Here is a 240,604-nt window from a genome sequence, read left to right as displayed (position 1 = left end):
CCAAAATAGACACCCACCTTGGACGGTCAACTCAAGCTTTTTTGATGCATGTGGTTTCAAATCAGGGTGCACGCAACGTGTTCCAGCTATCATTCCTTTGAATTTTCATGGTAACTTCATTGCAGCGTTAATGTAAGCCTACTTGTGACTAATAAATAAACTTTAACTTTTCACATATCCATCAGCTTCCCCATCACAGGATCATTTCTGGTATGTGTCTGAACTTGAGAAGCTGTCATAAGCAAATGATCTACTAGTGAAAAATAAAGAATATTAGCAAAACTAAAAGTAAAGTTTATTTATTAGTGTCACAAGTAGGATTACATTAACACTGCAATGAAGTTACTGTGAAAATCCCCTAGTCGCCACACTCTGGCGCCTGTTCGGGTACACTGAGGGAGAATTTAGCATGGCCAATGCATCTAACCAGCACGTCTTTTGGACTGTGGGAGGAAACCGGAGCACTCGGAGGAGTCCCACGCAGACACGGGGAGAACGTGCAGACTCCACACAGAAATTGACCCAAGCTGGGAATCGAATCCAGGTCCCTGTGCTGTGAGGCAGCGGTGCTAACCACTGTGCCAGTGTGCTAGTTGCTGGCATTTGCTGAATGGGTAAAGAAAGAAGTCTCACAGCACCAGGTTAATGTCCAACTGGTTTATTTGGTATCACAAGCTTTCGGAGCACTACTCCTTTATCAGGTGAGTCCGCTCTGTAGATTGTGATACCAAATAAACCTGTTGGACTATAACCTAGTGTTGTGAGACTTCTTACTGTGTTTACCCCAGTCCAACGCCGGCATCTCCACATCGTGAATAGGTAAAGGTAAGAGTGATAATACATCAACATTAGCCTCGCATTCTGATGATACTTTATATCGTAAGAGTGTGCAGATAAGATCAGTGACCATCTTGCAATCAGCTAGCAGCTAACGATGGCATGCCTTTATATGGCCCAAAAGTAGTGGTTAAGGGTCGATGATTAGTCAATAATGTGAAATGACGACCATATAAATAATGATGAAACTTTTGTACACCAAAGGTTATACTCAATGCTCCTTTTTCTAGTGAGCATAGTTAGATTCAGAACAGAGTACGCAAAGCAAAAGCTATTGCTCATTTTCTCCCAAAGGCATAATATGTGAAACAACTGCCCCTACTCCATAAGGTGAAACATCACAAGCAAGCAGTAATGTTAGCTTCAGATTAAAATGAACTAATACTTCAGACCTCTGCAGAGCATCTTTGACATCCTTGTATGCTTTCTCACATTCTGTTGACCAGCCCAATGAATGTTTCACACATTATAAATGATGCAATGGCTTCAATAAGAACATAAGAAATAGGAGCAGGAGTAGGCCATCTAGCCCCTCGAGCCTGCCCCGCCATTCAATAAGATCATGGCTGATCTGACGTGGATCAGTACCACTTACCCGCCTGATCCCCATAACCCTTAATTCCCTTACCGATCAGGAATCCATCCATCCGCGCTTTAAACATATTCAGCGAGGTCGCCTCCACCACCTCAGTGGGCAGAGAATTCCAGAGATTCACCACCCTCTGAGAGAAGAAGTTCCTCCTCAACTCTGTCTTAAACCGAATAATGTAGCTAAATTAGGAACAATGTTGTCACAGTTTACTAATCTGAGAAGGGGCCTCAATGTGTCACATACATCGGACGTGGTGTTTCTAAAATAGCGCTCATCTATTTAGGTGCTGTGTGTAGGACTTTATTATTAATAATGTGATCCAAATACTAGACTGAGGTCTGGAAAAAAGTCACACCTTGCTTTCTTGATACATAGACCATGTACTTGAAGATGTTCCAAAGTTAATTCCAAATTATCCAAGTGCTCTTGCTCACTGGACCTTGTATCACTGTATACGAGAGAGACCACTTAAAATCTGATTCATCGATCTTTGCAATGGGGCTGGTAAGGAAATCTTTTATAATGAAAAAGACATTAATGAGTAATAATGGTAAGCAATAGTTGTGTCTCAGTGGCTACAGTCGTCTGTAAATATTCTTGTTGAATTTCTGCCCTCTTGATATTCGAGCAAACAAATCTTCGGTTAAAGGAAGTGGATATTGAGAAGCTCACAACACCATATTTACAGTTGTTTTAAAATCACCACAAATACAAACCAAACCACTCAGCTTTATGACAGATACAATGGGAGTAGTCCAGTCACTCACTGTAACTGTTTCTAACACACCAGTGTTACCAGCTCATACTAATTCTTTTTCAAGCTTGGGACAGAATACACATGGCACAGTTCCTGCTTTGAGACTTTTGGATTGACTATTAGGCGTTATCTTCAGTTTCATTTCAACTCCTTCCATGGAGCTAAGTGTCTCTTTGAATCCACTCTTGTATTTATCCAGAAAGTGCTGTAGGTCTGTTTTTGGCGTCAACCAGTCTGTTGACAGCACTCCAGTTAAACTTTATCTTCTCCAACCACAATCTCCCAAGTAGAGCTGGAAAATTACCACAGACCACATGGAGAGGAAACTCTGCTTTTTGTCCACACAATTCTACATTGACCATTATTTAACCTTTTAACAGCACAATCTCTTCCATGTATGTCCTTAAAATCACATCGAATGGTTGTAATGGAAGATGCTTCAGCTTTTGTTGATAATAGTCTCAGGATTTAAAGATACAGCATCACCAGTATCAACCTCCTTCCTAATAGAATGCCTACTTAACTTCAGAAACACCCAGAATCGGTGTGATTCACCCTGTAAGGTTAGGACATTCAGTTGGAACTCTTCATCATATTTTTGGACATTTTCTGCTTCACAATCGTCATCCTTTTCTTCAAGTTGTAAATTCATTTTTATGAATGCAACTTGTTCTTCTTGAAGGTACCCAGATTCTTCTTCTGAATATTCTTCTCAGGGGGAGCTGGTCTAACCCAACAAGCTTTTGCAATGTGACCCATTTTGCCACAATTCCTGCATTGACTATCCTTGCTCCAGCAATCACTCACTGAATGGCCCATTTTGGCACATCTGTGACATGCTTGTTGTTGTTTTGATTTATGGGCAGTTCCCAACTTGTGAATCTTCGTTCCAGCACAAAATGGTCAAGCCTCTTTAACAGCCACTTTGATCGATGCAGTGATTTCTAATGCTGTCTTTAAAGTCAAAGCATGTTCAGCAAGCAATCTTCTTTGGATAGCCTCATTTTGAAGCCCACAAACTAGACGAACTTGAATAGTATCTTCTAATGACTCACCAAACTCACAAGGTTGTACCAGCTTTTTTAAGGTTGCTACACACTGAGCAATGCTTTTGCCTTCCACTTGATTCCTTCGGTAGAACCTGAACCGTCCTGCGATGGTCAGTGGCTTTGGAGATTAATGCACTTCAAGGATCTTTGTCAAGTCAGCGTCTGTTTTGGTTCCTGGCTTTGCTGGATGAACCAAGTTCTGGAAGCAATCTGTAGTATTTACTTCCTATTGTACTGAGAAAAGCTGGTAGGAGAAATTTGTTTCCAACTTTATTTGCTTGTACTAAGCATTGAAAATGCTCTACTATGAACTTCATGATTCATTTTCTTCATTGAAAAGCCCCATGGATCCTAACTGACTTGTAATTTCTCTTGCAAGCACTTGTGTCTCAAGACTGCTTGGTATATATTTTTGTTACCATCTTTCCAGTACACCCTTTTTTTACCCTGGAGACTGTTGACTTCATGTTTTTTTTTAACGACCCAGCTGTACAGCAAATCGTACCTGTTTTCAAATATGCCACATACTGCCCGGAATCTCACCCTTCTCTGATCAGAAAAAAAATCTTCCTTTAAAATCACACAGAGCTTTTTTCTTGCTTGTCTTCCTGCGCTGGTGCTTCGATTTTCAATCCTGTTGCTGCTTCTCCCCAGCTTTCTAATATTTGAAGTATGAGAACCCATTATCTTTTCTCAATGTTCTTGTTAAACAAAATCCCGACTCGTCGCCAATTTTCTTTCCGTGATGCCCCGACTGTGCAGAAGGTTGTGGGATTTATGTAAAAAGGCTGTGGCTTGCACACGAAGATTCAAGCTAACAACAGCAAGGTTTGTTGAAAGAGATGCTCTCTGATCCTCTTCGAGATTGTCCAGATTGCGGTCTCCAAAATGAGGCTATCCAAAGAAGATTTTTTATTGAAGATGCTTTGACTTTAAAGACAGCAGTAAAAATCATAGTGGAACTGGCTGCTAAGGAGGCTTCACTATTTTTCTTCGGAAGTGAAGCTTCACGAGTTGGGAACTGCCCGAAAGAAGTCAAAACAGCAACAAACATGTCACCGATGTGCCAAAATGGGCCATTCAGTGAGTGAATGCTGAGGCAAGGATAGTCAATGCAGGAATTGTGGCAAAATGGGTCACATTGCAAAAGCTTGTTGGGTTGGACCAGCTTCTCCTGAGGGGAATATTCTTAAGAATCTGGGTACCTTCAAGAAGAAGAATAAATTGCATTCTACGAAATGAATTTACAACTTGGAAGAAAAGAATGATAACTCTGAAGAAGAGAATGTCCAGAGAAGTGGATGGCACAGTGGCACAGTGGTTAGCACAGCTGCCTCACAGCACAAGGGATCAGGTTCAATTCCAGCCTTGATGATTGTCTGTGTGGTGTTTTCACGTTCGCCCTGTGCCTGTGTGAGTTTCCTCCGGGTGCTCCGGTTTCCTCCCACAGTCCAAAGATATGCAGGTTTGGTTGATTAGTTACGCTAAATTGCTCAAGATGTGCAGGTTAGGGAGATTAGCAGAGTAAATACGTGGAGTTACAGCAATAGCACCTGGGCAAGATGCTCTGTCGGAGTCAAACAGTGCAAAAAAGGCCATTTGGCCCAGCTAGTCTGCACCGACAATAGTACTGAAGACATGTGCTCCAGAACTCTCTGCTGGTTGGACTCATACCCGGCACAAAGACAGTTGCGATTGTTGCAGGTCAATCAGCTCAGTTCCAGGACATCACTGCAGGAGCTCCTCAGGGGAGTGTCCTCGGCCCAACCATCTTCAGCTGCTTCATCAATGACCTTCCCTCCGTCATAAATCAGAAGTGGGGATGTTCGCACAATGTTCAGCACCATCCGCAGATACTCAGCTACTGAATCAGTCCATGTTCAAATGCAGCAAGGTCTGGACAATATCCAGGCAAGTGCCAGGCTATAAGCAGCTTCAACAACAGAATCTAACTACCAGCCTTTGACATTCCAAGGCATTGCCATCACTTAACCCCAAGCCTTCAACATCTGGGTTACCATTGATTAAAAGCTGAACTGGACTAGCCGTATAAATACAGTGGCTACAAGAGCAAGTCAGAGGCTCGGAATTCTGTGACAAGTAACTCACCTCCCAACTCCCCAAAGCCTGATTACGATCTACAAGGCACAAGTCAAGAGTGTGCTGGAATACTTTCCTGGATGAATGCAGCTCCACCCACACTCAAGAAGCTAGACACCATCCAGGACAAAGCAGCCCACATGATTAATTGTGTATGGGGTACCATTCACTCCCTCTCCATCAATACCACCAATGGCAGCAGTGTGTACCATCTACAAGATGCACTGCAGCAACTCACTAAGGTTCCTTAGGCAGCACCTTCCAAATCTACAACCTGGAAGGACAATGTAGACATTATCTTGCAATTGTATGTGTCTATATATGCCGTGTTCGTGAAACCTACCTCTCCACTCACCTGATGAAGGAGCAGCGCTCCGAAAGCTCGTGATTCCAAATAAACCTGTTGGACTTTAACCTGGTGTTGTGAGACTTCTTACTGTGCCCACCCCAGTCCAACACCGGCATCTCCACATCATGGAAGGACAATGGTAGCAGATACATGGGAACACCACCATCTACAAGTTCCCTTCCAAACCACACACTCTCCTGACTTGAATATATGTTCGATATTGTTGAACGCAATATTATATTGAGACCAGAGAATTGTAGATTCAGAAGAGGAGGTGCTGCTCCTCGAGTTTGCACTGGAATAAGGTTAGCTATACTTCTTCGCACCCCCGCTTTCTGTAAGGACTCCATACCATTCTTCCAGTTTCTTGGTCTGTCACATCTATAATGCTTCTGATAGGTCTTCCTTTCCCCTGAACCGAGAATCCCCCCCTCGGTTGATAGGGTTCTCCACTGTGTCCGATCTATTTGACGCACTGCTACTCTCGCCCCTTCCCCTTGTCCCCACTTTCCACCCCACCAGCCTCTGTGTTTCTCAGATCATTCTCCACCTTTTCCAGCAGCTCCAGGGCCACATTTTCCTCTGCCCTCCACCCCCCTTTCAACATTCCAATGGACACTCTGGTCCACTCCTTAGTCACCCTCTCCTTTCCTACAGCACCTAGCCAACACCTTCCCTTTTAGATCCTTCATTCTTACCATCCAGAGCCCCTGACGCTCCTTTCAAATGAAACAGTTTATATATATTTCTGTCAGTTTTGTATACTGCATTCATAACTCCCAAACACTGACTTGGTGATTGCTAGACGGAACACCTCCGTTCGGTCTGCGAGCATGTCCCTGAGCTTCCTGTTGCTTGTTATTTTAATTCACTACCTTGCTCCCATTCTGACCTCTCTGCCCAGGATCTGCTAGAGTGTTCCAGGGAAGCTCAACGCAAGTTCGAGGAACAGTACCTCACCTTTCAACTTTGGACTTTACAGCCTTCTGGATTCCATGCCTCTGCCTCCCTTTTATTCATAAATTATCACAGGATCCCGACAGTGCAGGAGGCTGCCATTCAGCCCATTGAGTTTGCACCAACTTTCCGACAGAGCATCTTATCCAGGACAACCCCTTTGCCCTATCCCACTAACCCCCGCAATCCCTCTAATCGACACAACTTGGGACACTAAGGAATGATTTTGCATGACTAATCCGACGAACTTGCACATCTTTGGACTGTGGGAGGAAACCAGAGCACCCGGAGGAAACCCACGCAGACACGGAGAGAATGTGCAGACACCTGAAGCTGGAATTGAACCCGAGTCTCTTGTGCTGTGAGGCAGCAGTGCTAACCACTGTGCTGCTTATGTTTGTTTTTGCTTTTTGGCCTTCTTGTTTCTTTAATCTTTTATGTTGCATTGAGATGGATTCTATGTAGTACTTCATATCTCAACTGGACAAATGTTTCATTTCTTTACTATATTCACTACTGTCCTCGGATTTGATTTGATTTGTCACGTGTACTAGCGTAGTGAAAAGTTTTTTTTTTGTGCACTATACAAAGCATACCGTACATAGAGTGCGCAGAGTGTAGTGTTACAGTCATAGATAGCTAGGATGTAGAGAAAGATCAACTTAGCGCGAGGTAGGTCTTTTCAAGTCTGACAGCAGCAGGGAAGAAGCTGTTCTTGAGTCGGTTGGTACGTGACCTCAGACTTTTGTATCTTTTTCCCCGACACAAGGTGGTGGAAGAGAGAATGTCCAGGTGCGTGGGGTCCTTAATTATGCTGGCTGCTTTGCCGAGGCAGCAGGAAGTGTAGACAGAGTCAATGGACGGGAGACTGGTTTGGGTGATGGACTGAGCTTCGTTTACGGCCCTTTAGTTCCTTGCGATCTTGGGCAGAGCAGGAGCCAAACCAAGCTGTGATACAACCAGAAAGAATGCTTTCTATGGTGCATCTGTTACCTGTGCATTTTGCACCATGAAATCTGCCATAATTTAATCTATCCGGCCTATCACGGCTTTGTTTTTATTGTTCCCTCCTCTCCCTTTCACTGGCTCAAAGCCTATTCACACTTTTATCTTCACTCCTGTCTTTCTCTCCACAGATGCTGCCTGACCGGATCAGTGTTCCCAGCATTTTGGTTATGTCAGGTTTCCAGTCTGCACAATATTTTGTCGTTCAATGTTTCAGGTAATTGCCTTTCTTGTGCATATTTCTTTGCTTCGAGGGCTCTCTCCATTATGCAATGGTGCTGATAGAATTCCTGCACTATTACATGTGGTAGCGAATAGTTTGAATTTGTAGGATTGTTTTAGAAATCTATAGTTAGGGATGTGGGACATATTGCAATAAATTACATGAATGTCTCCACTTGATACATGCAGTGAGATTTAATCCTCTGTGTCATAGGTTTTCATTCAAAGATCCTGGGGGCTATTAAAGAACTTGCATTAACGGGTGCTCACAGACTCACCAGGAACACAAAGGGTGCTTATTAATAAGGAAAGACTATACAAAGGCCAGCAGTCCCCTGGCTCCCAGTCATAGAATCACAAAGTGTAGAAGGAGTCCCCTTGGCCCATTATGTTCTTACCAAGTCTGCACCAACACCCTGCATGTCTTCTGCCCCCTGGGGTAATTACCCACTCTCAGTCCCAGTTGGTCCCCCAAACCAAGTGACCCTCTTCTGCTGTGTTGCCCTTAAAGGGACAATCGGAACAGAACGGAATAGTGGTAAATTGCCAGTACTGGTTACCATGTTAGATGAGATCTGTAGCCAGCTGGTGTGGGACTGTGCTGCTAATAAACAGAGTGAGAGAGAGACCAAGAAAGAAGGAAAGGCAGTGAGCAGGGAGACAAGTTTAGAGAGAGAGATGTGGTGAGAAGGCGAAAGATGGAGAGGATGAGACACACAAAGAGAGAGAAACAGGGACAGGGGGCCCGATTTTTCCATTTTGATTCTAAGTGCTGAATCTGGGAGTGTTCCAGATCCGACTTTTAGACCCGTTCCCCAGCGTCCCCATACGCACTCTGCCTGAAAAAAAGTCAGCGATTTCGAATCGCACTGCCGGGGCTTAACTTGCCCAAAATCCTGCAGCTCCGATTGGCGCCTCCAACTGCGCATGCACAGGAAAAAAAAGATAGAATGCCGCTCCCCTGCCACATTGCTGCTGGGCCGGATACTGCCTCCCCCTGGCCCCCACAGACATTGTCCCACCCCCACAACATAACTGTCCCCCTTATCCCCCCATTCCCCCTCCGCTACCCAGACCTATCGCAGCCCCCTGCCCCCCTACCGATCGCACGCAGAGTGGCAGCTGCCCCCCCCCCCCCCCCCAACCAGAGAGCCATCTGACCCACCTCCCCCTCCCCCCCCCGATCAAGGTGCTGCCGGAAGCTCTGAACTCCAGCTCAGAAGCTGGAGCGCCCGAATCAGGCCATTGCAGACCATGTCTGTTTTGTGCTGAATCTGGACAGGCGAATGCGGTGGTAAAGGGGGGAGTGCCGGTAAGTTTGGGCGAACAGCCCATTAAGTCAATTTAAATGCATGCAGGAAGCCATTTTTGGTGGTTGGTAAAGGGAGAATGGACACGGAAGCGGGCAGGGACCGCGCTACTCACCTCACACCCGACTTCACCAAGTTTTCGTGCCCGAAAATGGGCACAGCTTGATGGTAAAATCAGGCCCAGAGTGTGACATAAAGGCAGAGGGAGAGACAGGCAGACAGAGAGAAGAGATGGGAGAACATTCAATGCATTATAAATGGTAGATTATATTCTGAACAGTTCAATGCTGGTGCTGCAAGAAATCTACCTTCAGGTTGCAGTTCTGAAGCAGGTAGTTCTTTAATATGTTTATTATGAATACACTGCATAACAAATTCTACCAATTAAAATCAGTGAATACAAATTTTTGCAGGACAGTAAAATTTATGTACAAAGTATGAATAACATTACAAAGGGTGGATCTCATTTCAGACACCTGACAGCTTGTTTCATTTGTGAAGTGTGCGCTGGAAATGAAACGTGACCATTTTACATTCCCACGCGTGTCAATATCTCCCAGGTCTGATATTTTTGTGGGTTAGATGCAGAGTAAATCTCACTCTATTTTGCTCCAAGATGTCTGACTCTAACCTCAGAGCAGCTGCTTCCACTGCATAAGAACATAAGAAATAGGAGCAGGAGTAGGCCATCTAGCCCCTCGAGCCTGCCCCGCCATTCAATAAGATCATGGCTGATCTGACGTGGATCAGTACCACTTACCCGCCTGATCCCCGTAACCCTTAATTCCCTTACCGATCAGGAATCCATCCATCCGCGCTTTAAACATATTCAGCGAGGTAGCCTCCACCACCTTTCACCATGGGTGAAATTTCACCATGGGTGAAATTTGCCACATTCTGACTGAGTTGGTGCCAGTTGGGGTACCAAACGTGGGCAATCGCGTGGGATCTGCAATCGAACAAAGATCTTTTACATCAGACCCCCTGCATTTAGAAGGCAAAACTGTATTTGGATTCTATCTGTCTGGGCTGGATTTGAACATGGATTGAGGGAGTGAAAGGCCTATCATTCAACGTGTGAGTTCGGAGTCAGACAGAACTGTTTTCAGGCTGGGACTAGTGCCTGTAGGAGAGTATGGAAGAAAATTGGCGAGAATGCAAAGGGAGAATTCTGCGCATTAGTGACATTTTTTGTACACTGTAGATGACACAGGGCGGTGATTTGTACACCAGCCCGACTTCAATCAGAAGTTACTTTAAGGAACCAGTGTATACATAATGCAACTGATAGTTTGGATTTTATGGTATTTTGTACAAAAGACAGATAGTTTCCTTTTTATCCCGGTTCGAAATGTCACGAGAACACAGAATGAGCTCCACATTATGAAGCTCAAAGTCACGTCAATTTACTCATTTTATTTTAATTACCATTCTGCAAACTTCAAGTGTGCCAGGCTTGCTTGAAGTTTCACAATCAGTTTTGTGCGAAAATGTCGGCAGTCTCAAATTTTGTTGAATATATTTTGTTTGAATGCTCCCGATTTACAGCAGTTCCATGTCCAGAGTGACTTTGCACTCCAGTGGTGACCTAGGCGACTTTTTCTGCCATTTCAGTGTGTAACAAAGATGATAAAAGCGACACATGACCGTGTAACTAAGCCGGAACACAATCAAATGAAATGGAAGGTACTTGGGTGCTATTTCTTTAGTGCTGTGCTGAGAGCTCCTTTCAACCCACGTTCCGTACTGGTGTTAGGTTGGGATAGAAGCATTCCTGATGGGAAAAACACACACACAGTATTGATACTTTAGGCTGGTTATAACAATCATTGCTTAAAGTTACAGTGTCACAGGCAGCTTCCTCTATAGCTGAGACACACTGAGCAAGTTCTGCCGATTTCAGCTAGTTCTAGTATTGTGAACATGGTGGAATGTTATCAAATAAAACTTTACACCAAATCACACAAGATGATACAAGGACAGTTGATCCAAAGCCAGTCAGAGGTAATCTTTAAAGAGCACCTTAAAGGAGGACAGACAGACATAGGGCCCAGGTAGCTGGAGGCACAGACACCGATGGTGGAGTGATTAAAATCGGGGATGCTATAAAAAGGAGTGAGTGCCCCGATATCTCGGAGGGTTGAGAGGCTGGAGACGACAGAGAGAGGGAGGCACGAGTATGGAGGGATTTGAAAACAAGGAGGGGAGTTTTAAAATGGTGTTGCTGGGCTGGGAGTTAGTGCAGGTCAGTGAGCGCAGGGGCGATGACAGGGATAAGAAACTCTAGCTGTGAGAGGTGTGTTATTGGGGCCAATGCCACTTTGGTTGGCAGAAATTAAAGAGAGTTTAATAGACTGTATAAATATCTGAACAAAGAACAGATTGAGAGAGTAGAGAATAACAGATGGATATTTCCTGCTTATGCAATGTTATTTTTCTGAGTACAGTAACAGCCTGTAGATAGATCCTGACCAATACAGGTAACTGTCTTAGCTAATTGCTAACCTAGACTGGGACCCAGGTTCGATTTCTCGCTTGGGTCACTGTCTATGCAGAGTCTGCACGTTCTCCCCGTGTCTGCGTGGGTTTCCTCCGGGTGCTCCGGTTTCCTCCCACAGTCTGAAAGACATGCTGGTTAGGGTGCATTGGTCTCCCTAAATGCTCCCTCAGTGTACCCAAACAGGCGCTGGAGTGTGGCGACTAGGGGATTTTCACAGTAACTTCATTGCAGTGTTAATGTAAGACTTACTTGTGACACTAATAAATAAACTTTACGTTTTAATGACTCGGAGGTTTTAAACTCGTGCACTCACTGTGACTCAGTGGAATCCAGCCAGTGGTAAGTGGAAATCCTGCAGTCTGAAATGATTTCATCCAATAGCCCTGTGTTGGAGCTGGAGGTGAATGGTTCATCAGGGCAAGACTGGACATCTGAAATAGAGAGGAGATGGTGATTGCCCAAACTCACTGACTCAGAGGCAATTGCAGTGGGAAAGATGCGCCCTCTAGAAGATTCAGTCGGTAACTGCAGCGAGAATTCCAGCCCAGCACATATCATCAGGCTGAAGAATAAAAACAGAAGATGCTGGAGTACTCAGCAGGTCTGGCAGCACCTTTAGAGAGAGAGAGTTAATGCTTCGAGTCAAATATGACTCAAAGTCAAGTTGTACTCGTTAACTATGTTTCTCTCCACAGATCCGATGTGTATGTGTTTTTATTTTAGTTACGCAGTATTTTGCTTTAACTGAAGCATTGCCAGTGTCGGGTTGATCTGACCTCCACCAGGTGGCAATAGGGACATTATAATTGGTCACAGCATCCTGAACAAGACAGAGCAAAAACAACTGCTCATCAATACCGATTCCCATCACCCAACCAACCCTCGGATCCAGAAAATTGCTGGAAAATCTCAGCAGGTCTGACAGCATCTGCGGAGAGAGAACAGAACCAATGTTTCGAGCTCTGACGAAGGGTCACCGAGACTCGAAACGTCGGCTCTACTCTCTCTCCACAGATGCTGTCAGACCTGCTGAGATATTCCAGCATTTTGGCGGCATGGTGGCTAGCACTGCTGCCTCACAGCGCCAGGGACCTGGGTTCGATTCCTGGCTTAGGTCACTCTGTGTTGGAGTTTGCACATTCGCCCCGTGCCTGTGTGGGATTCCTCCGGGTGCTCCGGTTTCCTCCCACAGTCCGAAAGACGTGCTGGTTAGGGTGCATTGGCCATGCTAAATTCTCCCTCAGTGTACCCGAACAGGCGCCAGAGTGTGGCGACTAGGGGATGCTCACAGTAACTTCATTGCAGTGTTAGTTTAAGCCTACTTGTGACACTAATAAATAAACTTTGAAACTTTTCTGTTTTTGTTTCAGATTCCAGCATCCGCAGTATTTTGCGTTCAACTTCGTATCCATGCTGCTATTCCCCTTTTAGTCCCTGGGCTTCAGCTTTGCTGGGAATTTTGTGGCACTTTAGCACCTGCACCTGTACCCCAAACCCTGAGCCTGAAGGGGGAGAGGGGACAGTCTCCTCTTGGAACACCACAGATCCAGTAACTGGATTGCTGGTGGCAGCAGAGAGCGATGTGTTAATTCTGAATTTATCGCTCCCTTCCACCAACACAGCCGAGATAAAGAATTGAACAGTCAGATATTGAACGTGTTTTGCTCTAGAATGCAGTTCATCCATTTTACACACTCAGTACAGCTCTGCAGAGCACTAACGGTGGAGTAGATCAATGTCAAAGCCCCAGTGATATCCTGGTGAATTTCTGCTGCAACCTCCCCATGGCCAATAAAGCATTCTGGGGGTGAGGTAAGCAAAACTGGCACAGTAGTTACTCCAGATGAGGTTCGACCAACTGAAGCAATATTTCCACATCGTCTCCTCCATTTTGCAATCCGGCCCTTTTGAGATAAAGGCCAACATTTCATTAGTTGGGAGAACCATGCCAGATCTGCGGTGCCAGACCCATCATGGCAGGTGACTAGGATGGTCTTGATGAAAGGGGAGGTGACGGCCTCGTGGCATTATCGCTCGACTATTAATCCAGAAACTCAGCTAATGTTCTGGGGACCCGGGTTCGAATCCCGCCAGGGCAGGTGGTGGAATTTGAATTCAAGAAAAAAAAAATCTGAATTAAGAATCTACTGGTGACCATGAAACCATTGTCGATTGTTGGAAAAACCCATCTGGTTCACTCATGTCCTTTAGGGAAGGAAATCTGCCATCCTTACCTGGTCTGGCCTACATGTGACTCCAGAGCCACAGCAATTTGGTTGACTCTCGACTGCCCTCGGACAACTAGGGATGGGCAATAAATGCTGGCCCAGCCGGCGACACCCATGTCCCACGAATGAATTTTAAAAATGTAGCAGTCCAGGAGGCCAATGTAAAACAAGCGTTCACGGATGGGATCTGTCTCAGCTCTGATGCCTTCCATGTTGGAATAGCTTACTCACACTCACTGCCAAAGTTCACAGACAAAGAATATGCGGAGTGCGCTTGTGAGACTGTAGCTAAAAGGAGGAATCACAACCTTTAGGAAATGAATAAGGAGGTGGAAAAGAAACAATTACTTACTAGAATCGATCTTTAACTTCTCAACGGATTTAGGAATATCATAGGCCCCACTCTGACAGTTTACTAGCAAAAAAAAAAACCAAAATCATCAATGTACATTCGGGACTGAAAACCTTAACTGCAGATCCCCCATCCTTTCTCTCTTGCTCCTCTTCTCCCCATCAAGCTTGTCCCTGCCACACTATTCCCTGTCAAAGGGATTGGGAGGCACTTTACCCTGAAGTCTTTAGCAATATCACTTTGCAAAGATCTGCTCAGGAAGGCATTTGAGTATCCAATGGCTATCAGAATGTTCTTTCTCTCTCTCACTCCGACACAGCAATGTTTACTGCTCAAACATGAATTATCTTTTATTTTATTAGTGTCACAAGTAGGCTTACATTAACACTTCAATGAAGTTACTATGAAAATCCCCTAGTCGCCACACTCCGGCGCCTGTTCGGTTACACTGAGGGAGAATTTAGCACGGCCAATGCACCCTAACCAGCACGTCTTTCGGACTGTGGGAGGAAAGCAGAGACTGGCATTGCAATGGAAACCCAATTCTTTCATTGTCCATTCTGCTAAGTTGCTGATATCAACGATACAGCTGTGGGAAAGACATGGAGGCCAACACTCGCTGCTGATGAGCAAGAGATGGTGAACAGCTGTGACGGGCTGATTTTGTACCAGTCTCTCGATAGCTGGGACTAAATAGCAATGTTAGAGATTTGGCAATCTCTCAGAGCTTGATGAACATAACTCTGTATCCGAATTTAAACACAACACACAGATTCGTGTGCACATTTAGATGAAATATACACAGACCTTCGATTCTGGAGATTCTTGATTGAGAAGAGAGCCAAAGGATATGGGTGATAGACAGGAAATGGAGTTGAGGCCACAATCATGTCAGCAATGAGTTTATCAAATGGCAGTGCAGGTTCAAGGGGCCAAATGGCCTAATCCTGCTCCTATGTTTGTAAGACCCACATGTGTATTTAGATGAGTTTCAGAGAGACCTTTGCATATATTTAGAATAGATATACAGAGATCGGAGTGTACACTTGGATAAGATATTCGAGACCCCCATGTATATTTAAGCAAGATGCACAGAAATCCACATGCATATTTACAAAGACCTGTACTGTGTTTAATTATGATACACAGGACCATAATTAAATAGACTGAGACTTTTTTCCCTGGCGGGTAGGAAACTTGGGGGTGATCTTATAGAGGTCTATAAAATAATGAGGGACATTCATCAGCTAGATAGTCAATATCTTTTCCCAAAGGTAGGGGAGTCTAAACCTAGAGGGCATAAGTTGAAGGTGAGAGGGGAGAGATACAAAAGTGTCCAGAGGAGCAATTTTTTCCACACAGAGGGTGGTGAGTGTCTGGAACAAGCTGCCAGAGGTAGTAGTAGAGGCGGGTACAATTTTGTCTTTTAAAAAGCATTTAGACAGTTACATGGGTAAGATGGGCATAGAGGGATATGGGCCAAATGCAGGCAATTGGGACTAGCTTAGTGGTTAAAGAGAAGGCAGCGTGGACAAGTTGGGCTGAAGGGCCTGTTTCCGTGCTGTAAACCTCTATGACTCTGACTTCTGAATGTTTAGTACAATGCACTGAACTATGATCCTTCTGATTTGCGATTGATGCAGGCTATTTGTTGGTGTGTGGCCTACTCCAATCGCTGGAACATTACTAGGTTCAATCCTACGCCTGTAGTAAAGCTGCAACAACATTTTAATTCACTGTAGAGAATATTGATTAGATATGTACCTCTGTCAGCAACTTCAGGCCATGGACTCAGAGCGACACCTGCCTTTGTCTCCTGTTTATTTGGGGGTTGGTTACATGGAATATCTGGAAGTGAGAAAGATCAAGACAAACAAGCATTAAATAAAGTAACAATGCAGTGGGGTAACCACGAGCCTTTCCTCGCTGCCACCTGGGGTTCTATCCCGTCAGCTCGATTGGAGAAAAGTTGTCATCGGTTGGGTTTAAGGTGTAAGGTTTCTAAGACACAGAGTTTGTGGCATCCTGGGCTAATATTTATTTCTCAATTAACATCACTAAAATTATTTGCTTTTTCATTATTCATTCGTGGGACATGGGCATCACTGGCTGGCCAGCATTTACTGCCCATCCCTAGTCGCCCTCAGAGGGCATTTGAGAGTCAACCACATTGCTGTGGCTCTGTAGTCACATGTAGGCCAGACCAGGTAAGGACGGCAGATTTCCTTCCCTAAAGGACATTAGCGAACCAGATGGGTTTTTCCAACAATGGCTTCATGGTCAGCAGTAGATTCTTAATTCCATATTTTTTTTATTGAATTCGAACTTCACCACCCGCCATGGTGGGATTCGAACCCGGGTCCCTAGAACACTAGCCGAGTTTCTGGATTAATGGTCAAGTGATAATACCACAGGAGCTTGCTACGTGTAAATTGGCTGCCGTGTTTTCTACATTTCAACAGGGACTACATTTCAGAAATACGTCATTGCTTGTAAAGGTCTTTGGAAAGTTCTGAGGTCACGAACAATGCTAGAAAAATGGAAGTGTTGTTTTCTTTCTTTATTTCTGTTAGAATAGACTCAGATTCCTGGCTGATATTCAGGGCGAGTTTGCATGTGAATCGCATCAGATGGCAGCTTTGAACAGCTGTCTGGATTTGGGAAGAATGCCTTCACAGTGTGAAACAGTCCATTGTGAATGTTATTTTTGGAGAACCTTACTCTGTAATGCATCGATAATTCATTTTTCTTTGACAGAACTACTTTGCCCACATTGGTTTGAGATATACGGAAGAGTTTTCTACTTCTGGAATTAATTAAACTCAGACCTCAAAATCTGGGTCACAAGAAAAATCCTATGATGCAAATAAAATTAAATTTCATTAACAAGATTATTAGGGGATGGTGCATTTCACTAATATGAACAAAAGTACTTGTTCCAAATGTTTTCTCACTGTTTGCTCCTCTCTGTCCAGTTTACTGTGTCCTTTCTCTACCCACTACCTGCTGCTTCTCATTGGTCTCCCTTCATCCTTGCCTCACTCAGCACCCCCTCGAGATCATTTCGTATTTTACACAAAGAATTCTAATCTCATATCCCAAGCAAATAATCTTATCCTGATGGGTCTGAGCACGTGGCAGCAAACTGCAAATTAATCCACACAAATATTGCAATCCGAAGCTAAAAGTAATGTTTATTTATTAGTGTCACAAGTAAGGCTTACATTAACACTACAATGAAGTGACTGTGAAATTCCCCTAGTCGCCACACTCCGGCACCTGTTCGGGTCAATGCACTAACCAGCACGTCTTTCAGACTGTGGGAGGAAACCCACGCAGACATTGGGAGAACATGCAAACTCCACACAGAGAGTCACCCAAGGCCGGAATCGAACCTGGCGCTGTGAGGCAGCAGTGCTAACCACTATGCCACCGTGCCGCTGATGTGACTGGTGAAGCAGATACTCATGATCCCAGGTTTGGTGATCAGATAGCTTCCACAGTGTAAGGAATGCCCTGCTCAGCTGACTGGGCCATACCTGAACCAGTGACGGGCCTGGGTCAACACTGGGCTTCCTCAGGGCAGTGAGGTCCCTCGTCATGATGAGTACAAGCTTTATTGCTAAATCAGCATATTACAGCATAGAAGGAAGCCATGTGTGTTAGGCAGAGGAAACCAAGGCAGATAGATGGAGTTAAGATGCAGAGCAACCATAATCCAACTGAAAGGCACTGCAGGCTATTTGGGTTATTCCAGCTCCTGCATTCCATTCGGTCCATCGTGCCTGTGCTGGCTCTTTGAAAGAGTTAGCATGCTAGTACTTTCTCTTGCCCATAACCTTGTAAAATTCTCCCCTTTGAGAAATAATCCAAGTCACCTTCTGTGCGATATTCAATCTGCTTCCGCCACCCTTTCCAGGGTGCATTCCAGATTGTAATTATTCAGTGTGTTAAAATATTCTGATCTCACCTTTAATGCTTTGTAAGCAATGAATGTTAACCTTAAAGCAAGTGTTTAGATGGATTTCACTCAGTCTATTGGAGAGAGAACTGCGTTAACTTAACACTGTCTGGTCAGTTGCATTAACGATTACCTTAATAACAGATATAAAGTGACCAATCCACAGTGGAAATGTCCTAATAATATTGGTCCTGGCAATGAAATCGAGGGAAGGAACAGGCAGGGTCCCAGAGGAGGTGTTGGCAGTAAAACGCTGACTGTTGGGCGGTGGGGTATTGGTGGTCAATTCAAGGTGTGGCCTTCATAACAGCTCCATAAGACCGCACTTGAGAGTCGCATACACATAGGCATCTTACAACAGGAGGACCCCATTCAGTCCCATGAGTTTGCTCAGCCATACATTTAGATCACAGCTAATCTGTGTCTTAACTCCATTCACCCACAGTGATACTGTAACCCTATATTCCCTCAGGCACTTGCAAAGGGCAAGTCAAATAGTATGTCAGCAAGCGTTGCATCAACAATGGCTGCTTATTGGAGAGCGTTGCAATGCACCAATGTGCTAATGATGTCATTTATATAGAACCATTGAAAAGAACATGCCAGACCTTACAAGCCACAGAGTTCCCCTTCATTTTGGTGAACCTTATGCTCCAATAGACAGAATTGTGACTCAGTCAGTCCTGATTCCTTTAACTTAGCAAAACAAAAACACATTGATCAATCTGCATTTAAAACTCATCAGTGAGGTCAGTGCAGGAGGCACTCCAGAATGGAGCGCGGGGAATGACTGTCACACCAGGTTCATCACTCCTCCCAGGGTTCATTGGTCACCAGACCCCACACCCCCTCTCTGCCATCCTCCACTACCCTGGTGGCTCATAGTTCCAAAGAACAAAGAACAACAAAGAAAATTACTGCACAGGAACAGGCCCTTCGGCCCTCCAAGCCTGCACCGACCATGCTGCCCAATTGAACTAAAATGCCCTACCCTTCCAGGGACAATATCCCTCCATTACCATCCTGTTCATGTATTTGTCCAGACGCCCCTTAAAAGTCACTATCGTATCTGCTTCCACTACCTCCCCTGGCGATGAGTTCCAAGCACCCACCATCCTGTAAAAAAAAACTTGCCTCATACATCTCCTTTAAACCTTGCCCCTTAAACCTATGCCCCCTAGTAATTGACTCTTCCACCCTGGGAAAAAGCTTCTGACTATCCACTCTGTCCATGCCTCTCATAATCTTATAGACTTCTATCAGGTTGCCCCTCAACCTCTGTCGTTCCAGTGAGAACAAACCAAGTTTCTCCAACCTCTCCTCATAGCTAATGCCCTCCATGCCAGGCAACATCCTGGCAAATCTTTTCTGTCCCCTCTCCAAAGCCTTCACATCCTTCTGGTAGTGTGGCGACCGGTAGAGGCGGCTGAGCAACTTCACTGGTGCATTCTGGGAGAAGTTGGCCCAGCAACATCTATTAAGAAGTGGGAAGCAGAAGATCTGGTGTCAAGGAGCGGTCACAGCCAAGGTGCAGGCAGATAGATGGGTGACCGCGAGAAGGAGCAGGCAGTCAGTGCAGGAATCTCCTGTGGTCATCCCCCTCTCTAACAAGTATACCGTTTTGGATACTGTTGGGGAGGATGGGCTATCAGGGGATAACAACAATAGCAGCCAGAGCAGTGGCACCGCAGCTGGCTCTGTTGTTAAGCAGGGAGGGACAAAGAGCACTACAGCAATAGTCATAGGGGACTCTAATAGTTAGGGGTGCAGATAGGCACTTCTGTGGGTGCAAAAGAGACTCCAGGATGGTATGTTGCCTCCCTGGTGCCAAGGTCCAGGATGTCTCTGAACGGGCAGAAAGCATTCTGAAGGGAGAGGGTGAAAAGCCAGAGGTCGTGGTACATACTGGTACTAACGACATAGACAGGAAGGGTGATGAGGTCCTGCAGCAGCAGTTGAGAGAGTTAGGTAGAAAGTTAAAAAGCAGGACCTCTAGGATTGTTATCTCATGATTACTCCCTGTGCCACGTGCCAGTGAGACTCGAAATAGAAAGATAGTACAGCTCAACATGTGCTAAACAGCTGGTGTAGGAGGGAGGGTTTCAGATATCTAGACCATTGGGATCTCTTCCGGGGCAGATGGGACCTGTACAAGGAGGAAGGGTTGCATATAAATATTCTGGCCGGGAGGTTTGCTAGTGTCACACGGGAGGATTTAAACTAGTTTGGCAGGGGGGTGGGAACCAAAGCAAAGGTGAATTAGCTAAAGGGGAACCAGAGAGTAGGACCAGTAAGACTCAGAGGAAGAGCAGGCAGGGTGGCGTTGCTAATCAAAGAGGATCTGGTGGACTGAAGTGTATTTGTTTCAATGCGGGAAGTGTAATTAGTACTTGGAACAATGATGTTGTTGTTACTACAGAGAAGGGAAGGACAGGATTGGCAGCTTAACGTTCCAAGATACAGATGTTTCAGGCAGGTTGGGGGTGGGGGGGGGGGATGTAAAATGGGTGGAGGAATTGCACTACTTGCTAAGGAGAATATCACAGCTGTACTCCGGGAGGACACGTCGGGTGGCTCATACAGCGAGGCAATATGGGTAGAGCTCAGGAATAGGAAAGGTGTAGTCATGATGTTGGAGGTTTACTATAGGCCACCCAACTGCCAGCGGGAGATTGAGGAACAGATGTGTAGGCAGATTTTGGCAAGGTGTAAAAATAACAGGGTTGTTGTGGTGGGAGATTTTAACTTCCCCTATATTGACTGGGACTCACTTAGTGCTAGGGGCGTGGATGGGGCAGAGTTTGTAAGGAGCATCCAGGAGGGCTTCCTGAAACAGGATGTAGATGATCCAACTAGGGGAGGGGCCGTAGTGGACCTGGTATTGGGGAATGAGTCCGGCCAGGTGGTCGATGTTTCAGTTGGGGAGCAGTTCGGGAACAGTGACCACAATTCAGTAAGCTTTAAGGTACTGATGGATAAAGATAAGTGTTGTCCTCAAGTTAAGGTGCTAAATTGGGAAGGCTAATTACAACAATATTAGGCAGGAACTGAAGAATGCAGATTGCGGGCAGATGTTTTAGGGCATGTGGGAGGCTTTCAAGTGCAAGTTGATCGGGATTCATAGAACATAGAACATAGAACATTACAGCGCAGAACAGGCCCTTCGGCCCACGATGTTGCACCGACCAGTTAAAAAAAAAAACTGTGACCCTCCAACCTAAACCAATTTCTTTTCATCCATGAACCTATCTACGGATCTCTTAAACGCCCCCAAACTAGGCGCATTTACTACTGATGCTGGCAGGGCATTCCAATCCCTCACCACCCTCTGGGTAAAGAACCTACCCCTGACATCGGTTCTATAACTACCCCCCCTCAATTTAAAGCCATGCCCCCTCGTGCTGGATTTCTCCATCAGAGGAAAAAGGCTATCACTATCCACCCTATCTAAACCTCTAATCATCTTATATGTTTCAATAAGATCCCCTCTTAGCCGCCGCCTTTCCAGCGAAAACAATCCCAAATCCCTCAGCCTCTCCTCATAGGATCTCCCCTCCATACCAGGCAACATCCTGGTAAACCTCCTCTGCACCCTCTCCAAAGCCTCCACATCCTTCCTGTAATGTGGGGACCAGAACTGCACACAGTACTCCAAGTGCGGCCGCACCAGAGTTGTGTACAGTTGCAACATAACGCTACGACTCCTAAATTCAATCCCCCTACCAATAAACGCCAAGACACCATATGCCTTCTTAACAACCTTATCTACTTGATTCCCAACTTTCAGGGATCTATGCACACATACACCTAGATCCCTCTGCTCCTCCACACTATTCAAAGTCCTCCCGTTAGCCCTATACTCAACACATCTGTTATTCCTACCAAAGTGAATTACCTCACACTTCTCCGCATTAAACTCCATCCGCCACCTCTCGGCCCAACTTTGCAACCTGTCTAAGTCTTCCTGCAAACTACGACACCCTTCCTCACTGTCTACCACACCACCGACTTTGGTGTCATCAGCAAATTTGCTAATCCACCCAACTATACCCTCATCCAGATCATTAATAAATATTACAAACAGCAGTGGCCCCAAAACAGATCCCTGAGGTACACCACTTGTAACCGCACTCCATGATGAATATTTACTATCAACCACCACCCTCTGTTTCCTATCCGCTAGCCAATTCCTGATCCAATTTCCTAGATCACCCCCAATCCCATACATCTGCATTTTCTGCAGAAGCCTACCATGGTGAACCTTATCAAACGCCTTACTAAAATCCATATATACCACGTCCACTGCCTTGCCCCCATCCACCTCCTTGGTCACTTTCTCAAAAAACTCAATAAGGTTAGTAAGGCACGACCTACCTGCCACAAAACCATGCTGACTATCACCTATCAATTCATTACTCTCCAAATAACTATAAATCCTATCCCTTATAATTTTTTCCAACATCTTGCCGACAACAGAAGTGAGACTCACCGGTCTATAATTCCCGGGGAAGTCTCTGTTCCCCTTCTTAAACAATGGGACAACATTCGCTAACCTCCAATCTTCTGGTACTATACCAGAGGCCAACGACGACCTGAAGATCAGAGCCAGAGGCTCTGCAATCACTTCTCTTGCCTCCCAGAGAATCCTTGGATAAATCCCATCCGGACCAGGGGATTTATCTATTTTCAGACCCTCCAGAATATCCTGCACATCCTCCTTATCAACTGTAATACTGTCTATTCTACTCCCTTGCAACCCAGTGTCCTCCTCAGCTATATTCATGTCCCCTTGCGTGAACACCGAAGAGAAATATTGGTTCAATGCTTCACCAATCTCCTCCGGTTCCACACATAACTTCCCTCTGCCATCTATAACTGGCCCTAAACTTGCCCTAACCAACCTTCTGTTCTTGACATACCTATAGAACGCCTTAGGATTCTCTTTAACCCTATCCGCCAAAGTCTTCTCATGTCCCCTTTTAGCCCTTCTAAGCTCGCTCTTCAACTCCCTCTTAGCCAATCTAAAGCTTTCTAGTGCACTACCCGAGTGCTCACGTCTCATCCGAACATAAGCCTCCTTTTTCTTTTTAACCAACAAAGAAACTTTTTTGGTGCACCACGGTTCCCTAGCCCTACCAATTCCTCCTTGCCTGACAGGGACATACCTATCACAGACTCGCAGTAGCTGCTCCTTGAAAAAACTCCACATGTCGGACGTTCCCAGTCCCTGTAATCTCCTAGTCCAACCTATGTTTCCTAATTCTCTCCTAATAACCTCATAATTACCCTTCCCCCAGCTAAAACCACTGGCCCGAGGTTCATGCCTATCCCTTTCCATCACTAAGGTGAACGTAACCGAATTGTGGTCACTATCACCAAAATGCACACCAACTCCCAAGTCTAGCACCTGGTCTGGCTCATTTCCCAGCACCAGATCCAATATAGCCTCACCTCTAGTTGGCCTGTCTACATACTGAGTCAAAAAACCTTCCTGCACGCTTTGAACAAAAACTGACCCCTCTAACAAGCTAGAGCTATAACAATTCCAGTCAATATTAGTCAAGTTAAAATCCCCCATAACAATTGCCCTATTACTTTCACTCCTAAGCAGGATTGACTCCGCAATCCTTTCCTCAACCTCTCTAGAACTTTTAGGAGGTCTATAAAAGACTCCCAACAGGGTGACCTCTCCTCTCCTATTTCTAATCTCCGCCCATACTACCTCAACAGATAAGTCCTCATCAAACCTCCTCTCTGACACTGTGATACAATCTCTGACCAATAATGCTACCCCTCCCCCTCTTCTACCTCCTTCCCTACTTCGACAAAAACATTTGAACCCCGGGACCTGCAGCATCCATTCCTGCCCTTGCTCTATCCATGTCTCTGAAATAGCCACAACATCGAAGTCCCAGGTACTGATCCACGCTGCAAGTTCACCCACTTTATTGCGAATACTCCTGGCATTGAAGTATACACATTTCAAACCCTGCTCCACCCCACCTCTGCAATGCCGTGCATTGCAGTCCCCATCCATGCATCCCTCACTTTCAGCCCCACTACTCAGGATCCCTCCCCCCCCCCGAATCAGTTTAAACCTCCCTGCATGGCCTTAGCAAATTTACCCCCCAGGATATTGGTCCCCTTCTGATTAAGGTGTAGACCATCCTTCTCATAGAGGTCACACCTTCCCCAGTACGAGCCCCAATTGCTTAAGTACCTGAACCCCTCCCTCCTGCACCATCCCCTCAGCCATGAATTCAAACCTTCCCTCTCCCTATTCCTCTCTAAACTATCCCGTGGTACAGGCAAGAGTCCAGAGATAACCACTCTGTCAGTCTTGGCCTTTAGTTTCCACCCCAACTCCATAAATCCCTGCCTAATATCCCCTTCCCCTATCCTCCCTATGTCGTGTGTCCCCACATGTACAATAACTTGTGGTTTATCTCCCTCCCCCCTAAGAGTCCTGAATACCCTGTCAGACACATCCCGGACCCCAGCCCCTGGTAGGCAACACACCAACCCTGAGTCCCTACCTTTAGTTCCGACCCTCCTATCTGTCCCCTTAATTGTGGAGTCCCCAATCACAAGGCCCAGTCTTTTACAGCCCCTAACCACCTGAGCTTTCTCACTCGGCTCACCCCCAGAGATCTGCTCTCTATGCTCAGTTGATTCCTCCTCAACTGTAGCCTCCAGCACCGAAAACCTATTATGGAGGGGAACCGCCCCAGGGGATTGTCTTCCCGATTGCTTCAGGACCAGTACATTCCTGTAAGGATGAAGGATAAGTATGGCAAGTTTCAGGAACCTTGGATAACGAGAGATATTGTGAGCCCAGTCAAAGAGAAAAAGGAAGCATCGTGTGTTCCCAGCCAGGAGGCTGGGAACACACGAAGCAAGTGTGGAATAGTAGAAAGAAACTTAAGCAAGGAGTAAGGAGGGCTAAGGTGTCATGATTAAGGGACTAAGGACAATCCCAAGGCTTTTTATACATTTATAAAGAGCAAGAGGCTAGCCAGGTAAAAGGTTGGCCCACTCAAGGACAGGGGAGGGAATCTATGTGTGGAGCCAGAGGAAATGGGCGAGGTATTAAATGAGTACTTTGCGTCAGTATTCACCAAAGAGAAGGACTTTGTGGATGATGAGTCTGGGAAAGGGTGCGTAGATAGTTTGAGTTATGTTGAGATCAAAAAGGAGCAGGTATTGGGGTTCTTGAGAAACATTAAGGTAGACAAGTCCCCAGAACTGATGGGATATACCCCAGAATACTGAGAGAGGCAAGGGAGGAAATTGCTGGGGCCTTGAGAGAAATCCTTGTATCCTCACTGGCTACAGGAGAGGTCCCAGAGGATTGGAGAATAGCCAATGTTGTTCAAGAATAATCTAGGTAATTATAGGCCACTGAGCCTTAGATCAGTGGTAGGGAAATTATTGGAGAGGATTCTTTGAGACAGGATTTACTCCCACTTGGAAATAAGTGGACGCATTAGCGAAAGGCAACATGGTTTTGTGAAAGGGAGGTCATGCGTCACTAACTTGATTGGGTTTTTCGAGGAAGTGACAAAGATGATTGATGAGGGTAGAGCTGTGGATGTTGTCTACATGGACTTCAGTAAGTCCTTTGACAAGGTCCCTCATGACAGACTGGTGCAGAAGGTGAAGCTGCATGGGATCAGAGGTGAGCTGGCAAGGTGGATACAAAACTGGCTCGGTCATAGAAGATAGAGGGTAGCAGCGGAAGGGTGCGTTTCTGAATGGAGGGCTGTGACAAGTGGCGTTTTTCAGGGGTCAGTGTTGGGACCTTTGCCGTTTGTAATATATAAATGATTTGGAGGAAAATGTAACTGGTTTGATTAGTAAGCTTGTAGATGACACAAAGGTTGATGGATTTGCGGATAGCGATGAGGACCATCAGAGGATACAGCAGGATATAGATCGGTTGGAGACTTGGGCAGAGAGATGGCAGATGGAGCTTAATCCGGACAAATGTGAGATAATGCATTTTGGAAGGTCTAATACAGATAGAAAATATACAGTAAATGGCAGAACTCTTAAGAGTATTGATAGGCAGAGGGATCCGGGTGTACAGGTACACAGGTCACAAAGTGGCAACACAGGTGGAGAAGATAGAGAAGGTATAAGGCATGCTTGTCTTCATTGGCCGGGGCATTGTGTTTAAAAATTGGCAAGTCATGTTGCAGCTTTATAGAACCTTAGTTAGGCCGCACTTGGAATATCCCTTCACATTTATTGCACTCTTTGGATGCCCACATGAGCAGAGTGAAAAATGGCCATATTCCCGAGGGGAAAGAGTGACTGAGGGATTTAAAGCATCATGTATCGAACTGTTGCAACCTGTGGTAAAAGACAAAAGGTAGTTTTTGCAAGCAGGCTTGTGGATGTGGAGCTGGTTCAAGCTGCAGCCTAGAGAACAATGGAGAGGTACTTACTGAGAGATTGCTGAAGTTGCAAAACCTGTTCAGCAACAGAGAGAGTATAAAAGGAGGGACACAAGGAAACCTTCTTTGTTACGGCTGTATGGCTGGACTGAACATCACATGCCTTTGAAATAAAAGTTCATAACCAAAAGCTTGTGCCTCATCACTGACTCTCCAAAGAACCAGGATTTGATGCTAGATCTAACAGTTTGAAGCCAGAATCCAACAGAATGGGGAGGAGGAAGTGGGAGAGGACATCGCTGTCTTATTGATGCTCTAGAACTGGTTCAAAGAATTGGTCGATGTCTGGATTACCTTTCTCAAAGCCCAATGGGACCAGGCAAAATAAATAAAATTAAACAAGTTTATACTCGAGAAATAGCAATACATTGATTTAATTAAATAAACACACACTGTATAGACGATATTCCAGAAATTCACATTATTACCTTTAAATAGGGTTTCATTATCCACATCCTCTTCTCCTGTGCTGGATGATGTTACACTACTGGAGCTCACATAATAAGGTTCAACTGCAATTAGACATCAGAACATAGTTAATGCAGCACTGAGCAAATCAGCCCCACCGATAAAAATACCCCACCAGTAAAATTCTGTTACTGACCTGAAACGTTTAAATACTTAAACGAAGCCTCGCGAGATGCAACAGAAGATTTGGGGAGACGTGCAGTGTCTGAGGTGAAGTCCTGGCCCTCTGTATCCGAGGATCTGAACAACCTTGAGGAATTTTCCCGCTTGGTCGTGTCCTGGCAAAGCGATGCTGCTCTTTCAATCAGACAGGGAATGTCGTGCCTGGGAAAGGAATTCTGAATTACAAAACGAAGGCATTTTCAGAGGTGATTGATTCACCAGGAAATCTTCCCACTAGAGGGAAAATGTCGGACAACCCAACTCTGCGCAACTCGCACTGAGCGCCTCACTGCTCACGCCCACACAGCCTGTCTCATTCACTCCGACAATCATTTGACGGCACACAGACACTCACATACAGGTTCTTTGAAATACACATTCTTATACTCCAACTCTTTCTAGAATTCTCTTGCTCTCAAACATAACCTGTGTGGTTTTATAACATACAAGTTCCTTTCCATTACTGTTGCACTTTCATACAAACACCCTATCAAACATAAGTTTCTTTCACACTCTACAAACTCTCTGCACCAATCTCTAAGACTCTCAAACATTTCCTGATCCACTGAGGATAAATGGATGAAGAAAAGTGCAGACTGAGAGAGTTACATGTAAGCTGGCTCCCATACCTTCCCTTTTGCAAACACTTTATTCCTGCTCCGTAAATTCTGATGTCATTGGACTTTCAATCTGGGATATCAAGATATAAATAATAGAATGTGCAGTGTTCCTACTCTCATGTGCTTCGGATGGGAACATTTCCAATTCAAACAAATGATTTTCAATCACAGAAACCCTACAGTGCAGAAGGAGGCCATTCGGCCCATCGAGTCTGCACCGACCACAATCCCACCCAGGCCCTACCCCCACATATTTACCCGCTAATCTACGCATCTCAGGACTCTAAGGGGCAATTTTTTTTTTAACCTGGCCAATCAACCTAACCCGCACATCTTTGGACTGTGGGAGGAAACCGGAGCACTCGGAGGAAACCCACGCAGACACGAGGAGAATGTGCAAACTCCACACAGACAGTGACCCGAGCTGGGAATCGAACCCGGGACCCTGGAGCTGTGAAGCAGCAGTGCTAACCACTGTGCTACCGTGTCTTACCGTATCTTAGATGTATTTTGTCAACGTTCCAGTTCCTTATGCTAGTTATCCTTTAGGAACTATCAGTGGTTCCTCTGGTTCCAGCACAGCTTGCAACTCTTATTTTAAACTTCCCCCAAATGGTTGTGTCGCGATCTGGAGGATTATTCCAAGAATTCAACATTCAAATTAATTTTGAATTCACTCTGACTCAGTGAGCAGGGATTATTTCCTCCGCCAGTGCATCGGTAAGCCGAGCTCACCGATTTAAAACAATCAGCAAAAGAACTAGAGGAGGAATGAAGAAACATTTCTCTGAATTGAGGTAATTGGTAAAAGAAACAGAGGAGAGTGGAGGAAAATAAATGTTTTACACAGCTAGTTGTAATGATCCGGAACACGCTATCTGAAAGTGTGATGGCAATCGGACATGTACTTGAAGGCGGCTGATCTTCAGGATTGCAGGGAAAAAGATACATTCTGGAGCTAAATTGGACAGATCTTTTAAAGATCAGCACAGGCAATGATATGGCTTCATTCTGTGGGCGGCGCGTGTGGCACAGTGGTTAGCACTGCTGCCTCACAGCGCCAGGGACCCGGGTTCGATTCCTGACTTGGGTCACTGTCTGTGTGGAGTTTGCGCATTCTCCCCGTGTCTGCGTGGGTTTCCTCCAGGAGCTCCGGTTTCCTCCCACATTCTGAAAGACGTGCTGGTTAGGTGCATTGACCCGAACAGGCGCCGGAGTGTGGCAACTAGGGGAATTTCACAGTAACTTCATTGCAGTGTTAATGTAAGCCTTACTTGTGACTAATAAATAAACTTGTTGTAAGAGTCTATGATTCTATAACTCACGAAAGTCTTACTTATTCTGAAGTCATGTTCTGGACAGCAGGAGAACTGTGCCTGCTACTGGCAAGGCTCACCATGTACAGGAGGAGTTCTTCTTCCCAGGTCCTGGAAGCTGCATGGCTTTCCACAGAAACTCCATCCACACGGTGCGCAGGTCCGAACTTTCTGCAGCCTGATACACAAAACAAGGAGACTGACGTGAACAAGATGCAGAAGAAATGTTCCCAATCCATGAAATGAAGCAGAGGAATTGAGAGTGGGGATTGAGCAGTGAAAATCTGGAATACGTCTGTATTTACAGCATAGAAACAGTCCATTTGGCTGAATAGGTCGATGCCAGTGTTTATGCTCCACTCGAGCCTCCTCCCACCTGTGAAGAAAATATTATTTTAATATTTTGGGGGTCTGTGTTGTTCTATGAAGCCGGCTTATGCGGGCTGTGTACATGTACGTGCGTGCACGTGAGAGAATAATTTAATTAAACTGAAGGCAGTTGGGCTGCAAGGTTTAGAACGTCAAAGGGTCTGGCTGTGAAAGGCAGGCATTTGAAGTGAATAGGGCCAAGTTGGATGATTCATAGGTAAATATGACGCGGGTAGAAATTTGCATTAGGAGATAAAGCAGATTTTGCATTCAGTTGTTAAATTTCAAAGGGAAGTAAATAACTGGGATAAGACAAATTTATTAAATTTTAGAAATCTAAAGTCAAAAGTGGTGGCCAGAAGAACATGAAAGATAAAAGGTAAATTTCAAAGAAGGATAAAGACAAGGATAGGAAGGATAAACGCCAAACTCCAAAGATGTGCGGGTTAGGTGGATTGGACTGGACATGCTACATTGACCATTCGTGTCAGGGGAATTAGCAGGGTAAATACATGGGGTCATGGGGCTAGGGCCTGGATGGGATTGTTGTTGGTGCAGGCTTGATGGGCTGAATGGCCTCCTTCTGCGCTGTAGGGATTCTATGACAATGGAAAAAGATGAGAGAGAGAAAACATATTTAAAACGAGGTTGGGAGCTGTGGCCACGTAAGACCTCCTGAAGTCGGCTGTGTGCTGGGAGAGAGCTGAGAGAAGAAACAAGGTGAAGCAGAATTCAGACAACCCAGAAAAGTGTCTATGTGTTTTTTTCTCCAGAGAACAGAGTTTTGTTTAAAATCTGGAATTTCCACAGCTGAGTGGGAGAGAATGAGAGAAGTCCTGTGGCATCTTGACCCTACAGCAGTGGTGAAATGTGCATTGTGATAATAATCCTGGAATTTTTATAAATTGAATTGATTCAAAAGGACTGTTGCCTAAATAGGTATTTATTTGTGAACATAACCAATGTTATGATCCAACCCAGGTGAGGTTCCCCAAACTTGTTGATCCAGGTGAGACCCCTCAATTTGTCAGCGTCTTTCTGGGATACCCTCAAACTAATATCATGCGCGTGAGTGTGCGCGAGTGTTCAACATGGACCTTAACAACATCTTACTTAAAGTTTAATATTCCCGGATGTAATTTAGTGTTTTCTCCATTATTATGAGATCAAGTAGGAATGTTCTGTAAGACTAATTTTAACCGTGTAAATGTAATCTTGTGTTTTTTAAGTTTTCTTTTCTTTTGTTAATAAATGTTTTAATTTGATATTTAAAATCTCCAGAAGTGTTACTGGAACTTGTAGCACCTGACATCAGTAGATGTATCTTCTTGTTGTAAAATACAAATAGAAAATAGTTGTGATAACTTGCCAAGTTGCCCTTTGGGATTTGGTTTGCATGGCACTTACCACCTGCCCGAACATAATACCACCCGTCAGTATTTCCACATCAACATATGCTTCTTTTCCTTTCTCCTTCATGTGCTTATCTAGCCTCCTTTAAATCTACCTGTTCACCTCACATACTCCCTGTGGTAGTGACTTCCACATTCTCATCACGCTCTGGCTCAAGTTTCTCCTGAATTCCCTCTTGGATTTTTTAATAATCACCTGATATTCATGACCTCTAATTGTGATCTCTCCACAAGTGAAAGCTATTCACTATATCCAATCTATCAGATTCATTCAGAATCGTAAAGATCTCCACCATGTCACCCTCAGTTACCACTTTCATGGAAAGAGCCCCAGTATGTTAAACATTTCCTGATAGTTATAATCAGTTAGAGTCATAGAGGTTTACAGCATGGAAACAGGCCCTTCGGCCCAACTTGTCCATGCCACCCTTTTTTTTTTTAAGAACCCCTAAGCTAATCCCAATTGCCTGCATTTGGCCCATATCCCTCTATACCCATCGTACCCACGTAACTATCTAAATGTTTTTGAAAAGATAAAATTGTACCTGCCTCTACTACTACCTCTGGCAGCTTGTTCCACACACTCACCACCCTCTGTGAAAAAATTGCCCCTCTGGACGCTTTTGTATCTCTCCCACCTCACCTTAAACCTATGCCCTCTAGTTTTAGACACCCCTACCTTTGGGAAAAGATATTGACTATCTACTTGGTCTATGCCCCTCATTATTTTATAGACCTCTATAAGATCACCCCTCAGCCTCCTACGCTCCAGAGAGAAAAGTCCCAGTCTATCCAGCCTCTCCTTAAAACTCAATCCATCAAGTCCCGGTAGCATCCTAGTAAATCTTTTCTGCACTCTTTCTAGTTTAATAATATCCTTTCTATAATAGGATGACCAGAATTGCGCACAGTATTCCAAGTGTGGCCTCACCAATGTCTTGTACAACTTCAACAAGACGTCCCAACTCCTGTATTCAATGTTCTGACCGATGAAACCAAGCGTGCCGAATGCCTTCTTCACCACTCTGCCCACCTGTGACTCCACTTTCAAGGAGCTATGAACATGTACCCCTAGATCTCTTTGTTCTGTAACTCTCCCCAACGCCCTACCATTAACTGAGTAAGTCCTGCCCTGGTTCAATCTACCAAAACGCATCACCTCGCATTTGTCTAAATTAAACTCCATCTGCCATTCGTCAGTCCACTGGCCCAGTTGATCAAGATTAGTATGCTGTCCCCTCATTTTAAACTGTTTAAAATGCAAACAGTCAAATTTAGCTAATCTACTAAGTGGCGACTAGAGCCTGAGCCTCGTGGCAAAATCCATCAGTTCCACTAAAGCCATATGGCCAGAAAGTACCATCTTGGATGCCTGGCCTGTACAATGTCTGGGGTATACGAGTACAATTGGCCTCGACACCTCGGAGGAATGAATGGATAAAATCATTTCAATGCTTTGAAAGCTTACAACTAAAGTGTAATTGCAACGTGTGAGGAGCAGAGCTCTTGCATTGACTGGAACAAAGATTATTTGGGATTTCTTTGGCAAATTTAACATCGTTCAGTCTGAGTTACAAGCGAAAATTGTGCAAGCCACATCGTGAAACAGAAAGACAGATGACCACAAAATTCCTCAACTGATTGCATTAATATCCAATTAAACAGGAGAAACAGCCATATATTTTACATTTTAGTTTAATAAAATAAAGGCCACTGAGGCAGTGGGAACCTGTAAACCTTTGTTTAAGCCATTGGCTGTGAAATGTAATCAGAGAGCAGTGCAGTAGATGTATCGCCTTATCCAATCTCCACAAGCATTGCCTGAACATGCGGTCTTACTTACCAGCAATTTCCTTTTCCCACTTTTCATGACTATTTCAAATGGATACTCGCGGTTTGTGGCTTTGATTTCTCTCACTGACTGAACCTGTCATTGGATAAGTTCTGTGATTAGTACGATGGATTAGTACGTAATTATATTTACTTGCAGTTTTTCCCTCCTCCTTCCGAAGGCCTAATTCTTGCTGCAACACAAGCCCATGAGAACTGGCCACCACTTTATGTACAGAGTCCAGCCAATGTGTTTATGCAGCTAGCGTGCATTTGAATACAAACCAATCTCAGATGATCAGAAACAGATGAATTTCATTCCAATTTCCAACTCACTCTCAAGTATCTACTATTCTTTATCGAGGCCATGAGAATGCACTCTCTCCTCGGAGTGCCATTCCAGAGAGTTGAGCACATTACCCATGTTGACACGTGATTACTGAGAGAGCATTGCACTATCTTTCTGAAGTGATATTACACTGGGGCACCAGCTCCTCACTCTGATGGACCTAAAAGATACGATGAATTTTGCAGAGGAGTTGGCGAGATTTCCTAGGTGTCCTGGCCAAGATTTACCGCTCAACCATGAATCATTAGAACAGACGATCCCGTCATTTATTCCATTTGTGGAACCTTTTGCAAAAAATTGGCTGCCGTGTACCTACATTATATAAGTGACTACAATTTTAAAAAAAAGTCATTGCCTAAGAAAGACTCCGGGGTCATGAAAGACACTTCAGAAATGTTAAATTCTTCCTTGTATCTTACCATTTTCTGATTCCAGCTTATATTTTAATTTTAGGAATCTACCACTCTATATATTAACCTTTTGAATCCTTCAATTAGATTTTAGTTTGTAGCTTACTTCCAGGTATCCAGTGTTAATGCAAACTATCCAAACTCCAAATAGATTACAGTCTGTAAATCTCTGTACTATTATACACATACATTTTCTACACATAGGCGATCTGAACTCTTTATAGATTGCAGTTAGTAGTTCAGCCCCAGGTACCTGTTATTCTCTATTTAGACCACCCAAATCTCCAGATTAGATTGTAGCCGAGAACTCACTGCTGTTATTCAATATTTTCAATAAAAATCTCTGAACCCTTAGTTAGATTCCAGCTACTAACTCACTCCAGGGTATGTTAGCTATGAGCCATCTAATGCTCTCAAATAGATTCCAGCCTGCAACTCACTCCTGTACTACATATCACATACAGCACAGAAGGACCCCTTCCAGTCCTTTGTGTCGCTGCTTGAAAGAGTTCAATTCGCCCCCTGTTCATTCTCCATAGCCCTAAAAATATTTTATTTTCAAACAATGAAAGTAATTATTGAATATCGTGATGCTTAAAAGGTGTACCTTTAAGAAGCGTTTTTTCTTTAATCATGATCTCTGCAGTTCTCTGTGTGTCTCATGCTCACAGCCTTAGGTGATGTCATTGTTGGGAGAAACAAAACTGGGCAGATCAGGTGACAAGGATTGTTTTCAGTTTCTGTTCTGAGCTGCAGTTGAGTTTTAGAAGGGACAGCCAGCTAAAAAGAAATGTTTTCCCTCTCTCCTTGCTGTTTTGAAAATTCTGTTGTTTTCCTGAAGGGTGAAATCTGCTGCTCTTGGGGGCTGGACCAGAGTCTCTCTTTTGGGAAGCTATCTCGTTTTCAAAGTGTTCTGAGTCTCAAGAGCATTTGACTGCAGAATTCAACTAACGGCTTCAATCCCACTATCACGTGAGCAGTAGAATCTGCCCTATTGACCCTGTTTAAAGGGTTGTTTATGGAGGTTGGGTTTGATTAGGACAGCTGAAATGTATTCATTAAGGGTTCTACATTGTATTGGTTGTTTTGTTTCTTGTTTGCAATTGATAAAAGTTCTTGCTAATTTTTTTTACTATACATGTTAACTATATTCTTAAATAAACTTTGTTTGATTAAAGCTCCCTAGTGGGTCACTTGAATCATACCTGAAGTGAAACACCTTATCTTCTTCTAGCCAAATTCCAAATGCAAAACTTATGATTCAGATGGGCTCCATTAAACACTTTGGAGTTTCTAACCTGAACCATAACAATATGTTTCCACCACACCTATAGACATTTCATTCCCAATCATCATAACTTGCTGAGTAAACTAAATTCTCATCTTCTCCTTTGCTTTTTTCTCCAAACTGTGTCCTCTGGTTACTGGCGAGCAGTTTCTCTCTATTTATTCTATCAAAGCTCCTCACAATTTTGGACACTTCTATTAGATCTCTGGTTAACTTTCTTGGTTTCAAGGAGAACAATTTCAGCTTCTCCAGTCTCCACCTAACCGAATACCTTATTCCTGATAACATTCTGCTATATCTCTCCTACATTCTCACAAATATCTTGACAACTTTCCTAAAGTGTGGTGCCCAGAATTGGACACAATAGCTGAACTCTAACTGGTGATATATAAAGGGTCAGCATTACTTCTTTGCTTTTGTATTCCATGCCTCTCCTTATAAAGCTTGTATGCATTTTTAAACAGGTTTATCAGCTTGTCCTGCCAACTTCAAGGATGTGTGTATGTTAACCGCCAGATCTCTCTGATCCTACACACCCTTTAAACTGTTACTGCCTCTCATTTTTCCTTCCCATTCAAACCCTTTGAATCCCCTGATTAGATTCCAGATTGTAGCCACTGTAATCTAATAACAATCTCTATAATCTACAATCCTTCTCCCTGCGAAAGGAATAAGACTGCTTAGTGACTCATCGACTAAAATATTCACAGTTCAATTGATCCTAGCAGGGATTTATTTACATTACTGCCAGGTGATTCTTGTATAAATTTTCTTAAGAAATTACCCAGTGGCTTCTATATTTTGCACCATGTGTTGAGTTTAGTTTATTCTGCCTCTGATACAGGTAACAATCTGTTCAAAGATTAGATTTCAAAAGTGCCACAAACAGGGCATTGACAAAACGGAAGAGAAATAGTCACATGGCTGTGTTACTTTAAAAAAAAAACTGATAACGGATCGGATAGAAAGTTCTTCTGCTGGTGTGGCAGTCTAGGACAAGGGGGTCATAATTTTCAAACCAGAATCTGGCCATTCAGGAAAGATTTTAGGAAACACTTATACAAGTGTGGAAATTCACTCCCACAAAAAAGAACAGTAGATGCTGGCTTGATCAATAATTCTAGGTCTAAAATCAATGCGAGAAACAGTGTTAATGTTTTGAGCATGTACGACTCTTCAAGAGGAGTCATACATGCTGCCAGATCTGCCGAGTTTTTCCAGCATTCCCTGCTCTTATATTTCAGATGTTCAGCATCTGCAGCATTTTGGTTTTATACAAGACTATTAAAGGATTTGGAACCAAGCATACAGATTAGTCATAATCTTGTTGAACTGCAGTAGAGGTCCAAGAGGCCAGGTGACCCATGTTCCCAACTATTACAGAACATGTAGTTTGAAGAATGAGAGCAACACAAAGAGCAAAGGAAAATGATACTTCAGTATTTTCTTTTGTCCTTTTCCCATACATTGCTGACCTATTTAGATTGTACCTGTGCTATGAGTCATTCAGTGACTGGCAGATGAGCTGGAGACCGGTTCTTTGGGTATCAGAGTTTCTGCTTGAATCACATGTGAAATTGCCTCAGGGTAGTTTACTCTCCAAATTTCCCACACTTAGTGCCAGTGATAAATCTCTTTTCTAAAGTACTTTCTCACAATGATTGCGCTACTAAAAGCGGCTCCTCCCATTCTCTCCACAAAGCATTTTGCATTTCTTTAACTCCTTTCATGACCTCAGAATGTCCCAAAACACTTCACGGCCAATGAGGTATTTTTGAAGGGCAGTCAATGATGTAAATGTAAGAAATGCAGCAGTTAATTTGTGCAATGTAATGACTTACAAGGAGCTGATGGGCAGCAGAGTGTCTTAGGAAATGTAGATCTACAAACAGATTGTTGGCAACTTCTAGACATCCTGTTACAACAAAGTGGGATGCTTCACTTAACCCATTCAGCTTTGTGATGTTTAAATAACTCCACATGGGTAAACTAATTCTATGGTCTAGAAAAGAGAGGAGGACCTTCTCAGCTCTAGTGCACTCTGCAATGCAGAAGCGCAAAGAATTCTGGATTGAAGATTTCCCCTCACAAGAACAATCCTGGCATGTTGAAGTTAAATGGAAGGCTGGTCTCCAAGTAGCCCTGACGGTGCTCATTATTCTGACTGTTTTATTTAAAAAGCCAAAGGGATGCAGCTCTCCTAAGGCAGAGGAACAAAAAGGTTCTTCTGACAATGGTTGAAATTGGGAAGAGTGCACAGGGAACTTCAAGACCAAGCACTTCCTACCATTCTGTGACAGAGTATGTTGAGGCACCAGTTAGGGCAGCACAGTGGCACAGTGGTTAGCACTGCTGCCTCACAGTGCCAGGGACCCGCGTTCGATTCCCGGCTTGGGTCGCTGTCTGTGTGGAGTCTGCACGTTCTGCCAGTGTCTGCGTGGGTTTCCTCCGGGTGCTCCGGTTTCCTCCCACAGTCCAAAGACGTGCTGGTTAGATGGATTGGCCATGCTAAATTCTCCCTCAGTGTACCCAAACAGGTAGAGGAGTGTGATGACTAGGGGATTTTCACAGTAACTTCATTGCAGTGTTAATCTAAGTCTACTTGTGACACTAATAAATGAACTTTAAAACTTGATCATGACACAGCAGCACCAAGACACTTTGGGTGTAGAAATTTATCTTGCATGGTTACATAAAGCATGTGATTTTGGATTGCTGCCCGTTGTACGCAGTGCATGATATTCGGTTCCTATGCACTTAATGCTGCCTATGAAGGGTGCCAATCTAACATTACCCGTATTGCATCGCCTCACAAGACTAATTTCTACTCCTTATTGTCATAATACACTCCTTATTTTCATTAGAGACATTCTAAACATGACTCACCGTGTAAATGTAGTATTGACCCCGGAGGTGACACTGTAAAGAAATAAAATGGTCGTTTTATTTGGGACATACAGTGAGCTAAGAAATTATAGTAAGAAGTTTAACAACACCAGGTTAAAGTCCAACAGGTTTATTTGGTAGCAAAAGCCACACAAGCTTTCCCAGCTGCAAGCCCCTTCTTCAGGTGAGTCTCACCTGAAGAAGGGGCTTGCAGCTCCGAAAGCTTGTGTGGCTTTTGCTACCAAATAAACCTGTTGGACTTTAACCTGGTGTTGTTAAACTTCTTACTGTGTTTACCCCAGTCCAACGCCGGCATCGCCACATCATGACTAAGAAATTATGCCAGAGCACTAAAGGAGATGGACATTTTTAAAAAGCAATACTTACTGCCTCACAATCCTTTTCAGTGTAGAAAAATAAAGTGGTATTTTGGAGCCTAAACCAGTATTTTGACCAAGCAAACTTCTGCAAAGGGAAAGAAAGATAAATTATAGTCCCTACTCTATAGAACGCTGGATTCGTCCAGTTCCCTTCCATCCTGTTTATATAAACAGACTTCCAAAAAATTAAAACAGCTTACCATTTTATCTTTTCGCTTTTTCAAATATCCTTCAAAAACCAGGTCTTTGACATTTTCATCAGAATCCATCGTAACCAGTGTTTAGAGTTTACGGTTGACTCGGTGACTAACAAACATTTATCTGCGGGTGAGATTGTGATCTGGAGTTGCAGTTCCCCACGACACTTCTGCTTTTTTCTCACAAAGAATCAGCGTTTTGTGACCTAGTACAGGTGTATGGTGCGATAGCACCACCCCCAATGTAACTAGACAATCAAGGTTAGCTTGCCGAAACACTTCCTTGTATTTTGCTACAGGCATAATCTCAAGAATCGTTTAACCCTTTGTGTGTAAAATACTACAGCAGCACACTATCCAAAATATAAAATTCTGTCCCATTACCTTTGAGGATTTTGGATCAGCTGCAATATTGCACTACGAGTCTCTGGCATAATTCACCTTGGATAAAATATTGCAGTAAGTTCGACTGCATTACGAGCTACAGAATAACATTTTGACTAGATTAATGCTTACCCCCCACCCCACCAAATAAACATGCTCGACAAGACCTCTTGAGTATTTTGGGTGAAAAATCATATTGGTCAATCCACAGGGATAATAACAACTAAAGTTAAGGTCAAAGCCATAAACACTGGTATATAATACAGTGAATAAAGTTTGGAGCTACGAGAAATGTACTGGGAGGGTTAAGCAGGAAGACAAAATGCTGAATGAAACTGGAAATATTCCAGGACTGTTTTAAGTTCCATAGGTCACACAATGAAGCTGGCTCATGTTCTGATACTTTAGAAATAGTCAGATTATCAATACTCAACCTTCGCTACGCTGCTGTGGAGAGAAACAGCCTAGAGCTCAGATCTTACTCACACGTGGAGGTCCCCTGCCTATCCTCTTAGCCAGGGAAAGATGGGGAGAAGTGACTTAACAATAAATAGAAAAAGATTGCGTTAAGGGTGTGCAAAGGAATTATACCTCCACGAGAAAAGGGAACATAATCACAGCGACGGATTACAGAAGTTAAAATAATTTTGAAATTTAGGAACTATTTTAAAAGCCAACATGCATCAAAAGGTATCGAGGTCCAATAGTCAATAAATGGAAAGAGGACAACCAGAATGAGCATTAGATGAGACAAGCAAAAAATAGAAAGCTAAATATCTCAAAGCAACACAAATGTTTTTCTTTTACAAAGCTACATACAGAATAGGCAGCGCACTAAAACAACACACACTCAGACATGACACAAAGTATTACACAAGGACTAAGGAAACAGCAACAGAAATTCTGCACACTGAAGAAAGTGGTTGAATTTCTAGTTAAATTGCTCTGGTGTCTATGGAATAAGGTAAGAAGTCTCACAACACCAGGTTAAAGTCCAACAGGTTTATTTGGTAGCAAAAGCCACTAGCTTTCGGAACAGGCTGTTCCTTCGTCAGGTGGGTGGGAGTTCTGATCACAAACAGGGCACAAAGACACAAACTCAATTTACATGAATAATGATTGGAATGTGAGTCTTTACAGCTAATTAAGCCTTAAAGGCACAGATAATGTGAGTGGAGGGAGCATTAAGCACAGGTTAAAGAGACGTGTATTGTCTCCAGACAGGACAGCTAGTAAGACTTTGCACATCCAGGCAAGTTGTGGGGGTTACAGATAGTGTGACATGAACCCAATATCCCGGTTGAGGCTGTCCTCACGTGTGCGAACCTATCAGTTTCTGCTCAGCGACAGAGAGATCCGCAGTGCATCCGAAGAGGAGAGAGTCGAATTGGACTCCTCTGGAAGGCCGCTGCCCTCGACTTGACATGTATGCCCAAACCATCAGGAGGTGCGGCAACACGAAATTCATCAGCCGCACTCACAAGACAGCCCCGATCATCACCCAAGCACAACGCAACGCCATCCACACTCTCAAGACCAACCGCAACATTGTCATCAAACAAGGAGGGGCCATCGTCATACTGAACAGAACAGATTACTGCAAAGAAGTGTACCGACAACTAAACAACAAGGAACATGACAGACAGTTACCCGCAGATCCGACCAACGAACACACCTGTCAACTCGAAACTCTGATCAAGACTTTTGATCCGGACCTTAAGAACACCCTCCGTGCTCTCATTCCATGTATTCCCAGTGTTGGAGATCTCTACTGCCTCCCGAAGACACACAAGGCAAACACACCCGGCCATCCCATCGTATCGGGCAATGGGACCCTGTGCGAGAACCTCCCCGGCTATGTCGAGGGCATCCTGAAACCCATTGTACAAAGAACCCCCAGCTTTTGTTGCGATACTACAGACTTCCTACAGAAACTCAGCACGCATGGAGCATAGAACCATAGAAAATTACAGCTCAGAGACAGGCCTTTTGGCCCTTCTAGTCTGTGCCGAACCATTTTTTGCCTCGTCCCACTGACCTGCACTTGGACCATATCCCTCCACACCCCTCTCATCCATGAACACGTCCAAGTTTTTCTTAAATGTTACCACTTTACCACTTTATCCGGCAGCTCATTCCACACTCCCACCACACTCTGCGTGAAGAAGCCCCCCCTAATATTCCCTTTAAACTTTTCTCCTTTCACCCTTAATCCATGCCGTCTGGGTTTTTTCTCCCCTAGCCTCAGTGGAAAAAACAGTTGAACCAGGAGCACTCCTCGTCACAATGGATGTCTCGGCACTCTACACCAGCATCCCCCACGATGATGGGATTGCTGCAACTGCCTCAGTGCTCAACGCCGACAACTGCCAGTTTCCAGATGCAATTTTACAATTCATCCGCTTCATCCTGGACCACAATGTCTTCACCTTCAACGACAAGTTCTTCATCCAGACACATGGAACAGCCATGGGGACCAAATTCGCACCTCAATATGCCAACATCTTCATGCACAGGTTGGAACAAGACTTCTTCACCGCACAGGACCTTCAACCGATGCTATACACTAGATACATTGATGACATTTTCTTCCTTTGGACTCATGGTGAACAATCACTGAAACAACTATATGATGACATCAACAAGTTCCATCCCACCATCAGACTCACCATGGACTACTCTCCGGAATCGGTTGCATTCTTGGACACACGCATCTCCATTAAGGACGGTCACCTCAGCACCTCACTGTACCGCAAGCCCACGGATAACCTCATGATGCTCCACTTCTCCAGCTTCCACCCTAAACGCGTTAAAGAAGCCATCCCCTATGGACAAGTCCTCCGTATACACAGGATCTGCTCGGATGAGGAGGATCGCAACAGACACCTCCAGACGCTGAAAGATGCCCTCATAAGAACAGGATATGGTGCTCGACTCATCGATCGACAGTTCCGACGCGCCACAGCGAAAAACCGCACCGACCTCCTCAGAAGGCAAACACGGGACACGGTGGACAGAGTACCCTTCGTCGTCCAGTACTTCCCCGGAGCGGAGAAGCTACGACCTCTCCTCCGGAACCTTCAACATGTCATTGATGAAGACGAACATCTCGCCAAGGCCACCCCCACACCCCCACTTCTTGTCTTCAAACAACCGCACAACCTCAAACAGACCATCGTCCGCAGCAAACTACCCAGTCTTCAGGAGAACAGTGACCACGACACCACACAACCCTGCCACAGCAACCTCTGCAAGACGTGCCGGATCATCGACACGGATGCCATCATCTCACGCGAGCACACCATCAACCAGGTACACGGTACATACTCTTGCAACTCGGCCAACGTTGTCTACCTGTTACGCTGCAGGAAAGGATGTCCCGAGGCATGGTACATTGGGGAGACCATGCAGACGCTACGACAACGGATGAAGGAACACCGCTCGACAATCACCAGGCAAGACAGTTCTCTTCCTGTTGGGGAGCACTTCAGGTCACGGGCATTCAGCCTCTGATCTTCGGGTAAGCGTTCTCCAAGGCGGTCTTCACGACACACGACAGCGCAGAGTCGCTGAGCAGAGACTGATAGCCAAGTTCCGCACATGAGGACGGCCTCAACCGGGATATTGGGTTCATGTCACACTATCAGTAACCCCCACAACTTGCCTGGATGTGCAAAATCTCACTAACTGTCCTGTCTGGAGACAATACACATTTCTTTAACCTGTGCTTAATGCTCCCTCCACTCACATTGTCTGTACCTTTAAGACTTGGTTAGCTGTAAAGGCTCACATTCCAATCATTATTCATGTAAATTGAGTTTGTGTCTTTGTGCCCTGTTTGTGATCAGAACTCCCACCCACCTGACGAAGGAACAGCCTGTTCCGAAAGCTAGTGGCTTTTGCTACCAAATAAACCTGTTGGACTTTAACCTGGTGTTGTTAGACTTCTTACTGTGTTTACTCCAGTCCAACGCCGGCATCTCCACATCATGTCTATAGAATAAGTCAGGGGACAATGGGTTTTAAGGAAGTTGAATCAATAAATATTTAAAGGGTGATAGATGTTTAGATCCCAAGAAACAGGGCAGTTGCAATATTTTCAAATCTCCGAATGTACAAAATAGATACACATACAGGGAGGAAGATCTAGATACTGAAGGCTGGGGAGTTTCATAGCCAAATTCTCAAGGAAAGAAAATGAGCATGATTAAGATCAGTATTACAGGCCACTTAGTTTAACATCTACAGTGGTTTGTCTGATTGAGGGCATTTTATAACATGGGAATTGTTCATTTATTAACGTGAAACAAGTGACACTTTTAGTGCTCAACTCTTAGTGGAATTATCTATAAAAGGAGAATTAAAGGATTAATATAAAAGCAAAATACTGCGGAAGCTGGAATCGGAAACAAAAACAGAAAATGTTGGAAAATGGAGAAAGAAATGAGCCAACATTAAGTCAGGATAACCCTTCGTCAGAGCTGAAGGCTGGGCAGTCGAAACGTTAACTCTACTCTCTCTCTCCAGGGATGCTATCAGACCTGCTGAGATTTTCCAGCATTTTCCTCTTTTTGAAAGGATTAATAGCCAGTGAATAAAGCATTTATGCCAATTAGATTGAATATTGCCCAGCAATAGAAAGCTGAGAGGGTTGATAAATAGACACTGTTTTACCTGGGGAGCAGTTAATGTTGAAGATTACATCAATCGCTTGGTGTTCAGATATGACATTTAAAAAGAGTTTGCATGAAATGCTTTTGAAAGGAATTTCACGGTTGTTTGAGAAAGAATACTAAAGAGTAAGGACACCAACAGGAGCGTGTGTTTAGGTTCGGCAGTTCATGTGGAGAAAGAAATTAGTAGATATTTGACTGGAGAAATGGTCTGTCAGCACTAACATTCTACAAAACCAAACTAGTAGCCAGACGGTGGAAAACAATTACATATCATTCAATAGACAGATTGGAATGGCATGAGACTAGAACACACAGACATGCAAATATCCGTTATATAAATGAAAAGGATTGCTTGCTATATACAATTATCACTTGATCCAACAAGTTGCCTTCACCACACAGCTTTGTCATTTAAGTCTAACCTGTTGACTGGGAGATGTTAAATGTTCCTGCTCAGCAGACACAACCTTGTCCCACATAGGTGCAAGTCAATACAGGCCCATAAAGTAGCGTCATCAACTACCAGAAAGAAATGATTCTAATGAGTAGATGTAATGTGTGGCAGTGATTTCAGTTAAAAAGATAATTACCCACGTATCAAGTTCTCACTCAAGGGTGTAGTTACTCTCAATTCTGTCTGTATGCCTAATCTAAACCCGCAGAAAGGTCTAACTTTCAGCATTTGTTGGCAATAAAACCTGGTATAGTTGGAAGGTATAGGGAAACTGGCACCTGCCCAGGGAGTAATAGTTACTTTTCCACCCCTTATTTATTCCTTTATTTTTTTAGCATGGATCAGCAGCAACTAGCATTTATCTAAGACCTTCAACATAGTAAAATGTCCCTAGATGCTTCATTGGAACATCAAACAAAATTCAATAGAGAGATATATAAGAAAAGATTAGGACAGATGATCAAAGAGGCAGATTTTAAGGAGTGTCTTGAAGGATGAGGGGGGTTTTGGGGGAGGCAGAGGAATTCCATAACTTAGGATCCAGGAAACTGAAGGCACCAATGCTGGAACAGCGAAAATCCCATTCTCCAATTAAATCCTTCAAATGCAAACAGCCTAGGGGTGGCACAGTGGTTAGCAGTGCTGCCTCACAGCGCCAGGGACCCGGTTTCGATTCCTGGCTCGGGTCACTGCCTGTGTGGAATTTGCACGCTCTCCCCGTGTCTGCGCGAGTTTCCTCCGGGTGTTCCAGTTTCCTCCCACAGTCTGAAAGACGTGCTGCTTAGGTGCATTGGCCCGAACCAGGCACTGGAGTGTGGTGACTAGGGGAATTTCACAGTAACTTCATTGCAGTGTTAATATAAACCTTACTTGTGACTAATAAATAAACTTTAGTGCTGTTATTTCACATGTGAAGATAAGGGAAACAGCAAAGGGAGAAGTCAGTTGTACAGGAATCTCACTCTCAACATGGGTAAAACCCTATTGGGAGAAGCTACTTCCTGTAATTGGCAATTCAGTTTCAATAGGGAAGTCTATAGAATAAAAATAGCTTCTTCCATATAGAATTTAAAAGCTAAAATAATTAAGGCAGAATTAATTCCAATGTACTGGCAAAAGGGACTTTTCAATTTAACTTGTTAGGTGCTAGTCATCCTAAGAACAAACATTTAAAGAGATAACTACAGGTAAATACTATCATTGACAATTCTTATGAAATGAATTCCCTGTCACTTTTATTTTAAAGATACTCCTTTACAGAGTTGTCAGAGTTCAGTAAACGGTGGTTTAGCATAGAGACAAATTTGCTGCTGTGGCATCAAACTTGGAAATCCCTTTCCGTGTACAGCATATGAATTAACTACATTAGTTACCTGCTGCGTGCCTAGCTCAGAGTGGGGTTACAGATTCTTTGATACTTCTGGGATTGAAAAGTAACAGGAGTGGAGGCCATTGGCTTTCATTCCCAATCTAAAAGTACTATTTTGAGAGCATGTATTAGTTTATGTGAATATTGGCAGCGAATACCTGATCTGCATTTTGACCATCTCGTAGGGAAAAGCTGGGCAGGGTGCTTGGGAGAGGGATGCTCTGGTCCTTCTCAGAAGGCTCTAGCATGCTAAAAAGACATCAGATGCGTCCCTATATCGGAGCTACCAGCAATGCCTTAAGTAGGCTCCTCGATGGTGGGAGTAGTTTGTTCAATTCTGGGTACAGATGAGGAAAGATGTCAAGGCCTAGAGAAGGTGCAGAGGGGAGGCAATGGCGTAATGGTATTGTTACTGGACCTGTAGTCCAGAGGGCTAGAGTAAGGGGCGGCACAGTAGCACAGTGGTTAGCACTGCTGCTTCACAGCTCTAGGGACCTGGGTTCGATTCCCGGCTTGGGTCACTGTCTGTGTGGAGTTTGCACATTCTCCTCGTGACTGCGTGGGTTTCCTCCGGGTGCTCCGGTTTCCTCCCACAGTCCAAAGATGTGCGGGTTAGGTTGATTGGCCATGCTAAAATTGCCCCTTAGTGTCCTGGGATGCGTAGGTTAGAGGGATTAGCGGGTAAAATATGTAGGGATATGGGGGTAGGGCCTGGGTGGGATTGTGTGCAGACTCGATGGGCGAATGGCCTCTTTCTGTACTGTAGGGTTTCTATGATTCTATGAAATATGATCACCTGGTTATTAAAGAATCAACTCCCTTAGGTTTTAGATGTTTCTCCTGCCATCAAGGGAATATAACTGTCTAAAGCCTACGGCTGTATTAACTAATGTATTCGGCACTTCATGTGTGTCAGAGCTTGCACAAACTTTTTTTATGGATAATCCACTTGTACTGAACTTGATATAGAGTTACAATCATTTGCAAGGAAGTTTGGGAAAACAATACCTTGATCCTGTTATTCTTTTCTCTTTCTGGAAGATTTTCTACACTTTATCCATGAAAAGTCATTGAAAAGCCTCCTACCGTCTCTAAACAAATCATCTTTTGTGTTTGGCTCATTTAGAACTCAAGGTTCTCAGAAATTAATTCGCTATTGCATCATCTGAGAGGAGAAAGCGGAAACTGCTAAGCAGGGAATAACCAAGTTGGATCTAAAATGGAAGTAAAATACAACAGGTGCAGGAAACCTGAAATAAAAACAAAAAATACTGAAAATACTCAAATTCTGGCAGCATGTGTGGAGACAGAAAGCAAGTCATGTTTCAAGTCAAAATGGCAAAAGGTTTTCAAACTGAAATGCCAACAATTTCTCTCTTCACAGATGCCTCCTGACCTGCTTAATGCGGTAATTCCCGCATTTTCTATTTTTAGGTGTAGTTAAAGTTTTAAAGTTTATTTATCATTCACAAGTAAGGCTTACATTAACACTGCAATGAAGTTACTGTGAAATTCCCCTAGTCGCCACAGTCCAGCACCTGTTTGGGTCAATGCACCTAACCAGCACGTCTTTCAGACTGTGGGAGGAAACCGGAGCACCCGGAGGAAACCCACACAGACACGGGGAGAACGTGCAAACTCCACACAGTGACCCAAGCCGGGAATCAAACCCTGGCACCTTGAAGCAGCTGTGCCACGTGCCACCCCTTAGTTAGGACCAGTGAGTTTGTCCTGGTAATCAGAATCTATCAAGTACCAGTTGGGAGTCATGACAATGGCAAATTAACTAAATTGATGTGATAAGAGACTCCCCAAAGAAAAGTAAGAATTTACATTTATATAGCACCTTTCACAATGCCAGGACATCGCAAAGTGCTTCAAAGCCAATGAAGTGCTTTTGAAGTGTTGTCACTATTATAATGTAAAGAATGTGGCAGTCAATTTGCAAATGAGGTCCCAAACAGCAATGTAATGATGACCAGATTATCTGTTAATAGTGAGGTTAGTTGAGAAATAAATAGTTACCAGAACATTAGGGAGAAGTCCCCCATTCTTCTTAGAATAATGATGCGGAGATGCCAGCATCGGACTGGGGTGGGCACAGTAAGAAGTTTCACAACACCAGGTTAAAGTCCAACAGGTTTATTTGGAATCACGAGCTTTCAGAGCACTGCTCCTTCCTCAGGTGAGTAACTGTGCCAGCTTTGAATTAATACTTACCTGATGAAGGAGCAGCGCTCTGAAAGCTCGTGATTCCAAATAAACCTGTTGAATTTTAACCTGGTGTTGTGAGACTTCTTTCTTTGAATGACATGGAATTTTTAGACCTGCCTGAGAGGGCAGATTGGTCTTGGTTTGAAAGAGTTGACACACCAAGTAGAAATGTTAGGCAAGTTAGTCAAGTACTACAACAGGGGCAGCAATACCTATATTTTAGGATGTGGAGTTGCCAGCGTTGGACTGGGGTAGGGACAGTAAGAAGTCTCACAACACCAGGTTAAAGTCCAACAGGTTTAAGCTTGTGCTACCAAATAAGCCTGTTGGACTTTAACCTGGTGTTGTGAGACTTCTCACTATATTTTGGGATTCCATACTGAGACTGCTAGTGTAGCCAGTTTGAATTTTACATTTTACACACTAGCTTTATTACAACATTTGAAAATTTAATTCTAGGTTGCAGGAATTTGTACTGAAAAATCACAACCTTCAAAAACTGTGACTATCTGAATCTATTCTATAAAGGATTTTACAGTCTGCAAGAATACTCCTTAATTCCATTCTTGGTTGAAGAAGCAAACGCATCATATTCCAATTCACTGCATCAACCAGTCCCCAAATCTTGAACTGTACAAACAAGCACAAGATAATTGATTAAAAAATCCTAAATTCTTAAAAAAAAATTTTGGACACAAAGAAATTAACTACAAGGACGTACGATACAGCACGTAGATATTTATTGAAATTGTTTGAAAAAGTCAAGGATGAAAATCAATGTGACGCAACAGTTATTGGTTCAATATACAGGAAGAATGCAAATTCATTGTAACAGAAAATTGCAAGGATGCTCAATATGGTATTTCAGAGCTAACTGTAGGAGATACTGTGAACCATGCAATTACTACACTCTAACAAAGCGATAACTGTACTGTCTTTGCATTGCAACACAGTACAGGTTATAGGAGCAAGAAGTCTCTTACGCTTTTTACTTGTGAGTGTTAAGATCATGGGAACCTGGAAGATTTGTATCCTTTCAAAGACTGTAAAACAACCTTTGTCTTCTTGCCTGGTTTGAAAAAAAGAGAAATAATAAACTAGGGCTGGGAGAGGGGGAAGGAGGAGACAAGTAATGTCCATTTCCTCTGATACATGACTAATTTACTGGGTACATAAGGAAATTTTATGGTGTGAGATAAAAAATGATTGCTATTCTGTGTACACTGATACCCTGAGAAATAAATCTCTTGATGACCCCACTTTGTGCAGACGCGCTTCCTTGAAATTAAAATATTACCTAAACAATAAATAAAACACCCTCAAATGTTTTAAATACCAGGCAAGTCTGACTGGAGGATAAAGTTCTAAATATCCACATGAAACAATCACTCCGACATGTAACTTGCTGCACATAAACGGAGAGCAGACTTCATAACTGTACCAGGCATCCCGGGGCAATAATGCCATTCGGCTGATTGTGCAGATATATACATTATTTACAAAATTATGTCCCTTTTGGGCCTCTGATGTTGGCAGCTTTGAATTATTCTTGCTTTACAGGGCACCTAAAGATAACAACACTACTGGTACCCATGGCAAAACAGAAACAGGTTCTGAAATTGCAATAGAGTTGTAACAGATCTGTATCGTCCTTTCAAATGACTCGGGAGCTGTTAGTCAGCTTGACCCTTAGATATTTTTGTTCTCTGCACCGCTATCCGTTGAAGAAATATGTTTGCATATTAAAATAAAAACACTCAATATTCATTGCAGCTTCTTGAAATTGTATATAAAACTCAAATTGTGTGAGCGAATGGTTCACTCCCGTTCTGATCACCGTTGTTTCAGTAATGCTTTGTACACAGCAAATCCTAGGACAGCAAACACCGTGGCCCCAAGACTTGCTCGAAGCCAGAAGGTTGAGGTCTTCAGGTCTGCCTGTGCTGTGTGTCTAAAAGGAAGAAATGTTTATTGTAAGGGATTTGAAATATTATAGCGACACAGTCCGACATCAAAGTAAAGGGTCAGTACATTTTTTGAACACGTGCACAAGTTCAATCACCAAGCTGTATTTAAAAAAAGACATATTATGACATTTTGGTGGATATGATTGATTTAGAATACACAACGACAAATCAGGATAAAATGAAGCAGTGATATGATAAGTATGGCAAACATGCTCTTTGCACTTGAGGCCATATAGTGCACTTGTAAAGACATAGGGTGTGGACTACAATAAAGCCAAATGTGTCCACAGTGTAATATGAGACAATAGGTGGTTACTGAGCATGCTCAATTAAGCACTGAGCCAGACTCCTCACAGTACGACAGCTTAGCACATTAGTTAAAGCAGCAGTATTACTAATCTGGCTTAATATCCCATGTTAGTTGCTTGTAAAATTTATAGCAGTTGCTTTTCAATAAACCTGCTGTAAAAATGATCTACTAAAATAAATTTTAAAATCTTTAAATACCAGTTTATAAAAACTTTATCTTGTCTGTTCCATAGGATGCAAGTCAGTAATAGGGTTAAACACAGAATAAGTTAGTGAAACAATTATTACATTAAAGACTAAATTAAAACAGTCAGAACCAAGCAATATTTATGCAGTATAGTCATAAAATACTGCGGATATACTGAATAAATATTTATGCAGAGAAAGGACAGGTTAGTACTTAGAGTACAGACTGAAACACAACATGCTTTTACATGTGCTGAGAGTGCTGCTTGTATCCAGTATTTCTTTTTCATCATTTTCAGTTTCTCTCCATTAATTATCTAATTCTAAGTTAGCCACACAGGAACACACTATCTTGATGCAGTATTAACCTCAGCAATCCAAGTGCATCTGTTCCATTCATCAAGCATTATGACAGCTTTTAAGTAGTTAAAAATCTGACACTAAATCCTATATTTGGTTCCTTTCTCCTTTTGCTTCCACCTTTCTATCCTCTTTGGTTGAATGAGATTTTCACTTTATGGATAACATCTGCCTACATTACAGCTATTCTTTTCATTAAAACAACTGGGGTGACACAGTGGTTAGCACTGCTGCCTCACTGCGCCAGGGACCCGGTATCAACTCCAGCCCTGGGTGACTGGAGTTTGCATGTTCTTCTCATGTCTGGGTGGATTTCCTCCATAGTCATGATGTGGAGATGCCGGCGTTGGACTGGGGTGAACACAGTAAGAAGTCTCACAACTTTAACCTGGTGTTGTGAGACTTCTTACTGGATTTCCTCCCACAGTCCAAAGATGTGCAGGTTAGGTGGATTGGCCATGCTAAATTGTCCCTTAGTGTCCCAAAATGTGTAAATTAAGGGGATTAGCAGGGTAAATATGTGGGGATAGGGCCTGGGTAAGATGCTGTAGGTGAGTTGCTGCAGACTCAATGGGCCGAATTTAGGGATTCTATGAAAATTTAGCAAATTGAAAACTTTAAAAAAGTCTCCCTACTCAATTTTGCAGAGAAGGCATTTGAGTGATACTCAGCTACATTTGGTCAAAATATGCTGCCTTATTCCCATCCACCTTCTTACTCTATAATTAAGGCAATTTCAGTTGCAAGAGGATCAGGTCCAATTTAAGTTCTCACTGTCCATGAAGGTGCTTGAAATTTGCTCAAAAAACCTCCAGGCTTAATTCAGATCAAGTACAGTTGCTGTTTTAATTTGCAGACAATACCCTTAGTGGAGGACAAGATGATTGAATTACTGTAATAACCCAAAAAAATTCAAACATCACACTAACAGCTAAAAACTATTGTTGGATTTTCAAAAGGTCAATTAAGGTTTTCTTTAATTTAATTAAAATCAAATTATATGAAATATGCATCATACCTAATTTAAAGATAACCGGAACCATGCATTGTCTCAAAACAAAAGGGGTCACAATACACCTTTAACACAAAGCTTCCAGACTACACTTCTTGCTGCTTTGAACACTAATTATTCTTACTGACACAAACATCCAAATGTATTTTTAATACACAATACATGCTGTAGTTTGATGCAAAAATCAAAAAGAGATAGTATTTCTATTAAAATGTATTTACCAAGTTGGTATTGCTACAGAGATTGTGGGTTTGATAGTGCATGAGTACTCAAAATCAGTCAACTCTTGGCTGGCACAGGGTGGTTGCCTATTTCACATAATCCAAGGTATTGAGATTTTGCCATTTATTCAATAGACAGGCTCTCCCCAACACTTAGACACAGAGGAAGCACACCTTACATCCTTAAACACCACTAGCTTATAATAGATGTACAAATTCTATGGAATATATATATGTTGCTCTCAATGCAATATAGTCACAAATCTCTGACATTACATTAAATATAATAGTATTCTTACAAAGCCCAGCTTTCCACTTGGAGAGATTGAACAGTTTAGGCCTATACTCTCTGGAATTTAGAAGACTGAGGGAAGATCAAATTGAGGCATACAAGATGATAAAAGGTAAAGTTAAAGTTTATTTATTAGTCACAGGTAAGGCTTAATTAACACTGCAATGAAGTTACTGCGAAATTCCCCTAGTCGCCACATTCCGGCACCTGCTTGGGTCAATGCACCTAACCAGCATGTCTTTCAGACTGTGGGAGGTGTGGATAAAGTAGACATGGAGCGAATGCTTCCTCTTGTGGGGCATTTTAGGACAAGAGGTCATAGTCTTAGGATAAGGGGGAGCAAATGTAAAACAGAGTTGAGGAGAAACCACTTCTCCCAAAGGGTTGTGAATCTGTGGAATTCGCTACCCCAAAGTGCGGTGGATTCTGGGACAGTGAGTAAATTTGAGGAGTTAGACAAATTTTTAATTGGTAATGGGTTGAAGGGTTACGGGGAGAAGGCAGGAAAATGGGAATGAGGAGCATATCAGCCATGATCGAATGGCGGAGTGGACTTGATGGGCCAAATGGCCTACCTCTGCACCTATATCGTACGAACTTATGAATATTAAATAAAAATTCAATCCTTTTAGTCTCAATTTATGTTCTACAGACATTAAAAGACTAAGATTTACATGTCTCCTCTCCATTGCATGTCTTTAACAGGACATTTGCAGCTGCCATATTCTGGACATATGCGTGGAGACAATATTGAAAAGTATATTGTGATAAACATGATATAGTCAGAAGATCAAGGCAGCCAATTCAAATGAAGTCACTGGAATGTGGAAAAATGTTCACCAATATTATCACTCCCATTTTTTCAAATGACAGCCAGAGTCTGGATGAGGAGAATTTACTATGTGCACAGTTACCTGTCTTCATGATGTAAACTGCGAGCACCAGAAGACTCCATGAAGATAGAATCTTCAACAAAGCTCACGGCGTGTACTTGATGAACGAGACTGCCTTCATCATTCGCCAACAGCAAAGCACCCACCTCGTCTACTCGGTCTTTTAACCTTATATATACACACATGCATACAAGTATGCAGTTCATAATATAGCACAGAATAGAGCGCATGTCAACCTAACAGTATATTTTTTAAAATTGCAATTTGATTGGTTAATGCTTTGACTCAAGGAGCAGTCCTGTATAAAAATCAGGCTTAAGTGTATATGAATCCTTAATCTCAATGTATAAATCTTTGTCATCAAGACATCTTAATTTCAAATAGAATTTTTGGGAAGTCGGGATGTGGAGGATCCAGACAGCATACAGCACAAAATCACTCAGAATAAAGAAATCATATTTACAAAGAGACTTTACTTCCTCCGCTGCAGGCAAGGATATGAGGTGATTGAGGTTTTTGAGACTTGGAAAAAAAGAATGATAGCATGGGCAGCAAAAAACACAATTCCTCTGGTTGCAGTGTCTGTATTGTCTTCTGTTCTTGGGTAGCTCTGAATATTCATCACAATTAAAAGGTAAACTCTTGATTGTTGCAACAGAGCAATGAGTTGAAAAACAGCAAATAGTTGAAGGGGAATAAGCAAAAGGGACCTCAGGGATGGTTAGGACTAGTAAAAGTATGAAAGTTGGCAATCTATAGGAGCGTTCAAAAAGACCCAGAAATAAGTGAAATTGCTGTTGTAGGAAAAGAGAAGCCAGCAGCACGTTAGGTAGGATCCGGGGGATCGTAGGGACTAAGCCATCACTAGAGTATGCTGGGAAGGTCATGCAAGATCATAAAAGGCAGAACTAATAAACTAAGAATCTTATTAAAATCCATAAATACTAATTCGTTTTACTCTGGAGTCAAATAAAAAAGATCCAATTAATGTTGCAGCTAACTCTGTGCAATTGGGTGGAAAATAATATGCAGCACCACAGAGCAGCTTAGCAGCAACTGGACAGCCCCAGCTTACCAGTTTGGGTAAATATTTGATATTAAAAATACACCAAGGTTAATTTGATGAAGATACTTTAAATAGAAAATGGAGTAACTATCCTTTTCTTTTAAAGAAACTCGGAGACTTTTCTCCACTTTAAAGTTAGGGCATAAACATGATTCGTATTACTAAATTTATATGGATTTCTGTTTGACAGGACTGCCCCTTTATCAGGATGGTCACAATTATTTATACAGTAGTTCAACACCAAATTTTTCAGTCACCTGCTACAAGTAATATTTTCTCTGCATCAAATGACCAATGAATACAATGGCCTGTTAGTGACTAAGTGGCTGCAGTCACTTGCTAACTGAGCATGCTCATGCCTAGTTAATTCACGTTAGGAAATATCAGTACAAATGAGGGATATTGTCTTGAGTTAACAAGTATCCCGGTTACGGCTCGGAGGTTATTGGTGCAGTGGGCCTCAAACAGCAGCAGACAAAGACGTGAATAGCAGCAACAAAGACATTCGGGGAAAAACCGGCCACCTGAGGGCAGAGCAGCAAGAATAAGAAAATGCAAATGTGAATGCAGAGGCTCAAAGTCTATCCAGTAAACCACATCAGTGAATAATTTACTCACAATAAGCAACAGCTCCGAATTAAGACTCAACAGCCATGTATTTAAGGTAGTTACACCAATATTTCACTTTGAGGGCAGTTACATTGAACATGGACAATAGATGACTAACAGGTTGGCGGTCTCAACCAGGGCACAGGCCCGAATACCAGTCTCAGCAGCAATTTATATTCAGCGTTTTACTCTAGACAACAGCTGCAATACTCCTGGCAGTAGTCAAAGGGGGGAGGGAGGTGAGGGTGTAGGAAGTGAAATAGAAAGAGCAGAAATCCCTTTATACACCTCTTTGCCAGGTTTTCTATTGTGTTAATAATGTTGATGGGAATGACTGTAAAACATGAAGGATTAGTCACAAAAATATTTGTATGAGAAAATTATATATTGCAGCATTTGTTTTCAATAAGTACAAGCAAGAATTGAATGGCTGTCATTAGCAATTAAACAACTAATCCTTTCAATAATGGATCTTGATACCATTAGATCAAATTTAGTTAAGACATATTTAGAATTAAAATGTCATGAGATCTGTTGCACGAATAAGCTGCAAGTCATCAATATTGTTCAAATACCAGCAAAGTGAAATCCTGCTAAAGAGACCCAAGAAAAATTAAACCAGAAGCCATTAGATGGACATAAAACACACAACATCCAAAGTAGGTGAACTATTGTTTTCCATCTCCAAGAATAAAGTCAAATCTTTCTAAAGTAACACTGGAGTTGGGGAGGGAAGGAAGGATAGGTAAACAGACAAGATGCAATATAGTTCATAAAAGTGATACGATGCAAGAGTAGACATAGTGCCTACAGGCAAACACAAAATGAAAATGGACACCTAAAAGACAGAAAATTAGAAAAGAAAAAGTACATGTTATGATGCACTAAATTATCCACAGTTTGTCTCCACTCCAGCATGCAATAATGGGAAGTGTAATAACAGTAGTTCAAACCATCAAGCTTTGTGATTTAAAAATTGAAATGGGATGTTGGGTTGGGAATGTCTGTAACGTTTTGACATTATGAAGATAGAACACTGGAAGTACAGGATAAGGCAAGATATTCACATTCACCTGAAAATCTAAAATTACAATTAAAATTCAGATAATAGAATTAGAAAAAGTTTTAAATCTAAATTATAAACTTGTACCTGTGCTAACAGCCAATTCAAATAATAGGAGTTAAGACCATTTGGTTTTTTTTGCAGTAGCTGGCCATTCTATTATATTATCCAGTCAGCATTTTTATGGAATAACAGATGTTAACAACACCAGCAATCATCAGCAAAGAAAAAAGACTGAGCATTCTGAATTCTTAATTTTAGTTTTAATAAGGAATTCAAACTGGCAATTTGAAAAACTGGAAAGATTCATCACTTCAAAATCTCAGGAGTTAGTAATTAATTTGACGTTCCATTTGAGCAGTTGTTTATTCCAAAGAGCAGGAGTTATTGAATAAAAAGCCAAGCAAAAATGTTTAGTACTTTATAAATACTGGCCTTTCCATCCAGATAGTATCAAAATAATTTACAATAGTGCAATTCATGATATCCACAAACAGGGACTTCCAGCACTTAGTGATCAGGAGTGCGAGCTCTGGCTGATTTTTCTTTCTTTACTCTGTAGACACTTAGGACAATTGTAGTGGCTCTGCATTACTCTGGCTGAATTCAGTTAATTCATCACAGGCCAGGAACTGCACCCAGCATCTGCAAGGATGAGTTAATTACACACACACTTTGTCAAGTGAGTCAGTGCATGAGCTATTTTCTCCAGTTTAATGTATTTTGTGTAAATTTAAGATTTGCTTAACATGGTACACATCAACAGATATTACATGCTGACTTTACAATTCTAGAAAACAGTTTTAAATGAAAACACTATGCTCCACCATTACCAAGTCTTTATATTGGACAGACTTGAGGTGGAGGAGAATAGAAGAGATTAGAGGAAAGCAGGATGCCAAATTTCAAAGTGGAGACTCAATTTGAATGCTAGCTCCAAATTAAAACAGATATTTGACCCGTAAACTTGTATACCTATGACAGGAAGGATTTCTTTTATGATTGTTAGCATGAAGGTTTGAACTCCCAAAACAGATCCAGAAAAGCTTACTACCCCTAGCTGTTAATAAATGGCAGAAGGCATTGCAGACAGAAATCAAACAATACAACCAACTGAACCAGAGACAGCAATTTTCAGATAAACCAAGGACACTTTCCATTGGACTAATGTAAATTGACAGTTAACAAAACATTACGTTTTTCTACTTGCAATATAATCAGTACTACTTTTTCCTTATACAGAAAATTGATTGGTATGAATTTAATTTATTTTTTAACAATATGTAGTATTCCAATGCACTTTGGTAAGGTTAGCCAACTGAAGAGTAACTGCACTTGCTGAACTACAGTATTTTCATAACAATCCCTTTCTCTCTCTCTCTTTCCCCCCCCTCTCCCCCCAAGTGCTCCCAAAGAGTCTGCGTCTAAATTTTTAAACATGTAAATGTACTTTAAGATGCAAGATGTTGATAAACTGAATACCTTCAAGATGCATAATCTTTGTGATGGGAGACTATAGATTAAAATTTCAGCATTCTTGAACAAGTTGGTTGTACCTTGGAGTCCTGTATTTGTTTAAAAATTCTTCAATAGCAGCCTTATTCCCGGCATATCCACTGTTTTTTCTGGCTCCAATTTATAATTTGCACACTTACCTGAAGGAAGGACAAGTTGCTCCTTTTTTAAAAAAAAATGTATATATGGAACCAATTAGCCTGCAAGCCCAGGTCTTTGCACATGATCTCTTAACTAGTTTAGGGAGCTACATACCGGGTACTGCATTTAACTCCAAAATACAAACATTTTTCATGGGCTGATATCCTGATTTCAGTTACATCATTTTGAAGAAAGTTGTGGGCTAAATGAGGCACTTCTCTCATTTTTCCCCGAGCAGGAGCCAGCTCTTCAGTGGAGCAACAGTGTAATCATTGGTCCAGTGGGCAAAGGTTGGTGTGAAAAGTATCATGAATTGACGAGAAATATCTACAGGGCATCTCAGTATCAAAAGGTAAACGCCCATGACATTGCAACATGCCAAAGCTGCGAGTCAGCTTTTCAAGCCAGGTCATAAGTGAATTGTATCTTATACCCCATCGATTAACTCGTATGCTTGTTTTCCTTTGAAGAAAAGAATGGAGTTGATCGCTTCATTATTTAAGGCTAGATCTCTCTTGCACAGAATGGCAAAGTGGAATGAAATTGAGAGGGAATGTGAACCAGAGTCTGGGACCAATGGTGAAAATCTGCAATGCATTCAGACTTATAAAGCAGCAAGAAATTAGAAGTTGCTGCTGTTATTTCAAGTGAGTATAAAATGAAGCAGAAAGGCTCTTGTGAGAAGCTAGGACTTTTAACAGAAAATAGTTGGCATGATTCTAACCTTTAAATAAAGCTAGAAACATTATCCTAGAAATTATATGGATATTCATTTCATCTTTACAGTGCAAGTATTGAAGCACATCTACTGGCTGCAAGGATCTTATGGCAGTAAACTCAATTAGTAAAAGCACTCAAATCTTTTAATATTGAGGATTTATAAATAAGGTTGACATCTCAACTTTCTAAAAATGTCCAACAAATCCATCCCATGTCCTCTTCTTCCTCCTTGCATCCTTCTCCCTATATTGATGCTGAGACTCATTGTAGTATGTTTAATTCCTGGCCTTAGGTCTCGAGAAACTCTTTAGTTTCTGCCCTCACTCCCAAGATTAAGGTTTTAAGTGAAAGCTCACGGAATCCAGAGTACCGCAAACGGGATCACAAATTTGCTACAGAACAAGAAACAAAATTCAAATCAGCAGACATAGTCAGATTGGTCTCAGCTGATCACAGATTTGCAAAGATTTGATCGAACAACCCCAATGGCCACAATAATTAGTTTCAGCATTGGTAGTATTCTCATTAGAGTCAAAATGTAATATTCAAGTTCCAGTCTAGGATTTAAGCCAAGCTTGACTTGAGACTTCAGTGCAGTATTAAGAAAGAACTAGCAGAAGTGTTAAGCATTTTATACTAGCTGGAGCTCAACTATATCTCAGGGGGACCAATATCCTGGCGGGAAGGTTGGCTAAGGCTACTGGTGAGACTTTAAACTAGAAAGGTTGGGGGGAGGGAATCGAAATGAGGGGACTGAGAGCGAGGAGGTTAGCTCGCAAATAGATAAGGAATGTAGACAGGGTAAGAGGGAGGTTAGACGAGTGAGGGAGAAGGGAAGTGCTCAGGCTGAAGGTCTGAGATGTGTCTATTTTAATGCCAGGAGTGTAGTGAATAAAGTGGATGAGCTTGGAGCGTGGATTGCTGCTTCGAATTGTGATGTGGTGGCCATTACGGAGACTTGGATGTCTCAGGGACAGGACTGGGTGCTTCAGGTGCCGGGTTTTAGATGTTTCAGGAAGGACAGGGAGGGAGGCAAGAGAGGGGGGGGAGTGGCACTGTTGATCAGGGATAGTGTCACGGCTGTAGAGAAGGTGGACGCCGTGGAGGGACTGACTACGGAATCTCTGTGGGTGGAGGTTAGGAATAGGAAGGGGTCGGTAACTTTGCTGGGTGTTTTCTATAGGCCGCCCAATAGTAACAGAGATGTTGAGGAGCAGATGGGGAAACAGATCCTGGAGAGATGTAGGAATAACAGAGTTGTCGTGATGGGAGATTTTAATTTCCCAAACATAGATTGGAATATCCCTAGGGCTAGGGGTTTGGATGGAGAGGAGTTTGTTAGGTGTGTCCAGGAGAGTTTCCTGACACAGTATGTGGATAAGCCTACTAGAGGAGAGGCTGTTCTTGATCTGGTGCTGGCTAATGAACCTGGACAGGTGGAGGATCTCTCGGTGGGTGAACATCTTGGGGATAGCGATCATAATTCTATCTCCTTCACGATAGCATTGGAAAGAGATAGGGTCAGGCAGGCTAGGAAAGTGTTTCTCTGGAGTAAAGGGAAATACAGTGTCATCAGGGAGGAAATTAGACGGGTAAATTGGAAGGAGGCATTCTTGGGGAAAAGTACCGAAGGAAAGTGGAGGATTTTCAAGGAATGTTTGTCTGGAGCTCTGCATGACAACGTTCCGATGAGACAGGGGGGTGTTGGTAGGGTACGGGAACCGTGGTGCACGAAGGTTGTGATGAACCTGGTAAATAAGAAAAGAGAGGCGTACAGAAGGTTCAGAGAGCTAGGAGGTGTTAAGGATTTAGAGGAGTATACGCGATGTAGGAAGGAGCTTAAGAAGGAAATTAGGAGAGCGAGAAGGGGTCATGAGAAGACCTTGGCGGGTAAGATTAAGGAGAATCCCAAGGCTTTCTACAAATATGTCAAGAGTAAAAGGATGAGATGTGAAGGCATAGGACCCTTAAAAGGTGAAGGGGGAAAAGTTTGTGCGGAACCGTTAGAAATGGCGGAGGTGCTTAATGAATACTTTACCTCGGTATTCACGGTGGAAAGGGATCTGGGTGGTTGTACTGCTGGATTGCGGAGGACAGAAAGGATCGAGCATGTGGACATAAAGAAAGAGGATGTGTTGGAACTATTGAATGGCATCAAGGTTGGTAAGTCGCCGGGACCGGATGGGATGTACCCCAGGTTACTGTGGGAGGTGAGGGAGGAGATTGCGGAGCCTTTGGCGATGATCTTTGCATCGTCGATGGAGACGGGAGAGGTTCCGGAGGATTGGAGGATTGCGGATGTGGTCCCTATATTCAAGAAAGGGAACAGGGACAGCCCGGGAAATTACCGACCGGTGAGTCTAACCTCAGTGGTTGGTAAGTTGATGGAGAGGATCCTGAGAGACAGGATTTATGATCATCTAGAGAAGTTTAGTATGATCAAAAGTAGTCAGCACGGCTTTGTCAGGGGCAGGTCGTGCCTTACGAGCCTGGTTGAGTTCTTTGAAAATGTGACCAAGCACATTGACGAAGGAAGAGCGGTGGATGTGGTCTATATGGACTTCAGCAAAGCGTTCGATAAGGTCCCCCATGCAAGACTTCTTGAGAAAGTGAGAGGGCATGGGATCCAAGGGGCTGTTGCCTTGTGGATCCAGAACTGGCTTGCCTGCAGAAGGCAGAGAGTGGCTGTGGAGGGGTCTTTCTCTGCATGGAGGTCAGTGACCAGTGGAGTGCCCCAGGGATCTGTTCTGGGACCCTTGCTGTTTGTCATTTTCATAAATGACCTGGATGAGGAAGTGGAGGGATGGGTTGGTAAGTTTGCTGACGACACCAAGGTAGGTGGTGTTGTGGATAGTTTGGAGGGATGTCAGAAGTTGCAGCGAGACATAGATAGAATGCAAGACTGGGCGGAGAAGTGGCAGATGGACTTCAACCCAGATAAGTGTGTAGTGATCCATTTTGGCAGATCCAATGGGATGGAGCAGCAGTATAAAATGAAGGGTACCATTCTTAGCAGTGTAGAGGATCAGAAGGACCTTGGGGTCCGGGTCCATAGGACTCTTAAATCGGCCTCGCAGGTGGAGGATGCGGTCAAGAAGGCGTATGGCGTACTGGCCTTCATTAATCGAGGGATTGAGTTTAGGAGTCGGGAGATAATGCTGCAGCTTTATAGGACCCTGGTTAGACCCCACTTGGAGTACTGCGCGCAGTTCTGGTCACCTCATTACAGGAAAGATGTTGAAGCCATTGAAAGGGTGCAGAGGAGATTTACAAGGATGTTGCCTGGATTGGGGGGCATGCCTTATGAGGATAGGTTGAGGGAGATTGGTCTCTTCTCCCTGGAGAGACGAAGGATGAGAGGTGACCTGATAGAGGTTTACAAGATGTTGAGGGGTCTGGATAGGGTGGACTCTCAGAGGCTATTTCCAAGGGCTGAAATGGTTGCTACGAGAGGACACAGGTTTAAGGTGCTGGGGGGTAGGTACAGGGGGGATGTCAGGGGTAAGTTTTTCACTCAGAGGGTGGTGGGTGAGTGGAATCGGCTGACGTCGGTGGTGGTGGAGGCAAACTCGTTGGGGTCTTTTAAGAGACTTCTGGATGAGTACATGGGATTTAATGGGATTGAGGGCTATAGATAGGCCTAGAGGTGGGGATGTGATCGGCGCAACTTGTGGGCCGAAGGGCCTGTTTGTGCTGTGACTTTCTATGTTCTATGTTCTATTTCATCGGAGCATTACTGAAAGAAATGTGACACAAAGTCATTTAAGGACTGTCATAAAGGTTTTTGGGGGGGGGGGGGGGGGGGAGGAGGTTTGGTAGAGCGCGAATTCCAGAGTTTAGGGCCCAAGTAGCTGAAAACATGACCAATAATGGAGCGATTAAAATCGGGAATGTTCAAGGCGCCTGAATTAGGTGCATATATCACAGAGGGTGGTGGAGCCAGGAGAGATTACAGAGATAGGAATGGTGAAGCCATGTAAAGATGTGAAAACCAGGATTAATTTAAAATCAAGGCAATGCCAGACATGGGAGGCAACATTGGACAGCGAGTAGTATTTGGCATGTCAGCTACGACTCTCACCAACCTTTACAGATGCACCACAGAAAGCATTCTTTCTGGTTGTATCACAGCTTGGTATGGCTCCTGCTCTGCCCAAGACCGCAAGAAACTACAAAAGGTCGTGAATGTAGCCCAATCCATCACACAAACCAGCCTCCCATCCATTGACTCTGTCTACATTTCCTGCTGCCTCGGCAAAGCAGCCAGCATAATTAAGGACCCCACACACCCGGACATTCTCTTTTCCACCTTCTTCCATTGGGAAAAAGATACAAAAAGTCTAAGGGCACATACCAACCGACTCAAGAACAGCTTCTTCCCAGCTGCTGTCAGATTTTAGAATGGACCTACCTTGCATTAAGTTGATCTTTCTCTACACCATAGCTATAACTGTAACACTACATTCTGCATTCTCTCCTTTCCTTCTCTATGAATGGTATGCTTTGTCTGTAGAGCGCGCAAGAAACAATACTTTTCATTGTATGCTAATACATGTGACAATAATAAAAATCAAAGAGGTAACTGTGTGGGAGTGGTAAGAAAAGCCATTGCTGATGATTCTCTGGCTATGATTAGGCAGATAGGATTGGAACCAGGTGAGTGCAGTCCAACTCAGCTAAAAAGCAGGAGAAAGTTTTGGAACAGCTGGTGTTGTTGCTGGTATCGTCAAACGGTACAGACAGGTGGAGAAGGGATTGGCAGAGGCTGCTGATTGGATGGTCTCAAACTTAGCGAAAATAAAACCCATGAGCTGGTAGGATTTATTGGAGGCGAGAGTGGAGGAGTCAGGGAGAGGTGTTTAAGAAGATACAAGTCAAGCACTCTGTAAATCTGAAATCTGAACACATCCAAAAACCGCACTCTCTTTGAACCTCATTGGCCTCGAGTGTAGGAAGTCTAGCTGTTTGTCTCCACTGGTAACTTTGTGATTTTTGTGGTGAACATATCAAAAAGAAATTATACACACCCTGTATTTATTATGCAATGATACTTTTACTTTTCTGGCCATTTTATTTACTTTAGACTACAGCTGGCCTAGGGTTAGGCTATTGTAATACAAGTTTCATAGAAACCCTACAGTGCAGAAGGAGGCCATTTGGCCCATCAAGTCTGCACCGACCACAATCCTACCCAGACCCTATCCCCATAACCCTATACATTTACCCTAGCTAGTCCCCCTGACACTAAGGGGCAATTTAGCATGGCCAATCCACCTAACCTGCACATCTTTGGACTGTGGGAGGAAACCGGAGCATCTGGAGGAAACCCATGCAGACATGGGGAGATGTGCAAACTCCACACAGACAGTGACCCAAGGCCGGAATCGAACTGGGGTCCCTGGCACTGAGGCCGCAGTGCTAACCACTGCTAACCCTTATATCCGTTATCCGAAAACCAAAATGATCTGAAATCCGAAATGCAATTAACCCTGAGGGTTTCAGATAAAGGATACTCAAACTGTAATAAAAACAAAATACTCAGCAGATCAGGCAGGACCTGTGGAAAGAAACAGAGTTAATGTTTCACGTCTGCGATCCTTCCTCAGTTCTGAGGCAAGGTCCAGAGCTGAAACATTAACTCTGTTTTCCCTTCTCAGATGCTATCTAACCTCAGCATTTCCATATTTTCAGTTTTTATAAGAACATAAGAAATAGGAGCAGGAGTAGGCCATCTAGCCCCTCGAGCCTGCCCCGCCATTCAACAAGATCATGACTGATCAGAAGCGAATCAGTTCCACTTACCCGCCTGCTCCCCATATCCCTTAGCGATCAGAAATCTATCTACCCGTGATTTAAACATATTCAACGAGGTAGCCTCCACCACTTCAATGGGCAGAGAATTCCAGAGATTCACTACCCTCTGAGAGAAGTAGTTCCCCCTCAACTCTGTTCTGAACTGGTCCCCACTTATTTTGAGGCTGTGCCCTCTAGTTCTGGTTTCCCTTCTAAGTGGAAAGAATCTCTCTACCTCTACCCTATCCAGCCCCTTCATTATCTTATATGTCTCTATAAGATCACCCCTCAGCCTTCTAAACTCCAACGAGTACAGACCCAATCTGTTCAATCTCTCCTCATAAGCTACACCCCTCATCTCCGATATCAACCTGGTGAACCTTCTCTGCACTCCCTCCAAGGCCAACATATCCTTTCGCAAATAAGGGGACCAAAACTGAACACAGAACTCCAGTTGCGGCCTCACCAGTGCCTTGTACAGTTGCAGCAAGACCTCCTTGCTTTTATATTCTATCCCCCTCGCGATAAAGGCCAACATTCCATTCGCCTTCTTGATCACCTGCTGATCTCTTTATTTCAGATTTCCAACATTCACAGTATTTTGTTTTTGTTGTATATTTAAGACGGGTTACTGAGTACATCCTTGGAATAGTGTATACCTGACAAGGCCATAATTTACTGTTCATCTCTAATTGCCATCGAGAAGGTGGTAGATAACTACCTTCGAGAACCACTGCACTCCACGTTGCGGAGGTACACCCACAGTGCTGTTAGGAAGTTCCAGAATTTTGACCCAGTGACAATGAATTAACAGTGATATAGATGAGACTTGGAGAACTTGCATGTGATGGTGTTCCCATGCACCTGCTGCTCTTGTTCTTATTGGTATTGGAAGTGCAGCTTGTAGGTACCGCTGTTTGTCGACGGTGGAGGGAGTGAATGTTTAAGGTATAAGGATGGGATGCTGATCAAGGGAGCGGCTTTGTCCTGTATAGTGTCAAGCCTCTTGAATGTTGCTCGAACTGCACTTTTCCAGACAAGTGGAGAGTTTTTCACAAGACTTTTAACTGGAGACAGGCGGTGAGTTACTCGCCACAGAATTCCAGCTTCTGAGCTGTTTTAGTAGTCACAGTATTTATGTGGCTGGCCCAGATGAGTTTCTGGTCAATAGTAACCCCCCAGGATGTTGATAATGAGAGTGTTAGCAATGATAATGCCATTGAATGTCAAGGGAAGATGATTAGATTCTTTAGTGATGGAGATGGCCATTACTTGGCACTAGTGTGGCACAAATGCTATTTGCTGCTAATCAGCTCAAGTCTCAATGCCGTCCAGGTCTTGCTGCATGCAAGCACAGACTACAGCAGTGTCTGCAAAAGGTAATGAACATTGCAATCAGCAGGGAACATGTTCACTTCTGACCTTATATTGGAGGGAAGGTCACTGACGGAGCAACTGGACATGGCTGGGTCTAGGACACTATAGATCTGGCTAAACCCAGTTGTCTGCCATATCCATTCCAAGTCTGCAACACTTGGATATAAGGAATCAGAACCAAGGGGGAACACCAGGGAAGAGCAATGGTTTTAATGGGGACCAGGGCATTGAAGATGGGGATGAAGCTTTGGTTGAACAGATCAGTAGCTGCATATATTACACAGAACTTTGTTAGATATAGTATTGCAAACGATGTTGGGTGTGATAGCTAATGTAAGTACCTCAAACATTATCACTCAAGATGTTATTTTAAAAAGGGATTTTTTATTCTTTATTCATCAGATGCGGCCTTTGCTGGATAGGCCAGCATTTATTGCCCGTCCCTAATTTTCCCTGAGAAGCTATTGGTGAGCTGCTTTTTTGAACCACGGCAGTACATCTGGTATAGATACACCATCAGTGCTGATAGGGAGAGAGTTCCAGGATTTTAACTCAGTGACAGTGAAGGAAGACTGATATTTCTAAGTCAGGAAGGCATGTGTCTTGGAAGGAAACCTGTAGGTAGTGGTGTTCCCATGTATCTGTCACCCTTGTTCTTCTATGAGGTACAGATCACGCATCAAAAGATGTTATTGAAGGAGCCTTGGTGGGGTTGTTGCACTATATTTTGTACAAGGTAAGATGTATCATTACAAAACAATCAAAACCATAGAGATAAGCACGTAAATAAAATTGATTCCAACTTCACCGATCAACAATTAAGGCAGGCTAATATTTTCTTTCTGAAAAAAATCACAAAAAGTATTTCTTGAAATAGGGACAAAAAAAGCCGAACCATGAAAAAAAAAGTCACACTTTAGTAATTTATGGTATTAACTGCAACGTGTGATACTGACTTAAGTAAAACATTAAAATGAAAATGGATCGGCTTTTGATTAAATTGAGCGCTAGTGAAATGAAGAGAGCAAACGCTCCAAATCAGATTTCAAGCTCAAAGAGTGTTGAAGCTCTTGTATGTTTCTACTTAAAAACTTGTCAGATTGTCACCACTCGCAGGTAAGCTGACATCCATCCAATGGCAATGTTATGGTAGCTCAGTTCTTGGCAGATAAATCCCAATGTTCCAACTAACTTTAGTATTCTTCAAAATTTTCCAAAGCTTTGCTAGTTAAATAAAAATAATATAAAATCAAAGTACTATATAAAAATGTAGGACCTGAACAGAAGAACTAAACTATATCTGTTCACCTGGTCCAATGATTTCCCCGAGTTAGAATCCCAATTCACTTGGAGATCATCCTTAGTTCCTGTAATACCACAGGAGATTAACTGGCACTCATTAAATTCACACAGACAACTTTGGAATAATTTTATCCACTGTCCACCCACCCATCCCCACCTGCATGATTCTGCATAATGAGTAAAGGCGGCTATAATTAAGTGGCATAGTTGGGGTACTTTCATGAGAACATAAGAAATAGGAGTAGGCCATCTAGCCCCTCAAGCCTGCTCCGCCATTCAATAAGATCATGGCTGATCTGATAGTGGGTTCAGTTCCACTTACCCGCCCGCTCCCCATAACCCTTAATGGTTAAAAATCGATCTATCTGTGACTTAAACACATTTAACGAGGTAGCCTCTACTGCTTCATTGGACGGAGAATTCCAAAGATTCACTACCCTCTGGGAGAAGAAGTTCCTCCTCAACTCTGTTCTAAATTGACTCCCCCGTATTTTGAGGTTATGCTCCCAGTTCTTGTTTCCATTGTAAGTGGAAATAACCTCGCTGCTTCTACCCTGTCTAGCCCCTTCATTATCTTATATGTCTCTATGAGATCTCCCCTCCTTCTAAACTCCAATGAGTACAGGCCCAGTCTACTCAATCTTTCCCCATAAGCTAACCCCCTCATCTCCGGAATCAACCTGGTGAACCTTCCCTGTACCCCCTCCAAAGCTAATATATCCTTTCTTAAATAAGGGGACCAAAATTGTACACAGTACTCTAGGTGCGGCCTCACCAGTACCCTGTACAGTTGCAGCATGACCTCCCTGCTTTTATACTCCATCCCTCTCGCGATAAAGGCCAACATTCCATTCGCCTTCCTGACTACCTGCTGCACCTGCAAACTGAGTTTTTGTGATTCATGCACAAGGACCCCCAGGTCCCTCTGCACAGTAGCATGTTGTAATTTTTCACCGTCTAAATAATAGTCCATTTTACTATTATTCCTTCCAAAGTGGATAACCTCACACTTACCAATGTTATACTCCATCTGCCAGATCCTTGCCCACTCACTTAGCCTATCCAAATCTCTCTGCAGACTCTGAGTCCTCCACGCAATTTGCTTTTCCACTCATCTTTGTGTCATCCGCAAACTTTGTTACCCTACACTCGGTCCCCTCCTCCAGATCGTCTATGTATATGGTAAATAGTTGAGGCCCCAGCACCGATCCCTGCGGCACACCACTAGTCACTGATTGCCAACCGGAAAAGCACCCATTTATTCCGACTCTCTGCTTTCTGTCAGACAGCCAATCCTCAATCCACGCTAACACTTTACCCCCAACTCTGTGTACCTTTATCTTATGCAGCAACCTTTTGTGAGGCACCTTATCGAATGCCTTCTGGAAATCTAAATACACCACATCCACCGGTTCCCCTCTGTCAACCGCACTCATTATATCCTCAAAGAATTCCAGTAAATTAGTCAAACATGGCTTTCCCTTCATGAATCCATGCCGCGTCTGCTTGATTGAACCATTCTTTTCCAGGTGTCCTGCTATTTCTTCCTTATTGATGGATTCCAGCATTTTCCCAACTACGGATGTTAAGCTAACCGGCCTGTAGTTACCTGCCTTTTGTCTACCTCCTTTTTTAAACAGTTTTTAAAAACTTTTAAAAACTTTTTCTATCAGACGATTAGTATTTGGGATGGGAACAGGGGCTGATGCTGATTTAATGGGCAGAATTGTTAAACAGTTCTGGTGAGTTTATGACACAAAAACACAATAGAAATATACATACAAAAAAACTGATGAACGTACATGCACCATACCAGCACATATTTTCCATTGTACATATTTTGTATATTGAAAATATGCCTTTTATATGGTCCCATACCCAAGTGAAATGCTGGACAAGTAAACACCAGCTTCTTCATCACTAGTACATGTCACCTTCTGTTTCAGTGGACCATCACTTTATCTAAATTACAATTACGTATAAGACCTATATGATACCAAATAAAAGTTGTGTCAATTTAAATTGTGTATTCAGCATTTGGTAATATAAAGGATGATATTTGATCAGCCTCAATATATACAGCGGTCACTGCAAAGCTGTACCTACAGAATCAGAATCATTACAGCACAGGAGGTCATTCGGCCCAACCTGTTTGCAACGGTTCTCCAAACGAGCATGACGACTAGTACATTACTGGAGGCAAATAATATTAAAAACACCAAATTTAATGCTGATCTGATGTAACAAATAATCCAAAGAGATACAAAAGACGAAAAATGCACCGGATAGGTTGTTTTAAGCTATAAAACTAGTGATTAAACAGAACAAAGGAGGAATTTTACTCAAAGTCTGTTCACCCTCTACTGCAGTTTGTGCGCTCTGTTGGGAAGTATGGAGTCAGAAGGCTTGGGTCCAAATCCCACTCCAGTACTTCAGCACATGCTATAGGCTCATACTTAAGTCTAGAACTTCAGAAGGATTCAAGGCTAAGGGCCTGCCTCTTACTGTGGTTTTGGAAGACATTAACATTCTCACAGCAATATTCTTAAGAGCAAAATTGGCCAATCGTTCATCCTCAAGCAACATCACCAAATTGATCAATGAGTTATTTATCTTATCAGGTCTTGCAAAATTGCTAGTAAGTTTGTCATGCAGCAATTAATGCATTTCAAAGTAATTTACTGTTTATGAAGCACTTTGAAATAATGAAATGTGTTAGACACATCACCAATACTTAAGTTACAAACATTTTCACCTACAGAGTTCCCTATGGATCAAAAGCTTGGAGATTTAAAAATGCCTGATAAGGGGATACCATGGATACATCACCTCGGAATTCTTGAGGTGCAATCCAGAAAAAGGATTAGAAAATTTCCTTTAAATTGAAAGCTAGCACCTCAGATTTTGGAATAACACTCTGCCCCAAGTGGAATCGCAAGGTAACAAGTTTTGACCAAGATAATGATATAGATTCATCATTTACAACCTTTTAAATGATAACTGCGGATTATATTGACAACTCACAGCACTCCTGAATTGAGGGAAACAATGCGCTACACAAACTTAAGCAACGCCTATATGTGGCACTTGGATCATTAGAGACATGAAGGCCAACAATGGAGCAGAGTTGTTTTTAATCTTTAAAAAACTTAACTGTGCATCCATTTTGGTCAATATACAGTATCAGAGAAAGAGCATCTCACGGTTGTCTACTATCAACTTATGACAAAGGAATAACATTAATTTGCCCACATAATGAGGTATGAAATATCTTATTGCATTGATGCCTATTGTGTAGTGACAGAATCCATTTAATTAGCTTCCTACTAACATGGCGGTTACTCAATATATCTAATATCCTTCCTTCAACCAATATTCTTTTCAGACTTGCCAGCCAATTATTGGTAAAATAATCAGATAATGACTGGAGTACACTTTGTCAAGTTAAAAGAACACCATTCAGTAATCTTGTTGAAATATATCATTTCAGTGGCCACCATTATTATTGCATGTGAAGTCAAGGGCTTCAAAGGTTTTTTTTTCCCCACAATAAAGATTTTTTTTTATAAATCCCACAAAATTAAAACCGTGAAAATTTAAAAAATTCAGTGGATATGCGGAGTGAAGCTGGCTTTTGAAGATTACTCTCCACCCACCCACCCTTGAAAAACAATTAAAAAAACCTTCTGAAACCCAATAAATAAAATGAAGAACCTGTTAAGTACTGCAGTGAAGAATTTGGTCTTTACAGATTGCAGCAAGTCTGAGTTGAGGAAGTTCTGACAGATGCAAAATGTACACCTGTTGCAGGTGCATAAACAGCGTAACCGGGCATGGCTGCGAAAACACACAGAAGTAAGGCAGTTGAGTCTCTGCTTACAAAATAAAAAAAAAATGCAGATTCACACCATTCTCGTAAATCAATTGCAAAGGTACCAAAAGTCCAATGTCACTTCTGAACACATTTCAGCAACTCCCCACAGGAAGAACACACAACATGCGACAATCCTACATGAACGGAGGAAGTAAATCTTACAAGTAAGAACGGATACAATGATGACAACACAAAAAAAATTAAAAGGACTTGCTCGTACAACATTGTTTTTTTGTTGCGTTTAAAATATGATGTGCAACTGCAGCAGTTCCAGCTATCCTGGATATGAAAGAAAATAATACCAAACCTTTGTAATAATCTACTGCATTACTGGCTGCCATTCCTCAGCTGAAGTCAAGGGTTATTTTACAAAGTTTTGCCTAGTTTAAGAAATGAAAACTTTGCATCATGGATGGATCCAAGTAATTCAATTTGAATCGAAACTGGATGCCAGCTGTCATACTGTCAACAGCCTGTAGTTATTACACATTTCGAAAGTCATGTAGCATGCACTTAATTCCGTCACATCCTAAAAGGAAGTAATGTTTTAGATTATCCTTATAATACAGGCATTCTGCAAATATACTGGATTGTGTGATTATAAAATAGAAATATTCCAGAACTATGGAATGTCTATGACAGCAGACTCTGCTTCATATCATTAAGATTCATGTATTTTGTTTATATATAATGCAGTGCATAGTCCATTACATTGGCCTGTGGTTTGATACAGACCTGCACCTCAGACTCATTTACAGCTCCAACCTATTATCCTTGGTGCAACAATAATGGGTCTAAAATTTCCCTTTGAGTAAATACCCAGAGCAAGGACAGCATCAGAAACATTTCAGCTCAGACAGATTTCAGGCAGCACCTGCAGTGAACAGATGAATTGCTCTTTCCATATACCAGGCTTAAGAGAGCCTCATGGCTGAAACATATTCTTTGCGTGGTGTAGATCAGAATAATTTTGCAGCCACTATTCTAGTTATCTAAAAATTGGAAGTTTAGTGCATATCCCCTTGAACTGTGGAATGCAGGAGCATCAAGGGCCAATTCTCCTCCACGAAAAATATCATAACCCGATTAGTTTTCCACCATTCAATTCAAACCGCCAGAAATAATAATTAAATTTTCAAGAAACATAAGGCAGCTTCTCTTAATTCTAGGACCTTGCACTTTTAAAGCAAAGCATGAAGAGAAGAATGCTGAACTGAGCTATGGAGATAGAATTTAAGAGACTTCAAAAGACATTCTATTTGATTTCCGCTGCAAGTGTGTAAGCATGGGAAGGGGTTTGAGCCTGACATTGCGATGAGTTGAATAGCCTGGCTGAAAGAACAATATTCCACACCAACAATCACTCCGCCTTTAAAACAATCACTGCATCTGGGAGATGTAAAATTAATTGCATTCCTTTGGCCATGTGCTAATGCCTTTCCATTCCGATTTCCCTGCTGGTGCCCCATCACTGTTTGCATTGAAAATAAGACACAAAAAGTTGGTACTCACTGAAATTTCACCTCCAAAAAGTGACACAAATCAACACAAAAGGTGACATGAGGAAAAACATTTTTACACACAGCATGTTCGAGATCTGAAATGCTCCAATTGATTAAATCGAGGCCGTCAAAAGAGAATTATCTGAAACAAAAGAATTTACAGGGCTTTGGGAAAAAAGCCGTGGGTTGACTAAGTGAGTGCTCTTCCAGAGAGCCGTCACAGACATGTCAGGCCAAATGACCGCCTTCTAAACTGTAACAGTTTGACGATTCCATATCTGTATTTTATCTTCATATTTCTTCCAGATTTGCAGAATATCGCCCTGTTATTATTTCAGATCAACTTCTAAAACACTGCTTCAATCTGTAGCTAACGATGGTGATCCATGCAGATTATGACTCGTGCAGGATTGTGGCGACTTGATGTCCTATACTTACGGGTACATGGCTATAGTAGTCACTTTGACAAAGAAATCTTTGCTTGGTGTGCCAATACTGTTGCAGGTATAACTTTGAGGTGGTGGCATTTTGTGTTTATTGCAGAACTCAGCAGGAGAAATGCTGTGGTCTTGTTTAGCTTCGTGCAGGTCAGACTTTGCAGCTACGATAATACACGGTGTTTTGCCATCAATGAAGTGTTGCTATAATCATGAAAAAAAAAACCCTCATTAATTGCAGTGTCAGTTATAATGACAGGAATTAATTAATATTTGTTTTATGCTCAGTTTAGAATTAACTGGATTAAAGTTTCAAAAATGGTTTTAAAGTGATAACTTTTTTCCTTTCTGCTTCTCTTGACACATGCTGGGATATGATTCTATGGAGCCTTGCCAAGTACAGGAGTCAATACTTCGGAGGAACCTAGACAGCAAGTCTGAGGTTTTTGATTGTGGTCACAGCTGAGCCCAATTTCTCCTCATCTGATGACCACATATGTCCATTTTTCAGTGAGGGTCACTGAATAGTGATCAGGAATCCTTGCCACATTTCCCTGCTGTGCCCAGGATACTGAGATCACTTTTGCTTCCCAGCTAACCTACCACAGATGTGGAATTCAATATTGCACCTTCTTGATCTGTGTGGCACAATCACTTGTTACTATTACCATCCAAATCATAAAGAAACAGATACTTGGTTGGCTTTTTTGGTTATTTTCTGTCTTCCCCATCTTATCATGCATGATCCCTGTGAGCTGCTTTTAGCCAATGCCATATCACTCAAGTAGCACTGTAAGTGACATGTCCGTGCATAGTATACCTCTATTTTCTCCCCATGGGGAAGTGCTCAATTCCACTTGGTGCTTTCCAACAGCACAGTGGAAATCCAGATACTGAAATAAGTTACAGGTACAAAATATGCCCTATGATTGCACACTGAACTATAACCCCATTGTATAACACTTCCTCAACGCTGTTCAAATGCACAAAGGTAGTCATATTTTCCACAATACGTTAGCTACAGGTGTAAAATTTTATTCCCTCTCCCCAACCCGTGTGTAACAGCTATTTGTCTTGGTTGCATTAATTAAGACATTTCAAGAAATAAAGTCTTGCAAACAATTGGCTAACAACTATATAAAAGCTGGTATGCCCTTTTCCTTTGCCTTGCAACCTCTAGGACAGGACTTATAGGTTACAATGCTCTAAATGTGGCTGTTCCCCCACCTCAGAATTAAGCCTAGCATATTAAGAATACACTCCTTGCTATACATAACCTAATCAACAATTTATCCTCGTGTAGCAGTTTTACCATAGAAAAATATCCCAGTGCTACACAACTGAACATCAGATCATAGCATGCGAGAAATTAGTGGCTCAAAAGGTGGTTTTATAGATGCTTACGATTGGGGAGAAACATGGACGGATTTAGGGAGAAGGCTCCAGAACTCAAACACTAGTGACTGGAGGTTCTGCATCCAATAATGAATGGGGATGCTCTGCAGGCCAAGACTAAAGAACTAAGAGAGGATTGGAGGAGGTTAGAGAAGTACAGTAAGGCAACCCAACCCATGGCAGGGCTGGAAATGAAGATTTTGAAGTCAAGGTGCAAGTTGCCAAAGACTCTATTTGTGGTTGAGCTCTGGATGAGCTGAGGAGGGAGAATCTGGAGGTGATGAAGGTATGAATGAGTGTTTCAGCATCAATGGGGGTCCTGTAAACAACCAAACCATTGAGGTGAAAATAGGCTGTTTCGATGATGGATATGATGAGAGGTTTGAGGCCAAGCTCAGTGAAATGCAGGACTCTCGAGTTTAGGTGCAGTTTGGCTGATCAGGAAGCTGAGAAAGGGATGGAACCAGTAGATAAGGTATGGGGTTTCTGACCAAGCAGGATGCTTTACCAAGGTTGAGTTGCAAAAAATCCTGGCACACCTCATCGGGCAGCTGGATAGCAAAGCAACAGGTACAAAATCAAAGATAAAAGAGAGGCAAAGCGGTGTATCGTCAGTGTATGAAAGCAAACCTGATGGTTAAAATAACCCCACTGAGGGGCAACACACAGATTAGGAATAGAATGAAGCTTCAGACAGCGGTGACTGTGTAGGCAGCGGAGTTGTGCTAACTGTGGCTAGAACAAAACCACATAATAGGAGTGGCACAGAGGTGGACCACAGAGTTAGCAAAGCAGGTTAAATGATCAACTCTAGCCAAGAGGGAAAGATGATGCACCATGGTTCCTGTCACAATTTCATTAAGTGACTGACTAGTTTGCGTTGTGAGCTGGACTAACAGATTTTGAACAGGGAGTGGAGGACAGATTTGGGTGGTGACATGTTCTGGAACTTTGGAGATAGCGTGCTAGTTAGAGAGGACAAATGCATGTAGGTCTTTTTCACTTTTAAGAGCAGGGTATCCACTTCCTTGATTAAACGAGAGTTGCATAAAGCAGCAACTTACTGAACAGACCAATACTTCACAAAGTTTCTTAGATAATCATTAAACTTCACAACCATCTTCCTCGATTAAAAACCAACATACTGATATCATGCAGATAAAGAAAATAAATTGAGCAAAAGAAAACATTGCATAAATTCTTATACTAAAGGTCACAAATACCTTGAAGATCCTTGTACAATAATCAAATGATTTGGGATTGCTGACATCATATACCAAGCAAACAACATCACAAGTGGTATCGGAGGCAGTAATAAATTCAGATTCAGACAAAACTTCATGTAGCTTGAAAGAAAAAAAATACAAATTTAGAGTTGCTCTTCATATTTAAATATTTGTTAAAACAGAATACAAGTTTAAGTCCCAAACTGGAAAACTGAAAAGTTGTTTTTAAAAAAATAATTACTAGAATTCCAGGGCATCTGTCAAATAAAAGATTAACAATCGAGTGTTTGTGCACTCTTACTGATAGGCAAGTTTGATGCCATTTATTGGTAAATCTGGTCCAACGACAGTTAAAATATTGAGATCTTTATTACACAACACCAAGGTTTAACATTTGTGAGTGCAAGAAATACTTTTCAGGCATGACGTTAGTGAACATGTAATATTTTAATGCGTAAACATCAAGGCATCTCTCATTTACTGTACTCCTTAGCCTGACCAAAGTTAGCTATCACACTTCAAATGGATTTATGTACATTGATGATAACTAAATGACCCAAAGTACAAGAGAAGTCCACTCTAAGGTTAAAATAGTTTAAAGTCTTCAAAGGCCTCCATGGTAAATTAAATCAGAATATTTCAAGGTAACAAAAACAGAAAATGCTGGAAAATCTCAGCAGGTCTGGCAGCAGCGGCTCTGACGAAGGGTCATCCAGACTCGAAACATTGGCTCTATTCTCTCTCCACAGACGCTGTCAGACTTGCTGAATTTTCCAGCATTGTGTGTTTTTGTTTCAGATTCCAGCATCCGCAGTATTTTCCTTTTATATTTCAAGGTAAATTAGGTTCATAGGGCCATAAGACATGAGCTTAAATTAATTAAAAGTCAAGATAAATGCAAACTAAAAATATAACTTCACAAAAGTATTTGTAATAATCCACCACGTATAAAATTACTCAGTATTTACAAGCACTTGAATCATTTGACCTAACGGGGTCCACACCAATGTTTATGCTCCATGCAAGTCTCCTCCCACCCTTCTTCAACTAACCCTATAAATATACACTGCTATTCCTTTTTTTGATCAGGCTTATCTAACTTTCCCTTAAATGCTGGTAAGGTTAATAGAGTCAAAGGGACATCAGAAATGCAGTTAAATGCTGAAATAGGAGAACTATATATCTTCCTGTACTCTAATTTCTAGTTACAAACAGCACTGCCTCCAAATGGTATTGAACCCAAAGATTTAATTTGGAACAGTAAAAACTAACAATGGCTTACTTACTTATTCAGACAGCAAACAGAGGTCTTTAGGCGAGTCTCTTTTACTCAAAGTTTTTTTTACACTAACAAATAGGAGTCAGGCTAGGAGTTTTGAACAAAACTGTTTCAAGGATGTTTTCCTGTATGTGTGGGGGAGGTGACAGAAGAGAAGAATAGAATGCAAGGTACATTGGCTCCTGGCACTGTCGCATTAGAAATCAGAAATTCATGATGGTAAGCAATTGTTGTTCACAAATTTGCAACGATGGAAGTGCATGTGTGTTGCGTCAACAAGGTGAGACAGAAACGTAATGGGTTCAGTGGTATACAGAATAAATGCATGTCTCAACCACATTCCAGAAGTATTAAAGCGCAGCAATGTCCTGTTTAGTTGTGAAACAAAATTTTAAAAGTTTAAAGTTTACTTATTCGTCACAAGTAAGGCTTACATTAGCACTGCAATGAAGTTACTGTGAAATTCCCCTTAAAATAGGTTTAATGGAAAATTCCTACACCTCTTGCATAATACCATTACATCATGACCATTTTGACATAAATGTCCTGGTTAACTTCCAACCGGGGAATGTACCTTACTTGTAGCAAACAATTACAACATTAAAAAGAGAAATGCCATTTGAGTTCGAGGTTGGCACGGTTTTAAAATGTAAAATATACCCTTTGCTGAACTGGCATCCTAACAAAGAAAGCAGAATTTTCCTTCTGCAAACAATTACTTATCTTAATGCAACATCACAAACACTTTTCAGTACAACAGGTAGCTTGAACAAGGTTATCTGTAACTGTAACACGTTCAAATACAAGTACCTTACAGTAAATGTTAGTGTGTACCTCCTAACAAGATTGAAATACCTCTCACTCCTCCCAGCCGCTTTCCCCAACCTCACGTCTTCCTCTGCTGTATCATGCTGAGTTTCACTGTCACCTGCTACCTTCTGGTAGATTACCTGATGACCATTCTTGTGAGATAACTTAATAGTGAATATCAGTGGCCTATTTGGTCATGGGGAGGAACCATTCAACACAACCATACCGTTAGCAGATTCCTAACAAAAACAGCAGGACACCCTCTTCTGAGGAGGAGGACTCTTGTGCACTAATCCAACTCCTGAACAAGACGACAGCTGGCTTTGCACTCAAGGAAATGATGAACAATATTTAAACTGGTTGACATGCACATGCGTAAGTACTTCTACAACCAAATGCAACTCAATATCCTTGTTTAAACTAGACCTGCAAGAGTACAGATTTGAAATTTTGAACAAGGCTATCTGTAAAAGTAAACAGAAAAACAGACTTGCATTCAAATAGGCGTTCACTTAACATCCTGTGATGTCCCAAAGGACTTCAAAAACAATGACCAGAATTCTCCAATGCCCTAGGCCCCGCTACCACTGCCAGCAAGAATGAGAATTTGGCGCTCAGCTAAATCTCCATTCACAGCAGTGGGATCAGAGAATCTCAGCCATGGATGGAGTTTGGGAGAATCCCGGCCAATATTTGTGACGCGTAATTACTATGCTTTTTAAAATTCTTTCTTGGGATACTGGTCAGGCTAGTTTTGTCTGTCTCTAATTGCCCTTGATCAGGCATGGTGAGCCTTCTTGAAAAACAGCAGTCCACATGGTACTCCCACAATGAGGGAGTTCCAGGATTTTACCCCAGTGACAATGAAGCAATAGCAGAAATATATATATTTCAAAGTCAGAATAGTGCGCAAATTGGAGATGATGTGCCAATGAACATGCGCGCTGTAAAATCCACTGTAAAATCTAGGTGCTCTTTCCCACCGCCCTCCAGCCTGTTTGCAACATTTAATGAAGGTGAGAACTTGCTTCTCCAGCTTGTGCTGGGCTTCACAGGAGCATGGCAGCCGGCTCAAAGTGTCAACTTTGCTTCCTCGCCTTCAAGATGCAGCTTGACCTGAGTTTTCCCGGCATCTTCTGTTCTTGTTTCAGATTCCAGCATCTGCAGTTTTTTTTTTCTTATTTCAGTTCGTGAGATATGGTTTTCCAAACAGAGCCTATATGGTGCAATGCAAACTATCCTCAAATACATAAACCCAAAAGCAGATGAGATTCTCATCTTAGATATAATCTGGTCAGAAAGTAAGTACTTCTGTACTGAATTAACCTGACAATATTAGCGATTGGTCACAAACATGAAGACGGAAGTTACTTGGCAAGGTCAAACTTGTTCTAAACAATGGCAGCTTAATTACAATCTACTCCATTTACAGGAACATTCATTCAAAAGGTAGGGGCCCAGGTTCAATTCCAGCTTTAGGTGACTGTTTGTGTGGTTAGAACGCTCTCCCCGTGTCTGCGTGGGTTTCCTCCCACAGTCCAAAGATATGTAGGTTAGGTGGATTGGCCATGCTAAATTGTCCCTTAATGTCCCAAGATGTGTAGGTTAAAAGGATTAATGGGGTAAATATGTGGGGTACGGGACTTAAGGCCTGGGTGAGATGCTGTTTTGGAGGGCCGGTGTGGACTCGTTGGGCCAAATGGCCCCTCGCTACACTGTGGGGATGATTGGAACTATGATATCGTTCTCCCTTTTGAAAGCTTATTTTTAAGGGCATTGTATAAATCAAGTGTGACAAACAGCATTACAATGCTACACCAAAAAAAAAATCATTTGGAAATAGAGGAAAATTCATAATCTAATAGATTTAATATCCTTGTCCCAAAATGTTTCCTGTCAAAAACGAGGGTGGGGCTGAAGAAAGAGGCTAAGATTGATAATTTTGGACATGGAGATCGATCAAACAGGTCAAATATGGACCACAGACCGGCGCATTTCTGAGATATTCACATAGATACGTACCAGTAAATATTTTTCTTGCCCATACACATAGGTTGTGTTTATGGCATAAAGTGATTTGTGTTCCTCTTTTATTTGTCTTTGTTTCTGTGGGATGGGAAACAGAACAGTGACTCACACAGCATGTCACTACATTGACAACTTCTTAAAAAAGAACACAAAACTAGTAACGAAACACGCCAATTAAAAACTAGTTAAATCCAACACTGTCAGAAAAAGATCCAATTCATATGAAAAGTGTCGAGAATTCTACACTAAATTGTTCGCAGGCCAAGTGACTGATGTGGGAAGTATAACTGTCACACTGATTGTGCTTTGCTGAAGATTAGATTGGGGCAGGGTACAAGAAACTTGCATCATGTCTGGCTTCATAAGGAAAAAAATCTCCTTCACCATTCCTCCCACAATCTGACAGTGGTTTACACCTTAGACTTTGCAGATTGCACAGATTCCGGTTAAAAATATCGAGGATGGAGGGGCAAGAAAGTAGAGAGGAGATTAAGTTTCCATTTAACATTTGACCAGGAGTTGCAAGAGCAGAGGTCATGTGAAGAAAAGAAAACAAACGTGGATCTAATAGGTAGAAAACCTATAATTAAAACTGCCACATTCAGACTCGAGGCATTTATAGCTGTCTTTTCAATATCCCAACATGTCAAACAGTTAATTCCTTTCTCAATATAGAAAGGTACAAATATCTTCACACTTTTACAAAATCTACACTATTTGTACATCACTAAATTGACTGGTAAAATGACCCAGGGGGCATGTACAGAAGTGGGAGTAATTTTACATGAACATTTAATTCCCACTGAATATTTTAAGTGTTCTCTGCAACAACCAATAGAACACAAAACTTTATTCCAATTTGTTATGACACAGTAAACAATTGTTCAATAAACGAGAGTTTTAGGCCCCGTGTGCATTAAAACACGAACAGTTAGGGCAATGCAACATTTTTTAAAATTGGAGGTACTCACCATTAAGTTTCGGCCCAGGAAGCCTTGCAGAATTCCAGTCTTGCCACAATTTTTCATGCCAATAATATTGCACTGAAAAACATTTCTTTGCGTTTGCTTTTTCTGCAGATCTAGTTTTTTATCTCTTGTTACTGAAGGAGCATAAAGCATGGTTTATGAATCATTTATCAGATGCTCAAAGTAAAAGCAATTCCAGTTTCTTTTGCATTGAAAATACACGCTCTGCTAATGTTGCATTATATTTTCAATTGAAGAATAGGGTGGCCACATGCGCCTTGGGAAGCAAGTGTCTAAATGGTGTAGAGAAGCAGAATATCTAGGCTACACATCACCAATAATAGTTATGCATGGTAGTAAGAGAAAAAAATGTAAACCAAGAACTGAGTTAGTTTCTAAATACAGCATAAAAGCAGAGAACTTATGTTAAACATGTATAGACTTGGAATGGTTTGGTCTCCATATCATGCAAATTACATTATCATAGCGCTCCAAAAGCTAGTGGCTTTTGCTACCAAATAAACCTGTTGGACTTTAACCTGGTGTTGAGACTTCTTACTGTGTTTACCCCAGTCCAATGCCGGCATCTCCACATCCTGATGAAGTCCATCAGGACCCAGGCACTTTTCAGCACGTGACTGTAACAATTTACTCAGTCCCACTTCTCCGGTATTAGAAATTTTTCTGAGTTCTGCCTCCCTTCCACTTCCTGATTTACAGCAGCTTCTGGGATATTACTTTGCATCCTCTATAGTTAAGAGTGATGCAAAATACCTGTTCAATTCATCTGCCATTTCCTTGTTTTCCATTCTCCAGATTCATTTCTGCAGGACAACCATTTTGTTAACTTGTTTCTTAAGTATTTATGGAAACTCTTACTATTTGATTTTATGTTTCTCGTACTCTAATTTTTTTTCTCTTTTGCGTGGACAGATGCAGGATGTACACAAGAGCTATGCTCCATAATTTTAAGTCACTTGTGAATCCAATAGGGAATTTGGCAGAAGCCTACTTTACCCAGAGAGTGGAGTGAATGTGTAACTCTCTACCACAAGGAGCAGTTGAAAAATGATCACAATGGCATTTAAGGAGATGCTACATAAACATGAAGGAGAAAAGAATGGAAGAATATGGTGATAGGGTCAGATGGAGATGGGTGCACAGAGCCTTATGCGGAGTATAACACTGGCACTATTGGGCCAATGGCCTGTTTCTGCACTGAAATATAATGTAACGCTCCTTGATATATTTCTAATGGCACCTTCTTTTACAAAAAACCTTTCCCCTACACCAATCTCCTACTGTCCAACCTAAAGGCACTGAAACCAACTGAAGAATCCTGCCACCCAGCACAGATCAGCTAACTCAGAGACTGAAGACTGAAAGTTGTAGATTCTTGGTTTGTATGGCACGCTTAATAATTTGATAAACTCAGTGTGGAGCAAAGCGATTTAAACTGGTCTTCTAAGCCTGTTTGAAGTATTCAAATACAAAGTGGAAGTAGTAAACAGCTTTACAATTGTTTCCTGATGTGCAATATGACATATAGTGAGTTTTGGATCTCAGCTAAATTCTTGGGATATTCACCCACGAGTGGGATAGGTTTGTTGTTATTATTACCCATCATTGCGGTCTGCTCTACTAATGTTGGGACTTAGCTAAAAAGAGCAAACTGGAATTTCAGATCAAAGTCTCCCCATAAAAGATCAATAAAAGTCCACAGCTTACCAGTGACAGCAGCTGCCTGAGACTCCTGTTCCCTTAGAATGGAGTAGCCAAGGTAACCTAAATATTCTAAACACCGCTGAACATCAAGGTATGTGGTCAGCCTGATTTAAAACACAAATATTCAACTGTTCAAAAAGCTTTAAGACTTTAAAGAGAAAGCAGATAAATAGAAAACATTGTTTGAAAATCACAAAGGAAAATTACTTACGTCCATTGACAAATGTAACCCTGATAAGTGACCCATCCCTTGTCATTGGTACAAACAGTATTATTGACATCTGGACCCCAAGGCAAGTAAGGAAACACTTTAAATAGGTCTTTTAGTTCATCAGGTGACAATGCACAATCCCGGTCCTGAAAAACAACCCAGGAGAATCAAGTTAAACAACTATTTGTCATTGATATGGTACCTTCAGCAGAGTATTTCTTCCCAAGGTGTAAAATCAAACAAAATGCACACTGGACCAAAGGTGAAACCGGAAGAGATAATTAAAAGCTGGGTTTGAAGTAGATTTTAAAATGGGTTTTAACAAAGATGGAGTTTTAAGAGAAATCAAGGAAGGAAATTAAAGAACTTTGGGGCCTAGACAGCTAAATTCATCACTGTCACTGGAGGGGAAAAGAGAATGTAGAAAGGGAACAGGGACAGCCCGGGAAATTACCGACCGGTGAGTCTAACCTCAGTGGTTGGTAAGTTGATGGAGAGGATCCTGAGAGACAGGATTTATGATCATCTAGAGAAGTTTAGTATGATCAAAAGTAGTCAGCACGGCTTTGTCAAGGGCAGGTCGTGCCTTACGAGCCTGGTTGAGTTCTTTGAAAATGTGACCAAACACATTGACGAAGGAAGAGCGGTGGATGTGGTCTATATGGACTTCAGCAAGGCGTTCGATAAGGTCCCCCATGCAAGACTTCTTGAGAAAGTGAGAGGGCATGGGATCCAAGGGGCTGTTGCCTTGTGGATCCAGAACTGGCTTGCCTGCAGAAGGCAGAGAGTGGCTGTGGAGGGGTCTTTCTCTGCATGGAGGTCAGTGACCAGTGGAGTGCCCCAGGGATCTGTTCTGGGACCCTTGCTGTTTGTCATTTTCATAAATGACCTGGATGAGGAAGTGGAGGGATGGGTTGGTAAGTTTGCTGACGACACCAAGGTAGGTGATGTTGTGGATAGTTTGGAGGGATGTCAGAAGTTGCAGCGAGACATAGATAGAATGCAAGACTGGGCGGAGAAGTGGCAGATGGACTTCAACCCGGATAAGTGTGTGGTGATCCATTTTGGCAGATCCAATGGGATGAAGCAGCAGTATAATATGAAGGGTACCATTCTTAGCAGTGTAGAGGATCAGAAGGACCTTGGGGTCCGGGTCCATAGGACTCTTAAATCGGCCTCGCAGGTGGAGGATGCGGTCAAGAAGGCGTACGGCGTACTGGCCTTCATTAATCGAGGGATTGAGTTTAGGAGTCGGGAGATAATGCTGCAGCTTTATAGGACCCTGGTTAGACCCCACTTGGAGTACTGCGCGCAGTTCTGGTCACCTCATTACAGGAAAGATGTTGAAGCCATTGAAAGGGTGCAGAGGAGATTTACAAGGATGTTGCCTGGATTGGGGGGCATGCCTTATGAGGATAGGTTGAGGGAGCTTGGTCTCTTCTCCCTGGAGAGACGAAGGATGAGAGGTGACCTGATAGAGGTTTACAAGATGTTGAGAGGTCTGGATAGGGTAGACTCTCAGAGGCTATTTCCAAGGGCTGAAATGGTTGCTACGAGAGGACACAGGTTTAAAGGTGCTGGGGGGTAGGTACAGAGGAGATGTCAGGGGTAAGTTTTTCATTCAGAGGGTGGTGGGTGAGTGGAATCGGCTGACGTCGGTGGTGGTGGAGGCAAACTCGTTGGGGTCTTTTAAGAGACTTCTGGATGAGTACATGGGATTTAATGGGATTGAGGGCTATAGATAGGCCTAGAGGTGGGGATGTGATCGGCGCAACTTGTGGGCCGAAGGGCCTGTTTGTGCTGTGGCTTTCTATGTTCTATATGTAATAGACTAGAGTTAAAAATTAGAGATTTCTTGGAGATTTGTAGGGCTGGAGGCAATTGGGAGGGGTGGGGCCAAAAAGGAACTTGAACATAGAATGATGAAAAACCTGCAGAGGAGGGTTTGAGAAATTAATGGGCTGAGGCAGGGATGTGGATAAACATTGTTGTGGAAGCAGACGCAGGTGCTCTTTAGAGGTGTTGCGGAGCGAGAAGTTGAGTTTGAAGTTATTGGCATGCCGAGGCACATGCAGCCAACTTCAGCCTAAGACAGTGGCCAAGGAGGGGGGTTAAATTAATGGCAAGGGAATAGATTTTGTAATGGGGATAATGTCAATGGCTTCGATGCTCCCAATGAAGACAACAGTGAGCCATCCAAGATTAGAGGTTAGTAGACAAGCAGACTGGCAACAGTGGGGATGGAAAGAATCAACATAAGTGACAGGATGTATGTGCATTTAGAACGGAACAATCTCATTAGTGACAGACAGCATGGTTTTGTAAGAGGGAGGTCGTGCCTTACATATTTGGTGGAGTTTTTTGAGGAAGTGACAAAAACGGTTGATGAAGGAAGGGCCGTGGATGTCGTCTATATGGATTTCAGTAAGGCATTTGACAAAGTCCCACATGGCAGGTTGGTTAAGAAGGTTAAGGCTCATGGGATACAAGGAGAAGTGGCTCGATGGGTGGAGAACTGACTTGGCCATAGGAGACAGAGGGTAGTGGTCGAAGGGTCTTTTTCCGGCTGGAGGTCTGTGACCAGTGGTGTTCCGCAGGGCTCTGTACTGGGACCTCTGCTATTTGTGATATATATAAATGATTTGGAAGAAGGTGTAACTGGTGTAATCAGCAAGTTTGCGGATGACACAAAGATGGCTGGAATTGCGGATAGCGAAGAGCATTGTCGGGCAATACAGCAGGATATAGATAGGCTGGAAAATTGGGCGGAGAGGTGGCAGATGGAATTTAATCCAATCATAGAAACCCTACAGTGCAGAAGGAGGCCACTCGGCCCATCGAGTCTGCACCGACCACAATCCCACCCAGGCCCCACCCCCACATATTTACCCGCTAATCCCTCTAACCTATGCATCTCAAGACTCTAAGGGGCAATTTTTAACCTGGCCAATCAACCTAACCCGCACATCTTTGGACTGTGGGAGGAAACCGGAGCACCCGGAGGAAACCCACGCAGACACGAGGAGAATGTGCAAACTCCACACAGACAGTGACCCGAGCCGGGAATCGAACCCGGGACCCTGGAGCTGTGAAGCAGCAATGCTAACCACTGTGCTACCGTGCCGCCCTGATAATCCGGATAAATGCGAAGTGAATTTTGGAAGAAATAATGTAGGGAGGAGTTATACAATAAATGGCAGAGTCATCAGGAGTATAGAAACACAGAGGGACCTAGGTGTGCAAGTCCACAAATCCTTGAAGGTGGCAACACAGGTGGAGAAGGTGGTGAAGAAGGCATATGGTATGCTTGCCTTTATAGGACGGGGTATAGAGTATAAAAGCTGGAGTCTGATGATGCAGCTTTATAGAACGCTGGTTAGGCCGCATTTGGAGTACTGCGTCCAGTTCTGGTCGCCGCACTACCAGAAGGACGTGGAGGCGTTGGAGAGAGTGCAGAGAAGGTTTACCAGGATGTTGCCTGGTATGGAGGGTCTTAGCTATGAGGAGAGATTGGGTAGACTGGGGTTGTTCTCCTTGGAAAGACGGAGAATGAGGGGAGATCTAATAGAGGTATACAAGATTATGAAGGGTATAGATAGGGTGAACAGTGGGAAGCTTTTTCTCAGGTCGGAGGTGACGATCACGAGGGGTCACGGGCTCAAGCTGAGAGGGGCGAAGTATAACTCAGACATCAGAGGGACGTTTTTTACACAGAGGGTGGTGGGGGCCTGGAATGCGCTGCCAAGTAGGGTGGTGGAGGCAGGCACGCTGACATCGTTTAAGACTTACCTGGATAGTCACATGAGCAGCCTGGGAATGGAGGGATACAAACGATTGGTCTAGTTGGACCAAGGAGCGGCACAGGCTTGGAGGGCCGAAGGGCCTGTTTCCTGTGCTGTACTGTTCTTTGTTCTTTGTTTGATGGTGTGTGGGGAAACTGCTAGCACATTCTTTTTGATGGTCACCAAGGAGCAGCAGGTGAACGAAAATGTCCATGCTCAAATAGACAGGTGAGAACAACGATGAGGAAGTAAAAAGTAAGGGTTTTTCTGGGGACAGTGGCGTGGCTGAGTACATCAAAAGTTGTAGAAGCAGAGTAAAACCAAAATCAGCAAAACACCATCAATTATCAACTGTCTGCAGAAGCAGCTCACCAAGTCATGTTTGTCAAAGATACTTTGTAGGAATAGGTACGCATGATGATTCAATTCAGTTGTGCAGTCCGGAGGAATTTTTAAACTGTGAATAGGAGAGGAAAAAAAATCTGTCTTTTGATCACAATGAAGTCATACAATGTAACAGGCTAATTACCTTATAATGTTCCTTCAGAACTGCAAAGCAAATCCAATATTCAATTACAGTCAATCATGTGACATTGAACACTGGTTAAATATCCTCAATTTTCATCATAATTTTTAAACATTGAGCCGAGAGAGTAGCAAGATCGTGCTGAAAGGATCAAATATACCCATAAATCAATCCGGCTGCTGTTCTTTCTTTGCTCTCTCAGGGGAGTGAGCAATAAAGAATTTATTTCATCAATTACTATTCTTTCCCAGCATCTGATTTTTACTGGCCCTTGCTTTCCATTCCAGGCATTTCCGTGATGACGTTTGCTTCATCTGACTGTCTCCCCCAACCATCAGTTTGAAAAGCAATGGCAGGAACCCTACATATTTCCATGCTTTAGCACCTTGTAACAATGCACAATCTGCTTCCAAAAGTTACAAAAATAACTCCCCATTTTCCCCTCCCAACTAAATAAAAAATGGTTCTGGCTGAAACCAGCATACGGTCACCCACAATTTCAAGTATCGTATTTCAATGCACCTAGCTGAAATTGAATGGCATCCACCGACTAATTTTAGCTTCAATGGTGTAAGGGGGGCATTGAACATTGGGGAACACAGGCACACTGAATAAGAAAAGGACCATAGCTAACCTGGTTTCCCTCAGTTGCAGCCCACTGTATTCCTGTGCACCCAGTACTGCCATCAGATTACATACTCTGAATGTTAACCAAAACTATTTTTTTGGATAGCCGATATTTTGGTTATCTACAGAAATAAATTATACCATTAAATGTACAGGGGTCAAAATCAAACAATATGGCACAACTTCTATTTCAGATTATAAATTTGAAAAAGAACTGCAATCAAATGTCTGAGATTATATTTTTTAAAATAGACCTCTATACTTGAAACAAAATGTTTCAATAGCAGAACTGGCTATAAGGAATTAGCTCTGTCACACTCGCAACAATTTGCAGCCAATGGATCTTCAGAGCCTGGAGTTCAAGTTATCATTTCTTTATGCATAAACAAAATTGGAAGTTTAAAGAAGTACAAGAAAGTTACATGGCTGCAGGGGTAGGCAGGAGGGTTGAAGTGTTTAGTCACGGCTGTTCAGCCATCATGGTGCATGGGGTCAGCTGGTCTTTTCCTATCCAATTTTATAAATTCCTACACCACGTACATTTTAAAAGAACAAGAAAGCCAATGATGTTGGATTCACTTGGAGAAACTAGTTAATTAACTGTTGGAACTGCCGCTATGTAAATTCTGCATTGTTGGAACAACTTAAAGTTATAAAACAATCTTAAATACCCAAGGGAACAAATTTCACACAAGATCTAGGTTTTGACTATCTGATCTATTAGGGTTCATGAACAGTTTTTTGTGAGGGCTTAGTGCAAGGGATACTTTTCATTGAAGACTGAACAACTTGAGAGGTTACTATATAGTTTTAAGAAAAACATTTTACTCTGCACAAAATAACCGCAGTCACTACAAATCAAAGTAATTCAATGTAGATGAAATGCTTTGCAATCTTTGAAAAATAAAAAGGCAAGATGATATTTCAAAATGAGGTTTAAAAATTAACGTGACAAATACATATATTTATTCTTCAGCATCAAACTTATTTTCAGATAAACTTTTTTTATTTTAACTTTGGATTCAGTAATTGCTTTTTTTTCCTGTACCTACAGCATAAACCCGTAGACCCAGAAACTGAAGGCAAGAGGGATGGTTCACCCAAGAATGATTTTAGAATATCTCCCTTGCTGTTTGGTATATGAAGAACAAAGTTAACTATTGTTGTTCACTTCTCAGTCCCGTGTTACAGTCCTGGCTCGCTGGCATAGTGGGTTAATACTGCTGCCTCACAACGCCAGGGACCTGGATTCGATTCCCGGCTTGGGTCACTGTCTGTGTGGAATGTGCGCGTTCTTCCCTTGTCTGCGTGGCTTTCCTCTGAGTGCTCTGGTTTCCTCCCTCAGTCCAAAAGGCACGCTGGTTAGGTGCTTTGGCCGTGCTAAATTCTCCCTCAGTGTTACCCGAACAGGCGCCGGAGGGTGATTTTCTCACTAACTTCATTGGGGTGTTGTCAGCCTACTTGTGACACGAATAATAAAAAATGAACTTAGCACTAGATTTATCTTTTACTTTGCAGCACTCTGCTCTCCCCAGGCCTCACATAAATATGCAACATTTAAAAATCACTATTCTGAAGTGCCATAGAGGAACACTCATGTCCAATACCTACATCGGGAAAAGATATTCATGCGTCAGCTCCAGGTCATCATCATATCCAAACCGACGCAAAACTGTCCACGTCGTTTCATGTCGCCCTCTTTGAATAAATAAGGTATGCAAAAATAAAAAACCTGCAACAGAGCAGAACAATCAACATCTGAGAAATCACCCCATTCTCAAGAACCTAAAATCATCTATTTACAGCAAATGGATCTGGAAATGGAAACTTCCATCAATTCACCTCCAAGAGCAAACCAATCTTATCTGGTAAGTGAGGAGAATGAGTTTTAGTGACACCACTGATCTTGTGTATTATCTCCGCTGATATGTCAGTGCAGTACTGACACCGAGTGCTGCACTGTTGAAGGTGTCAATCTTTGGAAGAGACTTTAAGCTGACTCTGATTACTCTATAGTCCATGGCACTATTTGAAGCATAGGATTCTCCCGGTGCCTTGGCCAATATTCGGCTCTTCAGCAACATCACCACCAACAGATTAACTCTGTCTCATTGAATACAACGACGGAATAGAAACAGTAAAGTGGTCACCATATTTGCCTTCATAAGTCACTGCACTTCACACCAATTCATTCTAATTTGAGGCATAAATGTTTATAAGCTTTGGCTTTAGTCCTTGGGTCAAGGAGAGAAAAAAAAGATCTCAGTTTTCACTGCTAACCATAGGCCTTTGACGAACCTAATGAGAATTATCTTTGTAGGTTAGTGATACCCTCCCATCACTGAACAGCATATCCACATAGTATCTGGACTCATAAATGAAGAATGGCTATTGTGTCAAGAGTACAAAGGAACAGTTACCCATCGAGGAATCAGGAGTAGGGGAGAGCAGAAAATGGTAAAATACGAAGCATAATGTTTCTATCTATATATATATATATATGTAAAGTTAAAAGAATCATAAACAGGTTATAATTAACAATCATTTGATTGTTGTCTCAACTTGTGGTCCCAGCCTTGGATGTAACAGCTCAAGTTATGACACACGCCACAGCCACATTTTCCTTATTGCTCAGTTCATTGGAGAACACGATTTTAAAATGAATTGCTCCTGAATACGTGATTCAGCCTGGCCACTTTGTTCCAATACTACTGAGTTGAGGTACTGATATGTATTTTTTTGGGTGGTACATTCCTACGCAAACATTCAAAGCAAAGATTACATTCAATCGCTGCATTCGGAGTTCAATAATTCAAGTAATTTTGTTCTTGTCAACTAATAATAATCAAAGAAGAAGAGATCTCCAGTTAATCAGGAATTGAGCACCATGGAAGATGCAAAGGATCCGCTCAATCTCGGGAGTCTTCCTGTGGAATGCTTATTATTAATGCCATATCGTGCTTATTTTACACATTTTCTCGTATGAAACTGGACCACAAAAGGGAGTTAGCAGAAAACTTAGCAAGGACCGCTCAATTGGCAATTGTGAACTCAATCTTCAGCCACAAGATGCCCTTTGTTCTTTCCCGAAGTCTGTTAGAAATGCAACAAACCACAGATGGGAACCCCAACCTGGACACAGTAACAACATCTAAAACAGACGTGTACAATATAAACTACATGAGTTGCTGCTGTAAACAAGGCACCAAATACAGAGGGAGATAGAAAACATTACAAGAGTACAAGAACAAGGATATTACGTTGAACTTGTACAAGGCACTAGCTTGGCCTTAGCTGCCATATTATATCCTGTTCTTGGCATAGGAAAAATGCAAAGGCATCGTAAAGAGAGTCAGAATAAAAATCACGAGAGTAGATCCAAGGATGAGTAACTTCAATTATGAAGATAGATTAGAGAGGTAGGACTGATTTCCTCGGAGAAAAGGTGGCCGAGCAGAGATGTGATAAAGGTGTCCAGAATCATGGGGGGCCTAGACAGGGCAGCTAGAAAGAAACTGTTCCCACTCATGAAAGCATCAAGAATGTGGGGGTTTGATTTAAACTAACTGGCAAAAGCAGCAAGGGTGACACGGGGAAAACCTTTTCATTCAGATAGTGGCAAAAGTCGGGAAGGCGCGCCAGGGTGTGCGGTGGAGGCCGGTTCAATCAAGACATTCAAAAGGAAATTAGACTGTTACCTAGAAAAGATGAATGTGCAGGGCTACAGGGAGGGGGTGGGGGAATAGCACCAGGGGAGGCTGAGTGGTATTATCACTAGACTATTTATCCAGAAACTCAGCTAATGTTCTGGGGACACAGGTTCGAATCCCACCACGGCAGATGGTGGAATTTGAATTCAATAATATCTGGAATTAAGAATCTACTGATGACCATGAACCATTGCCGATGGCTGGAAAAACCCATCTGGTTCATTAATGTCCTTTAGGGAAGGAAATCTGCCGTCCTTACCCGTCTGGCCTGTATATGACTCCACAGCCACAGCAATGTGGTTGACTTTCAACTGCCCTCCAAGGGCAAGTAGCGATGGGCAATAATTGCTGGCCAGCCAGCGACGCCCATGTCCCACGAATGAATTTTAAAAAAAACTACACATTTGGAGAGCCAGTGCTGGTGTGATGGGCTGAATGGCGTCCTTTGTGCTGTAACAATTCTGGTGATCACATACACTGAAGCCTGGGAGCAGGTTAGTCTGTTGCCCCAGCAGTTGCAGGTAGTGTCAACTGAGGAAGAACAGGAGAAAGGAAAAGAGAGTAGAGGGTCTTATATTGAGTACAGTTTAAAACTGAAATAAACAAAATGCTGTCAGTCAAACGTGAATTCTAATATCAAGTTAGTACATGCATTTACTGGAGATAATTTGCGAATACATACACGTGAACACACTCCCCTCTTGTGGCAAGTTGAGACAAAAGTCTCCACATTGAAGCACTCCCTCTTGTGGCTCTGCCAGTAAAAGTCCATGCTGACAGGCAATTTACCCATAGCTTTGGAAGAGATGGTTGTGATTATTTATGATGTGGAGATGCCGGCGTTGGACTGGGGTAAACACAGTAAGGAGTCTAACAACACCAGGTTAAAGTCCAACACTCTTTAATCCATGATTTATGAGGAGTTAGCCACTTGGCCAACCTGGGATTGTCAATTTTCTGCCCACTTGACCAGTCCATTGAATCTTCCTGCAGTCTACAATTTTCTTCCTCACCATCAACCATACAACCAATTTACATACCATTTTAACATACCCCCTACATGCAAATGTAAATAATTCTTATTTCCACAATGCTCCCTCCACTCACATTGTCTGTACCTTTAAGACTTGATTAGCTGTAAAGACTCGCATTCCAATCATTATTCATTATTCTGTAAATTGAGTTTGTGTCTTTATATGCCCTGTTTGCTGTTTATGAGCAGATCTCCCACTCACCTGACGAAGGAGCAGCGCTCCGAAAGCTAGTGGCGCTTGCTACCAAATAAACCTGTTGGACTTTAACCTGGTGTTGTTAGACTCCTTACTGTGATTATTTAGCCGGAGAGAAAATGTTGGAGTGAAAGTCAAGTGGCCAGTCATCCAAATCCCAAAGGGTTGCAGCCTCAAACATAATTACAGCCTTTTTCACATTTCCCTGCTTGGTAAAGTGCAGAGTTTTACCTTCCATAAGTAAAACATTCTGGTGTCCCAGTTTTGACACAGAGCTATATCTGCCACAGGATTAGATGACACACTGTTGTAATGGCAATATTAGACTTGGGCAAACCCATTAGCCTTATACTTGAGTTGGGGAGGGGGGAGGGGGGCGGGGGGGTTGCGGGGGGAACAATAACTTTCCAAGAACCACTGAACATTTTACAAATATAAAAGTTCACCTTTCAACGTCAGCCCGTTATCAGCGACACCATCACTCATATTCTTTCGTACTACATTCTTCACATCTTCCAGAGCTTGAGGTGCCAATGGGGTGTTAAAACAGGTTCTCTATATGAAATAAAAGGTCACAAAGTTTACACACTGGAACGAGTCACTAACTAGGACAGTTGGGTCATGATTAGCAGCAGGGAGTTGGAAGGACAAATTCACAATGCCCAACATATTACCATTCAAATGGCGACCCATGACCTCCATCTACTATTCTGTTATCTTCCTTCTGACTTACTTTTTCTTCAATTAAGGCCAGCCCCAATGACAAGAAAACAGCAACTTCCAAGTGAACATTGCAAGGGAAGAGCTAATGCATCATGTGGTTTACTAGGTCAGGATTCTGGATTTTGGGCCCTCTAATATGTTGAAAGAATGATGGCAGGATGACTCATTGTGTGACTGACAGCACACCAACACAAACAGCTTTCAATATATGCATATACAGTCTCAAACTGAAAACACTGAGGTGTATAAAATAAAAATTCAAGGGCTTCTAACAGTTCAGAGCCACATGCAGTCTTCCTATTACACTCTTTAACCCATGAATTGTGATGAGTTAGCCACTTGGCCAACCTGGGATTGTCAATTTTCTGCCCACTTGACCAGTCCATTGAATCTTCCTGCAGTCTACAATTTTCTTCCTCACCATCAACCATACAACCAATTTACACACCATTTTAACATACCCCCAACATGCAAGTGTAAATAATTCTTATTTCCACAATGACGTTACTTGATATGTGTGATATTAATCTTTAACTTCATCAACTGATCAAACAAACTGCTTTTTAAAAAGCAAGCAGCTAAAGATGGCTGCCACATGTCACCTGGTATTAAAAGTTGACCAGCTTCTGGAAGGTTCCAATAAAGACACAATAAGAATTTCAATACCGCTGAGGACAAGAACCACTTCAAAAGATTCACTGACACTGTACTAGACCCCAGAATTTTCATCTCTATAAAGCTACTTCTCAAGCGGAGACAGAAAATCTACAAGGATATAGAAGGTGGCGTCAAGATGGAAGACAGATCACTCAGGAATTAATGGCTGAGGCTTAAAAACTCTGAGTACTTAGGCCATAAACAATAGCCATGGTCTGTCCGGATGTGAGCTAATTAACTGCTATTGAAATCACGATGGAGGGGACATTTGACTAGAATGACCATTTCTGAATGTGTTTTGTTACAAAATGCCAGCTGCTAAGCAGGAATCTGGGAGAAAACCGCCAGTGCAGCAGTAACAATCTTTCTCCCAAGTTCAAGAATCTACCTCCATTATCTCTATTGGAAATCCAGAACAGTGATAGAGAATGTTCAAACAAAAGGACCAGGAGCAAAAATCATTAGCTTTTGAAAAAGACTGATTATGTTTTAAAAAGGAGACTCATCCCCAGAAACTAGTTTATGTTGCCTTCAACTAAACTGAATTTTTAAAACCACAGTGGAAAAATTCTGTTTTCCACAGATACCAGTGAAGAATAGTGAACTCTCTCTGTTTAGAATCATAGAAACCCTACAGTGCAGAAAGAGGCCATTTGGCCCATCGAGTCTGCATCGACCACAATCCCACCCAGGCCCTACCCCCATATCCCTCTAACCTACGCATCTCAGGACACTAAGGGGCAATTTTAGCATGGCCAATCAACCTAGCCCGCACATCTTTGGACTATGGGAGGAAACCGGAGCACCCAGAGGAAACCCACGCAGACATGAGGAGAATGTGCAAACTCCACACAGACAGTGACCCAAGCTGGGAATCGAACCCAGGTCCCTGGAGCTGTGAAGCAGCAGTGCTTTTACCTTGCAGCACTGAGCTTTAATTTGGCCAGAAAGTGACTTCCTACCGGGCAACTTGTAATTGTGTATGTCTGTGTGCATGTGTTGCAAAGGTCAGGATGTAGATTGACCTTTAAATATTATGTCTTTATCTGGATGGGTTTTAACGCAATAAAAAAAACCCTTTGTTTTAAACTCAAGGTCGTCTGACGTCCAGCTTTGACAAAGGGTCATCTGGATTTGAAACGTCAGCTCCTTTCTTTCCTTACGGATGCTGTCAGACCTGCTGAGATTTTCCAGCATTTTCTCTTTTGGTCTCTCTTTGGGTTGAGGACGTCTGCCAGACTGCTTTCTTTGAAATCAGCATGTAAATGGTTTAGCACAGACAATACCTTCATCCTTTTAAGTTCACGAAAAAAATGTTAGGGTCAGACCTGAAATGGTAGAACAGGGAGTCATTTCACTTCTCCTCGCTTAGTGATAATATATACCATGTGCGGAAAGGGACCCAGCCCTGAGGAACCCCACAAGAAACAGCCTTTCAGTCACAAAAATACCTGCTGACCACAGCTCTTCGCTTCCTGCCACTGAGCCAATTTTGGATCCAGGTTTCCACTTTCTCTTGAATCCCTTGAGCTTTTAACTTCCTGACCAATTTAAACATGGGTCCTCATCAAAACCCTTGCTAGAATCCATGTAGACTATATCAAATGTGCTACCCACCCCTTCTTAATTCCTCAAAAAATTAAACCCAGTTAGTCAGCCAAGACCTTCCTTTAATTAATTTATATTTTTGGCCATTCTAACTAGATATATTTTTCAAATAGAAAGCATGGTTACTTTGAGCTATGTGCACAGACTATGTTTCTACCTGGAAAAAGTTGAGTTCTGCATCGTTGAGAATCCCATCATTATCCTGGTCTGATATCTTAAAAATGCGAGTTAGGGCTTTGACACAGGCAGGTTTCATCTGTAAGTATACAAACAAGGAAGTTAGGTCCTACAGGTTGCAGCCTTTTCTACTTAACCTCTCAAATTAAAAAGGAAAACAAAAATGTACAAACAGCCATGACAAAATTACTCAAGATTTAGGCTATTTCTGGAAGTAGACTGAGTAGCACAATGTCAGGGCTCTAGCAACACTTGCCAGAGTGCCAGGCTCCAAATTTATTCCCCGAGTCTTTTTTCACAACTCCTCAATCTCTACCAGGCCAGAAAGTGCAAGTTAAGATCAGGTCAAAAAAGACCAGGAAAGCTTAAAGAAAAACACACATTTATACAGCAACTGAACACATTGGGGGAAAAGTGTTTTTGACAATCAATGAAATCCTTTTAAAAGATAGTCACCATTATACTTTAGCTGCTTTTGTGCACCCATTAAACAGATGACTCAAGAGTGGCCTTAACAGACTCCAGAGAACAAATGACCATCACAAAGTTGTTCAGGTAATTATGTATGCTCAAGACAATGCAAACAGAGACAGTGTGTGTGTGGAAGGGTTAAGATAGTAGCACACAGACATTCTTTCACTCAGGGCCTTTACCTCTTTCTCTTCTGGGCAGTACAGCGGACCTGTTGGGTGCAGAACAGCTTTCTGTGCATAGTAAAATAGCTCTGAGATATTCTTCAAGTTTTTTGCTGAACACTAGAAAAATAAACACTAATATTCATATTTTGAACAGTTTAAAAATAATCAAATAGCTACAGTAGAATGCTTGGCTCAACTATTAGGACATCTTTACAAATAATTCTTAACGAGGCTGACAAAAAAGTCATGATTGTTGCCCAAAATATATTTAAAGCTTATATAAAGTTAAAATAACAATTTAAACAAGCTGGACAAGGGTAAACTGAGTATGAGACATGAATGATCAGTTATTTTTAATTGTTAGGATTTCTGGATGTTGCTGACAAGATGTGGAGATGCCGGCGTTGGACTGGGGTAAACACAGTAAGAAGTTTAACAACACCAGGTTAAAGTCCAACAGGTTTATTTGGTAGCAAAAGCCACACAAGCTTTCGGAGCTGCAAGCCCCTTCTTCAGGTGAGTGGGAATTCTGTTCACAAATCACTTCAGCGGTCACGGGCATTCGGCCTCTGATATTCGGGTAAGCGTTCTCCAAGGCGGCCTTCGCGACACACGACGGCGCAGAGTCGCTGGCGTTTATTGGTAGGGGGATTGAATTTAGGAGTCGTAGCGTTATGTTGCAACTGTACACAACTCTGGTGCGGCCGCACTTGGAGTACTGTGTGCAGTTCTGGTCCCCACATTACAGGAAGGATGTGGAGGCTTTGGAGAGGGTGCAGAGGAGGTTTACCAGGATGTTGCCTGGTATGGAGGGGAGATCCTATGAGGAGAGGCTGAGGGATTTGGGATTGTTTTCGCTGGAAAGGCGGCGGCTAAGAGGGGATCTTATTGAAACATATAAGATGATTAGAGGTTTAGATAGGGTGGATAGTGATAGCCTTTTTCCTCTGATGGAGAAATCCAGCACGAGGGGGCATGGCTTTAAATTGAGGGGGGGTAGTTATAGAACCGATGTCAGGGGTAGGTTCTTTACCCAGAGGGTGGTGAGGGATTGGAATGCCCTGCCAGCATCAGTAGTAAATGCGCCTAGTTTGGGGGCGTTTAAGAGATCCGTAGATAGGTTCATGGACGAAAAGAAATTGGTTTAGGTTGGAGGGTCACAGTTTTTTTTTAACTGGTCGGTGCAACATCGTGGGCCGAAGGGCCTGTTCTGCGCTGTAATGTTCTATGTTCTATGTTCTATGAAACTGATAGCCAAGTTCCGCACACACGAGGACGGCCTCAACCGGGATATTGGGTTCATGTCCCATTATTTGTAACCCCCACAGAGTTTCACTGGCTGTCTTGTCTGGAGACAATATACATCTTTTTAGCCTGTCTTGATGCTCTCTCCACTCATGCTGTTTTGTTTCTTAAAGACTTGATTAGTTGTAAGTATTCGCATTCCAACCATTATTCATGTAAATTGAGTTTGTGTCTTTATATGCTCTGTTTGTGAACAGAATTCCCACTCACCTGAAGAAGGGGCTTGCAGCTCCGAAAGCTTGTGTGGCTTTTGCTACCAAATAAACCTGTTGGACTTTAACCTGGTGTTGTTAAACTTCTTACTGTTGCTGACAAGGCAGACATTTACTGAACATCTTTAATGGCCTTTGAGAACATGGTGGTAGGCCACCTTCTTGACCACTGCAGTCTACGTGGTGAAGAATGACTATAAGGGCGGCACGGTAGCACAGTGGTTAGCACTGCTGCTTCACAGCTCCAGGGACCTGGGTTCGATTCCCGGCTTGGGTCACTGTCTGTGTGGAGTTTGTACATTCTCCTCGTGTCTGCGTGGGTTTCCTCCGGATGCTCCGGTTTCCTCCCACAGTCCAAAGATGTGCGGGTTAGGTTGATTGGCCATGCTAAAATTGCCCCTTAGTGTCCTGAGATGCGTAGGTTAGAGGGATTAGTGGGTGAATATGCAGGGATATGGGGGTAGGGTCTGGGTGGGATTGTGGTCGGTGCAGACTCGATGGGCCGAATGGCCTCTTTCTGTGCTGTAGGATTTCTAAGATTCTTATTGTAAGACACTACTTTCAGTAAGGCCTCATACTAACAAGTCACATGGTCAAAAGCACCTTATATCAAGAACCATCTAAGTGGATAAATACGAGGATTAAAAACTTCCATCTTTTGCACAGCACAGTCTGGAGCTGAGATTTTCCATAACTCCAGTGATACAAGCTAAAGAGCAAGACGACACTTTCTGTCTCAAGTATTGCCCTCAGCTTTCACCAACGCAAACAGATATGAACAACTCACTCCAAAATACACAAGTGAATCAAATATTTAAATTCTGAGTTCAAACTTGATTTAAAAACACATTCAATGCAGCTGTTGAAATTTAGTTTAAAAAGGAATGAAACCGGACAGAACACATGGCATCAACCTTAGTACTGGAAATGACAATGGCAACCGTTGATAGAGCAAAGTCCTCCTTCCTAACATCTGGGGGCTTGTGCCAAAATGGGGAGAGCTGTCTCACAGACGATTCAAGCAGCAGCCTGACATAGCCATACTCACGGAACCATACCGTACAGATAATGTTCCAGACACCACCATCACCAATCCTGGTTAGGTCCTTTCCAACGGAAGGACAGACCCAGCAAAAACTGCGACAGAGTGGTATATACAGTTGTGAGGGAGTTGCCCTGGGAACCCTCAATATTGACTCTAGACCCCGTGAGGTTTCATGACATCGGGTCAAACACAGGCAAGGAAGCCTTCTGTTAATTACCAAGTGCCACACCCCCTTGCTGATGAATCAGCGCTCCATGTTGAACCCACTTGGAGGAAGCACCGAAGGATGCAGACTGTACTCTGGGTATGGGACTTCAATATGCATCACCAAGAGTGGCTTGGTAGCACCAGTACAAATTCAATTGGTTCAGTCTTAAAGGACATATCTGCTAAACTGGATCTGGGGCAGGTGACGAGAGAAACGAGAGTGTAAACATACTTGATCTCATCTTCACCAACCCGCCTGTCGCAAATTCATCTATCCATGACAGTTTTGGTAGGAGTGACCACTGCCCAGCTCATCTGTGCAAAAGATAAGGCTGAATCATTCACAATCTTCACCTAGAAATGCCGAGTGGATGATCTATCTTGGCCTCCTCTGGGGGTCCACATCACACTATCACAGATACTAGTCTTTAGCCAATTTGATTCACTCTACAGGATTGTTGAACTATTATGGAAGATTTGTTTCAAATTTGGCAACCATTTTAAAACCATTGCAATTAATCAATTGCCACAACACAAAGTGGAAGTGGTCGGATCAACGCAATAATGCTTTTGTGTAAGCCAAAGAGGCGTTGCCCAAATCTGAAGTTTTATGCATTTTGATCCTACCCTACCCCTAGAGTTAGTGTGTGGGGCATTCCTTTATGGTGCTGGAGGGGTGGTAGCCCACATCATACCGTCAGGTAAAGAAAGACCCATTGCTTTTGCATCTTGATCACTGGAAGTAACTACGCAAAAAAGGGAAAACATACGAGATTACCTTTGGAGTAAAGAAATTCCATCAATTCCTGTTTGGAAGAAAGTTCACACAGTTGATGAACCATCATCCATTAACTAACATTTTTGGATCACACGGGAATTTCGTCACTGGCAGCAAGAAGAATGCAGAGATGGGCATTGCTATTGTCTACACATACTCATACCATCAAGCATCAACAATCAAGTCTACATTGTAATGTGGATGGATTGCCAACATTACCACTACCAGGTAGTTTGTCAAACTACACAAGTGAAAACATCTTCTACTTTGAAAGTTAGGCAGTATACCAGTCACTTCTGGACAAGTGAGGAAGTACACTTTGAACGATCCAATATTCTCATAAATGACAGGCGTGGTATTATGAGGGAAGGCCTCAGAACTAATACCTCACTTGAAACCTTACTCTTCTAGAAGATTGGGGCTGTCAGTACAGTCAAGATGTCTTCTTTGGGAGTTCAGGGTGATCATTCTGCCACCACCGAGAAGATGAGTGTTAGGTAAGTTATACGAGGGCTATTGTGGAATTGCACGCATGAAGGAAATAGTCAGGAATTATTTTGGGTGGGCAGAATTGGATGCAGAAATTGAAGAGAAAGCTGGAACGTGTTCTTCATCTGTGAAGGTAAGAAACTTGCCATCTTTAGTATTACTGCATTCCTGGAAATGGCCAGTAGAGGCTTTGAAACTAGTGCATGTAGATGTTGCAGGACGTTTAGAAGGACATATGTTCTTAGTAATGGTCGACGTTCATTCAGAAGTGGCCAGAAATTGCTATAGTGAAATCTATTTCATCAGAAAAGACTATCTAGAGGCTGGAAGTCTTTGGTATGTTTGGATTCTCTGAACAATTGGTAAGCGAAAACGAAGGTCATTTTGTCTCCCAAGAATTCGGATGTTTCTTGAAAGAGAATGGTATTCAACATATTAAGTCTGCACCGCACCATCCTGCAATGAATGGACTATTAGGGGCGGCACGGTAGCACAGTGGTTAGCACTGCTGCTTCACAGCTCCAGGGACCTGGGTTCGATTCCCGGCTTGGGTCACTGTCTGTGTGGAGTTTGCACATTCTCCTCGTGTCTGCGTGGGTTTCCTCCGGGTGCTCCGGTTTCCTCCCACAGTCCAAAGATGTGCGGGTTAGGTTGATTGGCCATACTAAAATTGCCCCTTAGTGTCCTGAGATGTGTAGGTTAGAGGGATTAGCGGGTGGATGTGTAGGGATGTGGGGATAGGGCCTGGGTGGGATTGTGGTCGGTGCAGACTTGATGGGCCGAATGGCCTGTTTCTGCACTGTAGGGTTTATATGATTTATATGACTAGCAGAACGTGTTGTCCAAACCATGAAATATACATTGAAAGCAACCAGGGAACAAAGTTCGCTGATCAAATGTCTTAGCCAATTCCTACTATGTATAGGAATACCACTCATTCTACGACCAAAATCCTTCTGTGTTACGAATGAAGAGACAACTACTTTCGTCATTCGACATGCTGAAACCTCCAAAATGAAATAAATTGTACAACAACAACAACAACAACAAGTGCTGATGGAACAGCAGGAAAGCAAAGCAAAACATTATGTCTTCCACTAAGGACAAGGGATTTTGGCTAAGAATTACTCCACAGGAGAGAGATGGGTTCCTGCCATGATCCTTGCACAGACTGCACCTGTCTCCTACACCATTCAAACCAGTGATGTTGACATCAGGAGAAAGCATGCGGGCAGACCTTGGTGGGAACCAGAACCTGCCGGAAATGGAACCTGCTGAAAATTCGGGTTCAACTGTACAAAGCCGTGACCTGAACCTTCCTGACACCAATAAATACTGCTGAGGAAATCAACACCTCACCTATAGACCAAACACAGTCAACCTCTAGTTTTAACTTCGACACTCATCAAACCAACCACTGATGTCATTCGTGCAAAGACGAAAACGCCAGAGGTTACAACCAATACAAAGGAGATCACGCCAGAGATTCGCCGTCAACCATTCTGAGAGCGATGACCACCAGACCATCGAACTTATTGATGATTGTTCATGTTGCTCTTGTTTGAATTTGTTGGGGATGTTCCATTTAAAGGAGAGGAAATGTTAAGTATTAATATTGATTTTTGGTAATTGCACTAAGCACTATGTATTAATATATTCATGTATTCACTGTAAGTGACATCATAAGTCGTTAGCACAGAGTGAAGCAGCAGCCATGTAGTGAAGACCACTTTGTAAATAGAGCTGCATTATTTTTAACCCTCCATGCTTCCTAGCATCAATTCTCTAATATACAACAGTACCCACTTGCAGTGACAATTAGAAACATTGTCAGTCAAGGGAGGGAAGGGCAGGGGATAAGAAAGAGAGACTTGCATAGTAATTGAGTTGAACAGAGTTTTGGTTAGCAGCTCAACCTGATATATCAAAACAATTTAAATGCCTCTCTAAGTACATTGCAAATCAATCAAGTGCGCTTCTGAAGGCATGACCTACCTCAACACAGGTCTCTATCTCAGTGTACTGGTTCATAATGGGAAGAATAGCTTCCATGCTACTATGTTCTACAAGATCAGATTTGTTTCCGACGAGTATGAGCGGCATTCTGGAATAAAGGATATATTTACAGGAATTAATTGCTAATTAATTTTGAACCACACATTTAATTAACAGCTGATAAAAACAAACTCATTTTCTAAAGTAATTCTACTTTGGTTTAAATAAATGGAAGACAGACAGCAAGATAATTGTTGCCAGCAAGCTGCATAGAAGTTAGATAGCAATAACCATCTTTAATCATTCTACTTTTCAGCCTTGCAAAACAAATTGCTGTACTTAACTTCACAGTACCTGCTATCCTTATCAGTTCTGTCATTTATTAGTGGAATCCATCGACTTGTTACCTGCAATAGGAAAATATTTGATTTTGTTGCAACTCATGTACAAATTTGACGAGTAAGCAAACAAATCCAACAGACTGGTTCTCTATGAAATTCATGGACTAAAGTACTTTTTCCAATCTGATATTTGAGATTTATTTATCATTTGAAATACACCCACCTTCTCAATGGAATTTCTGCTGTTGACTGCATAGACTATACAGATTACATTAGCCTGCAAGAGAAAGCATAAAACAAATCAGGTAGGCTTAAATTAGTTTACATTAAAAAAAAGTATGGATCAGCCTGTTTTAAGATATAAAGCGCGATCATGATATTGAAGGATACAGCAACACAGTTTACTGATGCATCTCAAAGAGTAAACAGAGTCTGGATTGTTAAGGTAATTGACATACTTCCCTCGCTAACAGCTGTTATGATTTTGAGGGAGACCATTAACAATTTTTTAAAAATTTGAACTTCCATTTATTAGCTGTAAGAGTTAGGCCACAAAGTTTTACATTTTAAACAAAACATTTACTGCACAAATGCACAACTTAGCACTGTATTTCATAAATACTTATTCCTTCACTCAAAAATCTCAATGGGCCACTCCCATTTTATTTCCACCCAGGGGTTCTCCTCTATGTTACAGGATCTTGAGGGTTCCATCACTTCTCTTGGGGCTAAACCAAGGTGTGCCACACAGCTTCCAGGGATTCATTTTGATTTTCCTCAGTGTTCCTGCAATTCTCCAAGAAATAAGATATTTAGGCTTCTTCCACCAATATGCAATCAAGTCGCTTGAGCACCTCACGTTTATGGACTGAAGTACAGACCTCTGTCTTCTAGCTTGTGACTCCAAAATCAGAAAAAGAACCCATCATTTCTAGTAGCCATTCTGCCTTTAGTTTTAGCTGCTGGTAGCTCCTCTAGCTATTGCCAAGTGTTCAATGTCCAGACATAAGCTGCCTCGTCTGTGAAAAACCATACAGATAACCCCCAAAACAAAGGCTTCTTCAACCTATTCCCGCAGAACAAAGCACATCTGGGATCTCTCAGAAAGATATTGCAACTAATTAACTACAATTCCCAACATTGTCCTTCGAACTGAAAAGTAAATGGATACTCAAGATCTTCCCTTGTTTACCTGCTGCTTTCAAATCTCTCTTTGATTTGGGACCCACATGAATAATTTAAACCCCTTATGGAAACAATTGTGGACATCTAGTCTTGGTCAAGGAACTCTGAAAGATAGCCCCCTGTTGAGAGTTTTCATACATCCAACTCGTTCTTCATTAAGCATAGGCCAGCCTTTGAATTGCAGTTGCTCTAGCTCTGTTTAGCAAACTCTCACATTTGGTGCGTCCATTACCTCACATTTAAAATTTCAATTCCCAACCAAGAAGTTTCATTCCTAAAACATATGAATCATGAAATTAGATATTTTCGCAACACAGCTGCGAACACTTCCTTCTGCTAACCACAATGATGAACACTTGCTTAAGAGCTCATTACATTGGCCAAACATAGAAACTAGAAGCAGGATTAGGCCATTCAGCCCTTCGAGCCTTTCATCTTGATCATGGCTGATCATCAAATTCAATACCCTGACCCCAACCTTCCACCCATATCCCTTGATCCCTTTAGCCCCAAGAGCTATATCTAATTTCTTCTCGAAGTCAGGAAACGTTTTGGCCTCAACTACTTTCCATGGTAGTGCATTCCGCACATTCACCACCCTCTGGGTGAAGAAATTTCTCCTCACCTCAGTCCTAAAAGGTTTACTCCTTATCCTCAAACTATGACCCCTAGTTCTGGACTCCCCCCACCATCCAGAACATTCTTCCTGAATCTACCCTGTCTAACCCTGTTAGAATTTCATAATTTCTATGAGATCCCCTCTCACTCTTCTAAACTCCAGTGCATATAATCCTAACCAATTTAGTCTCTCCTCATATGACAGACTTGCCATCCCAGAAATCAACCTGGCAAACCTTTGCTGTACCCCCTCTATAGCAAGGGCATCCTTCCTCAGATAAGGACACCAAAACTGCACACAATATTCCGGATATGGCCTCACCAATGCCCTATACAATTGCAGCAAAGCATGGCAAAAAAAAAGTGAATTCCAGAGCTGAAGTGAGTGTGATTGCCCTTGACATTAAGCCAGCACTTAATGAAGTGAGGTACCAAGAAGATCTCATTAAAATTAAAATCAACGGGGACCGGAGGGAAAATTCTCCACTGGTTAGAGATATGCTGAGCAGAAAGGAAGATGGCTGCTGTGGTTATTGGGGGGCCAATCACCTCAGCCTTAAGACATCACCAAATTAGTCCCTCGGTGCAATGCTCTTATGCCTAAACGTCTTCAGCTGCTCTATCTGTAACCCTCCGTCAATCATTAGGTTAAGTGTGGAGATGTGGATGATTGCAGTGTTCAGTTCCATTTGTAAATGCACAGATAGCAGTCTGTGCCTAAATGCAGTCAAATCTGCATCCAAGCTTGGGCTGAAGTGGCAAGCAACATAAAAGACAGCGCAATAACTACCACCAACAAGCAAGAATATAACCATCTGTCCTTGACATTCAATGGCATTATATCATCAAATTCCCCACATTAACATCCTGGGGGTCACCATCAAAGGCTTAGCTGGACCAGTCAGATAATATTGTGGCTAAAGGGGCAGGTCAGAAACTCTGTTGTAAGTGACTTCCTGACTGCCCTAAAGCCTTTTCAGCATTTGCAAGACACAGTGAGGAGTATGATTCAATAATCTCTACTTGTCTGGATGAGTGCAGCTCTAATAAAACTAGAGAACCTCAACAGCATCCTAAACAAACCAATTCACTTGATCAGCATCTTAGCTGCCACCTTAAACATTCATTCTCTCCATTACTGGCACAACATGGTTATAAGATGCACTGCAGCAGCACATACTAAACAACTTTACGTCACCTAGAAGAACAAGGCACATGAGAACACCACCTGCAAGTTCCCTTCCAAGTTGCACACCTGATTTGGAAATATACCACTGTTCCTTCATCATTGCTTTGTCAAAATCCTGGAACTTTCTTCCCATCAACAATGTGGGAGGACCTTCCAAAGATTGCAGCAGTTTTAGGTGACTGCTCACTACCACCAGGGGCAATTAGGCATGGGTAAATGCCCACATCCCATGAATTAATATGAAAAAAATGATACTCAGACAGAGGGCAAACTTGAAAACTTCAAAGTTTGTGTACATTTGTTTTTTAAACTAGACAATATTAATTTTATCGGTTGCTTCACATTATGAGTTGGCACATTGATGTATTTGCTCCTAAACTTTAATTATTTAACATTTTTTACCTGCATAATAATGCATTAAAAATTGAGATATCGCCTGAAATAAGGTGAAACTGTAACAAATCTCTTCCTCTGCTACATGTGTTTGTTTAGAAAAAACAAACAAGAAATCTCAAGAATGAGGGTTTTTCAAACCTCACCAAAAAGTGCAACAATCACTGGATTTTAAGAGAGATCTTTTGCATGAAGTACATCAGTTTCAAGCCCACCTTGGAAATTTCATTGTGAAGTTGCTCCTCTGTCTGTTCTGCTTCTGTTGGTAAGAAAAGACTGTTAGACTAAAGACTGTGAAATTTCCACTAGTGTATGAAAGGCATTTATCTAAAGATTATTTCAAATAATTTTTCTCAGCGCATGGAAATGTTCACGTTGTAAAAATGGGAAGAAACCACACAAAAGGAGATATTTTACATGATCGTATCCTGGGGACAAAAGCCCAGAAAATCTGAACAAATTCTCCAAAATAATTTTTTTAAGTAGTTAGTTTAATGAGGTTAAAGTTATGATTAGGTTTACTTATAGCAGGCATTCCCAATGCAATAGATCCACCTTCAGGTAGGTGTCATAAGCATAATGTAGTATACCCATGTTAACCTTCTCTATACATTTTTTTAAAAATTCATGAGATATGGGTGCCACTGACAAGGCCAGCATTCATCGCCCATCCCTAATTGCCCCTGGAACTGTGTGGCTCGCTAGGCCATTTTCAGAGAGCAGTTAAAAGTCAACCACATTGCTCTGGGTCTGGAGTCACATGAAGGCCAGGCCAGGTAAGGATAGTTGATTTCCTTCCCTAAAGGACATTAGGGACAAGATGGTTTTTTTACGACAATTGCTGATATTTTCATGGGCACCATTACTGAGGCTGGTTTTCAATTCCAGAGTTAATTTAAATTCCACCTGCTGTTGTGGCCGAATCACCAGAGTGACTCCAGGTCTCTGATTCACTGGTCCATTGATATTATCACTATGCCACAGTCTTCTGAGACTGAAAAACAAACCGTGCAACAAATTTGTACGCTCATTATCACTGCCGAGTTGTAGAATTCTAATGCATTTGAAACATTTTGGGAAAACTGATAATCTACATTCCGATATAAATATGTGCGCGCGCACGGTCATGTAATACTGTTAGAGTTGCAATAACAGGTCTCTAGTCCGAGACCATTTTACCCCAACCTCCACCCAAAATAGATATAATATGCTAAACCAACCAGTTTGAGAAGACATCCAACCTACCTCAGACAAGTAACTAAACTGTCCAAATGTAATCAGTGAAACATAAGGTAATCACTCACTAAACACACCACATTGTAAAAGGGCCAGAGAGGAGATACGTGAAACTATTTACTAGAAAGTTTGTAAATACATCTGGGTGACATCCATTTCACAGTCAGACCTGGTTGGTTGATTTGCATTGGAAATATACCATTGTGTTAAATTAAAAACCAATGTACCAAATGGAATAAAATTAAAATATTTTAAAACACTGTGGCAGAAGGAATTAGAGGTGTTCATATTATGAAGAGACGGCAGTATACAGGAGTATAAAAACTTAAAAGTGTGAATTTAAAAGATCTGGGATTATATTACCAGAAATGCAGCAACTACCAGCATACCACAGCAGCAATCCTCAGTGGATCCCAGTGTTTCCATAACACTCAATAACATAAATACATTCAATGAATTTTAGCCAACATTCTTGTGTTGTAATGAAATTATCAATTGCAGTTACTCCAATTATTACAAGCAAGGCTAACAGATGAGTAATGTCTGGCGTTATAGCAACAACAACTTGTATTTATATAGCTCCATAACATAATGAAATGTCCTGAGTCCTTCATAGGTGCATTATAAAACAAAACACGACAAAAGGAGATATTAGGTCGGATTGCCAAAACCTTAGAAATAATTTTAAGAGTGCCTCAAAGGTGGAGAGGATGGAGAAGTATAGGGAGAAAATTCCAAACCCAAGGTATCTGAAAGCACAGCCAACAATGATGGAGAAATTAAAGTTAGGGATACTCAAAAGGCCAGAATTAGATGACTGCAAATATCTTATGTGGCTGAAGATGGTTTCAGAGATATGGGAGGGCAGAGTGAGGCCATAAAGGGATGTGAAGGCAAGGATGAGAATTTTAAAAATCAAGGTATTGCTTGACAGGGAGCCAATATAGATCAGTAAGCACAGGGGTAATTGGGGAACAGAACTTCTGAGAGTTAAAACACGGGCAGAGTTTTGGATGAGCTGAAATGAGGGTAGAATAGGAGAGACCAGCCAAGAGTGTGATGGAATAGTCAAGTCCAGAGATAACAAAAGTAGGGATGAGAGTGGCTAAAGTTAAAAAGTCTGAAAATTAGGGCCCGAGGCCAAAAAATGTCTGAAAGTTTGCTGTGACCGAGAATCATGTAATTATAGCACTTTTTATGATTGGTAGTGAAATGCATTAGGTCACTTCAAATGGGTGGAATTATTAGACTTCAAATGGGTAGAAACATTTGTTTTTCGTTTACCTTCTATTACCGTCAAGAATGCGTCAAATGCATTGGTATAAAATTGCCAAAGTGACCTCAACATTTCAGCACTTAAAGCTGTTAGGGCACGTGATAGGGGATGAAGTCCATACTAACAGAATGTAACCGTGCTGGATTATGTACATAGGAATTGAAACAAAATACTTTGGTACTGATTTGCAAACTATTTTCCAATGTGTGACTGAATTTTAAATGACCATTGCCTTCTTGAGGACAATTAGGGGTAGATATGCCCACATCCCATAAATATATATTTAAAAAGTTCTTGAAAATTAACATGACCTTAATACCAGCAAAAACAAAGCAGCATAGTAACATTTGGTGTGCATTATTAAAGTTTATGTATCACAAATCAACATATACCCTGCAAAGCTATGAATGAGGTTTTCAGCAGCAGATGAGCTGAGGCAGGAATAACGAAATAAAATATTATACGGATGAAAATAAGTGATCTTTGTGATAGGTGTGAATGTGCGATCAGAAGCTTATTGCAGGTCAATATAACATCAAAGCTGTTAACAGCTTTATAATATTCAGATAACATCAGGCTCTACCTTGCTATCGCCACTCATGACCCGTCCACTATTGCTAAATTCAGACTACTTAATTGACACCTGAAATGGATGAGAAAAGAATTCTCCTAATTAAATATTAGGAAGACTGAAGTCATTGTTTTGGTGCCCGCTCTAAACTCTATTCCCCAGCCCACAGTTTCATCCCTGTCCCTGACAACTGTAGTAAGAAGTTTAACAACACCAGGTTAAAGTCCAACAGGTTTATTTGGTAGCAAAGGCCACACAAGCTTTCGGAGCTCCAAGCCCCTTCTTCAGGTGAACTAGCCCAGGTACTCACCTGAAGAAGGGGCTTGGAGCTCCGAAAGCTATTTGGTAGCAAAGGCCACACAAGCTTTCGGAGCTCCAAGCCCCTTCTTCAGGTGAGTACCTGGGCTAGTTCACCTGAAGAAGGGGCTTGGAGCTCCGAAAGCTTGTGTGGCCTTTGCTACCAAATAAACCTGTTGGACTTTAACCTGGTGTTGTTAAACTTCTTACTACAGTTGTCAGGGACAGGGATGAAACTGTGGGCTGGGGAATAGAGTTTAGAGCGGACACCAAAACAATGACTTCAGTCTTCCTAATATTTAATTAGGAGAATTCTTTTCTCATCCATTTCAGGTGTCAATTAAGTAGTCTGAATTTAGCAATAGTGGACGGGTCATGAGTTGCGATAGCAAGGTAGAGCCTGATGTTATCTGAATATTATAATTTTCAAGTTATTTTCTGTATACTGACAACCAGATATATATATAAAACTAATGCTGTTCTTTTGAACAATACCTCAAGATACTCTCTCCCTGAGATGCAGAAGGAAATGATAACATGCAATGTGGTGTAAAAATAATCCATAGCCTATATTTACATCAATTAAAAGATTCACCTGAGCATTGCTGACAAAGAGACATTTTGTCAAAGCTTTTCATCTTGCACTCATCAGGACAATTCACAAGAATACAATGCAAGGGAAAACAACAAATGTATACTGTATAAGAGAGTGTATAAGACACAGGATCCTGATTTTTGCAGACAGAAAGAACAGGTATACACATTGCACCTGTTTCATCTAAGCAAAATTATTAACAGCCATTTGCTGGTTCATTCACCAGGGCATTGTCCTGACCAGACTGCAGCCTGATTTAATTTCCAAATAATGCGTGGCAGTTAACTGTTAGTCACCATCAACTGGTGCATTGTCCATGGCAACGCCACTACCAGAGTCCACTTGCCAACTAATCAGGAGCTGTCTCATGGAGTATAAAACTGTTGTTTTCCCTTACATTATATTCTTGCAAATTGTCGAGGTGAAAAGTTTCAACAAAATGCTGCTTTTTTTTTTAAGCAATACTAATTTATGGACTACCAGACAACTAGATTCACTCGAGTTAGTGAAATCATACTGCTGATGTCGTAGACATGGTCATCAACAGATCACAGAGCAGCATTTTCTCAAGAATTTAGCTTCAGAAAAGGCTTTGCTCCCTCAGGTTAAAACCAACTTTGAAGGTGCGTTATTCTTTACCTGAATAGTCTACTATGTGCGTGGGGACCTTCTCTGGAGTGACATCCGCGGGGATAGTGATTTCTTCTGCACGCAGAGGAACCTTTAACAAAACAAAGCATAATTGCATAATGAGATGCACCCAGAGACAATGATTAATCCACATGCTCCACATTCAAATTTAGTCCCTCTACCACTTGACCAGTCCATGATCTTTCATAGCAGCCATTTGACCACTAGTTTTCAGCACCCATTTGGCACAGTACTAGTTAAACAATAATGTAACTTAGCATACAAATGCTTCCCCCATTAGAACAGTGACTACTTCAAAGATATTTCATTTACAGGAAAGCTCTTTGAAAAATTCTAAGATTGCGGAAATAAACATAGGATGAAGTGTTTTAAAACTGCTTGCAATTCCAGGATGTTGTATTTTCAAACAGATTTTACACAGAAAATAATAACTACACAGATTATTTGGGGGGGGGGGTGGTGTGGAGGGAATTGACGGAAAAATGAAGTAAAATACTTTCAGTACAAGTTGTCCCAACACTAGAAAACATCTGAATATGTTAAAAATTCCCATCCGGTGAGGTATTATAATTTTCAAGTTATTTTTTGTGTCAGCTAAGGGCTCCGTTGATAGCACCTCACCCGACTCAAAGGCCATGTTCAAATCCCAAGGCGAGATTCAAGCACAAAAATTTAGACTGACTCTTCATTGTAGTAGAGGGAATGCCGCACTGAGGAGCTGTCTTTCAGATGAGATGTCCGTCTGCTCTTTAAGTAGTAACACCATCCATTTCAATCTTCACTCTAGTTTCTTCCAACGTATTAATTCTAACTATCATTGTTTTGATCTTTTTGCTGTTCATAATCAATTCATACACTAAACTTCTAGATTTTACTTGATCTATGATATTTTGAAGGGCCTCTTCTGGTTCTACAAGTAGCAGTGTGTCATCAGTGTGTCACAAGTTGCCTCTGATTTATACCCCCGGAAGTACATCTAATTCTCTGAATATACATTCTGTATAAATTGAATAATTTTGGCATGAGTATCCAAGCTTTATTGTACTCCGCTCTTCACTGGAAATGGATCTGATTGTCCCACTTCCAGCCTGCTGCCTGCCATTTGGTCCCAATTTAGGCCCTGGATAATTATAACATCTTTACTGTCAATGCCACATTTCAGCAACACGATAATCCACTAAAGTATCTGCTACAATATTCCAGCTTTATACATTCTAAATATGAATGCACCAGTGAATTGGATATGAGAGGACATTGAGCCATTCCCATCCTTGTTTTTAAGGACAGTCACAGAAAGAAACTGGTACAGAACTGGAAATAGGTCAGTTAGGAATGACGCAGAAGAGGGAAAACCTAAAGACAGAGAGAAATATAGAAACAGGAGAAACCACGGAGATTTTGAAAGAAGGGAGCTAGTCCAATTTAGAAAAAAAACTAATGCAATAAGCACAGTTGTTCAGCTACACTCTCACTGCCCCCCTCTCCCCATCCCAGGTTTATGGTGCTTTGTATGGTAGGTGTTCAGATGTTGAAGTCTAAAGTAAATTCTACAGAATACCAAGATTGTGAGCATCTTTTCTCCTTTGAAATCAATCTTAGCAAAAGAAAAGCAGCACATTTATTAAAAAATTACCTACCTCTTCCGGAAACTCTTCACTGACCAGAGACATAATCAAAGATGTTTTTCCAACCTTAGCTGCACAGAAGAAAACAAACAGCTTTATTACAGATTCATAACCATCATTTAACACACCAAGGTGTTCCCCAGCAGCTCTATTTGTTACCCAACATGGTGGATAAGAACTGTGCCATTTCAATATACATTATATAAGCAATCATGGCAGCATCTGATGTTTTGAGTCCAGATGACCCTTTGTCAAAGCTGCCATGATTGCTTATATAATGTATATTGAAATTGTAATTTTAATAGAATCTGGACATTTAAAGTTAAAGCAATTATGAACAGTTTATGACAAAGAAATCCTAAAAGGGGAGTTGAAAATCTTGGACACTGGATTCATTATTAAATGAATGGGGCAGGAGCTTGGTTTAAAAGAGTCATTTGGAAAACCTGGACTGGATTTCAGAATGTAATTCACTAATGCAAATCAGTGAACGATTTTAAAGCATGTTTTTCTATGAGTGCAGTTTGGAAACTCACGTGACAATTATCTGAGGGGATTCGGAGGAGAAATTCCACAGACACTAACTTGGGTTCAGAGCGGAGTATGCGTTTTGACACAAGATATGCTTTGATTTCCTTAAGATCTGTGCATATTTATGAAGCTAAGCGGGGAGTGCAGGAGTATTGTATCATAATCCAATCCTTTATGTTTGTTTTTCTTAATTAATTAACCTGTGATCTGTCCCTCCATGCTTTCTTAAAAAAAAGTTACGGTCTTTTGAGCCAGGGTTCCATTCTGGGAATTTCCCGTCCAGTTAAGACATCAACTGGGATCATAACGGTTGTAATCAGCATCAAAATTTCTCAATTTTTCATTAGACTCTAAAGGCTTTAAGGGGTGCGGGGATCCATGGCATTGAGACACTGGATCAGCCATAATCATAGTGAATGGTTGGAGCAGGTTCAAAGGGCCGAATGGGCTACGCCTGCTCCTATTTTCTATGTTTCTATTGTAAATTCTGTTCTGTACATTATTAATGGGAGCTGCTTAAGTAAACTGATCAAATTGTAATTATTGTAAATTTCTTCTTTCAGATAGGATGATAGAGCAGACAGGGTCTCAGTTTCTCAACTGGACTGAAAAGAAACAATGGCACTATTTCCAAGAAGAGGAGTTCCTGTGTGTCTTGATGAATAATTACCTTTCTATCAATATCACTGAAATATAGTGCAGTGATAATGACCAGATAATCTATTGATGGGATCTTGCTGTGTGCCATGTTTCCTACATTACAACAGTGACTGCACTTCAAAAGGCACTTCACTGGCTGTAAAAAGCTTTGGGACACCCTAAATTTGGAAAGATGCTATGGAAACCAGAGTCTGTTTTTAAACACTCCTCTCCTTCGATGCTGATGCATTTGTGCTAGAGAACAGGGAGAACCCAAGGTCACATTCTTCGTTTGGCCCAGAAACCTCTTCCTTGCCATCCCTCCTTTTTCCTGCATCTGTCAAATCTAATTAATTTGACTCTAGCATTTAGGAAAATTATGAATACAATTGTGAATGAAATTTACCACTAGTGAACTAATCTCTCTATGGCATGAATTGCAGCTTGAAAATTAGACTTTAGTTAGCGAATCAATGCTATTTGAGCCCAGTAGAAAAAGGACTCAAAGAAATTCAACTGAAGGGGAACTGTTTTTACTCATTCCGACCAAACCCCCCACATTCTGCCAATCACCAAAAGCTCCTGCAACAGCATCCTGATAAAATAATTACAAGACCAGTCTTAATTTGTGGGCAAAAAGATTCTCTCTTTCTCAAGACCAGATTGATATTGAACTTTTGGAAATTCAAACGAGTATGAGGGACTCACCAGTGAGCCCAGTAGTCTTGGAATTATATTGCGAATTCAAAACCACTTTGGCACTATAAGTGGTAGCTTAAATGCAGACTTTTAATATTTTCTACATGCCCTGTATCTATATTGTAAGTTTACAACAGTCTATATTTAAGCCATTGCAGGATTTGTGAAACCTCAGTCACTCAGTAGAATTGAGAAATCATTCCATAAAAATATAATTTCTTTATATTCCCTCGATTCACAGACTGCTGCACTAGAAATTCAAACTCATGCACTAACTCCTAAAACACATTACTCAGAGATTGCCACAAGCCTGTGTGACTGCCCACTCTTGTGGATGGTATGCAAGTGTCAATTATATGGTATCTGCGTTAAATAATTTATTGCAAAAATCCACAGGGTCAGCATAATTACTTTTGAAGCTGCCTTACTTTGAAAGCTTTTTGGTAGTGAAACAAACATTTAAAGTTTTGCTCAAGTAGTTTTCAACTTCTAACAAGGAAATAATTTGAACAGTACAACTATGTGACACAGTTCTATCCTTTCAGCCCTAGAAAAAGGTTTTGAAATTCAGTCCAATCTAATGGAATTTGCTCTCCAGGAACTGTAAAGGTTCCTGGCAATCTTTTCAGAATAACTGATCTGCATTATCCATTTGTGTTTGCATTGAATCGACCTTGAAAGACCAAATTCATACCAGCAAATGATAAAACATATGCCTCAAATTCTTTCAAGCAATTAGCAAACATATCTGTGGTTTTACACCCTAAGTTAATATAACCAAGTAAAATATATCACACAGTTGTTAGTACATACTTATTAAATACTGTTGTTCCTACATAAACTAGGGAATGTATCAGTGACTGAGCAAATAAAAAATACCATGCATGGAAGAATGATTGACAAATAAGTCAGAAGAAACAGCCTGGAATGCTTACAGAATTAACTCATGCTCTGCTTGATATTTTTTAGGGCTTTGAAAATACAACAGGAAGTCCAAGGGCAGAAGGATGGTAAATGTCAATCCAAGATACAAATAGAGCCTGGCAAGAGACTGATCATTACAGGCCAGATAGTGAACATCTAGGTGAACAGTATAGGCTGCCTGAAGGGAATACTCAGGGATGCTTTAACTGGGCATTTAGATGGTGGGGGCAGTTTCAGAAGGAACGCATTTAAGTGGTCGGAGCTTACTGGAATTTTTCTCAGCTAATAGACAAGAATATTTTCCAAACCCAAAGGACATGTTAAGTAGTTCCTAACGTGGGGTTAGTCAGGAAGCTTAATGTTGGCAAATAGACCATCAGATGTCGGAGAATTAGGTCATTCAACCCATCGGGTCTGCTCTGCCAATGAGATCATGACTGACCTGATGTGATTATCCTCAACTCCACTTTCCCACCTTATCCCCATAACCTTTGACACCCTTACTAATTAAAACTCTGTCTATCACAGCCTTGAACATACTTAATGACCCTCTGCGGTAAAGAATTCCACAGATTCCCTACCCTAAGAAAACATTCCTCCTCATCTCGGTCTTAAATGGATGACTCCATACTCTTGAGATCATGCCCTCTGGTCCAAGACTATCCCACAAGGGGAACCAACCTCTCAGTATCTAGCCCCCTGAGAATTCTATATGTCTCAATAAGGTCACCTCTCATTCTTCTAAACACCAATGAATACAGGTCCAACCTACTTAACCTCTCCTCATAAGAAAATCCCTCCATACCTGGGATCAACCTAGTGATCCTTCTCTGGACTGCCTCCAATGCAAGTGTATCTTTCCTTAGATAAGGGAACCAAAACTGTTCACAGTATTCCATGCGTGATATAACTCGTGCCTTGTTATCGTTTTTTGACAATGGGTGCAAGACACAAACCTAAAATTCACAAAGTTGGAGCAAGATTAGAAATTAGAAATCCCCAACTACAGTTCATGGCTACTTCTGGTATAAACTCCCAGATATAAACTCCACCTGATATGAAGTCAACTGACAGCTTTGAGAAGGAGCTTGATCAATATTCACACAGTTGGGATGACGGAATAAAGAAAATGTCATTCCGTAAAACAAGGGAAGTCTGTTAGAGAATGGTCATAGACTCTGGCAGGCACATGTAATGAACTGAATGATTTTCCATGTTCTAGATTGCATGTTCTTTTGTTAGCGATACATGTTGCACACACAATCATGACTGAAACAATAAAACAAAGTCAAGGCAGTACACCGTCAGCCATGCAACCTCACCCACAGTACCAAATACAATGGCCACTTCACTAAGAAACTGGATAAAATAAGAGCTTTTAAGCCTACATATATTTGAAAACTACAGCCATCAGCAAACACTAGACTCTCTTCCCATTATCTGCAAGTGGAAATACAAACTCTCAGATATACTTTATTCCAGTTGCAGCAGGGATCTTATATTTTCTGTGGAATTACTACCAACTTGTAGTTCCAATTCTCCCAGCACCCAATATGGAATGATGCCAGATGGAACTGCAGGCAAGGCAAAACAACACAGGGGTAACACTTCCCCATGTAATTATACTGTTATTTTCAAAAGAGGTCCAGGGACGTAAAGCTCATGCACTCACACTCCCCTCTGAATGCTGGAGATTGGTGAGTCTATTATCGTCACTAGAAGGGAGGCTTACAATCACGAGATCCATAACAACGCAAACTTCTGATCAAGTTCAGCTTCCAGATATTAGTCCCTACATTAGACAATTCTACTGTTTAAATGTTGCAATTGTATGTACAAATAATTCTAGCATTCCATTATTAGCAAATGTACCTCCATCCAGAATGCAATTTACAATATCACAGTCACGGCCCAGTGGAACTGAACTCAGGCAGTTACTGTTTGACTTCCAATGTGAACAGAACTCCAGGCAACAGCCTGTTCTGTCTACCTTTTTGATTTGATTTACTATTGCCACATGTATTAACATACAGTGAAAGGTATCGTTTCTTGCGCACTGTACAGACAAAGCATACCGTTCATAGAGAAGGAAAGGAGAGTGTGCAGATTGTAGTGTTACAGTCACAGCTAGGGTGTAGAGAAAGATCAACTTAATGCGAGGTAGGTCCATTCAAAAGTCTGACAGCAGCAGGGAAGAAGCTGTTCTTGACCTCAGATGTTTTTATCTTTTTCCCGACAGAAGGTGGAAGAGAGAATGACCGGGGTGTGTGAGGTCCTTGATTATGCTGGCTGCTTTTCCGAGGCAGCGGGAAGTGTAGACAGAGTCAACGGACGGGAGGCTGGTTTCAGTGATGGACTGGGCTTCGTTCACGACCCTTTGTAGTTTCTTGCCATCAAGCCAGTGGCAACAGAAACTCTGGCCTTCCAGCTCCTGGATCCTTGGAACTCGTGCCGCCAGACTAACTCTCTCTACGTGCCTCCTCCCATCGTGGAAGACTTGCTCAGGATAGATGCATCACTACAATGAGTCAAACACCCTTCGGAAGGAACATTCCAGTTGACTTTGATTCTGGACTCTGGACACAACTTTTACTTTACTTTTATTCAGTGGTTATGCCCTGAACCCTCTTCCTTTTACTGTGCGAGTGCAAAAGGGGTGGACATTGCGAAACCCCTCTCGAGTGAGCCTGTGTATATAAAAATATACCAACCCTTTTTATTTCATCTCGAGTTTGCTGTGCAGGTCATTAACAAAGGATTGCGGCCATTCCAAATTTAAGGGGTGGGGAAAATAAACGGGGAATCAGAAACAAAGAACAAAGAAAATTACAGCACAGGACCAGGCCCTTCGGCCCTCCAAGCCTGCACCGAACATGCTGCCCAACTGAACTAAAACCCCCTATCCTTCCGGGGACCATGTCCCTCTATTCGCATCCTATTCATGTATTTTCCAGATGCCCCTTAAAAGTCACTATTTTTTCTGCTTCCACTACCTCCCTCAGCAGTGAGTTCCAGGCACCCACCACCCTCTGTGTAAAAAACTTGCCTCGTACATCTCCTTTAAAATCTTGCCCCTCGCACCATAAACTTATGCCCCCTAGTAATTGATTCTTCCACTCTGGGAAAAAGCTTCTAACTATCCACTCTGTCCATGCCCCTCAATCTTGTAGACTTCTATCAGGTCGCCCCTCAACCTCCATCATTCCAGTGAGAACAAACCAAGTTTCCCCAACCTCTCCTCATAGCTAATGTCCTCAATACTAGGCAACATCCTGGTAAATCTTTTCTGTATCCTCTCCAAAGCCTCCATATCCTTCTGGTATGGAATTGAACACTATATTTCAAGTGCAGTCTAACTTAGGTTCTATAAAGCTACAACATGACTTGCCAATTTTTAAACTCAATGCCCCGGCCGATGAAGGCAAACATGCCGTATGCCTTCTTGACTACCTTCGCCACCTGCGTTGCCACTTTGTGACCCATGTACCTGTACACCCAGATCCCTCTGCTTATCAATACTCCTAAGGGTTCTGCCATTTACTGCATATTTCCTATCTGTATTAGACCTTCCAAAATGCATTACCACACATTTGTCCGGATTAAACTCCATCTGCCATCTCTCCACCCAAGTCTCCAACCAATCTATATCCTGCTGTATCCTTGACGGTCCTCATCACTATCCGCAAATCTACCAACCTTTGTGTCGTCCGTAAACTTACTAATTAAACCAGTTACAATTTCCTCCAAATCATTTATATATATTACAAACAGCAAAGGTCCCAGCACTGATCCCTGAAGAATGCCACTTGTCACAGCCCTCCATTCAGAAACGCACCCTTCCATTCTACCCACTGTCTTCAATGACCGAGCCAGTTTTGTATCCATCTTGCCAGCTCATCTCTGATCCTGTGCGACTTCACCTTCTGTACCAGTCTGCCATGAGGGACCTTGTCAAAGGCCTTACTGAAGTCCATGTAGACAACATCCACTGCCCTACCCTCAATCATCTTAATCACTTCCTCGAATCAAGTTAGTGAGACATGGCCTCCCTTTCACAAAACCATGTTGCCTCTCAGTAATAGGTCCAATTATTTCCAAGTGGGAGTAAATCCTGTCTCGAAGAATTCACTCCAATAATTTCCCTACCACTGATATAAGGCTCACCGACCTGTAATTACCTGGGATTATCCTCGCTACCCTTCTTAAACAAAGGAACAACATTCTCCAATCCTCTGGGACCTCCCCTGTACGTGGAGATGCCGGCGTTGGACTGGGGTAAGCACAGTAACTACCCACACAAACTACCCAGCCTTCAGGAGAACAGTGACCACGACATCACACAACCCTGCCACAGCAACCTCTGCAAGACGTGCCGGATCATCGACACGGATGCCATCATCTCACGTGAGAACACCATCCACCAGGTACACAGTACATACTCTTGCAACTCGGCCAATGTTGTCTACCTGATACGCTGCAGGAAAGGGAGTCCCAAGGCATGATACATTGGGGAGACCATGCAGACGCTACGACAACAATTGAATGAACACCGCTCGACAATCACCAGGCAGAAGTGTTCCCTTCCAGTCGGGGAACACTTCAGCAGTCACGGGCATTCAGCCTCTGATCTTCGGGTAAGCGTTCTCCAAGGCGGCCTTCACGACACACGACAATGCAGAATCGCTGAGCAGAAACTGATAGCCAAGTTCCGCACACGAGGACGGCCTCAACCGGGATCTTGGGTTCATGTCACACTATCTGTAACCCCCATAACGACTTGCCTGGGCTTGCAAAATCTCACTAACTGTCCTGGCTGGAGACAATACACATCTCTTTAACCTGTGCTTGGCCCTCTCTCACTCAAACAGCAAAGGTCCCAGCACTGATCCCTGAAGAATGCCACTTGTCACAGCCCTCCATTCAGAAACGCACCCTTAAAGACTTGATTACCTGTAAAGACTCGCATTTCAACCATTATTTTGTAAATTGAGTTTGTGTCTTTATATGCCCTGTTTGTGAACCCAAGTCCTCACTCACCTGATGAAGGAGCTTGAGGCTCCGAAAGCTAGTGCTGCCAAATAAACCTGTTGGACTTTAACCTGGTGTTGTGAGACTTCTTACTGTACCTCCCCTGTAGCCAGTGAGGATACAAGGATTTCTCTCAAGGCCCCAGCAATTTCCTCCCTTGCCTCTCTCAGTATTCTGGGGTATATCCCATCAGGCCCTGGGGAATTGTCTACCTTAATGTTTCTCAAGACCCCCAATACCTCCTCCTTTTTGATCTCAACATGACTCAAACTATCTACACACCCTTCCCCGACTCATCATCCACCAAGTCCTTCTCTTTGGTGAATACTGACGCAAAGTACTCATTTAATACCTCGCCCATTTCCTCTGGCTCCACGCATAGATTCCCTCCCCTGTCCTTGAGTGGGCCAACCCTTTCCCTGGCCACCCTCTTGCTCTTTATACATGTATAAAAAGCCTTGGGATTTTCCTTGATCCTGCTGGCCAATTGCTTTTCGTGACCCCTTTTAGCCCTTCTTACTCCTTGATTAAGTTTCTTTCTACTTTCCTTGTATTCCACACTTGCGTTTTGTGTTCCCAGCCTCCTGGCTTTGACAAATGCTTCCTTTTTCTCTTTGACTAGGCTCACAATATCTCTCATTATCCAAGGTTCCCGAAACTTGCCATACTTATCCTTCACCCTTACAGAAATGTGCCGGTCCTGAATTCCTATCAACTTACACTTGAAAGCCTCCCACATGCTAAAACACTTGTTTACAGACAGGTGGAAAGTGGAGAAATCAGGACAGTTTAAATTGACCGCCGCCACCACCCGTCCGTGACCACAGTATCACCTGGATTTGCGACAGTCTCATTCTCACCGACATGAGTGTTTATTTCTGCTTACAGCGTTGTGCCAGTGATTGAAAAGCAGGCTAGACACACCCCCTTACACAGGTCACAACGCCGGAAAAACGTACAACACTTTGTCTTGATATAGCCTTTTGTCGACCTTGGAAGCACAATTAAAACCCACCAGATACTCGCGATGATCTCAATCATTATTATTGTAGCTGCTGTATTGCTTTGAACTACAAATACGCTCATTGATAATCCTGTTTACAAAGTTAATTCCCTGTTGGTATTTTCACTCTACCTTACTTTTCAAATAAAACACTCGTGAAAAATTACTGCATAGAACATAGAACATTACAGCGCAGAACAGGCCCTTCGGCCCACGATGTTGCACCGACCAGTTAAAAAAAAAAACTGTGACCCTCCAACCTAAACCAATTTCTTTTCGTCCATGAACCTATCTACGGATCTCTTAAACGCCCCCAAACTAGGCGCATTTACTACTGATGCTGGCAGGGCATTCCAATCCCTCACCACCCTCTGGGTAAAGAACCTACCCCTGACATCGGTTCTATAACTACCCCCCCTCAATTTAAAGCCATGCCCCCTCGTGCTGGATTTCTCCATCAGAGGAAAAAGGCTATCACTATCCACCCTATCTAAACCTCTAATCATCTTATATGTTTCAATAAGATCCCCTCTTAGCCGCCGCCTTTCCAGCGAAAACAATCCCAAATCCCTCAGCCTCTCCTCATAGGATCTCCCCTCCATACCAGGCAACATCCTGGTAAACCTCCTCTGCACCCTCTCCAAAGCCTCCACATCCTTCCTGTAATGTGGGGACCAGAACTGCACACAGTACTCCAAGTGCGGCCGCACCAGAGTTGTGTACAGTTGCAACATAACGCTACGACTCCTAAATTCAATCCCCCTACCAATAAACGCCAAGACACCATATGCCTTCTTAACAACCTTATCTACTTGATTCCCAACTTTCAGGGATCTATGCACACATACACCTAGATCCCTCTGCTCCTCCACACTATTCAAAGTCCTCCCGTTAGCCCTATACTCAACACATCTGTTATTCCTACCAAAGTGAATTACCTCACACTTCTCCGCATTAAACTCCATCCGCCACCTCTCGGCCCAACTTTGCAACCTGTCTAAGTCTTCCTGCAGACTACGACACCCTTCCTCACTGTCTACCACACCACCGACTTTGGTGTCATCAGCAAATTTGCTAATCCACCCAACTATACCCTCATCCAGATCATTAATAAATATTACAAACAGCAGTGGCCCCAAAACAGATCCCTGAGGTACACCACTTGTAACCGCACTCCATGATGAATATTTACTATCAACCACCACCCTCTGTTTCCTATCCGCTAGCCAATTCCTGATCCAATTTCCTAGATCACCCCCAATCCCATACATCTGCATTTTCTGCAGAAGCCTACCATGGTGAACCTTATCAAACGCCTTACTAAAATCCATATATACCACGTCCACTGCCTTGCCCCCATCCACCTCCTTGGTCACTTTCTCAAAAAACTCAATAAGGTTAGTAAGGCACGACCTACCTGCCACAAAACCATGCTGACTATCACCTATCAATTCATTACTCTCCAAATAACTATAAATCCTATCCCTTATAATTTTTTCCAACATCTTGCCGACAACAGAAGTGAGACTCACCGGTCTATAATTCCCGGGGAAGTCTCTGTTCCCCTTCTTAAACAATGGGACAACATTCGCTAACCTCCAATCTTCTGGTACTATACCAGAGGCCAACGACAACCTGAAGATCAGAGCCAGAGGCGCTGCAATCACTTCTCTTGCCTCCCAGAGAATCCTTGGATAAATCCCATCCGGACCAGGGGATTTATCTATTTTCAGACCCTCCAGAATATCCTGCACATCCTCCTTATCAACTGTAATACTGTCTATTCTACTCCCTTGCAACCCAGTGTCCTCCTCAGCTATATTCATGTCCCCTTGCGTGAACACCGAAGAGAAATATTGGTTCAATGCTTCACCAATCTCCTCCGGTTCCACACATAACTTCCCTCTGCCATCTATAACTGGCCCTAAACTTGCCCTAACCAACCTTCTGTTCTTGACATACCTATAGAACGCCTTAGGATTCTCTTTAACCCTATCCGCCAAAGTCTTCTCATGTCCCCTTTTAGCCCTTCTAAGCTCGCTCTTCAACTCCCTCTTAGCCAATCTAAAGCTTTCTAGTGCACTACCCGAGTGCTCACGTCTCATCCGAACATAAGCCTCCTTTTTCTTTTTAACCAACAAAGAAACTTTTTTGGTGCACCACGGTTCCCTAGCCCTACCAATTCCTCCTTGCCTGACAGGGACATACCTATCACAGACTCGCAGTAGCTGCTCCTTGAAAAAACTCCACATGTCGGACGTTCCCAGTCCCTGTAATCTCCTAGTCCAACCTATGTTTCCTAATTCTCTCCTAATAGCCTCATAATTACCCTTCCCCCAGCTAAAACCACTGGCCCGAGGTTCATGCCTATCCCTTTCCATCACTAAGGTGAACGTAACCGAATTGTGGTCACTATCACCAAAATGCACACCAACTTCCAAGTCTAGCACCTGGTCTGGCTCATTTCCCAGCACCAGATCCAATATAGCCTCACCTCTAGTTGGCCTGTCTACATACTGAGTCAAAAAACCTTCCTGCACGCTTTGAACAAAAACTGACCCCTCTAACGAGCTAGAGCTATAACAATTCCAGTCAATATTAGTCAAGTTAAAATCCCCCATAACAATTGCCCTATTACTTTCACTCCTAAGCAGGATTGACTCCGCAATCCTTTCCTCAACCTCTCTAGAACTTTTAGGAGGTCTATAAAAGACTCCCAACAGGGTGACCTCTCCTCTCCTATTTCTAATCTCCGCCCATACTACCTCAACAGATAAGTCCTCATCAAACCTCCTCTCTGACACTGTGATACAATCTCTGACCAATAATGCTACCCCTCCCCCTCTTCTACCTCCTTCCCTACTTCGACAAAAACATTTGAACCCCGGGACCTGCAGCATCCATTCCTGCCCCTGCTCTATCCATGTCTCTGAAATAGCCACAACATCGAAGTCCCAGGTACTGATCCACGCTGCAAGTTCACCCACTTTATTGCGAATACTCCTGGCATTGAAGTATTTATATGTTGCAGACTGCAACATATAAATCCACGTATAAAAAATCCTTTCAAAAACAGAGGTCAACTTATACACCAAGTATAGAAAGTGAACCGCTGGTGTAGGCAGTCTCCATTTTGAAAAATTGAACATCAGTAATACAAATTAAATCAAGTGTCACATTTTATTTAATGAAATAATTCTACCAAGATAGCTTGAACTACAATTTTAACAAACCACAATTGTAACATTTTAGCAATCAAATTCATCATCTTCGGCACCCAATGCACAGTTCATTGAATTCATCCAGAGTCATTTTGCCTATGGCATCATAATGATCCCACTTGTTCAGGTGCTGCACTTTAGCTTTCAGAATCATTCTCTCCAAATCATCTTCCTCTCCTTCCATTAAATTTGATATTCTCTTTTTTTGAATGGTGACAGTTTGTACATTAATAGCATTCCACGATTTGATGATGAAACCACACAAAATGTCAAGAAGGGCAGCAGACATATTTCCAACTCTGTAAAGGTCTTTACTCCATCAATTATCCACTTATTCCACTTGGCACAAACATGATCCTTGGAAGGCTAGTTGAAACGCATCCAAAGGATGAACTACGGACGTTAGATCCCCAGTTTAATTGCAATTTGGGTGATAATTCTTCGCAGGCACCTTTTGACCCCGTCAGTTATATGGGACCCAAATATGTCCCATAACAAGCCACATACTTTGCGTCAGCCACCAGGATGCTTTTTCTACACATTATCACTCCCCAACTTCATCCACATCCGTCCAACCACTGTCATAAATATGTATAAAAACCTCCGCAAAAAACTTAACTTTTGAAATGGCTTTAGGGTTAAAAATTACCAGAGGCTTTGTTTCATCGACCACCATGAATCTGGTCTTATGTCCCATGATTTAGAATAGCACTGCTTTCAAACCTTTCCACTGCAGTTTGGTTGCTGGACAGAGTGAAACTCATGGGGGTTTGATTCGTATGTCCGGTCTGACATATGGATAGTAGTGTTTTTGCCACTGATGATGCCACAGTCTAAAGATGTGCCGGTCAGGTTGATTGGCTGTGCTAAATTGCCCCTTAGTGTTAGGGGGGCCAGCAGGGTAACTACATGGGGTTACAGGGAAAGGGCCTGGGTATGATTGTTGTCAGTGCAGGCTGAATGGCCTCCTTCTGTACTGTAGGGATTCTACAATTCTCTGGAAACTGGAAATGTTGGCACCATGTCCTTTTGGTTGTCTACTGGCACAGCAGCAGACATTTATAGCCCATTAAACAGCTACACCTCAGCTGTTGATCTGAAATTTTTTCTGGACTCAGTTTCATTTGGTCCACAAGTGCAGAAAACACGTTGCATTTCAGGTGATGATAAACGTTCTGATGATTTGAGTACCATTCTCATACATGCTCAAGATCAGGCCAGTGGCTGGTCATTGTTCTCACTGGATCTCAGGTGCATTCCTTATTCTGTTCTTGCACCGGTTTTTCACAACACTCCTACAATTGTCAATGACCACACATCATCTACCTCGCTAATGCTACTAAAACTTTCATGCATCTTCAAGTCCCATTCCAAGGCTCAAGTCTCTAATCCATGGTGACATTTCAATTGCAGAATGTTGCTAGGTCAGAATCCTTAATTTTCTAACTTAATTATAGAACGGCAGCAGCACAGACTACAGTGGTGTAATCAGCTCTACACACTTAAAACCATTATCAGCTCCTGCACAATCCAGGAACAATTGAAAAATGCTTGAAACATTGCAATATTTTAAAGTAAGGACATTTAGATGACTCAAGAAACCTTATATTGTCAGTTGAAAATATGAGTTTTTTCTAATCATTGTAGTGTTACCCAGGCACTTAATATCAGACAATTGTTCCTCTGCAACTATTGACAATAGTTAACATTGCTTATACATGTAGCAAGTGCAATGCACAGCCTGCATATTTAGGGTACAAGTTTGTTTTAAAGACCTCATTTTCAGCTAAATCAGCTCATCGACCTTGTATGTTAAATCATGAGTTCCACCTCCTCTGACATTTTATACGGTCTGATTGGACCAATCAGATCACAGGAAACCTCATGAACTAATCAACTAAGTGAATCTATGGTGAGGTTCCAGCAAAGTGAGGAGAAATTATTGATGGCAGATCCATAACAGTTTGCAAATATTTGCAAGGATTGCAACTGGTAATGAAATGTGCCTAGGTGCTCCCTGCAGTTCAGGAGACAACCCTATTCACTCATGTCCATTTGCAACAATGATTTATATACTCATGTTTCAGTGCAAATGCAAATAAATTAAATCCAACCTGGATAAAAGCAAATTACTGTGGATGCTGGAATCTGAAACAAAAACAGGAAATGCTGAAAAATCTCAGCAGGTCTGACAGCGTACGTGGAGAGAGAATAGAGCCAACGTTTCGAGACTGGATGACTCTTCATCAGAGCTGAAGACAATTGGAAACAGGATGAGATTTAGACTGCTGTTGTGGTGGGGTGGTGGTGGGGTGGTGGTGGTGGTGGGGTGGGGGGCATGTGGGGTGGGGGGCATGTGCTGTGGGGGCTGGATAGAGGGCCAGCAGTAGGTGGAGATGGGCGAAATTGACAAAGATGTCATGGATAGAAAGACAAAGGGAATGTAAATGGTGGTGATCATGGCTAAGAAGAGTGCTGATGGCGGCACATTAAGAAGTCAGAATGAAATTGCAGAAAAGGTAAGCAGTGTCAAAGGACAACCTAAGATAGGAGACAGATGCCCGAGTAGGGTGGAGTGGGGGGAGGGGACACAGCGGGAAGGAAAAAAAGATGGAAAGTGGGATTAAAAAATGTAAAAATGAATCAATGGAAGAAATGAATGAAGAAAAAAAATGATGGAAGTGGGGTGAAGGTGGTGAAAAGAGTTCACGCTCTGAAGTTATTGAACTCAATGTTAAGTCTAGAAGACTATAAGGTGTCCAATCAGAAGATCAGATGCTGTTCCTCCAGTTTGCATTGGGTTTCATTGGAACATTGCAACAGGCTAAAGATGGACATGTGAGCAGGATGGTGTGTTGAAATGGCAAGTGACAGGAAGGTCTAGATCCTGCTTGTGGACAGACCAAAAATGTCCTGCAAAGCGGTCATTCAGTCTGTTTAGTCTTCCCAATATAGTAGACCTCATTGGGAGCAGCGAATGCAATAGACCAGATAGAAGGAGGTGCACGTGAAGTGCTGCTTCACCTGAAAAGAGTGTTTGGGCCCTGGGATGGTGAGCAGGGGGAAGGTAAAGGGACAGGAATTGCACCTTCTGAGATTGCATGGGAAGGGGGTGAAGTGTAGGGTGTGATGGAGTGGACCAGAGTATTCTGGAGGGAACGGACCCTGCGGAATGCTGACAGGGGGGTGAAGATGTGTTTGGCAATGGCATGATGCTGGAGTTGATGGAAATGGTGGAGGATGATCCTTTGAATGCGGAGGCAAAAAGTGAGCACAAGGGAGTTCTGGGAGGGAGGAAAGTGGTGAGAGCAAAGGTAGGGTGATGGGTCGGACACGGTTGAGAGCCCTATCAACCACAGTGAGTGGAAAATCACAATTAAAGAAGGAGGACATATCAGCAGTGCTGTTTTGGAAAGTGGCATCATCAGGACAGATGCAATGGAGGTGAACGAACTGAGAAGAATGGGATGGAGTCCTTACGGGACGCAGGGTGTGAAGAGCTGCAGTCAAGGTAGCTGCGCGAGTCAGTGGGCTTTAATGGATATTATTGGATAGTTGGGCAGCACAGTGGTTACCACTGCTGCCTCACAGCGCCAGGGACCCGGGTTCGGTTCCCGGCTTGGGTCACTGTCTGTGTGGAGTTTGCACATTCTCCCAATGCCCGCGTGGGTTTCCTCCGGGTGCCCTGGATTCCCCTCTCAGTCCAAAGATGTGCGGGTTAGGTGGATTGGCCTTGCTAAATTGCCCCTTAGTGTCAGGGGAACCAGCTAGAGTAAATGCATGGGGTTATGGGGCTAGGGTCTGGGTGGGATTGTGGTTGGTGCAGACTCGATGGGCCAAATGGCCTCCTTCTGCACTGCAGGGATTCTATGACCTGTGACCTGTCGATCACCAGAAATGGAGACAGAGAGGTCAAGAATGGGAAATGTCAGAAATGGATCATGTGGATTATTTACATGGATCAAGTCGAGAGGAGTGGAAATTGATAAATCCAACCTGGACTCTGTCTGTACAGTGACCCATCCCCAACGTTATCAGATGGGAGTTGTCGCTTCCAACTGCATAGCTATTAAAATACCAGTTGTCCCATTCCCTACTGGATACTGGGGCCTTGAATGTGTATTGGCTGTGCCACTCCCGATTCACCACTTTACACATTCCAATTAATTGTCCAGCACAATGGCATGAATTTGCCACTAGGGAATTGAGGAGTGCAATTCATAGCATAGCACATTGTCATTGCAGCAAATTCCAACCCATTAAGCTGAGGATACAGCTCACATTGTTCAGTGCTGAGAAAATAAGTTGGAGAAAGCAAACATAAGGTTGTGCCTCCAGTATGGTGGAGTCCTATTGTTTTATATTCTTCCCTAGAACACTTAAGAGAAAGTAGTGTTACCGTCTCCATTTTCCAGAACTCTAGTGACAGTTATGGAGCAGAAATAAAAACCTAAAAACAGGGATTTCCAGCAAACCATTCTTACCAAAATAGGAGACCAAACCTGTAATCAGGGAAGAAAGAAGCAACTGAGTTGGAAAGAATGAAAATATACACTTATTACCTGAAGTTGCATGCTAGCTTTTTGTGATTTATGCATGAGGACTCCCAAATCCCTGTGCTGCGGCTTTCTGCAGTTTTTCTCCATTTAAATAATATTCAGCTCCTTTATTCTTCCCACCAAAGTGCAGAACTTCACATTTCCCTACATTCCATCTACCAAGTTTTTGCCCTCTCAGTCAATTGTCAATAATCAGGTTCAACTCTTCCACAGCCTCAGAATCTCACCTAGGGGAGAGCATAACTCGATGGAGCCGGCTGTCCAACAGGCAGTGCTTCCTGTTCGAAGATCAAGTTGGACCAACTTTACAGCAAAAACTGTGGCTACCTCCTCCAAATGTAAGAAATCTTACCGATTCCCTCCACCAGATATAATAAATCTTACTGATTCTCCTCGCTACCTCGCAATCCAAACTACCCTCAAAACTCATCAGCATCACCCTCTTGCATCAGAGTCTGAATGCTGCAGGTCCCTACTCCAGAGACTTGAGCACATAATGCCAGAGTGAGCTCAGTGGAGTGAGAACTGTCATTTTGAGCATTAGATGCTTAAACAAGGTTTGCGCAGATGAGCGTAACAGATCTCAATGAAGAGCTGGTGAGTTATCCAGGTCTTCTGGCCAATGTTTATTTTTCAACCAACACCTAAAATAGATTTTTGGGCCATTTTATTTCATTGCTGTTTGTCGGTGCTTGCTTTGCATAAATTCATTGCCACACTTCCTACATTAAAACAATGACTAAACTTCAAAAGAACTTCGTACAGTGCTTTCAGAAGTCCTGAGTTCATGAAAGATGCTCTATAGATACAACTCCGTCTTTCTTTTCTTCTATTAGGGGCGTCAGGAAAAGGGAAGGTGGTTCAGGGAATTTCTACTGCTTTTGGTTGAGCGATAAATACTGGCTGGAACATTGGGTGAACTTCCTGCTCTTCTTTGTAGTCATGATGTGGAGATGCCGGCGTTGGACTGGGGTAAACACAGTAAGAAGTTTAACAACACCAAGTTAAAGTCCAACAGGTTTATTTGGTAGCAAAAGCCACACAAGCTTTCGGAGCTCTAAGCCCCTTCTTCAGGTGAGTCACCTGAAGAAGGGGCTTGGAGCTCCGAAAGCTTGTGTGGCTTTTGCTACCAAATAAACCTGTTGGACTTTAACCTGGTGTTGTTAAACTTCTTACCTTCTTTGTAGTGTCATGGGATTCTTATGCTCAAACAAGAGGGCAGACCACAACTCTGCACAGGATTCCTGAAACAAATGCCAGTTTAATTTGTGCACTCTAGTCACTGGAGTGCGGTTTGAACCTATGACCTTCTGATTTAGAAGCACATATGCTGCAACTGAGCCACATCTGACACTTTAGCTGAATCAAACAAGACAAACAGAAGGCGGAAGCAGCAAATGCATCCCTTTGATATGTTGGAGCGAGAGAGCAATAGACCTGTTCTGAAGGGGAGAAAGAATGTGACAATTTTTCTGAGGAACAGAATATATCTGCATTTGGATAGACACAGATTAACCAGGGATAGTTAGCATGGATGTGTTAAGAGAAGGTTGTGTTTTGACAAATTTAATCAAAATATTTTGAGGAGGTAGCCACTCAGGAGTGTTGATGAGGGTAGTACATTTCATGTGATGTATATGGGCATTAGCAAGAATTTTGATAAGGTTCCTCATGACAGACTGGTCAAGGAAGTAAGGACTCAGGGAATTCACATTAAACTCGCACATGGATCTAAAATTAGCTGAGAAACAGGGAGCAGAGGGTGATGGTAGAGGGATGTTTCTGTGGCTGGAAGTTTATCATTGGAGTTCCACAGGGTTCGGTGATGGGGCCCTTGCTATTTGTGGTGAGCTTAAATGTATGGGGTATGATCAAAAAGTTTGCAGATCAAATAATCATAGAATTTACAGTGCAGAAGGAGGCCATTTGGCCTATCGAGCCTGCACCAACAACAATGACCCCAAGGTCCCATCCCCATAACCCTACATATTTACAGCCCTAATCCCCCTGACACTAAGGGGCAATTTGTCATGGCCAATCAACCTAACCTGCACATTTTTGGATTGTGGGAGGAAACCCACACAGGCACACGGAGAATGCGCAAACTCCACACAGTCACCCGAAGCCGGAATTGAACCTGGCGCTGTGAGGCAGCAGTGCTAACCACTGTGCCACCCTATGAAAATATGATGACGACATGAAAATTAGTAGGATGGCAAATAATGAGGATAGCCACTGACTGCAAGAGAATCAATGGGCTGGTCAGGTGGGCAGAGCAGTGGCAAATGGGATTGAAACCGGAAAGTGTGGCATTGCATTTGGGGAGGGCTAGCCAGGCAAAGAATTACATTATGAGGGGTAGGCACAGCAAGAAGTCTGACTGGTGTAGGCACAGCAAGAAGTCTGACTGGGGTAGACACCACATCATTATGAATGGTAGAATCCTGGAACGTACTGATGATCAGAGGGGCCTTTGAGTGCATACCCACAGATCCTTGAGGTAGCAGGGCAAGGTAGATAAAAGTGGTTCAGGTATAAGGAATACTTGTCTTTATTAGCAGAGGCACATAATTTTTTTTTAATTTCAAAAATATACTTTATTCATAAAAAAAGAGGCACATAATACTGCAGCAGGGAGGTCATGCTCAAACTGTATAAAATGATGGTTAGGCCACAACTGGAATACTTAATGTAGTTCCCCGTACCATATTATAGTAGGGATGTGATTGCACTTGATAAGCTGCAGACGAGATTTACCAGTATACTGCCTACGCTGGAAGGTCTGGGGAAAGATTGGATAGGCTGAGGCGGTTTTCCTTGGAGCAGCTATGGTTGAGAGGGAGCCTGATATAGGTGTATAAAATTATGAGGAGCATTGATAGGGTTGATAGGAAGGCACTTTTTCGAATAGTACAGGGGTCAATAACAGGGTCATAGATTTAAGTTAAGAGCTGGAAGGCTAACAGGGAATTTGAGGAGAAACTTTTTCACCCAGAGGGTGGTGGGAGTCTGGAATTCTCTACTTGAAAGGTTGGTTGAGTCAGAAACTCGGACCCAACTGGCACGGTAGCACAGTGGTTAGCACTGCTGCTTCACAGCTCCATGGACCTGGGTTCGATTCCCGGCTTGGGTCACTGTCTGTGTGGAGTTTGCACATTCTCCTCGTATCTGCGTGGGTTTCCTCCGGGTGCTCCGGTTTCCTCCCACAGTCCAAAGATGTGTGGGTTAGGTTGATTGGCCATGCTAAAAATTGCCCTTAGTGTCCTGAGATGCGTAGGTTAGAGGGATTAGCGGGTAAATATGTAGGGATATGGGGGGAGGGCCTGGGTGGGATTGTGGTCGGTGCAGACTCGATGGGCCGAATGACCTCTTTCTGTACTGTAGGGTTTCTATATTTATGCAGTATTTAGATATTCACTTGCGCTGCCATAATCTCCATGTTTATGAACCAGGCACTGGAAAATGGGATTAACGTAGTCACATCTTTGTTAACCGGTGTGGGCACGATAGGCCGAATGGCCTCATTTTGTAAATATTGATGTGTTCTTCCTCTCAGACAGTGAAGATTTTTTTTCCTAGTCTCCAGTTTTTTAACCATTAAAGTGGCTAAAGAAGTGGGAAAACCAAGACAATTATCTCAGAATTCAGGAGAGTTGGACTGGCTTGCCCTCTTTTTAGGTCAAACCAAATAAACAAACTCAGATTAAGTCAGGACAAAGTAAAAGGGGCAGCTCCCCAAAAGGAGGGGGAACAGTCCAAACAGAAATCAAAGTACAAAGGAAACTTAAAAACATCAAATTAAAATGTGATTTCGTCAGTTTTTTTTTATTACATTGGAGGGTTCAGAGTTGGAGTACGGTAACTTTAGTTGGCACAGGATTCAAGAATGAGAAAGCTGCTTCAGCCTTGAGTACCATACCATTTACTTTTAAACGCAGCATGACCGAAAGTTGGAAGGATGATGATTTTGGAATGGCAAGAGGAAAGCGAGAAGCATATGCAGTGGAAGATATTAAAAGCAGCAGGCACGCCGAGATAGAAAATGGAGATGAGAAGAAATTTGGACAGAGAAATAATCAGACACAACCTGGAAAAGGAGATCGCCACAAAATTAAAAGCATCTATAAACTGTCCTGGAGAATCCGATTGGAAATATATATTAATTTTCCTTTAACTGATCACAAGTCTGGTCCCAGTCCTTTCCCACCTCACTTCAGTGAGTGCAGAGCGGCGCTGGGAAGGTCACAGCCGCGGGGACATTTCAGGCGGCCGCTGCCGCTTCAATTAACTTCAAATAAGCAAATATTCTCTGCAACTAAGTCACTCGGTGATAAAGTGGGCAGAAATGCAGTGAATGTGGGCGGACTCTCTGCTCTCCCCTCACACTCACTCCCCCAGCCGGTGCCTAGGCCTCAGGCTGCTAACCCCTAACAAGTGCCGCCGACCGGCCGGGGGCCAAATCCCCATTCCCGGCAAATCCAGCCTTACGTTCTCCGACGAGCAGAATCCGCACATCTTTCCTCATCTTTGCCTCCAGAGCTGGTGGGCAGCCGGGCCCGAATGAGAGAGCGAGGAGCCGCGGAGCGCTCTCCCAGGAGGAGGCTCCGAGCGCTGGAGCTTAGGCCCGGGGAGCGGGACTCAGGCCCAACAGGCCGCGCTGTCTTCCCCAGAGAGAGGGGCGAGGGTGGCTGTCCTACCGCCGGAGATTTCTGAATGACTGTCGGGCTTCCTCACGAATAAACCATCCCGGCTCCCGCTCACAGCGCGCTCCAGCCTGGCCACGGCTGTCACCTCGCCGCGCATGCGCTCCCGCCACAGCCTCACACCCCTTCGCCGCGCATGCGTCCGCGCTACAGCCGCGCACCCCTTCGCCGCGCATGCGTCCCCGCCACAGCCGCGCACCCCTTCGCCGCGCATGCGTCCCCGCCACAGCCGCCCACCCCTTCGCCGCGCATGCGTCCCCACCACAACCGCGTACCCCTTCGCTGCGCAAGCGCTCCCGCCACAACTCCCCTCGTTGCGCATGCGCTTCCTCCACAACAGCTCCCCCCGTTCGCCGCGCATGCGTCCCCGCCACAACCCGCGCCCCCTTCCCCGCGCATGCGCCCCCTCCACAACTGCGCCCCCTTCCCCGCGCATGCGCTCCCGCCACAACCGCGCCTCCCTTCGCTGCACATGTGCCGCCGCCAAAACGGCGCACCCTTGCCATTCATGCGTGCGCGCCCCCTAGCCGCGAGCGGCCCCGGCGTGCGCTGCCCCATAATTGACCATTCACTGCGTGCGCGCACCACCCGCTGCAGTTCTCGGGGTTGCGCATCGGACCCGGCTCCGGGGCGGGCACGCGGCTGTGGCGCGCGGCCCTGAAACCTTCAGGCAGATTCTCGCAGCAACCGGGGGCGGTGCGGGGCAGCGAGCGGCCCAAACAGCTCAATAATCAGCACAGTATACCTCACACTGTGGCTGCTTCAGCTCAGCTGCACACTGACAACACCAGGAACAGGAGCAGCAGCAAGACAAGATCATTCAATTCCGAGCTCTGCTGACTGTGGGAACGTTACATTCTTGTCTTTCTCCGGGTTTAAAGTTTATTTATTAGTCACAAGTAAGGCTTACATTAACACTGCAATGAAGTTACTGTGAAAATCCCCTAGTCACCACGCTCTGGCGCCTGTTCGGGTACACTGACACAGAGCTTGCCATGGCCAATCCACCTAACCTGCCCATCTTTCAGACTGTGGGAGGAAACCGGAGCACTTGGAGGAAACCCACGCAGACAATGTGCAAACTCCACATAGACAGTGACCCAAACCGGGAATCGAACCCGGGTCCCTGGCGGTGTGAGGCAGCAGTGCGAACCACTGTGCCACCAGTGCTGTGAGGCGCTGCTGCCTCACAGCCCTAGGGACCTGGGTTCAATTCCAGCCTCGAGTCACTGTGTGGAGTTTGCACGCTCTCCCCGTGTCTGCATGGGTTTCCTCCGGGTGCTCCGGTTTCCTCCCACAGTCCAAAGATGTACGAGGTGGATTGGCCTTGCTAAACTAACCATTAGTGTCAGGCGATTAGCAGGGTAAATACATGGGGTTATGGGGATAGGGCCTGGATGGGATTGTTGTCGGTGCAGAGTTGATGGGCTGAATGGCTTCCTTCTTCACTGTAGGGATTCTATGAATTTTGCACTGTTTCTTTTTTCTCTTCATGCATGGACACACTGGGCCTGCCCTGTGTCTGAAGAATTTAAAGATGCAGATCTACTAAATTTGTCTGCGCATGCATGGAAGTCCAAAGTTTGTCAAGAGTTGAAATTCCCAACCTTCGAGTTCAACACCATAAGTATAGTTTTCATAACAATACACACAACGGAATGATCTTTAAAATTTTATTTACAAGTGTTGCAAGTAGGTTTACATTAACACTGCAATGAAGTTATTGTGAAAATCCCTTAGTTGCCACACTCCAGCGCCTGTTCAGGTATACTGAGGGAGAATTTAGCATAGTCAGTGCACCTAACCAGCACGTCTTTCAGACTGTGGGAGGAAACCGGAGAACTCAGAGGATACCCACGCAGACATGGGGAGAATGTGCAGACTCCACACAGACAGTGACCCAAGCCAGGAATCAAACCCGGGCACTGGCGCTGTTAGGCAGCAGTGTTAACAGTGATGTAAATTATATTCAGATGAACCATTATGTCACTTGCATCTGTCATCAGTATGGTGCAAATGAAGAAAAGGTCTTCTCCCTCCCAAATTAAAAAAAGCCCAACATTCTTTTACAAGGACGATGTTCCTTCAATATAATTGAAATAAACACTTCTGAACAGCTATCTTCAGGCTGTGCAATGGTGTCCTTAAACAACGGACCAGCGTGACAGGACTGGATGCCTACATTTCCACACAAGGTAAATTCCCAACATCAAACAGCATGTCCCAGAGACATCCCAAACAGAAGCAAGGCTCTTCACAGGAAGGAAGAATAAGCAGAGGATCTTGAGTCAGTCTTGTCGGTGTAGATGAAAGAATGGCAAAGATCTGAGAGCTCTTTGTCCGCCTGCAGTTTAAGCAGGGAACTGCAAGAAAAACAAAATAATGGGAAATATCAGAGAAAATGTATTTAAATTAGTGTTTGTTCACCTTTTGATGGGGGCCAGATGGCCTACTCCTGCTCCTAGTTCTTATGAACAGGAAAATGTTTTTGAAGTGTTAAAATGTATTAATAAAATCGTTAATCAACCTATGTATTTAACAATATACTAAGATATTGCCATTGAGTGTTTTCATAGAATCCCTACAGTGCAGAAGGAGGCCATTTGGCCCATCAAGTCTGTACTGACCACAATCCCACCCAGGCCCTTTTTACCCCAACCCTATGCATTTACCCTGCTAACCCCCCTGACACTAGGGTCAATTTAGCATGGCCAATCAACCTAACCCGCACATCTTTGGACTGTGGGAGGAAACTGGAGCACCTGGAGGAAACCCAGGTAGACACGGAGAGAATGTGCAGACTCCACACAGACAGTGACCCGAGGCCAGAATTGAACCTGGGACCCTGGCGCTGTGAGGCAGCAGTGCTAACCACTGTGCTACCGTGCCACCCTATAGTGGTTACTTTAAACTTGTTTCCATGGAAAGAAAAGCTTGAGTGAATCATATTGTAAATTTAAATTCATCAAATTTGTCAGAGTTAATCCTGTTATGTGGTGGTCACATGTTTGAAACTCTCAATCTCAGCTGGGCAGGAAGAGCAGTGGAATAGCAAAGTACAAAATGTGATCTGTGTACAAGGACTCCTGAAGTTCAAAGTCTCTTAGGACTTGGCTGAAATCAAAGGATTTAGTACCCTTATAAAACTGTGAAGTACTGGGTGTGTAATGGTAGTTTGTGATCAACACAGCCACTGATTTTCTCTTCTCATTTGTGCTTTCCAGGAGGCTCTCCACAGCGACGTAACTTAGATCGGAAACCAGACAGAGTAGACACTCTGAACTTGCTGTCACCACTCCATTGGCTTACGTTTTAACATGTATTACTGTCTCTGACCACCATCATTCTCCCAATATGGTTTCCATTTCCAGATTCTAAATTCAGATTTGAGTGCAACTAGTGCAGGAAATGCCCTGTTGCCCATCACCAAATCTGGTTTGAACATGTCAAGCATTCCTCTCTAAAGACAAGTTATCCTCTTACGCCAGAATCATTTTGTAGAATAAAAACAATCGGCAACTTATTTTCTCTACAACAAACTACCTTGTCAAACTTCTTTCCCCCAGTTCAGATTTCACACCACAAAAAGTGGACTTTGACCCATCATGTCTGCGCTGGCCATCAAACACCTAACTACTCTAGCCCTATTTTCCAGCACATGTTCCATAGCCTTGTGTGCTATGGCATTTCAAATGCTCATCTAAACACTTCTTAAATGTTTGTGAGGGGTTCCCGCCTTTACCACCCTTTCAGGCAGAGAGTTCCAGATTCCCGCCAACCTCTGGGTGAAAAAGCTTTTCCTTAAATCCCCTCTAAAACTCCTGTCTCTTATCTTAAATCTATGTCCCCTTGGTTTTTGACCACTCTATTAAGTGGAAATGTTCCTTCCTATCTATGTCCCACATAATTCTGTACACCTTAATCAGGTCTCCACTTAGCCTTCTCTGAGGAAAACAACTCCAGTCTACCCAGCCTCATTGTTGAAATGCTCAGCCCAGGCATAGAAACATAGACATAGAAAATAGGTGCAGGAGGAGACCATTTGGCCCTTCGAGCCTGCACCACCATTCAATATGATCATGGCTGATCATGCACTTTCAGTATCTCACTCCCGCTTTCTCTCCATACCCCTTGATCCCTTTAGCCACAGGGTCCACGTCCAGCTCCCTCTTGAACATATCTAACGAACTGGCCCCAACAGCTTTCTGTGGTAGAGAATTCCACAGGTTCACAACTCTCTGAGTGAAGAAGTTCTTCCTCATCTCAGTCCTGAAGGGCTTATCCCTTATTCTTAGGCAACATCCTGGTGAATCTCCTCTGCACCCTCTCTAGTGCAATCACATCCTTTCTATATTGTGGCAAACAGAACTCCACACAGTACTCCAGCTGTGGCCTGACAAGCATTTTATACAGCTCCATAATAATCTGATCTTATATTCTATGCCTTGGCTAATAAAGCCAGATATTCCATATGCCTTCCTAACTACGTTATCTACCTGTCCTACTCCCTTTGGGGAATCTATGGGCATGTACCTCAAGGTCCCTCTGGTCCTCTGTACTTCCCAGTGTCTTGCCGTTCATTGTGTATTCCCTTGCCTTGTTAGTCCTCCCAAAATGCATCACCTCACACCTTTCAGGATTAAATTCTATTTGCCACTGTTCTGCCCATCTGACCAGCCCCTCCAGATCGTCCAGTAATCTAAGGCTTTCTTTCTCACTATTTAGACCACCAATTTTCATGTCATCTGTGAATTTACTGATCATACCTCTGGCTTTCATTTCTAGATCATTAATGTACACTATAAACAGCAAAGGATCCAGCACCGATCACTGCACACCACTGGACACTGGCTTACATCACAAAAATGTTTTAAAGTTTATTTATTAATGCCACACATAGGCTTACATTAACACTGCAATTAAGTTATTGTGAAAAACAACATTCGACCATCACCCTCTGCATCCTGTCACTAAGCCAATTTTGGATCCAATATGCCAAGTTGCCCTGGATCCCATGGGCTCTCACCTTCTTGACTAGTCTTCCATGCAGGACCTTGTCAAAAGCCTTACTGAAGTCCATGTAGACTATGTCAACTGCATTGTCCTAATCTACATGTTGTTGGATACAATGTCCCCTTGACAAAGCCTTGCTGACTATCCTTGATTACTTCTTGCCTCTCCAAGTGGAGATTAATTCTGTCCTCAGAATGTTTTCCAATAGTTTCTCTACTACTGATGTTAGACTCGCTGACCTGGTTAATCACTACTTCCCTTCTTAAATAATGGCAACACATTAGTTGTCTTCCAGTCCTCTGGCACCTTTTCTGTGTAAGAAGTCTCACAACACCAGGGCATATGCCCTGTTTGTGAACTGAAATCCCACTCACCTGACGGAGCAGCGAGCGCTCCGAAAGCTAGTGGCTTTTGCTACCAAATAAACCTGTTGGACTTTAACCTGGTGTTGTGAGACTTCTTACTGTGTTTACCCCAGTCCAACGCCGGCATCTCCACATCATGACCTTTTCTGTGACCAGAAAATATTTGAAAATTACTGTCACACAGCAGCCCAGGATGCATCTCATTTGGGCTGGGGATTTATTCACTTTTAAGCCTGCTAAAACCTCCCCTCTTCCAAAGCTAATTTGTTCAATTATATCACATTCCCACTCCCTGATTTCTATACTTACGTTGTCCTCCATTGTGAACACAGATGCAAAAAACTCAATTTTCACCATTTCTACAGCTATGTATCATCTTCCATTTACTTAAATACCATAAATGGATGCCAACAGGTGCCTCTTCAGTCACCTGGTGGTCCCTGGCATTGTGTGCCAGGCAACATGTGCCTCAGGTCGATGTCCTGGGTAAATAATGAAAGGAAAGGTGAGTGTGGGGAGATGTGAATGGTTACAGCAGAATAACTGAGGTGGAGAAAAGAACAAAACATGTTGCAAAGAGATGGCTCCTGCTGCACAACAAGGTGGTGGGAAAAAAATAGATATGCAACACAGTAGTAATGTTGGCCATCATGAGCAGAGCTGGACCAGTCAAGGAGGACTGGGGTGGGGGTAGGGTGCGGGCCGGCTGGGGCAGGGTGGCGGTCAGCTGGGGCAGGGTGAGGTCGGCCGGAGACAGGGTGCGTGGGGGGTTTTGCTGGCGCAGGGTGGTGGTCAGCTGGGGCAGGGTTGGGCAGGCTGGGACAGGGTGAGGTTGGCTGAGGCAGGGGGTCAGGGCAAGGTTGGCTGGGGCAGGCGGCGGCAGGTTGGGGGCAGGGTGAGGGCAGGGTGGGGTCGACTGGGGCAGGGTCGACTGGAGAGGGTGGGGGTCTGCAGGGGCTGGGTGAGGCGGGGGGGGTCAGGGTGGGGACAGAGTGAGGCAGGTAGGGTCGGGGTGGGGGCAGGGTCAGGGTGAGGTGGGTGGGGGCGGGGTGGGGGCGGGGTGAGATAGGTGGAGGCAGAGTGGTGACAGGGGTTGGGGCAGGGTGGGGACAAGGGTGGGGCAAGGTCAGGGTGAGGAGGGGGTCAGGATGAGATGGGTGGGGCAAGGTGAGGGGGGCGGGGGGGCTCTGCCGAATAGCGCGAGCGGCTGGAATTTAAAAAGGAGCGCGGGTTGCGCTCGCGCCCAACGGTCGCTGCAACCTCGCGCCCCGCGGGGCCTCCCCGCCCCTGGACCGCGCCACGCCGCCCCCCCGCCTCCCGCACTGCCCGGGAACCGCTCGGTGCCGCCATTATTCGGGTACTTATTAAATAATCGAGAGAAATTGTGCAGCAGCGCGCGAGCGGTAGACTAAAAACAGAGGGAAAAGGGGAAGAATGAATAAGAAGCAGCAGCGGAAGGCTGTTCACTTTGTTTATTTCTCTGTTAGATGTTGCCAGACCTGCTGAGTGTTTTCTGTTGGTGTTTCAGACCTGCAGCACCTTCACTCTGTGACAGCGAGGAGTCGGATCACTGACAGAAATTTGATGGAAAAACCAGAAAGAATCAAAGATTCGCGCCAAGACAATACCCAACACCGTTGGTTTGGGACAAACTCATGGGAAAAGCCAGTGAATTAGAAGCAGCGAGTCGGACACAGCCGTTAACATTTCAGCTTGTTGATGAGGGAAAATTGAATCATAGGGAGGAATTTTACGATCTCATCGCGCCCGTTTTGTGGTGGGAGGAAGTAGTAAATTTGGCGTGATGCGACAAGCGAGAATGGCCCGTGTTCACGCCCATTCCCATTTTAACCAAGAAAAAAGATTTGACGCGATTGGGAGCCCATCCAAAACGGGCAAAAAGTCCATTTGCATTTTTTTGCATTCATCACAATGTAAATAGTGAGCTTCACTCCCAATCGTCCCAGCTCACCCGCCTTAACCGCCTCGTTCACTAAAGCTGGATCGGTCAGGAAAACACCTCAAGTATAAAAGTCGCACTCAGGCTTGAGCGGTGAGGGTGAGTGAGGAGGAAAGTCTCTGCTTTCAATCTGATCGGTGCTGCTTAAGAACAACGAACAAAGAACAATACAGCACAGGAACAAGCCCTTCGGCCCTCCAAGCCCGCGCCGCTCCCTGGTCCAAACTAGACCATTCTTTTGTATCCCTCCATTACCACTCCGTTCATGTGGCTATCTAGATAAGTCTTAAACGTTCCCAGTGTGTCCGCCTCCACCACCTTGCCTGGCAGCGCATTCCAGGCCCCCACCACCCTCTGTGTAAAATACATCCTTCTGATATCCATGTTAAACCTCCCCCCCCTCACCTTGAACCTATGACCCCTCGTGAATGTCACCACCGATTTGGGAAAAAGCTTCCCACCGTTCACCCTATCTATGCCTTTCATAATTTTATACACCTCTATTAGGTCACCCCTCATCCTCCGTCTTTCCAGTGAGAACAACCCCAGTTTACCCAATCTCTCCTCATAACTAAGCCCTTCCATACCAGGCAACATCCTGGTAAACCTCCTCTGCACTCTCTCTAAGGTCTCCACTGGCAGTCTGGCTTGGGGGTGGGGGGGTTTTGTGGTGGTCATGTTGTGTTTCGGGTCGGGGGGGGGGGGGGCTGTGAGTGTGTGGGGGGTTGGGGGGCTGCTGTTGTTCACGGGGCCAGCCTCGGACTCTCAGCACGGACCGGGTCAGAGCGCTAACTCTGGGTCCTATCAATGGCAGCAGCAAGCAATGTTGATGGGGGTGGATGGGCTGGAAACTCTCTGAAGTGGCAGTGCTGTAGCTTCAGGACTTGTCACACAGCACAGTCTGTGGCCACTACTGCATGGGTTCTGGGTGTGTGTTCTGGGAGAGTGGTGGTGGGGGGGGGGGGGGGGGGGCTGTGGGTGGTGGGGGGGGGGGGGGGGGGCGGGGGACAGGGGGCGCTGTGTTGCCATTCCGGGAGGTTGTGGGGGTATGGGACTGTGTGTTGCTGGGAGGCTGTTGGGGGGGGGGGTATGGGGAGTGTGTTGGCGGTCTGTGAGGGGGTATGGGGAGTTTGTGTTGCTGCGGGCCTGTTTGGGGGGGGGGATATGAGGAGTGTGTGTTGCTGGGCTGGGGGTGAGCAGAGTTCTTTAACCTCTCCATCTGTCTCTCCCCTTCCCCAAATTCCTCTCCCCCCTTCAGATTCACGAGATGGCTTTTGCAATGCAACCAATTGATCTTGCTGTTCTTTTGGTTGCAGCTGGAGCTAAGCAGGAGGATGAATTGCGGGCAGAGGAGGTCCAGAGCTTACCACTCACAAGGGTGACGGCCGCCGGAGACATGACATGGACGTCTTTCGCTCTGAGGTGGCGGGGTGGGGGGGGGGGGGGGGGGGGGGGGAGCAGGAGAAGGAAGGAGCAGGGACCTGGCAGTTCCATACGTGAGTGTCCTTTGAGCAACTGTCGGACATCGTGTGCCGCTGATGGCTCTTGTTCCGAAAGGAGACAGTGCAACACCCGTGCCATTTCTCGCAAGACCTGGCACCTTGGGGCATGGGGGTGGGGTCACCCACTCTGAATGGCTGTGAAAGAGACGGCTGCCTTAAACATATACGCTACCGGACCCTTTCAGACTGCCAGTGGAGACCTTTGTGGCATTTCCCAATCATCTATCCACAAGTGTGTGAAGGAGGTCACGGATACTCTGTTTGCCCGGGCTGGCCAGTATATTAAATTTGGCCTGGGCAAGGCCCAGCAGGAAGCCCAGGCTGCAGGATTCGCGGCCATCATGGAAATGCCAAATGTGCAGAGAGCTATAGACTGCACCCACATCGCCATCAAGGCCCTGGCGAAGAATGCAGGAAGATTCAAGAATAGAAAGGGCTTCCATTCAATAAATGTGCAGTTGGTGTGTGATCATTAGATGAACATCATGCACGCCTGCGGCAGATAGAAACATCGCCCAGGATTCTCCCAAAAAAGTTCAAAGTGTCGAATTCGCAGGAAAACTGGAGTAAACCATGCTGATTTTTTCAGTGGAAGTTCACACTAGAATCTTCCAGTCTGTGCAATGCAAAGGCCACCAACGTGATTATCATTAGATTTCAGGGGGCGGGACCTATTCCCACCCCGGAGGCATGTGCAGTTTGCCCTGAACTATCAGCTTGCAATTTACTGGCCAGCTTGATCACTGGCCAGCCCGGAACATAGAACATAGAACATTACAGCGCAGTACAGGCCCTTCGGCCCTCGATGTTGTGCCGACCAATGGTACCAATCTAAAGCCCCTCTAATCTACACTATTCCAATGTCATCCATATGTTTATCCAATAACCACTTGAACGCTCTCAACGTTGACGAGTCCACCACTGCTGCAGGCAGGGCATTCCACGCCCTTACTACTCTCTGAGTAAAGAACCTACCTCTAACACCTGTCCTATATCTCTCACCCCTCAATTTAAAGCTATGTCCCCTCGTGCTAGCCAACACCATCCGAGGAAAAAGGCTCTCACTATCCACCCTATCTAATCCTCTGATCATCTTGTATGCCTCTATTAAGTCACCTCTTAACCTTCTCTCTAACGAAAACAACCTCAAGCCCCTCAGCCTTTCCTCATACGATTTTCCCACCATACCAGGCAACACCCTGGTAAATCTCCTCTGCACCCTTTCCAACACTTCCACATCTTTCCTATAATACGGCGACCAGAACTGTACGCAATACTCCAAATGCGGCCGCACCAGAGTTTTGTACAGTTGCAGCATGACCTCCTGGCTCCGAAACTCAATCCCTCTACCAATAAAAGCTAACACACCGTACGCCTTCTTAACAACCCTATCAACCTGGGTGCCGACTTTCAGGGATCTATGCACATGGACACCCAGATCCCTCTGTTCATCCACACTACCAAGTATCTTACCATTAGCCCAGTACTCTGTATTCCTGTTACTCCTTCCAAAGTGAATCACCTCACACTTTTCCGCATTAAACTCCATTTGCCACCTCTCAGCCCAGCTCTGCAGCTTATCTATGTCCCTCTGTAACCTGCCACTTCCCTCCGCACTGTCTACAACTCCACCGACTTTAGTGTCATCCGCAAATTTACTAATCCATCCTTCCATGCCCTCATCCAGGTCATTTATAAAAATGACAAACAGCAGTGGCCCCAAAACAGATCCTTGCGGTACACCACTAGTAACTGAACTCCAGGATGAATATTTCCCATCAACCACCACCCTTTGTTTTCTTACAGCTAGCCAGTTCCTGATCCAAACCACTAAATCACCCTCAATCCCATGTGTCCGTATTTTCTGCAAAAGCTTACCATGGGGAACCTTATCAAACGCTTTCCTGAAATCCATATACACCACATCAACCGCTTTACCCTCATCCACCTCTTTGGTCACCTTCTCAAAGAACTCAATAAGGTTTGTGAGGCACGACCTACCCTTCACAAAACCGTGCTGACTATCCCTAATCAAATTATTCCTTTCTAGGTGATTATAAATCCTATCTCTTATAATCCTTTCCAATACTTTGCCCACAACAAAAGTAAGGCTCACCGGTCTATAATTACCAGGGTTGTCCCTACTCCCCTTCTTGAACAAGGGGACAACATTTGCTATCCTCCAGTCTTCTGGCACTGTTCCTATAGACAATGACGACACAAAGATCAAAGCCGAAGGTTCTGCAATCTCCTCTCTAGCCTCCCAGAGAATCCTAGGATAAATCCCATCTGGTCCAGGGGACGTATCTATTTTTACCCTTTCCAGAATTGCTAACACCTCCTCCTTATAAACATCAATCCCATCCAGTCCAACAGCCTGCATCTCAGTACTCCCCTCAACAACACTGTCCCTCTCCAGTGTGAATACCGACGAAAAATATTCATTTAGTGCCTCTCCTATCTCTTCAGACTCCACGCACAACTTCCCACTCCTGTCCTTGACTGGCCCTAATCTTACCCTAGTCATTCTTTTACTCCTGACATACCTATAGAAAGCTTTAGGGTTTTCCTTGATCCTACCCGCCAAAGACTTCTCATGTCCCCTCCTGGCTCTTCTTAACTCTTTCTTTAGGTCCTTCCTGGTCGATGGAAGGACAAGGAAGATGCAAAGACTCCTTCCAGCATCGCAAGGAACAGTGCTGGTGGAATATTCATAAAATTACATTGGCAATCTTTGCCTAGGTAAGAAGAAAGAGAGACACAATACCAGGGCAAAAGCCTCAGTAGAGAGAAATAAATCAAAAGCATTCCAGAAACAGCAGGAATCAGCAGAGCGAGAAAACGATGCAAGAACAATGGGAGGTCTTATTGCATGGGGTAGGGAGGGGTGGTGGGTAAAAGGTGCAGTGGAGACTGGGTGGAGAGCATTGTGAGAACAACAGGAGTCCTGAGGGGACAGCATGATGAAAGGGTTATGCAGGAAGGCCACTGAGAACAATTCAAAAACTCGAGTGACATCACAAGATAGTAGGTAAGTGATTGGTTGTTTGGGGTCCTCTGAAGTAAGGAATGCATACTTGAAGGAGTTCAACTGGGGAGCAAAGAACAAAGAAAATTACAGTGCAGGAACAGGCCCTTCGGCCCTACAAGCCTGCATCGACCATGCTACCCGACTTAACTAAAACCCCCTATCCTTCCGGGGATCATATTCCTCTAGTAGTAGAAAGGAGTGAGTTGGGAGGGACGGCAATCATCAGGGAGTGAGGTTACTGAGAACTAAAAGTGATGTAAGCACAAGGGTAAAGTTCTAATTGGTGAGTTTTTATATAAGTATGTCTTTAGTTTATGCCTGACAAGTTAACTAATAAATAAGCATATCAGAGGACCTCGGTCCCATGGAGTTGAGAAGTGGGAGATTGAGAAGGCAGTGCTGATAGGTGTTTCTACAGTTAAGGGAGCAGATGATTTCTGTGATGGCAGAAATTAATCCTCTCTCTGTTGCTAGGGTCAAAATGTCACTGAGGGGCTGCAGAACATATGGTTCATATCACTGCCAATGACATAGGTCAAAAGAGGGATGAAATCCTGAAAGCAGATTTTAGGGTGCAAGGAAAGAGACTAGCCAAAGAGAACATCATGGGTAATAAGCTTGACATCCTTCAGGACAAAGCAACCTGCTTGATAGACATCCATCCACAAACGTTCACTCCTTTATCATTGATGCACAGTGGCAGCCGTGTATATCATGTACAAGATTCACTGCAGGAACTCAAGAAATCTCCTGACAGAGCACCTTCAAACTCACAACCACTACCAAGTGTAACAGACAAATGGGAACACCACCATTTGGATGTTCACCTCTAAGCCACTCACCATCCTGACTTGAAAATTTGATTTCACTGTCACTGGGTTCAAAAACCTGAATTTCTCTCCTTAACAGCACTGTGGATGTACCTACACCACATGAACCACAGTGGTTCAAGAAGGCATCTCACCAACACTTTCTCACCAACACCTGGGCAATAAATGCTGGCCCAGACAGTGACATCTACATCTCATGAATGAATAAAAATAAATCTCTGGATTATCCCTTGTGCCACCGACTAGTGTGAATAGAATTATGCAGATAAATGCATAATAACAAGATCTCGGAGCAGGAATAGGCCATCTGGCCCCTTGAGCCTGCTCCACCATTTAATAAGATCATGGCTGATCTTTTCGTGGACTCAGCTCCACTTACCCACCCGCTCACCATAACCCTTAATTCCTTTACTGTTCAAAAATGTATCCTTGTCTTAAAAACATTCAATGAGGTAGCCTCAACTGCTTCACTGGGCAGGGAATTCCACAGATTCACAATCCTTTGGGTGAAAAAATTCCTCCTCCACTCAGTCCTAAATCTGCTCCCCCTTACTTTGAAGCCATGCCCCTAGTTCTGGTTTCACCCGCCAGTGGAAACAATTTCCCTGCTTCTATCTTATCTATTCCAATGGTTGGAGAGGTGGTGCAGTAGGGAGGGCTTTAGCTTCTTAGGACATTGGCACTGGTTCTGGGAAAGGTGCGATTATTCAAACTGGATGGGTTGCACCTTAAAAGAACTAGGACCAATGTCCTGGGGCAATAGGGAGGGTCTAAATTAACTTGGCAATTAGAGTGGAACCAAGATGTAGCATTGGGAAGGACTAACAAGGTGCTCACAAGATTGGGAGAAATAGTTAGCACTCGAGGAAGAAAGTAAGTATTAGGTGGGGTTACACTTGGCTTACAGTGCATGTATGTAAACACACAAAGCATGGTAATTGTGGCTAATGAGCAACAGGTGCAAATAGCCATATGGTAACATGTTGCTACAGTGATAATGGAGACTTGGCTCAAAAATGGCAGGACCGAGGACCAAATATTTCTGGATTCAAAGTGTTCAGGAAAGTTGGGAAAGAAAGAAAGTGTACAAATAGTAGAATAACAATAGTAGGAAATTTGAACGTCACAATATTAATTGGGATAGTCGAAGTGTGAAAGGCTTGGAAAATTGTGAATTCTTAGGGTGCATCCAGGACAGCAGGGGAGCTTTATGAGCCAGCATATAGAAAGTCCTACAAGAGATGGGATCGGGGTGGGGGGGGGGGGGGGGGGGGGGCTGGGGAGGCAAGGATTAATCAAGGATAGTCAGCATTGCATGGTCAGGAGAATTTATATCTTAACAAATTTGAATTTTGCGGAGGTGACTAGGTGTGTAGATTGAGGGCAGTACAGTTAATTTAGTCTACATGAACTTCAGTAAGGCTTTTGCAAAGGTCCTGCATGAGAGCCTGTTACAAGGAATGCCCAAATTGATGGTATACTTGGACAATGTCCTAATTCCAGGTGCATCTTTTGAAGAACATAGTGCAAACCTGGAAGAGGTCCTCAAGAGGTTTAAGGAAGCTGGCATATGTTTAAAATGTACTTTTCAATTTGAGGAGGTTATGTACCTTGGCTTTAAAGTGGATGCAAAGAGGTTGCTTCCCCATGAAGATAAGGGGAAAGTTGTTGAGGGACTGCCGGTGTCTAGGAATGTGACAGAACTGAAGTCTTTCTGAAGAATGGTCAATTACTATGGAAGGTTCCTGCTGAATGTATCTACAATTCTGGCCCCCTACACCAGCTTTTAAAAAGCATCAGCAATGGAAGTGGGGAGATAAATATTAGAAACAATGTGGTTTCATTTACAGAAAATATTTTTCCTTCTTCTCAAACATCTGTGCCCATGCACACACAAATACACTGCTTTAAAAGAATGAAAACTATCCTTAAATGATACTTTGGATCTTGTGTTCTTTAGTTTTTGAAAAATAATGTAACTGAAACTGCTGGAATCTGATGAAAACTTTTTCATCAGTACAGCTGACTAAATTGTACTGATTTATCCTAGAAAATTAGATGCACTGCACATGCTGAGACCTCACAATCCAGATTCAGCTCACAACCTTACTCAGGGTGGGAGAATCTAAAGTTCAAGTACAGGCTTTTGCGAGGGGTTGCCTTCAAATAGATACCATACCGAAACAATTCTCAGACACAAAGCCAGTTCAATTGATAAATGCAATTGTGATATTATACTTTAAAATTTGTAAGTGTTTAGTTTGGATATTGTAATGATTTGATTTGATTTATTATTGTCACTTTTATTAACATACAGTGAAAAGTATTGTTTCTTGCACGCTATACAGACAAAACATAACGTTCATAGAGAAGGAAATGAGAGAGTGCAGAATGTAGTGTTACAGTCATAGCTAGGGTGTAGAGAAAGATCAACTTAATGCAAGGTAATTCCATTCAAAATTCTGACAGCAGCTGGAAAGAAGCTGTTCCTGAGTCGGTTGGTACATGACCTCAGACTTTTGTATCTTTTTCCCAACGGAAGAAGGTGGAAGAGAGAATGTCCGGGGTGCGTGGGGTCCTTAATTATGCTGGCTGCTTTGTCGCGGCAGCGGGAAGTGTAGACCGAGTCAATGGATGGGAGGCTGGTTTGAGTGATGGATTGGGCTACATTCACGACCTTTTGTATTCCCTGCGGTCTTGGGCAGAGCAGGAGCCATACCAAGCTGTGGTACAACCAGAAAGAATGCTTTATATCATGTATCTGTAAATCTGTAAAAGTTGATGAGAGTCGTAGCTGACATGCCAAATTTCCTTAGTCTTCTGAGAAAGTAGAGGCATTGGTGGGCTTTCTTAACTATAGTGTCGGCATGAGGGGACCAGGACAGGTTGTTGGTGATCTGGACACCTAAAAACCTGAAGCTCTCGACCCTTTCTATTACATCCCCGTTGATGTAGACAGGAGCATGTTCTCCTTTACACTTCCTGAAGTCGATGACAATCTCCTTCATTTTGTTGACATTGAGGGAGAGATTATTGTTGTGCACCAGTTCACCAGATTTTCTATCTCATTCATGTACTCTGTCTCGTCATTGTTTGAAATCCGACCCAGTACGGTGGTGTCATCAGCAAATTTGACAATCGAATTGGAGGGGAATTTGGCCACACAGACATAGGTGTACAAGGAGTATAGTCGGGGGCTGAGAATACAACCTTGTGGGGCACTGGTGTTGAGGATGATCGTGGAGGAGGTGTTGTTGCCTATCCTTGCTAATTGTGGTCTGTGAGTTAGGAAGTTCAGGATCCAATCGGAGAGGGAGGTACCGAGGCCCAGGCCATGGAGTTTGAAATGAGTTTTGTGGGAATAATAGTGTTGAAGGCTGAGCTGTAGTCAATAAATAGGAGTCTGACATAGGTGTTCTTGTTGTCTAGGTGTTTCAGGGTTGAGTGCAGAGCCAGGGAGGTGGTGTCTGCTGTGGACCTGTTGCGGCAGTAGGCAAACTGTAGTGGATCCAGGTAGTCCGGGAGGCTGGAACTGATTCGTGCCATGACTAGCATTTCGAAGCACTTCATAATGATGGATGTCAGAGCCACCGGCCGATAGTCATTAAGGCACGCTGCTTGGTTTTTCTTAGATACCGGGATGATGGTCATCTTCAGACAGGGACCTTAGCTTATTGTAAAGAGAGATTGACGATGTCTGTGAATATCCCCACCAGCTGATCCGAGCAGGATCTGAGTACTCATCCAGGTACCCCATCTGGGCCAGTCGCTAATCTTACCGAGGCCAGTTTTCCATCACCATCACCCGTTTATTTAGTGATAGTCACACACCATCCAATGGCTACAGAGTGCAAATAAGTCCCGAGTCTATTGACTGCTGGTCTAAGTGGAGCCAACTGGTTTTAACCACCACCCCCCCACTGCTCCTTCCCTATAGGGCGAGCCTCCTCTTGCCTAATAGGGGAGCTCATACTCAATGAGGTCTACGGGGATTTATTGGTGATCCCCCGTGGCAATCATAACACATGTAAAAATTGTAGTTGCCACAAAAAGAGAAAGGTTTCCGGAAAACCTTTTGAAAGATTTGTAGGGGATAGATAATATACACCACCCAGTGGCCAGAATCTGTAACTTTATAATTACACTGATTTTTCAATACCATGACAAGTGCAGCATTGAATTTCAGTGCCCAGATTAACAATGGAAAGGATGTCCCCATTAGAACACCATCATCACCACTAATAATGAACTAATGATAATTTTCTGAAACCCCTTCAGATGTTTACATGAAGTGCTATAGGATTTCTCAATGTGACATAATTCAGCAATAATATTGAAATTCTACTGTCATGGTCATTCAGTAACCAATTTATGGCGATTAATTATCTTACATGCAGTAAAAGAACAGTCAAGTATGTACGTATCATTAGAAGTGCAGATGTGGACCTTTAGTCTTCTTATCAGATTGCCTCCAGAGTTATTAGACTTAGACTGTTTTTTTGAGGTTTTACTTTTACAAAAGCAGCAGCCATGGCAGCGAATCATGTCTTTCAAGTCTGGGATTATGTTGTTTTTGTTGTTATGCTACTTGTATCTGCTGCAATTGGATTTTATTTTGCTTTTAAACGTGGTAGGACTGGACAAGAAACAACAGAAGAGCTCATGGTAGGAAACCGGTAAGTATATTTGGGCCCACAGTGGCATAGTGGTCAGTACTGCTGCCCCACAGCACCTGGGACCTGGGTTTGATTTCTGGCTTGGGTCACTGTCTGTGTGGAGTTTGCACATTCTCCCCGTGTCTGTGTGGGTTTCCTCCGGGTGTTCCAGTTTCCGTCCACAGTCCAAAGATGTGTGGGTTAGGTGGATTGGCCATTTCTAAATTGCCCCTAAGTGTCAAGGGGACTAGCTAGGGTAAATGCATGGGGTTATGGGATAGGGCGTGGGTGGGATTGTGGTTGGTGCAGACTCGATGGGCCAACTGGCCTCCTTCTGCACTGTAGGATTCTATGATTCTATGAATTCAAAAATTTATCGGACCAAATAAACATTTTGAACCTAGCTTTGTAAAAAAAAATTAAAATGCTGTGTTCATGTTATTAAAAGAATTGGTTTATAGAACATAGAACAGTACAGCACAGAACAGGCCCTTCGGCCCACGATGTTGTGCCGAGCTTTATCTGAAACCAAGATCAAGCTATCCCACTCCCTATCATCCTGGTGTGCTCCATGCGCCTATCCAATAACCGCTTAAATGTTCCTAAAGTGTCTGACTCCACTATCACTGCAGGCAGTCCATTCCACACCCCAACCACTCTCTGCGTAAAGAACCTACCTCTGATATCCTTCCTATATCTCCCACCATGAACCCTATAGTTATGCCCCCTTGTAATAGCTCCATCCACCCGAGGAAATAGTCTTTGAACGTTCACTCTATCTATCCCCTTCATCATTTTATAAACCTCTATTAAGTCTCCCCTCAGCCTCCTCCGCTCCAGAGAGAACAGCCCTAGCTCCCTCAACCTTTCTTCATAAGACCTACCCTCCAAACCAGGCAGCATCCTGGTAAATCTCCTCTGCACTCTTTCCAGCACTTCCACATCCTTCTTATAGTGAGGTGACCAGAACTGCACACAATATTCCAAATGTGGTCTCACCAAGGTCCTGTACAGTTGCAGCATAACCCCACGGCTCTTAAACTCCAACCCCCTGTTAATAAAAGCTAACACACTATAGGCCTTCTTCACAGCTCTACCCACTTGAGTGGCAACGTTTAGAGATCTGTGGATATAGACCCCAAGATCTGTCTGTTCCTCCACAGTCTTCAGAACCCTACCTTTGACCCTGTAATCCACATTTAAATTAGTCCTACCAAAATGAATCACCTCACATTTATCAGGGTTAAACTCCATTTGCCATTTTTCAGCCCAGCTTTGCATCCTATCTATGTCTCTTTGCAGCCTACAACAGCCCTCCACCTCATCCACTACTCCACCAATCTTGGTGTCATCAGCAAATTTATGTTTTTTTCAGACAGATCTCTGCATACCCAATTGCTCTTTCGTTGGCTTCTAGTTTCTTGTCTGCTATAACAGGTTTGTGTTTTTATTATTCTATGAAAGATCTAATCAGTATATAAAATAAAGGTAGTAACAGCATTGTAAATTGATATGCATCATTGAAATTGAAGTTAGCTATACATTTAAGATGATATTCCAAAATATATATTTTGGGTGGCACGGTGGCCCAGTGGTTAGCACTGCTGCCTCACAGCGCCAGGGACCCGGATTCAATTCCGACCTCGGGTCATTGTCTGTGTGGAGTTTGCACATTCTCCCCGTGTCTGCGTGGGTTTCCTCTGGGTGCTCTGGTTTCCTCCCACACTCCAAAGATGTGCAGTTTAGATGGATTGGCCATGGCAAATTGCCCTTTAGTGTCAGGGGGACTAGCAGGGTAAGTATGTGCGGTTATGGGAATATGGCCTGGTTGGGTTAGTGGTCGGTGCATACTCGATGGACCGAATAGCCTCCTTCTGCATTGTAGGAATTCTGTTCTATGTACTCTTAACAGCAAAATGAACTTGAAGTCAGTGCAAAGTACATTACAGTATGAAAATATTATTGGAAAGAGGAGAGGTAACAATTCCTCTAGTCATTAAGTATAGTCACTTCATAAATACCTATCGTCTCTTAACTCTTGTGAGAATTGTGAGAAAGAAAAAGTAGAAAATAGATTTGCACAGCTGTGGACAGGGTGGAAAGGAAGCCTCTGTTCCACTTAGTTGAAGGGTTAGTAATGAGAGGGTATAATTTTAAGGTGAGGGACAGGAGGTTTAGAGGCGTTTTGAGGAAACATACTTCTCCCAAAGGTTAGTGGGAGTCTGGAGTGCACTGTTTGCAAGGATAGTAGAGGTGGTAAATCTCACAACCTTTAAAAAATATGTAGATGAGCACTTGAAATGTCATAACATTCAAGGCTATGGGCCAAGTGCTGGAAAGTGGGATTACTGTAGATTTAGTGTAGTTTTATTGGCGTAGAGTCAATGGATTGAAGGGCCTCTTCTGTACTGTATGACTATGACTCTATAATTAATCAAAACTGTGTATCAAAGTCAAGTTCAAAAGCACAAAGGCTTCATAACAGGTTCTGAAACCGTAAAATCCTGCCTGAGGTCAACAGATCTTTCCATGGTGTGCCCCTTGGCCATTCCGATTCCCATGGTGGGCGGAACGGTAAAATTTGCCCCAATAGCTTGATCTAATAAAGGTATTTTCATTCCCATTCTGCCTGTCCAATCCTTCCATTGTATTGATGTCTTCTTTCAGTATCTGGACTATTTTGAAATCTGCTGATCATTGAGTCCTCTATTCTTTGTGTCACCACCAAATGTCCCATTTGCCCCGGGAAGCCTAAAGGAATTTTTTAAGGCAATAGGAATCTGATCCAACAGATCCTTCTCTAAGAACTGAATACAAGTTAGAACGAGTAACTTATCCTTATGAGACCCGTAATACAGTGGAGCCCCGTTTTAACGCGATGGTTGGGGTCCATAAAATGTGATTGCGAATGCTATCGGGGTCGCGCTAAATCAGGGTCGCGCTAATTCGCTAAACCGGAAATAGTAACAAAAAAGGGTCTGTCGCGCGATCGCGTAATATCCGATTTTGGGCTAAATCAGGGCGCGTAAAATCCACTGTACAACCCAGTATTTTTATGCCAGTACTGATCCAGGGATCCTCAGATACAATTTGGTAAATCTTTCATACTGTTAGCGACCAGATCAGAAACTCCAAGGTATGTTATGAAGTTAGCCTAGACCCCAGCTTTCTTTTGATTTTGGCATTAGGGCAAACATAAAGTCTTTTGCTCCAGATATGATTTGTTGACCCACTAGGAAACTTTTATTAGAACAAACTTAATTTAGCAACACACTTAATACATAATAAAAAGAATTAGCATAACTCTTACCAATTGAAATATTTAAACATGACACGGTATAATTCTTAACAGCTAGCTATCTCTATAGTTCCAATTTAAGCAATATCCCCACAGACATTTTGATTTGATTTGATCTAATTTGATTTATTATTGTCACATGTATTAACATACAGTGAAAAGTATTGTTTCTTGTGTGCTATCCAGACAAAACATACCGTTCACAGAGAAGGAAACGAGAGAGTGCAGAATGTAGTGTTACAGTCATAGCTAGGGTGTAGAGAATGATCAACTTAATGCAAGGTGAGTCCATTCAAAAGTCTGACAGCAGCAGGGAAGAGGCTGTTATTGAGTCGGTTGGTACGTGACCTCAGACTTTTATATCTTTTTCCCGACGGAAGAAGGTGGATGAGAGAATGTCCTTAAAGACATGCATTTTTCTTCAGAATCAGCACAAAAACAAATATGCTCGTGTGTGTTACATCTTCAACCTTTTACACCCCTGTGGACAGACACAGAAACACACCTGTCTTCTGACTCACATGCAGCAGCCTCCAGAGAAAGAGACTAATTTTCTGGCAGATCCCAGTCTCCAAATCAAGCGAGAGAAAGAGGCACACAGAGAGCTTCTTCTCTCTAACGATCCCAAGCAGCAACTGAGCTGATTTCTCGGTGTAAGCCTAGTCCTGCCCAGTCACATGATTTTTCCTGTTAACCTAATCAAGCCCTGCTCTGAAAAAATCCAAGGTGAAAATACTAAAATAACAGAACTGCATTAGCTCAGATTAAAACAAACATTCTAGCAATTAGGACTAATGATTTAATATTAATGTTTAACTGTTTCTAATTATTGTTACAGTTATTGGAAATCCAGCTGAAGTGTACAGCTTTGGGATAATGTTTCTCATGTTTTCCATCACCTGGTTATTGACCATGATAGCCACTTGTTTAATCTACATTCCGCTTTTCTACAGACTAAACATTATCAGCACTTATGAGGTAAGTAAGTGTTCTGTTTCTACTTTCCACTTTCTCCCTATTTTGCTCTTTACTTACTCTATTGAACTCTTGCCTCCTTTCACTGGTATGAAGGAAGATTGGGCATGGGCTCCTCTATGACTCTGATATCCACAGTGAAAGTCCCTTGGTCTGACTTCTATGTTAATTTCTTTGCCTCTACGTTTCCCTATACGATGAACTATTGACTATGGCTAGGATTTTTAAGTTGGTGGGGATTCCCGTCACACCAGGTCCTGAGGGTGCACAAAGTTAAAAGGAGCTTTCTGATGGAGGTTCCCCTCCCCAACCCACCTGCCCAGGTCTGAACCTGGTTATTTTATGGCTTTCCCCATTCCCAATACCCAGGAACGACTCCTGCCAGCCTAAAAATTGAGGCTGGGTGGGAAATGGCCCTTAAAACTCAGTTTGCAGGTGCAGCAGGTGATCAAGAAGGCAAATGGAATGTTGGCCTTTATCGCGAAGGGGATGGAGTATAAAAGCAGGGAGGTCTTGCTGCAATTGTACAAGGTACTGGTGAGGCTGCAACTAGAGTACTGTGTGCAATTTTGGTCCCCTTATTTGCGGAAGGATATATTGGCCTTGGAGGAAGTACAGAGAAGGTTGACCAGGTTGATACCGGAGATGAGGGGGTTAGCTTATGAGGAGAGATTGAGCAGATTGGGCCTGTACTCGTTGGAGTTTAGAAGGCTGAGGGGAGATCTTATAGAGACATATAAGATAATGAAGGGGCTAGACAGGGTAGAGGCAGAGAGATTCTTTCCACTTAGGAAGGAAACAAGAACTAGAGGACACAGCCTCAAAATAAGGGGGAGTCAGTTTAGAACAGAGTTGAGGAGGAACGTCTTCTCTCAGAGGGTAGTGAATCTCTGGAATTCTCTGCCCATTGAAGCAGTGGAGGCTACCTCGTTAAATATGTTTAAGTCACAGGTAGATAGATTTCTGATCAATAAGGGAATTAAGGGTTATGGGGAGCGGGCGGGTAAGTGGAACTAAACCACTATCAGATCAGCCATGATCTTATTGAATGGCGGGGCAGGCTTGAGGGGCTAGATGGCCTACTCCTGCTCCTATTTCTTATGTTCTTATGTTCTTATTAAGTGATCAATAATTGGGCACTTAAGGACCACAATTGGGACAAGGGTGGGCAGTCTATCTGAGGCCTTATCAGCCCCAGAGTAAAATTGCAAAGCAGTTGGGGAGTATGGGAAGACAGTGGGAAGCCCATCTGAAGAACATTACAAATCCACTGGCAGTGGAATGTAACATTCAGGCCTATATGTTAGACCTGCACTTAAATTTTGCATTTGATTCCCCTTGTGCACTAATTCCTTTGCCAGATCAGGAAGACAAATTACCTGTTATTGGCTATATTAGGTCACAATGTTCCTCTACATACCCCCATTTCTCATTTGGACATGTTGAAATTAAGTACAAATTACAAACATGTGTCTTTTAAAATATTTTCTTCAATTTTTGCATAATTTCTAAGCTGGATGCAAGAAATACCTGGAATTCTACAGTGAACAACTGTCCTCTTAACTCCCCAAAGGCAGGGGAAGAAAGGGGAGTGAGTCTTCCAGTGGGAGAAACTGAACAAAGAATTACAAGCACAAAAAGATAGAGAACTAAGGAAGATTGAAGCAGCTAGGGAGAACTTGCCTTTAGCTAATTGAAATGCCGTAGGTAAATCCAATATCTCTAGCTCAGAAACAAAGGCCGGAATTCTCTGGTCGTTCATACCCTGCCTCCGCTGCTAGTGAGGATGGAGAATTTAGCACTCAGCCAAACTCTGTTCGCTGCAGCGGGACCAGAGAATCCCGCCCAAAGTCTTTATTCCTCAAAGTATTCCTGACTAGTGTCCCAGTTTGAAAAGGGAAACCTTCTTCAAAGCCTTGAGAAGCTGGCTGATCAGTTAATGTGGCTGGCAAATCTGAGAAGGTCAGCAAAATCAGGTCAGCTCATAGCAAAAGCCTGTGAGCTCTGCTCTATGCTGTATGCAGACAGCTCTTCAAATTATGAAGCGATAAAGGTCACCATCCCAGGTGCCGACGAATTAATGCCAGTAATTTATCTGGAAATGCAGTCTTGTGTCCAGAGGGTTAAGAGCAGTGCATTGAGACTTGGGAAAATTATGGGAACAAGCAAAATGTTGCTCAGTGGCACATGGTTGAAGAAATCCTAAAACCCCCAGGAGGTGATAGAATGAGTAAGGATTAAAGGAGCAAAAGATAAGCCAGCAGAATTTACAAGTTACAGGCTAGTTTAGAACTCATATAGTTTTAGGCAGCCAAATTTAAAGGCCCTTCACTGGCCTCGAAAAGTAGAAATTAAAAGGACCAAAACAAAACCAGAGGCGAGCAAAAAGGCAGGGATAAAAACAACCAAGGTTGAAAGAAATGCCTCTGAAGCGTGGCTAGCATAAACCTTCTTCCATGATTTAAATATGGACCAAGAGATTTCCCAAGTAGGCAGACTAAAAGTGAGGCAGATAATTCACTTGATCAAAGTGCAGAACGGAGTACATCAGAAACTGGATCGCCACATGAGGAAAGCAGTGTCCCAGAGGACACAGGATAGATTAGGGAGAAACACTTCCCCGAAGTGAAGGAAAACATCACTTGTGAAAACCACAGGGGAAATACAAGTATATTCTGTGCAGAATTGCTCACTAAGAAACCAGATGGTCACGTTCAAAATTTAAATATAACTAAACTCAACAATTCAACTTTCGAATGTGAATATGAATGGATATAAAACCACCTCAATCACCTTAAAATTAGTGTTACCAAGGCATATTGAACACACAAGTATCTATCCCATGCTTTGTGGAAACAGCTATCAAAAGATTAAGGCATGGATGGAGAGAAATGTGTTGAATGTATTCAGGAGGAATTGCTCATTCTGTATGTGGATGGCCCAACTTGACCTCCTTTTGGAAAATAAGGAAGGGCAGGTATCAGTAGTATTAGTGAGGGATCACTTTGGGACCAGTGACCATAAGTCGATTAGTTTTAAGATAGCCATGGAGAATGATAGGTCTGGCCCAAAAGTTAAAATTCTAAATTGGGGCAAGGCCAATTCTGATGGTATTAGACAGGAACTTTCAAAAGATGATTGGGTGGTGAGTGTCTGGAATGAGATGCCAGAGGCAGTAGTAGAGGAGGGTACAATTTTGTCTTTTAAAAAGCATTTAGACAGTTACATGGGTAAGATTGGTATAGAGGGATATGGGGCTAAATGTGGGCAATTGGGACTAGCTCAATGGTAAAAATTGGGCGGCATGGACAAGTTGGGCCGAAAGGCCTGTTTCCATGCTGTAAATCTCTATGACTCTATAAAGTTGAAAGTAAATTAGAACTGTTGTGTTTTCTCCTCAGTATCTTAATAGAAGATTTGGACAATTAGTGAGATATCAAGTTGTTTGTTGCTTCTTGATGTACATGGTAAGTTCAAAGGTAAACTTAAATACCTTTCACATTACTTGTGATTGTCATAATAGATATTAGTAGTTTCCTTACAATTTTGTGTTATGCTGAGGAAGAGATTTCCAAGCTACACTGGTCATTTCTTTGGTTGCTGTGGATTTTAAGACAGAAACTAGAGATTGGGAGTAAAGTGCAGCTACTCAGAGTGGCAGAGAGTGAAAAGCACAAGGACAGTGCTGGGACCACTGCTGTTCACAACCTACATTAACGATTCGGACTTCAGAACCAAAAACACAATTTCTAAATTTGTGGATGACTCCATATTGGGGGTGGGTGTGAGGGGTCGCGGTGGTAGGCAATGCTGAGGCACAATTTAACAAATTACAGGAGGACATTAATACACTTTCAGTTTGGGAAATAATTGGCAAATATCTTCAACATGGAAAGATGTGAGGTAGTACATTTTGGTGGGAAGAATAGGGTGGTTATGTATTACTTGGAAGGTGAGAGTCCAGATACATTAGGGCTCTTGCAGGTCAAATACACCATTGATTGTTGTGCCACAGGTTAGCAGGACCATTAAAAAAGCAAACCCAGCACGAGGGTTTATTTCTCAGGAGCGAGAACTGAAAAATTGGGAAGCTGTGCTAAACCTGTTTTGAACCTTGATTGGTTGAGAGAACCTTGAGAGTATTGCATGCAGTTGTGTTCGCCATTTTTGTTTCAGTGCCCTCTCCATAGATTATCATCTTGATGTGGAAAACTTGTGCACTCTGATCCCTTGAACGATGGTGGTGCCATCTGCTAGGGCTGTCTGCAATAGGATCTTGGATGCACTGCCAGAATTTCCCAAATGTATAAATGAAAGACTCGTGACGCTTCACCTACAGCTCAGCTATAATCAAGATGCTGCCATGATCAGCACCTGCATCCCGATCCTAGACTTTGATGCAAGTGTTAAGGAAAAGTTTGTACAGTCCTTGATGAAATCCTCACTGTCATCCCAAAATAAGAAAAGATCATCCTTCTGGGGACGTGGTCTTTGTTGCCAGAAAAATCCAAGAAAATTGTTGAGAATAACACTAGGCACCTTTCACTGCATTCATTGATCTGTTCAAATAATTTGCCTCAGTAAATTGTAAAATTCTGTGGATTGTGCTTCAAAGATTTGGATGTCCAAGAAACTTCTTCACAATCCTGCCAATGTTCTATAATGGAATGACTTTCAAAATCCAGACAGCGTCCAGTCCATCAAAACTGATTTTCAAACAATGTTGGGTGAGACCCTCAATACTACTCACCATCAACATGACATTGGCTTTTCACTTCATCAAAAATCAACTGCCCTGTTCTCAGTAATAAATACCATCTAGATAGAAAACTCTATAACCCCAGTTGCCTTGGTACCAAAATTAAACTGACTACCATAGACATACTGTGTCATCTAGATTTAGAGGTTGCAGTGTTTGTAGTGTCTTTGCCCACTCTGAGTACCAGATTTTCAAGCCACTCTTGATCTCTTTCAATTCTGCTTACAAGAGATGAGGCATTCCATGAATGTTGCCAAAATATAACTCAAACCAACGTACACCTTATCAGTCAAATATTCCACTTCCCATTTATGTTGAATTTGATAATGAAATAAGAAATTTACGAATGGATATGGATAGGTTAAGCGAGTGAAGCAAAATTTGTCAGATAGAATTTAACGTGGTTAAGTGTGAGGTTATCCATTTTGGTAGGAAAATGTAAAGGCAAATTATTATCTAAATGAAGAGAAACTTTGGGGTGCTTCAGTGCAGAGGGATCTGGGTGTCCTTGTGCATAAGTTGCAGAAAATTGATATGTGGGTGCAGCAGGTAATAAGGAAGGCAAAAGAAATCTTGGCATTTAATGCGAAAGGAATAGAATGTAAAAGTAGTGAAGTGTTGCTACTGTACAAAGTATTAGTGAGACCGCACTTAGAATATTCTGAGTAGTTTTGGTCCCCTTACTTGAGGAGGGATGTAGTTTGCATTGGGGGCGGTTCAGAAGAGATTCACTAAATTGATTCCAGAGTTGAGGTGTTTGTCTTATGAAGAGAGATTAGGCTGTTTAGGCCTATACTCTTGAGTTTAGAAGAATGAGAGGAGATCTAACTTGGGTGTACAAGGTGATAAGGGGAATCGCCAAAGTAGACGCGGAAAGGATGTTTCCTCTTGTAGAGCAATCGAGAACAAGAGGTCATAGTTTAGGATACGAGTGGCAGATTTACAAAAGAGATGAGGAGAAATTACTTCTCTCAAAGGCTCGTGAGCCTGTGGAATTCACCATCATAGAGTGTGGTGGATGCCAGAATTTTGAGTAAATTTAAGGAAGAGGGGGATTGATTTTTAATGATTTAGGATTTGAAGGGCTAGATGAACGGGCAGATAAGTGGATTTGAGGCCGAGATGAGATCAGCTGTGATCGTATTAAATGGTGGAGCAGACTCAAGGGGCTGAATTGCCAACTCCTGCTCCTAGTTCTTCTGATTCTTGTGAAGAAGATACTCTGGAAGAAATTGAGCACTTCCCATACCTTGGCATCCATCTTTCTCAAAAGGCTACCATTGACAGATTCAACATTGAATCAGCTGTGCCAAGTCAGCCCTCCACAAACTATGGCAGAGAGTGTTTGAGAATAAGCACCTCTCCAAGTCAACAAAAGTTCTAGCATATAGAACTGTTGTCATCACCACACTCCTGTACTGCAGTCAGACCTGTGTATCAGTAACACAAAAGAGCAATAGATAAATTCCATCAGCAATACCTTCACTGAATCCTCCAGATTCAATGGGAGGATTGTGGAACAAATAGTGGTTCCTTTTCAAAGTCAGCTCCATAAGCATTCAAGGCAAACCCCTTGAAAAAATTATTTTGATGGACTGGACACTCTCTGGATGGCCGAAAAGCTTCTCTTCCAACAAGTCCAGTTTTCTCAACTCTCAGATGGTCAATGATTCAGTGCAGGACGAAGAAAGCACTTCAAAGACACTTTGAAGTTCTCCTTGGAGTGTGGCAGCATTGATACTAATGACTGGGAAAAGCTTACTACAAGTTGTTCGAAATGTTGACAACTTTCCGTCAAACCTCATCATGACTCAATCACAGTATCTTAATGATGAGGCAGAGCAGCAGCGGAGAAGGAAAAATTGAGAAAGCAATTCCTACCATCTGGATCCCACTATATCCTGCCTATGGGGCCAAAAAACTGTGGGTTCAGAATCAGTCTCTTCAGTCACAAGAAGACATGTGGCAAAAACCCACGATGGACTGGGAAACATTACCAAAAGAAAAGACAGTGGACAGGCAATGGCAGGCAGAATGAATCGGTGAACTCGAGAAGTTGTTTATTTCTGTTTGGTGCAAGAGTTGTAAGGTAATTGTGGCCAAACCATGACTTACAAGGGAAATTAGAGAGAGTATCAGATTCAAGGAAGAAGCATACAAATTGGCAAGAAAAAGCAAAAGGCCTGAGAATTGGGAGCAGTTTAAAATTCAGCAAAGGAGGACCAAGGGATTGATTAAGAAGGGGAAATAGAGTATGAAAGTAAGCTAGCAGGGAACATAAAAACTGATTATAAAAGTCTCTATAGATATGTAAAGAGAAAAAGATTGACAAAAACAAATGTAGGCCTCTTACAGTCAGAAATGGGAGAATTCATAATGGAGAATAAAGAAATGGCTGAGGGATTAAATTTGCACTTTTCTTCAGTCTTCACAAAGGAAGACATGAATAGTGTACCAGAAATGCTGAGAGAAACATGTTTTAGTGAGGAGCTGAAGGAAATCAGCATGAGTAGATAAATGGTTTTGGGGAAGTTGATGGGATTGAAGGTGGATAAGTCTCCAGGTCCTGATAAACTTCATCCCAGAGTGGCCCTGGAAATAGTCGATCCATAGGTGGTTATTTTCCAAAATTCTTTGGACCCTGGAATAGTTCCTGCAGATTGGAGAGTAGCTAATGTAAGCCCGCTATTCAAAAAAGGAGGTAGAGAGAAAACAAGAAACGATAGACCAGTGAGCCTAACATCAGTACTGGGGAAGTTGCTAGAGTACATTATCAAGGATTTCATAACTCAGCATTTGGAAGCAGTGGTATAATCAGACAAAGTCAGCATGGATTTACAAAAGGGAAGTCATGCTTGATGAATCTTTTGGAATTATTTGAGGATGTAACTGGTAGAGTTGACCGAGGAGAACCAGTGGGATGTGGTTTATTTAGACTTTCAGAAGGCTATCGACAAGGTCTCATATAATAGACTACTATATAAAATTAAAGCATATGGGATTGCAGGTAATAGCCTGAAGTGGTTAGAAAGCTGGTTAGCAGATAGGAAGCAAAGAGTTGGCATAAATGGGTCTTTTTCTGATTGGCAGTCAGTAATTAGTGGGGTTCCGCAGGGATCTGTGCTAGGACCCCAACTGTTCACATTATATATTAATGATTACAAATGAAAGTGGCTGCAAGTTCACAACAATTACTCACTGTTATGGCACACAAAGGTTTGTTTCAATACCGGAGACTGCCATTTGGGATAACATCTGCATCTGCTCTGTTCCAGAGATCCATTGATCAAATTCTGAATGGGCTAAGTGGTGTACAATGTTATCTAGATATCCTCATCACAGGTTCAAGTGAACAAGACCTTGGAAGCTAAATTGGTACGTCTGCAAAATCATAGCCCGCAATTCTCCCGAACTGGGACTAAGTGCCCCTGCTAGCAGGAAACCTGGGAGTTTCCCTCTGGTGTTAGCAGCATCTATCAGGTGGGATTCTCTGACCAGATAGATGCCAATTTATTCATATTGGGTAACCTGCCACGCTTGGAGATAGGCCCCTCTCCCACAAAGACATAAATGGTTGCCCCCATACCAACCAGGGGAGCACTCACCAAAGTGGGGAATCCAATCCCCTACAACTAACAGGTAATCTGCACTCTTCCCCCCCCCACCCACCCACACACACACACACACACACCACTCAGGCATGAGAGTATCCCGAGCCCCTTCCCACTCAGGCCCCCTCCCCATCTCAGACCCCCATTCAGGCCCCTTCCCTGTCAGACCCCCACTCAGGCCCCCTCCCCCCTCAGACATCCTACTCAGGCCCTCAAACTCCCCACTCAGGCCCCTCCCCCCCCTCAGGTTCCCATTCAGGCCCTCTTCACTGGGTTTGGCGGAGCGGATCGATTCCAACTCCAGTGAAGTTTCTGTATTCTCCACTGAGGAAAAAATTTCCCTGGATGCTACTGAATAGAAGGGCATTGACCCCACTGTGACCCACGTCATCTACTGCACATCATGCAGATATATGTAATGTTCATTGGAAATCCTTCTTTCAACATTTGTATCTGTGAGATTTGAATCTTTAGCCACAATTCTGACTTTCTCATGCTGTATCACTCATCTGGTGCCATGTTCTGTGTGAGCTGGTGCATGGGACAGAGAAGACACATGATGAAAGTAGTGAAAAATTAAAGGAGCAGAACTGCCAGCGATACATCGAGTTGGAAGGTTATCACCATCATTATCACCTTCTGCAAAATATGTCATCAGGAAGCTCCTTGGAGCTGTTTCTGCTTTGCAACTGTAACTTTTGACAAAAATTCGATAGAAACACCATTTAAGGGTGGCATGGTGGCACAGTGGCTAGCACTGGTGCCTCACAGCGCCAGGGACCCAGGTTCAAATCCGGCCTTGGGTCATTGTCTGTGTGGAGTTTGCACATTCTCCCCGTGTTTGCATGGGTTTCCTCTAGGTTCTCCAGTTTCCTCCCACAGTCCAAAGATATGCAGGTTATACAATTGCAACGTGGCTTGCCAATTTTTATACCCTATGCCATGACTGATGAAGCCAAGCGTGTTATACACCTTCTTTCATGGAACTGTGGACCAGTATGCCTAGATCATGCTGTATATTAATGCTTCTAAGGGTTCTGCCATTTAATGTATACTTCCCTTCTGCATTAGACCTTCCAAAATGCATCACCTCGCATTTGTCCGGACTAAATTTCATCTGCCATTTCTCCACCTAAATTTCCAGCTCTATCAATCTCCTGTTGTATCCTCTGGCCATGCTAAATTGCCTCTTGGTGTCAGGGCAACTAGCAGGATAAACACACAGGGTTACAGGGATAGGGCCTGGGTGGGATTGTTGTTGGTGCAGGCTCGATGGGCCAAAAGGCCTCTTTCTGCACTCTAGAGATTCTATGATTCTACGAATGCAAGTAGGATTTCTGCTGATTTACAAAGTTACAGCAGGAGAGGCTTAGAGGAAGGTCCTAGAGGCCATTAGATAATGTAAAGCAGCATGGCTTTGTGCGGGGGAGGTTGTGTCTCAAAAACTTGATTGAGCTTTTTAAAGAAGTGACCAAGATGGTTGATGAGGACAGGGTGGTGGATGTTGTCTACATGGACTTTAGTAAGGCTATTGACAAGGTCCTTCATGGCAGGCTGATATCGAAGGTGAAGTCACATGGGCTCCGTGGTGAGCTGGTAAGGTGGGTACAGAACTTGTTTGATCATAGAAGACAGAAAATAGCGGTGGAAGGGTGTTTTTCTGACTGGAGATCTGAGACCAGTGGTGTTCGTTTGTAATATATATTATATATATAAATGATTTAGAGGAGAATGTAGGTGTCTGATTAGTAAGTTTGTGGATGACACAAAGATTGGAGGAGTTGTGGATAGTGAGGAGATTGCCAGAGGATACAGCAGGATATTGATAGGCTGGAAATTTAGGCGGAGAAATGGCAGATAGAATTTAATGCGAGGTGATACATTTTGGAAGGTCTAATGCAGGAGGGAAGTATACATTAAATGGCAGAACCCTTAGAAGCATAATATACAATGTGATCTAGGTGTACAGATCCACCGTTCCCTGAAAGAAGGCATATGGCATGCTTGCCTTCGTTAGTCAAGGCATAAGGTGTAAAAATTGGCAAGTCATGTTGCAACTGTATAGAACTTTAGGTAGGCCACCTTTGGAATATTTAATGCAGTTCTGGTCGCCACACTACCAGAAGGGTGTGGAAGCTTTGGAGAGGGTACAGAAAAGGTTTACCAGGATGGTACGGTGGCACAATGGTTAGCACTGCTGCCTCACAGCGAGAAGTTTAACAACACCAGGTTAAAGTCCAACAGGTTTATTTGGTAGCAAAAGCCACAAGCTTTTGCTACCAAAAGCCTTAAGCTCCTTAAGGACCTTAAGGCTCCAAAAGCTTGTGGCTTTTGCTACCAAATAAACCTGTTGGACTTTAACCTGGTGTTGTTAAACTTCTTACTGTGTTTATTCCAGTCCAACCCTGGCATCTCCACATCATGGCTACCATCGGCCTCACAGCGCCAGGGACCCAGATTCAATTCTGACTTGGGTCACTGTCTGTGTGGAGTTTGCACTTTCTCCCCGTGTCTCTGTGGGTTTCCTCCAGATGCTCTGGTTTCCTCCCACAGCCCGAAAGACGTGCTGGTTAGGTGCATTGGCCATGCTAAATTCTCTCTCAGTGTACCCAAACAGGCGCCGGAGTGTGGCGACTCGAGGATTTTCACAGTAACTTCATTGCAGTGTTAATGTAAGCCTACCTGTGACACTAATAAATAAATAAAAACAAATGTTGCCTGGTTTGGATGGTATTAACTATAAGGAGAGATTGGACAAACCTGGCTGATTTTCACTTAAATATCGAAGGCTGAGGGATAACCTGATAGAAGTTCTCAAAATTATGACAGGCGTGGGTAGAATGGATAGTCGGAGTCTTTTTCCCGGGGCAGAAATGTTAATTATTGGGGAACATAGGTGTACGGTAAAAGGGGGGAAGTTTAAAGGAGATGTGAGAGGCAATTGTTTTACACAGAGGGTGGTAAGTGTCTGGAATGCGCTGCCATAGGAGGTGGTAGAAGCAGATACAATAGCAATGTTTAAGAGGCGTCCTGACAGATACATGAATAGCCAGGGAATAAAGGGATACGAATGTGTAGAGGCAAAAGGTTTGGTTGAGAAAGGCATCATGTGTCGGCACAGGCTTGGTGGTCTGAAGGGCCTGTTCCTGTGCTGTACTGTTTGTTCTGAAACCTCCCTTTCATTTTCTAATTAGTGTGCACCTCCCAAATTTTCTGACATTCTCCATCATGGGGTCCACATAATAATTCCCCCAATTAAAACAACAGATAACATCTGCGTGAAAACAGCTGACTTGGGGCTGTCACATTAAGTGTTCCCTGCTAATGTCACAAATAATTCCTAGGCTTTTGTAAGAGTCAGCACACGAGGTAATGAATTCTTATCAGGCTTTTAATTCTAAGATAACTGCTAATGCCAAGTGGGTGAAATAGCTGTTCATTTCGTGATTAATTCTACTGAGGATCAGAATGACAGCTTTCAGCATAAATAATTTACTTCAAATCATAGTTAATATGACTTCCTGTTACTTTGCAGTTTTTTTATCTTGGTATCGTGACTTACGCGCCCTCATTAGCATTAAGTCAAGGTAAGTTGTATATTTTATTATTATGAAACTTGCTTTTATTCAGCAGTCATCGCGGTTATGAATATATTTTGTGTTGAATCAAATCTAAAAATGTTGGGTATTTATGTTGAGTCACACTGACATAACTTGCATATTAATAAACCTTTTTAAATAACTACACAAACAATTTGTCTCTTTCTAATCAAGGATGTTACAAAGGAAGGGTAGAGAATTAACAAGTTCCTCTTTTCTAATTATAGTCTCCAAGACCATGGAGATTAAGAGCATTTGCTGCATTGACCCAGCAGTGGCTGCAGTTTGCATTTGAAAAATGTGTCCCCATCTGTGTACCAACCACATAGGTAGAAAGATGAAAAAAGGCTCTGCATAGAGAGTTTGAGGAGCTAGGCACTAAATGAAACAACAGACCTTCCAAGGTTATAATTTCTAGTTTATTAACTGAGCCGCATGCAAATTGGCATAAGGTACATAGAATTTAGAGAGGTGAACATGTGGCTGAAAGAGCATGGGAGAAGTGGGTTTCAGTTCATGGGGCACTGGCATCAGTACTGGGGAAGGTGGGAGCTGTACTGTTGGGATGGCCTAGATTTGAACTGTGCTGAGACCAATGTTCTTGCAAGCAGCATCACTATGGAAGTAGAGAAGGCTTTAAATTAGATAGAGGGGGAATGGTTCTAGAGATGGGATATGAAGGCTTGCTAAGCAAAAGGATTGCAAGGTAGATAATTAGGTAATGATACCTAGAGTGTGACAGGAAGGAACAGAGTGTATAAATGTAAAAAAAGCAGCAAATAGGATCAAAGGGGGGAAAATGGTAAAAAAGGTGAAGGAGGGCCACTCATGAGGCCTGCTCACTAGCTTAGGTTGCCCATCATTGCTTTACATGGATGAAGTCATCATCTTCTGTTTGGATCTGCTGTCAGTTTGCAGACTGATGAGCACCTTAGGAGCAAAGCCTTTTGGGAACTGGGTTGACTGGTCGTTTGTTTCTGTCATCTTGAGTGATGACTGCCTGAAACTCCTGGGGATATGCCTTGGAGGAACTGTGGCATGCACCAAAAATTGGAAAAAGTATATAATTATGATGAAAAAGAAACTGGGCTTGTGGGGGAGAAGCTCCATTTCCATTGCCAGTAAGAACCTGGTCAATGTTTTTCTTTGCGATGATTGTAAGGCTGCAGTTGTCACATGCATTGGAGATCAAGTCCATGCTATGTTGCATGTCCTGCACTGATCCAGCAGCAAGTGCACAACGCATTGGGAAGCAGGAAATTGTGAAGTATGCCCTTGGAAACCTTGGTTTTTGCCTGGAGTCATCTCAGAATGAGCAATTTCAGGTCCAAGTGATACCTGATTTTGATGCCACGATCACTATCATGGAAGATAATTTATCCATTGCCTTCCAAAGGCCTTCACTGCTGATTGAAACTTTGGTCAGGTGAACAAACATGTTGTAGAAGTTCATGCCCTGCTCTTGGCATTCTTCCACTTTTATCTGAGCTGCCTTTGAAAGCTTCCGAATATCAGATTATAACACAAAGTACCAGACCCTGAGGTGCCCACCCAAGCTGGCATGTTAAATATCCACACCATATTGAGATAGTCACAATTGAGTTGGGCTTCTCATGATGAGAGAATTCTTCACACCGAATCGCCTATGGGCAACTTTAGGTCTGGGGTTTGTCCTCATGGCGCTTAAAGGAAGTGCTACAGGAACATTCTGAAGGTTTCACTTTGGAGTTTTGATTTGGCACCCAGTCCTGGGGGAAGCTTGCCCATGATTGCTGCTCTTGGCACAACTAAATAAAAAAAGAATTGGACCTTTGAAAGTAAGTTACATCAGGCAAAATGAAAATGCCAGGAGGGGAATCTTGAGCCAGCAGCGCATCCAAAGTTCAGATGTCTGTGGTATCTTGCCCTTTTTGCAGCAGAACCTTCCGGGTACAGATCGGCGTTCGCAGTTACCTACCTACCCACCGGGCTCCTACCATGCATCCCAGATGATAGACATAGTCACCTCTGCACCAAAGGAAAAAAGTGCGAGATGCTCTTGTAACGATTTTAATCAGGCAATTGAGGTTGGCCTGTTTGAATATGAACTCCCTGATTCAGAGCCAAATTGATGGTCCAATCAGGGAGCCCCATGCCCTGTACTTAAACAGGAGTGTCAGTTCCTCTGGCACTCCGGATGCAGACTGCATACTGAGAGCACTCTGTATAGTGTTGTTGGATCTTGTAAATAAAGCAATTTTGGTGAAGGGACTTCTGCCTCTGAGGAGTTATTACAGTGGCGACGAGAATGGGATCGACCTGAAGGAACTTGCTTACTGTCAGCCATTACACATTGAGGGTAAGTCATTGCCGGGCAAACGTGCCTCTGTTTGGGAAATTGGATTCTGTTGACTCTGCAGTGGAAGACTGGGCCCAATATGTAGTATGGATGAAGTATTTCTTCAGAGCTAATGACATAGCCTCAGATTATTCTGCTGACTGCTTGTGGCCTGGCAGCTTTCGCTGTTATGTGCAGCTTAACTTTTCCGGAGGCACCGAACACAGAAACCTCCCAGGAACTGAAGGAGTTAGTAAAAGAATATTATGACCGTAAGCCACCTCTGAAGGTACCGGTTTTACTCTCCATTCTGAGAGACGGGGGAGTCAATCACTAGTTTCCTGATGAGATTAAGGCAATTAGCAAATTCGGATTGACATTAAATGAGATGATCTGAGACCGATTGGTGTGCGGAATCAATAATATGACCATACAGAAACATCTGTTGGTGGAAGCCCAGCTGGACTGCAAATAAGCATTACAGCTGGCTTTGTCTTTGGAAAATGCGGCAAGCGGAGCACTGGGTATTCCAGTGGAGGTAGATGATGACACCAGTGCAACTGAGTTAAGGGACGACCACTATGGGGCAGGCAACTATATAGCCGCCCTCAGGGAGGATCTGGACTCGGTGCGCAAACAGAGGAAAAGACCCATGAGGCAAGCAGGCCGCGAGGGTTCCTCGGACTTTGCGGGGGAGGAGTGTAACGATTTTAATCAGGAAATTGAGGTTGGCCTGCTTGAATATGAACTCCCTGATTAAGGGCCAAATTGATGGTCCAATCAGGGAGTCTCATGCTCTGTACTTAAACAGGAGTGTCAGTTCCTCTGGCACTCTGGATGCAGACTGCAGACTGAGAGCACTCTGTATAGTGTTGTTGTGTCTTGTAAATAAAGGAATTTTGGTGAAGGGACTTCCCCCTCCGAGGAGTTATTACAGCTGTCAACGTTATTCCACATGGTGCAGGCCTGGCCCACCCTCTTTTTCTGTGCCAGGGTGTCACCTGAGTCACCTGCCATTTTATCTGAAGATAAAAATGGACCATGCCCACCAGGAACAAATGTATGAATATCTAGACAAAGGGGGGAAATATTGTACTCAATCTCATCCTGATGGCCACCATTGTATGCAGCCATATCAAGCTGTGCATTGACCCTTGGTATCCAAACACCAAGAGTTCACCAAAATCACCATGCTGAGGTTTACCGGTGCTGGTGTTGCAAAGGATGGGTTAGTCATGTTGCCATGGAAAACTTCAGTTCATTGGTCAGTCCCACGTTACCTGTCTCTCATGGAAAAGTTCATGTGGAAACGTGTTGTTGACTGCAAGTCCATCAGACAGTGGTCCACAGCTAATATTCTCAAGGCCCTGTGGGGAAAGAAGATGGTGGATACCACCCCATTGATAGTTCCCTAAGCTGGCAGAATGCCTCATCACCAGAATTTTCAATGAAGCATCAAGACATAGGTTGGCTGGTGGTAAGAATGGTCCTTCCCTTCAGGTCCCTCCTGCATGTCTAAAGTCTCACCGACTCCCCATGCTGCCTTCGAGAATACTGTGGTGAAGAGATCGTTACTCATCTTCTTCTGCAATGTGCCTTTGCAAAGCAGATCTGGAAAGAGGGGATGCAGTGGTTTTTAATCATGGTTCATCCTGAGCAGCTGCAGAACACAAACTCTGTGCTCTACTGGCTGTTCCCAGGGACCTACACCGAGTTGACAAAATCAACTGCTGCTGAAGAACCATCAACTTGAAAGGTGCTCTTTGGTCTACCTAAAACTTTCTGATCTTGCAATGATCTGTCGATGGCCAAGTGTTGCAGACTGAATCATTTCATTGGATAGTCAGAGGCTTTTTCCCAGGGTGGAAGAGTGAATTACTAGGGGGCATAAGTTTAAGGTGTGAGGGGCAAGGTTTAAAGGAGATATATGAGGCAAGTTTTTTTACACAGAGGGTGGTGGGTGCCCGGAACTCGCTGCCAAGGGAGGGAGTGGAAGCAGATACGATAGTGACTTTTAAGGGGTGTCTGGACAAATAAGTGAATAGGATGGGAATAGAGGGATATGGTCCCTGGAAGGGTAGGGGGTTTTAGTTCAGTCGGGCAGCATGGTCGGTACAGGCTTGGAGGGCCGAAGGGCTTGTTCCTGTGCTGTAATTTTCTTTCTTTCTTTGTTTAACAAGGATGTATTAAAGCTTGGACCTTAAAAGCTCTTTGGGGAAAGGCCCCTATAAGTGTGCCATAGTACACCGAGGGCCTGGGACCCACGTAAAACCCATCGGACTGAATATTCGACATGTAATGTTTATTGTAAATATAAACTATAATTTCAAGTTTGAGACACTTGAGTGCCATATGCTGCATGGAACTGCATTTTCTGAAATGTCCAACTTGAACTGTTAATGTACTTTTACAAATTTTCTGAATAAAGTATGTTTTTGAAAAAAAGGAACAATGGACTCTGTCATGAAGGGAAAGGCCCCTATAGAATGATTAAAGGAAATTAGAGGTGAAGGTATGTTTGGTGCTGGCATAAAATTGGAGGTAGCGAAAATAGTGAAGGATCATTCACCGTCATTTTTATGCTTCTCCCATCCTATTCCTTTGCAAAGGAAGATCTAGAAAGACAATTCATCATTGAATAACTCCATGGCATTTGCAGACATTCCATAATGATCATACTCTCAGATGCAGGTTACATAACATTCCTTTCACTTTTAACTCAAAGACCACCATTCTTGTTCTCAGAAATTCTGATCAGAACAATGGAATGGCGAGAGAGTGATGGATGGTTTTGTGGTGGGGTTGGGAGAGGGGCTGGTAGCAGAGTGTCTTTATATTGTCACATTTTTCATTATATCCTTTCTGAGCAGCCATGGTCAATATGAAAATCAGTTAATTCTTGCAGTATTATTTCAAGATGTGCACAGGTACATATGCCTTAATTTACCTTAGTTAAGTTGGTGCAGTCATTAAAATGTTGACAACACTGTACTGTGGTTTATGGATAGTTGACAGGACAATAATTGCCTTTGTTCACATCACTCCAGATTGCCTCCAACTGGGGCTTCCTATCCTAGGATCTAAATAGTCTTGTCTTATCTTTTCCCTTTCAAAATCATCCTCTTCCAAGAATCTTTGTGCCATGACCACAACAGGCAAGCCGTAATGTGGAACCACCTTCTAAAATTTCCCTCTCTTTCTCTGCCTCTTTATCAATTCCAATTCCTTATGGTCATTTAAGCTTCAGCAGCCTTTTAAGCACTGCAGCTAGACCAGATTTATCTCCTGTCTTACATAATTAACCCATCTTAATTAGACATCCTCCAGGAAATTGCCACCTGGTATTAGTGGAATCACTAAGATGGCGAAGTGTCTACTTTACTAACATGCCCAAAAAAAATTAAGCATGCGTGACGCAGCAGAGCCGATATTGCAATGACAGGGCCATGCTTGTGTCAAGCAGTTGAAATGTTGAAGGGTGGCGTGGTGGCTGCATGGCAGTAATGCTGCCTCACAGTGACAGGGACCCGGGTTCAATTCCAGCCTTGGGTGACTGTCTGTGTGGAGTTTGCACGTTCTCCCCGTGTCTGCGTGGGTTTCCTCCGGGTGCTCCGGCCCCAGCTGACATACTGGTTTCTTGGCTCCATTTCTTCTTCAGACCATTTTTGCAGAGGCAGCATGGAAGAGCTGGCAGGGCTACTCATAGAATCATATAGTGCAGAAGGAGGCCATTCGGCCCATCGAGTCTGCACTGACCACAATCCCACCCAGGCCCTATCCCCACAACCCCATGCATTTACCCTAGCTAGTCCGTCTGACACTAAGGGGCAATTTATCATGGTCAATCCACCTAACCCGCGTATCATGTGGTGGATAGCTGACATGGCTAATTAGAAGTCTACTGAGGCCAATTAAAGGAGGCTGACTGGGTTTTTATACTGCCTCCATCTTTCCACAGATAACAGGGGCCAGATTATATACCTGGTGGTAGTGGCAGGCCAAAGAGCAGTGCTCCAGGTAGGCCCGGGTGCAGAGACAGCATCAACTCTCTCTGTAAAGGACCCCCGCCACCCCACCACCTCACCCTGCAACCTGCGGTGGCCTGACTGCAGGATATCATTTTTTAATTTGTTTAAAGCAACTGGAGAACCTCTGTCTCGAAACACCCTCACCTTTACTTACTATCTATTGCAACCTGCTGCTACTTTCAACCTGGAAGGCCTCAGCTTTGAGGCATTACCCACAGCCCTTATTTGGGTATCTAGCCCATCTCTAGGCCACTTAATGGGACATGAAAATCACAATAACTGATTATATCCCCCGAGGATTGGTTTGGGGACCCAGAAACAGCCTGACCGCTGTTCCCTGACACTACTGGGAAAATCCTGCCCCTGATCTCCCAGGTTCCAGCTACACTGCTGCTGCACAGGATTTCTCCGAAAGCCATGAAAGCAGCAACACTGCCATGGAGAATGCCTGTTCTGGCCTTGTCACCATTTTTGCCAATGACCATATTTAGTTTGTATGTTCCTAACAGGCCAATCGCGAACTCTGACATTTGGTTAGTGCCAATTTATCCTAGCCCTGGCAGATTCGCACTGAAGTTACAGTGGGAGTATACCAAAGGAGCTGGGGACTTTTAGCCCTATATCTTATAAGAAACATTATTATTAAGGGTCTTGATTGCAGGTAAGAAAATTCTGCCAACAAAGCTTATTTTTAGCACAGTAATTGAACATTTATGGCATTCACGTAAAATGTTTGTGTTACTACTATTTTTAATTTTCCCATGACATCAAATACTAATCAATCAACATTTAAATAATACTAACATTTTTCTATTTGTCTCTTTTTCAGTTACTGGAATAAACTTGTGGATTTCCATTGTAATGACAGCGCTTGTGTGTACGATGTATACAGCACTTGTAAGAAAATTGAATTTGAATATTTACTGAAGTTGATAATCATGATATTAGGAGACAATGGTTCCAAAATTCCATAGACTGCATTCCTGCCACGATAACTCCCATTGCCATCGTTCCCTGTGGATCTTGCTGAAGTATGTGGGATTCGGGGGGATCCTCATCTAATTTACAAGGGGCTGGATAGCATCTGTACCATTAGGACACATCTTGGGTGTTCGTCTTACTCCAAAGACATGATTGTCTGTTTTGAGAGGGATAATGTGGAGATGCTGGCATTGGACTGGGGTGGGCACAGTAAGAAGTCTCACAATACCAGGTTAAAGTCCAACAGGTTTATTTGGTGTCACGAGCTTTTGGAGCGTGCTCCTTCATCAGGTGAGTGGAGAGGTGGGTTCACAAACACGGCATATATAGACAGAGACTCAATTACAAGATAATGGTTGGAAATGGATGAAGGAAAGGATGCCCCGAGGCATGGTACAATGGGGAGACCATGCAGACACTACGACAACAGATGAATGGACACCGTGCGCCAATCACCAGGCAGGAGTGTTCCCTTCCTGTCGGGGAACACTTCAGCAGTCAAGGGCATTCAGCCTCCAATCTTTGGGTAAGCGTTCTCCAAGGTGGCCTTCAAGACACACGACAACGCAGAATCGGCAAGCAGAAACTGATAGCCAAGTTCCGTGCGCATGAGGACAGCCTCAACCGGGATCTTGGATTAATGTCACGCTACATGTAACCACCACCATTTGGCCTGGGCTTGCAAAATCCTACCATCTGTCCTGGCTTGAGACAATTCACACCTCTTTAACCTGTGATTATCCCTCTCTCCACTCACACTGTCTGAACCTGTAAAGACTTGATTACCTGTTACGACTCGTATTCCAACCATTATCTTGTAATTGAGTCTCTGTCTATATATGCTGTGTTTGTGAACCCAACTCTCCACTCACCTGATGAAGGAGCAGTGCTCCGAAAGCTCGTGACACCAAATGAACCTGTTGGACTTTAACTTGATAATGTGAGACTTCATACTGAGAGGGATAGTTGGTCCTTTCCTGAAAAATACAACGGCCGGGATTCTCCCAAAAAAATCGAAGGGTGGGATTTTCCAGCTACGCTCGCCCCAAAACCGGAAAACCTCGCCCGAGATCAATGGATCTTTGCATGGTCCACCCCCTGCTCGCTACGATTCCTGTGGCAGGCGGGACAGGAAAATTCCCCCCAAGTGCCCAACAGTCAGGAAAATAGGAGCTGATATGCGAAGTGGCCCATCACATAGATCTCCTTAAAGTCATTACAATGGGAGTACATTGGGTGCCCCACGGAATTTTGAATTCACTGTTTTTACATACTGACAGCTTCCTTTTCACCAAGAAGAACATGCAAATTTTAATTGAAAGTTTTTAATACTTACTGCTCTATGCATTATTTTACACTTGAATCAAACAAGTACAGAATAAGTTTGCCATAAAGAATAGAAGTTCTGAAGCTGGAGTGCAATAGCAAATGTTGGTTTGCTACAGTTTATTTACTTCCGTTGTTCTCTCATGATGTTACAGTCAAAAACATTACAGAAATATTTTCTATGTTTCTGTGTAACTTTTCTGTTTTTTCTTTACTTTTGTTTTCATTTCATACCTTTTCTTTCTATGTCTCTTACATCGTATTTTTTAATTCTCACTTGTACAATCTAGAAATGTTGTTGGTACACAAAGTGAGAAGTATTTTCCTAAATAGATGAATACATGATTTCTCAGCATGCCATTTTTGAAAGTGCTGCTATACTCAGTAAAGGCTTTACGCATGGACTGAGCTCAGATAAAAACTTCTTTTATAAAAGGAAATGTCTGTGGATGCTGGAATCTGAAACCAAAAGAGAAAATGCTGGAAAAGCTTTGACAAAGACTCATCCAGTCTTGAAACGTCAGCTCTTTTCTCTCATTACAAATGCTGCCAGACCTGCTGAGATTTTCCAGCATTTTCTCTCTAAAAACGTATTTTATTTGTTTAAAGCGGAAACTCTTGATCTGCTAATGTGGCTGCCAAATGGTTAGGTGACCTTTACTTGTCCAGCATAGTCTATCAAGTCTCCTGAAAGTTCTGAGTTGAATAGGACATACCAAGACAACAGTTACCTGTGGAATTCACACCTGCTATTTTTTGAAGCTTACTCAATACGCAGTCAATGGACTCCTGGACTATGTTTCCAGGTTTGCAGTTCAAAGGAAAGCTAATAAGTTATCCAACAGTTAAGCCAGAAAGGCCACCACTACCTCCTATTTTCTGTAAATGGCCTTTTAGCTTTAGACCATTGTGGGTGGCAAATGGCTGTTGACCATGTGCCTGAAACTGGCTTCTGCGACTGAGATCCTTTATTATACCAAGATCCAGAAAATACCTGAGCAGACTGCAGAAGAGCAACGAGACAACAGCTTTTTCCAGCATTGGGCACTAGTCCTCAATGTCAGGCTGCGGACACTGAGCTGTGGCCATCACATCCCAGGCTGCATTGGAGTCCCTGCTCCTAGGTCATCTGCCCTCTTGGGGGTTCAAGATGGCCTCCTCTCCTCCATGGTGTCCAGCAGCTGTCCTAGCTCTCCCTTGGTGAAGAGTGGGGCTGGTCTACGTGCTGCCATCCTCCTGTAAGTGCAGCTGGAGCATTTAACTGCAGCTCCCACTGGGTAATAGCGCAAAGCTGTGGCCACTTTGGGCAAGTCACATGCCTGGAGACTCCATAACAGCTTTCAGTGAACGAAGTATGAGGGGATCGCGGTGCAGTACATGCCAAAAAGACTGGCGCAGATTGCTCTTGTTTCCTTGCTGTTATGACACTCAGGCCAGAATGTTATGGCCATTCACGCTGATGGGATTTTCCCATGCTGCTCCAGTGAACAGAGATTTGGCTGGGTGTCAAATCCTCCAACATCGCTGCAGTGGGAGCATGGCATTGCCAGCCAGTAAGATTGTGTCCTTAGAAATCTTTTGGGAGAATTCCACCCAGTGACTTGGAACATGCTTATTTCTGTGGGAGCTTTGAGCTCAACAATAAGGACCCCAGGAATTTCCAGTAAGAGGCAGCACACTATGTATAATTCCTCAAGATGTCATGGAACATCGTTTTTGACTTGTAATTACCCATGATGTCACAATAAAAAGCATTTGCCCTCGGAGCTCCCACAAGTGATTACTGATAGCATTAGATTCAGACTGTACACATGCAAGAAATATCTTCTAATCTTTCTCCATTCTTTCTTCGTGACAGTTTGAATTGAGGGTCCTTCTTTAATGACTCTTCACCAAAATACATTTTCTTTATTCATCCTATCAATACCCACCATAATTAAAAATTAATTTTAATTAATATAGAAGATATTAATTTTCCTCTTAAACTTCTCTACTCCAGTGTTGAATCTCAGTGTATCAATCATCTCCTTAAAACTATAGTTTCCTATTTGTGGCATCATGCTGGTGAACCTATCCTGTATTCTCTATGATGGGAAAACCCAAGCTACATATGCTGTGCCCCAATGTGTGTTTTTAATGAATTTATTGTTGTAAAAACATAGGTCTGAAGTTAATGGTTGCGGTGGTGATCCCAACCACAAACTGGGGAGGTGGAGAGAACTCCGTTAGCCATTTTTGTGCACCCCCAATACATTAACTTCCAATCAGGTACTTAACTTCCTGCTGTCAAGGTTTCTATGGCCTTCCAAATAAAGATTCTACCTCCCACGAGTTGCCAACCAATCACAATAATACTTTGTTTGGGGAGTGGGGGTGGGAGGGAGCGGTCTTCCTGTGGGGGCAACTTTTGCAACTGGTGGTGCCCTCCATTGGACAAAGTGTTTGACTGGGAGAGTCCACCCCCTCAGCCTGTGGGCAGCGGTAGCAGAATGAGATCATAAGTCGCCATTAATTGGGCTGTCTAGCCTGTGCTTTCCCATGCAATTACACAGTAAACCCCCCTCCCACTGGAAGGATGGGTATTAAATTCTACTTATAGAAACAGCAGCACAGGCCATTCAGCTCATCAGATCTCTACTCTTCATAAAAGCTTTATCCATACAAATCTCACTTTCCAGCTCATTGGTCAGAGCCTTGAAGGTTACAGCACTTCAAGTGACTATCAAAATATTTAAAAAATGTGATCTGGGTTTCTGACTCTGGCAGTGAGTCCCAACACCCCACCTACTACTGGAAGGAAACAATGTTGCTCAACTCTTCCCTATTTTTTCTGCCAATTCCTTTAAGCTGAATCCAAGATGACGCTGGAGTGAGGCAACTCCTTGCTAGCTGTGCCCAGCATTCCTTCTAATTCTATCACTATCAGTGGTGATCTCACTGGGCTAGTAATCTGGGGCCCCGGGGTGATAAGTGTTCACATCCCACCATGATAGCTGGTGGAATTTATATTTAATTAATAAATCTTTAAGTGCAGAATGGTGGCAAAGTGGTTAACACTGAACTTCACAGCACCACGGACTTGGTGAAGATGCTCTTACCGAGAGTCAGTACAGACTTAATGGGCTGAGTGGCCCCTTTCTGTACTGTAGGGATTCTGTGGTGCACAAGTGGTTTGAAATTTTTTCTCCTGACTTCACATACTGTCTCAAAAAATACAAATCATGACAGTTCACTTATCCTTTTGGGATTTGGGCAATCTGGTACTTACCACCTTTCATATTATAACAGAGTGTATAACTTAAATGGAAATTACAACAAGGGACTAGGGTGATTGACTGAACTAATTTGTTCCTTCAATCACCTAACTTCATTGGAATTGGAGTGGAAACCCTGTGTGCGGTCAGTTCTGGAGAGATTCTGGCCACAGATTCAGCTTCAATTAACTCTGGTGGTAAACTCCATAGCCTCACTATTTTAATGGGTCAAAGATGAAATATATTTCATTCATATCAGAGATATATAGGACAAGATATGATTGAATTGATACAGTAAGTCCTTATAAAAGGTATGGTAGAGAAAGCGATGATCTAGCGGTGTTATCACTAAAACTATTAATCCAGGAAACTCAGCTAATGATCTGGGAACCCGGGTTCGAATCCCGTCACGGCAGATGGTGGAATTTGAATTTAATAAAACAAAACCTGGAATTAAGAATCTACTGCTGACTGTGAAACCATTGTTGATTGTCAGGAAAACCCATCTGGTTCACTAATGTCCCTTCCATGCAAGGAAATCTGCCGTCCTTACCCGGTCTGGCCTACATGTGACTCCAAAGCCACAGCAACGTGGTTGATTCTTAACTGTCCTCCAAGGGCAGCTAGGGATGGGCAATAAATGCTGGCCAGCCAGCGACGCCCACGTCCCACAAATGAATAAAAAACTCAGCATTCTCACCTCTCATTTGGCCAGTGATTGAAATCCATTGTTACTTGTACTTCCTTCCAGGGTGGCATCAAAGCTGTTGTTTGGACAGACGTATTCCAGCTCTGTCTAATGGTGATTAGCCTTTTAACTGTGCTGATCCAGGGATCAATTCATGTTGGAGGGCTTGGCAAGATTTGGAACATTGCTGAGAATGGTGGCCGGATTAATTTTTTAGAGTGAGTATTTTGACTGTTGGGTTATTGGATGAAAGGAATGGATGCAATGGAGAGTTAATGCACACAATTCTCCCGATTCAGGACCAAGTGCCAGGGTGTTTCCTGCTGATGCTGGCAGTGGGATTCACCCACCTGAAAGATTGAAATAAGCTCATCCTGAGAAACCCACCAGCCAGCCCAGCTTTTCAGCGATCAGTGCACCCTTTCTAAAGGTGTAATAGGACACCAATTTGGCATAAATATATAAAACACTTACCTGCTTTGGTCAGGAGCTTCATATTCCTAGAAACCCATTGGTAAAATCAAAATGATTGGAATCTGAGAAAGTAAACTCCTTGGGTGTGATTTTCCCGCCCCGCCACTCCACCAGTGTGATGGAGCAGGAAATATAAGCGGGAGTCAAAAATCACATTCCCGCCTGGCAGTTGGCAGGTCGTGAATCTCCCGGGCCATTTTTTGTTTGCACAGCCTCATTTCCGAATTAAACTCCTTTTAACGAGCTCCGGTTGCTATTGTCCGGGTTCACCTGGATTTCCGACCTCGCTGGTGGAGGTCCACACCAGTGGGGATCACAGCTGATCCCCAGCAATGGGGACCAGACGTGATGGCCTCACTGGTGGAACAGAAGGCCACTGAGGGCCCTGAAAGGTTGGGGGCAGGGTGAGGCAGTGTCCCTTGGGCAATCCAGTCTGACACACTGGCAGTGCTCACTAGGCACTGGGAAGTGCCAAGGGGGTGGGCCTTAAGGTGCAGGGCCTCACAAGGGGGTGGCAGGAGGAAAAATGGCAGACCTTTGCTAGTGGGCTAGTGATGGGAACAGCGATTGGAGATTGTGGCTGGCAATGTCAGATGTGGGGGGGTGGGGATGTCAAACGATCTCCCATTATACTGGGAGACCAGCGCATTCCCAATGGCCCCCTGCTGCAGGCCTCTCCAGCCCCCCGCCCGTCCACTGACGTGAATCGCCTGACAACCTCGAAATTGTGAAGCTCATCTTGCTCAAAAACAGGCAGCAAAACCTCCTGTTTTCCCATCTGTTGGGCAATTTGATTTTTTGGGGGGGGAAAATCACCCTCCCTCCCCATCTTTAACTGTGCACCGATTGCTGCCCGGGCTGCCAGAAGGTGGAATAGGGTAAAAAGAAAATCAACACCATAAAAATGAGTTGTAATCAGTTAAGTAATTGGAGAATATTTTTATCCCAGTTTTGATCCGGATCCAAGGCGAAGACACACATTTTGGACTATATTGGTAGGAGGCACATTTGGATGGACAGCAACATATAGTTGTAATCAAGCACAGGTACAAAGATACCTGGCCTGTAAGAGTGAAAATGAAGCAAAAAAGTAAGTCATCATGTAATTAAAATTCAGATGTGTGCATCAACATTTCTACACATTTATTGCAGATTTTTAAGTTTTGTTTTATTGGACTTACTCTTACATTTTGTCTCAATTTTATTGTGAGGCTGTAGGTTGACCAGAACCGTGACCACAGCTGGAACTTGATTTTTAAAATATATTTCAACTACTTAACTTTGGAACTATTACATCTGTGCAATTTGTGGACTATGAATCTTTGTTCTGTTAGGTCTATGTTAACTGAATCACATAAGCTAGCCTGCAGTACAGGAAGACAAATGATATGTTAGCTTTTGTAACAAAAGGTCTTGGGTGGCATGGTGGCAGTGGTTAGCACTGCTGCCTTAGTGCCAGGACCCAGGTTCAATCCTGGCCTCAGGTCAATGTCTGTGTGGAGTTTGCATGTGCTCCCCGTGTCTGCCTGGATTTCTCTGAGTGCCCTGGTTTCCTCCCACAGTCCAGAGATGTGTGGGTTAGGTTGATTGGCCATGATAAATTGACTCTAGTGTCAGGGAGCTTGGCCGGGTAAACATGTGGAATAGGGCCTGGATGGGATTGTGGTCGCTGCAGACATGATGGACCGAATGGCCTCCTTCTGCACTGTCAGTATTCTATGAGTATAAGAGTAGAGAAGTTTTACTATAATTGTATATAAAGCACACCTAGTGTACTCTGTGCAGTTCTGGTTTCCCTTCCTACAGGTGAATATACGAGCCTTTGCTAGACCGCTTCCTGGGATTGTCCTCTGAGGAGAGATTGAATAAACTAAACTCTGGAGTTTAGAAGAAAGAGAGGAGATCTAATTGAAACATTTTAGGATGGGATTCTCCCAAAGAAATTCTAACTGTTGAATTCACATAAAAACCTGAAGTAAATCCTGCTGTTTCCTTCCACAAAAAAATCAGTGGGTAGAGCCTATTCCCGCTGGAGAGGCCGGCAGCAAAGCACTGAGCGGGACACTGCGCACGCACCGATCTGTCAATGCCGAAATCAGCGCATGCGCAGTGGCCCCTGTCTGCCGGCCTTGGGGCGAGCACAACCAGAAAATCCCACCCATTGTCTCTCTCTCTCCAAAGGCTGTCCGTTTGGGGACGCAAAGCTGACCCACTGCCAGAACAGGGCAGATGTTAATGACAGAATAAAGGTTAGTGCTGGCTGAAAGCAAAAACATGGGAACAAGATCAAGACTCAGAATCTCTACTGTGCAGAAGGAGGCCATTCGGTCCATCGAATCTGCACCGACTGACAGTGTCTTACCCAGGCCTTCTCTCCCACCCTATCCCCGTAACCCTGCACATTTACCATAGCTAATCCATCTAACCTACACATCCTGGAACACTAAGAGGCAATTTAGCATGGCCAATTTACTTAACCCTCATTTGTGGACTGTGGGAGGAAACCAGAGCACCCGAAGGAAACCCACACAGACACGGGGAGAACGTGCAAACTCAACACAGACAGTCACCCAAGGCCAGAATTGAACCCGGGTCCTTGGCACTGTGAAGCAGCTGTGCTAATCACTGTCACCTAAGACTTCCAGTACTTCCCTGGAGCAGAGAAGCTATGACATCTTCTCCAGAGCCTTCAACATGTCATCAATGAAGACGAACATCTCGCCAAGGCCATCCCCACATCCCCCTACTTGCCTTCAAACAACTGTGTAACCTCAAGCAGACCTTTGTACACAGCAAACTACCCAGCCTTCAGGAGAACAGTGACAACAACACCACACAACCCTGCCACAGCAACCTCTGCAAGACGTGCCGGATCATCGACACGGATGCCATCATCACACGCAAGAACACCATCCACCAGGTACACGGTACATACTCTTGTGACTCGGCCAACATAGTCTACCTGATACGCTGCAGGAAAGGATGTCCCAAGACATGGTACGTTGGCGAGACCATGCAGACGCTACGACAACGGATAAATGGACACCGCTCGACAGTCACCAGACAGGAGTGTTCCCTTCCTGACTTCAGCAGTCAAGGGCATTCAGCCTCTGATCTTCGGGCAAGCCTTCTCCAACGCAGCCTTCATGACACACGACAGCACAGAATCGCAGAGCAGAAACTGATAGCCAAGTTCCGCACACATGAGGACGGCCTCAATCGGGGTTTTGGGTTCATGTCACACTATCTGTAACCCTCGCGACTTGCCTCGGCTTGCAAAATCTCACTAACTGTCCTGACTGGAGACAATTCACATCTCTTTAACCTGTGCTTAACCCTCTCTCCACTCATTGTCTGCACCTGTAAAGACTTGATTACCCGTTAAGACTCGCATTCCAACCATTATCTTGTAATTGAGTTTGTGTCTATATATATGCCCTGTTTGTGAAACAAATCCTGCACTCACCTAATGAAGGGGTAGTGTTCAGAAAGCTCGTGCTACCAAATAAATCTGTTGGACTTTAACCTGGTGTTGTGAGACTACTTACCCAAAACTGGCATGGGGGAAAAAAATTCAAAACAAGAGGTCAGCGTTTATGATCTGAAGTTGCTGAATGGAATTTGAAGTCCTGAAGGCTGTCAAGTGTCTAATTGGAAGATGAGATGCCGTTCCTCCAGCATGCATTGGATTTTACTAGAATATTGCAGCAAACCGGAAACAAATGTGAGCATGAGAGCAAGGTGGTGAATTGAAACGGCAAGCAAATGGAAGATCAGGGTCATGCTTGGGAACTGAGTAAAGATATTCCATAAAGCAGTTGCCCAGCCTGTGTTTGGTCATGCAAGTGTAGAGGAGACCATAGACTAAATGTAAAACATTTACTGACTTGTTCCCTTAGAGGCACAACCGCCATCTTGTTCCTAATAGAGATACATCTGTGATTAATTTAAAAGATACAGTAAAAGATCCAAAAATTGAAAATGATCCATTACCAGTACCCAATACAATGTCACCATGACTCGGTTTAAACTTAATAATGCAAGCAGAACACCTGATTTTGTCCCAAAAACTTGAGAAAGCCAACAGACCAATGTAATTATCATAGTCCGAAACAAATTTCAAGTTACTGTCAAAAAACATAAATTTTTCACTCCAAACCCTTGCAAAACATTCAGACCAATGGCACCATGATATGGTTAAAAACACTTACAATCCCCAACATGGCTGACCAGTCCGGTTATAATATCTCCAGGAGTCGGCTGTAAAGGAACAGTGCTTTTATTGCACAAAATAAAGTAAAATGAAAACCACAAGCCTGTCGTGAACTCATGTCCCAACCAAGACAAAAAGATTAATGGATAAAAGCAAATTACTGCAGATGCTGGAATCTGAAACCTAAAGAGGAAACGCTGGAAAATCTCAGCAAGTCTGGCAGCATCTGTAAGGAGAGAAAAGAGCTGATGTTTCGAGTCTAGATGACCCTTTGTCACAGCCCTCCTGTGTTTCCTCTATATTGGAGAGACAAAACGTAGACTGGGTGATTGCGCACAGACCAAAAGTGCTCAGCAAAGCAATCAGGACCCCGACCTTCCTGTTGCTTGCCATTTTAACACACGATCCTGCTCCCATGCCCACATGTCTGTCCTTGGCCTGCTGCAATGTTCCAGTGAAGCTCGACGCAAACTGGAGGAACAGAATCTCATCTTCCGGCTCGGCACTTTACAGCCTTCCGGTCTCAATATCGAATTCAACAACTTCAGATGATTTGCTGTACCCCACCTCGACCCTTTTGTTTTCATTTCATTTAATTTTTAACTGTTCTCTACCATTTCTTTATTTTTCTTTCCCCCCCCCCACTCTTTCCCCTTATTTTGTCCCCCCTTTCCTCCTCCTTCGCTTCCCCTTTCCCTCAATTTTACCTCTCTCCCACCCATCACCTCCCTCCCCCCACATCTTCTTCTGTCACAGTTTACCCTCTGATTTCAGCTTCTCTGCCGTTTGGCCATTCACGCCTTCTATTCTGTCTATGGACTGCCATTAGCAGCCTTTCAACAAAAAGAGTTTTTTTCCAGCTTTGACAAAGGGTATCGACTCGAAACGTCAACTCTTTGCTCGCCTTACAGATGCTGCCAGACCTGCTGAGATTTTCCAGCATTTTCTCTTTTGGTTTCAAAAGGAATAATGGACCCATTCAGGGTCTGCTTTATACAGGGCTCAGTATATAATCTCCACATGGTTGGTTAATTACCAACCCCCAGGGTGCTTAAATGCAATGAGTCCTACAGGGAGGTCAATCAGTGAATCCCCATTGCAAGTCATGGGGTTATCACACCAGTGTTGATTGTCGGTTCTGAGTCAAAGTGAGTCTACTCTGATGTGCTCCAACTTAACTCAGATGTAGCAGAGCATCTTTCCTGTTACTATTGTTATTCTAATGTCCAGTTAGTTGATTCCATTTGAAATGTTGTTGGTTCCTGACGGTTGAAAGAATAAGGGGGTTTTCCATGGAGATGTATTATCAGTTGTCATGTAAGAGCAATTCTCTTGGAGTTTGAGAAGACACAGTAACAGCACCTGGCTTTAACTTTACTAAGGATTTGAATGATCCTATTCCAGTATTATTGTCAATGACGCAAACTTCGGTAGCATTTGGATTCAGTAAAAAAAATCTGAAATTAAAAGTCTAATGATGACCATTGTCGATTGTCTCAAATACCTATCTGGTTCATTACTGTCCTTTCGGGAAGGAAATCTATTCTGGCCTACATATGAGTCCAGATCGACAGCAATATGGTTGACTCTCAAACGTCCACTGAAATGGAGAGCAGTTCGAGATGGGCAACAAATGCTCACCTAGCTAGCGGCACCCACATCCTGTAAATTAACAGAAAAAGGGCACAATTCCTTGAGTGTGTTGTTGGTATGTCTTTGTGGCATTGGGTAATCAAAGTCTTGATTGCATATTCAATGGTAGGTAATGGCAATTCTTTGGTACCACTGTACTCTGATATCAATCAGTCATTGTCTAAACCCTTTTGATGAGTCACTGGCCAAATATCTCCCATTCCGCTCACCGCGGGAATTGTAGTGGTTGAGACAGAAAATTTGACGGACCAATTTCAGGGCCACAGTTCATAGCCTTGAATTACTGTGTTAAGTGAATAAATTATTTCTCAAATAATGTTTAGCTTATCTTTGCTAATTTGGCTTATTTTTCTTTTGATGTGCTAGAATTAATTTGTCCGTATTTTCATATTCAACATATTTTCAGTTTCAGGATTTTGCATGAACTTAACACCCACTTCAAGATGATGTTGTTTTGGGTATATTTTGTTCAGATATCAATACTGAAGCATTTCATAAAGATTTAAAGAAAAAGGACACTTTGTAACTTACATGCAAAGTGAGTTTCCTGCTTTATATAATAGTAGGGGCGGCACAGTGGCACTGTGGTTAACACTGTTGCCTCACAGCGCCAGGGACCCAGGTTTGATTCCCGGCTTGGGTCACTGTCTGTGTGGAGTTTGCACGTTCTCCCTGTGTTTGCGTGGGTTTCCTCCGGGTGCTCCGGTTTCCTCCCACATTCTGAAAGATGTGCTGGTTAGGTTCATTGACCCGAACAGGCGCCGGAATGTGGCGACTAGGGGAATTTCACAGTAACTTCATTGCAGTGTTAATGTAAGCCTCACTTGTGACTAATAAATAAACTCTACTTTTACAATTGTTTCTGATTTCACAGGGCTGTGTTTCTGAACTGGTTTGGTATGATTATTGTGCTCACAACAGCCTGCCTGTGTGGTTTAGTGATGTATGCTGTTTATGAGACCTGTGATCCAATAAAGGCAAACAAAATTAGTAACTCCAATCAGGTAAGTAATGTTTCATTCCGTTTAAAATGAACTTTATTTGCAGTAGAATTCACTGTAGCATTATAGTCCCCTTTTTGTAAGTATCAGGTGTTGACCTCTAATCACACAATCCAATGAATAAAACTTCAAATCTAATAGTTACCAAAAATTCTTCATGTAAGTCAGGTTCAGCTCCATAAATTCACGAGGACAACGTCACTATAAAATCTTGAGTATAATATTAGAAGAAGAGAAAAAAAGGATATAAAGACACTTAAAATCGGCAATGGAGAGAGATAATTGATAAACTAATCAAACGCAGAAAGCATAAAACCCTGATCTGAATGGCTTGTCCCAGCATATATTAAAAGAAGTTAGGAAAGAGATAGCAGAGGTATTATTATACCTACATGAAAAATAATCAGCAAAGGGAATTGTGCCAGAGAACTAGGAAACAAATGGATTCCAATGTATAAATATGGAAAAAACAAACCGAGGGAATTGTGTACCAATTAGCTTACTGCCAATGCGAAGATTAATGAAATTCTTAATTAAAAATATTGGAGTAGGAAGACATATAGAAACCAGAAATGTAGAACAGAGTAGTCTGCAAACATTCTAAAGACAGGAACATGCTTAAACCCAACCTTATTGAATTCTTTGAAGAAATGATAAAAAATGGTAGAATAATGTGAGCTATTTGAATTTCAAAAAAGCTTCAAGTTATTATATAGCAGACAGTTGGCTATGGCCACAACATTGTGGAGCCAAAGGACAAGCAGCAAAATTGATTGCAAGGTGGCTACAGGACAGAAAACATCTTGGGCATGGCGAGCCAGTTAGATAGAGTGTGAGATGAAAAACTGGGTTTGCACCGGTTTCTCAGCTCTCTCGATCTTACTGTTTTACCGGTGAAATCAGAAAGAGCGCACGGCTGATTTCAAAGATGTGCGGGTTAGGTTGATTGGCCATGCTAAAAATTGCCCTTAGTGTCCTGAGATGCATAGGTGAGAGGGATTAGTTGGGTAAATATGTTGGGATATGGGAGTAGGGCCTGGGTGGGATTGTGGTCGGTGCAGACTCGATGGGCCGAATGGCCTCTTTTTGTACTGTAGGGTTTCTATGATTTCTATGATAACCTTCCTATCCCAGCAACACTGGGAAGTTTGGAAGATCGTGGAACTTAATTTGGCAGGAGGCCAGAGATCAGTTCCCTGATGGCAGGATGAACTTTTGCCATTATTTTCTCAGGACTTTAAAGGTCAAACTTCCCAATGAACAATGTCAGGAAGTCCTTTTCCATGCATTAAAAGGTGACCTTGCTGAAGTTAAGTTCCTCCTCCAAGTTAAGGTGCCTACCAGTGGGAAATTAGAATATTCACATTTATGTCTGTCTGTGCATGAATGGTGTACACCTGGCGAGCTGGACATCCACCTGGACTTTGAAGTATTAGGTTTTCTTGGGGATTACTTGGGGATGGCATGGTGGCATGATGGCACAATGGTTAGCACTGCTGCCTCACAGTGCCAGGGACCCGGGTTCAATTCCCAGCCTCGGGTCACTGTCTGTGTGGAGTCTGCACGTTCTCCCTGTGTCTGCGTGGGTTTCCTCCGGGTGCTCCGCTTTCCTCCCACAATCCGAAAGATGTGCGGGTTAGGGTGCATTGGTCATGCTAAACTCTCCCTCAGTGTACCCGAACAGGGGCCGCAGTGTGGCAACTAGGGAATTTTCACAGTAACTTGCTTACAGTGTTAATGCAAGGCTACTTAAGACTAATAAATAAGTCTCAGCCTCTTGACTTGGAGAGCGTGCTGGTAAGCCAAGCTGCATGAAGGCTGGAGATGGAATTCAGGTGGAGGGGAGGGAGATGGGTGAAGGTGTAAGGCTGGAGCAACTGCTGGACAGGGTAGGCAGGCAAAGGAAGGGTGGGGGTGATTGATGGAAGTGTGAAGCAAAGGCTGGGCATGGGAGGCAGGCTAAAGGTGGAAGATGGGGAGGCATTCCGGGGAAGGAAGACAGATTGTCAGAGGACAGAGGTAAAGGGCGAATAACAGGGGTTCAGCGAAATTGGGTGGAGGATTGACCTTTCTTGTAGGGTCTGAGGGGTCCTTGGTTGGATGGGGAGGGACATTTCCAGACAAGGATGTTGGGATAGAGATGATCCTAGATGCACGGATTTGCGCTGTTGATGTTGGAGTCGTGAGGTTGAACTGAAGATCCTGGGCAGCGGAAGGAACAGTCACAATGTGAAAGAGAAGAGGGATGCAGTAGGACAGCAGGGCTAAAGATTTCATGAGGTGGGTCTCACGAAAACAGACAAAATAGGGATCTGTGCTAAGTCAGGGTTAGGGTGAGCATCTACATGATAAAGGGTAGATTCAGATGGGGAGGGAAGACCTGTGGAGGTGGATAGTAATAGATTCAAGGGTAACAGGGGGAGGTTCAAGGGTGACGGATGGGTCAAGGGTGATGGGGAGATGTTGGTGGGTGACGAGGAGGGTAGAAGGTTATGGAGCGTCTCAAATGGAATACACATTATTTTGCGATTCTCACCTATGGAACATAATTGATGTAAACTGTATTACTTCAAAGTTGGAGGAGGGTCCTTTCTACTAGCAATTTAAACTGCCATCCTCCCAGAAGAATGGTCATGGCTGATCATGACACATGTCGTTAGTCTTTCTATGTTGCCAAGGAAAAGTGTTTACAGAGAATCTCGAGTGTAATGGAGGCAAGTTGAATAGTGTCAGAGAGGGCTATCCCACACAGCTCTCATTACCCTCGTCAAAAAACAATATCTCCAAGTGCAGTCATGTATGAACAGGAGGATCACCTATCTCTGTGCCTTCAGGATGTCTTTCACTTGAAAGAGGATTGGATGGGTGTGATTCCACGTGAAAACAGAAGCCAGGCATTGGGCTTAGAAGTGGCTCTGAATGAAGGCAAACCTGCAAGGAGTTTGATCACTAGGTTTATTACTTCAATCTATTCATAGATCCACTGAGGCCTAGATGCAGGCTCCAGGCAATGTTGCCTTTCTACTTGCTCTCATTCAGATAATGTAGACGACAGCCCATTGCAGGTTGGCACAGGGGCATAGAAGCTACAGTGCAGAAAGAGGCCATTCGACCCTTTGAGTTTGCACCAACTTACCGAAAGAGCTTTCCATCCAGGCCCTCCCTTCTGCCCTATCCTCAGAATCCCACGCATACTTTGTATGAGGAACTGCCATTGTAGCTCTGAAACTTTCATGTATATCGTTGTAACAGTACCGCTACTTTTATTTTAGCTATTAGGGAATGTTATTCTACTTAAACAGGTGCAAAACGCTTTGCATTGGGAGGGTTTTTTTTAACTGCTGATAAAACTGTCAGGGAAAATTAAGTTAACATTTGGTGTGTGATCTGTTAAAGGTCGCCAGCAGCTGCTAATTATGTTTCTTATTTGCAACTTTGCCATCCAGTACTCCAAAAATAGGAGTTTCTTAACCCCAGGGTGAATGTAGTGACAAGCATAAAACTGGAAAACCATTTTATTTTGATGTATTCTTTTTCAGTGATATTAGCAAATGGAGATAGAAGAGAGATTGGAAAAATGCCCCAACTCCATTAATTTTAATGACCAGAAAATCATGAGCGAAGGCATGTAATTTCCTGATGGGTGCTCTTAGGATGTGCCAGGAGTACTGAAGTAAAACTCTTTCTCCTGTCATCCACTGTTTCTTACAAAGACTTTCGATAAAGTAATGTTGGAGTTTTGGAGTTTGCACATTCTCCTCGTGTCTGCGTGGGTTTCCTCCGGGTGCTCCGGTTTCCTCCCACAGTCCAAAGATGTGTGGGTTAGGTTGATTGGCCAGGTTAAAAATTGCCCCTTAGAGTCCTGAGATGCGTAGGTTAGAGGGATTAGTGGGTAAAGTATATGGGGGTAGGGCCTGGGTGGGATTGTGGTCGGTGCAGACTCGATGGGCCGAATGGCCTCCTTCTGCACTGTAGGGATTCTATGATTCTATGATTTAATGCCAACAATTTTGGAAGAATCATAGAAGTAACCACAAGCTATTATATAAAATACAATGATTCTTTTTAAAAGAGTTTATTTTTAATTTTATGTTTTTCACAGTTGATGCCTTTACTGGTAGTAGAAATTTTGAATCCGACGCCTGGAGTTGCTGGACTCTTTGTTGCTGGTGCATACGGTGGCACATTGAGGTATGAAACCTGTTATTATCGATACAGAAGACAGTAGTTTATTAATACCATGGGCCATTGACAGAATGACAATGTTGAGTAAAGAAGAAATATTTTTTTTTAGACTGCTTAGATAGAATTTGTTTGGAATTGTGGAAACAATGAACACATGGATAACATATGCTGTTATGGCACTATCATGTTTCACTTAACTTCAGCTTTGCAGTGCTAGTACAAGGAATGATGTAGGCTTCTGTGTGATTCTATTTTCAAGTTATTTAAGTTTATTTATTAGTGTCACAAGTCGGCTTACGTTAATACTGCAATGAAGTTACTGTGAAAATCCCCTAGTCGCCACACTCCAACGCCTGTTTGGGTACACTGAGGGAGAATTTAGCATGGCCAATGCACCTAACCAGCATGTCTTTTGGACTGTGGGAGGAAACCGGAGCACCCGGAGGAAACCCACGCAGACACGGGGAAAACATGCAGACTCCGCACAGACAATGACCAAGGCGGGAATTGAACCCGGGTCCCTGGTGCTGTGAGGCAGCAGTGCTAACCACTGCGCCGCCCCACATTAATGTGCCCCACAGGGAGATCAATCAGTAATTCCCCATGGATCTCGTGGGGGTTATCACAAAACCATATCTGGTAAAGAATTTGTTCAATTCCTCTACAACCTTTTTTGCTGTCATTCTCATTGATATCGCTTCTGGGAATCTAGTAAATATATCCATGATTGTCAGCAAGTACTGATTTTCACTTTTTGTCTCAGGAGGGGGTCCTACACAATCAGTTAGAACCCTAGTAAAAGGTTCCTCAAATGCTGGAACAGGAATTAAAGATGCAGCATTTACTACTACCTAAGGTTTTCCTATCATTTGGCGTGTGACATGTCCAACTGAACCTGACTACGGGAGCGATTCTCCAAAACAAATTGTCAAATTCGTGTGAAAACTGGAGTAAATCATGTTGTTTTTTTCAGCGGGAGTTTAAAAAAGAATCTTTCACACTCTGTGCACTGCAGAGTGCCTCAGTGTACTTCCTTTAAATCCGGGGGCAGGGCCTATTCCCACTGGAAAGGCCAGCAGCGTAGTGCTGAGCGACCATTGCACACTGCCGGCCTTCCAATTGCTGGCCAGCCTGATTAATAGCCCCCAAACATACCCGGGCTCAGCCTCGACCCCCCCCGCCCCCACTGATCCCCTCAGAAACGCCCCCCCCCCCCAGCGCTGTGCCCATTCCCTCCCCGCAGCCCTGACCCCCCCCCCCACCCCACAGCGAGCCGACCCCCCCTCCTACCCACTGGCCAACCCCAATTTTGGCCTCCCTCCGTCTGTCACTCAGCCCAAATGCAGAGTGGCAGCGGGCCCCCCCCCCACCCTCACCGATCGCCCCCAGAGGCCCTGCTCCCATCAGGCTCCAGCCCCCCCATTAGATCCCGCCCCCTTGGCACTGCCCCATGCCTGGTAGGCAGGACCAAGATGCCCCCTGGGAATTGGCACTTTGCCCCTTGGGCAAAATTGGCACTGTCCAGGGGGCAGCCCCCCCACTGCCTGACCCTCTGGAGGGGCCTTGATTGCCCCCCTTTAATCCAGAGGGATCTGGCCACCAGCTCCCCATTAGTGAGGAGCTATAGCAAACCCCTCTGGAGTGAAATATTCCTGGCAGTGGGGGGGAGAGGCCAGGTTCAATTCCGACTTTGGGAAACTGTGTGGAGTTTGCACATTCTCCCCATGTCTGCGTGGGTTTCTTCCGGGTGCTCCAGTTTCCAACTACAGTTCAAAGATGTGCAGGTTAGATGGATTGACCATGATAAATGGCGACACCGTGCTTAGCACTGCTGCCTCATAGCACGAGGAACCAGGTTCGATTCCCCGCTTGGATCACTGTCTGTGCGGAGTTTGCATGTTCTCCTCGTGTCTGCATGGGTTCCCTCCGGGTGCTCTAGTTTCCTCCTACAGGCCGAAAGACGTGCTGGATAGGTGCATTGTCCATGCTAAACTCTCCCTCAGTGTACCCAAACAGGCGCCAGAGTGTGGTGACTAGGGGATTTTCACAATATCTTCATTGCAGTGTTAATGTAAGCCTACTTTTGACGCTATTAAATAAACTTTAAATTTACTCTTAGTGTCCCAAGATGTGAAGATTATGGGGATTAGTGGGTTAAATGTGAGGGGTTATGGGATAGGCTGGGGATGAGCCTGAGTAAGATGTTCTGTCAGAGAATCATTGCAGACTCGATGGGCTGAATGACCTCCTTCTGCACTGTAAGTAGTTTAAAAAAAGGAACAATTTTCCATTTCAGTTTAGAGGTCAGTTGCTGACTGGTGCTGTTTGTAGACAGTGAGCGGAATATTACCAGCACATCCATTGTACGAGGTTCATACAATCCTGCCTGAGGCCAACGAAGAATGCTATTCTCCGAGCCTCACCCGCCCCCGGAATTGGGGCGGGGGTGCCTGTAAAATCCTGACCAGTTTCTCTCTCTGCAAAATCTCTCTGACAACGTCAAAACCTTTTTCATTAATTTATAGCAAGTATGCCTGGGTTTGCTAACTGTATTTAAGTATGTTTTAAATCTATAGAAAGAATGTTGCCTATTTGAAACTGAAATCGTGATAAGTTAGAAATTAGAGTTATTTCTTTTCATATTTAAAAATTGCTGAACAGTTAAGAGTTAAACTGCATCATTTTGTTAGAATTATGCTTAAATTGTATTATGAATAAAGCTTGTTTTGATAAAAGATCCCTAATTTATCAGACCCTGGAGTGAAGCATTCTTTCCTCACATTTATACCAAAATAGAAAAATTGTTGGGGTCGAGTCTAGTTTCATAATATACCTTGGGGTTCTCATCTGGGACCCTAACCCTGTCCAATCTGTTTTCTCAAATTTGAAATTTCTGCCTGTATGCCTCTGGTATTAAACCACATATCAACTAAAGCTTTATTCACTACATATTTCGCAGATATTTATTCTGACAGAGAACTCATTAGTTCTACCTATTAATCTACTCTGTAATAGTATTGTCAGATTTATTTCGGCCACTTCATCTGTTCTTGCTATTTTCTCAATGGAATTAAAGAATGCTTTGTCATATTTTTGTTCAAACTTGGGAAGCGTTTGTACACTTTTAGACATCTCCCCACTGGCTTTTAATCTAGGAATAAATCTTTCCACCGTCTGGTGCTTCTCCTTTAATTGGCAAAAAGTTAAAGTTAAAGTTTATTTCTTAGGCTTACATTAACGCTGCAATGAAGTTACTGTGAAAATCCCCTAGTCACCACACTCCAGCATCTGTTTGGGTACACTGAGGTAGAATTTATCATGGTCAATGCACCTAACCAGCACGTCTTTCAGACTGTGGGAGGAAACCGGAGCACCCGGAGGAAATTCATGCAGACACAGGGAGAATGTGCAGACTCCGCACAGTGACCCAAGCCGGGAATTGAACTCGGGTCCCTGGCGCTGTGAGGCATCAGTACTAACCACTGTGCTACTATGCTGCCCCATGGCAGTTTTCTAAGCTGAAATTCTCTGTGTCTATCCCTTTCTTTTTCCTCCTTTTCCAATGTTGCCATTTCCAATTTCCTTTGAACAAAAGAACATAAGAAATAGGAGCAGGAGTAGGCCATCTGGCCCTTCGAGCCTGCCCCGCCATTCAACAAGATCATGGCTGATCTGAAGCTTTGGCTCTCTTGCCTATCTGCTTGTTCCCTTTGAAATAGTCATTCCCTTTCCTTTTTCTCTGTTTCTTGTTTTCTCATTTCTCTTTATCTGTGTATCTTAACTCTTTCATTTTCTCTTCCATTTTGTTCTAATTCATGTTTTTCCATTTGCAGCTGATTTTGAGCCCATTCCAATGAGCCCTTTTTGAGAACTTGCTCTCAGGTATCTCTTCCAATGTCAACTACTGTGGTATTCCTTCAATTATGTCTGCTTTCCTTACCCCGACAAGTAAGCCTAATTGTAACTCTACGGCCAATTCCATTAATATAGCTTTAATTAGGAATTTTTCTTGCTGTGTGGGTTAATTCTGGTGTTAGGGAAGATTGGATTGCGGGTGGTGGGGGGGGGGGGAGGGGAGGAGATGGTAAACTACAATATTGTTCAATCAGGATTTGAGGAAATGTGTCTTATAACCCAGAGGAGGAAACCAACAAGGTAACAGAGTGATAGAATGAGCAGGATAAAGGATGCAGAGAAGAAGATTTGGCTAACTGAAAGAGAATTTAGGTTTCATAATATGTTCGAATGAATGTTTTAAATTCCCCAATACTATCATTCTGAAACACAGAACTTCAATAAAAATGTGCAAATTACATTCTTTACAAAGGTATCTGATTAAATTCTGTGTGAAACTATGTCAAATTTAGAAGTGTTACTAGACCCTAACTTTTACATTTGATTTTGGCATTAGGGTTAGCGTACGGTGTTTCACTCCAAGTCTGATTCCAGTAACCTACTCGGAAGCTTTTATCTAAACAAACTTTATTTAAGAACATAATTAGAATTTAACAAAAAGAATTAGCATACCTTTTACCAATTAAAATACTTAAACATGACAAAATATAATTCTTAACAGCCAATTAGCTCTATTGTTCCAATTTAGCAGTATCTGCCATAGACATAAATCCCTTCTTTAGAACCAGTTAGCACAGAAAAACAAATATGCTTTCATGGCAACTCAGTTTCTGCCGTTTTAACACCTTTGGAGAGTGATCCAGACAGATACTTGTCTTCTAATTCTCATGCAGCAACCTACAGAGAAATCTCCATCCCCAAACTGTAAAATTTCAGAGAAAGAGGTTTATTTCTTGGCAGATTCCATTCTCTCCACTTCAAACGGAGTGAGAGATACAGGGAAAGCAACCTCACTCTAAAGAGCCTAAAAAGCAGACTGCCTTGAGTTCACTTGAAAGCCTAGCTGTACCCAATCATATGACCTTATCTATCAATCAACCTAATCATGCCCTTCTCTGCAAAATCCCAGGGGGAAGCACAAAATAACAGAACATTGCATTAGTCCAGATTAAAACAAACATTGTAGCAATTAATGTCCATCTGCAAGCAGGACCCAGACCTTCCTGCCGCTTGCCATTTCAACGCACCCCCTGATCCCCCTGTCCACATGTCCATCCTTGTCCTGTTGCAATGTTCCAGGGAAGTCCAACGTAAACTGGAGGAACAGCGCCTCATCTTCTGATAAGACGCTTTACAGCCTCCCGGACTGAAGTGTTAAGTCCAACAATCTCAGAGCATGAACTCTCTCCTCCACTTCCGTGGCGCGGGCTTGGAGGGCCGAGGGGCCTGTTTCCTGTGCTGTACTGTTCTTTGTTCTTTGTTGTTGTTCCACTCCATTTATTTTATTTCATTTCTTCTTTTCATCTTTTAATCCATTTTTATTATTTTATATTTTATTTTTATATTTTCACTTCTAAAATCTCACTTTTCATCTTGTTTCACCCCTTCCCCCCTACCCCACTAGGGCCAACTGCCACACTCTGCACCTTTGTTCTGCTATTTACACATTCTTAATGGATTGGCAGCATTCCTAGCCCTTATCATCACCATTTACATTGCCTTTGTCTTTTTGTCTATGCCATCCCTATCAATTACAGCCCTTCCCCTGACCCTTACAGTATAAATCCTATCCTATCCTTATTCCCATCTCCTGGGCTACTGCTCTTCTCCCCCTCCCTCCTAGTACCAGGATAGGGTCCCCCTTATCCACACTTTTCATCCCTCCAGTCTCCACATTCAAAGGATCATCCACCGCCATTTCCACCAACTCCAGCATGATGCCACTACTCAACACATCTTCCCTTCACTCCCACTGTCAGCATTCCACAGGGACCATTCCCTCCAGGATACCCTGGTCTACTCCTCCATCACAGCTAACACCTCACCAATGATACCTTCTCCTGCAATCATAGACGGTACAACACCTGCCCCTTCACCTCCTTCCTATTCACCAACCCAGGGCTTTTTTCAGGTGAAGCAGTGCTCCCAATGTGGTCCACTCTACATCAGAGAGACCAAATGCTTTGGAGAACATCTTCGGTCTGTCCGCGAGCAGGACCCAGACCTTCCTGCCTCTTGCCATTTTAACACACCACCCTGTTCTCCTGTCCACATGTCCATCCTTGTTTTGTCGCAATGTTCCAGTGAAGCCCAATGTAAACTGGAGGAGCAGTGCCTCATCTTCCGATCGGCACTGTTTAGTACTAGCACTAGCTTTTATCATCACCATTCATCATCTCCACAGATGCTGTCAGACGTGCTGGGATTTTCCAGTATTTTCTGTTTTTGTCTCAGAAACCAGCATCCACAGTATTTTAGCTTTATATTGGTGTAGCAATTAAAATCAATTATGCTGCTGCAGTAACAACACAGTGCTGCTGTATCCAGACAGAACGGCTCTGATAATGCAAACAAACTGCTACAACAGATCCTGCACAAAGAAACATGACAAATACATTTCTTAATGACACCGTATCATCACAGAAGCTATCATCAACCAAGATACGTAACTCTTATTTTTCTTTTTCTTGTCCTTAGCACAATCTCTTCTGGCATCAGTGCTATGGCTGCAGTCCTTGTGGAAGATTTTATAAAACCTATCTGGAAACCTTGGGAACAGCTTCCTAATGGAAAGAAGATTCTAGTCTCAAAGCTTCTAGGTTGTCTTTCAACTAATGAATCTCTCAGTTCTTTTTCATATTTAAATAATAGTTCTGATTTTTTTTTGTGCAGCCACGGTTGCAATTTTACATTATTTTAATGGAAAAGCCTGTAGATGGATTATTCGTCAAAACAATGTCACCTTTGATCTTCTCTTGCATCCATAATATTTGGTTCAGTTTCTGATGAGTTGTAATTCCAGGATGTTGATGTTGGAAGATTTAATTATAGTAGTTCTGTTGAACATGAAGAAAAATGGATAATTGCTCTCATTGGAGATGGAGATGGAGATGGAAGGAGGAATGGAGGCACAGACTATTTTCTAAATGGGAAAATGCTTAGGAAATCAGAAACACAAAGGGCCTTGGGAGTCATTGTTCAAGATTCTCTTCAGGTTAACGTGCAAGTTCAGTCGGCAGTCAGGAAGGCAAATACAATGTTAGCATTCATGTTGAGAGGGCTAGAATACAAAAGCAGGGATGTACTTCTGAGGCTGTATAATGCTCTGGTCAGACCCCATTTGGAATATTGTGAGCAGTTTTGGGGCCCCATATCTAAGGAAGGATGTGCTGGCCTTGGAAAGGCTCCAGAGTAGGTTCGCAAGAATGATCCTTGGAATGAAGAGCGTGTCGTATGAGGAACGGCTGAGGACTCTGGGTCTATACTCGTTGGAGTTTAGAAGGATGAGGGGGTATTTTATTGAAACTTACAGGACACTGTGAGGCCTGGATAGAGTGGACGTGGAGAGGTTGTTTCCACTGGTAGGAAAAACTAGAACCAGAGGGCACAACCTCAGGCTAAAGGGACGATCCTTTAAAACAGAGATGAGGAGGAATTTCTTCAGCCAGAGAGTGGTGAATCTGTGGAACTCTTTGCCGCAGAAGTCTGTGGAGGCCAGGTCATTGAGTGTCTTTAAGACAAAGATAGATAGGTTCTTGACTAATAAGGGGATCAGGGGTTATGGGGAAAAGGCAGGAGAATGGAGATGAGAAAAATATCAGCCATGATTGAATGGTGGAGCAGACTCGATGGGCCGAGTGGCCTAATTCTACTCCTATGCCTTATGGTCTTATGCCTGCCAGTTGAGTGATGTGAATGTTAATCACCACATATCAACCCAAATTTGCATGCTGTCCAGGTCTTCCTGTGTGCAGGGGTTGACTGAGGATTCATGAATGGTATTGAACTCTGTGCCATCATCAGTGAACATCTCCACTTATGATGTTCTGATGGAGAGAAGGACATTGTTGAAGCATCCAGAGATGTTTGAGACAGAAGTTGCTGGTTTCTATAGACTGATGACAAGGAATTACAGTAAGAAGTCTCACAACACCAGGTTAAAGTCCAACAGGTTTATTTGGTAGCAAAAGCCACTAGCTTTCGGAGCACTGCTCCTTTGTCAGATAAGTGGGAGTTCTGTTCACAAACAGGGCTTATAAAGACACAAACTCAATTTACAAAATAATGGTTGGAATGCGAGTCTTTACAGGTAATTAAGTCTTAAAGGTACAGACAATGTGAGTGGAGAGAGCGTTAAGCAAAGGTTAAAAAGATGTGTATTGTCTCCAGACAGGACAGTGAGTGAGGTTTTGCAAGCCCAGGCAAGTCATGGGGGTTACAGATAGTGTGACATGAACTCAAGATCCCGGTTGAGGCCGTCCTCATGTGTACGGAACTTAGCTATCAGTCTCTGCTCAGCGACTCTGCGTTGTCGTGTGTCGTGAAGGCCGCCTTGGAGAACGCTTACCCGAAGATCAGAGGCTGAATGCCCGTGACCGCTGAAGTGTTCCCCAACAGGAAGAGAACACTCTTGCCTGGTGATTATCAAGCGGTGTTCATTCATCCGTTGTCGTAGTGTCTGCATGATCTCCCCAATGTACCATGCCTCGGGACATCCTTTCCTGCAGCGTATCAGGTAGACAACGTTGGCCGAATTGCAAGAGTATGTACCGTGTACCTGGTGGATGGTGTTCTCACGTGAGATGATGGCATCCGTGTTGCTGATCTGGCACGTCTTGTAGAGGTTGCTGTGGCAGGTTTGTGTGGTGTCGTGGTCACTGTTCTCCTGAAGGCTGGGTAGTTTGCTGCGGACGATGGTCTGTTTGAGGTTGTGCGGTTGTTTGAAGGCAAGAAGTGGGGGTGTGGGGATGGCCTTGGCGAGTTGTTCGTCTTCATCAATGACATGTTGAAGGCTCCGGAGAAGATGTCGTAGCTTCTCCGCTCCGGGGAAGTACCGGACGATGAAGGGTACTCTGTCCACCGTGTCCTGTGTTTGTCTTCTGAGGAGGTCGGTGCGGTTTTTCCCTGTGGCACGTCGGAACTGTCGATCGATGAGTCAAGGGCCATATCCTGTTCTTATGAGGGCATCTTTCAGCGTCTGGAGGTGTCTGTTGCAATCCTCCTCATCTGAGCAGATCCTGTGTATACGGAGGGCTTGTCCGTAAGGAATGGTTTCTTTAACGTGTTTAGGGTGGAAGCTGGAGAAGTGGAGCATCGTGAGGTTATCCGTGGGCTTGCGGTACAGCCCCCGGAGAACCTCACGATGTTTTTGGGGAGAATTCCACCCTAGATGTCAAACTGGTGAAGCTACAACACTTCTGTGCCAAACAGATTAAGCATCAATTAATAGACAGAGTTAAGCAATTCCACAAGTGGGGATGTTTGCAGATGACTGCAGAATCCTCAGCACTGTTCATGACTCCTCAGATACAGAAGTTAATGTTCCAATGTAGCAAGACCTGGACAATATCCAGGCATGGGCTGACAAGTGGCAAGTAACAGCTATCAACATCCTGGGAGTTACCCTTGACTAGAAACTGAACTGGACTAGCCATATAAGTACTGTGGCTACCAGAGCAGGTCAAAGGCTAGGAATCCTGTGGCAAATAGGGTGTTGCATAAGGTTAAATCTCACGGGATCTGGAGTGAGATAGCCAATTGGATACAAAATTAGCTTGATGACAGAAGACAGAGAGTGGTTGTACAGGATTGTTCTTCTAACTGGAGGCCTGTGACCAGCAGTGTGCCTTAGGGATTGGTACTGGGTCCACTGTTATTTGTCCTTTATATTAAGGAATTTAGGAGGCATGGTTAGTAAGTTTGCAGATGACACCAAGATTGGTGGCATAGTGGCCAGTGAAGAAGGTTATCTAGGATTGCAATGGGATCTTGATCAATTGGGCCAGTGGGTTGATGATTGGCAGATGGAGTTTAATTTAGATAAATGCAAGGTTAATTCTTTTTGGTAGATCGAATCAAGGCAGGACTTACTCAGTTAATAGTAGAGTATTAAGGAGAGTTATAGAACAAAGAGATCGAGGGGTACAGGTTCATAGCTCCTTGAAAGTGGAGTCACAGGTGGACAGGGTGGTGAAGAAGGCATTCGGCATGCTTGGTTTCATTGGTCAGAACATGGAATACAGGAGTTGGGATGTCTTGTTGAAGTTGTACAAGACATTGGTACGGCCACACTTGGAATACTGTGTACAGTTCTGATCACCCTATTATAGAAAGGATATTATTAAACCAGCAAGAGTGCAGAAAAAAATTACTAGGATGCTACCGGGACTTGATGGTTTGAGTCATAAGGAGAGGCTGGATAGACTGGGACTTTTTTCTCTGGAGCATAGGAGGCTTAGGGTGCTCTTATAGAGGTCTATAAAATAATGAGGGGCACAGATCAGTTAGATAGTTGACATCTTTTCCTAATGGTCGGGGAGTCTAAAACTAGGGCATGGGTTTAAGGTGAGAGGGGAGAGATACAAAAGGGTCCAGAGGGGCAATTTTTTCCCACAGAGTGTGGTGAGTGTCTGGAATGAGCTGCCAGAGGTAATAGTAGAGGCGGGTACAATTTTGTCTTTTAAAAACCATTTTTGAAATTACATGGGTAAGACAGCTATAGAAGGATATGGGCCAAATGCGGGCAATTGGGACTAGTTTAATGGTAAAAACTGGGCAACATGGACAAGTTGGGCCAAAGGGCCTGTTTCCATACTGTAAACCTCTGTGACTCTATAAGTCACTCATCTTCTGATCCTCCAAAGCCTGTCCACCAGCTACAAGGCACAAGTCAGGAGTGGATGAATGCAGCTCCAACAACACTCAAGAAGCTCGACACTGTAATAACTTCAATGAGGTTCATGAGGTAGGCCTCTTGGAGTATGAATTCCTTGATTGAAGTCATAATTGCCTGCCTAATTAGGGAATCTCTGTACAACTGAGAGTGTCAGGTCTCCTGGCACTCCGAATTCTGACTGTGTACCAGAAGCAGTCTGTGAATAGAATAGAGTTTGTAAATAAAGGGAGGTTGGTGAAGGGCATCAGCCTTTGAGGAGCTATTTCAGTGGTGACGAGGAAAAAGAAGGACCCGAAGGAACATGCTCACTGACAGCCACATTCAGGGTAAGCCATTTTCAGGCATTATGCCTCTGTTTGGGAAACTGGACTCTTTTGACCCTGTTGTGGAGCACTGGGCCCAATATGTTAGTTTTTTAGAGCTAATGACATTGTGGCAGATGAAGAGCAACGGGTCATTCTTCTGACTGCTTGTGGACCGTTGGCATTTGACGGATTCACAGCTTAACCTTCCCGGAGGCACCAGATACCAAATCCTTCCAGGAATTGGCGGACCTAGTGAAGGAATATTGTGACCCTAAGCCACCTCTGATCCTGAGAAGGTATCGGTTTTACTGAGCAATCCGGGAATGGGGGAGTCTTTCACAGGTTTCTTAACAAGGTTGAGATACTGGCAGAAGCTTATGAATTTGGATTGAGGCTTAATGAGATGCGATTAAAGATGCATCGGCTCCCACCTCAATCCAGGAGCTATGGGCATTTTGAGGGCTGGTGAGGCACTACAGAAAATTCATACCAAACCGAGCTTCCATCTTGGTTCTGCTACATCAGTTGCTAAAAATGGGTCAAGCTTGCGAATGGTCTGCCTGTCAAGAGCTGGCTTTTAAGAAAATAAAGCAACAGCTGTCATCGGCGAATGTTAGCACATTACCAGAAAAGAGTTAGTGCTAACCTGCGATGCGTCTCCTTACGGCATCGGGATGGTACTAGCACATAGATGGCCAAATGGAGAGGAACATCCAATAGTCTATGCCTCCAGGACCTTGGCTATAGCAAAAAGAAAGTACGCCTACATTGAAAAAGAAGGGTTGGCAGTAATATTTGGAATGAAGAAACTTCATCAATACCTTTATGGGTGGAAATTTGTGTTTGTCACCGATCACAAGCTGCTGCTGGGACTACTGAAGGAGGACAGGCGGTACCACTGATAGCATCGGCTCGGATTCAGCAGTGGGCTTTATAATTGACGACTTACAACTATCATTTGGAGCACCGGCCGGGAGGCTGAGTGGCAAACTCAGATGCCCTAAGTAGGCTACCTTTAGCAGACACCCCACCGATGGTGCCACAAGTAGAAGCGGTAATGGCTATGAATTTTCTGGATACCCTCCCAGTGGCCCACATAATATATGTCCTTGGACGCAAAAGGACCCTACACTCGCAAAAGTTAAACACTTATACTGATGGGGGAAATGGAAATATCAGTACAGCCCCAATTCCACTCTTATTGGAGTAGAAGAGAGCAACTCATGGTAGAAGATGGGATGCTGCTATACGTGGCACGAGTGGTTGTTCCGAGTCAGGGCCGCCGTGCCATACTGGCTAAACTACATCATGGCCACCCAGGAGTGTCCAAGATGAAGATGCTGGCCAGGAACTAGATTTGGTGGCCTGGAATGGATGCGGACATAGCAGCACTTGTGGGTCGGTGCCATGAATGCCGGCAAGGACAAACATTCCAGCAGCTCCCTTACACTCATGGGAATGGTAGGTAGAGCATGGACTTGGCTGCACATGGATAATGCAGGCCTATTCATGGGCTCAATGTTCTTGGTCATAGTGGGCACCCATTCCAAATGGATGGACGTACATAGGGTGCATTCAGCGAACACAACAATAACGATAGAGAAACTTTGCACCTTATTTGCAACACATGGGATCCTGAAAGTGCTGGTCTCTGACAATAGACCGGCTTTCACCAGCCAGGAGTTCACCCGGTTCATGAAGTCGAATGGGATTCGACATATTAGGATGGCACGGCTTCATGGAGAGAGCAGTCCAGACTTTAAAAGCTGGGTTAACAAAAACAGCCAGCAGCATCAATGGGCACCAAACTCTCCTGTTGGTTATTTGAATAGAGGAGAACCTCCCATGCCACTATGGGAATAGCACCCACAGAATTGCTCATGGGCAGATGACTCTGCACCAAGTTAAGTTTGCTATTCTCAAACCTGTGTGGGCAAGGTGGAAAAGCTGCAAGAAGCCCAATGCAGGGGCTACGACAATAGTAGCTGTGAGAAACAATTAGAGGCTATTGAAAAAGGTTGGGGAAAGAAATACGCAAATTGTCCCGCATGGTCACCTGGAACAGTTGAGTCCTGGACAGGTCTTGCATCCTATAGAATATGCATGGGTGAGGCCATCCTGAAAAAACATCTGGACCAGGTGCGGGAGTCAAAACCACAGTCCGTCCCAGAGCCAACACTGCCCAGCGGGCCAAGAACCAAGGAGTGTCCTCCTGGACTGGCCAGCCCTGCCTCTCTGTCGCCTGTAGTTACCACCTCGGAGTCCAAAATGGACACTGCAGATGAAACTGTGGCTTTCCTCTGCCGCCCAAGAAAGGGGGCGAACCAGAACTCCAGCGCTTGTGTCGTAAGAGACAGGCACCTGTTAGATACACTCCTCCCATGTCGGATGCCGAGTTGAAGGATCTGGACCCAGTGCTGAAACGTCGAATGAGGCGCATGAACTGCCAAGATTCCTGAGACTTAGGGGAGGAGGGGTGTAATAACTTCAACGAGGCATTAGAGGTTGGATTCTTGGAGCATGAATTCCCCGATTGAGGTCATAATTGCTTAGCCAATCATGGAATCTCATCTGTGTTTAACACTGGGAGTGTCAGGTCTCCTGGTACTCTGGATTCTGGCTGTGGACCAGAAGCACCCTCTGAATAGAATAGAGTTTGTAAAGAAAAGGGAATCTGGTGAAGGGACACCGGCCTCTGAGGGGCTATTTCAGACATCATCCATGACAAAGCAGCCCACTGGATTGCCACCACTTCCACATACACTCACTCCCACCACCACTGATGAACAGTGGCAGTCGTTTTCACTATCTATGAGATACACTGCAAGAACTCACCACGGTTCCTTAGGCAGCACCTTCCAAACCCACAACCATTACCATCTAGAAGGGCAAGTGTAGCAGATGCCTGGGAATATTACAACCTGGAGGCCCCCCCCCCCCCCCCCAAAGTCACTCCTTATCCTGACTTGGAAATATAAAGCGTCTTTACTGTCGCTGGGTCAAAATACTGGAATTCCCTCCTTAACAGCTCTGTGGGCGTACCTACACCTCAGGAAATACAGCCGTTCAAGAAGGCAGCTCACTAACACCTTATGAAAAGCAATGAGGGATGGGCAATAAATGCTGCAATAGCCAGCGACGCCCACATCCCATAAAATGAATTTAAAAAACAAGCAGAAGGACTAATTCAACATTCTTGGCAGCTCTTACATGTCTACCCATACTGGGGGAGAACTTCCACGCTATTGACACATCACTTCCTGTATCCATGTCATCCTGATGTACATGTTATGCCTAGGGCACTACCATGAGGAACTCGTGTTCTAATGTTCAAAGGCTGATATGATCTAATAACTACACCCAAGGGGTGGGATTTTATGACCTTGCTCGTCCTGAAACCATAAAGTTCTGCCCGGGGTCAAAGGACCTTTCCGTGGTCTGCCCCTCACCCGCTCCGATTCCCATGGTGGGCAAGATGGTAAAATGCCTGCCATTATCTTTGGTACTGTGCACAGTTTGGTTTACTAACCAAAGGAAGACTGCAGGGCATAAAACAAGGGTACATTAGTTTGATTCCTGGGATGAGAACGTCCTTTTCAGAGAGATTGTATAGAGTATATTCCCTGGCGTTTGTAAGAATGAGATGATCTAATTGAAACATATCAACTTCTTCGTTGACTTGAAAGGTTTGATACTAGGAAGATGGCTGGGGAGCCTAGAACTAAGTGTCATAGTCTCAGAATTTAGGACTGAAATGCGGGAAATTCTTCTTGCCAATGGTTGTAAACCTTTGGATTTTTCTACCACAGAGAGCTGTGGAATCTCCATCAATGAGTAAATTTAAATCAGAGAGCCACAGATTTTTAAAAATTCAGGGAATCTAGATATGCAAATAATACAGGAAGGTGTAGCGGAAATAGAAGATCAGACATCTTATTGAATGGTGGAACAGACTTCAAGAAGTCAAATGGCCTACTCCTTTTTGTATTTCTTATGTTTTTAAAAAATATTTTTAAATAGTTGTTTTATAAATGGAATTTAAAAAAGCTTTCATTTTGCTTTGATTAATCTATTTTCTCTGATCATATGTAGCTATGGTATTTGGACTTGCTACAATAGGCCTGGCTGTGGTAGCCTCTTTCTTACAAGGAAATATAATTCAGGTAAATGCATTTGATCGCTATTTCAAAATGTTTGGAGAGTTATGACAGTGTATTTTATAAATTCATAAGAAATAGGAGCAAAATTAGGCCATTCGGCCCATCGGGTCTGCTCTGCCATTCGATCATGGCTGATATGTTCCTTCTCCCCATAACTCTTCAACCCATTACCAATTAAAAATCTGTCTAACTCCTCCTTAAATGTACTCACTGTGCCGGCATTCCACAGATTCACAACCCTTTGGGAGAAGTAGTTTCTCCTCAACTCTGTTTTAAATTTGCTACCACTTATCCGAAGGCTATGACCTCTCGTCCTAGAATGCCTCACCTAGCAGAAGCATCCGCTCCACGTCTACTTTATCCATACTTTTTATCATCTTGAATACCTCAATTTGATCGTTCATTTTATTGATGAAAATATGTTTCATTTCACTTATGAATATAGCAAGTATGATACTGAATGTAATTATACTTTCTTTTGCCATTATCCTCAGGCTTCACTAAGTATTGCAGGAATAATTCAAGGACCAATACTGGGCGTATTCACTTTAGCAGCACTGTTTCCGAAGAGCAATGGCAAGGTATAATTATATATTGAGAAAAACCATACAGAAACAAGTTTTAAATGCATATTATTTCATTATTGAAAACATATTGGAAAGCATGCACTAGGGTTACATATAAGCTGTACCAAGGATGCCAATTATTGTCAGCATTCTTTTTAGCTTTTCATCAGGACTCTGAACTCAATGTGCTGCATTAGTCAGGTGAATTTTTAAGTTTTGGTTCCCAGAAATGATTCAGGAATATGAACTAATATTGCTAATGTTAATAGTGAACTAAGAAACATGTGGAGTTCAAAATTCTGATTTTCAAGAGAGCAAACCTGCAGACTGGAACATAATTTGAAGTGGAGCCTTGTTTTGGTTTGATTCTATCCTGTATAAAATGATGAGATATGTACTGTTGGAGCGGACAGAGTGGTGGATGACTTCCCGTACCCGAGAACCCAAATGAAAGTGAAATGTCCAGTGATGTTCCCAGGCTACCACAGGAATTATGTCCAGCATGTCTTTATTAGACTTCTCAATAGCTAAAGAAATTTGTGAGATCCATGGATACCCCAGAAAGGATTCTAGATTGTACTGAGGACAGGACAATGACATTAATTTGGACGCCTAAAGAACCACTTTTACCTAATTTTATTTTCAGCGGGGAAAGTGGATCAGGATTGATGTTGCGCATTTACAGACTGCTCAATAATCCCATCTCTTCAATTTGAGACATAGGGCCCGATTTTACCATTTTGATTCTAAGTGCTGAATCTGGGCACAATTCAGATCTGACTTGGAAAACTGCTCTCAGGTGCCCCCATAAGCACTTAGCCTGAAAAAAAAATCACGGGTCTGAATTGCACTGTGGCTTATCACGCTCGAAACGCTGCAGCTCTGATTGGAGCTTTGAACTGTGCATGTGCAGTGAGAAAAGAATTTGAAAAAATGCGCCCCTGTCACATCGATCCCGGGCCGCAAAAAGCAGATAAAGCGGCCTGGGAACGAAAAGCGGGAGCGATGGCCCCCACAGGTATCACCCCATCCCCAGAACACAACTGTTCCCCTTACCCCACTCACCCCTCCCGCTACCCAGACCGATCACGAGCCCCTGTCCCCCTTCCCCCCCACCGATCGCCCGCAGAGTGGCAGCGGACTTCCCCTGCTCCTCCACCACCCACCACCACCAATCTGAGTCAGAGAGCCGTTGGAAGCTCTGAACTTACCTCTTCAGAAGCTGGAGCGTCCTTTGCTGAGCATGTCTGTTTCGCGCCGAATCTGGATGGACGAACGTGATGGTAAAGGGGGAAATGCTGGTAAAGTTGGGCGGGCCGCCCATTAATTCAGTTTAAATGCATGCAAATGCATTTAAATCGCCGTTTCACCCATTTCGGGCACGATTTGGATCGCGGCCCGTTTTCGGGCCTTGGTAAAGCAGGTATCTGTGTGGATGTGGGCGCGATCGCGCTAATCGCCTCACGCCCCGACCTTACCAAGTTTTGTGCCCGAAAACAGGCGCAAAGCAATAGTAAAATCAAGCCCATAGTCTGTGGCAACAAATATAAATGCACTTACAACCCAATGTGTCACTTCCACAGGTAGAGCAGAGTGACTGCATTTCAGCCTCATGTGGTTAAAAGTCCACTTTAATTGTGCTTACACAGAAGGTAACCCAGGTTTGATATGCTACATGGATGAAGCTGGCACTGAGGAAGAGCCATTGGTTGCTTAGGATAGGGCCTGCTCCAGACCATTACGTTGAAAAAACAGTGTGTTGTGGATGCCCTGGATCTAAGTGCATTGTTGATTTTCAAAGACCTTTTCACCTACCAGCATGGTTTGCTGGGTTCGTATCACTGTGCATTAGAGTCATAGAGGTTTACAGCATAGAAACAGGCCCTTTGGCCCAACTTGTCCATGCCGCCCCCTTTTTTGAACCACTAACTAGTCCCAATTGCCCGCATTTAGCCCATATCCCTCTATAGCCATCTTAACCATGTAATTGTCTAAATGCTTTTTAAAAGACAAAATTGTACCCGCCCCTACTACCACCTCGGGCAGTTCGTTCCAGACACTTACCACCCTCTGTGCAAAATAATTGCCCCTCTGGACCCTTTTGTATCTCTCCCCTCTTACCTTAAACCTATGCCCTCTAGTGTTAGACTCCCATACCTTTGGGAAAAGATGTTGACTATCTAGCTGATCTATGCCTCTCATTATTTTATAGTCCTCTATAAGATCACCCCTAAGCCTAACACTCCAGAAAAAAAAGTCCCAGTCTATCCAGCCTCGCCTTATAACTCAAACCATTAGGCCCCAGTAGCATCCTAGTAAATCTTTTCTGCACTCTTTCTAGTTTAATAAAATCCTTTCTATAATAGGGTGACCAGAACTGTACAGTATTCCAAGTGTGGCCTTACCAATATCTTGTACAACTTCAACAAGACATCCCAACTCCTGTATTCAATGTTCTGACCAATGAAAGTCATGATGTGGAGATGCCGGCGTTGGACTGGGGTAAACACAGTAAGAAGTTTAACAACACCAGGTTAAAGTCCAACAGGTTTATTTGGTAGCAAAAGCCACACAAGCTTTCGAGGCTCTGAGCCCCTTCTTCAGGTGAAGAAGGGGCTCAGAGCCTCGAAAGCTTGTGTGGCTTTTGCTACCAAATAAACCTGTTGGACTTTAACCTGGTGTTGTTAAACTTCTTACTGACCAATGAAACCAAGCATGCTGAATGCCTTCTTCAACACTCTGTCCACCTGTGACTCCACTTTCAAGGAGCTATGAATCTGTATCCCTAGATCTCTTTGTTCTTATATCTCCCCAATGCCGTACCATTAACTGAGTAAGTCCTGCCCTGGCTCAATCTACCAAAATGCATCACCTCAATTAAGCAACTTGTGATTCCTATTGATAGAAGACAGCTATTTAACAAACAGATTTATGAGAGATCATAACTTCCAAAGAAATGTGAGCAAGAATTTAAGATCATGCCTGTTCTTCAATTAAATGATGTTATTTTCATGATCTGTCAAAAAATACTCACAGCAAATGACCTAGTGTTAAATGCTAAAATCATTATGCCGAAATTCTGGGACTGGAGTCAGCATAAATCACATTTCCGTTTTTGTAGTTTGAATTATATGACAATATCCAGACCCGCATGATGCCTCTTATTGGACCTTTAAACTTCAGTCGAGAGTAGTTTGTCGGCAAATCTTTTGTCCCCAAAGAAGTCATGTTGGGGGGAGTTCTCAGTGATTCTTTGAAAAATTCTTGACTTTACATCCTTGAAAGACATTATTGGAACACATACCAGTTGTCAAAGAAAATTTACAACACAGAAAGAGACCACTTGGCCCATTGTGTCTGCGCCGGTCAAAAAATGAGCCACCCTGCCTAATCCCAGTTTCCAGCAATTGGGCCTTAGCCCTGCAGGTTACGGCACTTGACATGATTATCAGACATGTGATGCCTTTTGTGGTATTAAGCATTTATTTGAATAAGTCATTGTTTATTTATTCTTTCATTGGGTTTGGGCATTACTGGCTAAGCCAGCATTTATTGCCCATCGTAAATTGTCCGTGAAGGTGGTGTTAAGCTGCTTGAAACTCTGCAGTCCATGTGATGTAGGTATGCCTACAGTGCTTTTAGGAAGTGAGTTCCAGGATTTTAACCCAGCGTCAGTGAAGGAAGTAATATATTTCAAGTCAAGGTGATGTATGTCTTGACGAGAAACTTCCAGCTGGTAGTGTTCCCATGTATCTGCTGCCATTGTCTTTTAAGGTGGTTGAGATCCTGGGTCTGGAAGGTGCTGCTGAAGGATCCTTGGTGAGGTTCTGTAGTGCATTTTGTAGATGGTAAATAAAAGTTGCCACGGCATTGGTAGTGGAGGGGGTGAATGTTTAAGTTTGGTGGATTGGATGCCAATCAAGCGGGCTGCTTTGTCCTGGATGGTGTAAAGCTACTTGAATGTTGTTAGAGCTGCACTCATCCAGGCAACTGGAGAGTATTCCATCACACTCTAGTCTGGTGTTTTGTGGCATCAGATGGAGGGCAGGCTTTAGGATGTCAAGAGGTGAGTAACTCTCTGTAGAGTTCCTAGCCTCTGACCTGCTATTGCAGTCACAGTATTTATATGATTGGTCTAGTATGGTTTATGGTCAGTGGTTATCCCCATCCCCCACGATGTTAAATGAGGGGGCTTCAGTGATGACAATGCCATTGAATATCAAGGAGGGATGTTAGTTTTTCTCTTGTAGATGGTCATTTCCTGGCACTTCTGTAGCGCAAATGCTACTTGCCTCATCAGCCCAAGTCTGAATACTGTCCAGATCTTGCTGCATATGGACAAGGACTGATACAGTATCTGAGGAGTTGTGAATGGTGCCAAACATTATACATTCATCAGTGAACATCCCCACTTCTGACCTTATGATGGAAGGAAGGTCATTGATGAAGCAGCTAAAATAGTTGGGCCTCGGATATTATGCTGAGGAACTCCTTCAGTGATGTTCTGGGATTGAGATAATTGATATCCAAAAACCACAACTATCCACCTTTGTGCTAGGTATGACAGCAACCAGTGGAGAGTTGTCTTCCTGATTCCCTGTGACTCCAGTTTTACTAAGGCTCCTTAATGCCACACTCAGTCAAATGCTACCTTAATGTCAAGGGCACTCGCTCTCATCTCACCAGTTGAGTTCAGCTCTTTTGTCCATGTTTGGACTAAGGCTGTAATGAGGTAAGAAGCTACATGATCCTGGTGGAACCTAAACTGAGTGTTGGTGAGCAGGCTTTTGGTGAATAACTGCTGCTTGATTGTACTGTTAATGAACCCTTCCATCACTTTACTGATGATCAAGAGGATATAAAAATAGGAGCAGGTGGTCCAGAATGCTGCTGAAGCCAGCTGTGCCATTCTGGCTGATTGTTTGTCTCAGCTACACTTTTCTAACCGCTCCCATATCCCCTGATTTCCCTACAGACCAAACATCTATCTTTCTTAGCCTTGAATATACTCAACAATGTAATATACACAACCCTTGAAAGTAAAGATTTGCAGAGATTCACAACTCTCAGAATGAAGAGATCTATCCTCATCGCAATATCTGGTGGGTCCCTCCAGTACTGCCCCTTCACAGTCTGATGGTCTGCTGTGCGCTCCACAACCTGGCGCAGCAGCGGGGAGACTTCTTGGATGAGGAGGAGGATGACCAGCCGGATGTCCCTGGGGAGGAAGTGGCCCAGGAGGATGTGGAGGAGAAGGAGGCCGAGGAGGAACTGGGGGATGCAGCACAAGCAGTGGCCAGGGTCCAGCAGAACAGGGTGACGAGGGAGGCCCTCATTGCCACAAGGTTCTTGGGCTAGGGGCCGTGTGGTGCTATAGCCACTGCCACCACCTCCCAGACCACTTTGCCTTCCTGATCCCTGGCTTGACGTCCGTCTGGGGGAAAAATGTATCCCTCCTCTCCTCCACCGTGTCTAGCAGACGTCCCAGCTCTCTCTCAGAGAACTCTGGTCTGTTCTTCTGGGTGTCATCTTCCCGGCATGACTGCCTGTGTGTCCATCGTTAAGGCTTATATAGAGCTCTCCTTTGTTCAGGGAGTTCAGCTGGTAGTCTGGGCGATGCCATTCCAGTGAGATTCACTGGAGGCTGCTTTGTCATAATAAGGGAGGGGAGGCAAGGGGAAGTTTGCCGGGATGCTGATGGGGGATGGGGGGATCTCTGCAGGAGGGTGATCAGGTGGAGCCAGGTGATCAGGTGGAGGCAGGTGATCACGGGGAGGCGGGTGATCACGGGGAGGCGGGTGATCGTGGGAAGGGGGCTAAGAGGAGGGGAATTCTGCAAGGGTGGTGATTGGGGGAGGGGTGAGAGGGGGGGAACTCTGCACAGGTGTTGATCAGGGGGAGGGTGGTGAGAGTGTGGAACTCTGCAAGGATGGTGATCGGGGGGAATGGGGGCAGTTTGTGGGAAGGTGGTGATCAGGGGGATGGAGGTGATTTGTGGGAAGGGTGGTGATCGGGGTGGGGGATGAGGGTGATTTGTGGGAGGGAGGTAATCAGGGAGATGGGGTGAGAGGTGCGGGCTCTGGAAAGGTGGTGATCAGCGAAGGACGGGTAAGCGGGGGAGCTCAGCAGGGGTGGTGTGATGGGGAGGCAACCTATGTAAGCAGGGGTAGCAAGTATGCGAAGGGTGCCCATGTCCATGGAGGGGAGTGGGGGAGGGGGTTGCCGGCAGGAGATCTCTCATTATGCTGGGAGATCGGGGCACATGCGCAATGGCGCCCTTCAAGTTGAGCAGTCCGATTGACGGCGGATTCAGGTCCCACCCCTGCTGGTGAGGATCACATTGTGGATCTTTTTTCACATCTGAAGGCCATGCATGCAAGGAGAAAGGCCTTCATTAAGGTTGAGGTTTCAGAGCGGATACGATGAGCCCTAAGGTATCGCATAAGACTGTTGAGGTACATTATGAAAAAGGTGATATGGTCTACTATAAAGAGAGAGCCTAAAAGAGTGGAAAGGGCCAGGTGAGGTAATAGGGATGGATGGCAAGGTGGTTACACTACAACACGGTAACCAGACAGTACGAGCCCACTCTTTGAGAGCAGTGCGAATTGGTTATAAATTTAGAGCATCTGAACAAGATGTAGAAATGCAAGAAGCACCTTGCACCTCACATACACTCACCTTGAGCAACTATGATGACCAGACAGCTATAGACGAGGGGGCATCTGATGACCAGCTAAGTAACAGTGAGGCAGAGGATGAAGCTGTTACTTCGAAGGTTCAGCTATCCAAAGTGAGCACAGTGGTATCGTAACACCCTGAAGGGTCAAGTGAGTGGAGGGATGCCACTATGATCAGAAGAGTAGGAAAAGCCTCAGGAAAATATGAACACTGGCTCAATGTCCAAGGGCAAAAAGCGAAAACTACAGATTGGGAAAATGGGGTGGAAAAGTGGAAGTCAAAAAAGCGTGATTTAAGTTCTGATGATAAGTCAGTGAGCACCCAAGAACCCAGGAAAAGGTCATGAATCTGTGACCGAAGTAACATGAACAGAGATCTGAGAGTAGCAGCCCTGACAGAGACAGACATGGCAGTAGAGGCTGGAGTTTAATGAGGAAGACTAAGAACCAACCAATGACAGTAATAGGAAACCCCCACGATAGGGAAGTTTTGGTGGCTGCCAATAAAATGGAGACTGTGGAAATAAGAGGGGCCAAACAAAGAGAATTGGACAATTGGAAAGAGTTTGGGATATACACTGAGGTACCAGATGAAGTGATGTGGAGATGCCGGCGTTGGACTGGGGTAAACACAGTTACTGTTTGTACCAGATGAAGGGCAGCCCTCTCTGTCCCATCGGTGGCTTTGCACAGAGAAGGTCTTGCAAGATGAGACTTATAAAGTGGGCGGCACGGTGGCACAGTGGTTAGCACTGCTGCCTCACAGCACTGGGGGGCGGGGAGAGGGGGGGCGGGGAGAGGGGGGTGGGGGGGGAGAGGGGGGTGTTGGGGGCGGGAGAGGGGGTGTTGGGGGCGGGAGAGGGGGTGTTGGGGGCGGGAGAGGGGGGGCGGGGGTGGGGAGAGGGGGGTGGGGAGAGGGGGGGCGGGGGGGGAGAGGCAGAGGGAGAATGTGTGGCCCAGGGCATGGGCCAAGTGGTGGTGTAATGAAGTTTCTTTATTAAACCTTTACTTGGATTTACTTTGTGAAGTTAGTTCTTTTATTGCTTACTACTGGAGTATCCTTACTGCTGGATGAACATGCTCCATTGATGCAAATAACACTTTCTGTTGTGCTGTGCAATGTACCTGACAAGTATTGATCATTTTCTTATTTATTTAACCTGTGCCAGGGTGCATTTGTCGGTTTCTTTGTTGGATTGGCCCTTTCCATGTGGGTAGGAATTGCTGCTCAAATCTATCCACCCAGTGATAAATTTACAAGGTTACTTGCAACATCAACATCAGGTTGTCCGGAGGTAAATTCCACCACCTCAACCCCAATGAATGTAACATCACAACTAACCATCATAACAACTGCAAGGCAGGAAGAAAGGTAAGTCATTCAATTAACATCGGACTGCGTTATTGCAATTTCATCTGTAATTTTGCATTTGTCCATCTGTTTGATAGCCACCTAGGATAGTTTATCCCACTGACGTGCTTTTTAACGGGAAGCCAAGCTGAAATTTAACTGATAAAATTTCACATCTCCATGATTTATTCAGTAAACAGTGCGTATTTATCACCTCCAGAGCTTAAAGAACTAAATTATCAAAACAGGAGCTGAAAATTTGTAGAAACTTCTGAAGGAGAGCATCTATCTCCACTTGAAGAGGCAAAGCTTGATCAGGGATAATCAGCATGGCATCGCCAGAGGGAGGTCATGCTGAACAATCTTGATTTTTATTGCTGTCATGCTTTTACACTTAAGACACCCAGGCATGACTGAAAACCCTATGGTGGTAGCCATGTTCTCCCACCATCTCCCCCCCCACCCCATCCTAAACCTTAATGTCCCGCCTTCTCTCTCTGGGTGACATGCAGCCTGCCCCTTAGGATGGCTGAGTGCAGTGTAAACATCCCTTCCGCCCATATCAGGAGCCCTGATCCTCCAGGCCATTGGCAGGTGTAATCTGGGGGATTCTGCTCAGCTCTGTACTCAGTCTGACAATTCAACATTGGCAGTGAGAAGGTCACCATTCAGAAACCAATGTACTAATGTCTGAGTGGACCTAGCTGTCTGAACAAAGAACAGTACAGCACAGGAACAGGCCCTTCGGCCCACCAAGTCTGTGCCGACACAGATGCCTCTCTAATCTAATATTTTCTTGCCTCTACATGGTCCATATCCCTCTATTTCCCGCCTATTCATGTATCTATCCAGGTGCCTCTTGAACATTGTTATAGAATCTGCTTCCACTGCCTCCTCTGGCAGCGTGTTCCAGGCATTCACCACCCTCTGTGTGAAAAACTTGCCCCTTACATCTCTTTTAAACTTTCCCCCTCTCACTTTCAACCTATGCCCCCGAGTAATTGACCCTTCGACCCTGGAAAAAAAAATTCTGAATATCCACTCTATCCAAGCCTCTCATAATCTTGTTTGAAAGGGAAAAAAAACCTCCCAAGCAAGCCACAGAGTTCTGCCCTAATCGAGACTGAAAAAAACCCCATTGAAACAATACTGAGTTGAACCAGGCCTCAGGTGTGCATTCGAGGAATCTCTTAAGAGTTAAAGGGGCATGAAACACATTCAAACTCAATAGGTCCTTTGAAGCTGGCAACAGCTGCCTAAATCACTGACGCTCGTAAAAGTTAATTGGGAGTGAAATTGAAAAAAGGCAAATATTTTTCATGCTGGCGGCGAAGTGAAACCTACCTGCCTTTTGAAATTTCAAGTGGGTGAAATTGACCTTAAACGTCGACAAAGGATCTAATGCAAGCAGATTGTAACAGTGATTCAACACTGCTTTTTGAAACTTCAGAAGGTTTGAAATGCTTCTCAGAGAGACAAACTGCAGAATAGCTCAGTCCTTTGGGAGGACTTTAGGGCAGACAGGCTGTAGCTGTGTTGTGGGTTATAACAGGTTGTTAAACCTGAAAGAAAGCAGACTTGAGGCTGCACAGAAACACCCGCCTTCTGGGGAAACCCCGACCTGAACCCTCCACTCCAGCCAGAGCCCCCAACCCCCAGCTCCCTTGAGGAACAAAGATACCTATGTCAGACTCCTAACTTATTGACTACAGCTCAGCCTTCAACACCATTACTCCTATGAAACTCATCTCCAAATTCCATGGCCTGGGGCTCAGTTCCTTCCTCTGTGACTGGATCCTGAATTTTCTAACCCATAGACCGTAATCAGTAAGAATAGGCAACAACACCTCCTCCATGATCATCCTCAACACCAGTGCCCACAGGGTTGTATCCTCAGCCCCCTACTATACTCCTTATACACCTATGACTGTGTGGCCAAATTCCCTCCAACTTGATTTTCAAGTTTGCTGATGACACCACCGTAGTGGGTCGGATCTCAAACAATGACGAGATAGAGTACAGGAATGAGATAGAGAATCTGGTGAACTGGTGCGACGACAATAATCTCTCTCTCAATGTCAACAAAACGAAGGAGATTGTCATCGACTTCAGGAAGTGGAGGACATGCCCCTGTCTACATCAATGGGGATGAAGTAGAAATGGTCAAAAACTTCAAGTTTTTAGGTGTCCAGATCACCAACAACCTGTCCTGGTCCTTCCATGCCGATGCTATAGTTAAGAAAGCCCACCAACGCCTCTACTTTCTCAGAAGACTAAGGAAATTTGACATGTCCGCTATGACTCCAACTTTTACAGATGCACAATAGAAAGCATTCTTTCTGGCTGCATCACAGCTCGGTATGGCTCCTGCTCTGCCCAAGACTGCAAGAAACTACAAAGGGTCATGAACGAAGCCCAGTCCATCACTCAAACCCGCCTCCCATCCATTGACACTGTCTTGGCAAAGCAGCCAGCATAATTAAGGACCCCACCCACCCCGGACATTCTCTCTTCCATCTTCTGTCGGGAAAAAGATACAGAAGTCTGAGGTCACGTACCAACCGACTCAAGAACAGCTTCTTCCCTGCTGCTGTCAGACTTTTGAATGGACCTACCTTGCATTACCTTTCTCTCTACCCTAGCTATGACTGTAATACTATATTCTGCACTCTCTCGTTTCCTTCTCTATGAACGGTATGCTTTGTCTGTATAGCGCGCAAGAAACAATACTTTTCACTCTATACTAATACATGTGACAATAATAAATCAGATCAAACTACTGCCCTCGGTATGTTGCCAGTGGCTGCTCTGCTCTTGTGCACTCAGGAGGTAAGTGGAGAAATTACTCACCTCCTCCTTCCCTCTTGCAGTCCATGGCTCCTGGTCCCTTTTAAGGACCAGTCGTAATTGGTGCCCATGTGACATCCCACTGGTGGGTGGGAGAATTGCATGAAGCGGAAGATCTGACTTTAAACCTATGATCTTGCAATGCATTCTAATGCATGCTAATCAGCTGTTTGCCCTTACTGGGCAAGATCTGATTCATGCCAGCAGGAAGAGCATTGGAGGATCACAAGCTATTTTGCACCTGGCGCAAATCTTATTTTAGGCCTCTTGCCAAATTTTCCCGAAAAAGCAGAATTTGTGGCGGGTGTAACCCGGCTGGTTAATCATCCCCAGTATCAGTAGGGAAATGGTGTTTGGGAATTTGATGGGATTAAAGGTTGATAAATTCCCACGGCCTGATAATCTACATCCCAGAGTACTTCCTAAAAATAACAGTCAAATGCAATGAAAATCTCCTTTGCCAAGAAATGAGGGGTCGGGAGAATTGAACTGGTTAATTCCGGCTTTGTTTTCAAAAACTGTTGTTTCTTTTTTAAAACTGTGCAGTAACAGGTCTGTAAGAATTAAAGGAGGTCATCCACCAAGATTCTATAGACTCTGGAACAGTTCCTACAGATTGGAGGATAGCTAATGTGACCCCACTATTTAAAAAAGGAGGTGGAGCGGAAACAGGGAATTATAGACCAGTCAGCCCGATGTCATCAGTGGGGAAAATATTTAAAAGATTTAATAGAGCTCTTGGAAAACAGAGGATTGGACAGAGTCAGCATGGATTTACGAATGGAAAATCATGCTTGACAAATCCATTGAATTCTTTGAGAATGTAATTACTAAAGTTGATGAGGGGGAACCAGTGGATGTGGTGTATTTGGACTTTCAGAAAGCTTTTGACAAAGTCCCACATAAGAGATTAGCATGTAAAAGTAAATGCTTGGGATTGGGGATAGTGTATTGAGATGGATGGAAAACTGATTGGCAGACAGGAAACAAAGGGTAGGAATAAACAGGGTCTTTTTCCAAAAGGCAAGCAGTGACTAGTGGGCAGTGCCGGATTTAGACTTGGTGAGGCCCTAAGCTATATAAAGCTTGGAGGCCCCTTGTTAAAACGTTACACCAAAAGGTCTCACAAAGGTGCGTACCAAAACAGGACCTTGGGTCGCACAAAAAAATTGAAAACATAATTATGCCTTTTAATTATTTAATAGCAAGGTATTTAAAGTGAAAAATACAAATTATTTTCAAATGAATGCATTTACTGATTACATATTTATCATTGGGCTGGCTTGATCTCTCTCATAGATTTTGGTAATTTTGGTAATTTTTTGAGTTGCTCTTCAAGCTGCTGCTTTCTTTTTCTTTTCTGATATCTGCTCTTAAATGTTCTCTTCATTGTAAACCTTCTGAAATTTTGTGAGGCCCCTGCGGATTGTGAGGCCCTGAGCTGTAGCTTGTTTAGCTTATGCCTAAATCCGGCACTGCCAGTGGGACACGAGGACCCCAACTATTCAAAATGTACATGAGCGATTTAGATGAGCGATTGGAGATTTGTAATATCTCCAAATTTGTAGATAACATAAAGTTGTGTGGGAGGGTGAGCTATGGGGAGGATGCAAATTGCTTCAGTGTGATGGACAAGTTCAGTGAGTGGACAAACTCATGGCAGATGCAGTATAACTTGGATAAATGTGAGGTTATCCACTTTGTAGAAAAAACAGGAAGGCTGTTTATTATCTGATAGGCTGCAGATTGAGGGGAATGTGCAACAAAACCTGGGTGTCCTTGTACACTAGTCGCTGAACGTAAGAATGCAGGTGCAGGAGGCAGTAAAGAAGGTAAATGGTATGTTGGCCCCCATAGCAACAAAGTTTTGAGTACAGGAGCAGGGATGTCTTGCTGTTATTAAACAGGCCTTGGTGAGGCCACACCTGGATATTGTGTGCAATATTTATCTCCTTATCTAAAGAAGGCTGTTCTTGCTATAGAGTGAGTGCTTCAGGTCCCTGATGCTGTGAGGCTGATTCCTGGGATGGCAGGAATATATGAGGAGAGATTGAGTCGTTTGCTGGAGTTTAGAAAAATGGGGGGGATCTCCGAGAAACCTATAAAATGCTAACAGGATTAGATAGGGTAAAAGCAGGAAGGATGGTCCCAGTGCTGGGGAAGTCCAGAACCAGGAGTCACAGTCTAAGGACTGAGATGAGGAGAATTTTCTTCAGCCATAGAGTGGTGGGCCATTGGAATTCACACAGATAACCAGTTGAGGCCAAAACATTGTATGTTTTCAAGAAGGGGTTATGTATAGCTCTTGGGGCTAAAGGGATCGAAGGATATCGGGGGGAAAGTGGGAGCAGGTTACTGAGCTGGATGATCAGTCATGATTTTTGTCCTATCCCCTACCACTCCTGGCTCACTGATCTACATTGGCTTCCAGTCAAGCAAAGTTTTGATTTTAAAATTCTCATCTTTGTTTCCCATGACCTTGCCCCTCCCTGTTTCTGCAACCTCTTGTAACCCCACAATTCTCCAAGATAGCTACATTCTTCTATTTCTGGACTGTTGTGCACCCCCAATTTTAATTGCTTCACGATTGGTGGCTGTGCTTTCATTGCCTGGGTTCCAAGTTATAGAATAAAAGTTTGTTTATTAGTCACAAGTAGGCTTACATTAACACTGCAATGAAGTACTATGAAAATCCCCTAGTCGCCACACTCCGGCGCCTGTTTGGATACACTGAGGGAGAATTTGGCATGGCCAATTCACCTAACCTGCACATCTTTGGACTGTGAGAGGAAACCCATGCAGACACAGGGAGAATGTGCAAACTCCACACAGACAGTAACCTAAGCTGGGAATCAAACTCAGGTCCCTGATGCTGTGAGGCAGCAGTGCTAGCCACTATGCCATCTCTCCAAACATCTCTCTGTTTCTCCACCAAACATTTTTCCTTTAAGACTTTACTTAAAATTTACCTCTTTAACCAAGGTTTTAGTTATCTGACCTTATAACAACTACCTTGCTTTATAATACTCATGTGTAGTACCAAAGAATGTTTCAATTTGTTAAAGGCACTATATAAATATAAGTTGTAATTGTCAACAGATGTGGTCAGTTTTTAGATCTATTTAGAGCAGATTTCAAAATATTCTGTCTGCACGAAGCATTTTTGTCTCTTTAAAAAATTTTTTTGTTTTCTATTGATACCTACAGTGTACATTTAATTAGTACAAAAGCAAAATACCATGGGTGCTGGAAATGTTACTGATGAAAGGCCACAGACCTTATACTTTGAGCACTACTTTACCATTTTTTGTCTAAGTGCTGGGCAGACTTGAAACTGGGAGAGTTTCAGATCCGTCTTTTGGGCGTGTTTTTAGGCCTCTCCATATGCACGCTGCAAAATTATGAGCAAGCCTGTTCCCCGCACAAGCCTGTGGGTGGAGCTTAACATGCCCGAAAGCCTGCAAAGGGAGGTAGTGCGCATGTGCAGATCTCTGATGCTGCACATGCACATTAGCAGTAGCAAGGGTCTAACAGACAAAGAGAGGGCTGCCCAGACCGATCATAGACTCCCCGCTCATCGATCGCTGCTGTCCCCCCACCGATCACTGCAGAGTGGCAGCAGGCCCCCTCCCCACAGTAGCCCCACCCCGCCACTGCCCAGTGCGCATTGCCCAGGTGCCAGGCTGGCATTGTCAAGGTGCCAGGGTGGCACTGCCAGTCTGGCACTGTTCAAGGCCCACCCCCCCACCCCCCGCCCTCCCCACCGCTCTCGCTTTCCCCGGGGGGCCTCAATGCCCTCCAGTTCCACTGGTGAGGCCAAGTCAACTGCTCCCCGTTCATGGGGACCATGTCTATTCCTCGCTGGCGCGACCCTTTCCCTGCGAGGTCATAAACGCAGGCAAACCCAGACGATTGAGCGCCGGGCTCACTAATGACATGTAAATACTTCTTTAAATAGATTTAAATACATTAACCTGCCTCGCGCCCATTTCCGGTGAGTGGCTGACCAAGCTGGTAATCCGGTGCTCGTAAAATGGCGCCGGTCGCGAAAACCGGTGCTAATCGCTTTACGCCCCACTTTGAACAAGAACAAAGAACAATACAGCACAGGAACAGGCCCTTCGGCCCTCCAAGCCCGCGCCGCTCCCCGGTCCAGGATTGAATCCTGAATCCAGGATCCCCGCCCAATTTTCCAGCCTATCTACATCCTAATATCCTATCCACCGAGCTGTCCCTCACAGCTACGATGCTTTGTTCATCACAACCTATTAACTCACCCCCACCCCCCCATTCCAGACCATGTGATCTCCAGGGAGAGGCGAAAACCCAGAGTGAAAACCCCAGGGCCAATATGGGGAAAAAAAAATCTGGGAAATTCCTCTCCGACCCCCTGTGGCGATCGAAACGAGTCCAGGAGATCACACTGGCCCTGATCAGAAAATGCTTCCCAACCCTATTCATTTCCACTTCTGCTTTACGAACACCATCTGAATTCCCTGCCCCCGAGACAGGTTCCCAACTATCCGCAGTCTCGCTCTGTACTGGCACCAGCAAGATGATCATAGAATGAAGCCTTGAAACGAGAAACAAAGAACAATTAGCCCGCGCCGCTCCCTGGTCCAAACTAGACCACTCTTTTGTATCCCTCCATTCCCACTCCGTTCATATAGCTGTCTAGATAAGTCTTAAACGTTCCCAGTGTGTCCGCCTCCACCACCTTGCCCGGCAACACATTCCAGGCCCCCACCACCCTCTGTGTAAAATATGTCCTTCTGATATCTGTGTTAAACCTCCCCCCCTTCACCTTGAACCTATGACCCCTCGTGAACGTCACCACCGACCCGGGAAAAAGCTTCCCACCGTTCACCCTATCTATGCCTTAGCATATGCCTGAAAACAGGCGCAACGTGATGGTAAAATCGCCCCCTTTAACTCTCTTTTTAACTCTGATCTGCTGAGTATTTCCAGCATTTTCTGTTTTGATTTAGTTAATGCCGGTTCTGATGCCTGTTTCTGAATGATAAAGGATTACACATTTCAGTTCACGGTTGAAGACTGTGATTAAAGAAGGGGAGATTAACATGTCAGCATGGATTGAAAATAATGTTAATGGTATCAACTTGTGGACATTCAGATTATTAAAGTAATGATTCAATTTGAAAGCAGATTTGAAGTCGTGAGAAGTACAGTGGCCATGATTTTTAACTTTACACACTCTGTGGAAACTGGGTTAAAATTGGCTGGGTAACTTGCCTGTCGATGTCCTGCTTGATTCTAATTGTTTTCAATTTTAACCTGCAATTCTGAGTCGGTGACAGAAGCACACCTGCCTGAAGCCAGTGAGGATATTCTTAAAATATGCAGATCAGAGTTTGCTGATGTGATCTAGTGGCCCGAACAGTTGAAGATTTAATGGATTTTCTACTAGATGAAGTCAGCAGGAAGAGGATCCAGGGCTTTTAAGTGTTTTAAAATCATGCAGGCTTCACATTTCTCAGTTGGAGGTGGGGTGGTGGGGGGAAATGAGTGGGGCTTTGCTTTGCCCTGTCCAAATTCTACTGCCAGTTAAAATTAGGACTTTAATGCGGAATGCTGACATCGATTTTGAGTTGATAATGACAGTTTTGCACAATATACAAAATAAAATCAAGTTGTTTAATTAAAAGATCATACCTAAAGTAACTTTGCATGTGGTGCTATTTATTCTGAAGTTCAGATTATTTTTTTTATATCTTTCAGGCCCAGCATTGCAGAAAATTTCTACTCCTTATCATATCTCTATTACAGCCCAGTTGCTTGTCTGAGCACAGTTTTAGTTGGATTAATAGTTAGTATGTTAACCGGTAAGTAAAATTAAAATGTAAATTGCGACAAGTCGGGATACAGGTCTGGCCAAATGGCATCAATATAAAGTAACTTCACAGCAAATTGCATCTTGTATAGAAATGTTAATGTAGCAAAATGAATAGACATGTGACAGATGCATTTTGATGTGAATGCATGTGGGGCAATATTTCTCAGCTTGCACTATTGGGGTTGGCTGGCTCACAGACAAAGCAACAGCATTAGCGGAATGATATCGTTGGGAACATGAATTTAACTTCCTCTCTCAGAGTCACAGTATTCCTGTCCCCACAGCAGAAGAAGCCTGATCTTCTACTGCAATGCTTGATGTAAGTTATTTGTAATGTAAGCTGTGACTTTGGCCATCAGACATTGCATCACAGTGGATTCAACAGATGTAGTGATGGAGATGTAAGCAAGGATGAGCTTCAAGCTCTGCATAAATCCCTGTACCACAATGATACTGGACTCCTCTATCTTCTTGACATTGAGTGCATGCTTTTTGACCAGCAAGTATTTGGCACATCCATCAGCTGCTTTCTGTAGCCTGGCCCATTGAAGTTCTCATCTGAGTCCTCGGCAGAAGAACTAGGGGACAACCTCTCCCTCAGGTGAGCTGGCACCTGTGCTATCGTTTCCCTCTCCCATGGCTTCTGCACATTTTAAATAATGTCTCGCCACATGCAAGTCTCTCCTCTAACCTAGCCTCTATAATGTGAGCAGTGTCAGTGCCTAAGCTGCAGGGTTGAATGATGGTGTCTTGTTACCTTTGCTTTCTTCTTTTGTCTCCATTAACTGGGCAAGTTCCAGCTCTTGGTTATGAAATGAAAAAGAGATAATGGTTGAATTGAGGTATGAAGAGATGAGAAAGGAAATAGGAAAGTAGTTACACCCTCTGTAACTTTTCATCTAAAAGCAATTGACGAATGCTGGAGGAGTATGGTGATAACCTGATCATTGATTGCTTCAATGTTGTCAGTGACCACAGCCTCAGTAATGCTGCTTCTGATGGTCAGTGTGCTGTGTTTTCATGGGGGTTAATATAAGCAGGTGTTCTCTGGTTCATTGCTGCTTCCTGTTGTTCTGTGCCATGTGCAAGAAAGAGGGAAGTATGTCAGGTGGGGTCGCCATCTTGGTTGAATAGCTGTCATTGTGTGTGGGCTGTGAATTATGAGTGCTAGCTTGGAACCGCACTAAGCATATTCTCATGTGAGTGTACCTTTAAGAGAGGGATTTTTAAAAATCAGGCAGCTTACAGTTTCAGTGATGTCATTGGAGTTGGAGCTAAGCTGCAGCAGTCAGGTGATAGGGGTTTGTCCTTTGGGCTTTCAGTTTCGTTTGTGGCAGTCAGATGATAGGGTTTTTTTCCTTTGAGGTCTCAGTTTCATTTTTGGGGAGCGTGTTGGAAGCAGTTTTAGCAGCTAAGAAGCAGTCTCTCTCTCTCCCTGTTCTTCTCTTTGTTTGGTTCTGTTAGCTGAAGGAGGGGCTTATTGCCATCCTGCCTTAAAGAAGCTGTGTTTAGGGAAACCGATTCAACTATAACCTCTTCTGAGTTTCTTCACAAGAGATTTTCAGCATTCAACCCAGGAGGCGGAATTCCTGTAACGACTGGGCATTAACCTATGCTATATTGTGCTTATTTGGAGGGTTTTGTGTATTGGATGTTGGCTTTGGTTGGAACACATTAGAGATATTTTTTAAAGAGTTATACATTAGTGTGTTTGTTGTGTTTCTTGTTTGTAATTGTTAAAAGTTCTTGCTCATTGTCTTACTATACATGTCAACAATATTCTTAATTAAATGTTGTTTTTGATAAAAGCTCCTCGTGGGTCAGTTGAATCACACCTGAAGTGAAACCTCTCATTCTCATCCTAGCCAAATTCAACGTAAAATGTTACAGATCAGGCAAGCTTCACAGAACGCCTTGAAGTATCCGACCTGACTTGTAACATTATAAAGGCAAGATAAGCTCACCTTTGACAAAGGGTTATCTGGACTTGAAACGTCAGCTCTTTTCTCTCACAGATGCTGCCAGACTGCTGAGATTTTCCAGCATTTTCTTTTAAAGCGAGATAAGTAATATGTTCTATTGCTTTTCTATTAGTGTGACCACCTCAGCAACCTTGTTCTGGCATATAATCTTAGTTTCCTTCTCTGCCTGAACTGCTGCTTTGTCCACTTCTCTCTAGCAAATCTCCTTCAACTGGGGGCTTAATTTACCAATCTTCTGCTCCTGATGAAGTGCCATCCTGACTCAAAACGTGGGCTCTATTCTCTCTCCACAGGTGCTGTCAGTCCTTTTGAAATTTTCCAGCATTTTCTGTTTTGGTTTCAGATTGCAGCATCTGCATTATTTTACCTTTCTTCTGCTTATACCTGAGTTATTCTTTATTCCATTGCATCTGCTTTTACAATCCATTCAGTTTATCCATTTGAGTTTCTTCCAAGGTGAATCCATCAATCCCTTCTAACAACATTTGATAACGATCTCTCCCTTCTCATGATTTGCTTGTGTTCAGAGAGCTGAGACATTCCTTTTTGCTGTAGATGCCTCAAACTCTACTTCTATGTCCAATATTTCTTCACTGTTCTTGTTTTTTGTTTGTTAGACAATTCTCCTGAATTGTTAATAACATCTGTGTTCTCTTTGGGTTTGTCCATTGCTATGTCCTCCACAGCACCCTTGAACACTGGAGAATTTCTGCCTCTCTGCAGAATGCCAATTTCTCCAGCTCATTTGTGTATTCCACATGACTGGTAGTTCAGTTATGCAATTGAATCTCTGAAGGATTTCCAATATAGCATTGGTGAATGATAGCTCCTCTTCAACAGCACAGTGGCTCTTGCAGTAGATGATACAAAATGTCCTACATGAGTGTAATGGATAAAGACCTAACTTTATTCAAACCAGCAGCCGCCAGGAGTTCATCAAAGGGTTATGTAGCTCTGACATAGAGCTGCAAAATCTCTCCGATGAATTTAACATATACAATCAAAAATAGATCAATTATGGTTTTTTCTTATCAATCATTCCCGCCTTTCAGTAACTTTAAATCAATCATCTTTAGGATACACAAATCAACAATAATACCTGTCAAATACTTTAGCCAATCGCATTCCACTCCTCAGCATAACGTTACTTTATTAGTCTGTGAAATCCGGAAGCTGACTCCTATCTTGGCTGACACCATTCCCCGATTGACTAGCAGCTTAAGGCACTCAGCCCAAAGTTCAAATAAACGTTTTCACGTGTTCCCTTAAAGGTCATTGTCTAACCAGACTAACTCGTGACACCATGTCTGGGAATGAGTCCATCTTGTCCGGACAGTGAATAAATCTTATTCATGAAATATGATTAAGTGTTCTTGATGTTCTTTCCAACCGAAACTTTAACTGATAAAACTTGCATATTTTCAAGGTTCCATTATTCTCTCAAAATATAGCTTCATCCTAATGTCTTTTTACCGTGATGCCGAGCAGTAAATTGCTTTTGGCCAAAGTGAACCATATTCCTTAAAATCAATAATAATACATTCAAAATATCAGCGTATGTGTTTTACAATTGTAATCACTCGTTTGAATCAATTACTGCATCTCATGTGTAAATTGCTTCTTGTTAACTCATACATTTATTTTAAAAGTCATTTAATTGAATGCTGCTAGTTCTGTCAGTGCTTTAATGTCTAAGGGTTTAAAAATCTTACCACCCCATTAGGGGTTCCACTTACACCACCTTACTGAGATCCTCATTTTAGTCATGTGCAGCAGAACATGTCTGTGATTTTACCCTCTGAGCTGGAACATGGATCATCACTTACCACTGGCTTGGCTGCAGCACTTGTGCCCAATGACCCATCATGCACTGATCCTGACTCAATAGTAGCCTTCAAGGTACATGCACTGCCAGTATCTGAGCTGGCAGCTGCGAGTGTCAATCAAGTAATGGGGCCTCTTCATCAGGGCTCCTATGCATGCTCACTCTCTCTCCCTCTCCCCTCTCTCGCTCCCCTCGCTCTCTCCCTCACTCTCTCCCTCGCTCTCTCCCTCGCTCTCTCCCTCGCTCTCTCCCTCGCTCTCTCTCGTGCTCTCCCTCGCGCTCTCCCCCGCGCTCTGCCTCACGCTCTGCCTCTCTTTGTCTCTCTCTCGCTCTCTCTTTGTCTCTTTCTCTCTCCCTCTTTGTCTCTTTCTCTCTCTCTCTCTTTCCCTGTTGAGCTACTGTGCCTTAGCAGGCAACAATCCTTGAGTGTCTGAAAGCAGGAAAGCAGATGGGGCCAGTTGATGTGATGGAACAGGAAGTGCTGCGGTAAGCTAGTGGTCTATGGTCACAGCATCTGCAGCATGCGCATGATGCCTGTAACAGACTGAGGATATTCTGTGTATTACGAGGGAGTATGAGGCAGGATAAGAATGATCTGGGTATTGAGAGGGAGTATCAAAGGGATGTATCTGCTATAGCTGAATCTACGTGATGCAGTGAAATGTGGTTGTGTGGCCATCCTGATGAACCTGGCCTCTGTGATTTAAGTGCGAGTCCCCACCTGTGTTCAGCATGCTGAACAGTAGGGTCAGTATTTTCTCTGCTTCAGTTGCTGTCATAGCTGCTCTATCTCCTGCTCCCTACTTCTCAGATGGCTGCACCTGTGTCTGTGAGGTTCGGTAAACTCTTTGGAAACTATAACATGATACTACAATGGCTTGTTATGGAATCTTCCCTTCCCAAAGCCCATCCTCATGGTGATGTGAACCACATGATCTTTGCATCCAGGTAGAAATGCTAATTAAGGTCAACGTGAACTGCATGTGAGCATTCCAGGAGCAGCATCAGGCATAGCTAAAAATGAGGCACCAACCTGGTGAAGCTTGAATAAAGGAGTAATTGTATGCCAAATAGCAGAAGCAGCAAGGATTTGCTTGCAGTTTTTATACTTCCCTTTTAGGATTTCTTTGGTCTTCACAATTGCTTTAAGTATTAATTTCCAGACTGTATTTAAATGGCATCAAATTTTGGATTTACCTCTGAAGTCTGCTTTCCCACTTTAAGTCAGTGTACCAAACAGGACTACTTGCATGCCAAAAAGCAAGTGATAGACAGAGCTATGCAATTCCATAACCAATGGATCAGATCGGAGCTCTGCAGTCCTGCCACATTCAGTCGTGAATGGTGGTGGACAATTAAACAACTCACTGGAGGAGAAGACCCCACAAACATCCCCATCCTCAATGATGGAGGAGCCCAACACATCAGTGTAAAAGATAAGGCTGAAGCATTCGTAGCAATCATAAGCATTCCCTCCATCATAAGATCAGAAGTGCCGAATGGGTGATTCATCTTGGCCTCCTCCAGTGGTCCTCGGCATCACAGTTGCCAGTCTGTAGCCAGTACAATTCACTCCACGTGATATCAAGAAATGGTTGGAGGCACTGGATACTGCAAAGGCAATGGGCCCTGATAACATTCCGGCAATAGTACTGAAGGCCTGTACTCCAGAACTTGCCGCTCCCCTAGCCAAGCTCTTCCAATACAGTTACAACACTGGCATCTACCCAACAATGTGGAAAATTACCCAGGTATGTACTGTACACAAAAAGCAGGACAAATCCAAATCTGACCAATTACTGCTCAATCAACCTACTCTCGATCATCAATAAAGTGATGGAAGGGGTCATCAACAGTGCTATCAAACAGCACCTGCTCAGCAATAACTTGCTCAGTGACACCTACTTTGGGTATCGCCAGGGTCACTCAGCTCCTGACCTTGTTACAACCTTTGTTCAAACATGAACAAAAGAGCTGAATTCCAGAGATGAGGTGAGAGTGACAGCCCTTGACACCAAGGCTACATTCGACCGAGTGTGGCATCAAAGAGCCCTAGCAAAACTGGAGTCAATGGGTTTCGGGGGCAAACTCTCCGCTGGTTGGAGTCATACCTGGCACATAGGAAGATGGTTGTGTGAGGGGGGTCAGTCATCTCAGCTCCAGGACATCTCTGCAGTAGTTCCTCAGAGGAGTGTCCTAGGCCCAACCATCTTCAGCTGCTTCATCAATGACTTTCCCTCCATCATAAGATCAGAAGTGGGGATGTTTGTCATTGACTGCACAATGTTCAGCACTATTTGCGACTCCTCAGATACTGAAGCAGTCCATGTTTGTGAGAGGGAGGTCGTGCCTTACAAATTTGGTGGAGTTTTTTGAGGAAGTGACAAAAACGGTTGATGAAGGAAGGGCCGTGGATGTCGTCTATATGGATTTCAGTCAGGCATTTGACAAGGTCCCACATGGCAGGTTGGTTAAGAAGGTTAAGGCTCATGGGATACAAGGAGAAGTGGCTAGATGGGTGGAGAACTGGCTTGGCCATAGAAGACAGAGGGTAGTGGTCGAAGGGCCTTTTTCCGGCTGGAGGTCTGTGACCAGTGGTGTTCCGCAGGGCTCTGTACTGGGACCTCTGCTATTTGTGATATATATAAATGATTTGGAAGAAGGTGTAACTGGTGTAATCAGCAAGTTTGCGGATGACATGAAGATGGCTGGAATTGCGGATAGCGAAGAGCATTGTCGGGCAATACAGCAGGATATAGATAGGCTGGAAAATTGGGCGGAGAGGTGGCAGATGGAATTTAATCCGGATAAATGCGAAGTGATGCATTTTGGAAGAAATAATGTAGGGAGGAGTTATACAATAAATGGCAGAGTCATCAGGAGTATAGAAATACAGAGGGACCTAGGTGTGCAAGTCCACAAATCCTTGAAGGTGGCAACACAGGTGGAGAAGGTGGTGAAGAAGGCATATGGTATGCTTGCCTTTATAGGACGGGGTATAGAGTATAAAAGCTGGAGTCTGATGATGCAGCTGTATAGAACGCTGGTTAGGCCACATTTGGAGTACTGCGTCCAGTTCTGGTCGCCGCACTACCAGAAGGACGTGGAGGCATTGGAGAGAGTGCAGAGAAGGTTTACCAGGATGTTGCCTGGTATGGAGGGTCTTAGCTATGAGGAGAGATTGGGTAGACTGGGGTTGTTCTCCTTGGAAAGACGGAGAATGAGGGGAGATCTAATAGAGGTATACAAGATTATGAAGGGTATAGATAGGGTGAACAGTGGGAAGCTTTTTCCCAGGTCGGAGGTGACGATCACGAGGGGTCATGGGCTCAAGCTGAGAGGGGCGAAGTATAACTCAGACATCAGAGGGACGTTTTTTACACAGAGGGTGGTGGGGGCCTGGAATGCGCTGCCAAGTAGGGTGGTGGAGGCAGGCACGCTGACATCGTTTAAGACTTACCTGGATAGTCACATGAGCAGCCTGGGAATGGAGGGATACAAACGATTGGTCTAGTTGGACCAAGGAGCGGCACAGGCTTGGAGGGCCGAAGGGCCTGTTTCCTGTGCTGTACTGTTCTTTGTTCTTTTGTTCTTTATGTTCAAATGAAACAATATCTGGACAATATCCAGGCTTGGGCTGACAAGTGGCAAATAACATTCGCACCACACAAATGCCAGGCAATGACCATAACCAATAAGAGACACTCTAACCACCGCCCCTTAACATTCAATGGCGTTACCATCATTGAATCTCCCACTGTCATCATCATTGGGATTACCATTGACCAGAAACTCAACTGCACTCTCACATAAACACACTGGCTACAGAGCAGGTCAGAGGCTAGGAATACTGTGCCAAGTAACTCACTTCCTGACTCCCCAAAGTCTTCCACCATCTACAAGGCACAAATCAGGAGTGCAATGGAATACTCCCCACTTGCCTGGATGGGTGCAGCACCAACAACACGCAAGAAGCTTGACACCATCCAGGACAAAGTAGCCCACTTGATTGGCACCACATCCACTCCCTCCACCATCGGCGCACAGTAGCAGCAGTGTGTACCATCTACAAGATGCACTGCAGAAACTCATCAAAGCTCCTTTGACAGCACCTTCCAAACACACGACCACTTTCATCAAGAAGGATAAAGGCAGCAGATACATACATCACCTGCAAGTTCCCCTCCAAGTCACTCACCATCCTGACTTGATAATATTGTCGTTACTTCGTAGTCACTGGGTCAAAATCCTGGAATTCCCTCCCTAAGGGCATTGTAGGTCAACCCACAGCACATGGACTGCAGCGATTCAAGAAGGCAGCTCACACCACCTTCTCAAGGGCAACTAGGGATGGGCAATGAATGCTGGCCCAGCCAGCGACGCCCATGTCCCACGAATGAATAAAGAAAACTGCAGCCTTCTCATTAACTCAGCCTTCCTCTCAGCTGTACCTGTCTTTTCTGAACAGTTCTCATTTCTAATATAATTTTTCAGATTCCTGGAAACTGCTCTTCAGTTAGAATAGATCCATAGAATCCTTACAGTGCAGAAGGAAGCCATTCGGCCCATCGAGTCTGCACCAATCACAATTCCACCCAGACCCTATTCCCATAATCCCACGTATTTACCCTGCTAATTCCCTGACACTAGCGTCAATTTAGCAAGGCCAATCAACCTAACCCGCCCATCTTTGGACTGTGGGAGGAAACTAGCGCACCCGGAGGAAACCCACGCAGACATGAGGAGAATGTGCAAACTCCACATGACAGTGACCCAAGCCGGGAATTGAACCTGGGTCCCTGGCACTGTGAGGCAGCAGTGCTAACCACTGTGCCACCATGCAGCCCAGTGGGGACTTCTTTGGAGCCCCCAGATAGCTGAACTTTAGCCCTCAGCACTGCTTTTCGTAACCATTTTTCTATGTTATGGTTCTCTTCCAGCAAAGCTGAGAGAAATGTTCCCTCTCTAGCCTCCTAAACAACTGCAAACAAAGTCAACTAAAACTAAATACAAAAAGCCTTTCTACCTTAAAAAGTCCCCCAATCTTACTCTTCTGCCAATTTATTTGCTTTGCATGCCACAACCCTCTAAGCACATTAAAAGCAAAATCGGAACTGAGCCAACCCTCACACATATAAACACCTTTTTCCAGCATGAATCTAACTATAAGTTTACTCTTCCTTCCACAGAAATATCAAATTAAACCCACTGAAAATTTTGTTGTGGAGCAGGTTATTATATTAAATAATCTCAGGAGACTCAAATGCAGAATGATCATTTATTTTGCCAACGTGTTGGGAGAGCACTACTTCAGAGTGTCTCTGAAGCAGGACACTATCCAACTAAAAGAGATATTTATACATCAAGTGTCACATATGAAGTATATAGCTTCAATTCCAACATTGCCTGTTTTAGGCTTACGTTAAATAATTTGCAGATTTTCATGAGGCAGGGTATCTTTTATCCCAAGAATTATCCCTCTTCCATATCTCTTAGAGGTGCTTCCTAAGCCCCCTTGTTGCTACCAGGCTCAGCTTTGCTCTGCTAGCCTTGTCTGCTAAAACTGGTCTTTGAGGCAGGACAGAGGTCACCAAGCATTCAAGCTATTGATATGGGCCCTGAAGATATCTGAGATTTGCTGATATTAGCGGTTGCTTAACCACATAACCATCCATGTGTGCATGTGTGTCTTTGCCATATCATAAGACCATAAAAAAGGAGCAGAATTAGGCTATTCAGCCATCGAGTCTGCTCCGCCATTCAATCATGGCTGATATGATTTTCATCCCCATTCTCCTGCCTTCTCCCCATAACCTTTGATCCCCTTATCAATCAAGAACCTATCTATCTCTGTCTTAAAGACACTCAGTGACCTGGCCTCCACAGCCCTCTGTGGCAATTAGTTCCAGCATGTTAGTTGAGTGGTGTCGTTTACTCCGATTGTGGAATTTTACTTAACTTCCCCTAATACAATTATATAGTTTTCAAATCCATCTAGAAGTCCCTTTAGTAATTACATGGATTCCCTAGTCTCTTTTTGATGTAATCATTTAATGCTTCTCATGATTCTTTAAACCATACTCATTATCTGTCCTAATAAATTGTTGTAATAGCTTCCTGGATCACCCCACACCACCGACAATCCCTCACAACCTTAAATTTTCCACCACCCAGCCTCTCCACAACCCCTAACCCCTTAATTTTCATAAATTTCCAGCTGTTTTTCTACCAAAAAGGAGGCGACCTGGAGCCACTATTTTTTGTTGGAACGGATGTCCTGTTTGTGTCACTGAGTTTGTGTAGATGGTAAAGATTAACCCTTGGTGCAAAGCTTAAGGTTTTAACTTTCATTTCCTGGGAATATTAGAATGAACCCTTTGTAGTATTGCCTTACTAACTCTGATGTCTTTGATACAGGTGGAACTGAAAATCTGGATCCTACCCTAATTGCTCCAATAGTACACACGATTCACAACTTCATGTTCACAAATAAACAAACCCAGCTGATACCAGAAACAGTAAGACAATTACATCTCTCTCATAAATGTACTGAAAGTGGTATTACCTCAGTTCATTTTATTGATTAGTTGACATTAATGAGAAGCTGAATACTTTTGATTTTGCTGACCTTTAGCTGAGATTTTGTGTGAATGTTCTCTATCTAATTGATTATTATTGATTCATTCAAGTGCCATCCAGTGTGAAATGCATCTGGATAGGGTCTTTGAGGCCGGTGGCGGTGAGATCGTGGCAGGTACTGAGTCCAATGGTTCCCAGGGTACATTTAAAGATGGCAGCCTGAGATTGCTGTCAACATCTGAGGAAGCAGTGGGAGGGCTGCATCATGTCAACCGCAGCTAGCAGACACTCCAGGTGGGAGGGCACTCAGGTGGGCAGCAAGTCCTCTGATTCTCAGATGACTGCCTCTGTGCTCTTGTGATAGCGGTGACTGCCAGCAGGGACATCCCAATGCCAAAGGTAGCAAGAGGAAGCCATCCCACCTCACCAAGAATGCCAGGGCTGAGATGGCAGCTGTGATCAGTAGGCACAATTTTGGTCCACTGCGCAGTGGTACAGTGTCGGAAAAGGTTCAGTGATCTTCTGCGCTCAGCAAGGGTGAGTCCTGAGTTGGAAGTAGCCCGTTCTTAGTTGCGCTCATGGGTGTAAGAATTAGGAAGTCTCAGAACACACCTCTGTGTGTGTGTGTAAGTCTGGAGAGAAGAGCAGAAGCCCTGGCTACATCAGAAGGTCAGGTGTGGAAAGGTGCTGGGAATGTCCAAATGGATTGTGGGGAGGTGGGGTGGAGTATAGCATGGTATGGTGAATGGTGATAAAAAGAACAAAGAACAGTACAACACAGGAAACAGGCCCTTCAGCCCTCCAAGCATGTGCCGCTCCTTGGTCCAACTAGACCAATCGTTTGTATCCCTCCATTCCCAGGCTGCTCATGTGACTATCCAGGTATGTCTTAAACGATGTCAGCGTGCCTGCCTCCACCACCCTACTTGGCAGTGCATTCCAGGCCCCCACCACCCTCTGTGTAAAAAACATCCCTCTAATATCTGAGTTATACTTCGCCCCTCTCACCTTGAGCCCGTGACCCCTCGTGAATGTCACTTCTGATCTGGGAAAAAGCTTCCCACCGTTCACCCTATCTATCCCCTTCATAATCTTGTACACCTCTATTAGATCTCCCCTCATTCTCCGTCTTTCCAGGGAGAACAACCCCAGTTTACCCAATCTCTCCTCATAGCTAAGACCCTCCATACCAGGCAACATCCTGGTAAACCTTCTCTGCACTCTCTCTAACGCCTCCACGTCCTTCTGGTAGTGCGGCGACCAGAACTGGACGCAGTACTCCAAATGTGGCCTAACCAGCGTTCTATACAGCTGCATCATCAGACTCCAGTTTTTATACTCTATACCCCGTCCTATAAAGGCAAGCATACCATATGCCTCCTTCACCACCTTCTCCACCTGTGTTGCCACCTTCAAGGATTGTGGACTTGCACACCTAGGTCCCTCTGTGTTTCTATACTCTTGATGGCTCTGCCATTTATTGTATAACTCCTCCCTACATTATTTCTTCCAAAATGCAGCACTTCGCATTTATCTGGATTAAATTCCACCTGCCACCTCTCCGCCCAATTTTCCAGCCTATCTATATCCTGCTGTATTGCCCGACAATGCTCATCCCTATCCGCAAGTCCAGCCATCTTCGTGTCATCCGCAAACTTGCTGATAACACCAGTTACACCTTCTTCCAAATCATTTATATATATCACAAATAGCAGAGGTCCCAGTACAGAGCCCTGCGGAACACCACTGGACACAGACCTCCAGCCAGAAAAAGACCCTTCGACCGCTACCCTCTGTCTCCTATGGCCAAACCAGTTCTCCACCCATCTAGCCACTTCTCTTTGTATCCCAATGTGATGGAAGGAGAAGGTTGAGTGCTGGAAGATCTTTGCACTTACAGGAGAAATATAGCCACAACAACGCTGAGTGATCTGCCACCGGTGTTGGGGTGGCAAATTTAGCTATCCTCACTAGCCATGAGCTGGGAGCCGTGAGCTGGGAGCCACAGAGCTGGAATGCAAATGAGAAGAATGATCCTCAGGTCATGGAGAGATTGGAGTCTCTGAAGAAGGTAAGAGCCCAGTGAGCAGAAGTGGAACAGGTGGACAGTGAAAAGAATGTAGGGTCATCTCGTCCCTCTTATGAGAAACAGTATCCAGTAATTCACCAATTTCTAAGTCACTATGATGCCATTGATATCACTTGCACCCAGCTACATGAACTCGACTGTGTGATGAGTAATAGTACTGACTGATTGGCTCATCTGAGAGAGGAAAACATTCTCCAGAGCTAACCAGGAACCTGACGACTCTCCATTAACATTGGAGCAGATACGGATAACACTCATGTCACACCCTCTCTCCACACCAATCGGAAATGTAGACACTGGCATGTCAGTGGGCAATAGAGTGCTGGATCAAATAGCTGTGTATCGTGGTGACACACATCATGCTCACATGATGGAGGTGTAGAGCCCCCTGGGTGCCGGCAGTCAGTGCTGAAAATCAGGATCATGCTAAGCCTGAGGTAGATGATCAGCCTCTGGATTCGTCTATCAGGTGGCAGATGCTGTATGTGCAGCAGGGTGCGCGGGGAGATCTGATCAGGATCCCTGAGGGCTTGTGTGCCATGTTGAGCATTGGTGCTGTGTCAATCCTAACCAACAAACACAGAGGCCTCATCCATTGAGATGGCGACTGTCAAGGAAAGGCAGCTCCAGGAACAGAATCTGGGATTCCTATGGTTGCAGTTGGAGCTGCAAGTCTCACACAGGCAATGCCAGTGTCGGAGATAGATGTGGCACCCAGTCTCTCAGCTAGGTGACCATCCACCAATGGTGAGCAGGGAAGTAAAGATATACCTCACACCAACAGATGAGCGAACTGTCGTCTTTGTGGGTTCCTCTTACAGCGCTCCGGATGAGAGTGGCAGATCCTCCGCCTCTCTGCCAGTCACCGTGCCACTCTGAGTCCACAGTGACTAAGGAGTGCCCAGCTATGTCACTGAGCACAACCTCTCAGCCAGAGACTGCTCAGACCCTGCCGGATAAAGGTTAAACGCCAAGGTCATTGGGGTCAACAAGATATTACAGTCAGCAATCTGCCTCCAATGCCACCTGGGCCAGCAGGAATCACACCAGTTTTAACACCAAAATTGACATTTTGCCATTTTATGGAAAAATTCTACTCATTGAAAATAAAACTAAAAAATGTTAGCTTTCACAGTTAAACACAATAGTCAACATATTACAGTAGAAAAGAGGATAACATTTTCCCATATCTCTTCCATTTAGCCTTCTTTATCCTCTTAAACTAATTTTCAATTCCTGAGTTTTGTCATTTAGTCAGAAGCTTTTTCCCAGGGTGGAAGTGTCAATTACTAGGGGGCATAGGTTTAAGGTGTGAGGGGCAAGGTTTAGAAGAGATGTACGAGGCAAGTTTTTAGCATAAAGGGTGATGGGTGCCTGGAACTCGCTGCCAGGGGAGGTAGTGGAAGCAGATATGATAGTGACTCTTAAGGGGCATTTGGACAAGTACATGAATAGGATTGGAATAGAGGGATATGGTCCCCGGAAGGGTACGGGGTTTTAGTTCAGTCGAGCAGCCTGGTTGGTGCAGAGTTGGGGGGGCGAAGGGCCTGTTCCTGTGCTGTTCTTTGTTCTTTAACTTCCTTTGAAAAAAAATCAGACCGTAAAATGTGTCTTTGATTTGACTTTCCCAATAGTTCTTTTTACCCTAGTACTGTAACTAGTGTTTTGAAAAGTTCAAATTGGATTACCCTCAGACTTCAAGGCTGAAACTTAGCTCTCACAAGACAAACCACGTAATTGTTTTCGCAAAAATAACTTCTTAAAGAGGCAATAACTTACATTTTAAATTGAAGATGTTGCTGTAATTCAGTTCATATATTTTAACTGACTCAACAATCAAATTTGTATTGTTTCCCACCAAGATATATGCAAGCTTAGATACACAGATAGGACCTGTAAGAAACTTGTGCTTTCAACATTACGAGCCAGCTGTCAAAAGGTTAATGATTTTAAGTTCTGCCAAACAGTGCAGAAATATACACAGATACACATTACTGTTAGAAAATATTGCTGCGGGCTTTTTTCTTCTCTTGATCATTTTCCTTCCAAACCTGCTTCACCTTACTCCTGATGTGGAGATGCCGGCGTTGGACTGGGGTAAACACAGTAAGAAGTTTAACAACACCAGGTTAAAGTCCAACAGGTTTATTTGGTAGCAAAAGCCACACAAGCTTTCGGAGCTCCATGGAAGATTGGACTCAATGGCTCTTTCTCAACAGTAAATACTGAAGAGAAATATTTATTTAGGATTTCTCCCATCTCTTGTGGATCTGCACATAGATGACCTTGTTGATCCATAAGAGGCCCTACTCACTCCCTAGTTACTCTTTTGCCCTTTATGTATTTGTAGAAGCTCTTGCTTTGGCAGAGAAGGGCAAAAGTCCCTTTTTTGCCATCCTGATTTCTCTCTCAACTCTACTCCTACACCCTCTATACTCTTCAAGGGATCCACTTGATCCCAGCTGCCTATGCATGTCATGTGCCTCCTTCTTCTTCTTGACCAGGGCCTCAATATCCCGAGTCATCCAGGGTTCCCTACTTCTACCAGCCCTGCCCTTCACTCTAAGAGGAATGTGCTTACCCTGGTTAACACACTTTTGAAAGCCTCCCACTTACCAGACATCCCTTTGCCTGCCAACAGACTTCCCCAGTCAACTTTTAAAAGTTCCTGCCTGACACCATCAAAAATGGTCTTGCCCCAATTTAGAATTTTAACTTTTGGGCCAGACCTATCATTCTCCATAGCTATCTTAAGACTAATAGAATTATGATCACTGGTCCCAAAGTGATCCCTCACTAACACTTCTGTCACCTGCCCTTCCTTATTTCCCAAGAGGAGTTTTGCCCCCTCTCTAGTCGGGCCATCCACATACTGAATGAGAAATTCCTCCTGAATACACTCAACAAATTTCTCTCCATCCAAGCCTCTAATACTATGGCTGTCCCAGTCAATGTTGGGAAAGTTAAAATCCCCTACTATTACCTCCCTATTTTTCTTGGAGCTATCTGTAATCTCCTTACATATTTACTCCTCAATTTCCTGCTATTTGGGGGCCTATAGTACAACCCTATCAAAGTGATTTCCCCCTTCTTATTTCTCAGTTCTACCCTTATAGACTCAGTGGGTGAACACTCAGAGATATCCCCTCTCAGTACTGCTGTGATGTTTTCCCTAATGAAAAGTGCAACTCCCCCTCCTCTCTTACCTCCTGTTCTATCTTTCCTATAGCATCTGTACCCTGGAACATTGAGCTGCCATGTTTTGTGCAATTAGTATATATCTCACTTCACTTGCTTTATGTATGTATCACTTCAGTCAGATCGGAAGGAAAAAAGGAATGTAGATTTAAATCAGCGGAATGTGACAACCCTGCGCATGTGCACCAGTCAACGAAATGTCTCATGGGCTGCACACAGAACCCAGGTGGCAGCACATGGCCCCCGAGCTGCAGGTTGCCCACCACTGATTTAGATTCAACCCTATCTCTTGCCTGCAGTGACCTAGAGAAGGGAGAGGGGAATGAGTTGTAATCGTTAGAGGCAACAGTGTTTAAGCAATGCTAATTTTCAATGCTTAAGATGTCTCAAAGTATAAACTCCTGCACCCAACGTATAACCTTTCCTCCCAACACTTTCAAAGGCCCAAAATCTGAGCCCTTTTGGGCTTTCTGAGCCATCCTCACTGGATTGATACCAAGAGAGTTTTGGTGGAGCTGCCAGGAACCCAGGATTTTGGCTAGTTTGAGAATCTTATAATGTATAAATATGCTAACACTATGTTACGTTCATGTAATGAATGTGGTATTTTACCTAATCAAGTGCTTTATTCGGAAATTGAAGGACATATTTAGAATTAATCAAATTTAATTATTCAATTTTCTTTTCATTTTATAGAACAACAAGTTGCAAAGCCCATTATCACAACTCAAGAAAAGACCTGAAAGCTATGACAATACTATGCAAGTTCTAAACTTGACAAAATTAACTAGGATGTAAGATACTATTAACTTACAAGATACTGCTGTAAATGTAGTACTGGGAAATTAGCTCTTTGATGAAGTACCACTGCATTCCTACAAACTGAGTGAATAAAGCAATCAGATCCCAAAAAAGTCAATGGCTACTATCTATATGTTCATCACTGTAAGTAAGTTCTGTTTAGCCTGTCCCATTACTGAAGCATTTATATTGTTATTCTACATCTATTGAGTACAACCTTGTACTAAATGGTAGTAAGAATAAGTGGTTGAGGAGGTTAGTTGTGATGTCAGATCAGGATGTTGATGGAGGCATTTGATTTACCTTTGAATTTTCCCCTGACTGTTTAAATTGTTCTCTTTACAGTACAATACTGAATGCTAAAACTCTTAAGTTTCATTATTAGGCAATGAAAGAATTCTACTTTTTATAATTGTCATTGTTGAAGTCACCGGGCAAAGAGATAAAAATTTCTGCCTTTGAAAAATAAATCTGTTGTACAGGAGTACCTTCAGCCCATTGACCTATAATTTGGATGTGCCCAAATTATTACTGCTGTGGTCTATATAATATCTTTGCTACCTACTAACTAGAATGGCTTGTGAATGCAGTAAAGTATGCACATGCTGTTTATTAGCTTGCTTAATGAAAAATAAATATTGATAGGATGTGGGCATCGCTGGCTGGACCAACATTTATTGCCCACCCCTAATTGCCCTTGAACCGATTGCCTTGTGAGGCCATTTCAGAGGCAAAGCCAACCACATTGCTGTGGATCTGGAGTCACATGTAGGCCAAACCATGACAGTCGACAATAGTTTCATGGTCATCATTAGACTTCTAATTCCAGCTTTTATTGGATTCAAATTTCAACATCTGCCATAGTGGAATTTGAATCTGGGTCCCCAGAACATAACAGCTGTCAGACCTGCTGAGATTTTCCAGCATTTTCTGCTTTTGTTTCAGATTCTGCTTTTGTCCCCAGAACATTACTCTAGGTAACTGGATTACTAGTCCAGTGACAATATCACTATGTCAGCACCTCCCTCTAGAGATAATTGGGAGGGAAAATATCAAGAGACACTACTTAAAGGCCTCAGACCTCTCCAAACAGAAGTAAATTCAGGCTGCAAAATCTATAAGTTCTGGAAGAAATGGCTGAAAAGAAGATTGACCAATAAGTGT

The 240,604-nt window shown here is 43.6% G+C and overlaps 3 protein-coding genes across 9 annotated transcripts; 1 reads left to right on the top strand and 2 right to left on the bottom strand.

Moving 5' to 3' along the window:
* Positions 1-9,495: 9,495 nt before the first annotated feature.
* On the bottom strand, positions 9,496-38,615 carry LOC144501787 (uncharacterized). Its single transcript, XM_078225797.1, has 11 exons — positions 38,369-38,615; positions 38,176-38,253; positions 37,789-37,821; positions 32,869-32,952; positions 29,325-29,422; positions 27,283-27,470; positions 27,107-27,190; positions 16,023-16,106; positions 14,259-14,321; positions 11,992-12,109; positions 9,496-10,952 (listed from the first exon to the last, which is right to left on the bottom strand). The coding sequence occupies exons 1-11, from the start codon at positions 38,435-38,437 to the stop codon at positions 10,931-10,933; spliced, it is 921 nt and encodes a 306-aa protein (XP_078081923.1). The 5' UTR covers positions 38,438-38,615; the 3' UTR covers positions 9,496-10,930.
* Positions 38,616-48,187: 9,572 nt separating this feature from the next.
* Positions 48,188-132,911, bottom strand: rhot1a (ras homolog family member T1a). Of its 7 annotated transcripts, XM_078225825.1 has the most exons (22): positions 132,521-132,854; positions 111,441-111,499; positions 109,792-109,873; positions 106,084-106,171; positions 105,393-105,436; positions 102,016-102,069; positions 101,806-101,858; positions 101,452-101,560; positions 95,436-95,537; positions 94,763-94,861; positions 92,064-92,172; positions 88,290-88,410; positions 85,898-85,982; positions 81,744-81,889; positions 81,536-81,636; positions 79,811-79,941; positions 78,834-78,917; positions 74,720-74,842; positions 72,103-72,305; positions 70,003-70,125; positions 52,724-52,870; positions 48,188-49,413 (listed from the first exon to the last, which is right to left on the bottom strand). In XM_078225825.1, exons 8-22 carry the CDS (start codon positions 101,557-101,559, stop codon positions 49,296-49,298), a joined length of 1,800 nt encoding a protein of 599 aa, XP_078081951.1. In that variant the 5' UTR covers position 101,560; positions 101,806-101,858; positions 102,016-102,069; positions 105,393-105,436; positions 106,084-106,171; positions 109,792-109,873; positions 111,441-111,499; positions 132,521-132,854; the 3' UTR covers positions 48,188-49,295. The 7 variants fall into 7 exon arrangements, with proteins under 7 accessions (XP_078081951.1, XP_078081947.1, XP_078081952.1 ...); XM_078225821.1 differs by lacking the exon at positions 106,084-106,171 and having other exon boundaries at positions 132,521-132,881; XM_078225826.1 differs by lacking the exon at positions 52,724-52,870 and having other exon boundaries at positions 132,521-132,848.
* A 16,976-nt stretch (positions 132,912-149,887) lies between these two features.
* Positions 149,888-239,547, top strand: LOC144501796 (sodium-coupled monocarboxylate transporter 1-like). Its single transcript, XM_078225815.1, has 17 exons — positions 149,888-150,112; positions 151,467-151,528; positions 154,228-154,367; positions 157,766-157,831; positions 166,270-166,321; positions 173,508-173,575; positions 178,991-179,145; positions 180,351-180,491; positions 186,142-186,271; positions 190,371-190,459; positions 197,006-197,127; positions 205,601-205,671; positions 206,163-206,249; positions 214,084-214,286; positions 222,852-222,955; positions 233,191-233,291; positions 239,336-239,547. Exons 1-17 carry the CDS (start codon positions 149,967-149,969, stop codon positions 239,435-239,437), a joined length of 1,839 nt encoding a protein of 612 aa, XP_078081941.1. The 5' UTR covers positions 149,888-149,966; the 3' UTR covers positions 239,438-239,547.
* Positions 239,548-240,604: the final 1,057 nt, after the last annotated feature.

Source organism: Mustelus asterias, chromosome 12 (assembly GCF_964213995.1).
Source record: "Mustelus asterias chromosome 12, sMusAst1.hap1.1, whole genome shotgun sequence".
Taxonomy (NCBI): Eukaryota; Metazoa; Chordata; class Chondrichthyes; order Carcharhiniformes; family Triakidae; genus Mustelus; species Mustelus asterias.
This window is presented reverse-complemented; position numbering and strand designations above follow the sequence as displayed.

What these genes read in the sequence shown, in the direction of transcription:
- LOC144501787 (XM_078225797.1), bottom strand. Translation starts at nt 38,437, where the DNA reads ATGGATTCTGATGAAAATGTCAAAGACCTGGTTTTTGAAGGATATTTG. An exon ending in AAGAACTCCTCCTGTACATG is followed by an intron (nt 27,471 to 29,324) that starts GTGAGCCTTGCC and finishes TTCCTTTCCCAG; the next exon opens with GCACGACATTCCCTGTCTGA. An exon ending in GCCTGAAGTTGCTGACAGAG is followed by an intron (nt 14,322 to 16,022) that starts GTACATATCTAA and finishes TTTTTTTGCTAG; the next exon opens with TAAACTGTCAGAGTGGGGCC.
- rhot1a (XM_078225821.1), bottom strand. Translation starts at nt 132,557, where the DNA reads ATGAGGAAAGATGTGCGGATTCTGCTCGTCGGAGAAC. An exon ending in GTGAAGAGTTTCCGGAAGAG is followed by an intron (nt 109,874 to 111,440) that starts GTAGGTAATTTT and finishes GTTTTGTTAAAG; the next exon opens with GTTCCTCTGCGTGCAGAAGA. An exon ending in CATGAATATCTTTTCCCGAT is followed by an intron (nt 85,983 to 88,289) that starts GTAGGTATTGGA and finishes TCCTATTCACAG; the next exon opens with TTTAAAAATTCCTCCGGACT.
- LOC144501796 (XM_078225815.1), top strand. Translation starts at nt 149,967, where the DNA reads ATGGCAGCGAATCATGTCTTTCAAGTCTGGGATTATGTTGTTTTTGTT. An exon ending in GAGCTCATGGTAGGAAACCG is followed by an intron (nt 150,113 to 151,466) that starts GTAAGTATATTT and finishes TGTTTTTTTCAG; the next exon opens with ACAGATCTCTGCATACCCAA. An exon ending in GCATACGGTGGCACATTGAG is followed by an intron (nt 190,460 to 197,005) that starts GTATGAAACCTG and finishes TCTTGTCCTTAG; the next exon opens with CACAATCTCTTCTGGCATCA.